The following is a 285,304-nucleotide window of genomic DNA, read 5'->3' on the forward strand; positions in this document are numbered from 1 at the left end:
GTGGCTAACCCTATATTAGTCAGCGAAAGGCAAAACAAACATGTAAATATTATTTTGATGTTTCTTTGTTGCTTGACTGGGAAAAAATGATTCAGCTTGCTAGCCAGCATTAGTGGATAAATTAGCAGTCAACCCTCTCAATCAAATTCACCCACTCACATATGGTGTCAAAATACTGTGATGGCAGCAGGTAAAACTAAAGGCCATTATACACTGAACACGTTGTGAAAAATCAACATGAAATTCTCAATTTTACAGATCGGAACTTGCCGTGTGAGTTATATACACACCCAACACAAGAAACTCAACACGTTCTTAAACAAGAAAAGGAGGAAATGAGGATTCTGATTTCATCCCATTTTCACGAGACAGCAGCAACTGGGAGATCTCCATAGTTTGATCCAGCAGTTGAAGCTGGATCACGGCCGCTTTCGTATATGTTTCAGTGTGCCAGTTTGAACTCTTGGGAGCACATCTGTGGAGGCAGGTAAATCCTTTCAGAGAGCCTATGAGCGCACTTGTTGTTCCGACACAAGAAACTGGAAAAATCTCAGTAGGTTACAAAAATAAATGCCAGTGAAATGACATGGTCAGTTGAACTGCTGCATTAAGAATACGTGAGTCCGAAAAATATTTTGACTCACGAAATATTCACAGGGATTTTAAAACCCTTTAGGCTGAGGCTTCAAAGTGTGAAGAACAATCTATTTCCATCTTTTATATACAGTCTGTGGTCTCTAGAGACTACAAAAATGATGTGATGTACAAAAAATTCCAAAGAGCTTAGTGACAATGTAGTTAATAAAATGTGTTTCATGTAACGAATCCTCAAACGCTTTTGTGTTTAATGGCTGAAGAAACCATTCAAAAGCTTCCTTTCTCATTACTACTACATTACTACTCGATACTACTACAGCCGGGCAGGTCCCCCTGTCAGAAAGAAAGGCTCATGTTTCCTCTGAGAGCTTTGTCTGAGAAGAGGGGGTGGTCACCCTGAACTTGTGCACGCGCCCCGTAAGTTGTCCGGGATACGTGAGCGCGCACGTGGCCGTTGCACATGAAACTTGAAGAAGCTGCAGAGAGTTTAGAGTAAAACTCATCTGCTCCACGGACACCGACAGACCTCAGGAAAGAGCTCCGACACCCGAGAAAAGCCATGAAGATGCTGGCGCTGCCTCTGCTCATCACCATTTTGCACAGTGAGCTTTTTATTGTGTTCAAAACTTCAACAATTTCTGTTTTGATACTGAATCAGAGAGTGTGTGCAACTTTTAGAGTCAGCCAATTTTTACGTTGCATTTATACACAGTAACAGTGCAAACATGTATCCATACGCGATGTGAGGTTGAACTACATGTTTTATGCATTTATTTATTTTAATGTCAGACCTTTTTACAGACTTATAAATATGTAATTACGCATTTTCTCCTCTTTCTTTCATTCTATTGCAATATAACAGTTAAGGACCTACTTTATTTTACTAAAGAAAACAACACATACCACCGTCTTACGTGATTATGCAACTCAAGTTTTACCTTATTAAGCTGCAAGAGGCCACCGAAACAAAATGTAATTTTGGGCCAAATTAACAACTTTATAAACGACTGCATGTAGGCTAAGTGTCAAAACGAGGCTCTGATATTTATTGATTGATTATTAGTGTGTGAGTTGTAGAGCTTGTGCGTGATTTCACAGACAGCGCGGAGGAGGTGCGATGTGTTTGGGGAGTGCAGTGGGGGTAGAGATTGTGCAGGGAGTGGCTGGGCTTCATGTTTACACTGAACCCGCTCTGATGCTGTTTGAACCCGAGATCCACGGGCTGATGAGACGGATCACGTGACCCCCGCGGAGGAGATTGAGATCCCAGAGTTTCAGGGAAGATAGCCCCTGACTGACCCTTAGTTGTTAATTGGACTGAGATGAAAAAGCAGTAAAGAAAAAATGCATTTGATGCTGCTGTGGGAATCTTAAAGGCCAAAGGCTGTCGTCCAAACAACATGTTTTACGCAGTTAATTGCGTCTTTGACGTGCATGTGTTTTGATTTTTCTTGTATTTACATGTGAGGACCAAAAGTCCTTGTAGAGATGAAACGATTACAATCTGTTTGTTTAGACACACTGCCTTTTAATATACTCTGAAAATATTTTTTTCATTACTGCACAGGAGGTATCGTAGGTGGTTTTTCAGTTAGGTTACAATGTCTCCTTAAAACAGCAGAAACCCTAAAACACGTAACTTTTTTTAATAGTAGAAGTGGATTAAGTTTTAGGGTTTTCAAGTGCACATTTGAATAAAATAAAATATGTAGTGTTAAAACACCGTTATTATGCATTCTGTATTAAAGTAAAAGTAAAAGAGTGCAGGGTGTTCAGGATCAGTCAGCAGAGATCCTCACAAGTGTGTTTTACAGATGTCTGTGCATGTGTATGCTATGCCAGCTGAGAAGGGTAAGGTTACTGTCATAAAGAATGGCTTTGTGTGCAACACACACACACACACACACACACACACACACACACACACACACACACACACACACACACACACACACACACAGAGTGTGCCACACAAGAAACATGCATCGCTACATCGCTAGTCAGGGGTTAAAGTGGGATTTGGCAGGTGTAGTTTGGGTGTAGCATTGGAAAAAGAATTACTAAGAAATAAGTTACAATATGATGTTTTTTGGGCTCCAATATAATTTTTATTTATTTTTTAAAATCTGTAGAGGTTTTAATCAGCTGACCTGTGCTGCTACATTATTGTTAACTGTTTTTTAAAAACAAGATATAAGCAAAGGCTTCTGATTTTCAGCTGTTGACACAATCCAGCTAATATAAAAGTTAGAAATCAGAGAGCGAGTCTGATCAGAATCATCATGTGAAAAATAAACTGATGTTTGCTACCCTTTATATACATCCTTTTTTTTTTTTTTTTTTTAGAAGGGGAGAAAGAAAGAGGGAAAGAGAGAAAGCTGAGAAGAGGGACGGGGGAGAAGGGCAAAAGACAAAAACCAACAGAACGGGCAGAGAAAAAAAAATGCATATATCGATCACCTGGATCACCTGCTGAGAAAGAAAAAAGAAAGCAAGCAGAAGAGAACAAGAGTAATAGAATAAACAACATCACAATGATATATGGGAATATGACAGTAAATACTAAATGTTAAACATTATTGTGCAGCACATAAGATCAACAGAACACAGTGTGCTTTGAGGTAGGGGCCAAAAAGGGTGTAGTTTGTGGGTGTGATCACCCGTGTGTACACCTGTGAGCATGGACGTGCTTGTTTTTTGTTTTTTAAAAGGTTCCTTCATGTAATGATCTGCTAGAGGGTGTTGGGGCGCCACAGCCCCGTCCTCCAGGGCATGAAGCAGGTGTGGAGGAGATCAAAACTCCAGACATCCAGAGGCCCCCAGAACACAAGAGACCAAGGAAGACCAACAGAGGGGCAGCCGCGCCACTGTCCGGGAAAGAGCTGAGGAGAGTCCCAGATGAGGGCTCACTCAGCAGCCGCGGAGCAGAAGCCAGGGGGAGTTGCAGTGACGCGCCCGTGAGCTCCGCCGGCAGCCAGCTGCGCCTGAGTGACCGAGCCCCAGGCCGAGAGGCTGGGGGCACCCCACCTCCGAAGTGGCCCGAGCGAGCCCCAGGCTCCAGGCCCCGATAAGCGGCCGCCAAGGAGTGAGCCGGTGTGTACCTGGACGCCCATCCCCGGACACAAAGAACCACCAACGCACCGATGTCTGAGGGGGTCCACCACTGGCAGGGGAAGTGGTGGTAGGGGGAGATAGGCCTCCAAACCTTGGAGGGCCTGAGATGTCCCCAGAGAGGTGGCGCCTGACACCCAACCTGACATATAGACACAGACATACAGGCACGCACAGATACAAACATCCATTCCCACCCTCATGCTCTCATATGCACTTACTCCACACTCAACCAACGTGGAGACAGACATAAAGAGACGTTGTACACACGATCACACTCCCCAAGCGTACTATACAAACCGGGTCTAGGTGCCCCCGCCTCTGGAGGGGGGAACTGCACCCAGACCCAGGTGGTGTTTCCCTTTTCCCTGCGGTGGGGGGAGGCAGACCGCCCCGACTCCGCAGCAGCAGGAAGGCTCCACACTCCAGACCGCAGTCGAACGGCCAACTCCTCCTCCTCCTAGCCCCCCTGCTCCAGCAGGTCGCAGAGAATGGGGGTGAGAGAAGACTCCAAACCTCCCTCCACCCGCTCATTGTAGTGTTGATGCATGTGTGTTCTAAGGTGCATTTAAAACCCAGGAGGGCATGGAGCTACCTGCCAGAGAGCAGCAGGTAAGCGCATGGTCCCTCCTGCTAGCCCTCAATGTCTACGTGCATTTAAAATTGAGAGGTGGGCAACGATGCCAGGGGTGGGGTGTACACCCTGATGGTACTTTGGACTCCGTGCATCGTGCCCACCCCCAAGATCCTATATGTATGTGTAATGAGAGTGTGAGTAATGTGAATGTCTAAGTTGTGGGATAAAATTGAGGCAGAGGCAGCCAGAAGGGGACAGAGGGGGGGGTAGCCTCCTCTGCACCCTGGTGACATACCCCTACTCCAAGGCCCTGCATGTGTGGGTGGTTGTGGTGGAGCAGGAAGAGGGAGGCAGCTGGAGATGGGGAGGGAAGGAAGGGAGGGGCAAGTGACCCCTCCCTGGGGCCAGCTCCCCCGCTGACCCCAGTAGGCACCCCCATACTCCGCGACCCGCCAGGGAAAGGGGGCCCAGGCCCATCCAGACCGGGGCCCAGTGCAGCAGCGCCGCCCGGCCCCACAGAGCCCGGGACAGTCCACCCAACCCCACCACAGAGAAAACTGCACCCACCCCACCATCCACTCTTCTTCCAGACTACATAAGACAATAAACACCCAGGCTGAGATCTTCCTCCACCTCTCCTGTATCTCCTACCCTTTATATACATCCTAACATTGCCCACGGACAACACAGCCTGCTGTGCACCAGTAAACGTCACTACAATACTGCAAACGTATCGGTTTAGCCAACACTAAACTTTACCAGACTGCTTGGTATTTTCACGCAAATTTGAATAGCATAGAATTTGTAAGCTTCAATTAGTTTGTCACATGTATAATTCCAAAATCGGGTTTAAAAACTCTAAAATCAATTAGGACATTATATGTAAGATTTAAATTTCAAGTTTCAAGTTAAACCGATTTCACTTGATGACCATTTCCTACCCTTAAAAATCTTCTTGTCCTCTCTTTTCTTACCTCTTTCTCCATCTCTCACATTTACAACTATGCATTTATTAGCAGTTATTTTATGTAAGACTGCACAGAAGTACTTTGTCACACAATGTTTTTACCACATATTTGTCGTATTTTTCGAGCTGTTTGCAAGTTTTATTTGAAATCACCAGCCAAAAAAATGTCACTCAGTTCATGCTCGCTCCTCTTCTGTATCGCTAAATGCTGGACGGAGTGACTGAAACTTTGAACACCGTTAAAAAGAAAAGAAAAGATGCGTTAAAAGCACAAGTGGGCTGTGGGATATCATTATTTTGTTATTACTGAGCATAATCCATACTGTCAGTCTACAGCACATGAAAAATTAACTCATTGGTCAGTAATATGCATTAATCTGTTTATCGGATTTAACTGCTCGTTAACTGAAGGACCGTTCCAGCCCACTTTCTCCCCATCTTTAATCCTCAAGTACAAGCCTGTTATGTAATTCAGTTTTACTACCAGTCTCCTCTCTGCTGCTTTCAAATGTTTATTTTTTTTTAACTTAAAGCACACTTACAGCTGATGGTCACGTGACACATTTAAGTTTCACAAAGCAGCTCCGCTTCAGTTTACGTGATGTCAAGGGAGTATCCTGTAACAGCAACCTCTGCGAAGCTTCCAAGTTCTACAATAAAAACTTTATTTCCAGCAAAATTGCTTGCCAATAATATAAAAGTCAGATTTTACAGCCACGTTTGAAGCGTTTATTTATTTTTTAGGTGGCGTGTCACTCTAAATTATTTTCTCTTATCTCTTTCTGAAGGCGTCTGCTTAATGTCGAGGTAAACGTGGGTGTTTGATTGCGTGTGCTGAAGGGACAGATCACTGAAGGCGGTTATCAGGTCGCCTTAAAGCAGCTTGTCAGAGGGCCATCCATCACTTGCATTCCTGCACAGCACCGCTCCTGGCACCACCAGGATGTAGCTCCACACTCAGTGTCTGTTTGTCTCTGTCGGCATGTATTACTATGTTTATGGGCACCAGTTGCAGTTTGAAACTTTTCTTGTGAAGAACATTTTGCGTTGTGAGAACATTCAAGCCCCACAGGTTATTACTGCTGTTCTATACTTTGCGTTAAGGCTTCGACTGGAAAGTCAAATGTGTGTGAGTGCGACTGCTTCCACACAAAAACCAAGCATTAAGCAAACGTCCTGTTTACATATGAGTAAGCTTCTTGTGTCTGATGGTTTACCATGTAGCTCCTTGATCTGAAACTATAAAGATGTTTAACATTTCCATTTATGTGCTCCAGTAAACATTTAAAGATTGTACTCGATGGTCTGAGAGTAAAACTGGTCTTTCACAGGACGCTGATCTTCTCTCTTCTGCAGGTCCTGTCAGTTTATCAGTGACAGTAAGCAGCAGTAAACCCAAAGTGGAGGTTCACGAGCACACTGGTGAGACCGACGCTGCAGTTTTTCACATTCCTGAACATAATTTGTCTGCTATCTTAAAATGGCCACAGTCTTATTGTTTCATCTTAATAAAATATATTTCATATTTAACCTATTGTAATTCCAAATAATAGGAAAACAACAAACTAGATATAAACATATCTAATATCATATTGTCCAATTTCTGTCTTTTTCTCCTCTAAAAAAACACATTCATGTTAACTGAACACTTTCAAATAATTATTCTTTATTGAAAATTGCAACTACCAGAATATATTTCAGAATACATGGATATAAATAAAGAAATACATCATCCGTAGTCATGAGTGTGCATGAGTTGGTAAAAATCAATTAGTTTGAGACATTAAAAAAGGTAACGTAAGGATTAAAGATGAATATTGTTTTACTTTTACTTTTAGACGCTGTGCTGTCCTGTGAGTTCAAGACAGAGAAAGATCAGAACCCTCGAATCGAGTGGAAGAAGAAAGGAAAGGGGGTGACTTTTGTTTACTTTAATCACAAATTCACAGGTGAGTGACGGATCATTACTGCACGCATTTGTTTTTAAACTTAACCTGATTTAATAAAGAAGATTTTGTGTGGCCTTTTTTTTATGTTTGCTGACACTTTGCTTTGATTGTTTTCTTTGTTCATCATTCTCCGTCTTTTGCACTTTAGGGTCTTACGCTGGACGGGCTAAGATAGAGGGAGCGACGCTGACGATACACTCCGTCACTCAGAAAGATTCAGGGGAGTACCGCTGTGAGGTGACAGCCAGCGAGGATCACGTCAACCTCGGAGAGGCCACTGTGACACTTAATGTTCTTGGTATGAATATATTACGAACGTACATAAGGATAGGGATAGGACAGATCTGTGTAAGAGGTGAACACTAAACTATTTCAGGGTGCAAGTCAATGGCACTTAACTCCTGTGATGTGACATGTGAAACAATAACGTACATGTTGGTGGAACCAGGAGGATTCACAGCAAATCTTTTAAATGTGATTGTATTGCACAAATAACTGCAAACAATTCACACAAGCCTCCCTCACCTGAATTGTGAGATTAGGGTGAGGACAGTCGTTAAAGGTGCAATATGTGGAGTAATTTACGATAGAAGCAGTTTCTTGATAGCATGGAGCAGCCACTCTGAATCCGCTGTGCTATGGATAGGAAATTATAACTGTTACCTCAGTGCCCGATCCGTTTATGTTGGACTGCTGTACAGGGTGCTACTCTGAGTAACTACCCCATCTCAGGCTAAAGCCATATTACATTAACCTTTGGACCACCATGACTTTATTAGCATGCTAACTTTAGTAGAACTCTCCATTATGCTTGGCACATGGGTTGTTTTGCACAGACAGTGAAATCACCACAGGTCTGTACTGTTTACATCAGGTGTCTCCACTCAGGCAAAACCTCCACATCGGCGCTCGTATATGTGGAAAAGAAGTCAAAACTGAAAGCAGAAGGTGTGTCATCCTTCAATTACATCACAGTGAGGCGACAAATGTTGTGCAAATTCAAATGTCGTGTTCATTTAACAACAGATACATCATAATTTTCTCCATTAAGGTAAAAAAAATGATATAGAACAAAGATTTTCTCCATTTCTGTCAAATGTTGATGTCCAAGATACATGGTAATGGTTGCTAGGTGACAGGAGCAGAGCATCCAGTTTAACAGCTAAGAACTTCTGTGCGTCTCTGTCTTTACGTCCTTTTGAGGATGCGATCCCTGAATTTGGACACATCCAATGAAATCCCTGAGACCTTTTCTGCCACTTTTGTTGTACGGTGCTGTTCACCACACCGAAAATGGTGAGCGCAAACGAGCTGTTACACAATATCCGAGCGGCTTGGTAGTGCATAGGTGTTAAAAATGACAATCTATTAATAAATCAGGTTGATTTTTTGTGTTTCAACATTTTTAAAACTTAAATGTGTAAAAGTGCTAGCCAGATGAAATCAAATCAGCCACCCTGCTGCTATGAATGTTAGGCCAGCCACCCACTAGCCATCAGTGAAGTGTGGTATTATATGATGTGGGATGTTAGGTTATCTCACTTCAGATCAAGATGAACTTTGTGATGTCGAAGACATTTTGACATTTCATTCAAAGAGAAAATAGAGTTATTTCGTATCTTTTGGAAATAGGTAAAAATGGTTTCTTTGACACATCCTCAGCTTGAAATGAGAAAAAATGGGAAAAGTAACATTAGATTCATAACTTGTATAATGTATAATAATATATATATTCTTTATTTTCATTGTGATTTTAATCAAGACACATATGGTACTTTTAAAGGAAACACAATGTTGTGTTCTTCCCTGTGCGGTACATGTGAATATACTCTGCACTGAACGTTTGAACTCAAGGCTGTCAGGCAAAAGTCTACATTGCCTCACTCAGCTTTCAGAAATTATAAATGAATTGACTATTTTGTGCATTCCTGCTCGAAGAGATATGGTTGTTTCTCTGAGGTTCGAGGATAACGACTCAGTAGTTTATGCATTCCTGCCATAGCACAAAGATCCAAGCTTCTAGTTTCCACGTGAAGGTCCAGCACGCACATAGAAATACCTCTGGATGCCCTTTGATATTGTTCCCATTTTATTTACATTTCCAAAGAGAATTTAGATTTTGGGGGTTTTGCAGTTTGCAGCATGAAGTAATGAGTTTACAGAGTATGTGAGATATATTTGGCAAACCACAGAAATTGTGCAAATAACAACTTCTTATAAACTTTATAATCTCTTCCATTAGGATATGTTGCAACAGGCAGACTGTTTTGTGCCAGTGTAGTTTAATTTTCTTTAAGATTATTCACCAACTTATTGAAAAAAAGCCTCATTATTATTAAATCTAAATGCCATTTGAGGTGATTACATATATACTTTCACAAAAATAACATGGTTGCAAAACAAGAGTTTCACGGATAAATTCTGTTGGCACTCTTAATACAAGTCGTGAAGTCACACGTGTCATCATATTGTGGTAAAACTACACACAGTTTCTTTTACATTGTTAGATTTCAATGTAGGTCGATGCTCACATGTTGGTCATTTGTGGACATTGTAAAGATAAAAGAATGATCGCACAAATGTTTTTTGTTGGTAGAGTTCCTGGTTGGCAGCCTCCCAGCTGGCACGTGTGAAAGCCTCACTTTGACTGATATCTCTGGAGTGATGTATGGGAAACATGTTTGGCTGAATAGACACTTGGTTGGTGGCTGCAGGAAATGCACTTCCAGATCAATACATCAATCTGACATAATTTATAACAAAAGGAATCATCAGACCTCTCTAGTTTTGCCTAAAAAAGTCTATTAAGTGATATTACACTATGCAGATGTTAACATTTTAAGCATTTGTAGGGAGACTTTCGTGTTGTCTTACAAATTGAAAACATAATATATTTAAAAAATATATAGTTTTACCTTTCTCTGTCTTTCCCCCCTCTCAGTGCCGCCTCATGTCCCTTCCTGCAACGTGCCAAGCTCTGTGTTTGTAGGGTCAGGCCTGGAGCTTCTCTGTAAGGACAAACTGAGTGTGCCTCCCGCTACCTACCGCTGGTACAAAGACAACAAGGCACTAACAGCCACGGGAGAGACTCCTTACAGCATTGACACAAACAAGGGCACACTGGTGAGTGCTACCTAAAGTTTTCAAATACAATATAATATAATGTACAGAATGTTATACAAGGGTCCAAAAACACAACTGTTATTCCTTTCGTGTACCCTGCCGCCTGCCTCTGTTTGTCTGGAGCAGAAGTTTAAAAGTGTGTCCAAGGTGGATGCAGGGATGTATCGCTGTGAGTCCTCCAACAGTGTGGGGGCGCCCAAGAGCTGTGTGGCCCAACAACTCAAAGTTATTGACTGTAAGTATTTTAAGAAAGTACTCACTGGAGATTATGCATCACGCTCTGGAGACCAAATATTAAAAAAAAATCTGATTCTGCTGCTTCCAGATCCTTTGAATATGACGATTTTAATAGCAGGTGCTGCAGGTTTGGCAGCGTTCATGCTTTTCTGCTGCATCTGTGTGTGTGTCTGCCGACACCGAGGCTGCTGCAAAAGTAAGTAGTGCAGTGCTGCCACAAATGTGTTCAATTCAATTCAATTTTATTTATACAGCGCCAAATCACAACAACAGTCGCCTCAAGAGCTTTATATTGTAAGGTAGATCCTACAATAATACATGCAGAGAAAAACCCAACAATCCTATGAGCCCCTATGAGCAAGCACTTTGGCGACAGTGGGAAGGAAAAACTCCCTTTTAACAGGAAGAAACCTCCGGCAGAACCAGGCTCAGCGAGGGGCGGGGCCATCTGCTGTGACCGGTTGGGGTGAGAGAAGGAAAACAGGATAAAAGAGCGCGTTTAGGCGTGTGAGAAAAACACTCGAGTGCGTCCTGTCATGTAATAATTCTGCATTATTCGCGTAATATGCCAACGATTTGTCACGTCCCGAGGCGTTCCATGGGAATGTGAAAGGTGACCGTCTGCGTTCCTATGCTACGCACCGGATTGTGCATGAAATCGAATGATACTCCCGCTGTAACACACAACCCAGCTGTGTATTCCAGCCCTAACCCTAACCTTAATCCTATATAGTGTTTTCCAAAGCGATTTAAGTAAAATAAACGTACATGTGTAGATTCATTCCAAACGGTTCTCGAACTCGTAATATAGGGATGTGTTGGGTGACCAAAAGCGTAATATACCGATGATTTGTCACCTAGCGTAAAATGTTACGCTTTGGGAGTGAGAACGTGTTGTTTTTTCACACCTTCACTTATATTTAGTCCATCCATTTGGACTTGTTTCTCAGAGTGCATGTCAATTTATTGATCTGCACCTAAGCAACCAGATGAGTGAGCAGCTATTTTTTTAGGCTGTCAGCAATGGATTCAGCCTTTTATTTAAAAAAAAATAAATACCAGATTAGATGAATTTCGTCTATGGCCGTGGAACAGGATTGAGTTGACAAATGCAAAGTTTAATTGTAAACAAAATTAGAATGAGAACAATCACGTGTATGTGTTTCTGAACACGGTACTTTATCAAATATCCAAGAGCTATTTGGGTGGAAGAGGTCCTCTTTGCCAGTCTTTCATATTAAAATGAATAGTTTTTGCAGAAAGTATTTGGTTATTCTTCTGATCAGGTTGTAATTCTAATGCTCATGCTAATGTTTTGAAAACAACAATAAGGTGAGAAGCACAGAGAAAACAACTCTGATATATGTAGTAACATAGTGTCACCATTTAAAAATGCTCTCGTGAAAGAATCCTTCCTGCATTTAAAGCCTTACCTAAAAAAAACCCTTCCAATTGTTTGGATTTTACTGCTTTCAGATTTACTGTTTTACTGCTCTTCTTATCACTGTTTCTTGCAAGCAGTTGTTTTCACCAATAAACTCTCTTTGCACAACCGGACTTAGCACCAAATAACAGAAAGACACATTTGGTGACTAAATGAAGGGTTTGGTAGAGACCCAACAGAACTAATAAGAAAAACTTCAGTTAAACATAAAAATGACTACTTGAGTAAATCTCTGTATTTTCGAGTTCTCCCAGAATTGAGGTATTGTGACCACAACTGACAAATTTTCATGTATTGACTAATTTTTTCTTTGTTTTTTATTCGAACAGAGAGCAAGAAAACAAAAAGGTGAGAGTTTCTTCTTCCGCCCTGCATGTTGCCCTTATTGTTATTCCAAAATAATAAGTGTTGACTAAACTGCCCTCCCCCTTGCCTTTCAGCACCAAGTCCTACAACCCTCCTCCTCCTCCCACCCGCAATGTGAGTGATCAAAGGCCTCGTTATCAAATCAGGGCTTGTTTTGCATGCATTCATTTGGAATGCAACTGTTGATAAGCTTCCGATAACACCAGGCACAAGCTAATGAAAGGAAATGTGTCACTGTATGTCTCTCTGCTCCCTACAGCTCAAGCACTACAAACAAACTCAGTCCTTCATGATCTGAGGGCGAAGCCTTCTTCCTCTTTGACATCAAACCATCCAAAAAACCAAAGTAACTGCAGTTACTGCTCAAAACACCGGGAGGTTGATCGACTGTCGCCTGCTCGATGCCGTCTGGGATGGAGATGAAGATCGAGGCCTCTTGAAACGCCAAGCAAAAGCAAAGACGTGAAATACTTAGCAACAGGTTTGCTGCTTTGTAAATAAAATAACGCACTGACAGTTTAAAGGTAGCTCAAGCACACGTCAAAATGTATGACTTTACCACTTTATCAAATGCTGTGTAACTGTTTTCACGATGTTCTTTGTCTTCAGTGTTTCAAAACACTTCTAAAATCGGTTTTCCACCTTTACTTGGAGAACGTTTTGGCTCTTTAGTCCCACCTACTGGTCAGGAACTAACCACCCACAGTATTACTGCATACACTAAACCATAGATCGAATCCTTCTTCCTGGTTTCACTTAATATTACATATAGAGATACTATTATATATGTCGTTATCTTTCTCTTCGTGTTTTTACATATTTTTCTAAACCTATTTGTGAGCCGATCTCTTCTGTATTTTTATATCTTTGGTTGTATTTGCTTAAATTCTGATCATATAAATTGAGTGAGAGATGAACAGGTGTCTGCACACACTGAATGACGTTTTGGAAGCTTTGTAAATGTTTTGTACTCAAATCTTGTGATGACTTTAATCCAATAAAGAAAGGATAAGAAAGCTCTTTGCAATTCAAGCTGGATTATTTACTGTCACAGAGTCAGGCACACACTCAGGGCAATATGCTGATTTGTGCTGTGACATTAATGTCGGTATGTGTTCAAAGTATTTGTGCAAATTTCAAAGAACAGAAACAGGATTTACATTTAATCCTCAACATTTTGGGCAAAGCTGCTCTCAAAGCAAACTTTCCAAATGCTTTTTTACTCTGCACTGGAAGTTTTTGAACTACAGCAAAACTCCCACTTCATGTAAGATTGCACAGTATTGTGTCCCCTTGTCCCACATATTGTTAACTTTTGACATTTCTATTGGCGTCTTTTATAAAAACAAATTGTCTGCTGCTCAAAGAGAAATGTTTTTCTAGTACTCAAAAACATTGTAATAGTTCTTGTCATAAAAAAGGAATACGCAAGTGTACAAAGAAAACATCGAAACAAACAAGCTCCATTCAAATTGAATACAGTGTACCTGTCCTTCACATACCACAAATCTTTAAACTGCACTCATAGTGTTTCTTCTTTCATCTCTTCTGCTCCAAAATGAGTGACTATGCTATTCTTTGCCACCCGTTTGGTGTCAAAGAGAGAATCTCATTTGGGAACTGAAATTACTTTTAAAGGTCATTCAAACTACTTAATATACTGTAAAAATAATGTTGAAATAAATAAACTGATTATTACTGCACGCTGTGAACATAAGCAACAACAGAATTAATGTGCTTTCCTCTGCTTACCCACTATGATGTGTGGTTTTAAGGACTTGTGTGATATGATCTCTCATCCCCTCTGTGGGTTTTTGTCTTTCCAGTCAGGCTAATAGGAGCAAAACTTTTAATACTAAAGATGAAAGATTTTATAGGAGTCATCACTTATTTGTAGCAAACAGCTTTTTGAGTGTGCACACATTCCTTACATTCCTCACTTGACCACTAGAGAGCAGTGCAGCACTGGCTGTATCTGTTCATACCACCAGAGACCACAGGCCTGTGGCTACAGGATGCCTTTATCTATTATTTGTCTACGAACAGTAGCTCTATTGTCATTCTCCTTGTGTGCTTTTTGTTCTCCTCATTGTGATGCCCATAAATTAAAACCCTGAAATGCACTTGTTTCCTGCAGCTTTTATTCCATTTTCTTTTCCAGGGGAAGGTCTATTATCTCTTAATGCATCTATATTTTTTTTAACATTTGATTCACGTTTTACTCAGATCTTCAAGATCCGTAATGGCTACAGAATGCACAATGTCAGGAACCGGCAGGATCTATTCTCGCACATGGTAATAACCTTTTCTAATGATCACAGTAAGCACATCCTATTGATCTGCTCCTATGGCTCTATGGAAGCTCAGATTATTCTCTGTCTCTCTGGCTGCAAAGGACATTAGGCGAGCTATAAAACGCAAATGTTCTCACAATCTGTCACGTGTGGGGGAAATGTATCCTCAGTGGGAGCCAATTTTGATTTTAGCATAATGACAACACATTTTTGTTTCATTTTTTCAGTAATTAACTGCTCACCATTGGGTGTAGTGTATGCAGATGAGATGCCTTCCACGCTGTAGGCCTATGCATTGTGCAGACACTTTTTATGTCTGTCTGTGTAGTGCATGATGGCCGCTAGCTCTCAGCTTAAAGCAATTATTTCAAAACTCATTAAGGTTATTTTGAATGTTATTTTAAATGCACCAGATTAAGACAGAAATTTCTATTACACATTTAGCCAACAATGGAGCACGGCAAGAAAGGAAGGAAGTGACCCTTCTTAGTTTGTCAACACCTACAAAATGTAAAAAAATCCTATTTTTAGATTTCAAAAACCTTTAACCTTCTGAATCTATCTGGTTTTTGAACAACATGCGCTTTATGTAAACTGAGCATTGCAAGTTTAAATAGTGATGTAATTTGTTCGTTCTTGATCCAGTCCTGCAAAGTAAGAGACTGTAGATGTTTTGCATTCACAGATTGGCTTTAGAAATACATGAATGTTTGAGCAGCAAAATGGATTTAAAGTGTCAAAAGTGAAAATACTCAACATGCAGAATGGCACCATTCAGAGTGTCACATCAATTTGTGAATTGTTATAAATGATGTGTTAAAATGCTGAATTTTAATGTAGCTCGTAGAGATGAAGCCAGCTGAGACCATTTTCTGAGCACTTGGATTTCTAAAGGCTCTCCATGCCCGTGGTCCAATCCAACTCCAGTTTTTTTTTTATCACTTAATTAGACATACAGGGAGTGCAGAATTATTAGGCAAGTTGTATTTTTGAGGAATAATTTTATTATTGAACAACAACCATGTTCTCAATGAACCCAAAAAACTCATTAATATCAAAGCTGAATGTTTTTGGAAGTAGTTTTTAGTTTGTTTTTAGTTTTAGCTATTTTAGGGGGATATCTGTGTGTGCAGGTGACTATTACTGTGCATAATTATTAGGCAACTTAACAAAAAACAAATATATACCCATTTCAATTATTGATTTTTACCAGTGAAACCAATATAACATCTCCACATTCACAAATATACATTTCTGACATTCAAAAACAAAACAAAAACAAATCAGCGACCAATATAGCCACCTTTCTTTGCAAGGACACTCAAAAGCCTGCCATCCATGGATTCTGTCAGTGTTTTGATCTGTTCACCATCAACATTGCGTGCAGCAGCAACCACAGCCTCCCAGACACTGTTCAGAGAGGTGTACTGTTTTCCCTCCTTGTAAATCTCACATTTGATGATGGACCACAGGTTCTCAATGGGGTTCAGATCAGGTGAACAAGGTGGCCATGTCATTAGTTTTTCTTCTTTTATACCCTTTCTTGCCAGCCACGCTGTGGAGTACTTGGACGCGTGTGATGGAGCATTGTCCTGCATGAAAATCATGTTTTTCTTGAAGGATGCAGACTTCTTCCTGTACCACTGCTTGAAGAAGGTGTCTTCCAGAAACTGGCAGTAGGACTGGGAGTTGAGCTTGACTCCATCCTCAACCCGAAAAGGCCCCACAAGCTCATCTTTGATGATACCAGCCCAAACCAGTACTCCACCTCCACCTTGCTGGCGTCTGAGTCGGACTGGAGCTCTCTGCCCTTTACCAATCCAGCCACGGGCCCATCCATCTGGCCCATCAAGACTCACTCTCATTTCATCAGTCCATAAAACCTTAGAAAAACCAGTCTTGAGATATTTCTTGGCCCAGTCTTGACGTTTCAGCTTGTGTGTCTTGTTCAGTGGTGGTCGTCTTTCAGCCTTTCTTACCTTGGCCATGTCTCTGAGTATTGCACACCTTGTGCTTTTGGGCACTCCAGTGATGTTGCAGCTCTGAAATATGGCCAAACTGGTGGCAAGTGGCATCTTGGCAGCTGCACGCTTGACTTTTCTCAGTTCATGGGCAGTTATTTGGCGCCTTGGTTTTTCCACACGCTTCTTGCGACCCTGTTGACTATTTTGAATGAAACGCTTGATTGTTCGATGATCACGCTTCAGAAGCTTTGCAATTTTGAGACTGCTGCATCCCTCTGCAAGATATCTCACTATTTTTGACTTTTCTGAGCCTGTCAAGTCCTTCTTTTGACCCATTTTGCCAAAGGAAAGGACGTTGCCTAATAATTATGCACACCTGATATAGGGTGTTGATGTCATTAGACCACACCCCTTCTCATTACAGAGATGCACATCACCTAATATGCTTAATTGGTAGTAGGCTTTCGGATGATGTGGACAAAATACTCATTTGCCTAATAATTCTGCACTCCCTGTATTTACAGGACTGTGCAGATGCACTCTCGTTTACTCTCCTGCGGCTATGCTTCATCAGCTCCAGTAGTGTATAGAGTTTAGGGATTTCCAGTGGAGCTTCGCATATATCCAACCTAAGTCATTATTGTTTTCTCTGTGTGACTTGTTCCTAGTTTAGTTATCTGTATTTCTAGTTCTTGGTCTTGTCTCTGTGTGTCCTCCCCATCATCTCCTGTGTTATGCCTTCCTGTAAAGTCTGTCTCGTCTCCTGGTGTAGCTGCATGCCCCTCGCTCTCTCTTTCCTGTTTTCCCTGGGTTTTGTCTGTCTGCATCCCGGTGTGTTTCTCCTACTTCCTGTTTTAATTTGACAGTCTCTTGTCTTGTGTGTTCCATGTTCAGCTGTGCTTCCCCTGTCTCATTAGTTAGATTATGTTCAGCTGTGTTTCCTCGTTTGCCCTTTTGTGTATGTGCGCATCACCATTTGTCCTTTGTCGCGATCTCCCTCATTCCACGCTGTGTGTTCTGCCTGCTTGTTTAGTTCCTGTTCAGTCCAGTTTGGTTTTTGTATAACTGTAGTCCAGCATAAAGCTGCATTTCAAGTTTAGTTTTGTCCACCAGTCTGCATTTTGGGTCCTCCAATCCTGCCTGCCTCACATAGCTCATAACAATAACTGCACCCATGTGGGTTTGCAGAGCCTAAATCTACAATAAGGTGGCTTTTACATCATATTTGATGTATAAGCTGATTGGATATTTGCAAAGCTACATCTCAGACTTGACAGGCCTCAGTTAGAGTGTTAAATGCTGAAGTTCATGGCAGTACCATTAGAAAAAGACTGAACAAGTAGGACATGTCTGGAAGAGATACCAGGTGAACAAGGCACATCTTAAGTTTGCAAAGTTACATCTGAACAAACTGCACAACTTGTGGCACATATCAAAGTGGAGATGTCTGGCCATAAAGCAAAAAGTCACATTTGTAGAAAGCCAAACACTGCATATCAGCACAAAAATCTCATCGTAGCAACTGCAAAGCATGGTGGTGGAGGAGTGATGGTTTGGTCTTCCTATGCAGCCACTGGTGAACTGTCCAGGCAGGCACTTTGCAGTCTCTGAGTGCAGTCTCACGCACAAAGTATTCTAGAGTAAAATGTGTGGCCATCTATTCAACACATAAAGCTTTGCCTAAAGTGGGTCATGAAACAAACACAGCAGCAAATCAAAACCAGAAAGGCTGGAAAAGAAAAGAATCAAGGTGCTGCAATGACCCACTCAAAGCTCAGACCTGAACTTGACGGAAATAAGAGGTGAGAGGAAACAAATGGTTGCAAACCTCAAGAGCTTGGGGGTTGTATTTGATAGTAATTTCACCTTTGAAAAACAGATTAGCTCAACTGTGCACTGGTCTTTTTTCAAACTGAGGCTTTTCTCTAAGGTGAAGGCTGACTTTAAATGGGCGATTCATGCTTTTATTACATCCCAGCTTGACTATTGTACCTCCTTATATGTTGAAGTTAGTCAGACCTGCCTTGCAAGACTGCAATTGCTCCAGAAAGCTGCAGCTTGTCTTCTGACACAAACTAGAATACATGAAACTACTTCCCTTGTGCTTGCCGCTCTTCATTGGCTTCTTGTTCACTTCAGATTTGATTTGAAAATGTTATTGTTGACTTACAAATCTCTGAACAGACAGGCTCCTGGGTATTTGTCTGACCTCTTGCAGCCTTATGTGTCCTCTAGATCTCTTAGATCGAATGATTTTTAGCTTTTAACCATACCAAGGTTTAGGCTGGTTCACAGAGGTGATCAGGGGCTTAGGGTAGCAGCACCTAAACTGAGGAATAGTCCGCCCCTACACATCAGACAGGCTCCTACTGTCAATCTTTTCAAATCATATCTAAAAACACATTTGTTTTCACTGTTTTTGCTTTTAATACAGTACGAGAGTTATTTGGTATTTGGTACTAGTTATTTTGTATTTCTGTACCACCTGTAGCACTTTGGTCAACATTGATGTTGTAATTAAATGTGCTATATAAATAAAAACAATAACAATAACCACATTGTGAGAGACTAATAAAGTCTCCCAGAATCCTGTAAATATTGAGCAATGTTGGAGCAGAGCATTATGGGTAAGGCGTCAGTGAATACAATTTTGCCTCCAGGCAGCAAAGATCGGGGGATGTCCTGGCTTGAGTATTTGAATTCTAAGAAAACAGTAGTCCCCACACAGACATCTACATCAACAATATTTTACATATGCAAGTAACACATGCTCCAACCTGGGCGTACCTTCCAATTAATTTATAGGGAGAAAGAGGTGAAGGAGCACTCTTTACATATTTATTGCCGCTGAGAACATATATCTGTCACTGGAGCTAAACGAATATGATAAGAAAACACACAGACCAACAGGTGTGTTTCGTCTTCCTTGGAGGATATTAAAATGACTTTGTGGAGACTCACGCAAATGAAAAGCAAATATTTACCATAAGACTTGGTCTTTATGCACCATATAGTCAGACCTGTTTGTCTTCATAAAATTAAAAATACAAGTACACACACACACACAGTTCCTTGTAATATCCAGTTCCTGCTCAACTGCTTGCTGTGGTCATTTTTTGCAATTTCCTTTGAACATCCTAACAGGCCTCCTTTATGGATGCTCACTCTGGATTACAGCTCAAGGGGGCTGTTACATCACTTTTGTGAATGTGTGCGTATCTGTCCAATAGCGACAGTGGGGGGTGGAGGGGAGTGAGAAAATAAGTGAGACGCCACAGTTGAGTGCGAGTGGGCGGTATCTGTCAAATAAATTCTCTGTCACGATTGCTGCTTTCTTAGATGTTAAATCCTCGAGCCAGGACATCCTCTGACCTGTGCTGCTGCCTGGAGCTGAAATTGCCTTCACTGGGGCCTTACCCATAATGCTCTGTGCAAGATAAGACCTCCCTCCCCCCACCCCAAAAAAAGCACCTGATTTTTATGAGCAGGTGGCACGACGTTCACAGCACGTGGCGCACCATTCTCACAGAGGACTTGACTTTTTCATTGTTCACAAGTCCTGATCTGCTATAAGAATCTGCTTCTGCGAGCTGTGTTTCTTTGTGTGTGATGATCATTTTGCAGCACATTTACAGTTGCCATAGCCTTCCACCATTAGCAGCTATTGGCTTATGCAAAGCTTACATCATACGCGCATTAATTCATTCGTGCCTCAGGGAAACTGTTGCGACAAAGGGAGCTGGAAAGAAGACCAGTGACACGCGGATTGCCGCAGGAAACTGTCTCTTCCCACTGTGGCAGTAAGAAATAGAAACAGTTAAACATTTAAACCCCAGCAGAAAACGTCCCCCACACTTTCATTAAATCTTCATGCCGTGGTTCTCTCTTACAATGCAAAGAGTCCTGCTGTGTGTTTGTGCGTGAAGCCGAGAGGGAGAGCAGAGGGAAAGTTTGCTATGTGAGCTCTCTCTGTTTCATGTCCATTTGAATTGCGCTGTTATTCAGCGTCGCTCCCTGACAGGACTGTTATGTGCAATTACAGCCGAGACACAGGATGGAAATGGTTTTGCCACTACACGCGCAGACGCACACACATGCATACACACATACACACTTGCACCAGCAATCAGTCAGGACTCTAACTCCCACAACAACATTGTAATTCTTCTTTGAGTTCAAACAGTGGTGTGAGCGGAGAGGAAGAGACAGAGTGATGAAATGTTTTGTTTGCGTATGTACATTTATGTGTTTTCTTTGTAAACTTTGTTTTGTTGTTTTTTGTTGCCTTGAGGCAAAGCAGACATAGCTATATGTTTTTATGTTTTATATGTTAAGCACGTGGAGTTTAAATAAAATTGCTATTGCCATTTGAAGAAGCCAAACTGTGTCACATCTGGGGTGGTGCAAAGCTTACAGCAGGGTTCAAATCCACCTCAAATCCAGTTTGCATGTTCTCCTTGTGCCTGCGTGGGTTCCCTCTTGGCACATACCTTTAAAGAAATGAAGGTGTTCAGGCTTTATGGGCCTTATTAGTGCAATCAGCAGTGCAATAAACAATCAGCCCTGATGCCACCCTTCTATGTGTAGGAAATATGTCAGCCTTATATAATGTGTCGAGACCTGCAAGAAAGTCCCTGTGTAGGCGCGCTGGCTTCCTCTCACAGTCTAAAGACATGCTCAGGAGGTTAACTGGTGATTCTAAGCTGGCCGTAGTTGTGAGCATGAACCGTGTGCTTCGGTGTGCGTGCTAGTCGTGCAGTAGACTGGTTAACTGTTTAGGGTGTACCTTGCATCTCATCCTACAAGAGCTGTGATACACTCCAGCCTTCCTCTGACATCCTAAATCGGATAAGTGGAAAGAAAAGCAATGGGTTGCTCATCCATCAATCTTCTTCAGCTTATCCGGGGCCGGGTCGCGGGGGCACCAGCCTAAGCAGAGAAGCCCAGACCTCCCTCTCCCCAGCCACCTCCTCCAGCTTGTCCGGGGGAACACCAAGGCGTTCCCAGGCCAGCCAAGAGATATAATCTCTCCAGCATGTCCTGGATCTGTCCCGGGGCCTCCTCCCAGTGGGACATGCCCGGAACATCCAGGAGGCGCCCAGGAGGCATCCTTGTCAGATGCCCGAACCACCTCAACTGACTTCTTTCGATGTGGAGGAGCAGCGGCTACTCTGAGCCCCTCCCGGATGGCTGAAATTCTCACCCTATCTCTAAGGGAGAGGCCTACCAGGGGGCAAAAGCTTCCGGACAACATAGCCGGTGGGATTCCTGGGACACAAACCCCTCTACCACAATAAATTAGCGATTCATGGAGGGGTAAAATTCATCCTATAATTAATAAATTTTTTTCTGCTCTGTTCTGTTTTTTAAAACCCAGCTTGAACAATTTAAAGAAAACTGAAGACACTACTGATTATGTCTGATTATTATCGTCATTATTGATTCAATTACAACGTTGTTGACAGGAGGCCAAGCTAGAGGTGACAGAGTTGAAGATGCTCAGATTTTCAGTGGGTGTGACCAGAATGGACAAATGAGTATATCAGAGCGACGGCTCGGGTTGAGCAGTTTGGAGGTAAAGTTAGAGGAGAGGTAGTGGATATACTGGACAAAGGAAGTTGAATATGGAGCTACCAGGCGGGAGTAAAACGGGAAGACCTCAGAGAAGATTCATGGATATAGTGAGGGAGGGTTGGTGTGAGAGAGGAGGATGTTAGGTATACATAGAGATGCTGGCAGATAATCGACTGAGGTGAGATGAGAAAAGAAGAAGGAGAAGATGGAGAAGACGGGTGTTAGTGTTGAGATGTTTGGCATAAATGATGTTCTGCCTGATAAAGAAATGAGGTTCGCTGTGATGTGTTCAAGTGTAAAGTGAGGGAAAGGTTGGGAGCTCATTTGTGAATTTTCTGGCCTCCAGAAAAAAAACAAATCCCACTAGCTTCTTATTATTCTTTTCAGTGATATTCAGGTGGCTGACTTGATTTTCTGCTTTAGCTTGTTTACAATTTTACTTGCTGATCTGTGGCTGCAGAGGTTTGTGCTGATTTCGTTTCTAGACCTGCAGGGTTTCAGTACATTAATTTACTCCAAACTAGCCGTGTGCAGTTGTCGTGCCGGCGATATGAAATGTTTACGAGGAGAACGTGATGTAGAAAGCAAACATGTTGCGCAAACAGTGAAATCCCCGAGTGTGATGTTCAAGCAAAGTGTGAGCCCCGCAGGCTAATGTAGCGCGCATAAACAGTCCTGGGTGCAAAGGTAAAACAGCAAAAACTGTTCATTTCAGTCTTGCTGATACGCTGTGTGCATTTTTTCTGTTTTGGCATTCATCAATACTGCATATGGTGAGCTATATATGGTGCAATGGGCTTGTTAAAAGAGGATTCTGCTGCACTAGCCTACTCCTGACCTGAGTCATTCAAATTTAATGATTTAATCAAATAAAGTCAAATACTCTCTTGGATTGTCCACCTCATGATTTGCATCCTATCTGACCTTTATGTTGTAAAGTAAGAAATATGAGCTTAGTATTTTTTTTTCAGTCTCTGTTGATCACTTCAATGCGGAGAGAAAGAACATCCAGGTCACAGCTGTTTGTTGCTTTCTTGTGTGAACTTTCACTTCATTTACCTATAAATTTATATAGGTTTAGTGTTAATACTGTAATTACATGCCATGTGAATGCTCTCTACAGACAGCATTGACACAGTTTCTGTACAGTGAAATTAGTGCAGAGCTGCAGGTTTTACAACTAACCCTTATCACCCTTTGTTTAATGGTAATGTGAAATCCTTTATTAAGGTAAAGTAACTCTTATCTCTTTGCTGCAGTGTTGCCTCAAACGTGGACCAGGTCCTAATTAGCTGATTATAGTTTCAGCACTAAAATCACGAGTCTCGTGAGTTATGATTTATTTCAATATTTACACCGGGAGGTGTGCAGTCTCGTCAGATGTCTGTATAGCTTCTCACTGCCCATCAGTACCTATGATCCTGTGCTGCAGTGTGCTATTTGATAAGGCTGCTTAGCATTCAAGAGGAATCCTCAGCACTCAAGTACTCTCAGTATTATGCTTTTAACTCATTCCCCCCTGAGGAGCAGTGGGATCGAGAGAGAGGAGGGAGTGGAAAGAGAGGCAGAAACAGAAGGATCCTTATGGGAAGAGTGAGATTTCACAGGACAAAAGCGCCGTTATTGAATTCTTGTCATGATTCTTTGTATAATAGCCTCCACTATCCAGCCCCCAAGATGCATTTAAAGGCTTCCACAATCCCACTCCCATCGGCCGGCGCTGGCTGGATGAGCCTTGCTGTGCACAAGCCCTTGCACTGTCCCGCCACTTGCTGGATGTCGCTGAATGCCTCTATATTGGATTAGACTTTCTGTCCCTTGAGCAGAGCTTAGAAAACAACCCAGTGCAACCCATCAGTATGTGAAAACACAAACGATGATCATTTTGTACGTGGTCTTCATACTAACGACCAGAGAAAGCGGTACCCCGTTAGGAAGGGAGGAAAAGTGTACCTGAGCCTTCACTGCATGCTGATTGTCTGGCCGTGGGAGCTATGATGAGGCCTGATTGCTGTGTGATTTGAGCATCCTCAGACCAACAGCTCATCAATATCCCTTGCAGTAACACGCTGCACTGCAGCAGGACGCGGGCATCGGCGAGATGAATATTTATCAAAGCCATGAAAAGACGAAAAACAAATATTTGCTGCAGAGAACAGACAGAGGCCAAAATTCCCCTCATCAAAAATGACCCTTTAATAATGTGGTTTCTACAAGTTGTTGGTGAATTAAAGGATGCTTTGGTGAATTAGCTAAAGTCTTGTGTTGTTGTGAATTTAAAATGATAGTCTGCTAATCTGCTGGGATTCATTAACAGCCTCAGACAGCCACCAGGATTGCAGAGTGAAGAGTGAGGGCAGAGCCCAGAAGAAGCAAACACCGAGGAGACAGGCTGATTTTATCCTCACCCTATCTTGAGACACAACTTCCCACTCCCCCCACCTCCTTTTTTTCCTTGCTTTGCCCTCCTCTGCCCAGTTAGGATGGGGAAAAAACGCCCGCCTCCCAGCTTATTAAACCCCCGAGTCTCTACAGGAAGAATTTTTGATGCGTAGACAATTTACATAAGGAGGCAAATTTACTCAATTCTGTGCTCATTTCCTTGTGCCCTTCTTTATGCAGCATATTTGAGTCTGGCTTTGCACAGTATTGTCCTGGCATCGGTAATCATTTTTCCCCTCTCTGTTTCTTTGCTCCGATTAACACAGAGTGGCGTCTTTGCAACAGGCCACATTTGATGTGCTGGCTGTGATTAGTGCATGTTAAAAATACCACCCTGCTACCCTTCCATTTACTCGATCCTGCCTTCTGTCTCTTCTTTCTGTCCACCTCTCCCACTCTGTCTGTGTTCGTTTTTTTTCCTTCTAATTTCTCAGCCACACAGCTTTCCTTTGTCTCTTTCTCCCCGTGTGATTAAAGGCTTTCCTTCAGATGTATTTTTATCAAATTCTTCGCCTCTTTGCTGTGATTATGTTTTTTTCTTCTTCTCTTTTGTCACGCTTTGTCTGTTTTCTGCCAGAGGTCCATGTTTGATTATAGCTTAACTCTTTCTGATTACGACCTCTTGTCTCGGTGAGTGCTGCTGTCTTCCTGGCACTCCCCACCACCACCACCACCCCCACCTCCCGCCGGCTATAGGGTGACCTTGGTAGAAAAACAGAGACAGAGACAGAGACTTATCTTGTTACAAATGGGAAAAAAGACAAAAGTACAAAGATACATGTAAGAAATTATAATAGAAATTTTAAGGTTAAGCGGAATCGAAAGGATTAATAGATGGATACATTTTTCCCTGAGAATTCATTTAACTGGAATAAAACTCATATATAATTCTCAAAGTGTTACAATATCTCAAAGTTATTATTCTATAAAGACAATAAGTAATAAATCAACAACAAATACTGTGCTTGTTTCTGATGTTGGTCACAGCAGGAACAAGCATGACTGTCCTTATGCTTTAACTTATTACAAATTACTGCTAAAGAGACAGACAGTGAAAGTGGACAGTATATCCTCGGTTTCTTAACATGAAACTCATTGTTGCAGCCAGAAGCAGCACAAATGTGCTCCCCTTAAACTGATTTTTAGCTCTTATTTTTCTCTGAGTTATCCATTCTGTCACTAGTTAGCTAGCATAAACTAATGTGAGTCTATTAGCTTCAACCACCCACATGACGTCACATTTCTTACTGACAGAACTTGAACTTTAATCACTTATTTCTTTAATCCATCTTCACAGACAGAGTTTCATCTATGTTGGTTTTTGAGAGCAGGGCTCAGTGGTGTAAATTAGCCTCTAAATGTGGCGCATTTCATGTCCCCTTCAATTAGAAGGAAAAGCCTGCACAGAAATAAACATATGCAACATATGACTGGGTAAATGTATCTAAAGTACTAAGACTAAGAAAGTACTCAGTGCAGAAAAACTGCTCCTCTTGGTGCTGTTAAGTTAACAGTCTGATGTTGCTAATTGATTTCTTGTTGCTGGTTGAGGTGGAGCAAATCCTGATTCTGAAACAAAACAATAATTTTCCATCTATTGTTTATTGCCCCAATCTGATGATTTTTTCCCAGTTAATCAGTTATTTGTTTGGCTTGTAACAATTCAGACAAAACAAACCAGAGCCTGAAGCAACACAATCAGCTTGTATTGTAAAGTCAACAATCGATCAAGCTAATACTAAAAATGAATGGGAAACAGTTGTAGTTGTAAATATTTAGAGTATATGACAGGAAAAAGATCTTGAATTAATTAAATTAAATCATTGTCAACTGAGTGAATTTTTTATCTGTCATTTTGAGTCTGTATTAGTTTATAATGTCGACTAGTTTAATTCCTAAACAGGATTACTGCAGGATGTGACATTTAACTGTAGTGGCTTAACGAGAGGGAGTCAGGTGGAATTGGGAAGCTGCAAGGAGTAGAGGTAATGAAGGTAGATGAGTTTAAATACCTGGGGTCACCATCCAAGGAAATGGTCAGTGCACAGGAGAGGTGAAGAAGAGAGTGCAGACAGGGTGGAGTGGGTGGAGATGAGTGTCAGGGATGATTTGTGAGAGAAGGATGGCAGCCAGAGTGAAAGGGAAGGTTCACAGGATGGTGGTATGATGTATAGACTGGAGATGGTGACGCTAACAAGAAAGACAGACGTTAAGCTTTTAACTGGGAGCGACTCTGATGGACAAGATTAGAAATGAGCACATCAGAGGGACACAGAGCATAGAGCAATTTGGAGATAAAATTAGAGAGGCAAGCCTGAGGTGGTTTGGACATATGAGGAAAAGTAGTGAAGGAGGACATGTAGAGGGTTGGTGTGACAGGGTAAGATGGAGGCAGATGATCCGCTTAAGAAAAAGGAGGAAAAAAGAAACTGCAATTGGAGCAAATTCATCACAGGCTACAGTATTTAATTTATATAATTTATTTTTATACTAGTGATATAATATAGCTGCATGACAAACACGCAGAATTAATTATATTAGGGAACTTTACTAAATGTATTTTGGTTACATGGCACCACTAGTTAGGGTACAGTGGGTAAGCTGCCGGCTTATGATCCATAATACAGTCGAGTATCTCTATTTTTAGCAGCTTTGAATTAGCATCAATTCCCATTGGCTGTGGACCAGGTGTCACAGATTTGACCAAAGAGGCAAATCCACGAGCAAGTCCAGGTGTCAGCGCTGGTGCAGACATTTCTGTAATAGCTGGAGGAATGGGAGCACAGAGTAGAGATTATAAAAGAAAGGGGAGAACTATTTCAGACCACCAACTACCAACATAATTTCTCTTTAAAGCAATTGTACTTTGACTTCCTGAAAAGTTGCAAAGGTTTCAACATCGGATAGCAGGTTGCTGTAGAAGACGGCCATTTTCCTTTGAACGTTGCAAGAAAACCCCAGGAACACGCTTCAAAAAGACAGATGAAAGAAAAGCAGAATCTGAGATTGCGTTGAGTTACAATACGTAGCGGAAGAGAGACCTGACACTGTGGCTTTGACTCAGGAAAAATGCTTTAAAATACGCCACTAATGGAACAAGAACTTAAATATAAAAGGAGATTTTTTTAGCGTAGCGTGTTTGCCGAATCTCTTTGAAAGCAGAACAGGACCAGATCTCATTAAAAAAGAAAGAAACAATTTAATCAAAGCTAATGAAAGAATGAAGGGACTGTAAATTAACACTCATTAATTAATAATCTGCTGAGCTTTAATTAATAGCATAAACTCATAATAGGCTGTTCATTTCCAAATAGAGGAAGACTTACATTAACAGCTATGGAGTCGGCAATGATTCATGCATCAACTAATGCATTTTGTGCATTTTGAAGTGTTACATCAAAAAAACATGTTCTCCAAAGATGAGCAACACCAGCTGATTCCTCTGCTTGGACAGTGATCTTTTTATTAAAATAATCCTTTGATGTTCACTGCATCAAAGAATACTTTCACCTTATCGCAGACCTTAACTCCCTTCATAATCTATGAACATAAGGGTAGAGAATAGATGTAAAAGCCCTCGAGCAGAGCGTTTGGCACTGTCTGAAAGAATATCAGTGAGAAGCAGTTCCTCTCTTCTGCTGTCCCTCCTGCTGATTGCGTTTTCAGACTTATGATTCCTTTGCAGCGCAGGCAGATATCCATCAATCCAAGGACAAACTCAGAGCCGCGCTCTGTGTCTACATACTGCGTTGCAGGTGGAAAGGAGAGCGAGAAAATTAATGTTTGCCCTGTGGAATTACATTCTCCCCCTCTTACTTTACCTGCTGTTCGTTGACAGAAGAAAAGAGAAAAAAAAACACCCCAAAGTAATGAGCACAGCGCTGAATCGCTGAATGTACGATATTATCAGTTGCACAATCTGCACAAACTACGACTGAATGCTCATTTTATGACAAAAACAAGATCTTGTCCACAAAAATGTGTGAATTGGTATATTTTTCTAATCTATCAGAGCACAGTTATGAGTTGAGGAAGAAGCTCAGGTAGTTTTTTTCTCTCCGTGTAATAGAGCAGATTTTTGTGTTTGAGAGAGGTTTCATGTTATCATGCATATAGTCAGGGAGACATTAGAGTCAGCCACATTCACCATCATCTGGGCATCACAAATGTTCATGAATTTCACTGTTGGAGCTTGGCCATTTTATCATATTCTAAATTACACACAGGGTGTCCTCTTGGTTGGGCAACAGTGACAGGGTTTCCTCCCAGATGTGGCCACCTAGGGTGTCCAGATCTCTCTTATTTTCGAGTTAATCTGGGGTTACATGAAGACAGTGAAATAACCTAAATACTCAAAGCTGACTTCTCTCTGTAAACTGTGCAAAGTGACGTCACATGTAATGTTTTACAGACATAATGTATAAAACATTTACACAAAACTGAATCTGGATGATGCGTTTTATGTTCCACACTGTGTTTTTAATATTGTATTTGTGGGGGTAATTCAACTGTCACAACTGCTTTTAACAGATGGCTTACTTGCAGAAACCACCAGGGCTGGTTGAAGGACTTCCTCGTTGTGATTAAACCTCTTGATTTGGAGGTTTTTTGACTTTCTAGTTGTCTTCCTCCTCTCTTTTGTGCAAAGTCTCCCTCAGTGATGTCATTCCTGTTTTATTTCTGTAACCTGTGTCTAGCGTGTTTGGTATTTATTAAATGTCCCTTGTCAATTCTGTGATTAGTTTCAGCTTCCCTCATTATGTTGTGTATTTATTGTCATTGTTGCTGTCTCCCCTTGCCCTTTGTCTAATGTCTCACTAACTGTGCTGAGCCTAGTGTTTTCCCCTGTGCTTTCTCATGGCTTATGGACTTTTGTTACCTGTTTCTGGATTGCCTCTTACTTGTTATTTTTCTTGGAATAAACGCTCAGCATTACATTCAGACTTCATCTACCACATCCTGCATTTGGGTTGTCAATATTTCAACACAACTCACACAGCACAATACATATTTTCTTTAGGGATTAATAAAGCATTCAGATTCAGCTGGTAGAGCTCATAGGAGGACAAAAGTGAGATTGCCACAGAGGTTCAAAGCCACAGGGAAGCTCTGCTAAAGGAAGACTTGCTCCTACTATAAATGCAAGTCATTCATCATTCTTTCACTGCAGATGGGTCTAAGTTATCAAACTTTCTTCTTTTCCTCCTTTCTCCATCTGTCATATCCATCTCACTGCATCCATCATTCCCAGTTACCGCCTGTCTCCGACTCCACATTTCTGCCACTCTTCCTCCACATTTTAATGATAGCTTTCTATTGTTATTAGCACTCTTCAGTGTTGTTTTCTTGTCCATTAGAAGCACTCAGTTGGCAGCACTTCTTAGCAAAAGTTACTTAAGCTCCATTTTTTCCTCCTTTTTTTAATCAAGTCATGAATTGATTAATGACTATTATAATCAGAAATCAGTGAACAGCTTAACCAGCTCTGAAATGCTAACAACAAGATAGAATAATGTTAACATCCTGATGCTCAGAAGTTCCACCTCTCCTAATAGTTAGTACAGTAATGTACAGATGAAGTTGATTGGAGTGTCCTTAGCTTTTCATGTATTTAGTCATATTCCTAAGCACTAGAAATAAAATTAAAGACTGACCCTAATGATGAGGTTCAGTCTTTATTATGCTGATACACTCTTTATATGTACTGTTAGAAAAAACATCCTTAAAAAAACAGTAATATTCCGGCAGCTGGAAAAAAAATACTACCGTAAAATAACAGAAAATAACTTATTCATAAAAATAAGGTTATTTCAAGTAATGAAAATACAATTTGTTGCCCTAATTTTACATGGGATTTTGCCTTTTTCAAGTGCTTTTAAACATTAAATTAGGAACAATTTAATGTGACTAAACAATGAATTTACCTATAAACAAGGTCAATGAATGCGGCAATATGAATAATAATACTTAAATGTACAGAAATATACAGTTAACAGTTGGTTTAAATAATAATGGATTGCATTCATATAGCGCTTTTTGAGACCCTCAATGCGCTTGACAATTCCACTTTATAATTCTCCTCTGGCCAGCACCAGTAGGTGAAGTGTCTTGCCCAAGGAGACAACGACTGAGAGTGTCCGAGCCGGGGTTCGAACCGGCAACCTTCTGATTACAAGGCGAACTGCCAACTCTTGAGCCACAATTGCCCTGAATACAGATACATTTAAAAAACAAGAAAATTATGTTTTATTACATTACAGTGATTTTACGTTAATTTACATTTGAAATGTGAAATCACAGTCTATTGATGTAAATTTAATGATATTCTTGTTAGGTGACGGCTGTGTGCGGACAGGGATAGGACCCAAGGTGCAGACTCCGGAGACAGAACTTAAACCAAAACAGCTTTAATGCTGAACGCAAACATAACATAACTGGAAAAACTCAAAAATAAACTAACACCAGCGGATTGACAAAACACACAGCAAAGTAAACGGTAGATCGCGACACGGACACAGAGAAACACTGGGCTTAAATACACAGAGGGAGCAATCAGGGAATGGGTAACAGGAGGGAAACACAGCTGGGACAAATCAGAACTGACGAGACCAAAGAAGCGTAAACTGAACACACTGAGATAAGACACAGACCTTCAAAGTAAAACAGGAAACGCATAACACAGACTGAACAAAAGACACAGGCTCATAAGCAGGCACTACAAAGGGAACAGAGACGTGGGAACAGGGCAGACACAAAACACTGACTGAAGACGGGGATATAGGAACTTAAGATACACATAGACGCGAACTAGACAAGGGGATGCAGGTGATAGGGGAGACAGAGCAACTAAAGAAGACAGACCTAAGCCATAAGACAGAACTCAAAGAAACCAAAAACTAGACAGTATAAATAATATCGTAAACTCAAAAACCCTGGGTCGACGACCCAGGCATCCTAACAGTACCCCCCCCCCCCCCCCCCTTAAGGGCTGGCTTCCAGACAGCCCAAACCAAAACATCAAAATCAAAAAAACAAAAACAACCCAACCAGGGTGGGTGGCGGGGGAAACAGGATGGAGGGCTTGAAACAAAACAAGGAGCCAGAAACAACAACAAAAAAAAAAGTGCAAAGTCCAAAACAACAGCACCAAGGCCCAGGCAAAGTCCAAAAGCAAACAAACAAAAGAGCTCACGAAAGGCGCAGAGGCCCAGGCAATAGTCTCAAAAAAGTTCAGGGGGGGCCGGCCCGGAGGCTAACGGCACAACAGTCCAAACCCGGGCAGGTCAGGGGGGCGGCCCGGAGGCTGATGGTCCAATAGCCCAGAAAACAGGTCAGGAGGCCGGCCAGGCGGGAGGCACCGGTGGCGACGGAGCAGATCAGGAGGCCGGCTGGGCGGGAGGCACCGACGGCGACCGAGCAGATCAGGAGGCCGGCCGGGCCGGAGGCACCGACGGCGACGTAGGTCAGGGGGTCGTCCATGACGGCAATGACGTCCAGTCATCGGCCGGACAGGACGTGCAGGACGAGTAGGCCGGACAGGACGTGCAGGACGAGCAGGCCGGACAAGATGTGCAGGACGTGCAGGCCGGACAGGACGTGCAGGCCGGACAGGACGTGCAGGAACAGACAGCATGGAGACCTCAGGAGCATACGAAGCTGAACACTCGGAGGCCGGACCAGGCGGAGCTACAGAGGCTGAGGCCGGATCAGGCGGAACTGCAGACTCGGGGGCCGGACCAGGCGGAGTTGCAGACTTGGGGGCCGGACCAGGCGGAGCTGCAGACTCGGGGGCCGGACCAGGCGGAGCTGCAGATGCAGGACCAGACGGAACTGCAGACTCGGAGGCCGGACCAGGCGGTGGAGCCGGTGGTGGCTGAACGGGCTCGCCAGAACCATCAGCAGACACTGGGACATGCTGGCTGGGTCCTCCCGGACCCCCAGCTGACGAGGCAAGAGGCTGAACGGGCCCCTCGGATCCTCCAGCAGGAAGAGACGGCTGAAGCGGTTCCTCGGACCCTCCAGCAGAGACAGGAGGCTGAACTGGCCCCTCGGATCCTCCAGCAGGAAGAGACGGCTGAAGCGATTCCTCGGACCCTCCAGCGGAGACAGGTGGCTGAAGCGGTTCCTCGGACCCTCCAGCGGAGACAGGTGGCTGAAGCGGTTCCTCGGACCCTCCAGCAGAGACAGGTGGCTGAACGGGCCCCTCGGACCCTCCAGCAGAGACAGGAGGCTGAACTGGCCCCTCGGATCCTCCAGCAGGAAGAGACTGCTGAAGCGGTTCCTCGGACCCTCCAGCGGAGACAGGTGGCTGAAGCGGTTCCTCGGACCCTCCAGCGGAGACAGGTGGCTGAACGGGCCCCTCGGACCCTCCAGCGGAGACAGGTGGCTGAATGGGCCCCTCGGACCCTCCAGCAGAGACAGGAGGCTGAACTGGCCCCTCGGATCCTCCAGCAGGAAGAGACGGCTGAAGCGGTTCCTCGGACCCTCCAGCGGAGACAGGTGGCTGAACGGGCCCCTCGGACCCTCCAGCAGAGACAGGTGGCTGAACGTGCCCCTCGGACCCTCCAGCGGAGACAGGACGCTGAACGGGCCCCTCGAACCCTCCAGTGGAGACAGGACGCTGAACGGGCCCCTCGGACCCTCCAGCGGAGACAGGAAGCTGAACGGGCTCCTCGGGTCCTCCAGCTGACGAGGCGTGAGGCTGAACGGGCTCCTCGGGCCCTCCAGCTGACGAGGCGTGAGGCTGAATGGGCTCCTCGGGCCCTCCAGCTGACGAGGCGTGAGGCTGAACGGGCTCCCCGGGCCCTCCAGCTGACGTGGCGTGAGGCTGAACGGGCTCCTCGGGCCCTCCAGCTGACGAGGCGCGAGGCTGAACGTGCTCCTCGGGCCCTCCAGCTGACGTGGCGTGAGACTGAACGGGCTCCTCGGGTCCTCCAGCTGACGAGGCGTGAGGCTGAACGGATGACCGAGGAGAGGAGCGACGGTGGCGTCGCTTCCTTTTAGACGAGGGAACAGGAACCGGTGGAGAAACGGAGACCTCCTCCTCATCCTCCGACCACACAGCCGCCAGAAAAAAGGCAGGCGAACGGACAGGCGAACAAGGTCCCGGCTGGCGTGAGGAAGGGGAGGAAGCCTGCAGCGGCGATGAAGCAGAGTGTGCGTTGTCCTGCGGCAGCGGTGGGGAAGACGTAGTGAGGGAGAGAGCAAGCTCACTAGCCCTGACTTGCTCTCTCCAGGCAGTAATGGTGTTCCCCAACTCAGTGTCTTTAGCAAACTGGCTAAGCCGGGGATTATGCCGAATGATGGCCTCCACCGCACTCAGCCCCACTGCCATGGTCCTTAAATCCGGGGACCGGGCGATGCGGTCGAGCAGGCGCACCAGCCGCTCCATCTCGCCGTAGAACTCAAAGAAAAAGGAGTCTGCAGGGTCCATGTTCTGGTCGCGATCTTCTGTTAGGTGACGGCTGTGTGCGGACAGGGATAGGACCCAAGGTGCAGACTCCGGAGACAGAACTTAAACCAAAACAGCTTTAATGCTGAACGCAAACATAACATAACTGGAAAAACTCAAAAATAAACTAACACCAGCGGATTGACAAAACACACAGCAAAGTAAACGGTAGATCGCGACACGGACACAGAGAAACACTGGGCTTAAATACACAGAGGGAGCAATCAGGGAATGGGTAACAGGAGGGAAACACAGCTGGGACAAATCAGAACTGACGAGACCAAAGAAGCGTAAACTGAACACACTGAGATAAGACACAGACCTTCAAAGTAAAACAGGAAACGCATAACACAGACTGAACAAAAGACACAGGCTCATAAGCAGGCACTACAAAGGGAACAGAGACGTGGGAACAGGGCAGACACAAAACACTGACTGAACACGGGGATATAGGAACTTAAGATACACATAGACGCGAACTAGACAAGGGGATGCAGGTGATAGGGGAGACAGAGCAACTAAAGAAGACAGACCTAAGCCATAAGACAGAACTCAAAGAAACCAAAAACTAGACAGTATAAATAATATCGTAAACTCAAAAACCCTGGGTCGACGACCCAGGCATCCTAACAATTCTAGAAGAACAGTACAAAACTGTAAAATACTTTTATATTAGGATTTTTTTTTTTTTTACAGTGTGCATGAATCTTGACTCGGTGTGCCGTGCATCTCTATGTTTTATTACAAATGCAAAGTCTCTGACTCACTGTTGCATTCTTAATCATTTTGTGGGCTGGCCATCACTGACCACTCAATGAAAACAGCACTAGTATATTTTCCTCTGTAGCTACAGTTCTGAGGTATGTGAGGAAAACAGCATTTTCTTACAATGCACATTGGACATATACTGATTTATAGAATGGGTAAAATTTGAATATATCTTTATCGCTTGGTGAATTTAAAAGCACAAGAAGGAATGTTTTTTTGAGAAGTCACTTGATGTTTTAATGTTTTATGTTATGGGCATTTTTATATTGTGCATTTGTGATTTATGTTTTTTGTTGTATTTGTAGCATTTCTGAGATGTTTTTATGGTTGCTACTTGAGTTAGGTGTCTATTGTACAAAAGAATGCGATCTCAGTGGGAATTCCTGATAAAATAAAAGTAATAAATAAATAACAGTATATCTTGAATTAATTCAGCAAAATTCTAACTTCATAGCAATGCATGTAATGGATCATGAAAAAGCACACATTGTTAGGGGATGCTGTGTGGCAGGCAGGATGAGGACCCAAATGCAGGACTAGTATCGCAACAGCATAAACGAAGAGAGGCAGCTCAGCTGTGTGCTTAGAAACTAGATACAACAAACTTAAACTTGGGACAGGGAGTGACGAGGGACCCGAGGCACAAAATGAAACACAGCCGTGTGGGATGACCCTACAACAAGCCAAGGCAGACAGAGGACTTAAATACACAGCTGGAAGTAATCAGACACAATGAGACAGGGAGGAAACAAAACTGAATACATTGAACACAGGACAAGGAACTATCAAAATAAAACAGGAAACACATAGACAGAAACTCAGACTCTAGACATGAAAGCTTAACACAGTGACTGGGGAGACATATGAATAACCATGGAGACAGAACTTAACATGCACGGGAGACAAGAAAGGGTACACACACACACAGGCATGAAAAGGAGGCAGACTAAAAGAAACAAGAAACTCAGAACTAGAAATATAAGTGATAAAACTAGGAAAAACAAGAAAACTGAACCACGAACAATATTAACTCACAGAAACTCCACACAGAAAGGCCCCAGCAGACACCTTTGCACTGTGACAGTAACGACAGCACCATCCTTTCTTATAAAATGTAGAAATTCATCAAATCCTTTGAGAAATGTTTTTTACAGGAAGAACTAGAAAAAAAATAATTAGAAAAGAATTTTCTCTGGCACACCGATACAACACAACACAACACACCAACAACAACATCATCTCCCAACTTCACAATATTTTCTTTACATCTTACATCGTTTGCATGTATCTTTGACCTCTCGTCGTTTTACTCGTGCATGCATCACCGGGGAAGCAGAAAGCTGTCTACCACTTTCTGGTTTCCCATCTGCTCAGTGGCCCTATCCTCCATCAACCCCCACCAAGAACATGAAACCAGAGGTATGTAACCCTTGTCTCTGGATCTCTACTGAGTCAGGAAGCCACAGAGGAAGTAAATTTACAGCTGTTTCCAACAGGAAACTGTAAAGAGGAAGTTTGGAGAGGCAGAGATGCCACATATGAGTTTTCATATACAAACTTAACACGAGTGGTGAAGACAGCAGATAACAGATGCAAAATGCATTCTAAATGCTATGTAAGACTTCAATGGTTAAATCATATTAATGCCTCCATTAAGTTATCCTACGATATTGCTGTGAAATACAGTAGAAAACAAGAATCTCAGTTAGTACTTTTTGAAAGAAAATATCTTAACGTGACCCTTCATGATGAACAATATTTTTGTGCTACTTTATTAATAAGCACATTACTTATGAGCTTTAAAAAAGACACTGTAATAAGATCCATGGAAAGATTGGAAAGAAATGAACAATACATCTGCACAGCTGTGCAAACACTGTGTGACATGATCAGGCTACACTGATCCAGTTATATGAGTAATTTAAGCTGTGGACTTTTGTGCCGTGGCTTAATCTTACTCATAAATACCTTATTATACCAATAAAAGTTAACTGTTTTACTGGGATGTGTAGATTTGTATTTCAGGAGTTGTTTCTGTCATTTTGTGTTTTTCACCTTGAACCTTCTTGTTATAAAGTGTAATTGTCATATGAAAATGTCTGACTGTACTTTGTAGTGGTTTTATGGGTGGACAGATGCAGAGTTGCACACTTTATCAATTAAAATTTTATTACTGTCACTTGATGGCTCTAAACTGTGCAAACCGTCTGCTGATCCGTGTCCGTCTGAACAGGAAGTCTCTGGCTTCTGTTATGAAAAACATTCGTCTCTCTCAGATCGAGAACATGATATTGTAGAGAAATGTAAATAAAAATTCTCAAGGTGGTTTATCTTTTAAATTAACCATGAAAGAGTGTATGTATACATGCGAAGGCAGAAAAAAACCATCTGGAGGGAGGGAGAAAGACCAAAAGAAAATGTTTTAGAGTTAAAACACACATGAAGGCAGAAGCGCACAGCGCTGTGGTTGGGTGGGGTCACTGCTGCAGATGAGCTGGACCTTAGGGTCATGTTTTTCACTATGCTATAATGCTTATTCAGCCTTCTCCCTGCGGTGTGTCTGTAGGAGTATCTGAAGCAGCAGCCAGGCCTTGAGGGAATGTTCATTTCATCCAGCTGCTCTTTCATGTGACTGAACTCCTCTCAGCAGCTAGACTCTCTGAATCCCCATAGAGTTTGACTTTTTTTTCTCCAAGGTTAAAGAACACAGGCATAAAACACAGCTGAGTATCTAGGCTGAGTGTTTCAGTTGAATGTATCAGCCCAGGGAAACCCTGGGGAGCACTTATGCAGTCCGAGCCAAGAGACAGATTCAAGTCCAACATGAGTGATCTGATATGGCGTCAGATGAAGTTTACGATTACTTTATCACAACCAGAGAACATCAAATTATGGCTGGCTGTGTGGTCTGTATGTTTTCTAAATGCATACCTGAGAAGCAATCTGAGGAGGAGCTACCTTAAGTCTAGCGATGGTTTTATCTCCTCATAACAACTTCAGGGAGTAAGATCCCTTTGCAGCATTTGCAGTGTCACAAAGTTCACAAACCACAAGCTTCTTTTTGTAGAAATAAGTCATGTAAACACTGATTTGGGGCAAGTGTGCTTTAAAAAAAACTTATTTTTTAATGATGTCTTTTTGCTTCGCAGAGTCTAAAGTTAAAGTGACACTGGGTTAAATGAGAACTCATCTGAACGATCGCTAAGACAGGTCACAGATGGCACTGCACAGTGTTTCCTTCCTGCTAAAGTGTAGCACTCACTTAAATTCATCTTTCTTTAATGTTGTCCTCATGAAGTCCCACTAGTGCTCCTCTTGTGTTAACTTTAAATGACTGATTATGTAAGTGGCTTCCTACTGTGTCCTCAAAAGCGACAAGAGGGTAAAAGCAGCACTGACCAGTCTGCTGCCCATTTGCTCTTGATCCCTTATTTTTCTAAAATTCATGCATGAATAACTTATAGTCCACTTTACACTGCAGCTGAGGTAATTATTTTCTTCAACCACATCTATCTATCTATCTATCTATCTATCTATCTATCTATCTATCTATCTATCTATCTATCTATCTATCTATCTATCTATCTATCTATCTATCTATCTATCTATCTATCTATCTATCTATCTATCTATCTATCTATCTATCTAGCAAGAACAGGGCTGTTGTTTTGGTCCATATTGACAGGAGATCATCACACAGTTGCTTCAGATTTGTCAGCTCAACATTAAAAGTGTGATGTGTGCACTGTCCTGTTCCTCTACTGGCTTGAGATCTGGCTTGAGATCGACAGCAATACTGATCGACAGCAATACTCAGGTAGGGAAGTGTTTAAACGATGCTCAGTTCGTTCCAAGTCTCAAAGTTGGCTAAGGAAATACCGCCTATACTAGCCTGAACCACTGACACACGATGGAGCCATGCCTTCAAACTAAAATTTGACCGTACTATCAAAATGTTGCAGCAGAAATTGAGACTCGTCAGACCAAAGAATATATTTCCAATCTTCTGTAGTCCAATATTGGTGAGCCTGCTCAAAATGCACCCCCAATTTCCTGTTCTTAGCTGCATGCCTTAGTTGTCATGAGTGTTTTGGTTTTCGTGAGTTACTGTTGCCTTCCTATCAGCTCAAAGACACCTGGACATTCTCATCTGACCTCTGACATTAGCAGGGTATTTTCTCCCAGAAAAATGCCACTCAGTGAATATTTTCTATTTTGTGGATCATTCCCTGTGAACACTAGAAATGCTTGTGTGAAAAAAAATCCCAGTAGCTAAGCGGTTTCTAAAGTGCTCAGATCAGCCCATCTGGCAGAAACAACCATGCCACGTTTAAAGTCTGACCTTCAACCGGTCATCTTGACCATGTCTACATGTCTAATTGCATGGCGTTGCTGCCATGTAATCCGCTGATATTTGTGATAATGAGGAGTTGAACAGCTGTACCTGATAAAGTGTAAATTAGTTCAAAAGAAATAAAAGAAATAAAATTAAAAAGATCTGACTATAATGGTCTTAACTGAATATTGGACTGATTCTCCCGAAATGTTTTCTTTGGAAGCCTGATTACTTCCACTGGAATTGTATGAAATTTGTTGTCTTTTAAAAATGTTTAGCATAGAGTACCCTGTTTTGTCAAGTGGACTGCTGACTACCAATATTTATCAACCCTTTCTGTGATATGCCTTAGATAGTACAGCCATCTTAGACTCATCTGTCATTGCCTTTTCGCTCCAGCTCAGAAACCTCGTAGTGACAGAGAAGCCACTTCCTTTCTGAGCAATCCATTAATGTTTAAAGAAAGCAGTAAATGTGGAGCATGCTGAATAAAAACAATATTCTGGGGAAATTCCAGAGAGGCACTTGGGTTCACTGCAGAAACTACACAGCAAAATAACCTTTGATCTGCAGGTAATGGCTTCAGCTCTTTTTCTGTCTTGTTCCTTTTTTGTTAAACTGTCGATATTTTTCATACAAGGACTGCAATGTGGAACAAACAACAAATGCACAGATGTATGTTATTGTAGTTGCTTTAAATTGAGGGAACATCAATGTTCAGTCATGGGGTGAAAATAAAGTATTAAATGGTGCAATTATAATTTGATGTAATGTGCCAAATGCATCCAGAGAAAAACATGTCAAGAAAAAACAAAAACAAGTCAGCAGTAGTTGTTGTAAAAATCTACAAAAGAAAAAAAAGTGGAACTGCAAATTACATGTAAGCTAACACGACCTCTGTCTGTGATTTCACTTGTCTTTTCTTTACTTACTGCCAAAACACACCCCAGCTTTCTTCTTGCCGTCACCCCGCTACTAAAGTAGTCCAGCCAAGCATGAGATGGTTGTAAAAATGTTATCTCACACACAGGGTAACCTTTTAGGGGCATCATGCCAGGAAAACACTCCTACTGAAAGCCCTGAATAGATCAGTGGTGACCCATGCATGCCCCACCCGAACTGGTCGTCACACTTGGATGAGTGCACAGAAAGAGCTTCTCATTCCAGGCTTTTAATGGCTGCCTGAAGCAGGAAGTCACATAGATTCAAAAAGGAAAACGCAGCATTCATTGTGATGATTCGTGATTTAGTGAATACACCTCCTGTCACTGCATATCTGAAATCAATCCTGAGAAGGATAATAACAATGTAGGAGGTTGCAAGTCCCTTGTGACACAATATTGGATTTTTGTCAAGCTGTAAAGTCTAATAATTTGATACAAAATTGTGAATTAAATTACCAGTTCCACAGACTTCTAAAGATAACACATTATAGTTTCTCATCGTCAACAAATTGTTGAAATTAGCTGAAAAAAACCTGCTTTTTGTGTGCCTAGTATAGCTTATGTCCACTGTGACACACAACACAAATACAATTCCAGTCCCGGCCCCTTGATTTGTCTCTTAAAGAAAGCAATGGTAAGTCAGTTGCACATGCGGTGAGGTCTCTTTGTTACCATGAACACCGTAGTTTGTTTTGAATCCAACATACACCCTCCAAAAGCACATAATTTCCACATAAAAATATTACACAGCAGTTGCACTACTGACTTGTGGCTTGTTCAGAATTACTGTGAGATTTCCCAGCAGACATGACTGAAAAAATGACATCATTTCCACGTTCACAACTGGTTGTGGTAAAAACTGTACCGGAGACAGGGAGATGATGTTTTTAGCTTCATTTTGTTCTAACTGTTAAAATGGATGATAGAAAATAGATCTAGACATTAACGACAATCAGACAGTAAGGAGGAAGTGAAACTAAACCCGGCACCAGAGATACGTAATTAGCAATAACAATAACTTAAAACAGGAAACACGGAAACATGAATGAACTTAACAGAGGGGGTTCACACAGAGGAAGCACCGAGGGGACCAATCAAAGTCTATAAATACAAGCAATAAGCAGTCAAGACTAAAGGCTCAGGAAACTGAGGGAACCTACGCAATAAATATAACTAATAATAAAAAAACAATAATCATAAAGTAACAAAGCACAGCAACTCAAAACTCCAGCCAAATAAAAACCCATGATAGGATTGGCTCAGCACAGCAGCTCACAGTAAATTAAATTACCTTTATTGTCTTTATTGTATTAAACATTATAAAAGTGATATATTAGATATATTAATGTGTTTTAGTTGCATACCTACTTCAAAAGATAGAAGTTTATTGTTTATTACCATCAACAAATTGTCAAACTCCCCAACGCCCCCATCGGTATGGTTTTTCAAACATTTCCAGATATCGTGCTACATATCAGCATTTTGCGTGGATTTTTGCTTCCTTGGTGACATATTTTGCAAAAAAGAATTTAACAGGTGAATTCAGCTAAATAATTTGGAAACTGTAAAAAAATTAAAAACGCTCCTCATGCAAAGTAAAGTACCTATTTGTGATCAGTTTCTGAGAATCATCATCAGAGCTGAGCACACCAGGTTCACTCAGATGTCTACTAAGACTCCTGCTGCAATGTAGTGCTGTCTTTGGTCTCTATATGTTAATTTATGTCATTTAACCCTCTACTGCATAGCGTTGCCCTGAGGCAACAAACCACATTTTCATGCCTTACGGTGGAGCTTCAAAAAAAAAAAAACTTCTTTTTTTTCAAACAATGTTACCAGGCACATCTCTTTCCAATAAAATGATGAGTTGAAGGTGGTGTGACTTTGATTTGGGGGGGAGGGGGGGGGGGCCCTTTCTGCAAGCTGCACTACATGAGAGACATTTCCATTAGGAAGCAAGATAAAGATCACTATTTTACATGTTTATAGTGAAATAAATGTATATTACAAAAATACTTGTATGTGCATGAATATGTTAAGAAGAACATTTGATTGTTTGTTCTACTTTTTAAAATTTATTTATACTGTAAAACTGTTCATTTTCATTCGTTGCCTCAAGGCAACACTGCGCAGTTAGCCCAATTTTTTTCAGGCAATATAATGCATTTGGATGTGTGTAGAGATGTGTTTGTGTGCATTTATATGATCATAGTCAATGTTTTTTTACTTTACAATCTACTCATAATTACAGGACATGGATGTAAAAACTTTTTATGCAAGGAAACCAAGGGAATGTGCACTTTCTGTCCTCAGAAAGTGAGGACAGTGAGCTTTCAGGGAGTGACAGTGAAGTAGAGGAGTGGATCCCTGAATGAGGTTTGAGGGACACTTGGGAGCTCAGGGGTCAGGGGTCAGTTGGTAAAGTAACTGTGTCTGTGTGTGTGTTAGTGCCCACATAGCAAGCAGGTCTGGCCAGGATCTGGTATCAAGCCGGCACTTTGAGTAATCTGGGAGAGTAGAAAAGCACTACATAAAAATCAGTCCATTCACTGTCTGAACAGAGTTTCGGCATGTTACTTTTGCACTGTTTTGCATGTTCTGGCACATGTTGTTGTTGCATGGCTTGATTAAGGTACACATTATGCTGACATCTGGGGCCAGAGCTGAAACCGTTCTGGGCCAGCACAGGGCCAGCAGTGTGTCTACAACTGGCCCGTGGCTGCACACCACCTACAGATGGCCCACATACCGCAATGAATAACGGCCCTTTAGTGGCCCAGATCAGGTTTGCCAGAGGTAATCCACACATAGGCCAGCACAGGACGACCAGGGTGTCTGAAACTGGCCTTGTGCTGGCCCATGTGTGGGCCACCTCTGGCAAACCAGGTCTGGGCCACCAAAGGGCCATCATTCTTTGCGGTATGTGGGCCATGTGGAAGCACATTGTGTGGGCCTGATCCCTGCCATACCAATATTGCTGTGTGGGTGTCAGTGTGTGTGGTCATGTATTACTTATTGTTGTGGGGACACAAATTTGTTTACACACTCATATTGTGAGGTCTCGCCTACTTTATGGGGACAAAATGCAAGGTATGTCGTGGTCTGGGTGGTTTTCCACAGCATCAGCTCCTCCCCACTGGGTGGAGTCTTTGTTGTTCCTCACCTGATGGCAATCGGACCAGCAGTATTTATGACCGGCGCACTCAACTGGTCTTCGCCAGATTATCTGCCAACTTTACCGCGAAAACCCACCTACCAAGCTCTCCTGGAAACCAGTTTGCTGCCGCCGGTAATCCCTCTCCGTGTCGGAGCTGCCATTCTTTCCTGCCTGCCTCCCTGCATTGCATGCAGTACCCACCTGGACCTCTCCTGCCTCCCCCCTCCACGCAACCCTCACCTGCAAGTTTGTAAGACAGCTCAGTGTACTATCCTTAGATTCACTCGCAGCTCTCTGTGGAATTCCCCTGACTGCTCTCTCCTCTGTTTCAGTGCCCTGGCCCGCCACAGTTTCCCCTGCCCAGTACCTGCACTCAGTTATCCCTGCCGTCTAGTTATCATCACAGTATCTTCTCTCGCCTCAGACATCTAGTTTATGTTCATTGATTCTAGTCTGCACTTTCTGTTAGCCTTTGAGCATTGTAAAATAAATATCTCTTTTCGTTACACCTCACCCCTGGCCTCCGGTTTTGAATCTGCACTTGAGTCCCTTCCATTTCCACGGGCCACTGCGCCTGACAGTATAATCTGGCCAGTGTATGGACTCAGCGGATCAAATCCGGACCGCCGTCTCAAAACAGGGCGCCATTCTTGGCACTCACGAGGACGCGCTCCAGTTTCTCCTGGCGAAGGTTAACTCACTCACCGACGAGCAGGAGAAGATGCAGTCCGCGGTTCAGACCCTTCAGTCGGCCACTGCCCCGGAACCCGAACCCGTTCCCGGTACGTCGGCATCGGTATCCGCGCCGCCGCCGCTTCAGCCCGCTGCGGGTCCTGAGCCCCTGCAGACGCCGATGTTCCGCGATGCCGCCTCCCCGGAGCCGGAACCTTTTTCTGGCGGCCGGGGGGGATGTAGCGGTTTCCTCCTTCAGTGCGAGCTAGCGTTCGGGCGCTCACCCCGCTCGTTTGTTTCTGAAACCGTGCGGATTTCTTATTTAGTCGGGAAACTGCGCGATCGCGCCCTTACATGGGCAGAGGCTTATCTAGCTAGACATCCGTTACCGACTTGTCATTATGACGACTTTCTGAGTGAGTTTAAGAAGACTTTCGCTCACCCGACCTCTGAACGCAGTTCGGCGCGGAAGCTGTTGCATCTTCGTCAGGGACGGCGGAGCGTTGCGGACTTCCTGATCGATTTCCGCATCGCCGCCGCCGAGGCGGGCTGGTCTGATCGGGCTCTACACGGGGTGTATTTGCACTCCCTCAACGATGAGATGAAGGACCACCTGGCCTCCCGGGACGAGCCCGCTAATTTTGAGGAGCTGGTTTCCCTCACACTTCGCATTGACAGCAGGTTGCGGGAGCGAGAGTGGGAGAGGGACTACAGCTCCCGTCGGTCCTTGCGGCGGTCATCGCCGGTCGTTTCTCTCCCGCCACCGCTTCCGGTTCAGCCGTCCGCTCCCTTTGCTGGCACAGGGGGTGGTGAACCGGAACCGGAACCCATGCAGATCGGGCGTTACCAGCTGACGGTGGAAGAGAGAGAGAGGCGTCGCCGTTCACACTCTTGCTTTTATTGTGGCTCCGGTGAGCATTTGATTTCTTCCTGCCCTAAGAAGGGAAAAGAGACCGCCCGCCGGTAGATCCGGGGGTACGGGTGGGCGGTACCAGGGTTAACGCCAAGCCCCGATTTTTGCTTTCTGTGACACTCTTACTCGGTCAGGGAGCCCACGTCTCATCAGCGCTGGTTGATTCAGGGGCCGAACAGAGTTTGATTGACAGGGGATTTGCTGAACAGCTTCAGATCCCTCTTTTTGAGTTAAATCCGTCTATTCCAGTTAGGGCATTAAACGATCAGGTCTTTTCTTACATCACTCATCGCACTGCACCGGTTACCTTGATCACTTCCGGCAACCACAGAGAAACACTGATCTTTTACACCTCACAATCCCCTGACACGCCCATAATTCTAGGTTTCCCATGGCTAAGGCATCATAATCCTCACCTGGATTGGGTGGGACAGAGGGTCGTGAGTTGGAGCCCATATTGTCACGCAAACTGTCTCGTCTCAGCTGCCCCACCAGGGGCCACCGAGCCCTCTAGCAAGGAGAACTGCACCCCAGACCTCTCTGCGGTTCCCCCCGAATATCATGACATATCTGAAGTTTTTAATAAAGATAAGGCACTGTCCCTGCCACCCCATCGCCCTTACGATTGTGCCATTACCTTGTTTTCCGGCTCCACGTTACCTTCCAGCCGCCTCTACAACTTGTCACGACCTGAACGGGCTGCCATGGAAAAATACATCGGAGACTCACTGGCAGCTGGACTCATCAGACCATCAACTTCCCCTGTGGGAGCTGGCTTCTTCTTCGTGGGTAAGAAAGATGGCACACTCCGCCCATGCATTGACTTTCGGCCCCTTAATGACATCACGGTTAAAAACAAATACCCATTACCACTCATCAGCTCCGCTTTTGAGCCCCTCCATGGGGCCACCATTTTTACCAAACTGGATCTCAGGAACGCATATCACCTAGTCAGAATCAGGGAGGGGGATGAGTGGAAAACTGCGTTTAACACACACTTAGGACATTTCGAGTATCTAGTCATGCCATTTGGCCTCACTAACGCACCTGCAGTTTTTCAAACCCTAGTGAATGATGTCCTTAGGGATTTTCTGGATCGTTTTGTCTTCGTTTACCTCGACGACATCCTGATTTTTTCCAAGGACCTCAAGGAACACAGAGTCCATGTCCGGGCCGTACTCCAGCGGTTGTTGGAGAACAAGTTATATGTCAAAGCCGAGAAATGCGAATTCCACTCACCGTCTGTGTCGTTTCTGGGTTACATTCTTGCAGGGGGGCAGGTGAAGACAGATCCGGCTAAAGTGAAGGCAGTAGCGGAGTGGCCACTACCAACCTCCCGAAAACACTTACAAGGGTTTTTGGGCTTCGCGAACTTCTACCGCCGCTTCATCAGGAATTACAGTCAAGTAGCCGCTCCCCTAACTCGTCTAACTTCCTCTAAGCTACCTTACCATTGGAGTCCAGAGGCCGACGCCGCCTTCTCCCGGTTGAAAGAACTGTTTACCTCTGCGCCGGTCTTAATCCATCCCGATCATAGTAAACCTTTTGTCGTGGAAGTAGACGCGTCAGGCGTTGGGGTCGGGGCGGTGTTGTCCCAGCGTTCAGGTTCATCTGCTAAGCTTCAGCCCTGCGCCTTTTTCTCCCGCCGCCTCTCACCTGCGGAGAGGAATTATGACGTTGGAGACAGGGAGTTGCTTGCTGTAAAGCTAGCGCTGGAGGAATGGCGGCATTTACTTGAGGGAGCAGAGCATCCATTCACTATTTGGACTGACCATAAGAACTTAACCTATTTACGCACAGCCAAAAGGCTCAACTCGCGCCAAGCTCGATGGTCCCTATTCTTTACTCGATTTAACTTTTCCATCTCTTACCGACCAGGCACCCGCAACACCAAGCCGGATGCTCTGTCCCGCCAGTTCGACCCTGTGTGTGACCCGTCTGATGCACCCACCATCTTGCCGGCAGGAGTCAGGATCGGTTCTGTCGCCTGGGACGTGGAGGAGGACATCCGCCGTGCGCTGGAGACTGAGCCAGACCCCGGCACGGGCCCTCCGAACCGACGCTATGTCCCCACCGTGGCTCGCCCTAAGGTGATCGATTGGGTCCACAAGGGCAAATTTTCTTGCCATCCGGGTGGGGGGAGAACAGGCTCACTCCTTAAAAGGTATTTCTGGTGGGAGACTATTGATAAAGACGTCAAAGAATATGTAGCTGCCTGTCCTGTCTGCGCACGTAACAAATCGAGCTCACTACGCCCAGCTGGACTTTTACGACCCCTCACTATACCTCATCGCCCCTGGTCTCACATTGCGTTGGATTTTGTCACTGGCCTTCCCGTCTCCTCAGGTAAAACCACGATTCTCACTGTGGTGGATAGATTCTCCAAAGCTGCACACTTCATTGCCCTAAACAAACTCCCCACTGCAACGGAGACAGCCAAGATTATGACTGAGCAGGTCTTCAGACTCCACGGCATACCTTGCGAGATCGTGTCAGATAGGGGCCCTCAGTTCATTTCGCGAGTGTGGAGGTCGTTCTGCACCGCTCTCGGGGCTAAACCCTGCTTGAGCTCAGGATTTCATCCACAGACGAATGGGCAGGCCGAACGGCTCAACCAGGAACTGGAGGCCACCCTCCGTTGTGTCGCTGCCTCCAACCCCGCCTCATGGTCCTCGTTGCTGCCATGGGCAGAATACGCTCACAATTCGCTTACGTCTTCTGCTACTGGCCTCTCGCCTTTCGAGGCCTCCATAGGTTACCAGCCGCCTCTCTTCCCCGACCAGGAGGCCGACCTCGAGGTTCCCTCGGTCCAACACCATCTCCGACGTTGTCAGCGGGCGTGGAGGTTGACCCGTCGGTCGTTGTGCCGGTCCGTTGCTCGCCAGTGCCTGTACGCGGACCGTCGCCGCAGGGCAGCCCCTGCCTACTCCCCTGGGCAGAAAGTGTGGTTGTCTGCTAGGGACGTTCCCCTCAAGGTGGCATCCCGTAAGCTGGCCCCGCGTTTCATTGGACCGTTCGAGGTGGAGCGGGTCCTCAGCCCTTCTGCGCTGCGGTTGAAGCTGCCTTCCTCGCTGCGCATTCACCCGACCTTCCACGTCTCCCAGGTCAAGCCGGTGGTCGTGAGTCCGTTGTGCCCTCCTTCCGCTCCCCCTCCTCCCGCCCGGCTCGTGGATGGGCATCCTGCCTTCGCGGTCCGGCGCATTCTGGACGTCCGTCGGCGGGGACGGGTCCGGCAGTTCTTGGTGGACTGGGAGGGTTATGGGCCTGAGGAGCGGTCCTGGGTGTCTCGTTCCTTGATTTTGGATCCTGCTTTGCTTTCTGCTTTTTACGGGGCTCGACGCGGGCCGCGGGTGGCTCGGTCGCCGGGGGTCGACCCTTGATGGGGGGGTAGTGTCGTGGTCTGGGTGGTTTTCCACAGCATCAGCTCCTCCCCACTGGGTGGAGTCTTTGTTGTTCCTCACCTGATGGCAATCGGACCAGCAGTATTTATGACCGGCGCACTCAACTGGTCTTCGCCAGATTATCTGCCAACTTTACCGCGAAAACCCACCTACCAAGCTCTCCTGGAAACCAGTTTGCTGCCGCCGGTAATCCCTCTCCGTGTCGGAGCTGCCATTCTTTCCTGCCTGCCTCCCTGCATTGCATGCAGTACCCACCTGGACCTCTCCTGCCTCCCCCCTCCACGCAACCCTCACCTGCAAGTTTGTAAGACAGCTCAGTGTACTATCCTTAGATTCACTCGCAGCTCTCTGTGGAATTCCCCTGACTGCTCTCTCCTCTGTTTCAGTGCCCTGGCCCGCCACAGTTTCCCCTGCCCAGTACCTGCACTCAGTTATCCCTGCCGTCTAGTTATCATCACAGTATCTTCTCTCGCCTCAGACATCTAGTTTATGTTCATTGATTCTAGTCTGCACTTTCTGTTAGCCTTTGAGCATTGTAAAATAAATATCTCTTTTCGTTACACCTCACCCCTGGCCTCCGGTTTTGAATCTGCACTTGAGTCCCTTCCATTTCCACGGGCCACTGCGCCTGACAAGGTAAATCATTCAATTTTAGGGTGAAGGCTTGAGTAAGGGTTAGGGTAAGGTTCAGGCAGGGACTTGTGATGGGTAGAGACAGGATAAGTCTCCAGGAATTTAATGTAAGTTAATGTAATGTCCCCAAAAGTGATGGAAACACAACGTGTGTGTGTGTGTGTGTGTGTGTGTGTGTGTGTGTGTGTGTGTGTGTGTGTGTGTGTGTGTGTGTATGCGCGCGCACGTGCATGTGGTTAGGGTCAAATGTTGGATGCATTTTGGTGTTTCATTGTTTTGTGAAATGTTTACATTGTTTATTTGTTGTTTATTTATTTGTTCATCCTTGTTGTACTAATACAACTTATTATAGAATAACTTGGCATTTTACTGCCCTTGTTGCACAGTGTTGCCTTCAAGCAACAAACCAATATCTGTTTGGGGGGGTCAGGGTGTCAAATTTTATGATTGATATATTATTAGGGACCCTAAAGCTCCCCCAAAATAGGGAGAAATATTTTTTTCCCCCCAAATTAAAAAGTCATGCAGTAGAGGGTTAAACCTTTGAATATAAAAAAAAATGATCACACACTGTCAGCTCTATCATTTACTTTATTACTGCTCTTGTGGAAAAGCCATAATGTTTAAAACATTAGACATCTCAGCACAAAAAACTAACTTGTCAGGCTAACCATTGTTCAGTACAATTCTGTGTTATAATACAATGGATTATTCATAGTCACTCAGGTATTCAGGCTACTTTCTCTTAACGTGCACACACTGTCAAACGATGAGCTGCCCTACATATTCATCCTTCACATTCAAACAGTCCAGTAGCCATGTTCATGCAGACATATTAATGAAAACAGTATTATCTTTGCTCATAATTTCTTTATCTTTGCTCATAAATGCTTCTCCTGCTGCTTTTTTTGGCTGCTTACGGTGCTACACTGCTCGGTCTGCTTTGCCAGCCTAGCCTCCTCCTGTCCTAGTTTTTTGTTGTCATACCTCTCTGGATTGTCTTCTGTACATTTCATGCATTCCACTTCAGTGTCAGGAATCTGCTGAGTATTGTTTAGAGGGGTTGTTAGAGAGTCACTGTGCTCCCAGCTGAATCGTCTTTCTGCTGCACTTCACTACAAAGCTTGACAAAAAATTATAGCCTGAAACAATGCATGTGTCTAATTTTTGCATGTGTTTTGAAAAACTTCATCTAATGAAAGACTCATGCTCTACCTCTCATAAATGACACTTATATGTGGATTGTTTCCCCCTGAAGATGCGCTATTGTGAGATAATTGGAAGGAGAAACTGAGACGTCAGGTGAGCGAGGTGCCTATTAGCTCATACCTCCTTTTCAAAATGACAAATATTATCCTCCAGTGCTTTTATCAGGACTGAAGTATCCCAGTGTGTACTGAAAAAAATGAACACGAACATTTCCACAAGAATTCAAGGTCACCAAAGTATGAATGTGGCTGACAGCCATGATCCTCTTGATTTCTTACGAAACGCTACCAGCAGGCCAAATTTCTTGACATATGCTGGTGAAATTGGTGCAGAAATCCATGGCTGGCAGAGAGTGTACTCTGAAGTTGTTGTTTTTTTATAGTTATTGGGTAGGTTTTTGTGAAAACTCAAAATATAGCCCCAGCATATCAAATATTCTTGTTAAGTGAAAGTTGTGTGATGCTAGTTAGCGGACATTAGCATGCTAAACCAAACCGTATTCAGCATCATAAAACTGTGAAACCAACTTCCCCAACACTATAGCTGTACACTTGTTCACACATACAATAACCATGCTTTTTGCAGGCATATATAAATAATGTGTTAGAGAAAATACAGAAAAACTGCCACAGAAAGTTGGCGCTAATTAGAATGCAGCAAAGTAGACACTTAGCCGATGTAAATTGTGCCTTCACATGAGCTGAAAGGCATCTTGAGATCTCAACATGCAGTAAGGGTGACTAATGATAGCAGAAGTAGCATGAAATTTGGGAGGAAGCAATATGTCAGTTAATAGTGTTTTTTAATGTCTTTTAAATTTCACCTCCATTTAGCTTGTTCTTCATTGCTCATTATAGACACCACGAACATTTGTTTTTGCACATGGTTAGTTTAGTCTAAAATGGATGAAACAAAATGATATTTTTTGCACAGCAATCTTGCAAAGTTGCAGATTTCTCTAGTGATGAACAAAGTTTAAGCTGCGCTAGTATGGCCTTCTGGTATAAATAGATGTAATGGAGCTAAAATCTGATTTTACTTCATTCCTGCTCCTGGGCACCACAGCTAAATATACGACTGCCATCCAAACGTGTCCTATTACTGTCTTCCAATCTCTAATTCTGCTGTGCTAAATCAGTCCTTCTGTCTCTTATAGTCGCAGGGAGTCTTACTAATTACCATTTCAAACCTCCACTTTGGCTTCCATGTTCCCTCATTATATCTGATGGGGAGTCTGGCCTGTTTGGGAAAAAGGAAACAAGCCTTCAAAGCCTAAACAGAGCTCAAGTGAAATTACATAGTGCTGCTCAGAACCACACACCGATAAAGAAACAATAGTGGGTTTGGTGGTTAAAGAAAAAAAAAAAGCAGACAGGCAGACATGCACCATCTTGTTGTGTATATACTTCATAATGTTGCATATATGCAGTCAATGCAAAACAAATCGGCTCACAGCAAAATAATTACGACCACGCTCTCTAGTAAACCACAGAGGGAATGAATTATGTATAACTAACACTGACTACCAATCACGCCGCACATGTCTGCTGCCTACCTGTTGTGCTTTTCAGTGTAACAAGATGAACTCGTGCTGTGAAATTATTCAGGAGGCCAAGGCAATTTCATTTAGTCCTCTGCATCTTAATAGCATTTCACTAGTTTGGTTTGTCAAACAAATCCTGCTTTCCCAAAACTTCTTGATGGATTAGACAGGCTCTTTTCACTGAGGCTTGCAGCACGTTAGTCTACATAGGCTACCTGTATTATACTCTAGCTAAACCTGTAAGAGGATTTTCATAATAGAGAAAAAACAAGGTGTTTACCTTGTGTACAAAAGAGAAGCATATCAGGAGAGTGAAATGTGTACTAGAGGAAGTGACATCTTTACTGGTTAATTTGCATTTAGCAAGTCTACGGTGAGCTAGCATTTGAAAATGATTATATTGCATAAAAACGAGGATCTTCTTAGAACTGTGTGGGTTGTGAGTCCTGCTCTTCTTGTGAACTACTTACCAAGACATATGGTGTCTCTGACCTGCAGGTGTTGAGCTACAAACCTGCTGTAGTGAAATCACGCTGTCACTGCAGATAATTACACTTGGCTCAGCTGCAGTTTCCTCTGATGATGCTGTTGTTGTATTTTTTCTTAAGTGAATTGTTATTAGCTCTCCCTTAACAACCTGAGTAGAAAACCAGTGATAGTAACAATATGGGTTTCATGCACTGTGCAGCTAAAGAGGGAGGATATAGGGAAAATAAGTGAGAAATCTCATCCTACTCACCCAGTAATCCTTTAAAGAGGGCTTTACTGCCTCTCACTGCCAAACACTTTGATACATCCCTTTTGAAAATAACTGGGAAAGAGGCCGGAACAGAGTCGTTTTAAAGGGATTTTGAAATAGAGATTTGTGGTTATTTCACATCCATTTTCAGCATAAAAAACTTAAACTGATCTACTGTATATTAGAGGTAATGAAACTTGTTTGGGAAAATGAGATTGCTCAGCAACATCTAATGGCACTTCTTGAAAGTTTCTTTATGCCGTGTTACTCTTTCTTCACTGTGCTCGGTCACTTATAATCTGGACATAATCATCAATCTCTAGCGCTAATCTAAGTGCTCAGATTTGACTGTATTCAGATTCTTTTAGGTTTTAATACTTTGTCAATACTGCATTATGAGTAGAAATGTTGCACACGTAGTGGAAGCATATATCTTTTAAATAAGACTATTAATACTTAAATGACTACTCGCTAATACAGAAATGTGATGCAGGCTTTACCATTAAGGCTGATATTATTGGATTATTTTTGCCATTTTTATTAAAGTGGCCTTAATATGTTTCACATAAGTGCAGGGCTTACAGGGCTTATTTCAAAAATTAATCTAAGTACCCCAGAAACTAAAAGGAAGCCTACAGGTTGAGAGTGATCTGTTGGGGTGATTGGATTGTCCTGTTAAAAAGACGAACCAAGACTAAGGTTCTTTGTCACATGGCTAATTAAAATCTGAGCCTTTTACCCTGATTGGTCAGGCGACAGGCTCTAAAGGGGTTTTGGTGGTTCCAAATTTCTTTCATTGACAGATGATAGAGGCTGCTGTGCTCATAGAAACCTTTAATGCTGTGCCTCTGTATTTTTCCTCTGTAAAGACAATTCCTTGGACTTCATGGCATGGTTTGTGCTCTGATATGCAATTGTCAACTATGGGACCTTATATGGACTGGTGCCTTTCCAAATCATGTCCAATTAATTGAATTTGCCAAAGCTGGACTCCAATCAAGTCGTAGAAACATCTGACAGGTGATCAGGGGAAGCAGGATGCACCTGAGCCCAATTTTGAGTGTTATAGCAAAGGCTGTGAATGCTTATATATATGTGATATTTTTGTTTTGTATTTTTAATACATTTTCAAGAATTTCAAACAAACTTTTTCACTTTGTTATTATGGGGTATACGTGGAATATGGACTAAGTGAAGTGCTGTGAATTGTTTCTGTAAATAGTCCTGTCCTTCCTCATGAATAATGGGTTTCCTTCTAGTGGTTCTGATTTGACTTGTGTCATTTTTCAATTTCACTTTGCTCAGCTGTTTTTTGTGTTTTTGTTTTAGTTTGTTTGCTTTTCTTCAACAAGAAAAGTCATTAAGGTCGGCCTCTCTACATACTTGCATTTAGGTCATCTCAACATCCCTCCGCTCCTAAATGCTTGGTTTCCAGTGTTTTTTCCCCACTCCTTTGTCTTATTGATGTCAACTGGAGTGGAATTCCTTGAACGGTCAACTCCACAGCTGAGCACAGCATTGTTCAGTGTTGCTTGAGTTTAATTTGTCATTTTTTACAAAAAATATTTTACTAGCACATGTTTGTCTCAAAGCAGAGCTTTTAAAAGGGCACTCATTTAACAAATGATGCAAAGCTGTAGTTCATGGCTGCACAGACTAGGTGGGAATCTCCAAGAACGCCCTTTTTCTAGGAAATCTCACTGTTGTCTGGAAGGATCACAAATAAACAGCATAAACACACAACACAAGTCAAAAGTCTGGACATACTTACTCACTGTGTGTCCAAACTATCTATCTATCTATATATATATATATATATGTAACGGGTGTATTAAAAAATAATTTATATTTCACCAAAGATCCATCCTGCAGTGTTATCTTGCTTTGTCAGTATTGGTTATGTATATGTGTTTATTTATCAGAGGCGTGGACTCGAGTCACATGACTTGGACTCGAGTCAGACTCGAGTCATTAATTTTATGACTTTAGACTTGACTTGAAAAAATGTTCTAAGACTTGTGACTTGACTTGGACTTTTACACCAATGACTTGGGACTTGAATTGGACTTGAACCGGTTTACTTGAAAAGACTTGATATTTTACCCCAAATATAAAATTTAACATGCATATTATATAGAGATTGAAAATGTGACGTCATTCACGGGTAGAACCGCAAAGGATTCTGGGAACTCGTGGCAAGCGGTACTAGCGCACGCAGGCTTTCAATTAAAATCAGTTATACAGCGATAAAAAGAAACACAAAAATGTCAAGAAGCCGTTGTATTATTAACTGCAATAGCCGGTCGCATGACAGCCACGGGAAGCCGACGGGTAAAGAGATCGGTTGTTATCGGATTATGTCGTTGAAGAGAAATTGTTCAAGCCATGTTTCCGAAGTAACAAAGACGCGACGGATGGCCTGGATCGCAGCCATTCAAAGATCAAATATAACGTCCCAGAACCCTCCAGCTCACAGGTTAGTCTGCTCCAAGCATTTACACGAAGGTCAGTGTTTTTTAGTAGTTAATGCGTCATTTTTCTTAACATAATTGGTGATATAGGTTACAAGCAAGTCTGGCGCTGAACAGAAATCGTCGCGCTATGCTCCTTTATTTATTGTGCATAAATAGTGAATTGTCCTGACACAATATTGCGTTTCGCTTCTGTTATTATGGTACATTGACAAAAACATATACTTTTATTCACAGGATAAAACAGGTTTTTTGTATCACTAATTGCCCAGTATGATTACAGCATACAGTGTTATTGTCACTGCTACATTTCTGTGATGCTACCAGAAATTATTTCCACTACTAATTAATTACCGTTGAGCTCAAAGGTCCTATTAATAAACGGTTAACGAATGTGTATTTATGACGACAATTTGTGAGACTGGTAAACTTATGATACGTACGATGGTCTTTACTTTCTACACGGTGCATTTCAAGGTCCTGCACCCATCCGTCGTAAACTGTACCTGGGCTTGTTGCAGTGACCTGAAGTTACTAAACTTCATGAGTGTATGCACTCACTCCAAGAACCGTATAATTATAAATATGCATATAAATATGCTAAGATGAGATAGCTGACTTCATCTAACTAGCAAATGTTGTCCAGGCTACGTTGGTGATACAGTTTTTTTTAATGTGTATGATATTTTTGTCATGCGATTTTAAAGCTGGTCCTACAACCGCATCCAAGAATAACATGCAGCTTATCTCAGAACTGTCGGTGAAAATTATTCTTGGAGCTAGGTTTAATTGAGCTGCATTTTAAAGAGGTGCAATTTCACAATTTGTGTATATTTTCTAAGTTCACTATTTTGTCATGTGTTGAGAAAAACACAGATTTTAAAATTACATGGTCTAATATTTACATTTAGCATATAACTGCAACATTATTTTTTCATTATTTTTTTTTTAAAGACTCGAAAGGACTTGAAATTCAAAGTTTCAGACTTGTGACTTGACTCGGACTTTTACACCAGTGACTTGAGACTCGACTCTGACTTGCCTGACATTACTTGAGACTTGACTTGAGACTTGAGGATAAAGACTTGAGACTTACTTGAGACTTGCAAAACAATGACTTGGTCCCACCTCTGTTATTTATAAATGTTTATTTTCTGTATTTATATTTTGGGAGCTTTTATTTTGTTTATGTTTGTTATATATGAATATAAATACATTTTAGCAGTATTATTTGGTAATTGGATTTGTTGTGATGTTGCACCTCAGTCGCGTAGAGGCCCTGCTGAGGAGAGGTGTTCATGGTAAATAGCCTGTATTTATATAGCGCTTTACTAGTCCTTAAGGACCCCAAAGCGCTTTACATATCCAGTCATCCACCCATTCACACACACATTCACACACTGGTGATGGCAAGCTACATTGTAGCCACACCCACCCTGAGACGGTTTATCCTTCAAGCTCGGGTCCTCTACCAGAGGCCTGGGAGCTTGAGGGTCCTGCGCAGTATCTTAGCTGTTCCCAGGACTGCGCTCTTCTGGACAGAGATCTCCGATGTTGTTCCCGGGATCTGCTGGAGCCACTCGCCTATTTTGGGAGTCACCGCACCTAGTGCTCCAATTACCACGGGGACCACCGTTACCTTCACCCTCCACATCCTCTCGAGCTCTTCTCTGAGCCCTTGGTATTTCTCCAGCTTCTCGTGTTCCTTCTTCCTGATATTGCTGTCATTCGGAACCGCTACATCGATCACTACGGCCGTCTTCTTCTGTTTGTCTACCACCACTATGTCCGGTTGGTTAGCCACCATATACGCATATACATATATACATGTATATGTGTATATGTGTATATGTATATATGTATATATATATATATATATATATATATATATATATATATATATATATATATATATATATATATATATATATATATTTTTTTTTTTTTTTTTTTTTTATTTATTTATTTTTTTTTTTAGGGGTGCAACGATACACAAAATTCACGGTTCGGTTCGGTCCGATACTTTGGTGTCACGGTTCGATATTTTTTTGATACAAGGAAAATGTTCATGCCTTTTTAATTTGTCATTTATTAAAATTATAAATATATATTTTAACTCAAAAGTACAGTTTTTAAATTTAACCCTAACCCTTGTGCGTGTTTTTTATTTTGACAGCGAATGCGCACCTGCGGACCACTTATGTGCAACCCTGGTTATTTAGCTCGTCATATTGCAGCCACAGAAATTCTTTTGTCCATGAAACCATAAAGCTGCACTTTCTTTTTGCCTTATAGTCTGATTTGTCATAACTTCTCCGTTTTGTGGTAAGCTTTTCTTTGGCTGTCACTTCTTCACCCTGACCTGTCTTATTTGGCTCAGCAGAACTAAAATATATATCTGTCTGTGAAGGTTCTCAGTCATCCAGGTCATCGTAGTCAAATATAAATCCTGCTGCTTTTACACACGCACTCACATAAGCTCAGCGATTCTCTGCGCGATCAACCTCTCACATGTTTAAGCTGCGGGAGATTTCACTTGTCATGTTTGCATAGTAAGCTAACAATTAATAAGACGATGTCAGAGGAATTGGTGCACAAATTATCATCACTCACAGATCAGTGCTGTTGCTCTCTATACACAGTTCGCGCGATTGCAAAGTGAAAGCAAAAAAACAAGCGCAAATTCAAACGCGATTGCAATATGTCACATATTGACAGTGGCTCACCGATGCCAATGACATAATTACCCAGCTACATTTCTGAAAGAATGTAAAAGCATTGACATATATTTTTCCTTCCTACAATAGCCCGACAGGCAGGGCAGAGATAGATTTTGGTAAACCGACTGAAAAAAATCGCTAGCTCCGGGACGTCGGGCTAGCGATATTGCGAGCCCTGTATCTGATTGAGGAATCACTCATCTTTGTAAAAGAGAGTTTATTACAGAGAAATGTCTCTTTCCAAAATAAAAGCTATACTATCCGCTTCTTCTGGGCTATATTCTCAGCAGCATATTAAACATATAAGGAGAATCATGTGCTAACAGCTGTCTAAATGACTCGGCTAAAGTTAGTAGCATGCTTGCTTGTTTTTTTTTCTGCTTCCACTTGTCTTTGCACTAGGATGATGTCGGCGTAAATGTGCAGTCATATTCGTTGTGTTCCCACTAGTGCTTTCAGGTTAATCTCGTTGAAATGACCTTAACGCCACAACACGGCAAATCTCTGTTAACGAGCTACCGCCGATCGCCCCGTGCATGGGGCTAGACGGCCAACACGTTAACAAGCTAACTGCGCTAACACACTAGTTCCCACCCATGTAATTGAGCATTGCATGGCACATCCAACATACTGTTTTACTTTAGTCCATGACTCGCTTACCTTCAGGGTCATACGTCACATGAAAACCAAAATAATTCCAAACGCCAGATCTGAATGAGGGTGGGGGAGGTCCATGTTACAAGGAGAGCTTAACTTCTGTCTCGCTAGCTTGCCCTGCGCTCTTCCTTCTGACGATGCTGTCTGTGTTGAGCGCTCAGTGAATCTGCGTTCGACTACTCCGCCCAGGCTGCACTGTCGAGCCTAGGCGGAGTAGTCGAACGCAGATTCACTGAGCGCTCAACACAGACAGCATCGTCAGAAGGAAAGTTGATAAAATAAATTACAAATGTTGTATTGTTCGATACATATGCGTACCGAACCGAAAGCACTGTATCGAACGGTTCAATATCGATACGAATATCGTTGCACCCCTAATATATATACATATATATATATATATATATATACAGTCACTTTAAAAGGTACACAGTCACTTTAAAAGGCACACGTTTGACACGTTTGTCAGTTGTTCTGGGTTGGACCCTTTTTGTTTTCAGACATATCGTAAGTCATCATAACAGAGATTCAATATTGGGGTTGCTGCTTACACGAAACTTTGACCCTACCATCTGGATGTTGCAGCAGTAGCTGAAGCTCATCAGGCCAAGCAATATTTTTCCACTCTTCTGTTGTCCAGTTTGGAAGCTTGTGTGAACTGTAGCCTCAGTTCCCCAGTGTGGTCTTCCACTGCTGTAGCCCATCTGTTTCAAGGTTCAGTATGCTGTGCATCCAGAGATACTCTTCTACAGTATTCTAACCTACTGCATATTTTGTTTGTGCTTATTTGAAATCATCAAGGCATTTTCCCCCAGAGAACTGCCGGTCACTGAATAGTTCCTTGTTCAACCCTAGAGACGGTTGTGTTTTCATAAATACTCAACCTACCACACTCAAGTCACTTAAATCAGCTTCCTTCCTCATTTTGATGTTTGAGTTTCAGCAAGTTGTCATGACATGAGCACTCTCCAGTAGCTGCTTTTAAGCTTTTCCTAATATCACACAGTCCATTTCAGCTTATGGAGATTGGCCTGTTCACATAAAACATACAGACTAACATATAGCTTTGATTTATAAATGGAATTACAAGTATAAAAAAAATCTGCACTGCAGTACAGTACCTGAGTACATGTACTTTTTTTCTAGCTACATTCAACCACTCTGCACAGCTAGTAAGTTAGTAGTTATGTCACCACATATTAAAAGCATTTAACGTCATGCAAAAGCATAATGTAGGAGGAGAGATAAAAGGATGCAGCGTTTGAATCTGAAATCTTTGTTTTGTTTATTGTTTTCTGTGTGATCAAGCAACACTAAGTCGGTACAGAAACCAAATTTCACATGTTGGGCACTCAAATTCTTTTGTGTCTGTATGTACTGTACAGTGGGTGGGAAAAACTGGCAGTAAGAAAATATGATGTGGGCGTTTGTTCCTAAAAGTAGACTTGCTGAGTGCAGGGTGTGAAGGCAACCATTTGATTCCTACAGCTGGCTGACAGTGAATGCATCACTGTACACAAACACACACACAGATATATAACCAAATATATCGAATCCTTATATGTAGACTTTGTGTTATGCACCGAATACATTAACAAGTAGACATGCCAAAACCTTAGCATCCAGTTTGGAAGACAGCAGAGGGTGGAAGCTCACACAGCAGACCAGCCATCATACACAGACCTGTCCATCACATACTTGGTCGTCATGGAAACAACCTAGTTCCAAAGTAGCGCAAGGCGGGTGCTGCAACATAACGGAAGACCATACAGAGCAGTGCCTGCCAGAGGATGTGTCTCTTTAAAAGCGACCACCCTCATCCTTGTCTTTTCCAGTTAGACAGAATGGAACTGGGGGAGCGAGAGAGAGAGAGTATGACACAGTATCTGCCTGTGTACCCAAAATATACACAACTAGAAAACAAGCTGATGGATGCTCAGCTGCAAAAACACTGTAGCTCTGTATGTGGCTGTTTGTTTTTTTCTTTTTTAATTACTGAAATTCATACTTAGGCCAAAGGCACCTGACCGTTTCTCTGGAGAAGGCTTAGAAAGGATTACACAATCATTTCATAAAGCTCAAGAAGACTTATCATATCAACAATATCTTAATAACAGCAGCAACAACAACAACATGTGATAATGACAATTACACCCAGCTTATGCGAGTCAAATAACAGATTGCAAGCAGAGCCAGGAGAATCAGATGTAGGACAGGAGAAAAAGTAAGAAAGTCAGAGACAGAAATAGCGGCTGTTAAAAATGTTTAGGATGTCATGGGATGATGGCGGAGCTTGTGAGGAATTGCAGGGATGTGACATCAAACTAAAATCTCATCAGCAAAGAGATGAGTGCGAGCTCTCCCCTGTAAGACATGCAAAAAGACGACTAATTGCTATTTCCAAATGTGTGAAGCCTGTGCAGGAAATACTGTGAGGAAGAAATAAATAGCAGAACACGGTCCTGAAGCCCCGGAGACACAAAGAGTATTAAAAGTGACAAAAGGTGAAGTGAAGCAGTCTGCTATTGCCTTATGCTTAGGCTGTGGGAGCAGGGCTGACATCTCCAAGGAAGTGACAGGTACAGTGTGAAGAGATCTCAGAGAAGCCTCATGGGGACCAACAGTACTGTGAAAACAGCAGTGCAAATGAATATAGCAGCAAGTGAGAGGAAGTGGGAAGATCCAAATACTCTGTGGATCCACTGCAATAAAAACATAGGTTTACAGGCAGAGTTGTTGCCATCACACTGGCATGTTTAAATCTCTGTGGAAAAGTCAAGCAACTTTGAAAATGACATTTAAATGATGGGTGTCCATATTTTCAGGCACCACCTGTAAGGATCTATACCAGTATGGAAACATGTGAACAACAGAAAACATCTGCTTAACTGAAGCGATCAATTAGAAAACATAAATCTTGCTAATTGCTTAATGTTTCATGACACACGGGGGAAAAACTTTACTGGCATTAGATTCTTTCTTCTGCTTGTCTCTTTTGCACTATTTCTCAGCACCACAGCTATAAAGACTGAAAATGAATTCTCAACGTGAGCAGTCTCTGGTAGCTGCTCCTAAGCTTTTTTTCATCACATGGTCCCTTTCAGCTGATGGAGTTTGGCCTGCTCACATGCAATTACAGATGGTTATACTGCTATTTTCAGACCACCTTAAGAACATCTTGGCCATGTGTGGTTAACAGCTGTCTGCCAGACTCAACAGGCGTGTCAGGTTGTTCTCTCCTGTTTTGTCCTGATAACCTGTGCTGTACGAGGAAAGTTTGCAATAATGCCTGCGTTGTGGGAAGTGCTGTCTTTTCACGCAAACATCCTTTTTCTCTGAAAGCTTCTTTTTTTTCTTGGAGTAAAAATACAGAACTTTACCAGGAAGTGCCAAAAAAAGTGCTTTGTTTTTTCAAATGTAGACCTGTTTGCATAAATGTGCTCTGAGGTGACAACCAAAAGTATTTTCACCCCTCCTGCTTTCTAAGGTTTTTGCATACCTATTACAATCCTTTTGTTACACTTACATGTTTCAGGTCATGAAACAAATTTTAATAATGGACAGAAGCAGGGGTGTAATATCCAGTGGGGTTAGGGGGGTTATGGACCCCCCACTCGCCCCGCTCCAACCCTACAAATACAACCCCTCATTTCAGGTATTACCAGCAAAATAGTGGCATGTTTAATCATCTGGGAATTTACCCATATTTATTTATTTATTAAGACAGAGATCTTTGCACGGTTTTCTCCTCGAACTCTCCCATGAATGCCATTTTTCCCCAGTCTGTTTCTTATTGTTGAATCATGAACTCTGACCTTAACTGAGTCAAGTGAGGCCTCCACGTCTTTAAATGTTGTTCTGGGTTTTTTTGTGACCTCCTGATGAGTCATTGATTCACTGTTGGAGTAATTTTGGTAGGCCGCCCAATCCTGGGAAGGTTCACCACTGACTAGATTGATTCACAATCATGTGATCAGCCATTTAGGAAGCTGTTCGCACTTTGTCCTCTCAGCCATGGGGTGCTGAAAATGTGAGTGTGAAGTGTGTTACTGGGGCAAATGTGATGAAGAGAGCAGACTTCAATTGATGTGTCATAAAGTACAAAACCAACTGCCAAGCTGACTCTAAAGGCGCCTGGATATAAAGTATAATTATGAAAGCCTGTTGCGACTTATCATTACTTTGCAGCACTTTCTCAGGTGTGCAGTAAGACAGTGGCTTGAGGATATCATCATACTCCAGTCCAGCATTTTGGAAATGTTCCTTAGTTTTAACTTGAAAACTCAGAGTTTGTTTTAGTGTGGCTGGGCAGAGACTGAGCCTATTACTCACATGCTTCCTGACTGGGCTGAGTCAGTCTCTATTCAGCCTTCCCAGCATCTCCACGTCTTACATGCCCCACACTACAGCAACTCCCAGTCTATTTTCTACCAACACCTCATATGAACACCTCATCTCATATTTTATGATTAAAGTCCCAACTTGTGTTTGTCAGAGCAAATACATTACGTCTTCTATTTTTTGCCAGTGCTGTTTTGTTTTTTTGCAGCATGTGCATTCCCAGTGTACATGACCGGTTGCACGATATGCTCCAATCACCACCTTAAATGCCTCTCTTGGGCCAGTGGGATTAAGATAATGGTTTGCTGGAGTCCCAAAGCCCTAGAAATGGCTTTGTAAGCCTTTCCAGGCTGATACATGTTAGTGACTCTTTCTCATCTGTTCTTGAGTTTCTTTAGATCATGGCATGAGGTGCTGCTTTTTGAGATCTTTTCACTTTGTCAGAAAGGTTCTGTTTAAGTGATTTCTTGATTAAGTAGGTCTAGCAGTAATCAGGCCTGAGTGTGGCAAGTGAAATTGAGCTTTTGAAAATAAATGTGATTAATCACATCTAATTAATGTTTTAACCAGTGACATGGAGGTAAGTACTTTTTTTACATAACACCAAGTAGGTTTGGCTAGATATTTTTCTATCTAAAACACGGTTATACTTTAAGCATTGCATCCCAGCACCTCTCTGATTTGTTAAAATGTGTTATATTAGTGTTATTTCTGCTCATGCTTTCACACAATAAACTATTGTAAGGCGAAGTAAAAGTGTGAAAATAGCCATTACCACAACTTTTATTGTGATGTAGTCACATAACTGAGAGGAACTACATAGTCACAACAAGCCACAAACCAATTTACACACAATAAAAAGACAAGAAGTAAAAAGTATCAACTAATAAAATACAGCGTAAATGTAAACGTGAAGGTTACCTGAGAGACTTGTTGTTTTTCGTCAACTGATGATGAAAAAAATGTTTTTACTATTTCAGTATCATAGTGCTGGTGTAGAGGACTGTGTATACTGAAGGACACATTGGATGTCTGTCTTCCTCCACAGATGGAGGTCACGAAGACATCAACGGTTTCTGTTACGATGAGGTGCTGTTTCTACATTTCCCCGTCTTCGGTTGTTGAGTTCATGCTGTAGATGTTGAGCACTGGAGAAAATGTGGAAAAAAACAGGTGGAACTATTACCACACATCCATCATCTGCTAGTCTCCCTAATGCACATGTAATATTTAGGTGGAACAAAGTAGATGGGGGAATGAAGCAAGCTAAAGGAAGAAAAGAGGGGCAGAAAGCTACTTGCAAACCTCACCTTTGGTTTGAACTATTTCAAAAAAAATGCAGTTTGTCTTTGTTTGCTCCTGCATGTTTGTTAGTGGCAAGAGCTTTAGCACATAACTGTACTCCTACAGTGACATGTTAGGTTAATCTTCTGTGAAAAATTTCTGAAAATAGAAAATAAAAGGAGAATGCAATCATAAACTGCAGCAAATGACAGATTTTCTTTTGTTGGTTTTTCGACTTTTTGGGGGTAATTTAGTGCAGTGTCTTTCAGCTATGCTTGGCTCCTCATGGATTTTTCAGCCCTAGGATTTTGCTTACTTCATTTTCCAACACTGTTGAATGTCTTTGTGGAGTTTGGGGCACTTTAAGTGGTTCCTGTGGACTCGTTTGACCGTTATATCCCTCTGTTTTGTGATTCTTTGATTCACCATCTACAGTGCTCCTGCAGCTCAGCTTTCTTTTCTGTTTGTCTTGAGCAATAGTTTTGGAAAGAGATCAAAAAATCAAATCAAATCAAATCACTTTTATTGTCACATCACATGTGCAGGTACATTGGTACAGCACATGTGAGTGAAATTCTTGTGTGCGAGCTTCACAAGCAACAGAGTTGTGCAAAATACAATAATGTAAACAAGCAAAATACAAGAATGGCTACATCTGAAACTAATAAATATATGTACAATATATAATAGTATATGCATTTCTGGATGTGTATACTAAATATTTTTCTACGTGTGTGTGTGTGCGTGTGTGTGTGTGTGTGTGTGTGTGTGTGTGTGTGTGTGTGTGTGTGTGTGTGTGTACACATATTTTACAAATTAAATAGAGTCAACAATAAATAAAATATATAAAAATATACAGAGTTGAGACATGTGCAAAACAGTGGCATTACTGTACAGTATGGCGTGCATAATGTTAAAGTTCCAGTTGTGGAGGTGAGGTGTCTATGACGTGTTCAGCAGTCTGATGGCCTGGTGGAAGAAGCTGTCTCTCAGTCTGCTGGTACGGGACCGGATGCTGCAGAACCTCCTTCCTGATGGAAGCAGTCTGAACAGTTTATGGCTGGGGTGACTGGAGTCCTTGATGATCCTCCCCGCTTTCCTCAGGCAGCGCTTCCTGTAGATGTCTTGGAGGGAGGGAAGCTCACCTCCAATTATCCGTTCAGAGCACCGCACTACTCGCTGGAGAGCTTTGCAGTTGTAGGCGGTGCTGTTGCCATACCAGGTGGCGATGCATCCAGTGAGGATGCTCTCAATGGCACAGTGATAGAAGGTCCTGAGGATGCGGGGGCTCATGCCGAATCTTTTCAGTCTCCTGAGAAAGAAGAGGCGCTGCTGCGCCTTCTTCACTGTTTTGTTTGTGTGTACTGACCACGTAAGATCCTCAGCCAGATGTACACCAAGGAACCGGAAGCTGCTCACTCTCTCCACAGCAGCGCCGTTGATGGTGATGGGGGTGTGTACTTCTCTGCACCTCCAGAAGTCCACTATCAACTCCTTTGTCTTTGCGACGTTGAGGGTGAGATGGTTGTCTTGACACCAGTGGGTCAGGGCGCTGACCTCCTCCCTGTAAGCTGTCTCATCACTGTTGGTGATAAGACCCACCACTGTAGTGTCGTCTGCAAACTTCACAATGATGTTGGAGCTGTTAGTGGCTGTGCAGTCGTAGGTGTAGAGTGAGTACAGGAGAGGGCTCAGTACACACCCCTGTGGAGCACCAGTGTTCAGTGTGATGGGGGATGAGATGATGCTGCCCAGTCTTACCACTTGGCGTCTGTCAGACAGGAAGCTAAGGATCCAGCTGCAGAGGGAGCTGCTCAGTCCTAGATCCTGCAGTTTCCTGTCCAGCTTCGAGGGAACGATGGTATTGAATGCTGAGCTGTAATCTACAAACAGCATTCTCACATACGTGTCTCTCTTCTCCAGGTGTGACAGGGCAGTGTGTAGTGTCAGGGCTATGGCATCATCAGTGGACCTGTTGTGGCGGTATGCGAACTGTAGAGGGTCCAGTGAGTCGGGTAGTGCAGAGCAGATGAAGTCCCTGACCAGCTTCTCGAAGCATTTGCTTACGATGGGGGTCAGGGCTACAGGTCGCCAGTCGTTCAATGAGGAGATGGTGGAGGATTTGGGTACAGGGATGATGGTGGCCATTTTGAAGCAGGCTGGGACTACAGACAGAGAGAGGGAAAGGTTGAAGATGTGCGCGCATGACTTGAGGACGCGGCCGGGAATCCCGTCCGGACCAGTAAAAAGGAGCTACTGTAAAATATCACTTGTGTTATTTTGCACTTGCTCTAGAAAGGCGTGCCCTTGTTCACAAAGATCTTTCCAAGCTTTGTGTTCCATCCATCCATCTTCATCCGCTTATCCGAGGTCGGGTCGCGGGGGTAGCAGCCTAAGCAAAGAGGTCCAGACCTCCCTCTCCCCAGCCACCTCCTCCAGCTTGTCCGGGGGAATACCAAGGCGTTCCCAGGCCAGCCGAGAGATATAATCTCTCCAGCGTGTCCTGGGTCTGCCCCGGGGCCTCCTCCCGGTGGGACATGCCTGGAACACCTCGCCCAGGAGGCGCCCAGGGGGCATCCTTGCCAGATGCCCGAACCACCTCAGCTGGCTCCTTTCGATGTGGAGCAGCAGCTGCTCTACTCTAAGCCCCTCCCGGATGGCCGAACTTCTCACCCTATCTCTAAGGAAGAGGCCAGCCACCCTTCGGAGGAAGCTCATTTCCGCCGCTTGTATCCGCGATCTCGTTCTTTCGGTCACTACCCACAGCTCGTGGCCATAGGTGAGGGTAGGGACGTAGATCGACCGGTAAATTGAGAGCTTCGCTTTTACACTCAGCTCCCTCTTCACCACGACTGACCGGTGCAGCGTCCGCATTACTGCAGCCGCAGCCCCAATCCGTCTGTCGATCTCCAGCTCCCTTCTCCCATCACTCGCGAACAAGACCCCGAGATACTTGAACTCCTCCACTTGGGGCAGGAACTCATCCCCGACCCGGAGTGGGCACTCCACCCTTTTCCGGCTGAGAACCATGGCCTCAGATTTGGAGGTGCTGATCCTCATTCCCGCTGCGTTACACTCGGCTGCGAACCGTTCCAGTGCGAGCTGGAGGCCCTCACCCGATGAAGCCAACAGAACCACATCATCCGCAAAAATCAGAGATGAGATTCTGAGGCCACCAAAGCGAAAGCCCTCCGCCACTTGGCTGCGCCTAGAAATCCTGTCCATAAAAATTATGAACAGAACCGGAGACAAAGGGCAGCCCTGGCGGAGCCCATCACCCACCGGGAACGAGTCCGACTTATTGCCGGCAATGCGAACCAAGCTCTTGCAACGGTTGTATAGGGATTGAATGGCCCGTAGCAATGGGCCAGACACCCCATACTCGCGCAACACCTCCCACAGGACGCCCCGAGGGACACGGTCGAATGCCTTCTCCAGGTCCACAAAACACATGTAGACTGGTTGGGCAAACTCCCATGCACCCTCAAGTATCCTCGAGAGGACAAAGAGCTGGTCCAGTGTTCCGCGACCAGGACGAAAACCGCATTGTTCCTCCTGTATCCGAGGTTCGACTAGCGGACGAACCCTCCTCTCCAGCACCCTGGCATAGACTTTCCCGGGGAGGCTGAGGAGTGTGATCCCCCTGTAGTTGGAACACACCCTCCGGTCCCCCTTCTTGAAGATGGGGACCACCACCCCGGTCTGCCAGTCCACAGGTACTGCCCCTGATCTCCACGCAACATTGCAGAGACGTGTCAACCAAGACAGCCCTACAACGTCCAGAGCCTTCAGGAACTCGGGGCGGACCTCATCGACACCAGGGGCTCTGCCACCAAGGAGTTGTTTAACTGCCTCAGTGACCTCGCCCCCGGAAATTGGTGGGTCACACCCCTCATCCCCAGACTCTGCTTCCTCCCCGGAAGACGTGTCAGTGGGATTAAGGAGGTCCTCGAAGTATTCCTTCCACCGCCCGACAATTTTCTCGGTCGACGTCAACAGCGCTCCGCCAGCACTATACACAGTGCAGGTAGAGCACCGCTTTCCCCTCCTGAGACGCCTGACGGTTTGCCAGAATCTCTTCGAGGCAGTCCGAAAGTCTTTTTCCATGGCCTCTCCGAACTCCTCCCACACCCGAGTTTTTGCTTCAGCCACTGCCCGAGCCGCATTCCGCTTGGCCTGTCGATACCTGTCGGCTGCCTCCGGAGTCCCACAGGCTAACCAAGCCTGATAGGCCTCCTTCTTCAGCCTGGTGGCTCCCTTCACCTCTGGTGTCCACCATTTGGTTCGGGGATTACCACCACGGCAGGCACCAACCACCTTGCGGCCGCAGCTCAATGCAGCAGCTTCGGCAATGGAGACGCTGAACATGGTCCATTCGGACTCAATGTCCCCAGTCTCCCTCGGAATGCTGTTGAAGCTCTGCCGGAGGTGTGCGTTGAAGATCTCGCGGACTGGGGCCTCTGCTAGACGTTCCCAGCACACCCTCACTACGCGTTTAGGTGCACCAGGTCTGTCCAGCGTCCTCCCCCGCCACCTGATCCAACTCACCACCAGGTGGTGATCAGTTGACAGCTCAGCCCCTCTCTTTACCCGAGTGTCCAGAACATATGGTCGCAGGTCTGGTGATACGATTACAAAATCGATCATCGACCTACGGCCTAGAGCATCCTGGTGCCACGTGCACTTATGGACACTCTTATGTTCGAACAGGGTGTTCGTTATGGCCAAACTGTGATTAGCACAGAAGTCCAATAACAAAGCACCGCTCGGGTTCAGATCAGGGAGGCCGTTCCTCCCAATCACGCCCCTCCAGGTCTCGCTGTCGTTACCCACGTGAGCATTGAAGTCTCCCAGCAGGACAACAGAGTCTCCAGGTGGAGCACCTTCCAGCACCCCCCCCAGGGACTCTAAGAAGGCTGGGTACTCCGAACTGCCACTCGGCGCATAAGCGCAGATGACAGTCAGGACCCGTTCCCCGACCCTAAGGCGCAGGGAACAAACCCTCTCGTCCACCGGGAAAAACCCCAACGTACCGGCAGCAAGCCGAGGGGATATAAGAATACCCACCCCAGCCCGCCGCCTCTCACCAGGGGCAACTCCAGACTGAGACAGAGTCCAGCCCCTCTCCAGGAGACTGGTTCCAGAGCCCAGACAATGCGTAGAGGTGAGCCCAACTATATCTAGCCGGTACCTCTCAACCTCACGCACCAACTCAGGCTCCTTCCCCACCAGAGAGGTGACATTCCATGTCCCTATTGCCAGTCTTGGCAGCCGGGGGTCGGTCCGCCAGGGCCTCCGCTCCTGGCCGCCACCCGGCTCACAATGCACCCGACCCCTATGGCGCCTCCTGCGGGTGGTGGGCCTGCGGGAGGATGGGCCCATGTCTCCTCTTCGGGCTGTGCCCGGCCGGGCCCCATGGACTAAGGCCCGGCCACCAGACGCTCGCCCTCGGGCACCCTCCCCGGGCCTGGCTCCAGGGCGGGGCCCCGGTAACCCTATCCCGGGCAGGGTAAACTGTTCCCTCGATATTCTTTTCATGGGGGTCTTCTGAATCGCTCTTTGTCTGGTCCCTCACCCAGGACCAGTTTGCCATGGGAGACCCTACCAGGGGGCAAAAGCCCCCAGACAACATAGCCCCTGGGATCCCTGGGACACACAAACCCCTCCACCACGATAAGGTAGCGATTCAAGGAGGAGAGCTTTGTGTTCATGAAACTTAAATTTGTAAGCCCATTCCAGTAGCTTGTAATTATGACTCTTACACCAATATAATGTCATTTTACAAATTCAGATTAAAATAAATAAAAATTAAATAAAATAATTTTGCAATTTACAGTTGTTTTTAAAGTAGTAAAATTTCTGGTGATCTTATAATCCCTCTTTCTCAAATAGGGCTTGTACCAGTCATATGTTTGGTGGTGTTGGTGGTCTTCTGTAAAATGGATAGCCTTAATGGAGTTGGGCAGAAATAAAATAAAAAAATAAAAGCAAATAAATAAAAATGTGTGTGGGGAATGATCAAAGGGGGATAAAAAAATATCTCCCCTTTATGGCCCAAATTTGTTTCTAGTTTTCTAAGCTAATTACACAAGAAAACAGCAAAAAAAAGGTCTAAATTGATTCTCTGGGCAAATGCTGAACTATCAGCAAACTCGTCCCACTAACTAAATGCATTTTATGACTAGACTAATTACACAGAGTTCACTATTCCCCAAACGATGGAAGCAAATGAGAGAATTAATAATAAAAACCCATCACATTACTTGTTGTCACTACTGTCTGACAGTTTATTATTCAAAAGTTCTAAGAAGAAGTCTTTTGCTAAATAAATAATTCCATACTTGTGTTATGTAACACTGATAACTCTCCACTCCCGGTTTAACTTTTACAGCCTCATATGCTGGAGAAACATTTGCTATTCTGGCTGTGCGTCCACCTATAACTACACGACCTGTTAAATGAGAGCTTCTACACGTTTCTTTCTATCTTTCTTGTCACCATCAGATTAGAAATGGGAGTTATAAATTAGTTCCAGATTCCAGATTAGCTCTAATTGATTTTAAAATTGCCCCCTCCACCAGAAGCTGCAGTATTGTGCAAAAGTCTTGAGTCACCCCTCATGTATTGACTGTATGAATCAGTCATTAATTCATAATAATTTATTCATTCCAGTGTGGTACCATGATAGGATGCTACCTGTGCAACGAGTCCAGTAATGAAATTTCATCGTACCTAAATATTCCACTGTTAGTGGTATTATAACAAAGTGGGAAAAGAGAGCTTCACAGAATGCATTTCCAATGGTGAGCAGCTATATCCAAGTCTTGCATCAGCAAGCATGATGCAAAATGTTGGATGCTGTGGTGTATCCGTAGGATTATGGTGTGGGGTTGTTTGTCAGGAGTTGGGCTTAGCCCCTTAGCCACAGTAAAAGAGATTCTTACTAAGACAATATGACAAATTTCATGCTCCCAACTATAGGAACAACAAGAGCACTATACAGGAACAGTTTGGAGATGGCCCATTCCTGTTCATCTGCAAGGTCCATAAAGACATAGATGAGCAAAGTTAGTGTGGAAGAGTTCGACTGGCCTGCACAGAGTCATGACCTCAACCAGACAGACCATGTTTGGGATGAATTAGACTCAGGACTGTGAGCCAGGCCTTTTTGTTCAACATCAGTGTCTGAGCTCACAGATGGGCTTCGAATGATTAAAAATGTCCATAAACACCCCTAAACCTGTGGAGTGTGCCGCATTAGTTGCAGTAATGCAGTAGCTATTCTTTCTGTGGTCACAGGAAGTAAGGATTAAGAAAAGGATGTCACTCCAGTGCATTCTCTGTTAGGACTGATAGGTTCTCCTCTAACACTGCTGCCCTGACCTGTGGTGTCCCACAGGGCTCAGTTTTAGGTCCATTACTATTTTCTTTTTATATGCTTCCTTTAGCTGGTATCATTCAATCTTTTAGCAACCTGTCTTATCATTTTTATGCTGATGACATTCAGCTCCATATGTCCTTTAAGCCTCATCAGCTGGATAGGCTGTCCACCCTAGTCCAGTGCTTAACCCAGGTTTCTGATTGGCTTTCAAGCAACTACCTTGTTCTAAATACTAACAAGACCGAGACCATGATCATAGCTCCTCCTGAGCTACATTCTAAAATCAGTCAGGTTCTTGCCTCTTTCTGTCCGTCTGTCAAGTCAAATATTCGAAATCTTGGAGTAATATTTTACTCTTTCCTGGGCCTTGACTCTCATGTAAAATCTTTGTGTCGTTCCTGTTTCTATCATTTAAGAAACATATCTAAACTGCGACATATGGTTTCTTCAGCTGAACTGGAAAAACTCATTCATGCATTTGTGTCATCACGCTTAGATTACTGTAATTCCTTGTTTACTAGCTTGGATAAATCATCTCTCTCTCGCCTCCAGACAATACAAAACGCAGCAGCCAGACTACTAACTCGCCCTACCAAGCGTGTTCACATCACTCCCATCTTATATTCTTTACATTGGCTCCCAATAGAGTTTAGAATTCGCTTTAAAATTCTTGTTTTAACATACAGAGCACTAAATGGCCAGGCTCCAGATTACTTATCCAAGCTTCTTTTAAAATACACTGCTGCTCGTCATCTCCGCTCACAGACTCAGAGTCTCTTAGTTGTTCCCCGTACACGATTGAAGACAAAAGGGGACAGAGCCTTTCAGTCTGTTGCACCAAGGCTGTGGAACAGTTTACCACTACAATTACGTTTGCTTGACTCTGTGGATTCTTTTAAAAAACAGTTAAAAACTCTTCTGTTCAAACAAGCCTTTTGTTGATCTACATATTTTATATATTTTTTACATTATTTACATTTGATCTTTTACATTGTATATAATGTCTATTGATTTTATTGTTTATTTTAATATTTGTGTACAGCGCTTTGTGATTGCCTGTCTGTGAAAAGCGCTTAATAAATAAAGTTTACTTACTTACTATATGCGTGTGAAGGCAGATGAGCAAATACATTTGGCAATATAGTTCACATGGAAACACAGAATATTAGGTAAAACAGAGTTTGCACAATTCTAACAACCCTTAAAGTTAATATTTGGTGAGGTCATACCAAATATTAACTTTAAGGGTGTGTTTAAGGGTGTTTGTTCTTCAACAAATCCTGAACTCTCAAGTAAGCCGTCTTGTAATTTATTCAAGGAGTGGAGTGTTCGGGAATAGTTCTCCAGGGATCTTCAAGGACATTCAAAGCTCTTCTTTGGATGTTGGCTGCTTTTTGTTCTGTTTCTGTCAAGATGATCCCACACGGCTTCAATAATTGCAATACCAGTTTTAATGTTGAAGTCCAATCACTATCAGTCCATTGTGTTTTTTTCTATCCATGTATGCTTTTACTGCATTGGCTGTGTGCTTGGGCTTGAAAAATGATGCCAATCAGAAATTTACCAGATGGTATTGCATGGTTAATCTGATGTTCATAATTCCATCAAATTTGACAAGATTCCTCACACCACAGGCTGAAATGCAGAACCTTTGCCATGTTTTACAGATGGCTGTAGGCAGTCACTGTTGTAATTCTCTCCTGCATGACCTGTTCCACATATATTGACGAGAATCCAAAAAGCTCACATTTGGATTCATCACTCCATAAGACCTGTTGCCATTGATTTGTAGTCCAGGTTTTGTGTAATTTGGCATATACGGCCATTTCTCCCAGTTTCCCTTCCTTAGGAATAGCTTCTTGACAGCCACACTCTCACTGAGACCATTTCTGACGAGGCTTCAGAGAACAGCAGATGGATCAACTGAGGCACAGATGCGCCTTTTAGGACCTGTGTCAGGTGTTTGCTTGACTCATTCCATGTTTCTTAAGTGGATGACTTTCAGATACCATCCATGGTCTGTACATACATACATTATGGGAATCATCTTTTTGGTTCAAAAATGTGATTTTCTGCATGTCAAATAGTGTTGTCTTTGGCATTTTTCATAGATTGAACAAAAGAAATGAGAACAAAGTGGCCATAGAAACCATTTAAAATTGGTTCTTTGATAAGATGTAGACACAACACTGGTTAATCTCTTAAGTTAAGCGTCTTTTTATGTATGAGTAATTCATAGGCCAGTGTTAGGTTGCTTCACAAACAAACAAAGAGAACATTTCTCTGAAAATGCTCAGGTACAAGGCCTATAGTGAAAACTGAACAAAAGAACACAAATGTCCAAAGCACGACTTTGATAGGTATCGAGAAAGTCTGGAACACTATTGCTCAAGTCTGCCTCTTTGGAAAGTGAAACTTTTCCACAGTATGCCTTGGGCTGATCAATTCATTTCATGAGTTCTGAAATGTTTTTCTAAAATTTCTGCAATACAGTGACATCAGACTCAGTGGAGCTCTTGAACACCGGAATAACAAACAACTTTTTTTCTGCTGAGTCTACATAGTGGTCAGACCACAGACTGCATATAAAATATGGATGTACCCATCTTGAGTTCACCCACCAGCTTGTGGACTCCTGCTTCAAAGCTTCAACTCTGGCAATTTTCCCCACTTCGCTATATTTGTAACACTGAGTAGCATGAGGACCTATCAGGTAAGCATAGCATGGCAAGCTATTTTATTTGGAAAGGTGAAACTGTATTTCAGGAATTGCAGCTTTGGCATTTTGTTCTTATGGACAAAGATGATCAGAAATTAACAAGGGAATCAATACAGCCTTTCTCTACTGACTGTTAAGCAGCAAGACATCGACACGTTTTCCACTACTGCTGCTGTTTAATGATCACTTTGTTGTGTGTGAGGCGTGAATATGAGCCTGAATGTAAAGCATCCGTACGTCTCATCTTCATTCTGTCAACCTCTCATCAAACACTAACAGGCAGCAGTTCGTCGATTCAAGCGAGCCCATAAAGGCTTTCATGATTTTGTGACGCACATAATTTCCAAATCAGTTGAGATATTTCGATCAGGAGAAACAGATGGCGTGAAATGACCAGGATATGGCAGGCTTGAAACACCCTAGCACATCAGTGTATCACCATGGAAACCGTCACGCTCTTGCAGGTTCCTAATGTCCACAATTAGTTGAAAGGGACCACAAAGTGGGTTAGATTAGAGAGATGGGCAGATGTTCAGATATGAATTTAGCAGTGGCAGGAAGCTTTGACTGCACTCTGATTCATCTTAATCACAGTTATGAGTCTCGGCGATGATTACGCAGGTAGCGAAGATAAGCCTGGTGCTGGTGGCAAATGCATGCACAGAGACGAAAGCTGAAGAGATGGCAGTGCTCACTCTACCCGACTTCATGCATGTATTTTAGTGTTTTAACCTGAAACATTAGATTGAAGAGATAATACCATGTCTTTGTTAGTCTGTTGATTGTCCTTTTAAACACAATCAACAGTATAATGAATTAAAGGACTGTTTATCTAGTATTAAAATAAGCTTCGATTAACTAGATTGCAACTTACAATACTAACCTTGAAGAATCTTAGTAGCTCTTTTCCTTAATTTGGCGGTTTAGTGGTTATGTCAAAAGATCATCAGTTGTAACTCATATGCTGCAAAGGTGATTATAACCAGCATCAATGGACTGCAAACATATTCAGTGCATCACATTAGCTTTAGATAAGCATCTTGGAAAGAAGCTTTTTAAGTTTCATGAAGACTTTTCATGCCTTTTCATGCGAGGGTGGAAAGTCCCAGGTATTTAAACCTTAGTGGGGGTTTTGGTAAATACCTCGGACTCTCCACCATTTGGTTTCAGACCTGAAGAACCCTCTTGGATGAGAGGTGAAAAGTCTCCACAAACCTAAACATGTACAGCTTCTTTATTTCCAAGCTCCTTAGACTATAATGACCTGGATGACTATAGGAACCTATACAGACATTACATTTAAACTACTGCCCCGCTACTAACAATCTGTTAAACTTTATCAGAATTTTATATTTAGTCAAAGTTTGCTAACTAGCACTAGTATTGCATTGACAATCCAGAAGTACATCCAGTCTGTGGGCTACTTTTGCAATGATTCAGAGTGTTGATCATGGTGTAATGCTGTCGAGGAAATTTGTTTGAGATAATCTGATTTGTTTAAGATAATCTGATTTGTTTGAGATAATCTCAAATTATCTCAAACTGGTTTCTTGAACAGTGCACTCAAATGGTTTTCACTGTGAACAGATCTTAGTTTAGTAGAGCACCTTTCCAATGCGGTGGAATGGGAAATTTGCATCATGAATGTACAGCCAGTATTTTGCATCAGCTGTCAGATGTTATCATGTCAATATGGACTAAAGTTTATGAGGAGTGTTTCTAGCACCTTGGTGAAGACAAGTATTATGAACTTGGGAAGTTGCTGGTAAGTGTATAATAAAGTATTTCAGGTGTGAACCTCTACCAGGAATTTCAGTTTTCACCCCTGAGAAAATTAGCTATAGAGGCCACAACCATGTTTTGTAGTAGACTGCATAGAGAATTGTTTCTGATGCCATGTTAGCAGTTTTAACAGGAGGGAATCTGTGTTTTCAGCACTTCTGGGTTGGCTTTATTTATTTATCTATTTTTAGCCCCTGAGGCTGATGATTGGCTGTTAAGCAAGGTTCTCCTTTAAACTTATAATCTTAACTTTTTGTTTTCACACTGTGGCAGACTGGGTACTTTTTCTAGTCCCAGTTATTTACACAAATTCTACAGAACTTTTCAACTAGTGGTGATGCTGACTTTGCAGCTGTGCAGAAAATAAACTAAATAAACAGTCATGCTTCTTCAGTCATGACGCAAATACCATCCCAGCTGGTTACTCGCATCCCTCACTCATTCCTCTCTGGTTCGCCACTACAAAGACTGTGGTGTTATGAACTGTTGCTGACTGACACACACCTGGAGGAACATGATAAGCACCTGAGTCAGGTTTCCAACAAAGAGCTGCTTACTGGCTGCGGAACTGTTGAGATGACTGTAAGGCAAGGCAAGGCAATTTCAACACTATAAAAGTAAAATAAAAGAAAGCATTTACAATAAAACAAGAATCAAGACAATAATTTCTATGAAAAAATTAAAACAAACAGGTAGCCATAATAGGATCAGTTACTCATAAGCAAGTCTAAATAAGTAAGTTTTAATTTTAGACTTAAAAGAGTTCAGTGTCTCTGCAGCTTTGCATTCTCCCGATTGTGTGTTCCAGATGTGAGGAGCATAGAAACTAAAAGCTGCTTCTCCATGTTTAGTTCTGGTTCTAGGGACGGTCAATAAACGAGAGCTGGAGGACCTGACTGATCTAGATGGTTTGTACCTTGATAGCAGATCCCTAATGTACTCTGGTGCTAACCCATTCAAAGATTTATAAACTAATAACAGCACTTTAAAGTCTATTCTCTGAGCTACAGGGAGCCAGTGTAATGACTTTAGAACTGGAGTAATGTGCTCTATTTTCTTGGTTCTAGTGAGAACACGAGCAGCAGCGCTCTGAATCAGCTGCAGTTGTCTAATTGATTTTTTTGGGTAAACCTGTGAAGATACTGTTACAGTAATCAAGAGATAAATGCATGGATGAGTTTTTCTAGGTCTCCTTGTGTCATCAGTCCTTTAATCCTAGAAATGTTCCTCAGGTGATAGAAGGCTGACTTTGTTATAACTTTTATGTGGCCCTGGAGGTTCAGGTCTGAGTCCATTAATACACCTAAATTTCTTTTTTTGGGTCCAAAGATAAGTACTTCAGTTTTGTTATTGTTCAGTTGAAGGAAATTATGAGACATCCAATTATTAATTTGCTCAATGCATTTATTAAGAGTTTGGATTGGTTCAACATCACCTGGTGACATTGAGATATAAAGTTGAGTATCGTCTGTATAATTGTGGTAGTTAATATTATTGGTGGTTATTGTCACGGCTGCAGGACCATGACAGTTATAATCTGGCTTAACGGGAGCATGTAAATGCTAAATAAGAGGGGCCCTAGGATGATGAAAATTGGCTAATTGACACATAGAAGTTCCTGTTCTTAAGGTAGGACTTGAACCAGTCGAGTGCTGTACCAGAGAGTCCGGCCCAGCTCTCTAGACGTTCCAGTAATATGATCAACGGTGTCAAACGTCCCGCTAAGGTCCAATAGTACCAATACTGTGAATTTCCCATGGTCAGTATTTATACGGATGTCATTAAACACTTTGACAAGGACTGTCTCGGTGCTGTGGTGCCTACGAAAACCAGACTGATAAATATCAAAGCGGTTGTTCATTGTGAGAAAGCTGTTTAACTGCTGGAAAACAGCTTTTTCAATAATTTTACCGATAAATGGAAGATTAGAGATTTTTCTTTTTCTTTAATATTGGTTTGATAACTGCTGTTTTTAAGGCTTTGGGAAAGACACCTGATAGGAGGAATGTGTTAACTATTTGGATCAGATCCTCCCTGATGGCTGGGAGGACCTTTTTAAGAAAACCTGTCGGTAATATATCCAAGCAGCAGGTGGCAGAGCTTAGATTCTCAATAATTTTATCGAGGCTTGATTGATTTATTGTTTGAAATTGAGTCATTTTCTCTGCATAAGTGCTAATTGGGCTTAACGTTCGTATTGGGGTTGAAACTAATGTGCCAATCGATCTTCTGATTTTCAAGATCTTTTCAATAAAGAAGCTGGCAAGTTCATTGCAGGCCCTGGTGGAGCTTAGTTCAGGGGCTATTGCCATTGGAGGAGTAGTTAATCTCTCCACTGTAGCAAATAATGTCCTAGCATTATTGTTGTTTCTATGAATAATCTCAGAAAAAAATGACTCCCTTGCATCCTTCAGGGCTAGTTGATACTTATTCAGCCTCTCTTTATATATCAGTGAACCTGCAGTCGAGTTTTCCGCCATTTTCTCTCAGCACGCCGGCACTCTCTTTTTTCATACATACCAGTGGATCACTTCTCCACGGAGACTTCTTTTTACTAGAGACAGTTTTAACCTTGAATGGTGCAATCTTATCCATCATGTCTAAGATTTTGGATAGAAAATCATCTGTCAGTTTTTTTACTGAATGTGTGTTGGTGGATGTTGGTGATTTAAACAAGGTGGAAGTGTACATCAGTTTAAAATATTCAGCTGAGTTTTCTTTAAGGAATCGTTTTTTAACAGTGATCTTACTCTGATTAGGTATATTGGCTAAGATGTTGCTATCAAATGAAATGCAGAAATGATCAGGTAATGCAATATCTGTAACGGCAATGTTAGAGATATATAGATCTTTGCTAATACGTAGGTCCAGAGTGTGTCCTCGATTATGCGTTGGCTCACTAATGTGCTGGATTAGATCAAAGTTGTGGAGGACATCATTTAATGCTTTTGTTCCGCTATCTTGAGGCTTGTCAGTATGAATGTTAAAATCTCCCACAATTGCTATCTGGTCATAGTCTAGACCATAGGTGTCAAACTCTGGCCCTCGGGCCAAATTTGGCGAAGCCATACCAAATTATTATTAGAGCTGGCCTACTGGTATTACACAGCTAATATATATATTGTTTAGTATTAAGCTTTGCTTGTTCCATATTCAGTTTTTCAGCAAAACTCGTTTGAGTCCTTAAGAAAAGATTCATTCTTAAATCTGGAGGAAGATTTTTTTTTTTCAATAAATATTAATGTTTGCCCGCGACCTTGTTCCAGCTTTGAATTTTGGCCCACTGTGTATTTGAGTTTGACACCCCTGGTGTCATGGTCCTGGGTCGTTGACCCAGCGTTTTGTTTTGTGATTATTTCCCTCTGTCTAGTTATTCTGTGTCCTCCCCCCTTGTGTCCAGTTCGGGTTCTAGATTTCCTGTTTTGTTCTGAAAGTCTGTGTCTGTTGTCATTGTGTTCAGCTTGTGTCCTCCAGTCATCATGTGTATTCAGATCAGCTGTTCTTCCCTCCTGTGTGCGATTACCTGATTACCTTGTGTGTGTATATTTAGTGGGTGTCGGTCTGTGTTTGTTGTCGGCTCGTCTGCGTTCATCCATGTATCACTGCGTTAATCTACATTCATCTGCGTTAATCTACATTCATCTGCGTTCTATGGTGTTCCTGTCTCTGCGTCTCTCTGCCCCGCACCCCTTTGTATGGTCCCAGGTTTGTCACTTAGTTTCTCCCAGTTTAGGTTTCCGTTTGTAATTACTCGTGCTTCATTGCCTGTTTTTGCCACTACCACCCTGTAAATAAAACGTCATTCGTATCATCAGTTTGCTGCATTTTGGGTCCTCCTTTTCCTCCACACCACACGGCTCCCTCCCCCAGCCGTGACACCTGGTCTAGACATATTGCAGAGCAAAGGTCATTGAAATCATTAAAAAAGTTTGTATTAGATTTTGGTGGTCTATATATGTTTAGAAATAAAACTTTGTTTGGTTCATTTATTTTAGTAGCTAAATATTCAAAGGTGCTGAACTCACCTAGCGATACCTTTTTAAAGTTTAGTGATTGGTCAAAGATTACAGCAAGACCACCACCTCTTTTGTTTTTTTTTTCTGGTCTCACTAATGAAGTGATAATCAGTTGGGCAAGTCTCTATTAATACAGCTTGTTCTCAATTTCCATCTAACCAAGTTTCTGAAAGAAAGAGAACATGTATATCATGTGAAATGATGTAATCATTGATTAGGAGAGACTTCCCTGATAGACATCTAATATTTAGTGCAGCTGCTTTAATATTTCTTTCAGTGATTGAGAGATTATTTTTGCACAGTATTATATTCAGATTCTGTACTGTTCGATTATAAGTACTTTTAGTGTGTAAGGATCTGTTGCCTATAATAAGTGGTATTTTGCTTTCAGTATATGAATGAGAGTGACCGGACACATTTTGGTGGGAATGATGCAATCTGGTAACGGCGTCCGGTCGGTATCAGATATCAGACTCGGTTAGGTGGAGTGGAGAACCATATTGTTTATAATTAGTAGGTGGGTGTGGTCCCACTTTTGGTGTCAGATGAATCCCTCTGTTTATTTGGGTTTGAAGGGGTTTGGGAAACGACTGAAATGGTGATATGATCACTGATGAGGATGAGGATGATGAAGGTGTACAGGCATCAGCTGGTGAGTTTCTGCACAGAGTTGAACCTGCATATTTGGCTGGAGTCGCTGTAATCTCTGCTGGAAGTGAAGTTGTTGGGGGCTGGCATAGTAACTCAGCTGTTTGAGCTATGCCAACTGATGTGTTTCTGCACAGCGTTGCTGAAAGTCTGTGTTTCTTTTGAGAGTCGTCAGGTGCCGTTGTTTTTGGGTCGGCTGATACGTCTCTGGCAGGCTTATCACTGAAAGGTGCAAGTACGTCATGGTCTCTGTGTGATACAGCTGGTTGGCGTCCACTGTGTTCACATTTTGGACAGAGAGGACAGATGGTTTGAAAGAGGAGTGAAAGAAGCCATCTATGTCCACTGTGAGCGACCATCTTTGAACAGAGGCGGGGGTTTACGACACCAACTCTCTGCCATCTATAATCCAGTTTTGAGATCCCTTCCCAGACGCCTTAACGCCCACTCACATCCTGGGCCATCTGACCTCAGGAATTCGCATGATAAGGTGGGGCCAGGTTTCACAATGAACACACCCGAAACTCTGGCTGATTGGGACCCACGCCCAGTTTCCCACCTTGGCTCAGGCGATTAGAGGATCCTCAGGGGGTCCTTTTGTCCCTCTGTGGGGGGGATACTCCCACTAGGTTTATATCTGGGACTCTCCACCATTTGACCTTAGAACTGAAGAAGCTTCTCGGATGAGAGGTGAAACGTCTTCAAGCAACTTAAAGAAGTCCAGACGCTTTTCTTTGCAAGCTCCTTTGACCCCTTTCTTATTAATGTTACGTTAATTTCTTGTAAACAGGCGCTTCCTTCCACAAAAAATCTTAAATTATTTAGATATCGAATTGACCTTTCAGCACAGACAGTTTTAACAAACCTGCTGGATAATTTCATCCTGCTATATTCTTCATCGTAGGGCGTTGCTGGAATCGGTCCAGATACGTGGAGTGGCACCTTGTGGTTGTCAAAGTTTTGAAGTAAATCCAAAAAGTCTTTCTTTAAAATTTCGGATTTTTTCAAAAGGATGTCAGCATCTCCAGCATGAACAACAACTGTCATTTGTGGACAATTAAAGACACTAGTATTGATGCATAGCTGTTCAATTCCTTTGATTGATCCGTCATGAATAATAGCAAGTGCTCTCGCTTGCTGTTCTCTGTTCTCTTTGCCCATTTCGTGCGGCTTGTTTTATCTTTATTTACATTCCGGTGACCTCGCTCTGCAGCTGACAGTCTTTGCGGGCTGGACGGTGATGAGCTGAGAGGCGCAAATCTAGTTTTTAGAGGAATAATCGAAGTTGTTTCTTGTTGGAGTGTCTTTCGATGTTCCTTTATCTTCTTGGGAGTCTCCCATCTAAGTGGGGGCAAAAGGTCTGATGAATGGGGAGTTCCTCCCGAAAAAAACGTCCTCCGCTTGGAGGGGTCTAACTCTGTGTTGATGTTATTGATCCACCCGGTTGTTGCTTGCCGTAAGCCACCGGCAGAGTTTTATTGCTTTTGCTTTTGGCATTCTCCTCAAGGCGTCGGATTTTCATTTCCATGTCGTGGATTCTTTGTAATAGTTCCTGAAAAGCCTCGTCCGAGCAGAGGGCCATCCTCTGATCCTTGATTCCGTGCGCGGCCTCCTCGCTGTCTCCCACGCGCACCCATGAACGCCACAGCTATTCGCCAGTAGCGCCAGCAGCAGGGCCGGTGTTCTGGGAATCCATCCTACCTGACAAACCAGCCTACCTGTTGTTTCTGCGCATGCGCACAACACGAAATTAAGTGGCGAACCATCCTACCTTTGTGAATGTGACCTACAACCATACTTTAAAAGCTAAATTTAGTGGAAAATTGTCCTACCTTTGTTAATCTGAGCTAGAAGCATACTTCAACAGCTAAAATTCAATGGGGAACCATCCTACCTTTGTGAATATGAGCCAGAAGCATACTTTAACGGCTAAAATTAAGTGGCAAATCATCCTACCTTTGTTAATAATAAATTTGTGCTGGAATTACTCTGTGACTGCAGAAATGTCCATAAACTCCTACTACTAGGACGTTTTGCCAAAGTAGGATGGTTGGTCAGAACACCGGCTCCGCGGCCAAAAACGGAGACCGCAGGCAGCTGGACCGACCAGAACCGGGGGCCGTCCCGGTCCCGACAGGCGAAAGGACAAAGGGTCGTGGCACTCATAACCGGAGCGGCTAAACGACGGCGGTAAAATTGTTACCTTTTGTTGTTACCTCTTAGCCTCAGCCGGCCTCAGCAGATGACAGCCTGACAGCCTAAATCCTCCGTGGAGACTTATGGAAGCGTCACACAGTTCAGCCGATCTGTAGGAGCCATTTCAGCGCAGGGGTCTTAACATATTGCTCCGGGCCATAAACACACTTCCCACAACCCCCTCACATTCTCCGTGTTTTGCAGACTCTGAGTACACCAGTAAGTTCATGTGAGTCATCTGCCTCCAAATAGCCTGTTATTGAGCTTCACTTTGAACAGAACCGCACATGTGCAATGCGGCTATTACCTTTGGCTGAAAATTGTAAAGACATTTTGCATATCTGTGTTCATTCCCTGATGCATACAGTGGGGCAAAAAAATATTTAGTCAGCCACCGATTGTGCAAGTTCCCCCACTTAAAATGATGACAGAGGTCAGTAATTTGCACCAGAGGTACACTTCAACTGTGAGAGACAGAATGTGAAAAAAAAAATCCATGAATCCACATGGTAGGATTTGTAAAGAATTTATTCGTAAATCAGGGTGGAAAATAAGTATTTGGTCAATAACAAAAATACAACTCAATACTTTGTAACATAACCTTTGTTGGCAATAACAGAGGTCAAACGTTTACTATAGGTCTTTACCAGGTTTGCACACACAGTAGCTGGTATTTTGGCCCATTCCTCCATGGAGATCTTCTCGAGAGCAGTGATGTTTTGGGGCTGTCGCCGAGCAACACGGACTTTCAACTCCCGCCACAGATTTTCTATGGGGTTGAGGTCTGGAGACTGGCTAGGCCACTCCAGGACTTTCAAATGCTTCTTACGGAGCCACTCCTTTGTTGCCCGGGCGGTGTGTTTTGGATCATTGTCATGTTGGAAGACCCAGCCTCGTTTCATCTTCAAAGTTCTCACTGATGGAAGGAGGTTTTGGCTCAAAATCTCACGATACATGGCCCCATTCATTCTGTCCTTAACACGGATCAGTCGTCCTGTCCCCTTGGCAGAAAAACAGCCCCATAGCATGATGTTTCCACCCCCATGCTTCACAGTAGGTATGGTGTTCTTGGGATGCAACTCAGTATTCTTCTTCCTCCAAACACGATGAGTTGAGTTTATACCAAAAAGTTCTACTTTGGTTTCATCTGACCACATGACATTCTCCCAATCCTCTGCTGTATCATCCATGTGCTCTCTGGCAAACTTCAGACGGGCCTGGACATGCACTGGCTTCAGCAGCGGAACACGTCTGGCACTGCGGGATTTGATTCCCTGCCGTTGTAGTGTTACTGATGGTGACCTTTGTTACTTTGGTCCCAGCTCTCTGCAGGTCATTCACCAGGTCCCCCCGTGTGGTTCTGGGATCTTTGCTCACCGTTCTCATGATCATTTTGACCCCACGGGATGAGATCTTGCGTGGAGCCCCAGATCGAGGGAGATTATCAGTGGTCTTGTATGTCTTCCATTTTCTGATGATTGCTCCCACAGTTGATTTTTTCACACCAAGCTGCTTGCCTATTGTAGATTCACTCTTCCCAGTCTGGTGCAGGTCTACAATACTTTTCCTGGTGTCCTTCGAAAGCTCTTTGGTCTTGGCCATGGCGGCGTTTTGAGTCTGACTGTTTGAGGCTGTGGACAGGTGTCTTTTATACAGATGATGAGTTCAAACAGGTGCCATTCATACAGGTAACGAGTGGGGGACAGAAAAGCTTCTTACAGAAGACGTTACAGGTCTGTGAGAGCCAGAGATTTTCCTTGTTTGAGGTGACCAAATACTTATTTTCCACCCTGATTTACGAATAAATTCTTTACAAATCCTACCATGTGGATTCATGGATTTTTTTTTCACATTCTGTCTCTCACAGTTGAAGTGTACCTCTGGTGCAAATTACTGACCTCTGTCATCATTTTAAGTGGGGGAACTTGCACAATCGGTGGCTGACTAAATACTTTTTTGCCCCACTGTACGTAGGCATGTGTTTCTGATTCTTTGTGTACGTGTATTTGTCGTTGTTTGCAGGGAACATTTAACACCTTTTACACCACTTTATGTGTCCCTCCTCTATTTTACAAGAAGCCATCGCAGCACCCTTTCATTGTTAAGAGGATAGAGGAGCATAAACACCATCTACTACTGTGTTTACTTTCCAGTTAGTGTTACGGTTCACCGGCAGCTAGTTAGATTTCTTTGTGCTGTGATTTATTATTCATCGGCACATTTGGCCATGCAGCAATAATTGCAGCATGCAGCCGGAGCGCCTGCATCTGATGGGACACAAATGAATAAATAAATCTAGATGGTAGAGCCATTTGAACGTTTGACATTTACTGATGAGGCAATTAACAGAGCAGCACACAAAAGCACAACCTGCATTACACTAGCTCATCCCAGTGCTGCACAAGGGTGCCAAATACAAACTGTCTCTCTTTTTCTCACACACATACAACAGAAAATCATTCACACTTTGGCGAATATCTGTTAGACAGTTTCTCTGCTGAAGCCGAAGACCAATGAAGTGTTTAATCAAACAGTACAGAGTGGCAGCTCGTCAACAAAAGGCTACTCAAATGAGCTGCACTGTATCTAGCATATTTTGCCCTACCTTGTCTTACCGCTCAGTTGCACACACAAAGCTACAATTCACAAATATATTAAAGCCTCATCCATCTATTCACTTGCGCTTATCCTTTTCAGGGTCGCTGGATCCTATCCCAGCCCTCATAGGGTGAGAGGCAGGATCCACCCTGGACAGGTCACCAGTCTGTTGCAGGGCTAACATATAGACACAGACAACCATTCGCACTCACGGGCAATTTAGACTTTCCAATTGACTTAGCCACACTAACCTCATATCTTTGGACTGTGGGAAGAAAGTACCCACCCAAACACTGGGAGAACATGCAAACTCCACACAGAACGACTGATGGTGAAATTGAACTCAGGACCTTCTTGCTGTGAGGCAACAGTGCTAACCACCATGTTACCATAGTGCAATCTAAAAATATCAACAACAAGACTGCTCTCTCAAGAAGAGAGAGTCAGTGAGTGGCTTAAAACAATATATTGTGGAGGTAGGGGTGGATAGATGGGTCAAGAGAACGTCAGTATTTTGATCTCTTTTCTCTAAACTTTGTCATTTTGTCTTAAAGACCCACACCAATGATCTTTAGATGGGTTGATGCTAGTCCCCTTGAGTTCAGTTCAGTTCAGTTTAACTCAGTTTAGTTTTATTTATATAGCGCCAAATCACAACAACAGTCACCGCGAAGTGCTTTTTTATAAAGACCCTACAGTAATACAATATTGTAGGGTCAATACAATACCAAATAGTTAACAATATTAACACAGTCACACAAAGCTTTGCTAAACAAATGTTTCAGATCTACTGAATTCACCTTGTTTAGTCAATTGTCATGAAATTTCTTGTGTTTCAATTTAAAATGTTCTGATCACAATAAAATAAATCCCTGACTTAAACACCTCAAAGTCAATTCACTCCTCTAATAAGCCTCTAAGACCAGTGTGAGAGGCCTTGTTTTGTCAGCTTCTATCTAGGGTATAAAAAAAGAGGTTGTAAAGGTTTGCTGCTGAAAATGTTTAGTTACGTTTTTCTAGGTTTGGTGTAAAATCACATTACTCAGTAGGATTAGTTATTAAAAACATAAGATGCTGTAGCTACAAAATAAGCTGCTCTTCAAAATAAATCCCCATTTGTAAATCATATTAGGGCATTTTTAGGAAATTGAGGCTATGCACACACATTATTCCATATGTCTAACTAATAAATGTTCTGGCTGATAAATAGTAGCTCAGCAGCGTAGTGGCTTACATGTTTGCCTAACAAGTGAAATGTTCACAGTTTGGTCCCAGGCCAAGATCCAATCTCTTTTGAGGTTGCATGAGGAACAATATGTAGTGTGAACGATCTGTAATCAAACATGTAGAGAACTGTACATGCTGAAGCAACCCTTTCTGAATAAGGGGGCAGGGGAAAGTATTTTTTTCTGGCAGATCATGTGGTTTAAAACAACATTTAACCACAGCACAGCCACCATATTACCTTGCTGTTCTCTCAGTTAGAGAGCCCACTATCAAAGAAATTTGCAGTTTTTCTGCTTTCATGTGACGCTGCAAGAGTCCTGAGATCCTCTGAAACTGGATCACTGTGTGGTGATGCATGGTTTGGTTTTAAACTAGATTCTGTGGAACTGTTATGCAATACACTCCATCTGTTTATTGTTCAGTGAAGTCATCTCACTGATGTCAGAAACAACACTAAAAACACATCTAGCACCAGATTTGTATTAATTTGGTTTAATTGCATTCATGTTGGGAGTGTGACAGTGGGTGTTTTGTGAGTAATGCTTCAGACTCTATTTTTGTTCATCAGTAGAGTCTGGGGAAGTAGTCATTGTTTAAAGCAAAAGCTCTTGCCAAAGAAGAAATAAAAGATTCCCTCAAAAGGATTACTGACTTTATTGTAAAACAACAGACTTTATATGCGTATTTATACACGTATAAACAAACATACAGGAAGAAATGTAATGATTTTGTCTTTGGTTCCTCCCCGGATACACCTAGCACTGAGTGAAATGGGAGAATCACTGTTTGAATTCAATTCAGTTCAATTCAGTTTCATCTATAAAGCGCAACAGTCAACTCAAGGTGGTTTATATCGTATCGTAGACCCTATGATAATTAGTGTTGGTCATGTTACTTGAAAAAAGTAATCAGTAACTAATTACTGATTACTTCCCCCCAAAAGTAATCCCATTACTTTACTGATGGCTTATTTTCAAAAGTAATTTGTTACTTACTTTTTTAAAAAAGGATTTACAACCTGAATAGGTTTTCAGCCCAATTCTATTTTTTCTGCCTAATCCATCATACAAAATGTAATCAAATGGAAAAGTCTCTTTTTGAAACTAGTTTTATTAGTTTTAATTTTTTAACTTTACGCATGAAATAAACATTAAATTATATGCAACATTCTCTGACTGGAAGAAATTTGTTTAACATTTAAACCTATTTTCTTCATATTCCAGCACATAAAATAAATTAGGTTTTTTGTGTTTACACTCACTCTTTCAAATAAATGCAAGTAAAACACAGCAGAAAATAAATAAAATCAAAGACTCAGCGGTCCTGTTGCTCTATTTTCACCTGTATAGCAGGAGTGGGGCAGGCAGAGGTTTGCCCTGGTGCAGGTGTGTCGTAGCGGTCAGTGGAAGGATTCCCGTGGCAGCGTACTGTCGGTGCTTGCTTAGAAGTTTATGGGTTTTTTCGCTGTAAAAAGAAGTTTTCTTCCCACGCAGTGAAAAGTGGACACTAATGTTTTTATCACTTTTTACGGAATCAAATTCAAAGTAAGGTCAGTACTTCCACTCTTTAAACGCTGCACGGTCATACTCTCTGCCGCACTCCTTATATTATCCATTGTTGATCTGCACACAGCTGTTCCCACGAACGTCGCACTCGCTTACGTCATTGTCATGAGACACTCTCGCAAAAAAATCACCGTTTTAGTAACGCAGTAACGCAGCGTGCTTACGGGAAAGTAACGGTAATCTAATGACCTTTTTTGCAATACTAATCCCTTACTTTACTCGTTACTTGAAAAAAGGTAATCGGATTACAGTAACGCTCATCTCTGATGATAATACATACAGAGAAAATCCCAACAATCATATGACCCCCTATGAGGAAGCACTTTGGTGACAGTGGAAAGAAAAACTCCCTTTCAACAGGAAGAAACCTCCCCCTGAAGCAGCTGTGGTGAGAGGAGGAAGTTGGGACAAAGGACATGCTGTGTAAGAGAGCCAGAGATTAATAACAAGTGTGATTCAGTGCAGAGAGGTCTATTAACACATAGTGGTTGAGAAAGGTGACTGAAGAAGAAATACTCAATGCGTCACGGGTATCCCCCAGCAGCCCTACCTATTGCAGGGTGGATTCAGGGTCACATGATCCATTCCTAACTTAAAAAATCTTAAAAGTAGAGAGAGTGTCTAATCGAATCGAATTTGATGATCATATGGCCATAAACTCAATTATTGCTTTATTAGGTACATCTGTTCAATTTCTCTTTAACACAAATATCTAATTAGTCAATCATATGGCAGCCACATCCTACCCGAAGACAAAATCACACACTTCTTGGCAACATCAATAGGTATACCTGTTCATTTGCTGGTTACTGCAAATCACATGTGATCAGATCAATGCATTTAGGCATGTAGATATGGATTTTCTGAAATACAAGGTTCAAACATCAGAATTGGGGAAGAAAAATGTAATTTAGGTGACTTTGAATGTGGCATGGTTGTTGTGACAGATGGGCTGCTCTATGTATTTCAGAAACTACTGATCTGCTGGGATTTTCCCACACAACCAGCTTTCGGCTTTAACAGAGAATGGTGTGAAAAAGAGAAAATGTCCCGAAATGAGGAGGGCCAGAGATCAGAGGAGAATGGCCAGGTTGCTTCAAGGTGATAGGAAGACAAGTTGGCATGTTACAGCCAAGGTATACAGAAGAGCATCTCTGAGCACAAAGCCTGCTGATCCTTGAAAGAGAAAATCACACCTGGTGCCATTCCCATCAGGTGAAAACAGGAAACTCAGGCTACCATTCACACAGGATCACCAAAATCTTTACAACAATTCAGACTGGTGGGGGTGTATTGATGTGGGAGATATTTTCTTTGCATGTTGGGCCCCATAGTACTGTCTGTAGGATAGTTCCAGCTGAGCATTGTTTAAATGCCACAGCCTACATGAAGAAAAAACATACGCACTTGCCAGCCACATCATTAGGCATACCTCTTCAACTGCAGATTAATGCAAATCACAAGGCATCAAATCACATGGGAACAAATCAGTGCACTTAGGCACACGGATATGGCCAAGAAGGCCTGCTGAAGTTCAAACTGAGCATCAGACTGCAGCTGCAAACTAATGTGTGTGCCACTCCTGTGGGTTAAGAAACCAAGACTACAAGTTGTACTGGCTCACAAACGTTTGATAACAGAAGACTGGATAAATATTGCCTTGTCTCAAAAGTCTAGATTTCTGCTGTGACATTCTGATGATAAGGGTAGAATTTGGCATCATACGACCTCAAAGCATGGGCCCATCCTGCCTTTTATCAGTGGTTTAGGCTGGTGGTGGTGGTGGTAGGGGACAACTACTTCTTTTCTTGCCGCACTTTGGGCGCCATAGCACCAACTGACCCCACAGACACATTATTGCTGTTAACCATGCTCATCCTGTTGTGAGCACAGTCTACACATCTAATGATGTCAAACTGGTTTCTTGAACACGACATTGAGTTCTTTGTATTCATCTGGCTGACACAATCATTGGATCTCAATCCGGGGTTGAGAAAGTTGGGATATGGTGGAATGGGAGATTGGCATCATGGATGTGCAGCCGGTATTTTGTATCAACTCTGTGATGCTATCATGTCAATATGGACCAAAATCTCTGAGTAATGTTTCCAGCACCACAAAGAATTAAGCCTTCTTCAGGCAATGAACTTGCAACATAACAATGAAAAGAACTTCATATTTTCCAGTAACAGTCTGTTGTTGAAATTTTGAATTTCCAAGTCTCAGTATGAAGGGCTAACCTGACTGCATAGGTTTGGAATCACTGTATCAATATTAGCCTTATTGCCTTATTGCCATTTTTGCACACCATGACCCCTCATCCAACTCACAGTCAAAATCAAACTTAATTTTAATATCAGTTTCCTTCCTTTATCCCTTCTTTCCTTCCTTCTGGCCAGCAAGCCTTATCCGTGGCGCACTAACAAAGGGAAGAAAAAAAAACCCAACTCGCTGGCCCCGCCCCCTTTAAAAACGCAAAAAAAAAGAAGGGGGAAAAAAAAGGGCCAGCAACAATGTGATAGACAACACAGCCGCTCTGCTCTCTCAGCGTAGTAGTGGATATCTTCACAGTGACCAGAGAGCAGAGGCGAGCCAAAGCGAGCCGCATGCTCGCTGTGCAACAAGGGGGACGGGAGCAAAATGAACCACCGGAAAGCCGCAGCAGCAGCAGCATCCATTGAGGACCCGTAACAGTATTTGGGTAAGGCTTTGTTTGCTCTCCCTAGGATTTCGATACAGTTCTGCATTTTCTGATTAAGAGCGCTTTGTGCACGAACGCGGAGCGGAACAAGGGGAGGATGTGTTCGCACGATGTTTGCTTAAAGCGCTGCAATACCGAGAATTTGAAATGGAAAAAAAAACCCTAAATAAAAAGAAAAAACATGCGGATGAGAATGTAGCCGACAGCGCTTTGTCTTCGTTACTTCTCCGGAGCAGCATAACCATCACAGGAAGCTCATTTTAACAGCGGCTCATTTTTTCTAACCATTTTTATTGGTTAGATTGTTAAGTAAAAACAGAGGCATTGTTGACACAGGCAGCAGAGTTCACCGTTTCTGACGCGATCCTGTTACCCGGCGCTGTTTAGTGTTTTTCTTTTTTTTCTGCTTCGCCCCACAATGGATTGATTTCATTCACATCTCACTGTGAAGCCAGTGCCCCACTCCGCTCTACAACTTGGGAAGAACATGCGGAGGTTTCTCGCTGCCTTAGCGCTCAGTTATTGATGCACATGCTGGAGCAGCTCCACACAAAACAGCAAACCAAGGCCAACTAAGGAGCTCCAGGTTAAATTAAATTAAAAACAGTTGTATAGTATTACATTAATAGCGCTTTGACGCAAACAGAAATCAGTGCCACTTTAGTTAAGGTGGAAATAACCTGCTTTGTATACCAAAAGTTACATTTGCTGCTTCCCTTCAGACTCAACTCAGTTCACTTCAATTCAGTTTTATTTATGTAGCACCAAAACACAACAACAGTTGCCTCAAGGTTCGTTATTGTAAGGTAAAGAGCTTACAATAAAACAAAAAGAATTCCCATTAATCAGACAACCACCTATGAGGAAGCGCTTGGGGAAAGTGGGGAGGAAGAACTCCCTCGTAACAGGAAGAAACTGCAGAACAGGCTCAGAGAGGGGGGAGACATCTGCCAAGACCTACTGGGGGTGATGGGAGGAAAAGAGGACAGAATACACACTGTTGAAGAGAGCCAGAGATGAATAATGACTAATGATTAAATGCAAGTGGTGTTTAAACACATTGTGACACAGTTGTAGCCGTTTGTTTTTAAAATTAGAAGCTAACCTATTCTACTTTACATTCACTCCCAGACTAACACCAGGTGATTGAAAGCAGTGAAAACAACAACAACAGGACCAACAACACACAGACACACACTGGTGTCAAGAGCAATTAAGCCTTTTATTTTTTGTGCATGCGGAGGGTTTGGAACGTGATGCCTTTTGAAGTAGTGCGAGTTGTCTTGATATCAGCAACAGGAAGTCTTATCACTGAGCTGTCGCCACTTTTAGCTGAATGTCACCGTAACACATTAAACCTGCCAAAGAAACGCACACAGCCTTCAAGAACCGCGGTGGAGTTTGGGAGTCGACTGAAACTCATTACAGTGAGAACACGCGCACAACCGCACTGTTCTCCGTAGTCCACCGGAATCAAAGGCACAGGCCTGTTCTTTTGTATTTTCTTTCTCTGTGCATCATAAACAGCTCAGGGAAGGAAATTCAAAGCTCCTCTCCAGGTTATAGTGACATTGCATCAGAAAAGTGTTATTACGTGTGCGCGTGTGTAGAGCTGCTGAATATTTATGTGCGCTGTGGTTTTCAAGGCTTCACGGAGTTTACAAGGACAAGGACAAAAGTTGAATTTAATGGTCACTGTTTAAACTGTAGAGGTAAAGTTATTTTTGTTAAGTTATTCATTTATATGTGATAAAATAAACCAGAGCAAAAACGCAGGATCGCTTTGTGTTCTACTTCTCAAACCATAGATGTTCTTACCCCCTCTCACAGTGCATTATAAATGTGCAAATGAATGCTTGATACACACAGATTTACACCCGCGCTGTGTGAAAGCGTTGTGACTGTCACACAACTTCTGTATTACTGCTATTACACACAACTAGCTAATCGCATCCACACGTTGGCTGGCACCTCTTTGTGTCTGCAGCTGGATGTTTATTGTCTCCAATGGGGCTCCCTCCCTCTGTGTGTGCAGACAAGGCAAAGGTGTTAAGGAGAGCTCCTTTCTTTGCACACACTAACACTAACACACCACATTTATTCCACCACAGCAAATACATCAAGCCATTTTTACACACAGAGTCTTTATTTCTTTATCAAACTGATAGATATTGACCAGCATGTAGTTCTTTGACACGCTGAGTGCAGCTCAAAGTCGTCATTGGAAAAATGTGTGTAAATATAAATCAGCAAGTCGCTGAAACTGCAGCATAGTAAGCATGTGGGTCAGTATCGTGTGTTCACGATTCTCACGATCTCTTTCCTTTTCAACCTTTCTGGTCATGTGACCCAAAGTTGCATTCTGCCATGAAGGTAGTAAACATGTAAAATGATAAGGGTGTAGAGGTTCTGTAAAACTAGTGAGAATTTACACTGCAAAGAAACACATTAGCTTGAAAGGAAGGTTTGGGAGGTTAATTACACACACACGCACACACACACACACACACGCACACATGTAAAAGAGAGGGAGTGTTGTGTGTGTGTGTGTGTGCATTCATGAATATGACTCTAAAAATACTAGGAGGTGAAAAAAATGCTAACAGATGAAATGCATAATTGAAGTCGGCTATGACCCAGTAACAGTGTTGGAGTCAAAGACTGACTGTTCTTATTAGCATCAGATGAGAGGACGTCTGAGAGGGGAAGTGATTCATACCAGCTTTAGTCTGGATTAGGCTGTAAAGAGATAGATGTGCAGGAGTCGATCTGTTCACGAGCAGGGCCGTGAAGTGGATATTGCACCGCTGCAGCCTCGAAGGTGCTCGGAATAGTTGCATTGATTAAAGTATAAGATGGTACTGCTGATATTGAGGTTTTCAGAATGGTTTTTTTTTTCGCATTAAACCTGCAGTAGCATGTTTTTCATCACCTGAGGGCTGTGCTATGAACAAAGTTCAACAGAGCCAGGCTTTCTTTGCGTTAGCCTGAGTTGGAGGTAATGGGCATCATGACAGTGTTTATCAGTTTTTTCTGTCAAGTTGGGGTTTCTGCCTCAAGCTCTGCACACTCACATAAAAATGGGCATTTTTGTAGGTAATGTGACACTTCCTCCACCAAAAAATGATCCCTGTGAGTGCCACCTAGTCTAGCCAGAGACGTTATCAGATGGTGATAATAAATAGTGATTAAAATTCTCCAAAGAACAGAAAAAGTATCTGAGTAAAATGCAATACAGTTGCAAATAAGACAAAATTAATGCTGCAGAAAATTAATAATCTGGTGATTTAATGCGCCGAGCGGTAAAATAAATATATTAATTCAAGTTATGCTGAGTGTACTTTCTGCGCTCAGGTTTTTTTCTAAGGTAACAGCTGCAGATTAGAAGCCCTGAAACTTTAAACCGGATTTATTGAACATTAAAGGTTTATTGGCAGATTAACTCAAATTAATGTTACTGAGTAAACAGGTGTTTCACATATAAAACATATTTTCCCAGCAGAGATTTTAAAAGATTAGCACTTTAAACGTGCTGTAAATGATAGATTTAAATCAGATTTTAGATTTTAAACCAAAACTTTAAATCTGTCCTCAGGTTATATGCTTAACATATAACCTGTTACCATGGGGATTTAGGGTACTTTAAGCTCAAAGAAGCTCACTAAGCCATTAATCTCGCTGAGCAGCACATGCCCCAAGTGAAAACAAGTAACCCAAACTTTTTAACTTGACATGCCAGCCTTTGTATGTATCTTTAATTTGCACTTGTGTTTCTATCTAGCTGTTAGATTTATCACAGTTTGTCAACAATGAAAGGAAGAAGTTAAGACTGTGCAACTAGTTGCACAGTCTTAAGTGTGTGAATGGGTGGATGACTGGATATGTAAAGCACTTTGGGGTCCTTAGGGACTAGTAAAGCGCTATATAAATACAGACCATTTACCATTACAACATGTAACTGTCAGAAAAGTTGATTTCGAAACTTGTTTGCTTTCACAGAATCTTTTAACGTGGACTCAAAAATTGCAGCACGTAAGAAATGTTAGGCTAATTTGTTTGTTTCATGTCTATGATAGAAAAAAACTATATGTCAGTGGAGTTTTAAAAAACCAAATATCAGTATCCGTCCTAAAAACAAAATCCGGCATTGATCAAGCTCTACTAGTGAATCTCTTGATGCATGCTTAATCATCCAGGTAAGTAAATGCTAAAAATTCTACATCCAGATGAACAGAATCAACCTGGTGAATGTTTCGATGCTTTCATCTGTGTGTGTACTAGATAGGGCTGCCACAAACGATTATTTTGATAGTCGACTAGTCACTGATTATTTTTGCGATTAGTCAACTAATCACATCATCATCCATTGGACATACAGCGTACAGCTTATTGCACCAGCAGCATCTGCTCTTATATAACTATCATTAGCTTACAGCTTTAAGTGTTTAAGTTAAGTGCTAATTAAAAATAAAGACAAGATGATAGTTTATTAAAGTTTAATGAAGTTTGCAGATTGTTTCGGTGAAGTTTAATAAACTCCTTGCTATCTAAAATATAACAGGACACCGGAGTAAATTCTCGAGCATCTCACACTTCTGATAATCAGCTGTCTGCTTGACGTTTATTCAGCTGTGTAAAAACTATAACTTTAATCTCAGCCAAACCGATTTACTCAGGAACAAATAAAATACTAAAAAAAAGCCAAACAATAACATTTTAAGCTAAGTGACGGCAGTGGGTTTGAAAACGATTTGCCGGGAGTCCGGTGTTCTCACGGCTCTAGTTAGCCTAGCCCCCGGCTAGCTATCGAGCTAGTGGGTAACAGACGTCTCCGAAAACGTCGGAGCGCTTTTGAAAATATGTGGTGTCCTGATAAACTGAGCAGATATTTGAGGTTTACACAGCTACATTCTCGCCTGAAAATATGTTAAACGTTTATTTTGTGACCCGGAAAGAATAATAAGAGTAATATAAAAACTAACTAGCTGCCGCCATTGTTGACAACAGAGCTGGGCTGCGCTATGAATTCTGGGACGGAGCTACTTCTTCTTCTTCGGGGTTTAACGGCAGCTGGCATCCTTGTACATGCAGTGCTGCCATCTTCTGTTTCAGTCCGTTATTACACTCTTAAATCCTGCTACTTATTCCTGCGTCTTTTGTGATCTTACAAAGCTTCAAACGACGCGTCGACTATTAAATCAGTTGTCGACGATTTTGATAGTCGACGTAATCGTGACTAGTCGACTAATCGTGGCAGCCCTAGTACTAGACTGTAAAAACAACTTTTGTAAGACTCATGTCACACAACGTGAGACAGGTCTCGGCTTCAGATTGTGTGATTAAAGAACATCATAAAGCTGATGAATATGAGGGCAGAGATAAATCATCTGCTTGCGTCATCTGGTTTGTGCTGCTCTTATCTGTGGAAATTACATAAAAGTACGCAAAACTTGTTTTGAAATATATATTTTTTCTTTTATGTTGCTTTCTGTTGCTTTTGCATGTGATGGTCCACTTATGGAGTCACCTCGAAGGGGAATCGGCATCATTTTTTGTTTTTTGTTTGGTTTTTTTGGATGTTGGTGGGAGCGTGAGTCACACAGTCAGAACCTGGTTATAAATTAGTGAAGGTGTGAATTTTGCCACAGGGCAGCTGTCTTTGATTGGTGCATTTGAGAGACGGCCACAGATTTTTGCCCTTTCCCAAAGGTGTCCAAAATGAAACAGTGTAAAGAGGCCTTTAGTCTCTGATTGTGTCCATCTGCTGTGCGGTGTTCAATAGGTTTTCGAAGGTGACTTTTGAAAGCTTTTTTTTCTTCTTTTTTGTGAGTAAAAGCAACCACAACAGTAATGTCACTGGCCGAAAAGCCCTGCAAAGCTGAGGGGAGCTGCAGAGTCAGGTAATAATTCTCCAAGCTTTGCTTTGAGTCGATACCCGAGCTCCTTTGTAATTGTTCCTAACATGCTTGCAATTTTACTGTTGGCGATGGCTAGAGGTAGGGTTTCAATTTTATCCGCACCAGACTGTAAATGTTGAGATACAGTGCAAAGGAGTGGAGGGACTTGACGGGCAGGCCACTCCGGGAAGGTGGAGGTGTAATTTCAGATGCCCACTAACCGACCAGACCAGCAGTTATCTGAGCTCAGGCTTCAAAAGCAAGAGAGCTGGAGTCATCAAGCCCAGCTGTGTCCCTCACTCCTGGCTGTAGTGCGTGAGGACTCGGAGGATGACCCCTCTGAACACAGCGGCATCTTTGGTAATTAGCTGTCTTCACAGGATTGTAAAATTCCTGAGGAGGCGTTATTCAAACTTAGCTCGTGTGCATCTCAATGTGCGATGCTGTAGTCCTTATGGTGTGTCTTCTTAAAAAGGGACACAGGATATTCAAGCAGCTTATTATGGCGTCACATTCTTATTTTTACTCTTAAGTCTCTAATCTCAGTTCGTGAGGGGAGGCAAGTGTCCGGAGTTCAGACAGATTATAAAAAGGTTAGCTTTCTGTAAATGGTTCTTGAGCTGTAGTTTAGTGGGGTTGGTCTCTGCACAGTTAAGTAAATAATATTTATTTAGAACTTTTTAAGCAAAGAATCTATTACAAAGTACTTTACAGGGAATTTAAAAATATATCGCACAAAAACAACATAATACGAAAGAACATCATCCAAATATCTGTCTAAAAAAAGTAGTTTGATCGTGGAGGCGCGGTGACGTGGAGAATGCTTACGGCCTTGCTCAGCATTCCTCTTCTCCGATTCTAAAATGCAGTGTTTCACGCTACCTGTCAACATTGATTGACAGATTGATTGACAGGCAGAAAGTCAACCAACAATACCACCTTTCAGTCCCAAAACACAGTTGCACACTGCGTGCACTGTGCGTAAGCATTCTCCGTGACACAGCGCGTCCACACGTCGCCCTTAAAACTGTCGCTCTCTTTGGTTGGAACTTCATCTCCCAACCACCCTATAGTTTGAACTTTACACCCAGTGAGATAATCCATCCACAATACGAGGTTAGTCATTAATATACTGATGCATGGGCTGGGCTGTAGTTACATCGTAAGGTTTTAAAAACTGATCCTTAAAATGATTAGCGGTAATAAAAACCGAAAGAGGCCGACAGTGATCAATGACTGTTTTTAGGGGCTTTTTGAGATTAAATAGAACAAGATACAAGGTTCAAGGTTCTTAGAGGAAGAACATATATATATATATATATATATATATATATTAGGGGTGCAACGATACACAAAATTCACGGTTCGGTTCGGTTCGATACTTTGGTGTCACAGTTCGATATTTTTTCGATACAAAAAAATGTTCATGCCTTTTTAATTTGTCATTTATTAAAATTATAAATATATATTTTAACTCAAAAGTACAGTTTTTAAATTTAACCCTAACCCTTGTGCGTGTTTTTTATTTTGACAGCGAATGCGCACCTGCGGACCACTTATGTGCAGCCCTGGTTATTTAGCTCGTCATATTGCAGCCACAGAAATTCTTTTGTCCATGAAACCATAAAGCTGCACTTTCTTTTTGCCTTAGTCTGATTTGTCATAACTTCTCCGTTTTGTGGTAAGCTTTTCTTTGGCTGTCACTTCTTCACCCTGACCTGTCTTATTTGGCTCAGCAGAACTAAAATATATATCTGTCTGTGAAGGTTCTCAGTCATCCAGGTCATCGTAGTCAAATATAAATCCTGCTGCTTTTACACACGCACTCACATAAGCTCAGCGATTCTCTACGCGATCAGCCTCTCACATGTTTAAGCTTGTGGCGGGAGATTTCACTTGTCATGTTTGCATAGTAAGCTAACGATTAATAAGACGATGTCAGAGGAATTGGTGCACAAATTATCATCACTCACAGATCAGTGCTGTCGCTCTCTATACACAGTTCGCACGATTGCAAAGTGAAAGCAAAAAAACAAGCGCAAATTCAAACGCGATTTCAATATGTCACATATTGACAGTGGCTCACCGATGCCAATGACATAATTACCCAGCTACATTTCTGAAAGAATGTAAAAGCATTGACATATATTTTTCCTTCCTACAATAGCCCTACGGGCAGGGAAGAGATAGATTTTGGTAGCCCGACTGAAAAAATCGCTAGCTCCGGGACGTCGGGCTAGCGATATTGCGAGCCCTGTATCTGATTGAGGAATCACTCATCTTTGTAAAAGAGAGTTTATTACAGAGAAATGTCTCTTTCCAAAATAAAAGCTATACTATCCGCTTCTTCTGGGCTATATTCTCAGCAGCATAAGGAGAATCATGTGCTAACAGCTGTCTAAATGACTCGGCTAAAGTTAGTAGCATGCTTGTTGTTTTTGTCTTTGCACTAGGATGATGTCGGCGTAAATGTGCAGTCATATTCGTTGTGTTCCCACTAGTGCTTTCAGGTTAATCTCGTTGAAATGACCTTAACGCCACAACACGGCAAATCTCCGTTAACGAGCTACCGCCGATCATGGGGCTAGACGGCCAACACGTTAACGAGCTAACTGCGCTAACACACTAGTTCCCACCCATGTAATTGAGCATTGCATGGCACATCCAACATACTGTTTTACTTTAGTCCATGACTCGCTTACCTTCAGGGTCATACGTCACATGAAAACCAAAATAATTCCAAACGCCAGATCTGAATGAGGGTGGGGGAGGTGCCCTGCTCTCTTCCTTCTGACTATGCTGTCTGTGTTGAGCGCTCAGTGGATCTGCGCTCGACAGTGCAGCCTAGGCGGAGTAGTCGAACGCAGATTCACTGAGCGCTCAACACAGACAGCATCGTCAGAAGGAAAGTTGATAAAATAAATTACAAATGTTGTATTGTTCATACATATGCGTACCGAACCGAAAGCACTGTATCGAACGGTTCAATATCGATACAAATATCGTTGCACCCCTAATATATATATACATTGTGCATGTGCAGTAGTAGCAGCAAGCAGCTGAATTCTGTACATTAATATGAATAGACATCTGACTATTTTACAGGATAGACAATATAAACATATTTAAAATTAAAGGAATTGAAATGTACATTGTGCCTTGGTTTAGTGTCTGGAAGAGTCCTGTCTCAGTCAATTATAGATGATGTGAGTTTAGATGATGTGAGATGTGTGTGTTTAGGGCCCGGATGGCTTGGGGATAGAAGCTCCTCTTGAGTCTCTCTGTCCTTGCCTGGATGATGCAGAACCTTCTACCAGATTGCAGAAGTTGGAACAGTTTGTTGCCTGGATGGGACGGGTCCTTCAGTATCTGCGCTGCTCTAGTCCGGCATCTCCTGGTGTAGGTGTCCTGAAGCGGGGGGAGAGCAATCCTGCAGCAGTGTTCTGCTGTACGGACCACTCTCTGGAGAGCTTTTTAGTCCTTCACACAGCTGTTCCCAAACCACGATGTCATGTTCTGTGTGAGGATGCTCTCCACAGCGCCTGTATAGAAAATCCTGAGGATCTTTGGAGAGACCCTGAACTTCCTCAGTTGTCGTAGGTGATACAGGCGCTGCCTAGCCTTTTTGGTCTGGACCTGAATGTGGGCAGCCCATGTCAGGTCTGAGGAGATGTGGACACCAAGATACTTGAAGGACTGCACCCTCTCCACTGGAGCTCCATTGATGATAATGGGCTTGTAGTCTCTGTGCTGACCCCTTCTGAAGTCCACCACCAGCTCCTTGGTCTTGCTGACGTTCAGCTGGAGGTGATTGTCCTGGCACCATGATGCCAGATTCTTCACTTCATCCATGTAGGCCGTCTCATCGTTGTTGGAGATGGCACCCAACACCACTGTGTCGTCAGCAAACTTCACAATGGTGTTGGAGCCATGGGTGGCCACACAGTCTGAAGTATAGAGGGAGTAGAGCAGTGGCGAGAGGACACATCCCTGAGGTGCTCCTGTGTTGATGGTGATGCTGTTGGAGAAGCACCTGCCCACCCTCACCACCTGAGTTCTGCCAGTGAGGAAGTCCAACACCCATGCACACAGATGGCTGTTAAGTCCCAGATCCCTCAGCTTTGTGAACAGTCTGCAGGGCACTATTGTGTTAAACGCTGAACTGTAATCAACAAACAGCATTCGCACATAGTTACCCTGTTTCTTGTCCACATGGCTGAGAGTGGTGTGTAGGACGTGGGCGATGGCATCCTCTGTGGATCTGTTGGATCTGTAGGCGAACTGCAGCGGATCTGTGGTGTCTGGGATGGAGAAGGAGATGATGTTCTTCAGCAGCCTCTCAAACACCTTCATTACTACCGAGGTCAGTGCAACTGGCCGGTAATCGTTCAGGGATGAGGGTTTGCTGTTCTTGGGCACAGGGATGATGGTGGATCTTTTGAAGCATGTGGGGACCACAGACTTCGCCAGGGACTCGTTGAAGATGGAAGTGAACACACCTGCTAGCTGGTCAGCACAGCAGCGCAGCAGACGGCCGGTGATGCCATCTGGCCCCGCCGCTTTCCTTGTGTTCACTCTCCTCAGTGCCGCTCGGACGTCATGCTCCGCGATGCTGGTCACCGGTCTCTCGCAAAGCATGTTAAAAACATAAAAGCCTTATTAAACGCAGGGTAGTTTGGGCCCGGAAGCAAGATTTGTCATGTCATCACTTAAAGACTGGATCCCTTTTCTGTGTGTGGACCAGAGAAATATCGATACTGACAGCAGTTTTCTAAGCCTGTTTGTCTCGTTTCCTACTCACCGTCATCAGTAAGCGTGCGAGGTGACACGGTCTGGTACTACAAACATCGCCATGTACTTTCAGCCTACACAAGAAGGGCAACAGACAGCGAAAGAGGCTTTAAGTGGACTTTCTCTACTTTTTTTCCCCACGTCAAACGGCCGCCCGCTGTGGGCGTCAACACTCCCGGCTGTATTTATGGGCCATAATGTGAGGTGTGGAACTGCATTTCCTTCATAGGACCTTGCCGCTGGCAGACTGTATTCAAGCGAGCGCTATGCACTGTGAAAGCCTGTCATCAAGAAGCACTGCTCTGTGTGATTTATCAGAAGGGGATGTGGTTGGAAGGTCACAATGAGTCAACCCTTTCCAGCCATATAATTTCATCAGATTTGCCATTTTCTTCTGGTGAAGAGAACTTTGTAAACTAAGCACTAGTTTCATTTCTCTTCCCCCCACTTTTTTGGAACCATGAATTGCCAAGTCCTCTAAGTATAGTGTCATTTTAGACTTTTTAAGTCTTCCACCTATTTAGACTCTAAACAGCCAGTGGGGTGGGTGATGAATAATAATTTTCTCTTGACCGATGTCTGCTTTGAATAAGTCACAGGTTTGTTTTTTCCCATTGGCTGTGTCAGTAGCACTAGTCTCAAATAAAACACGTCCTCTCCTCTGGTAATTACAAGGTGCACAAACAGCTCTCCCAGAGTTCTGATAGAAAGGGGCTAATTGGCAGTGCAGTGACCTTGTCCACATATGTGTGTGTCCAGGTGTTGTCTCACTATTATGGTTTTTTTCTCTCCTTTCTGCAGAGTGAAGACTCTGTTGTTTCCTCTGTGCTAAAAATCAGTTGTGGGTTTTCTGTAACAGATGGACTGTGACAGGTGTGCTTGTGTCTGTGTGTGTGTTTTGTGTGTGAGAGACTTCCGCTCCCCTGCACCTCTTAGCCATTATTAGGTGTAGCTGCTTCGTCGAAGCAAGATTAATGAGTTTCTGAGCATGCCTTTGCAAAAATAGACATTTTTGCTCAAGTGATGTAATCAGTGCTGTAGTTGAAGGAGGATAGAAGGGGACAGGACAGACCTAATCTCCCTCAGTGGGATCGGTCTTTAATGGAGTTGGTGCTTTTTGCTCTGACCTTGCTGGACCTGATATTACAGCAGCATGAAGCCATCTCTCATGAGTCTGATCCTGTTACCACCAAGTGGGAATCCAGATGAACGACGTCTCTTTCTCGGTATTTCCTATAATTGATGAGCCTGTCTGTAACTTCTTTGTTCTGTGGGTTGTGTCATTGTATCAACACAAAAACGGACGCGTTTTTACACGTAACTCATGATTACGTTTTCTTTTTACAGGAAAGTGGTGGTGCCAGGCATCACAGGAAAACAAAACGAGACACACTGTTGTTCTGGTTAAACCAGTAAGTCTATTAACTAGTCACATGGTGCTAACATTCACCCATAATTTAGATCTTGTCAGTGTTGTTTAGTAGGTGTGTGTTGCATCGTTCACTTTGCTGTTTTGTTTTTATGGAAATTAATTGTAGTGTTTTGGTTCATCCCTAAGCCACAGTTTGGTTTGAAGGCCTAGATGTTACAGACAGATATTTGTTTGCGTTGAGACAGATGTGTACTTCAGGAGGTGAATGGAAATGTTGAACAGTCTGTGAACTAATGATACAAAAGTCTGGTGGGACATTATCGTGAGAGGCCCTTTTATGATCCAGTAGTTTTTGGAACTTGCCTCAACTGACCAATTATTTGAAGATTTGCATGTTTTTAGGAAATTAAGTCTAAAAGTATTTAGAAACTGTCTTTTTTTTTTTTTTTTAACATGTGTTGACCAGTTTTGGGTCATAGTTTTTGAAAAGTTATTTGAGTTTTTTAGAATTAATTGTGTGCATTTAAAAAATAAAGACTACTAGGCGGGGGGCTGTCTGTGCTGTTTCACTATCGTTGTTCTTGCATAAACTAGCCCTCTGTATACATAAAGGGCTGAGCAATGCAATTCAAGTAGTGCACCATAACTAATAAGTAAGGATTAATGACTCTGGTGTTTACTTTCTTAATGAATGGCTGACATTAAAGCAGTGATTCTCAATTGGGGTCTCTTGATTTTTGTCAGTCCAAAATCCAAAGCTGTTCACTTTTTAATTACTAGGAAGAAAAAGAAGACCAAAAACCAATCAGCATTTGAGAATCTGAATTTCATTTGCTGTTTTATTATCGGTTATTGTGCTGACTAAAAAATACCAAGAAGAAATGGACACAACTCGGAGTGAAAACAAAGAGGACTTGGACTCTAGTGTCAAAACAATACTCTTGCTGATACTCTTGCAGTTACTCTTGTAGTTACTCTTGTAGTTAGCCTTCTGTGTATCTGTTTACATATTTTTTCCACCCTTTTTGTTGTAGAGTCCTTATTTAGCTTCTGAGATTTAAATAATTTCATTGTTTGTGTAGCTGTTGGAAATGTTTTTTTAAAACCGTGCTTAGCTGCAGTCATGTGATTATTAGCGTATGTGACTGGCAGGCAGTTGATTGGCTGGAACTAGCTGTATTGTGCATGTGAAAGGTGTCATTTGTGCGGAGCCGGTTTCTCTAATGCCAGTACAAATTCACATTTCCACAAAAAGACTGACAGTCAAAACAAGATTACAATAACTACAAGCAAGCAACGAGGAATATTCAGTCAGTTCTCTGTATGTGTACAGTACAATATTAAAATGACCGACGTCAGAGCAAAGCCACGCAGATGTGATCACAGCCAGCCAAGCGGTGTCTGCGCTTACATCTGCATGCACAGCACCACAACTGAATGTAGGTCACAGATGAAGGCAGTGGTAGTGGTGGTGGGGGTGGGCATTGGAAGTGGAAGTGAAGGGAAGAGGAAGCCCTTCATTATGTCATTGTGTTGGAGTTTCAGTGACAGGACTAGAATAGGATGTACAGGGAGGTTTTAAGAATTAAAGTAATAATTCTTCTACATGTCCGCAAAAACAAAGATGCAATATGTCAGCAGGCCCGTCTTGTTCCTCTCTGACAGGGTCAGAAAACAACTACCTGCATTAGATAAATGACTTCTGCTCACTTGTTTTGCTCTTTTTTTGGAGGTTTTTTTCCCAGCACAAGAAAACATTTCAGCTTTGACATTATCCTGTCTCCACTTTCTCATTTATGTGGGCTTCAGTCTATTTGCTATTCTTATCAGCTGCTCTTTGAAGTTGGAAGATGTGATGAACTGTAGCAGGCCCTTTGGAGAGCTCAGATACTGCCAGTGTAATTACACAGGATGAAGTGTTCTGTACCACATGGTAATAACTCCATCGCCTCCTGAGGCTAAAAGTACGCTGGACTTTGCAGCAGGGCACTTATGAAGCGAGGAAGGAGAGACTCTCCTCATTTAATCTTTGCATGCGCTTCGTCTTTATGTTCAATTTCTCACTTCAGCTCACGTATTCAAGTGACCTCTGATGTCTTGCTTCTCATTTTCGGTGTCTCATTTGTTCCTTGTCAGATCCAGAACCACCCAAGTTTCCCCAGATTAGATGAGAAAGTGCAGCATGTACAGTACAGTGAAATGTTATGCACTGGACGGGCTAAGTTTGAATGATATCCATTAACTTTGGACGATTGGACAAATGCACCGCCCAACCCTGTTATTTAAAAAAAAGAAAAAGAAAAAAGAAGCCGTTCCAGTGATGGCCCCGGCTCTGGAAGTGTGTCTGTCTCAATGACACTTACAGCTTGAATCATGTCTGCAGACCAAAAACGTTGGACGCATTGATTCTGATTTCCAGAGTCTGTATTTGGTATGTTGCTAACCTGGGTAATTTCCATCTCTGTCTCATATAGAGCAGTTTAATTGGTGAGATCAAAGGCTGTGTAGCTGTTTCATCACTTTTACACTTTATTCTTTTGCCTTTTGGAGTAATTTATTCAATCTCTTCTTCTGGAAAAGTTCTGCTCATGTGAAGGAGAGTGAAGCGTGAAATCTGAAATGCAGATTAGTTGGTGGAATTGCACCAAAACAACATTCTCCTTGACTTTGAACTAGGTGATGTGAATAAGCAATGAATAGGAAAGGGCTCTGTTCCAACAAGCTCTGACTTTAGCCATAAACATATCAGAGCAGATTAACTCAGAGATGTTCAACTCGTAGCTTTTAGTTCCGTGAAGGCTGATCAGAATAAGTTCAGTCTGCTCTGAGTGCGTTCACCCCGAGTTAAGTGTGTGCATGAGTAGAGGGGGAAAAAGCGATCATCAGCAGAGCTTCGGGATGCACCATGGCAACCGGTAAATAAAGAGCAAAGTTTCCATTTGAGTCCAGTTGACCGAGGAATATGAATGTGTGTCACCGTGGACCATGAGGTTGATCTCAAAGAACAGAACAGAGTCAGTTTAGTTAGCTTGAACCACGCTACCGGCATAAAATACACTGTTACATTTTTAAAAAGAGGATATCATTTTTTTGTAGTGTCTTTTTTATCTTTTGCTATGTGCTAACATGGCTAATTTCTTTTACCTAGTTTGAATTTTCAACAGGTAGAATCCACATCCTCTGTCATGTGACTGATTCAGGTGGTTTACATACATACATACATATTGCTGTCAAGCTTAAAGGTTAATATTTATTCCAAAGTGAAGAGATAAGTTGGGTTGAAATATTTCTTTTCTGTCAGAAGCTTATAAAAATGTGTTTTAAATAAATAACAAAGGTGTAGAAAATCCTAAATCTAATCAGTCAAAAGCTACTAGTCCTACAGAATAACACAAACAAAATGGAAAAGTTAATTCATTAGTCAGTTCCAAATAAATAATGTCCACAATAATACAAAATATAATCTCAAATTATATCAGTTCTTCTGTATAGACTTAAAGTGTTAAACAACAAAAACATGTACAGTGGCGCAAAAAAGTATTTAGTCAGCCACCGATTGTGCAAGTTCCCCCACCGAAAATGATGACAGAGGTCAGTAATTTGCACAAGAGGTACACTTCAACTGTGAGAGACAGAATGTGAAAAAAAAAATCCATGAATCCACATGGTAGGATTTGTAAAGATCCTTTGTTGGCAATAACAGAGGTCAAACGTTTACTATAGGTCTTTACCAGGTTTGCACACACAGTAGCTGGTATTTTGGCCCATTCCTCCATGCAGATCTTCTCGAGAGCAGTGATGTTTTGAGGCTGTCGCCGAGCAACACGGACTTTCAACTCCCGCCACAGATTTTCTATGGGGTTGAGGTCTGGAGACTGGCTAGGCCACTCCAGGACTTTCAAATGCTTCTTACGGAGCCACTCCTTTGTTGCCCGGGCGGTGTGTTTTGGATCATTGTCATGTTGGAAGACCCAGCCTGGTTTCATCTTCAAAGTTCTCACTGATGGAAGGAGGTTTTGGCTCAAAATCTCACGATACATGGCCCCATTCATTCTGTCCTTAACACGGATCAGTCGTCCTGTCCCCTTGGCAGAAAAACAGCCCCATAGCATGATGTTTCCACCCCCATGCTTCACAGTAGGTTTGGTGTTCTTGGGATGCAACTCAGTATTCTTCTTCCTCCAAACACGACGAGTTGAGTTTATACCAAAAAGTTCTACTTTGGTTTCATCTGACCACATGACATTCTCCCAATCCTCTGCTGTATCATCCATGTGCTCTCTGGCAAACTTCAGACGGGCCTGGACATGCACTGGCTTCAGCAGCGGAACACGTCTGGCACTGCGGGATTTGATTCCCTGCCGTTGTAGTGTGTTACTGATGGTGACCTTTGTTACTTTGGTCCCAGCTCTCTGCAGGTCATTCACCAGGTCCCCCCGTGTGGTTCTGGGATCTTTGCTCACCGTTCTCATGATCATTTTGACCCCACGGGATGAGATCTTGCGTGGAGCCCCAGATCGAGGGAGATTATCAGTGGTCTTGTATGTCTTCCATTTTCTGATGATTGCTCCCACAGTTGATTTTTTCACACCAAGCTGCTTGCCTATTGTAGATTCACTCTTCCCAGTCTGGTGCAGGTCTACAATACTTTTCCTGGTGTCCTTCGAAAGCTCTTTGGTCTTGGCCATGGCGGAGTTTGGAGTCTGACTGTTTGAGGCTGTGGACAGGTGTCTTTTATACAGATGATGAGTTCAAACAGGTGCCATTCATACAGGTAACGAGTGGGGGACAGAAAAGCTTCTCACAGAAGACATTACAGGTCTGTGAGAGCCAGAGATTTTCCTTGTTTGAGGTGACCAAATACTTATTTTCCACCCTGATTTACGAATAAATTCTTTACAAATCCTACCATGTGAATTCATGGATTTTTTTTTCACATTCTGTCTCTCACAGTTGAAGTGTACCTCTGGTGCAAATTACTGACCTCTGTCATCATTTTAAGTGGGGGAACTTGCACAATCGGTGGCTGACTAAATACTTTTTTGCCCCACTGTATATGGAATTCAAGAAAAGAGGAAGATGAACAAAAAAGGAGAACATAAACAAAACCACTCAGTTCTTATTGTCTGCTTAAAAAAAAAAACAAGAATCAGCCACTTAAAATCTGACATTTTGATGCAAAGTTCATTCAGTTTTTGTAAAATCCCTTGAATGAAAGCGGAAAGTCTGCACTTCAATCAAACTTAGATTGCTTGATTTGCGATCCACTATGGTGGTGTGCAAAAGGCAAAACTACAAGAATTGTGTCTTCGCCCCAAACATCGCAGCATCACCTGTATATAACAAACCCTTCTTTTCATCAGTGTTCATTGGGAGGTCTTGTTCTGAAGGCTTGTTAACATTTTCCATTGTCTTTTTGTCTCACTCACACTCCTAATAAACTTGTGTGTATAGGTACATTAGCACTAGAGGTGGGCAGATATGGGCAAATATTGATAGTATAATTACCAATGCTGGTATTTGCATTAGGTTGATACCAGCACATTAGCAATGCTTTGTTTCTGTCCGCTTCTGTGTGTAACCCACTGAATTGTGTTAAATAAATTTTATTTTCAATTTTATTAATTTTTTTCCTGTAACATGCACCGTGACAAATGTCTGAACCTTTTTGTGTTTGACTGTCACGATGTTTTATTTATAGCCTATTGCACATTTAAACAACAGAAGTTGACCCAAAGAGCTTTAGAGACGGGCACGTTTACACTCCAGGTCTCCAAAAACCACAGTTTCAAAATGGAAAAGCCAAAAGGCGTGTTTGATCATATTAAATCACTACTGTGAAAAGTAAAAGTGATTTATTGGTCATTAAAATGTATTTAGAATTTGCATATTGATGATGATTTACCTCATAAATCATGACACGCTGCTCTGCCCTATATAAGCTTTATGTGTATCTGTATATACAGAACAGACCCTGTATTTATTTCGTATCGACTCTATACCAAAATCTGCAGTATTGCACGTTCTAATTCAGCACGTGTTGCTGCTGCCAGCCGCTGCTTCTATGCTGTGTGCATTTACCTAATCTGACATGACTCTAACTCACCATGATATTTGGTTCGACGCTGTGCTTTTGTGTCGTCTCCCTTTTAGTTTTATTGACTTTATGTGACCATGTCTTTGTCTTTTTATTGCCAAGCCCCAACTGTAAATATAGTTAGGCATGTCAACATATTTGAAAATGTCCCACTGTCTCCAACTAGCTTTTAAAAACATAGTTTAAACATTTAGTCATCTCAGGCTAATCTTTATTGGTATTACTCGCTTCATCTTCAGCTTCTCAAATGTCACAGCCAGCTTTTCTTCAGTGTGACTGACTGCAACGTGACAAATGATTGATTGTTGATGTGTTGTGTGTCTAAAGCTTTATGCAGATCAATTATATTTAAACAGCAATTGCAATCATGTCAAAGCAGTCATGTTACTAAAAAAATGAACTAATGTCTAACTGTAATTTCAGTGTTTGTAGAAACATAAACTCCTGGAACCTAATTCGCTCCACTTTGTATGATTGAAGAAGTTAAATTGAGTGAAAGAAGAACTGATTCAGATGCTGTCAGAAGAAACGAGTTGGAGAGAAACTCAGAGTTTGCAGCATGAATTAAAACCTGGCTTCTGAAACGGGGTCTGGGGCACCGGCAGGGTCTTCACCAGTCTCTGTTTCGCCTCACGCTGCTGCACATTACGCAGCTATTAAGGCTTTATTGTGGTTGAGCGTCGTAGTAGCTGGATGTGTCTAAAGATGTTTGTACCCGTTAGAATAGTCTAAGCTGAAGGCAGATTAAAACACCCTCCGTTCTTGCACGCCACTTCATGCAGCTCTCATCTGCCTCCAGAAAGACATTCGGTCACATCCCAATAGACACAAATTCCTGGGATAAGACAAGCTGCCATTTATTATGAATAAACTCTATTTATTTATAATAAATGGCAGTTCCAAATGCACAGTTTTTGAACTCTGGAAAATGAGTATATGGGGCAGACTTTGGAAGCTCCCATGCACGCTGACAGGCACTTCAGTGTTAGGGGCCAGTGCGTAGTTTCTCTGAACTAGCTCTTCAGATATGCTGTCCAACCAAGTCAGACATCAAATGCGTTCATAGCCATCCCCATCGGCCACACTCGGATTGGAATGCATCCCATCATCTTACACAAGCTTGTGAATGTGAAAAGGTCCACAGGAGAGGAGTACAATACCTCTCTGCTCGCTTACCTGCGGAGGGCCGGCCATTCACATGGTCAAGTGGGTGTGAATGTCAGATCTATTTTAAAAGATTATGGTTGGTGTTGGCATCAGATGTGGGGTGAGCAGCCTTGGGGCCAGCTAAAATAAATTTTGGATGGAGCATAAATCCAAAGCATGCTTGAGATCAAAATACAATTTGGGTGTGAAAACTTCTCCAAAAAACCCAAAATACACTCTTTAAGTTCAAGTTCATAAATAACTCTGGGTCCCAGCAGTGAGGGTGCATTCACCCATCCAGCAGCCCCTCCTGCTTCAGCCTATTTCTAACAGTCTCCCTCATGTAATACATCACTGGAAAATCTATTTCCCACACTATGTGGAGCACATACTGCATTTGCATTTATACTACACTATGCTCTCTTCCCATAATCCTGGGAGACTTGGCTTGGAAAATTCTAACCTGTTCATAAATGAATTCGAGTATCTACAATAGCTGACCACACGGTTCACTCTTCGATTTGTTGGTCCACAAATTCTTAGTGAACCTCATCTTGTTGCCTTTTCCTTTTTGTTTTTTTCTTTTTACCTCGCGGTGATGTATTAGTTTACAGCTACTAGAGACAGTTCGAACCATTGCGAGGCAAATATTAAAGAAATTCAGCGTTATTTATTTTTTAAAAACTCTTTCACATGGAAAAGAACTCCGCTCTTGAGTGCTCAATATTTTATTAGGAACAAGTCCTTTGGTTCGTGTAGTAGTTCAGAAAATGTGCAGCCGTCTATTGTAATGCCGTGCGGAAAAATTGGGACCGAAAGAAAGCACTGCTTCAGAGCAAGCCTGCGATAATTACTCTGTGTGCTTTCGGTTCAACCGTATCTTTTATAGGACTCTTTTATTGCTTGTCTTTTGTTTTCTGATGATGTGTTAAACATCGAGTATTAATCTTTGTCGGCCCACTCACTGAATAACTCTTCTTAAATTCAGCGAGCCTCACAAACATGTTCCTATGATCCATCTTCAGAATTTCCATTTTTATTTTCTGTAAATGTTATGTGGCTCTTGCTTCATAAGCCAAAGCCAGAACCTCTTCAGAGACTTATGTTAACTTGCAGGAGAAATTTTTCAAGGCGTCCATGATAAAAGTATTCGTATCGTGGCTGCCCCTCACCAGTTCCTCAGCAGGGTGCTGTAAAGTGGATTCTCTGAGATGATGTGCAGCTGGATCCCCCGAGGGCTCTTCTTACCTGGCAGCCAGATACTGGCTGGAGTTCAGCGTGCTGAGAATATTACAGCAGGGAGCTGCAAGGCATGCTCAAGGAATGTGGTTATGTAAAAGAAATGGAAAAGAAATGTAACTATAAATATATTCTCTATATTGTACTCTTTCTTGCCTCTCTTGTGGAGTCACATTGCAGTTTTATGGCTCGACTGTGGTTCAGTGTTGGTGCTATGCAGAGCTTTGCAGAGCTGTCTTTAACTACCCAGGTGACAGTTTTAATAATATGTATAACAACTGGACATGTCTGCTACTGTTGTTCATGCTTTGCCCCTGCCTTGGAAAAAATATGGTGCATGTGTAAGCAATGTGCTCCTGGCTTGCTGGAGGTATACATGCTACTATAGTCTCCCTGTAGGCAGAATTTCCATAATCATATCTAATTTGGCGAAGAGCTACACAAATCGACACCATCATCGGACCATATACAGACATTTAAACTGCTGTAGAGTCCCAGAGCAACTACATCATATTGATCTCAGCAGGTTTAAATGCAATTCATGCAGGAGGAAATGACGTCGGCCCCGCTGTTTGAAAAGTCATCCTGATTTTGTTTTTTTTTAACTAAGTGAAGATAAAAGATTGGTGTATGAAAAGCAGCCCAGTGATTCTTATCAGAGTTTCCACCTACGTGCACGAGACCACAAACCAGGAACTCTTTGTCAAGGGAGACGTTAGGGGGCCTAACAGTGCTGCATTATGCTAATCACACAGTTGTAGCATAGTCGTTTTTTTTAAGGCAATCAGTGTGAATTAAAAAAAAATAATTGTAAAACATAACCATGGGTGTGCGCAGCTTTTATAACACTATCAGCAAATTTCTGTCTCTTCAGGAACAATTACACCTATAACGCTTTGTCTGAACCACAACGTTAGTCATACAAGTGCCTTCTTGAACACTAATTTTCTCACAGTTCAGCTAATTTTAGGAGGGACTTCTTAAAAGTCTGTTAGTTTATGCAGGATTTGTGCACTTTGTTGCTTTTCAGTGTCATAGAGCATGTCATAAACTTTATAAACGTTATATAATAACGTGTAGTACAAATGAAACGTTAACCTTTTACATAATATCTTGAAGACAGCTGATATTAATGTTAAATGCCCAACTAAACACTATCACAACATAAGTGAATACTAAAAAAAATAACCTTCTTATCCTGATGTTATTATTTTATGGTATTTTGCCTCAAAAAACAAAACAAGGAAAGATGGCCCAAAGGTAACTATCTGGACACCCTGCTAAACGTCAGTTGCCATCTTCTTTTCCTTATCATAGATGATATACAGTTTATTTTGGTTTTGCAGTTTTTATATTGGTTGTTGAACCACTGTGTGCAGAGTAGTAGTTTTAATAAAAATGCTATATATATTTTTGTGATATTCTCTGTCAAGAAGACTAGAATGATAGACGTGGATGCTGGGCGTCTGAACGTGTACGGCATTCAGGAAAGCAGGTTCAGAATAAGTGACCTTTTGGAAAATAAAGCCTCACCTGGCATGCAAAGTAAAGAAGACTCTAGTGGAATACAGAATATTTAGAAAACGCCACATAAAATTTCAGAATAAGATCCAGGTCCTGGTCCTCATGTGTCCCCTATACCAGGATGCTCAGATGTACAAAAATGTGCGTTTGGATGGCAACGAAAAAGGCATTAAAAAAAAATCTATAACTAAGATTATAGAGCCAAGGTAGGTACAGCGACTTACTTCCATCATATTATTTTGATTTTAAAATGTTAAACAAAACATTGAAAAGATAAGAGAAGAAGATCGCACTGGTAATAAAGTGAAATATTCAGTTGTGATTTTTGTGAATAGTTGTCCATAGTTAGGTTATGAGTAAGAGAAGATGGAGTGTTTACTCTTGGTTGTTGTGGAAGTGTTGGGACTTGATACCAAAGTGTTGACATATGCATGTAATATCCTGTTGTTAGATGTCACAAATGTGAATGTTTCACGTGAATATGGCACTTACTTGTTCTTGTTCGGTCATTGTTTTTCACTCAAACTCTCTAACACAGGTAAATAATATTTTACTATAGCTATCAAGTCAACAGGCCAGTTTGACTGCAGTTATGTGATGGTGGTTACCTGCATTTACACTCACTGTTGCACATCTTAATCTGATAAGTAACTGAAGTTCAAGCTAATGGAAGATAAAGAGAGAAAGGATAAATGATTTTGTGAACTAAGGAGGAAGCAACACAAGGGCGTTCTCTGACTGCTTTAGGACAATCAATCACTCCTCCCAGAAAATTTAAACACGAACGCCTGGCAGAGGACCGGCAGACAAGCTACAAAAATACTTTTTTACTCCCTTATGAGGTACCTGCAAAAGCTGAGCACATCAGCTTTTGAGCTCATCTTTCATCCAGCCGTGCTTCAGAAAATCTCGGGGGGTACATGGGTAGAACAAAATAAAGTAAAAAAAATAAGAAATGTTTGATTCGTTTTTGCGTTATTGCATTTAGAACTGTTTATAACTACAGGCGATATCTCTAACTGGGAAGCTGTGTATAACACTGAAACTGAAAATAGGATGTGATGATTTGCAAATGTCATAAACTCATTTTGTATTCGCAGTAGAGCAAAGCACACAAATCAAATATTTAAATCAAGAAAACGTAACATTTTAAGAAGGGCAAAAATGTCATTCTGAGAGTGATGGCAGCAACACATTTTTAAAAAGTCAGGACAGGGTCATGCTTACCTCTGTGTGTCATCCCCTCTTCTTTAAATAAGAGTCTGTAAATATCTGGGAAATAAGGAGACCAGCTTTTGACAGCTACCTATAGGGTGGTGTGGACACGCAAGTTTTAAGAATGAGACAAAGTGGGATTTTAAAATTGGTACAACAGGTTGTCCACTAAATATCTTGGCACACGTTCAAATCTCAGTGACCTTGACTTCGAGCTTAAGGTCAGAATAAGTTAGAACAAAGCATTGTAAGACTTTTAGACTGATGCTATGTGGTTCTCAGGCCAAATGTCCAGTAATTCTGAAGGTTCAGTGGACTTTCAGAGGAAATTAAAAACACATTGAGGAAAAGGCCATGGCTAAACAGAAACATCGCACATATCTGCAATAATATATAAACCACAGAATGCTAAATAACTAAAAACATATTTTAGCTCATTCAATGGCTGTTTGACAGCAACGTGACTCGGTTAACTTAAGTCAAACTGTAGCAACAGTGACAAGCCCTTTTCAGCATCCCTTGGGAGAACTCTTTCCTGCTGTTGTCTGTGTTGCTTGAATGTTTGTTATTTTCATATTTGACTGTGTTAGATTTCTTAGAGACGTGCAGGTGTTTTCCCGTTTCTGAACATGTTTGCTTTGTTATTTGCATTCCATAACATTCAAGCAGCTAACCACTCTCCTCTTTCCTGCTGCACAAGCTTCAGCTGCTTCACTTTCATACACCCACTTTCGATTTCGGTCTTATTCTTTACAAGATCCGCGCTTTATATTCTGTTTGCCTCCTTTGTCCATCACAGCCTCCTGCCAAGTCATTTTGTCTTCTTTTGCTGTCTGGCAACGTCTCTCTTACATGTTTCCCGTTTTGTTGTTTCTTTGTGTATCCCTCAGAAGATAGCTCTCTACTCCGCCCCCGCCTCTCCATCTGTGCCACACACTTGTGTTGTTTCACAGTTACTGAAGCACACATCCTGATTGCTACCAGGTGAGGCAAACTACAAATGCACACACATGCTTGCATGACATGCGTTGGAGCACACACATACAGTCTGCAGTGGTTCAGTGGTGCATTTAGATGACATTTGCTTGGTGATAACATTGCCACTGGCTAGGTTTGTGTTTTGCACTTTGTCTTTGCTTTTTGTGTGTCGGGCATACTGCAGCTGTTGTTTTCAGGTGTTAAATGGCGCATTTTCCATTTAGGAACATTTGACCTCCAGTGTGGTAGACATGTCAAAACTCCTAGAAGGAAAATCCCACCTGACTGTGGTTTTAAATGTTCTCAGAGGAATCAGATGTGTGTTTCCACAGTGTATTTTCTTTCTCTCATGCCGTTTCTGCTCCCTCTAGCCTAGTTTCTCCCTGCTGCTTTCCTCCTGCTTGACTGGGGTCAGCAGATGAGCTTTGACCTCCTGTGTGGCCCCTGAGCGAACAGCTTGGAAGCTGCGTGAACGCATAGGGGCGGAAGGCCACAGGGGCACCCGAGATCAGTTGTGCTGTACTCTGCAGGACCCAGCAGCTGCAGAGACAGGAAGCTGTAATTAGGACTAGAAGAGGCTTAATACTCAGAGCCATTTTTTTCCCTTCCTGCCAGTCTTCCATTCTTGCTCTCTTTCTCTCTCTAGAGAGAGAAATGCTTCCACATTAGGAGACCAAAACTCGCAATTACATGTGATTGTAATCCTCTGATGTGAGGCAATTTAATGCTTCATTTATTCACCTTCATTGCTGTATATTTCATGCCTTAATCCATCAGTGAGCCCAACGTTTTGTACACCAGAGTATTATCAAAGCTGTAGGGGGGGGCGTGCAAAAAAGTGAAGTAAACAAAGGTGTTATGTTGTCAGATTTGCAAAGTAATGTAACAACGAATGCTTTTGAATATTATTGTTGAATATTATCACACAGGAAAAAACCCCCAAAAAAACCAACTACAAGTAAAAGAATTACACCGTGATGCCTTTGCCTTTGTAAATGGAGGAACAGTAACTGCGTGTAATACCTGCCAGTCAGATTAACAGTATTTCGTCTCTATCTGCCATTCTGCAATTCATCTCATGTAAACAACGTGGCGCACAGCGTGACGTGAAAAAGGCACATCCCTTTGACATTGCGTGAGGAACTCTGTATTCCTCGTCCACAGGAAAATCCAAAAAAGGAGGTTTAAAAAAATCACAGTTTTCGGTGATTCGAAACGCCGTTTACGTGTAGAGGAAACAGCTGCGTTTTCAAAAATACCCGTGTAGGTGCAGACATAGCGTAAAAGAGTTGGTAGTTTATTTTCTTACTATCTGTAATTTATTGCAGATTACTTGTATTTGCTTAATTGTTTACTAAATGTTTGAGGTGTGAAATAAACCACAACAGAGCAAAGTATGGGTGTGTGTGGTTGGAGGATGTGTTTGTGCGTGTGCCTGTGCGCGTGCACGCACGGGGGGCGAACATTTTTCTTGTAAAACAAAGGGGGCCCAGCAAAAAAGTTTTGAACCACTGACTTAAGGTGTGTGTGTGTGTGTGGACAGACAATTTGCACGCCACTATAGTTGTGAGGACCAACAGTCACTTATAGGGGCAAATTGCCCGACCCGACGAGTTTGAAGGCATTTTTGCGGCTCAAAATGTGATTGTAGTATCAGGGTTAGGATGAGGTTATGGTTACGTTTTAGGCTGAGAGTTAGATATTCATTTGTGATTGTTGGGGTAAGTGGCTAGGGAAAGCATTATATCAATTAGATGTCCTCACTAAGAAAAAAAAAAGTGTGTGGGTGTGTCATAAAAAAACAAGACTATACCGCAATTTTTCTTTTTTTGAAAAGTAAAAAAGAAGGAAATTAATCAAAATTTAACTATCATTTTGAGTAAATAGTAGGATAATGGCAGATTCTTGATTATAGGAACCATTGTTTCATCAATGTTCAGGTACAAGAACTGGACTTAATAAGGAATGAAAAAATAGCCAATGCACAAAGACAAATTTCAAAGAAATTCAAAAACCCTGCTCAAGACCACTTTAGAAAAAATGCAAAAGTCACTCAGGACTTGTGCACAATAAGGTATTAATCTATTCCACTTCTAAAAATGTGTCAGTAAGTTGCTACATGTTTCTTTATGAATACACATAAAGAGTAAAAGCCATCATAATATGAAACAGATGCAAACTTCTTTAGAGGCAGAGTCATAAACTTTTAATGTCCTCATGCCTCTTTATGGGTTATATCATCTCATGAATCAATTAAATGTTCATTTAGCAGCAGGTAGCAGTGATGTAAAGCATTACTAATTGATCAGCCATTTGGTTCATCACTGTGTACATCTTGGGGAAAGTACTTTAAAGACAAAATCACGATATTCAACTGCCGTTCTGTGACACAGCAACAGAAAACCCCCACAACATTGCGGTTGCTGTTAAAGTCATTTTGAAAGCTACTATTTAAACAAAGCTTCCACGTGAAAGGCTTCCTTTGAAGCTTTTGTGTGGAGGCTTAAAGTTTCCTTCAAAACCTGTTGTTCAAACCTTCAAACCTCACGTTAACAAGCTTCCATGGGAAAACTTGGGTTGTTTTTGTTTATTAAATTGGGGAATTCATCCAATGATCCAAATTGTATTTCATCTTTGTCTGATGTTGCGTTTAAACACAGCCGGAGCAGCTTTAGTTTTAAAGTTGCGTCTGGAGCTTTCAGTCTTACATGAGGGAAGTTTGATTACAACTAATAAATGGGGCCAGTCTTTAAAAATTCTCTTTAGTTGCAAATGGAAAGCGGCCAAGTTCTTGTGCGCAGACAGTGGTTTCCTGTGTGAGCCGTATGGTTTCACGCTCACATCCCCTCATGCATGCATGTGCACGCTGCCTCAACTAATTAGTACCTCTCTTTTTCGCAGGGTCCTGTTATATCCTGGCAGACACATGGACAGGGAGAAATAAAACCGTCAGTTCAGGTGAGTATTTCAAACCTCTCGCTGCCTCTTTTGGGCTTCCTATCGGTTTTTAACTGTACTTCCTTTACAGGCCCTCCACCTGACCTCTGGGGTAAGTCCTAGCTGTGGGACTTGATGTTGGTGGGCCCACAGAGCTGGCGTGCATGTGAGAAAGAGGCAATGAAGTCCAGTATGAGGCACTGGCGGAGGCTGATGCTGGTGGGAATACTGGCCTGGGCTCTCTTCTTTCTCGCCCTCCTGTCATATTTCCTGGATGCTCGTGTGGATGAGCCCCTTACTTCTGCTGGTGCTTTACTCTCCCAGCACCCAGACACACGCCGTCTGGCCTCCATACAGGCCTCCCATCAACAGCATGCCGTGGTAAAGCTGACTTTACCATTAACTACAACGTATCCCAGAGATAAACCGGAGCTGGAGCCTCTTGTCAAGTCCGGGACCCCAGAGACCAGCCTGGAGATGAGCCAGAACCCAAACAATCTTCCTTACGCTGTTTATGGCAGCCAGGAAGTAAGTCGCCAGGACTATCTTGACCCACAGAGCCTGGCAGCCTGGTCTTCCTTTGGTACAGAAAATGTGGGTTCTCACTCAGATCCTGTAGTCCAGAGTCGTGAGCGACAGTCACAGACTGCAGACTATCAGAACCACTTCAGCAACACTCAATACCAAGGTGGCAGGGAGGAAGGTGATGAAAAAGAAAATGAAGATCTGGGAAACAGAAGGAAGAACAGAGTACACAGTATGGCCGGCGATGACTTCTCTGATCTGGAGGAATTCTATTTCTCCAAATCCATCTCGCTAATAAAGCGGCTCTGGAAGGGTCGAGTGTCGGCAGGCATGCTGAGTCTTCGACTGCAGCGTGCCATGAAGGAATACGTCAACTCCAACAAACACCATGTTTCCTACAAGGGGAATCGCAAGCCCGCTCAGAGTGCCAAGGAGCTGCTTTGTGAATTGAAGAATCAGGCCCGGCTGAGGACAGTAGACGGGTTGGAGCAACCCTTCTCTTCACTTGGCTGGGCTCGTCTGGTGCCATCCCTTCCCCTGGAGCAGCTGTACAAAAAGGAGAACAGGAGAAGCTTCAAGACCTGTGCTGTGGTCACCTCTGCTGGGGCCATCCTTCGCTCACGATTAGGCAAAGAGATTGGTAAGCACCAAATAAGTCACTTTCTGGCATTTTCCAGAAAAAGTCTACTGCAAACGTGTATTCTGTTGAAACTTGTGCAATTACAGATACTTTTCCCCGAATGTCTTAAATACAGCACTATAATAATTATGTAATCTAAATAATTTCCATGAAATTCTTTATAACAAATTATGAGACAAAGTGGGGCCGGTGCTGCAATTAGAAGGCTTTGTGTGTCTCTGACAGTAAAGGCTAAAGTGGAATTCAATCCTATTCAACAGTAGTAAATTTCACAGAAATTAGTCTGTGAAGAAGTCTTAGTCTTAGTCTCAGTCTTGGTCTCAGTTGACTGCAGGTGAGTGCAGCTGACTGAAACTAGCATCAAGTCACAGGATGTAGAATTTCACTGAAGTGTTTTATGGAGAAACAGCAATACTCGGAATTAAGTAGGAACAATAACAGGTTGGACATGTTACTGCTGCCAAATAAAGGTGTCCCCTGTACCTAATAATAAATTACCATTAAATGATTCATTAGATTGTTTGATTGCTGCACAAAAAACTCGCCTGTTCTCTAAGTGTCCCACTCAGGAGTGGTAGTCTGAAGGTCAGCACATTTCCACTTTGTGCCTGCAGAGATTAGCATTTGCTCAGGTTTTTGTGTGGCTTTTGCTGATTAACTTGTCAAGCTGATTGTGCGCAGCGTTGAGTGCGTGCCTAGTAAGCTAGATATCTTTGCATTTGAATGTGTGCGTTCTTGGTTTAGAGACTTTTGGCAGCTCTCCGGTAAGTGGGGAGAGTGTGAATTCAGTGACAGATGGCTCCGCAGAAAAAACAGAACCCCCTCTGGTAACCAATCAGGCCTCTTCACATCACATATAGCTTCCTTGCATTTCTCTCTGAATTCAGCTGTTCAGGGCAAGCGCTAGAATTAATAAGAAGGTCTTCAGCTTTGTGGCTTGAATTTTTTTTTTTACATCTCTATAGACTGATACGGGTATACAGATGTCACTGCCACAGAACACGTTTTACAAGAAAGACAAGAAAGTACACCACACAGAGAAATGGGTACATGCGGGCAATGGAAACAGACTTCTGCAGGTGACCCTTTGGTTATCAGTGAAAACATCGATGCCACAAGCCTTCAGTCTTTAGCGCGCTACTCTGTTGTGTGCTACTTGGAAATCAGCAGCAACATCATTTCCTACAATTTGAAAAACATACAAGCCACCTCCCATTGTTAGTGCATGAACACGTGACTTGGTATACGAGAAACAGGTGACTGAGATGGGAATGAGTTTTCAGTTTCAGGCACCAAATCGAAATCTTTCTGTATCATCATCTCCCGTGTTTGATTTTGATGCCTGGCCAGTCATGTGTCCCATATGCATGTGCTCGCATACAAAAAATAATAATAATAAATTCTACCAGTGTTATACGGTACTTTAGTCACGAATTAAATAAAGAGCTGTTCTAAACAGTATCCTGAGTTGGTATGATTACACACAAACCTTCTTATAGAAAGCTGCTGTTGATGATTTCTGAGGTCACCCACATCTCAGTGTAAAAACAGCTGCAGGATACCCATTCAGTGTGTAATCATCTACGTATTCAGTTAAGAGATGTTTAACTGATGTGCTGTAGTGTCTTGATAAATGGGACCGTTGTTATGAAGCTGATTATTTATTGAACAGCGTCACAGTGCTTTAAAAGAAACAGCATGTATTTGCTACATTAATTCTCAGGCTTAGCTTCAGCAGGAAATCAGATGGCATTGATCTCACTCTGTCTACTCATTCTCACCCTGTTGTACCCCCTGAAAGGCTTCTCTGTGCCAGAACCTGTATTTTGCAGGTATGAACAGTGAGTCATTCATTCATTCAGTTAACCTGTCCGGACTTGAATATGACGATCGCTCTAAATTTTGAGAATACCAGAGGCAGGTTGACTGACTTTTGGATTGTAATGTTCCTAAGTGTCTATACACCACTGAGGCCATGCTGTGAGAGTTTGTTGGTCAGGACTTGGTTCATAGTAAGTGTGGTGATGTGTGCCTGCCATCATGTGGTGAACACGGCAAACTGCATCCTCATTCCAAACACGGTATGGAGAAGATTCGTCTTTGGCAGGGTTATTCAGTTTGATGCAAACATGCTGCAGTAAAACACTCAATTCAGAGGTTTGTTTTATTTATCAGTGTTTAGACACAACTCTAGTGTCATTTATGTTTCAAATTTATCATGCGAGATAAGTAAATATGCTTGAATATCGGTGCTCTCTAGAAACTGTCTCATTTTCCTTGCAACTCTTAAGTATGGATTGTCTTGATGCATGCTCTATTATCCAGGTGAATTATGAGAGAGAAATAAGAGTTATGAGAATTTGCATATTAAGGATCAAGGAACTGACTCCAGCCCGTTGTTCTTTCAGTGGGGCTGGTTTCATTATGCAAATGGACTTTTTAAAAGATTGGGGAAACCTGCAGTCAGCTGCAACAGAAGAAGTCACTCCCACTGAAAACGCTACGTCCAGATGAACAGAATCAACTTTTGGGGAAGTCTGGATTGGTACCGTCCAATGGCAGTATTAAATATGTTACTGAAATGCAAGGCGTTTTTCCTGAACTTGTTTTTCCAGAATAATACAGACAGTTTTTTAAACTTGAACCAAGTCATATATACCTGTCCCTGTTTGTGTAAGGGGGATATTGGCCATGATAGTAACAAGAGACAAAATAATAAGCAGTTATTCATGTAACTCCATTTTACTTTAGTGAATAGTTATGGCAAAAAACTTCTTTTTCTTCTACTACTACAGTACTACTAGTACTTTAATCTCAGAATTCTGACTTTTTTCTCAGAAGAAGAAGATTTTTTCTAAGAATTCTGAGTGAGTCAGGAGTGAGCAATGAATTTTTTCCAGGAACCCCATGAGAAACTGGGCCGCACCACTCAGTTAGACTCAGTTCTGCTCTCATTAATTTTATTATTATGTGCTACGCCTTTACTAAATAATCCTTTTTTTTTATCCTTTCTTTCTTCTGAAGATGTTAAATAGGCGTTTGGCCTCCATCAAGACAGAGGCTGATCGCTGCTTGAAGGACTCTTCTTTAAAGCCATCCTTCTGCTTGAGCTCTGTAGAGAATGGACATGTTTACTGTGTTTTATTAGGGCCTTGTTTGCTGTTGTGAAGCTGCTCTGAGTTGTAAACCTGCTGGTGGCAGTGATGAAGGGGTATCAGATCACAAGCTGAGGGATCATCCATTTTGGTGTTAGTTCAATGCAGGAGGAGGACGCCTGAAACTGACAGATCGATCAGCAGACAGGCAGGAATTAATTTGTAATTGTTACAGCAGCCATCCATCAAGGTGAGGATTTCAAGTTGTTGAGGACCGTGAAGGACATGTGAACAAAAAAACCCAGTAAACTCCTTATGTGAGCCATGGCTCTTTGTTTACCTGAGCCAACCACCGGTTACATCCCCGAGCCTGTCGGATATTGTTGTCAACAATTAGTGCAAGTGTGATTTTCATCCCTGTAGTCAGTGTGTCGTCACTGACTTTGGTTGAGGTGCTTGGTTATTGAGATGTTTGCCTGTGTTTTCTCCTCTAAATAAATTTGGACTAAGTAGAAATTCTGAAAGATGATGGTAATTGCTTTAAGACCTTGAAAACATGAGCTGGTAACATTTGGAAGAGACATCTGATATTTGTTTGTACATCTTCAAAGCCTGGCTTCACCCTTTAAGTTTTTTTTTATATCGCTATGAAGAAGACTTTTTATGGAGGGAAATTGTCTGTATATTTCCATGATAACAGATGCAACTCAAGGCCAGTTTGTTACCTTGCTTTGAAAGACTCCATGGTTTCCCTTTCAGACGCTCATGATGCAGTTTTACGTTTCAATGCTGCACCTACAGAAGGCTACGAGAGAGACGTGGGAAACAAAACCACTATCCGCATCATCAACTCGCAGGTGAGTTAGGATGAGGCCTTAAATGACAGTGAATCCTTAAAAGAAACAGATTTAAAAAAAATACAGTCATTTATATTTTCAACTCACTATTTATGTAGCAAAGTAATGCCTTTAGAAGTGTATAAATGGTCAAGTGTTTCATCCAAATGACGATGAGTTCATTGTACTTAAATAATCTGAACTCAATGGTATGAACTGTCATTAGCAGATAGATTAGTTCTTTGGAAAAAAAACACCAACAGCTTCTTTAGTCTTTGTTTTGTGTAGTCTGTCTGGAGATGTTTAAACGTTTGCTTTGCCTGGCCAAAAAAACATATTTGTGTAATCATATTTACTGGACAGGCTTTATGTTGGTATCTGCCTCCTAGTCTAATTTATAGTAGGCACATAAAGAGGTTCTCTCTGTGTTTTTATTTGTATTTTGGCAAAATAGTGACCATGCATCTGAATGATTGTGCTTTACATTTGAAAGTAAGACTTACATTTCATGTGCTGTGTTACAGATTTTGGCAAATCCTAGGCATCGGTTCAATACGAGCTCTATCTACAAGAATATAACTCTGGTGGCCTGGGACCCCGCACCTTATGCTGTCAACTTACACAAGGTATATGTGTTTTCACTTTAGTAGTTTCAGCAGATCATTTTCACACTAAGGTCGCAGTGAACCGAGAGAAAAGGAGTATAGGAATATTAAAGCGGGTCGTCTTAGGAAAGTAAACACAGTTATTGTTGTGTATGTAGCCACAAACACATGTAGGAAAAGAAGCTTGTTGCCATGATGTCATCTCGTCTATCTCTGACTTCCACCTGCCCTTTAAAAGGTTTGGTTCATGTTAGCAAATGTGTCCAAAACAAGATTTTATTCCGAGGCTCCTTTCCCCTTATCCTCCTCTCCATGCTTCCCGTTAATTGTTATTCGGTGAATGGCCTGATTGTTTGAGGTTAAATTATATTTGCATGCAGCCTCTGCTTTCAGTGATTTCATTTATCTGGTGAATTACATGAAATTTCTTTTTTTCATCATCATTATTATTATTATTATTTATTTTTTTTAACGCTTTAATTAATTTTCTGAAGGACATCACCAAAACAAACAAGATCATTTATATTCCTGCATTAACCTTTAATCCTTTTAATCAGTGTTGTGCTGCTAGATTAGGTCCTTACGTCAGAATATATCAGATTAAGTAAAGATTTAAAAAATGGCTGATTTGTTAGTTTATTACTATCCATGCAAATAGAGTTCAAGCGTGCGTGCAGTGCATTGTTATATAGCTACAGTATTTGCCATACTGCTCACCCAACTGCTCACATAGCCAGTAGACAGCACGGTAAAGAACAGGATTACTGGATGTGGACTGATGGGGTTTTAATAAAGAACACGATGCTCCACTGACACTTGACCTTTGTCTCTACATCCGTGTTTTCAATTCTATCCTCGCTCATTGTCAGTAGTTAACCTTTGGAAATACTGGAAGGTGTTGTTGCTGTTGTCCAGTTTCTTGTAGCTTTTAGCACCTCGCAGTGTGTCTGTCATGTAGCTTTCCTTCTCGTATATAAGTTTGTTCAGTTTATTTTTACTTTGTATCCCATGACACTCGCCAAATGATTAAATGTGTTACATTTCTTAACTTTATTTAACTTAGATATAAGTAAACTGCTTGTTAATGCAAATATCTAACCAGCCAATCACATGGCAGCAGGTCAGTGCATTTATGCATGTAGACATGATCAACACGACCTACTTGAAGTTCAAACATAGTGTAAAAATGAAGAAGAAAGCTGGGGTTTTGAATATGTGGTTGTTGGTGGCAGATGGTCTGGTCTGACTATTTCAGAAATTGCTGAGCTACTGGGATTTCCGACACAACCAACAACCATCTCTAGGGTTTGCAGAGAATGGTCAGGAAAAGAGCAAATATCCAGTTTGGCAGTTCTCTGGGTGAAAATGCCTTCAAATAGAGACTGTTTATAATCAAGGTATGCAGAAGAACACACAACATGTCAAGCCTTGCCCAGATGGATTACATCTGGTTTTGTGAATGTTACAGTGAGTTCATTAGGGGTGCTAGTGGTGATATATATTTTCAGTGATATAGCAGGAAATTAACTAGGCATATAATTATTTTCTTTCTCCTTTCCCCCTTATTTTTCAACTAACCTGCAGTTCACAAGAGCATAATAAACCTGGACATTCTGTTTTTGGTGTGCCACCCCGATATTTTAGTGGCCCCCATATGGCCACCCCTATGAAAAAAATCTGGAGGCTCCCCTGATATTATACCAAAAAACAGCATGCATATATATATATATATATATATATATATATATATATATATATATATATATATATATATATATATATATATATATATATATATATACACACATACATATTATAAGTGCAGTTACTAATTATTATCCAATGCATGGATGCAGTAACTTGCATTGTGTGTTATATAGTTTCTCAAAATATACATTCCCAGTAGTCGGGTCTTTATTTCAAAGCCCTTACAAAGATTTACATTAAAAGCCATTAATTCATAATATTCAGCTCTCATGAATTAGTGGAACAACTGTTATTTAATTTGGCTTTTAATGATAAACTACAAATTATGAACAATGATTTCATGCTCTCCTTTATTTCTGCGGTCAAACTGGAGATGGTACAACTGATGAAAATGGACATGCACACTCCCACGAATCCATTATGAGTACTTGGCACACCGATTACATCAGTTTTCTTATGATTTCATTTGTCCAACTGTGATGTATCCCTACAGTGCACTTGCTGTCTTCAATCACAGTATTGTTCTCTACACAGCTGTGCTGCACCGTTCGTCTAAGACACTTAACATTTTCTGGGATGTTTTGACAGCTTAAAATTTCAGTCAAACCACCTGATTGACTCCAGAGCCCTTCAATTTCCTGACCGGAAATAGTCTCTTACATAGTTTCAATGACTCTAAAGTTTTTAGCATAACAGCCACGCTACTATAAGACAGCAGCTCACTGACTTTTCTGTTGAGAGGCTGACTTGTTGGTGGGAAATTATCAGTATGCACTAGGCTTATATCTGCAAAAGGTCCTCACCTAAACCAGGATTTGTTCTGCACATGCACACACTTCCTGTCTGAGCATTTAGTGCAGCTACATCGATTTGTTCCTCCGCTATGATGTTATTTCAGGAAATTACATTTAATATGCTTTAGTTCTATTTTGTTAAATGCATACCCTGTAAGCCATACATTATTTATGTCCCTGGGTAACAACACAAACCTCACATGAATAAAACATAATCATCTAAACTGTGAAAGAAAGCATAAATACAATTCAAATGTATTCCAGAGCCACTCAACATGATACAGCATAAAACAGCAGTGACGGACGTTTATCTGTATGGGCGTTTTGTGTTTTTTTTGCAATGTTCGCAGTCTGAAGATACATTTGACTAAACTTCAGCATCCATTCAGAGGAGTTTTTGTCCAAACGTTAGAGACTGACAGATGTTTGCAAAGGGCTGCACTCTATCTTTAAACATCTTTTCCTTCTTATCTTTTGCTTAAGGGGGGCTTTTTTAGCCTTTGAGATAGGGTGGTGGAAAGAAGACAGGAAACACACAGCCATGAGTCTATTCAAACTCAGGCCTCTGCAATAGCCTTATGGCATTTGGGCCACCTGCTCAACCCAGTGAGCGATACTACTGTTGCTATTTTTGTATTGACTGCAGTCTTCATTGTTTTGAATAGTAGAAAATCCTCTAAATATCAGAAACATTTTTAATTATTGGAAAAAAAATCACGTTGTCTTATTCTTATCTGACTCATGATTTGAGATTAAATCTGTCTGCTGTGTTATCTCTCGTCAGTGGTACACTAGTCCGGACTACAACCTGTTCGGTCCATACATGGAGCACCGCAAGCTGCATCCTGACCAGCCCTTCTACATCCTTCACCCTAGCTATGTGTGGCAGCTCTGGGACGTGATTCAGGGCAACACAGAGGAGGACATCCAACCCAACCCCCCATCATCTGGCTTCATAGGTGAGTGCACACTCACGCATGTCTTGCATGCGTGCAGTGGTTGCACATGTGATGCACGTCTGTCCCTTCAGCTGCTTCTTTGTTGTTATCTTTGCAGATTGTTGCCCGCTCCTATAGCAGATATATATGCACACAAACACACGCACGCTTGTTTGCTGATGGTGTCACTGAATGCACAGTGACACCATCAGCAAGTGGCAGGATTATGCAAAATACCAACACACTCGAAACCAATATATTTAAACAGACAGGAATGAAGATATGCACTTCACCTTCCTGTCCTGTTGCACTGTGCATTCTTATACATGATGCTAGGAAAACGGGAAATTGGTTCGGTTGTCTTATTCTTGAAAAGCTGCACACATCCTGAACTTGCTAGGGAAAACTTTCCTGAAATTTCTTTAAGTAGTCTTCATTGAATTGTTGTCCAGGCTTCTTGAAAGATTTTCAAAGCTCTTTTTTGGATGTTGTATTTTTTTAGGCCTGCCAATTCTTGTTTTGTCCTCCACCTATCAAGTTTCCTCAAATATCTCAAGGAAACACCGCACACCATGCTGAGATATGGCTATTTTTCAGCTAAAAGCTCTTTGAGAATCACCTTAGTGGGAAACATACTATATTATGCTTGTCAAACTGGCATTTTCCAGATTCGTCTGAAAAGATTCTGCTAGAGAAAAAAAACCCACATTTTTTGAAACAGGAAAGCAACAAAGACTCCACAAGAACACGAAATCTAAGTAGCATTCACGCTAGTGAGCAGATATTTGGTGTACAAAGGGAAAAACTTGCAAAAGCATAAATAAAGCATCAGCTATAAAATATCTAAACAGCATATTAAAAAAAATAAGTCAATTCAAATTCAGCGGACTGCAGAGGGTTGCACATGAGCGCAGAGGAGAAACTGGTCACTCTTTAATCTAATTACACTTTTCTTTTAGCTTAATCCAGCAGCTCTGCTGCATCACAACCCAGGAATCTGCGCTTTGGTTTGCCGTGCATCGGGCGACCCACGTTACAGCTGGTTTTCATTGTGACTGCACTTGATAATCTGTGAATCAGTCGCTGATTACACAGCTTAAATGGAAGGCAAAAGAGCTTTACACTGGAGAAACAAAACCCTGCTGAAGTGTTAGGCATGACTGCCTGTATTTAAAATGTCACAATGTTCCTTGGAGGACTCTGTTGTTTATATTTGTCATGTTACTTTAAATTAGACTGTTTTCCACTCAGCTGAGATTTTGACCTTCAGGGGAAAATGAAAAGCCGTCACCCATCTGTTGCTGTTACAGGATGTGTTTCCATTCTTTTTGGTTTTAGACATTGGCGTTTTGTCAAAAGTGATTAAGAAAAACGTATTATTTTCTGTTTTGTCCTCATTTGCACCTCTTTCATTTAGGAAATACAAGAAAAGGTTCCTTTTGCTTTTTATAATATTCACAATGTCACACCATCCTCCAACCTAATTTACGATATATGATACGTTCCTTTTTCAGCAGCAGACATTTTTATTAAATCATTTGAATCCAGCAATAAAATACAATTAAACTGGTGACGATAATGTTATTTGTAATACCCAGCATTTCTGAACAGACTACTCTTAAAATTAATTTCATCCGAGTCACAATTACAAACACAATTTGACTTAACTAATAACACAGTGCTTTTCTTGTTTTTATTGAATACACTGAGCAGTCAGCTGCATCGCAGACTGGAAAGAGTAAGCAAAGCTTTTGTTGTGGCTTATTTTTTTGCTTGCAGCCTCTTGAAGAAGCACCAACCTCAATCACACATTTTCTGAAGGTCCTGAATGGCACCGCACAAAAGTGAGGAGGAAAATGACTCATCAATATTTTCTGCAACTCTATGTCAGTGGGTTGAGGTCTGAGCACTCTGACCTCACTTATAACTCCCTTAATCTTGAGCAGGTCCTGGTCCATTATAGTTCTAGATCTACAAAAGCAGTAAAATACTGATATCTGCTTTATGTCTTGCAGTTGTCATTTAAGTAAGGCCAGCTAAATGTAATCAGTTTCCCTAAATTTGTGCATTGTGTTTCCCAGATATGCCCGTAATGTCCATCAGTCATCAGACTGGAATCCTTTTTCTGTGGCTGGCCGTACTGGATAATCATTTTGAAACACTGGCCCTTTTATTCCGGAAAGAAGATGAAATCATACCTGCAAAAACTCCTGCAAAGAAACAACTTTGTAAGACCAACTAAATCATAACCAAAGAAAGCACAGCACAAACACAAAAACGAACACAATTCAAATAAACGCCTCCATGCAGAACAAAACTGAAGTACACGCATGATAAAGGTTCTGGGGGCTTAACCTTTCGAATTCTTCAACATTTAAAGCCAAAGCAGCAGGAGGGAAAGAGGAAAAGCAGAGTTAAATGATGCTTTAAATGATCCTTGCTGATCAAATCACAAGTCTGCGCAGTGACCTCCCCATTTACAGTGACACAGCGACTGAAAAGCAGCAAGGAACAGGCGCTGTTTTACTGGTTTTTTTTTAACTCTTTGTTTAAAATGTAAATTTAAAAAAAGATCCTGTAGTTCAAAAAATAAATTTGGCCTTTTTAAACTGTAGGATGAAAACTAAGAATATGTAATATACTGAAATATATATAATATATACTGAAATGAATGTAATGCATACACATCAGTTCGGAAACAGACTAAAACCTTGAACCCACCACAGTGACGGTGCCCTTTATTAAAAAATACATATTTTTAATAGACGCAAAAACGTAGAAATAAGTTTGAATGAAGTTCTTACCTTTTTTTTTTTGCATGTACTGAACAGGAGAAGGTGCGTGGTGGATGATAAAACTGATTGATACCAACATGTCTGGTTGCATCACACATGGGTGTACATGTATGTGTGCATTTGCATACGTTACATGCATTTCTGTGGTCGTTTAGCACTTTTGTGTTATGTATAGTAAAAGAAAAAAAGGTTTAAAAGGGCACATTTATGGTCTACAAATACAAGTTTACACATAACACGAAAAAGCACATCTACTTTCTGAAAGCTCTTGTCCACAGTCCACCGGAGTTCACATTCTGGGTTATTCGTGCTTCATTGTGATGGCGGTGATTCCTGTCTGATTAATGCTCATGTTCAGGGGGTGACCTCTGGAGGGTTTGTGTGCTTGGTGTCTGCGGTGCTGTAGCACTGGTTGAGAGCTTCGGTGGAGATCTGGGCGGTGCAGGCCACCGTGTTGCTGTAGACGCGCCGGTTAAGGTGGATTACCGTAGTCTTGGACGGCATCGAGGTGTCGCCTTTCTCCGATGACCAGCGATCGCAGTGAAACAGAATCAGGAAACACCTGTAAAACTGAGAGGGAGAGGAAAATAGTGGAATCACTGCACACTCACAAGCAGGTGAAGGTGTTTTACAAACAGTAAACTGAACTGAAGCATTTCTCAACATATAGTAAAGAAAAAATTATTTGCATAGGGAAATGGTGCTGTCTGGATAAGTATGCAGGGTAGTGTATACAAAAGTTCACTTGGTGGCTGTAAATTTATTGGCCACAGTATTCTGTCAGGGGTGAAATCGAACATCGGACTTTTTTCTGCTTTGCACTCTGGGTCAGTTTCAGGTTAAAGAGCATTCAGCGTTTGCTCTCAGTCTGTTAGATATCTGTGTTCTCCATTGTTTTAAGGTCTTGAACCTTTCAAGACTGGAGTGCATATGCAAATGAAAATGGCCTAATGGTGTGTTCAGACTCACCGAAACTGTTGGTTTGCTTTTTGGAAACCGCAAATATTTTTTAGCCAACACCAGAAGCAAAACTGCAAATAGAAGAAGGCACTTTTAGCTGCTCTCTTATTTCCCAAAGAATCTCCATGGCGACTGGATCTGCATATTTTGATTTGGCAAAGATTTTATATCCTTTCATACTCTTCCTGACAACAACCGCCTTATTTATCCAGGCTGGGGACTGACAGCAGGAGTACACTAGTTGTAACCCCCTTTGGACTTTTTCTAAAACACTATACCAGAGAGCCACTAGAAGGAGAACTTCAGTATGATTGAGAACTCATTTATGATGTTGCCAAATTTTCTCCAAGCATTCTCCTTCTTTTTTTGCTGCACAAATATGCCTTTACATAAACTCTATGTGTAATCTAACTGTAAATAATTCCTTTAATGTTCCCAAATTGAAAACGAAGTGATGCTTGGGAAAAGAAAAGGATCTGTTGTCGTGGTAAAGCAGGTTACCTCCAGCACTTGGCGCTTCATTTCTTTGGAGGTCTATAGCACAGAACTTGTTAGGGTCTTATGACATCCTTAGGATCTTGTGGAAGTGACTCATCCATCCAAATTACAAATCTGTCATCAGTAACTCGTGTTTTTCAGCTTTGCCTTCATATTAGTGGAATACAGTTGTTAGGGGGAATATAGAATTCTAATAATGCCACAGACCACGGAGTCAAACTTAGCCCTCAGTCATGGTGGCAGCTCATCTGTTGGTACCTTACTGTTGGAGGTCTTGCTGCAGCTCTCCCCACTTCAGGTTTTGCACAATGGGGGAGTGGAGAGGTCTCAGAACATATCATCAGCCATACCAACAAATATAATTACTGTGGAAGGGATAATTATTCTCTCTGACTGAAGAGTCCTTGTTAAAATATATGTGTGAGGTCACTGTTTTTTGTTTTAGTTGCATTTCACAGAAAAATCCAGAACTTGCTGAAGCAGGCAAAGTCGAAATCTTCATATATTATTCACAGTGTTATAGTTTTCTCCTCCCCTCTTTCAGCACAGTTGAGCTTCACATTTAGTCTCTTTGCACATTTTCAGATCTAATAGAAATTTGTCAAGTTTGTGCTAAATTCCTTTTCCGAAGACGTATCGAATGCCCGAAAGGCTCGCACACCTTTGATAATCAGATGTTTCCCACCAGGCCGTGTATTTATTATCGGCCCACGCTGATAGCGACCTTTACGAAAACTGAAAGGATTTACCTTATCTCCCGGCTTTAAGAGTTCCCGTTTTGTGAATGTCACGACGGGTTTGTAACGTCTCTACTTTGATCCCCGGAGCAGATAAAATAAAATGGATGTCATTAACTTCTCTTTGGCCATAAGTTTAGATTTTGGTTTTACCAGATTGCTTCCAGGTGTGAATGTGTGTTTTGACAGTGGTCCTGGGGGACTATTGCCTTGAAAAAAAAGAGAGAATAAAAGACAGGAACAGAAGGTTTTAGCGTTGTATTTTATAAGTATATGTGTTGTTTTTATGTTCTAATAATTTTGTAATGTTTGGACCTCAAATGTTTGGCTAAAAAGTTGAACTCTAATTTAGTTGGCAAGTGTTGTGTGAAAATATTTATTTTCTCCTGTATGCTGACATTGCAGGTATCCTCCTGATGATGGCGCTGTGCGAGCAGGTGCACGTGTACGAGTACATTCCCTCCATGAGGCAGACGGACCTGTGCCACTACCACGAGACCTACTATGACGCTGCGTGCACACTGGGTGCCTACCATCCTCTCCTCTATGAGAAAAGCCTGATCCAGCGAATCAACATGGGCCCCGTGAGTGACCTCGAGAGGAAAGGACGCGTCACTCTTCCAGGCTTCAGCACCGTGAACTGTGACATCTGATATATGAAGCCTGGCCTCATGAGCCCGGACGTCACACACACGAACACGCACACACTTCTGGCCTTTTCAGGCTGACCATGGGAGAGGTGCAATAATGCCCCTATGGACAAGGAGGTTGAAGCTTGCAAGTTTCAAATAAAACCCGTGAAGAGCATAAGCCATAGCCCTCCAGGGACGGATAAACATAGAGGTTTCTGAAAGACCTTGTCTTTATTACGATGGTATACTTGACCAGAGGCTGGAAATTAGAGTCTCCAGGGTGGAGCTGAAAAAAATAAAATATAATATCAAATTTCTCTCTGCTTTAGCTGAGCCACGTTAGCTGTGGAGCTGACTAGGGTAGCAACTGATCTTGTTTTAGGTAGGCAAGTGAGTTTTTAATAACTGGGTGTGTTTCCAGTGATGTAAAATCTGTGTTTCTCAGTACTATGGATGGTTTTCCACTTTAAGGAACTGTCACTCTTTATAACGGCGAATTGTATAATTATTTTTTTTATATATATATATATATACTGGTCCAAAGGGTTGTGAATAAACAAATCATCCATGTTGAATGTCATAGGTACACAAACTCGACACAAAAGTACATGCAGAAGAATGCAAACTAAAAGAAAGATGAGAGGAGCTGTCAAAGCTGTCACGTTACTGTACATATTCCTGCAAAATCATCATAATGAGGGGTTGATTTCATACTACTGAGCTTATTACTGAATTATTGTTCTGTGCACGCTGACTGATAACCACCAGTTTGTCACGTTTTGTTTGGGGGGGGGGGCATTTGTGTACTTAAATCAGAGTAAACGGGGCCAAAACAGAACAAACAGGTACTCAGAACAGCCGTGACCCTGTGCCTAGCAGTCAGCTGAACACTTTCCTCGGGTTGCCTTGTGACTGTTCAGACACATGCAGTACACACTCTAGCAGGACTGCAGTACCAATCAGTTCGATGTGTGGAGCAGTAGACTTTCCGAAGTGATGAACATCAGGGGATCCTCCGCTCTGCCTCAGCAATCACCAGCCCCTGTTTGTGACGGTCAGTTCACTCTCTATTGAATGTAATTTTAACACTGCGTGTTGTGGCCAAACCCTTGCTGGAGCTCATCTCTGTGGGGTTATTTCTTTATTGCGTAACAGCATGAAGTGCATTCCCTACAACTATAAATGTCTCATATTTTCTGAATCCTCTGGTATTAGTCTGTGCCTACCCGCAGCTCAGAGTAGAGACAATTATGAAAAAGGAATTTGGACCTGTACTAACCTCGGATTTACTTTGTCTCCAAGGTAGGGGGGATTTTATGTTTACAGAGTGCCGTGTCTTCAGCGAGCTCGAGGTATTCGGTCTGTGGGAATGAGAGCATCTTTTTTTCTTTGTAACAGATTGATCTTGTGCCATTCGTTGTGGTTTGTTGAAAGATATGAAAACACAATAGGAATGTTGCTTTAAATAGAATGATGTCGCTCTTCAGTAGAAACACTAGAGCATAGTATCATTTAGATAATAGCTGGTGTTAACAGGAGCTGGATAATATCTGGAATTTGTCAGTATTTACCAAAGGACATAAGCTTTTTTTAACCCCCTCCTGAAAAAAACATTTACGACTTAGACAGCTAAAGACATGAACATGGATCCTTATTTTAACCATGTTTAAGACCAGTTACTACCACTGGTGTTTTTTTTTTAAATTAAAGTATTTATGTACTGTAAATTTTGATATTATGCATTTATGTTTACCAGATTTAATAATCAGATGGCAATTCAGTAAATTACATGGATGACAAACGTACTGCTTCACATAAAGGGAAATCAAAAAATCAAGAATTTGCTCATTCTCACAAGAGCTTTTTCTTGCACTCGTGTAGCTGACTCAGTTGAAGTTTTATAAAAATATTTTGAAGTTTTGCTGTGGACACATTTCTTTTCCAAACCCCCATAAGTACTTGCTTTTTGTCCAGACAAGTCATTTGACTTTTCAATTAATTAAATTAGTAGCTGTAGCAGGTGTATGACAAATATTTGGATCATTTTGCAAAAATGTTATGTATTTTATTTTTTTCAAATCTCCCACTTTAATTTTGAGTTGATGCACAATATCCCCCTAATTTCTAGTTAACAATGTAACATAAAATCTTACGCCCACATACCTAACAACTACACGTGATTACTATATGGAGGACGTGATCTTTCTCTTAGAGCTCCGAAGCTGACAGAGTTGGTGAATATCAACCGAGCACAAATAAATGAGGCGCCAGTGATTGTTCTGTAGAAACAAGCAACATTTCTTTGTGCGATGCTACGAGTGTGTTCATCTGTGCCTGCTAGAAATCGAGTCTTAGTTGCTCCGTCCAGGTCGCCGTTTACACTCTGGAAGCACCGTTCACTGTTATCTTTGTGTTAGCATGTTTGCCTTTGCAGGTGCTTGTTGGGGTTTGATTCCGTGTTTGCAGCAGTGGATATCGGTCTCTAGCCTGGCCACAGTTTGCCCTTCACCATCACATCCATGTCCCTTTGTGCAATAATTTGGGAAATCTGCCCACACCTCTACACTCTGCCGTTTTTGTTCCCACACATGAGCACACGTGAAAAGGCATTTTTGTCATTTTTGTTGGGTTTTTCCCCCTATTTGCTCAAAAAAATGAAGAACGTTTGTAATGTGATTAACAACTTGTTGTTTTATTTGTAATGTTATTACTGAATTAGCTCAGTAATGCCAAACATTACAGCAATAGTGACAAATGTAATGCGATTGCAGTAACGCATAACTTTGTACTCTGCAGTACACCCAATCTTGACTGTAACAGAGATTTTAATGTATAGAGGAGGTAGTTTAGATGCTTAATAAAGGACTTATGATTCATTTTAAACAATGCAGGTTTTTTCGCTCTGCTGTACGTCTTAGAATTGCGATAAACGATAAAATGTGCTTGTGATTGTAGCACACTGAAGGTGTGAAAGCCCTGAACGTATTGTACGTGTGCATTGTAGTAACAGGTTACTTTCCAATGCACAGAGCATGCAATTCAGGAGCAGGGCTAGGTCTTAAACTGTCTGTGCTGTACTGTGATGCAAGTAGGCACCATTGTCTTTAATGTTGTGAAAGGCATTCGTGCTTGCAAGGTTTTCTTTTACTGAAGTGATGTTTTGCAGATTTTATTGCATGCTTGTGGATCACATTCATCTGCAGTGCGGCTATCAGCCGCTCCATGGAAGTGCTTGATCAGGTGCAATGCCTTCTGGCTACTTCATCTTTGCATCTTTAATATTGTGCCAAATCCCATCTTTAATTGTGTTCCAGTTTGGGTGGGTTATTCATGGGATGAGGACTCAGAGTAACAGTAGGACTTCTTAGGTGCTTCTTTCTGCAAAAGTCGAGCTTAACTGAATTTTGTATTCTTTTTAAGATGGGACATTGTAGTCAAACTTGACATTAACGTTCTTTGGTTGTGAAGTAGTGAGTTGAAAAATATGTTTGAAGACATGCGTGTAACATTTACCACTTCGAGCCTCTTTCTGTCTGCTCTTTACTCTCGAGGCCTATTTTTCATGTCGAGTTTTTAACAAGTGTTGTGGGGATTTCTGTACCACACTGCCTCTGAAGAATTGTTTAACATTTGTTCTTTCTATAACTACCTTTTTGCAGTATTCTTTAGATGAGGAAGAGGAAAGGAGTGAGTAATGAGAGTGATTGTTCTGTTTCCCTTTTAAGAGCCTTAGGGCATTGTTCTTGATTTTTTTTTTATTTCTCTTTGGTCAGTGAAATCTCTTGATATTACACTTGAATTGATATTTAAATCAAGCAGTTCTATGATTTCAGCTGTTGTTTGTCTTTTTCTACTGTGTAAATAAAGCTGTTGTACATGTTCAAATCTGTTTTTCAGAATTATAACTCTTGATTTTAGGTAAGACACGCACATGCACATAATAGCGACTTACCTGTTTGTTCATAAGTATATAGATGAGGGGGTTGATGACGGTACTGCTCTTGGCGAGCAGTGAGGGAACTACACTGGCCACGGGGCTAATGATGTTGGGTGGGCCAAATGTTGCCATCATTGCCACGACACCATAAGGCATCCAGCACAGCAGGTAGCAGGCTGCAGTGGTCAGCACCATGAACAGAATGTGGTACTCTCTCCTCCGGGCTGCAGTCTTTCGGATCTTACCCACCTGCGAATAATGGAACAGGAGAGAGAGGAAAAAAAATATTTCTGGAAAATTTTGATTTGAATTTCCTGAAGTGTGTCTTATATCTAAGAAACGTTAAAATTACTTCTTTTTCACTGCTCTCATGTAGTAATCACAAACAAAATGCAGCAGTAGCTCACCTGGCTCATGAGTCATCACAAATCTTACACTGAAAAAAAGTGACTGGCCATCTCTTGGGTTTATGTAAACATCTTGCGTGTATTTAACACAATTGCCTCATGCTCGGTATACCGAAAAAAGTAAATTGGGTGGTTGTTACATTAATAAAGTCTACCTTGTAATTTGAACACAAAAATTTCATGTTTCTATCTTGAACGTAATTAAATCGTGGATCTGTATGAAATTCAACAACTTAATTTGTTCTTGTTGAGATGACATGATACAATCTAGTAAGAGTGGTTAGTTGCTGGACTCATGAAATTCACAAGATCGCAGGAGATTTCAAACTGCAGGAAAATCACTGGAGTTATAAGAGGCAGACAACTACACACACACCCACGTGTATGCTTTTGCTATTTATTGTGGTTTAACCTGTCATGGACAAAAACATACAAAAAATTCTGCATCAAGCCTTAGAAATCATAGCTTTGCTAGTTTTGTTAGCCTTGGATTGGTGGCATGGTGATTAGTGCTGTTACCTCACAGCAAGAAGGTCCTGGGTTCAAATCCACAATCTGGGTATTCTCCCTCCCACAGTTAAAAGTCATGCAGTCATTAGAGTTTAGTTAGGTTAATTGGTGATTCTAAATTACCTGTGAATGTGAGTGCAAATGGTTGTTTGTCTCTATGTGATAGACTGGTGAATTATCCTGACATATTTTTAGATATATTGGCAAGTATTTGAAAATGTCTCTTTTATAATTATAGTTTTCTGGGTGCAACCATTTAATTTTCAATCCCATGAGAGCCCACTGATTAAAATTAATAGCAAGGGTGAGTACTCATATACCTCTTTTCCACCAACACAATGTCAGTACTGGTGTGGACCTAGTTCCTCCTTATTGAGTGGTGAGAACCATGCAAACTTTGACAGGTTTGACAACTGAGGATTATTTAGCTGTCTGCCAGTCGTTTTTTAGTGGAAATGCACGGAAGTCTAGATTGGGCACTGGCACAAGCACTGTGTAAGTGAAAAAGCCATATATCTCCTTATCACTCCAACGCTGCTGGTCGATTGTTAAAGGTGTAATGAAACATATTCTAATTTGAATTCGTGATTATGTGACTAGATTTATATGTGCTGAAATGTAGCTTCTCTTTGCAGGAAGTTAGCTAGAGCAAAGGGAGTGATGCACATGGTGTTTTTTTAACACTTGTGACTTGGACACATATTTCAGTAAGTAGTTCATTTATTATTTCTGTCTAGTTTTGAGTGTATTTTATAGTGTTTGGCAGTTTTCTGATGTTTTTATTTTTGTCTAATTTAACAAAGCTAATTTGAAGGTGCTATCCTTGGTAAGCTAGCCTGTTAACTGTTACTGAAAAAGTAGAGCACTCACAAGTTTTTATTAGTATCATTAACATTCTATTACAGTGTACATATAGTAATATGTGTTTTTTTTCTGTATTCAGTTTTATTTTTGTGGTAATTCTTCATTAAACATTGTAAAGTTTCAAAGTAATCAAGGACTTATAGTTTTATTGAAATATCAAAGTGTTAGCTAGCTTTCTACCTCTGCCAGAAACCTGCTGTGAGGATTGCATACCAAACAGTTAACACAGTGAGGAAATTGTGTACTACTGAGCAGCAACTTTAGAAGAAACTATAGTTGGTATTGCCAAACTGCTTGGCCACCCCACTGTACACCATATGATGACTACTAGTTAGGAACATTTAGTATATGTTTGTGATTTTTTTCCTCTTATATAGTGAAACAGCTCTGGGGTCTGTCTAGTTTTACTGATCCAATGTTAACATCTGTCTTCTGGATGCGATTAGGAAATTATATCAACAAGGAGCTAGAGTGTCTTGTGCTTCCGCCTGATGCCCACCTGCTTTCCCCTCAGTATGTTTCAGCTTTTAACTGATTCCTTTGTCCAATATGTGTCATTTTAGCCTTGTGTTTTTTGCATGAAATCTTTAATATGCGCAACAACACAAAAAAACAACATAGACTTTTCAACATCTTGAAGCTTTGGCAGGACATAAGGACAATAAAAGCCTGGAGGAGTAAGTTTCATGACAGTACCCGACCTCCTTTTTTGATAACACTATTGATGAGTATTGATGTTTTTCCATAAAAAAAATCCCATTTTAATTCATCTGACTACAGCTTCACTAAATGGGCTTTGTTTTTTGTTTGTTTGTTTTTTTCTTTGCATGGCAAAGCTTTCATTTGTGTTGAACTATGTTCAGTGACGATAGATTTCTGAAGTCTTCGTGAGCCTTGAAAAGAATTTAGAGATTCCAATTCCATTATCAATATCACTTATGGATTAGATTCCTTGTCAATTCTCAGTGAGTTCTCATTGGCTCCACTTTAAAACATTACTTTTGTGCAAATGAACTGCATGCTCTGTAGTCAAATATTTGTGCATGTTGGAGGTTTTTCAACATGCACTGATCACATCTTTGTTGTGATCAGTGTTGGGTCATTACTCCAAAAAAGTAATTTGTTACACATGTTACACAGAATATTTTTCATAAAGTAATGATGTATGTTTTACTTTTTAATGCAGTTAGTTACTGCTAGGAGAAAGTAATATGCTATAGTTAATAGTTATACTACTCATTGCATTACTTTTGTCTGTAAAATGACCTGAAAAAGAGTGTCTCATAATTACCATTTAACAATATAATCCTGAGATGGAGGCTGCAGCCTAACTGCTCCTCAGTTTGTTACCTGTTGAAGTTCACAGTCTGGTCACTGGACTGACACAGCTCACACAACTTTAATGTCACTCTGCGCTATTGGCTAGCTTAGCGTGCTGTCTGTGCTTGCCTGTCTTCAATGCGGTTTCCACTTTACCTTTGCGCTTTCATGCTTTGTTCAATAAAATATAAATAAAATGTCCATACCCACACTGCAGACTGCGGCACTGTTTCTACTCTGGCATACAAACTGAAATCAGCTGATCATACTACTGCTAGGGAGGAGAGTATGTCCAGTCATCAAACCTCACTCCAAGAGGAGCATTGGAGATTTGTCTCGAACACATAAACACTGGCTAACTGTGTTTTCTGAACTTGGGGAACTCATTTGATCAAGTCTCGTGGGAGTGCTTTGTGAGTATGGGGTATCAGACAATGCTGTGGGCCATCCAATCCCTGTTCATCTGTACTCTGAGCTTGGCTTGCACAGGTGGTTAGAAGTCAAAATTGCTGTCTGTGGGTGTTTGACTTTTTCATAGATTTTATCTGTATTTATGTACAGAATTTCCAGGTGCAGTCAAGGGACTTGGGGTGTCAGGTTGGTTTCAGGATCTCGTCTCTGCTTTTTGCAAATGATGTAGTTCTATTAGCTTTACTGAGTGGGGACCTACAGCTTGCGCTGGGCTACTTTGCAGTGTGAAGTGGCTGGAATGAGATCACTATTGATTTACCTGTAAATCTACATCCCTACCTTCACCTATTACCACAAGCTGTAAGACAGAAACAAGTTTACATCTCTTAGCTTAGATGGATAGACAGAGGGGAGGTCTGGGCATCTCTTCTTAGACTGCTGTTCTCTTTACACAAACTCAGATAAGTGGCAGAAAATTAATGGATGGATATGTTACATGTCACAACTTTTTATGAGTATGTATTGTAAAACTAGATAATTTTCTTTTTAAACCGTATGCATGGAGATCCCAGTGCATCACCTTATCAGCACCAACACAGAGTTGCCTGGTTTAGTTCAGCAATAAAGCATCAGCCAAACTGTATAAAGTTAGATGCACTCTTTGATTTAATGCAACCTGAACTTATTAGGCTGGAAACTGGTGTCCTGACAAAGGAAGGTCAGTGTGTAAAATGTTATGAACTTAACAGCTTATTTAAAGTTAAACAAAAGTAATGAAACTGAAATAAAACCAGTTTATCTCATATGATCCAAACATAGATAATTATACTTGGAGGGGATTTGAAAAAAAGCTGCTTATTGATACCAGGGGGTCAGTCTGAGTTCCTGAAGTGCTTTAAATCCACTATATTAAAGCAACCTAAAACAAACCCAAGAAGATGGTTGAGTAGCTTAGGCTTTGTCTGAGTCATAATGCTGTGATAATCCTCTGCTACCCTCCTGTTGCTCTCAGGAATAAATCTAAAGCAACGGGAGTGGAACATCTTTTATTTATTTACCCAAGACAAGTGAAGTCACTCACTTAAAAATAGAAAAAAAAATACCCATGAACCAATCACCAAAGAAACTGTGATTGGTTGACTGATTCCCCGCAAACCGTGTTACGTTTCTTTGCTTTTATTTTTATGTAAATGAGCAGAAGGCATGAATATATTGCAATTCATCAGTAAACTCATCATAAACATCTGTGTTCTATGAATATGACTGTGGTGGGAACGTATCTTCTAGCAGCACTGCTCTGTTCCATTAGCTGAGTGGAGTACGTAGCTTTAACTTTGATGGGATAGATATCGCCTTGATTTATAGACTGTCAACCAAATCTGACATGTACTGTTGATGTATTTAGCCAGAAACTTCTTCAATCAAACTTCATTGTAGCTTTGCAGAAAATCTCATTGATGTCAGATTATGTCATCTGTCAGATTTTATAACTTCTGTCTGAGAGATATCTCGGATGGATGTGGAACATGTCAGGATTTTAAATAGGACTGACAGAAAAACGTTTACCTTTCCAATGTGATACCACATGAACAGAACAAATGGGAAAGGCTAAATGTTTTCAGGTGTATTCTAGATTTTCAGCAAGTTTCATGCAAATAGATCAGTGTGCAGTAAAAATCAGAAGACTTTTGTTTGCAGTGCTGCTCTATTTTAAATTTACTAGAAATTTATACTGTTCAGAAAAACGAAACAGTTTTGTTGACGGGTAAATACATCAGCTAGCTTTTATTTTTCTTTCTTTAAATCAGCAAAAATAAAAGAATGGGCAGATCTGAATATTTGATGGTTGATTACAACAACTTTATTGACCTTACATGCATTTCACGCTGGGGACATTTATTTCTGAAAATAGCCCTGCTGGGACACGACAGATTAGATGACCCAGTGGGTCCTCGGAGAAAAGTTGATAACCCTACAAAGACTTATGATAATACAGTCAAAAGCTAAAAGTTCAAAATCTATCCAGTTGTCCAGTGCACAAAACCTACCCCTTCCTCTGTCTTACATGTTAGTTTTATCTTAGCAGAGATCTGTTCATATGAAGCTCTGAAGCTTTGTCACCTTTGTCAGTTATTAAAAAGCAAAAAAGCTCTTTTCGGCCATGTTTGACATCTGCAGTGTTTGGTGTTCAAAGGTGCAAAATCACTCTAAGCAACTTGTAGCTTTATTTTTGACACCTTATTCCTAAAAGAAAATACAGCATAGACATTCACATGTATGCAGTTAATGTGTGACTAAGTGTCAGTGTCTGACAGCTAGTGTGTGTACCTGTTTGACTGCCCAAAGCAATCTGCTGTAGCAGTAGATCATCACTATGACAGGCAGACCCAAGCAGAAAATGAAGAGGCAGATGATGTAGGCGTGCGATTGGGCACTGTTAGCAGTCCAGGACACAGAACAGCTTGTTCCTGCCCCCTCTATGCCATAGCTGCTCCAGCCCAGTAGGGGGGGCACTGTCCAGAACAAGGAGTACAGCCAAGAGCCCCCAACGGCTATTAGGGGCTTACGGTAGTCTGGCCCACGCTTGTTGTAAACAGTAAGGGTGCTGTAGCGGTCGTAGGAGAGGATCACCAGAGAGATCAGCGAAACTATACCTGAGAAAGACAGAGATGTGGAGGCGTGAGGCAGTGGGGGTAGGATGTAACTGGCTCAAGAGGGCAATAAACATTTATACAGTTTATAATACAATAAATTGCAACAACGGGCAGTCATAAAAGTACAGAAAACAATATTATATGATCTTAGTCTTTAATGCTGATTGTTCTTGAAAAAACACTCACTTAAAAGTGAGGAAATCTTAAAGGTGATTGCAAGGTACATGAAGTTTTGAGCCAATAAACTTCCACCAGAATCACAAAAGCCAACAGCATGGTACTCGTGGGAAATTCACGAGAGTACCAAATCAATAGCTTTAATCGATTTTGGGTCAGGTCTTTACAAAATATTGAGCTGCTGTATAAAAGAAATAAAGATTGGAAGATTTAATTAAAAACAAACAAAATGTTCACTACAATCAGTGAGAAACACTTGTTCACCTTAGCTTCAAAATGCACCTCAGTCAAACTGAAATATCTGTGAGAATGAATCTCAATCACAATGACTCATTGTGTCTGATCTTACCTGCAGTCAGTTAGGATTTAGACACTGTGCTAATGGATTGTCACAACAAGTGATTCAACAAACAGCCACCTTCATTGTGCTAATTAATTAAAAACATTTCTTTGAGGTGTACCAAAGACTGTGCACATCTTCATTTAATATCATTCACGAAGAAATGAATTACATTTGGATAATCACTGTCAAATATAAAGCTTTGTGTTCTTATAAACCTTGCCATTTTATAATAATCTTAATAATTATAATATTTTTTGTGACGACACAGACTTGTCTGTAGAGACAACGGAATTTTAAGAAGTGACTGCTTGGCCATTGAGTCTTCATCTGTCCATGTGTACAGCACAGTATAATCGATGCTTAATTACTAAATAACTTTTGTTTCCTATGTATTATCTGCTTAGAATGGTTGTACCAGAAGGAGAGAGTAGCCTGAGGCTATGACTATACTGTGTACAAGTCCTATCTCTGCCCTACGCATGACCAGCACCCAGTGCTTCCAAGACACAAGAAAGAAAAACCCTCAAGAATCCATCGGAAATGCTACCAGGTCATTTAATTTGACCTTTATGAGAAAAACGCATAACCGAGAACACAAGAGGATCCAAAGCTGTCTGCAGCCACAGAGGAAAAAATATTTCATGTAGAGCTTGGTGGTAAAATTGGTGTCTTTCCCAAAAAGCCAAGCATTACACTGTATACAGAGGGATCACCCTCTGTATACAGTGTAATGCTTTCCAGCATCATGATGTTTTTTTTCTGTCTAGCAAAGTCACCATCCCATAACTATTCATTTCAGCTCAATCTGTCAGTGCTTTTTGTGGTGCAGCATTTTTCCTCTAAACTAATGCATCTACCTCCTTGAACTATGGCTGATTGGATTTACCCTGGTAAATGGCCTGTGTTTGTATAGCGCTTTACCAGTGCCTAAGGACCCCAAAGTGCACATCCAGTCATTCACCCATTCACACACACATTCACACACTGGTGATGGCAAGCTACATTGTAGCCACAGCCACCCTGGGGCGCACTGACAGAGGCGAGGCTGCTGGACACTGGCGCCACCGCGCCCTCTGACCACCACCAGTAGGCAACGGGTGAAGTGTCTTGCCCAAGGACGCAACGACCAAGACTGTCGGAGCCGGGGCTCTTTCCAATTACAAGACGAACTGCTAACTCTTGAGCCACAATCGCCCTGATCGCCCTACCATCCCACATACTGCATTTCACTGCTTTACACACAGTGCACACATGAAGCATCAGACATGAAAGAAATAGATATTTGCATGGGATGTTTGATGTGTTTGTAAATTACAAAGTAGTTAGATTAAGTGAATGTTACTGCATTTTGCAGAGCATCTATTTGCTTCAAACTGCTCTGACCATCAAATTGTCTCATTTTTTTCTCTGCAGTTTATTACCTTTCTCATTTACACAGTTTGCACAGTGTTACTATGTTATTAACACATGCCAAATTAAAGATACATCACGTGGCAGCAGTCAGAAGTGTATCATTGATGAGATTTCCCATGTTATTTCTCTAAACATACTGGTGAACCTAGATAGCTGATGGCAAAAACACAACAATAGAAGAAACCAAGTGTACTCAAAGCACACAGCTAATACATCTAATCTAATAACTCCTATTATATGCCAGCCACAGACTGTGTTAGGTAATGCTTCTACTAAACTAAATTTAGCTTTATTAAAGGTCCAGTCTGGCTGGCAAGCTCATCCTGTTTAATGATTTTATTTCCAAAAATTATCTTGATTTTATGTTCCTAAATAAAACCTCGTAAAACAAAAACAATGGTTATTATTGAAACAGCCCCTCCAAATTTCAGTTTTATAGACCCTCAAAATAAAGTGCAAAGGATTGACTAGATTGCCATTAGGCATGACTTTAACATTGTTAAGTTGGTGTTTTTAATATGCATATTGATCAACACAGCAATAGCATTACCAAAGAACTTTTGTGTATTCTGGATCATTTCAGACTCGTATCATATCCTACACCTAGTTATTTCCAAAGGCCTGTGGCCGATACTGCTCTCTTTGACAATAGGGTGTCTTTTTTGACCATCTCTGCGGACAGTAGAATCAGAAGGTGCTTTCTTAATAAAAAATTACATTACATTGTCTACCCATTTTTGTCTACCCATTTTTTAATGGGTAACGCTCTTTTTAATACCTTTCCCAATAAACACTGGGCATCTGATAGACATGCAGCTCATGTCTATATTGGGTCTGTCGGTCCAGGAGCTATTCTGGACATCTATTCGACATTCATGGTTGGGCATCCAAATTGTGGACCTAGTTTGAATGTCGACATGTAGACGTCTATGACAGCTACAGGAAATTTATATGATTAATATATGTAATATTATAAATTTTGGAATTCATACTACAACGTGTTTAATAAGATTCAAAGAGCATTTGCATTATATATGGTTCATTTTGTAAGTATCCTGTTTTATTATGAAGAGCTGATTGTAAGAGCAAATAAATGTGGTTGTGATCGGTAGCTGGACTGAGAGAGAAGTTGCAACAGAAAGTACGAATAGTTTGTACAAGTATGCATGTATGAACTGGACTACCTGCTTGACAGTCTTTGTTGATGCACACATTTTGCAAATTAGCTGTGAGAAGCTGGGGACATCCACTGATCACTCAGCATTCCCTCGTGCATTACTGTTACTGTACAGAAAACATGCCCTCCAGCCTCTTAAAAAATGGGACTACAGAGCCTCCAGAAGCAGTATTAAATTGATGTCAAAAATTAGTAGGTTTGACATTGAAAAGACATCGACAACGACCGCATTTGGACTATAAATAGCCTGTACACAGAGGGACGGATATCAACACTAGATGTTAAGCAGACGTCAGAAAAAGACGTAACCTGGCGTTACAAAACAACCTCTTCATTGGACCAAAATTGTACACCGGAAAAACGACACCCCAACAACAACACATCATTCCGATGTCACTTTGTGCAGTATGTTCAGTTTAGATGTCTTTAAAGTAATAAACAATATTCATCTAAATAGTGACAGGTCAAAAAGTCCTAACACCCAATGACACACAACTATCGGTGCTACCTCAGGACTATGGTCCCCTACACTTTCACAAAAGTTGCAGTAAACAAATTATTGAGTAGATATGCCAAAAATTCCTGAAAATGAACTCAGAAAAGACTGAAATTGTTTTTATTGAAAAAGAAAAAAAAAAGAACGAAAGTCTATAAAAGCCTGTCTATAAAAGATGCTTAAGTCTTAAATCCAGACCAGAAATCTTAGCATAATTCTGGACTATGGCCTAGATTTTCACAGCTAGATAAAAAAAATTAAAAAATATTTTTTAAAAATGGATGCATGTTTGAAGTAGATACAGATGAGAATATTATAAGAGTATCTTTATTGATCTTGAGCACATTACTCTATTTTCAAATCTCTGCACTGGTTTTTTTGTGTGTCAAAGGACAGATCCTAAAAATACTGGTACAAGTTTACGAAGCATTTAATCTACTCGTGCCTCACAAAACACCCAGAACGCTCAGGTTAAAGGGAACGTACCATTTATGTACATTCCCATATTTAGAACGAAACAAAAGTGAAGCAGTTTTTATGGTACTCACCTGTGGAACAAGCTTCCTGGACAGCTGTGCCAAGATGAGACACATCTGTTATTTCCTTTAAATTACAGTGCCTAAAACTTTTTATTATCAACAAACAATGTCTGCAGGATCCTCTTAACCTTTTGTTTATTTATATTTCAAGTGGGTTGTTCCCTGGTTTAACATATTGTCTAAAGATTAGTCATTGCAGAACAGAATAAAAGAGTTCACTCCCACAGTTTTACCTCTGTTTTGACAAAGTCTGGTCCATGAATCAATTTTATTGGAATTTCACGTGAAAGACCAACACAAAGTGGTGTACACGTGAGAAGTGGAACGAAAATCATACATGTTTCCAAACATTTTTTACAAATAAATAACTAAAAAGTGGGGTGTGTGTAATTATTCAGCCCCCTGAGTCAATACTTTGCTGCAATTAAAGCTTGCCAGTTCAAGGGGGTCGAATACTTTTGCAAGCCACTGTATGTAACAACACAGCTGTGAACATGGGAAACAACTCTTCTCTTGTTTGTTTTTTGCTTCTAATTGTTGTTTGTTCCATTTCCATAATAATTATGTGTAAATGCCATACACAATGATATGTATTCATATGTTTTACATGTTCTATCTCTCTCCATCTTTCTATCCCTCTGCATAGCTTCGGCTTATGTATTTGTATAGTGCTCTACAAATACATAAACACATTTTGGTTGAATTTTAAAAGCAAGCAACATCAGGGAAGTAACGCAACTACATCCACTTAATAAAGTTTATGTAGCTAGCTGAATAAAGCTACCATGCAAGACCTCATTGCTCAAACAAACCTGGCATTTAAGAAATGAACTGTTAGGAGACATTTTCTCTTGAAATTCCAGAGATGCAAAATATGCAGCACTGAAACCAGAAAGACATACCAGCTGATAAATCAAATATTTGAAACCTTTTTTTCAGTCAAACCATTCCATTTTTGAATAAATGGTGCAGATGCTTATCAATCTACCATTACAGATTTAAACGTGGTCAACAAAGCTTCAGTCTGGCAGATTTGGTTATCACATATAATGATTTTCTTGAGTTTCTCAACTGCCACTTTATCTCAGTACCTTCTACTATTGTGTGTGCCAAAAATTATAGAGTGGCACGTTTGTGGAAATTCCTTTTACAATATGTTAAATTTATGTACAATATGTTAATATCTTCTATTCATATCAGTCCTTTAATGCTTAAACCATTATGAAGCTGCAAGTTACAGGACTGCTACTGAAGTCTCCAACATTCACCCCAAGGCTGTGTTTATGTCATGTCAGAGATAATGTAATTATAAGTGTCTGGTGTAATTAGAATTCATGTCAGCCTCTTACTTGTATATTGAACATGACACTTAATATTAACACTTAATCGAGCCCCCAAAAACTGAACAAATTAGGAGATGTCATCTCATCCTCTGCCTGGGCAAACTATTTTCTGTAATTACACTTATAAACCCATATTAAATGCATGTGTTATATTTTCAGTACACTGTATTTTAATCCTAACACATCCAAATTTATACTTATGCAATTGCAACACTTGCAAGTCGGTGACATGGGAAATGCTTTTCTGACTGTTTTTTTTTTCACCAGTTTTTGCAATTGTGAAAGAGCACATGTGAAAGATGTCAAAGGGTCTAGAACAGGGGTGTCAAACTCAAATACACAGTGGGCCAAAATTCAAAACTGGAACAAAGTCGCGGGCTAACGCTAATATTTATTGAAAAAAATTTTTTTCCTCTATATATAAGAATGAATCTTTTCTTATGGACTCAAACAAGTTTTGCTGAAAAACTGAATATGGAACAAGCAAAGCTTAATACTAAACAATATATATATTAGCTGTATAATACCAGTAGGCCAGCGCTAATAGTAATTTGGTATGGCTTCGCGGGCCAAATGTAATTAGGCTGCGGGCCAAATTTGGCCCGCGGGCCAGAGTTTGACACCTATGGTCTAGAACAGGGGTGCCCAATCCCGGTCCTCGAGAGCTACCGTCCTGCAGCTTTTAGATGCATCCTTGTTCCCACACACCCGAATCAAATGAATGGCTTGTTATCAGCCCTTTGCCAAACATGATGGCATGCTGAAGAGGTAATCAAACCATTTGATTCAGCTGTGTTGGATAGGGATGCATCTAAAAGCTGCAGGATAGTAGCTCTTGAGGACTGGGATTGGGCAGCCCTGGTCTAGAAGAACCGTGGAGAACATTATGCTGCCTCTAACGGCATTCAACATGTTTAGTGGCAAACCATGGAGGCATATCCATGGATGGTCCTCTACAGGCTAGGCAACGACACCCTTACTGCCATTAGGTAAGGGGATAAGATCCTTGCCAGACCTTATGCTTAAAAACCAATGAAGTCCTGCTCCACTTATTAGTACCAGACTGACAAAATGAGCTTCTGTAATCTCATATTAAAGAAATGGGATAGGACTTTACATTGCTTGCACAGAAACACAATTAGTTCCACTTTCTTTACCTGAATATATGAAAAAATGCCAAAGATAACACGGCTTGAAAGGCATAAAATAGCATTTCTGCAACAACAAGGCGATTCCCAAGGAGTATAGCTCAGCATTTTGTGCAGCGTATCGTTCAAAAACTGGCAAAAGTGAACAAGTGGAGGACAAAAGAAGTGTAAGGACTATGAATCTATAGCTGTTGAACAATATCTGAAAGTCCTGTCCTTAAACAGGAAAACAACTAGCAAAGACCTGACATAGGACCTGGGGGATGCATATGGCTTTTCAATTATCCACTGAAGCCTCAACAGATATGTTCTGGTAGAAAGATGGATGTCAAGATGCCATTATTAAGGAAGGGAAACAGCCTGATTTATGGCAAATTACACAAGAATTGCACTGAAATTCAGTGGCAAGGGGTCTTGTGGAATGATGAATCCAAACCATTAGTGTGTTTGGAGGAACAGTGAACATGTATAGACATCAGTAAAAAACGGTGGAGGCTCTTCATGATTTGGGACGTCATTTCAGCCAGTGACGTTTGGGATCTTGTCAAAATTAAGGGAATTGTAAACACAGAAAAGTACTGTAAGATTTTGATTATTATCCTTTATTCATCTATTGAGATTTAAATCTCATTTCCCAGAGAGACCTGCAATTATCTGTCATAGACTCACCTCCCCACACCTCAGTGAAGTCAGATCATCTTGGCAGAAAACAGAACAAAAGGCAGTCAAAATCTAAAGAACAGCTTTGAGATTTGTCCTTGGATAAAGTCTCTCTGAAGGCTACGAAGAAGAAGACGAAATCAGTCAGCTTGCCTAAGAGGTTTCAGGCTGTGTTGAAGAATAAGTGTCATATCAAATATTGACATCCAAGCTTGTACAATTGAATTCAATTTGATTAACATAGTGCCAAATCACAATTAGAGTTGCCTCAAGGCGCATAAGGTACTGACCCTACAATAATACAGTTGCACTCTTTCTGCCTTATATACTGTATTCCATGTATATTTGGATGTCTCATTTTCCTGGGAAAATACAAATATTTTCAATTGCCAGTGCAATTAAAACAACGTTAAGACATCCATTAAGCAACCCCTCATTCTATCGTGTTGTTTTTAGCTTTTTTTGTGGCTGAACCATCACCTTCAGATGAAAAACCCAAATATAACAGATGCACTGCCACCCTCCAACTGTGGCTTTTTTCCCTGCCTTTTTGTGTCACTCTTGCTAAGGCTAAGTAAAAAAGAAATACAACAGACATGCAATCAATCTGTTGTTCTGACCTCATCCTCACTGATATCTTCTGTTATTAAGGTTCTGCAGCTTACAGGCTTTAGCTACTATAAAGTATAAGACAGCCATAGCCCCTTCTGTTATAAGGACATCAAATAATGTTTGGGTCAGTGTCAGTCCCTGTAAAACTTGCTAACATCCACAAAAGTAACACAGAAAGACAGCGCTGCGGTGGTTAAGTGTCTCCTTTAGGCATAGTAGATGGTTGCAAAAAATAAATACCATATTTAATGATTAATATTTCAGGTTTATTTGATTCTTTTTGGAATAAAAATCATGTGTGGTGGCAGATTTCTTTTCTCATGTATTAATCACATATTTTAATCATATCACATAGTAATAGTAATATCACTTTCTCTCTTTAGTATAGTAAGAGTACTGTCGACAGTTTGCATGCATGTAGAATGTTATCACAAGGCCCCAAGTTTTATTGCACCTTCACAGAGGACCCATTGTAGACTGGAAGATCTCCAGACATCTTGCTTTAAGGGAGGTGATGGGTGGTCGTAACTTTTCTTAGGGTGGGAAAGGGTCCAGGTTGAGCTGGACTGAAGCTATAGGGAGACGTGATGTGCTGTGGAATGTTCTTTGGTTGAGAGTGTCTGTGATGGTGTATATAAGACGTCAAATTTCAGAGATGATGCTAGTGTTTTGGCTGGGAGGTTTCTCTCCATATTGCAATATGTTATTAAACCGTTTCAAAACGCTCACTGGCTGTGTTGCAGGTTACTGTTAAAATTTCCGTAACATATGTCAACTTAGTTCCTGCCAGTCACTGTTTTCAATGTGAATGTTAACCAAACATATACAGAAAAACTAATAGAATCCAATCAGTGGTACAGTGTTTGCACATTTTAGCATTTTAGAGTTTCAACAGTTTGCAGGATAATTAATCAAATCTGATATTCAGATATTCAAAAGTACATATTGCCCTTAGGTATTAACATTTATTTTAAAATGAATTCTTTTTAGTATTTCATGAATATTAACAGTGCAATGTGTTATTGCTGGAATCCAAGAAAACACTTTTAAACTGAAAAAATGTACTTAAACTGTTAAATATTTCATTAGAGAATGCAAGTGAGGCATAACTTTCTCAAGTATGGAATTTCATAAATTCCAGTTGTTGGCTTTTGTTTAATTAAAAAGGATTACAAAGGTGAACGATAAATTGTGAGTTTTGCTAAACTGAAAATGTGATTTTGTTGTAAGTTATATCAGTTTATTCCCAAGAAAGACATAATTGGAAAGTAACAGAGAATGTTTTTATTTAAGTATCAGACATGTTGGTTTTTATTGTAGGAAAAAGTTAAATGTCAAATATAATCAGAATATTAAAGTTCTAATGAACTTTTAAGTTCAGCTAACTTTTATGTGTTTACCGTGATTAGTACGGTGGCCCTGAGAAGCCAAACAGACTGCAACTTAAGAAAACACCAGCAATAAGAAAAACGCTGCAAAAGCACACAAAACACAACGGAAATAGGAAAAACAAAAACAGAAATGGGAAAAAACAGATTTCCAAAAGCACAAGGGAAGTGTTTCTGAGGAGACAATAACCCGACGGACCAGTTGCAGAAACCAAAATATGCTAAGAATTGCACTTAAAAGACACTTAAAAGTGGAGGATTTATCGGTTTTGTGAGGAAAGAAAAGATGAGAAGTGTGTTAGTCTAACTATTAGCCTTAAAATCCGTCATCAGTAATATATGAATCATGATAAAAACACACCTACCATGTTTTGGGTTCCTGCAACTGGTCCGTCAGGTTATTGTCTCCCCAGAAACACTTTCCTTGTGCTTTAGGAAATCTGTTTCTTCCTATTTCTGTTGTTGTTTTTCCCATTTCTGTTTTTTCCTATTTCTGTTCCCTCCCTGGCATCTACAAGGATATCTACCACCAGGTTTTTGAGATAATAGTCTTGTTTAAAAAAAGAATCTTCCTTTCATTAGTCATGAAAGAAAGGTCATGAAATTAATAGAGCTACTTTCAGCTGCTCTCTTATTGACGGCAGGTCACCACATGTTTAATTTGGCAGATTTGTACACTGGATGCTCTTCCCGAAAGGGATTTGTGTCTCCTCTTTATATCAGAGCAGAGATCTTTCACTTGATAAACCAATATGTAAATCCCAGTTAATAATTCATTAATGATCCTCCCAAACATGCTGTTTTCTGTCATAAATGTATTTATTTTTCCGGAAAATTCTGTTCACATGTGATTAAAATCAAAGAAAATGCAGTAGTTTTGAGGTAAAACTGTTAGTAAGTTATATGACTTTGTTAGCTACTTTACAATGTGTAGAGAGAAGGAAACATCAATCCCCACTTACTGCTTTTAAGCTAAAAAGAAAACAATGATTACGAAAAGCAAAACTCCTTTAACTCTTGATTTAACTCTAAAACTCAGAATAAAACTTTTATTCTCTGGCTTTTAAATCCAAATTAGTTTTGACTATTTTTCTTAGTGCTACTTCTTCTTCGGGTTTTCTCTTTTTTTTTCCTTCATTAAATTCTGTCATTTTGTTCTACATTTTTGTGTCATTTGATTATTTTATATATAGAGCTTGTCTTTAAATGTGCCATAGAAATAAATTTGACTTTCACTATCAAAATCTTTATGTTTGGGTGTCTCTTGACACAAGGTGCTTTATCTTCATTCTGGGATGTAGATCGTTGATCTTCATTACAGCCATTGTTTTCTTAAACACACTGCCTCATTTACTCCCATGTGATGCATTTGCACACACACACACACACACACACACACACACACACACACACACACACACACACACACACACACACACACACACACACACACACACACACACACACACACACACACATGCAGCATATACCTAATCATGATATACAGCACTTACAGCTTGCAACAAAAGCATCAGTAACATCATTATTCTTACAAGGTTCTTACTCAAGTGGTGTAAGCCAGTGATTTGTAGGGTCGCTTAAAAGCTTTAAGAAGTCAGGTTAAGTGAATGTCAGGCCCTTGAACAATAAACAGACTACACCCTGTGTATTGTCCTTTCTTCTTATCAGCTGTTTACTTGAGTGTGTGCAGATCACCGGACTTTTAAAAGTAAAACATTCTTCCTGCTCTTTGTTGTCACCCACCTTCCCACTCGTGTAGCGTAAGTACAAGACAGGAGTCAGAACACCGAAACAACTATACTTCAAAAGTCTTTAGGAATACTGTAAGTTCTTGTAATGTGGTCATAATGATGCTTTGGAAAAAATAATAAAATGTATTATTTCAACATTTCTGTTTTCTTTATACTTTCTGTACAAAAAGACAGCATGACTGTCTATGTCTTGATTGCTTTCTCTATCTGTATATGATGGTTTGCCTAGCCCTGTTTTTAATTTTACCCGTGTTTGAAACTAGCCTCGGGCCAAGAAAAACTGTGATCTGTTATGTTGTGCGACTCTCTGGCAGTTATATATATTGAATCAGCCCTTATGCTGCCTCATATGATGAAGGAATAACAGGGAGATGATAATGGCAACGATATATATAGAAAGAGAGAAATGAACAATCAGTGTATTATGGTTGCTGACACTCAAAGCGTTCTGCCATCTTCAAGCGCACACTATGTGACACTGACGGTAATGGTCTTTTAACAAAACAGCGACTTGGGAGAACAGGATGTACTGGACGAGGTAAGAGTGTTTGATCATTGGTACAAACATATTAACATCCTGCACACATGTCATATAAGTATAGGAACAATGTATGGTGTGAAAGAGCATACAGGTTGCTTGTGAATACGATTTCTTACAACAACATATTAAGAAATGTTTAACAAAGAAGCATAAGACCCACATCAGAGACTTTATTAGGTACAACTTGTACCAGGTTGGACCTAATTTTGCCTTCACAACTACCCTATTTATTTGTGGCATAGATTTTAACAAGGTGTTGGAAACATTCCTGAGATGTTGGTTCATTGTGACATGACTGCATCACACAGTTGCTGCAGATTTGCTAGCTGCACCTTCATGATATGAATCTTCTGTTACACCTCATCCCAGAGGGGCTCTATTGGATTGGGATCTGATGACTGTGGAGGCCATTTGAGTATAGTGAACTCGCTGTTATGTTCAAGAAACCTGTTGGAGATAACTTGAACTTTGTGACATGGTGCATTAACCTGCTGGAAGCAGCCATCAGAAGATGGCAGTGTTTTTCAATCATCTATTGCCCCCTTTTGCTGAATCCATGTGAACTGTAGCCTCAGTTTCCTGTTCTTAGCTGACAGGAGTGAGACGCGTGTTTTCACTGGATATCTTCTTTGTCTCAGTTCATCTCTGCATAGAAATGGTTTTGTGGGAAACTCCCAGTAGATCAGAAATACTCCGAGTCATCTCGAACAAACAACCACGCCATGTTTAAAGTCATTTAAACCAACTTTCTCTATGCTCCCCGTGTCAAAATGTGTTTACAAAATTGTAATTCCTCTATCTGTGCGTGCTTGCATGCATGCATGTGTCTGTGTAGAGGTGAGTGGGTGGGTAGGTGGGGTGGGGGGTGCTGGGAGTTTGACTAACAGTATGGCTGCTCTTTGCATTCATATTGGCAAACTTTATGTGGCAAATATTTTGTATCTACCGACTTCTGGCAGCTTTCCAGCATCTTCTCTCTTGACACCAGTAAAATAAGCAGTGAGCTGTTACCATGCTGGTTCAAGTTTTAAAAATGCAGAAGCCCAGGGGAGAATAAAGTCAAAGCACGCTGCTGACTTTAAAACATAGCGTGAAGACAAATGAAAATTCACCGCCTCAACATATCCTGCTGACATATCCGGTTTTACAATACACAGAAGGTAAATGAACAGATGTAAACCAGCACACAAGCACCGGCAGAAGGAAAACACCACCGTCAGAGGATATGGAAACAGAGATAAGTTAAAATAATACATATTTCTGTATTCATGATAAGAGTCTAAATATCATTTGTGAGGTCAGATGAAAATCTGTAAAAGTATAATAAAAAAAATGCAACTGAAATGAAAAGTAATTTTACTAGCATGAGAACAACTCGGTGTATATAATTTTATTAATTCAACTGTGAATGTGTAATGAAATCACAAAGCAGGAAGTCAACACTTGAGGGAAGATGAACAACTTTAATAATTGATCAACGCGTTTCAGCTTGTGGCCTTCATCAGGGTCAAGAATGTGTAATGACAAAAGTTTGAATATCAACAAGCATAAAGTAAACGCATAAAAGCACTAGATCATCTAAAAAGCCACAACAAGAATGAAAATGAGACCTACACTATACAAGGTCTCGGCAGCTACTGAGTGTGTACTGAAGTCTGATCATTTATGAGACTCCTATAACTCAACCTGAGTTATAGGAGTCTCATAAATGATCATTTCCTTTTTCCTACACACAGCTATAGTAGCATGAGAGTCCAGTGACATTTATAGGCTTTGTGTTTCCATTGTGATAAACAGGAAACGAATCACATACAATGGATCATGCTTATTAGCATAGCACAAGCAGTTTGCACTTTGATTTGAGTTTATTAACCACACTGTAAAAGACTAAAGTGGGTGAGTTACGTTCCAGCAATTGTGTCAGAATTAACTTTCCTTACCAAACTGTGGCAAAGACATGAGCCTGACCCCAAAAAGCAATCAACACTGGGCAAGCCAAATGTAGGAAAAACGTTTCCCCTCCTAACATGAAAACACGAGATTGCCCTAAATCTGTCAGACAGAAATAAATACAAATGGCTACAGTTCCAGAGTTCATATCCTCTGATAAATGCGATGAGGGTCAGTGCATCCAGGTTGTGACACTACCACCTCCTGGTGGATGAACTACACAGTAAAAGTGCAAAAAATAAAAAATAAGTCCGTGTGGGGGCACGGACTTAAACGTCATTAAATAAATCAGTATGCAATGCATTGTGTGACAAACTGTAAAATACAAACTCGTTTTTTCACTCTTCCTTGAGCTCAAACCAGCCAGATGTTAAGAAACGCTGGAAAGCTCATGATGTTTTAGTTTAATACGAGAGGGGATGGAGGGCTCATGAACAATGTAGTACAATAATACTCAAATCTGACTGCAATCCCCGTTCCCTCTGGAGACAGAGGAAGAGAAGGTCAGAGTGCAGCGCTGGACCAACTGGCCAGTGTGATTGGAGATACGGAGCGGGCAGTGTCTGTCGATAAGCAGACTTAAAAAGAAACGCGATGGGCTGTACAGACATGAAACCCGCAGGTCTGAGGTCAGAACCAGTGTCACCGTTACATAATTTGTTTACCGAAAGACATCAACCGTCAAATGTACTTCTCTTTGTTCAGTGGACAGACTTTGGGTCACAATTCTTTGATAAAAAAAAAAAAAAGAAGAAGAATCTGGATCCATCCAAAGAGCGCTTGTTTGATTATCTATCAGGCTCAGCTATCATTATATGTACAGATTCTTATTATTATGCATTATTATTGTGAAAGCTGCTACTTGGAATAATGACAGAAACTAACCATTGTGCAAACAATCCAAGTTAATGAATACCAATGGCTTTATTAAAGCGAAGTAATTTAAAGAGGGAGTATCATGGTCTACTGAAAATATTATTAATCCATCCCCATCAGCCCGATGACTCTTACGCAGACAAACACAACAGAGCGGACTAATAACTAATTAAATTTGACGATGTGAAATAAAGCATATTTGCCACAACTTTGACTTCAGTGTCTCAGTGACTTATTATAATACATTTTGCAAAAACAGCAGATATTTCGCACAGTTTTATTTCCAGAAATGTAAAACGGTGCATGAGTTGACAAATACCACAACATCCCAAACTTTGAGCTGTTCAAAAAAGCAGAACTTACCAAAGCAAGAGTTGATGAAGCCGTACCAGCTGCAGCCGCTGCGCCCCAGCAGCCACTTTCCGCGGATGCTGGAGGCGAAGCTGAGAGTGGTGCCGAACAAACACACCAGCATGTCGCTCACGCTGATGTTCAGCAGCAGCATGTTCACCGGTGTCCGCAGCTTTTTGAATTTGCAAAACAGCAGCAACACAATGAAGTTGTTCAGGAAGCCGAAAGTCATGATGAAGCCCAGCACCACGGACAGCACCACAAAGCCCGCCGGGGAGAGCTTCGCCGAGCCCGCCGGCGCGTCCAGCAAATCTCGGTCATCGCTCAGGTTGAAGCTGTAATTCAGACCAACCTGACCAGAAAACATGCCGCCGTCCATTCAGTCCATCAGTTTCTCTTCACTCTGGAGCTTGCTTCACTCGGCAGCGCTGGTCACATCGCGCATCTGTAAAGTTTGCGCGTGTAGCTTCCATCTTACTCCATGCTCATGTGCAACAAACGCGTATTCCTCCGCTGATCCTGAGAGCGATCACCTGGCTGCCGACTCTTAGAGAACTGGCAGGAATGTTAAAAAATACATTGTAACCAAAAAGTGTCACCTTAACGTGACTTTAACACAACGCCTCCTCCGCTTTCACCGCGTCTCTCCGCGAACCAGCTTGACAGTACGCGCTATTACATATAATTTGGGCAATCTAACAAAATTCATCCCAGTTATCAAGTTACTTTCCACAGCAGTTTATTTCTCTCGTCTTCAAGTTACCACTTTTAGACTGGCTGTAATCCGCGCTCGTAGCGGAGACTCTTGTGCCACCAGTGGTGTTATGCGATTTGGGCTCTGCGCCAGGACTTTTAAAGGCAGGGCGAGTCTTACATCACAGGGTAGTGGGATGCTTGGATCCACGGGTGGTGGTGGGGGGTGAGGGGGGCTTTATATGCGTGTCTGTTTGTACATATATCTTTCTGAGGACCTATTTAAGTTTAAATAGGGTGTGCGGAAATTTAACGCAGCTGCTGCTTTTCCGCTGTGGGGCTTAATGTTGAAATTAGGTCTGGGGGTAGTATAAGGCTTTTATTTATGTCTGTGATGGTCACGTTGAGGGCAAGGGTCTTGGGCAGGGATGTCAAACTCATTTTACATCGTGGGCCACATACAGCCCCCTATCTTAAGTGGCCCTGGCTTGTGGAAGACCCCTAGCTGCACATTTTACCCCTGAGATATCTCAATATAAGAAGAGCAATTTCAACATTACATCTCAGTTTTCCTACATCATAAAGATTTTGCTGTAGTAAATGAGCTACAGCTGTCGGTGTGATTCTTTGGGTTTAAATGATAAGAAATGTGTAAACTTACAGAAAAAGATTTAGTGGTTCATTGCTTACACTGTAGTTATAAAGTGGAAAGTTTGTGTTAATTCATGAAAAATCCCCCTTTTTATTTATTACGTTTTTAATTTATTTTTATCCTGGACATTTTATAAACAGAAAAACACACATTTATATAGTAGATAGTGTGGGGGGGGGGGGGGGGGGGACAGGAACCACTCTGCCATTTAATTGTTTATCTTTGACTTTATTACTATACTATGAACAACTGTGGGGGAAGGGTTAATCAGTAGGACATGGGACCTGTTTGAGACCCCTGATCTAGGGAATTTTTTTACATTTTATTTTATTTTACAATTAAATCTCATCTTTGGATGGACAACAACTAAGATGTTGCCCTTCATAATTAGGGCAGCAGGCTATTTAAGGGAGGACATAGTTTAGGGATCCAGTTTTTGTAGCTAAGCCTGAGACCACTGCCAAGTGAAGTGCTCTAAATGTTTGCGTTTGATTTTATGAGGGGCATTTGAAGGTTGTGCTGACAAAGAAAAGAAAAAATGAAGCAAAATTTTCTGTTTGGTTCTCACAGTATCTCACAGAATGAAATGCACAGAGTCAGGCAGCAGTTCGGGTGATGAACATCTGTATTTTGGAACTTGAATACATGTATTTAAAGGGGACAGAGCTATGTCTCAATGTAAATATGCTAGATTTAGCCAGAAGGCTACTTTTCATCTGAAGCCCGTGACAGGTCAGACAAAAATGATAAATAAGCAATTTAGCACATAATGTACAACAATGTAGTCCAAACAACAAATACATACAATTACAACACATAATAATACAATAACAAACAACAACATTAAACATTAATAATAATATTCCTGTAAGCCTATGTACAGTGTTTAATCCCAGGATAATGTGCTGATGATCAATATGAGAGCTAGAAGCTAAATGCTGTAACTCACTTTCTACAGAATCCTTTGCATAGATTGAAGATTTGCTGATTTGGACCCAGAATAAGGTTTTAAAAAAGCTGTTCCCCCCCACTGAAAGTTAGACTTCCATCTCCATCTTTGCTCATGTGGAACTCTCAGAATTATTAATTCATGGCTGTCTGAAACAACAACGACAACAACAAAAAGGGGGAAAAAAACATCAAAGGTAGAAAGAAAAGCATCTTTGTTGTTGTTTTTTGTGTGTGCTTAGAATGTAAAAGGGACACACACTCGAAAAGGCCAACAGGAAAATTTTATTTTTCATCCAGTGTTTTCCCCATAAGACTTTCAAGTGGGTTGGTAGACAATGGTCAATGAGGTGTTCACTTCAGGACCTGGGCAAACAGATTATCCTAAGCTGAGGGCTCATATTCTACCCAGTATTCAAGCACGACCAGGATATGAACTGTCTCAGTCTATATTTATCATAGCTTCCTCCTCCAGCAAGCCCTACACCCAGCCTTCATAAGTGGATCTAGATTGCCCATGAGTTAATATATAGTTAAATCAGCCATCAAGCGGGATGAAGTGTGTTATTTTGATGTCACTGTTGAAAATTTGCCTGCAAATCAAATGAATAAGAGTAAAGTAAATCCTCTAAAGTTTTAAGGACATGATAAAAAAAAAGAAAAGAAAAAAGATCTGGTCATTTATTTGACAAAACTTCAGCCAAAATGCATGTAAGAAATTGAGGTATTACCCTTGCTGTTTCCATATGAATTAAGAGGTTAAGTAGCAGCAAGATATTGCTAACAAAATGCACTTGATTTACCTGTATGAAAGCATAAGTTTTGACAGTTTGCAGGTCTGGAGCATTCAGGTGTTCGTGAACACAATGCCAAGGAAGGAGCAGTAATCTTAGAGTAATCCTTCTCGCAACTGTTTTTTTCCTCATCAGTATGGGAAAGGTTATAAGGTTGCTTCCAAACAATTTGAAGACAATTTTTAAGAGAATTAACAAGAGGAAAATGTTCAAGACAATGTCACAATCACGCTATGATTGGACCTTTCAGCAAATTTACCCTAAGGTCAGACCATGCAATATTCAGAGAAACTGCAAAAAACTCAAAAGCTATAGGTCTGAGACTCATGAAAGCACAATCAAGACAAGAGCAAACCACAAGATTTTTGGAACAATGTCTGTTGGATAAACAAGGCCAAAGTGAAGCTGGACACAAAGCACAGCACCACATTTGGAGAAAACCATATACAGCATATCATCACAAACATCTTATGTGAAGCACAGTGGTAGAGGGGGGTTGATTTGGGTTTGTGTGCAGCCACAGGACCTGGGCACCTTGTACTCTTTGAGTCGACCATAAACTCCTCTCCATACCAGTATACATAGTATTCTAGAGTCAAATGTGAAGCCATCTGTCTGACAGCTAAAGTTTTGTTGAAACTTCTTCATGCATCAGGACAATGAACCCAAGAACAGCAGCAATGTTACAATGTTGCCATAACCCAGCCAAAGTCCAGACTTCCACTTGACTGAAATGCTGTGCTGGGAGAGCTGTAGATAAACGAAATCCCACAAACCACAAAGAATTGAGGGAACACTGGAAAGAAGAGTGAGACAAAATTCATCATGTGAGAGACCGATGAAACCACACCGAAAAAGCTGCACGGGGAGCATTTTGGCTTAATTTTCATTAAATAAGTAATGACAGTGTTTTGTTGTTCATAATGAGACATTTAATCTGAAACAGCAAATGTCAGCTTCTTTGTAGTGGTAATGGAAATCAAAATAATAACTGTATATGAAGGCAGAGGTGGGACCAAGTCATTGTTTTGCAAGTCTCAAGTAAGTCTCAAGTCTTTATCCTCAAGTCTCAAGTCAAGTCTCAAGTAATGTCAGGCAAGTCAGAGTCGAGTCTCAAGTCACTGGTGTAAAAGTCCGAGTCAAGTCACAAGTCTGAAACTTTGAATTTAAAGTCCTTTCGAGTCTTTAAAAAAAAAAAAACGAAAAAAGAATGTTGCAGTTATGCTAAATGTAAATATTAGACCATGTAATTTTAAAATCTGTGTTTTTCTCAACACATGACAAAATAGTGAACTTAGAAAATATACACAAATTGTGAAATTGCACCTCTTTAAAATGCAGCTCAATTAAACCTAGCTCCAAGAATAATTTTCACCGACAGTTCTGAGATAAGCTGCATGTTATTCTTGGATGCGGTTGTAGGACCAGCTTTAAAATCGCATGACAAAAATATCATACACATTAAAAAAAACTGCATCACCAATGTAGCCTGGACAACATTTGCTAGTTAGATGAAGTCAGCTATCTCATCTTAGCATATTTATATGCATATTTATAATTATACGGTTCTTGGAGTGAGTGCATACACTCATGAAGTTTAGTAACTTCAGGTCACTGCAACAAGCCCAGGTACAGTTTACCGACGGATGGGTGCAGGACCTTGAAATGCACCGTGTAGAACGAAAGACCATCGTACGTATCATAAGTTTACCAGTCTCACAAATTGTCGTCATAAATACACATTCATTAACCGTTTATTAATAGGACCTTTGAGCTCAACGGTAATTAATTAGTAGTGGAAATAATTTCTGGTAGCGTTACAGAAATGTAGCAGTGACAACAATATTGTATGCTGTAATCACCGCGCGGATAGGAGGCGGCTGGCTTGACCGCGGCTCACAAATGACGGCTCACTTTACCGCAGTCTGTAATCGCACTGGGCAATTAGTGATACAAAAAACTTGTTTTATCCTGTGAATAAAAGTATATGTTTTTGTCAATGTACCATAATAACAGAAGCGAAACGCAATATTGTGTCAGGACAATTCACTATTTATGCACAATAAATAAAGGAGCATAGCGCGACGATTTCTGTTCAGCGCCAGACTTGCTTGTAACCTATATCACTAATTATGTTATGAAAATGACGTATTAACTACTAAAAAACACTGACCTTCGTGTAAATGCTTGGAGCAGACTAACCTGTGAGCTGGAGGGTTCTGGGACGTTATATTTGATCTTTGAATGGCTGCAATCCAGGCCATCCGTCGCGTCTTTGTTACTTCGGAAACATGGCTCGAACAATTTCTCTTCAACGACGTAATCCGATAACAACCGATCTCTTTACCCGTCGGCTTCCCGTGGCTGTCATGCGACCGGCTATTGCAGTTAATAATACAACGGCTTCTTGACATTTTTGTGTTTCTTTTTATCGCTGTTTAACTGATTTTAATTGAAAGCCTGCGTGCGCTAGTACCGCTTGCCACGAGTTCCCAGAATCCTTTGCGGTTCTACCCGTGAATGACGTCACATTTTCAATCTCTATATAATATGCATGTAAAATTTTATATTTGGGGTAAAATATCAAGTCTTTTCAAGTAAACCGGTTCAAGTCCAATTCAAGTCCCAAGTCATTGGTGTAAAAGTCCAAGTCAAGTCACAAGTCTTAGAACATTTTTTCAAGTCAAGTCTAAAGTCATAAAATTAATGACTCGAGTCTGACTCGAGTCCAAGTCATGTGACTCGAGTCCACACCTCTGTGTGAAGGTAACGGTGGTCCCCGTGGTAATCGGAGCACTAGGTGCGGTGACTCCCAAGCTAGGCGAGTGGCTCCAGCAGATCCCGGGAACAACATCGGAGATCTCTGTCCAGAAGAGCGCAGTCCTGGGAACAGCTAAGATACTGCGCAGGACCCTCAAGCTCCCAGGCCTCTGGTAGAGGACCCGAGCTTGAAGGATAAACCGCCCGCAGGGGCGTGCTGGGTGTTTTTATATATATATATATATATATATATATATATATATATATATATATATATATATATATATATATGTATTAGGGCTGCGAAAAACGTCTATGTTTCATTTTACATTATCGTTTGTTCCGTGGTGTCGCAAAATAAACTGTTTATGGCAATATTTTTTCATCGTTTTGATGGTCACTGTAGTGGCTATATTAATTTCTTAAAGTTCTCCCTTTCTCTTATATTTAATATTACCACACTACAGATGGACAAGCACCTAATCACAACGACGGTAAAATCACCGCGTGTCCGCTCGTTTATTTTCCACATAAACCTTTCACAATAAAGCTCAAGATCCTGTTGAGACTTTTCAAAATAAACTGAATCACGTGGAAGACGCAGAGTATTTACGGAAGAAAAGCAAAAAAGAGCCTCAGGTGCTAAAAAATAAACCTTAGACTCAAACGTTAGAACAGGCTTATCCCGCAGCACGCTGTGTAATAAATGGCTCCAGGTTCCATTTCAGATCTTCTTAGCCTGCACTTACCCACTTGATCTCTGCGCTCCTCCAGTCAGATGGTTTTATCAGTTCCACGCTCCCAGCTCAAATCTAGAGGTGACAGGGCTTTCTCCATTGCTGCCCCGAGACTCTGGAATAGTCTTCTCCCCTTCATAAAATCCTCTTCATCCTTGGAAGTCTTTAAATCGAATCTCAAGACCTACCTATTTTCCAAGGCTTTCGGGTCTCTTTGATATCCTTTTTTATTCTGTCTATTTGGTCTCTTATCTTATTGGATGATGTTGTATGTGCATATATGTTATGTTCACATATGTGTAGTTGTGCGTGAATGTGTACAGTTTTGTATATGTATGTGCATATTTGCATGTACATTATATGCTATATACTCTTACATGTCTTACAATTCTTTTTAAAAATGTTTTCTTTCTACTTTCATTCTTTCATTATATTCTCCCTTTGTTCAGCACTTTGGCCGACACTTGATGTCTTTTAAATGTGCTATATAAATAAAGATGACTTGACTTGAAGATGACTACTCACAAAGAAAACGGCAGCCGTTAAAACCTATGTCTATAAATGTGTGGTTTCATGCATCGGTTAAAATACTCGATTCCAGGTACACTACGCCCAGTAGTATATAAACAAGAACAAGTAAGCGAAAAATGGGATACAGTGGTTTAAATGGGAAACTCAACAAGGTTCACTTCAGACTGGAAAGTAGCGCAATGAATGAGCCATTGTGTGTTATGAAAAGAAATGAGTTTGGAACTTGAAAGCTACGCCTTCTTAAAGAATGGAATTAAAAAAAAAATACTACAAATAACAACAATTTGGGGAAGATATGTCTAAAATTAAAAAATAAAATTGTATATATGTACACACACAACATTTCACGAACGTCACAGAGGCTGCAAGAAAATCAGGCTGCTTAATCGAGCACCGAGCAGTCGCTCATCTGTTATTCCTTGGCCCAGGCGAGAGGAGCAAACTTCGACATTTCAGTGGGGTTAAAATTAGCGACTTATTTATTCTCGCGGTGCTTATTCGAATATGAACGTTAGCCACGGCTTATTTCTGCTGTTGTTTCAATGACAGTTATATTTAGTTTAGAATCTTGTTATACAGGCGTAGCTTAATGTGAAGCTAACGGCTAACTGTCCGTAGTGTTATCAATGCGTTACAGTAGTTTGAAGCTGTGTGATAGTCACATCCGCGTACGAAAGAAGTAGCCATGTACTGCAGCTAATATGACCGCCTTCTCCGTGTGGGTATAAATGGGGTCAGCGAATAAGTTTAGGCGTAGTTGTGAACGTTGACACTCCACGGTTTAGATTGCCACCTTTTTGTGTGCTACCTGTGCGTGCGCTGCTAGCCACGTAAACTGCTCCCGCTCGGTGTTGACGTAGCAGGACGTAGCATCTGTCCCTTGCCTGCCCCGCCAGGCTACACTTTCTGTGAATTTGTGGTGCCATCGCCAGCCTGTCCGCCCAGTAAAACCGAGACACACCGAGGACATGAACCGCTGTAAAACAAAATGCTATAGCTGGACCTGAACGTGCGGTTCGCTTGTTTCCTGGTCCTGCTGCATTGAGCGGATGATGAAGCGGATCATCTGGATGATATCAAGCTTAAACAGAAGAATCATGAAGCTGCTTTTTGCCCTCGCTTTGATCGCCTATATTGCCTGTAAGCGTACGATTTTTAAAAAATCTTTTATTCTTGTCGCCAAGTTGCCATCTCTACAGTTTATTTTCACTCATGACAAACTGTACTCGTGTGACAACAACCAACTGTTGGGTGGCCAAGCCCCCCAGTCCTCTAGTCCTCCAGAGTGCACCTTTCAAAGGGTAGACTGCCTACAATTCGCCCCCTCTGGATGTTTTTGATTTCATATAATTGTTTCTAATGCCTTTGGGAAATTTAAAGGATATTTTAGGAATTAATCTGAAAAATTGACAAAGTAATGAGCAGGCTAATTAATACTGAGAATAAACATTTGTTGCAAGTGTTCAGAGATTGGACACAGTCAAAATGTGACAGTTCTAATAACGACACTAACTGCTATAGTAAGTTCATTGCTCAGTGATATCAGATCCACTTGTGAAACTGTACAGCAGTAGTTGAAAAAACAATTGGATCAGTTTTCATTACTTGTTTGTCTTCAGCGGTTTTTGTGTTTATCATTGAAAGTCTAGCTGCCTCAATGTGGCACTGCTCTGTTTATTCGTATTGCATTCATGATGATGCCATTATTATGTGTTCTCTTTCTCTCTTTTAGCTGTTTGGGGAACATACACCAACATGAGGTATAGTAATTCATTTATCTTCTGCTTGAAATCATGTATAATCATATAAAAGAGAGTTTTCACAGAACTCTGTGCATTCCTTTGGGAGAACTGAGTACACTACACACCCCATGATTCAGTAGCTTGTAAAACCAGCTTTAACAGCAACAATTGAAGTAATGGCTTTCTGTGTGACTTTATCAGTCTCTCATATCAATGTGAAGGAATTGTGGTCCCACTCTTCTTTACGACATTGCTTCACTTCATTCACGGCTGGGAGCATTTGTTTATGCAAAGCTCTCTTAAGGTTGCAATAAAGCATTTCACTCAGGTTTAGGTCTGGACTTTGTCTGGGTGGTTGGAACACAACACCCCTTGCTCCACCCTAATGTCCAAGTTATTCTGCTGTCGATTTGGTGCTGTTCTAGGGTTCATGGACCAACTGCTTCACCCAGTTTCAGCAAGGCTTTATCTGTCAGGCAGATGGTCTCATATTTGACTTTAAAATACTTTGGCATACAGAGGAGTTCATGGTCGACTCAATAACTGCAAGGTGCACAGGTCCTGTGCTGCAAAACAAACCCTAATCATCAGCCCTCGACCAACATGCCTGATTGTTGGTATTACATGTTTGTGCTGATAGGCTGTGTTTGGTTTTCTCCAAATGTGGTGCTGTGCATTATGGGCAAACATCTCCACTTTCTTCTTGTTTGTCCAAAGGATGTTGATTTTTTTTTTTAATGTCTCTGAGTATTAAATGGTCTGACCTCGGGGGGAATTTGCTGGTATGTTCACTCCCAGGAAGATCATAGCATTATGTTAACACACACCTGACTCCTCCAGATCAATGTACGGCTTCTACTTACTCTCTTAATTCCTAGAAGTATGGGTGTACTTTGTTTTGCAGAGGACTGCGCAGCATCCTGTGGATTTTCTTATCAATATGACTGTATGATTGATGATAGTCTGTTTAAAAAATACACGTTTTATTTCCTTTGTTTTGCTTCTAATTCTGACACAAACTGCTCTGACTGCTTGTAGGCCCAAAACTTTGGGGGGAAATATTGATACATTTATTTCTATTATTTCTATGTTGTAGAATAATAGGTAAAGTATTAGAACTGTAAAATAACACAATTCTAAATGGGGGGGAAAAGGAAATGCACCTGCCGTTTGTCTTCATAACAGGTTTGGAAGCTTGGATTCTCAGCCATCTGGCAGCTTTTGTAGATACTCGCATTACAAGTTTTTCCACCAGTCGCTGCTGCCCAACTTAACTAACAAGTAAACCTGGTTTGAGGCCGAGAGGAGACACAAACTCTGCGTCTGGGGATCAAAAGCTGGTTTACTCATAGTGCTGGTCCCAAGCCTCCATAATGGGAATGGCAGCTGATTAACCCATGACCAATTTGCCCGTGTGCTGTGTGTGAATATAATATTGTACCTAATGCGTCACTAATTTACTGGCCAGGACAACTCTGTCTGTCTCATAATGGTAATGTAGTAGTTGGTAATCTGAGAGGGTAACAATCTCCTTTATTCGTGCATTTATGTAATTTCAGAGAGAAACTATACTGAGATACTGAACTGTTGTTCAGTCCTCATTAGCTCCAACATGACCCACTCAGCTGTCAGCATTATTTAAAGTGCTCAAAGAACCTGAGACAGATACAGTAGCATTATTGCCATCTAAAATGGTTTTGGATGTGTCACTACAGTGTCACAAACATGTAAAACATAAGATGAATTATAACATACTGCTTTTCATTTTTAGTTTGATTATATTTGTACAAAAGTACAATAACTTTAAGCATTTACATTGAGACTTGAGGTAAAGTGAACAATAGTATCTGTAACCTGTTGCAGCAGGTGTAGAGCCATTAAAAGGTCAGTGTTTTATTATACATATACAAAATGAAATTTCCATTAATGAAAAGATAAAAAAAAATACTTGTGTACTGTTAATTATAGTTATTAGAGCAAAAAACATCAGCCAAGTAAAATTGAAACTTGTTGTTCTCCCATATTCACACAGCCATAGGAGCCTTATGTTTTGTCTTAATAAAGCAGAACTGCTTTATTAATTGAAACCTTCGTTTTACACCATAGTTTATTACTGACTCTGAAAAAGTGCACAACAGTCACTGCAGTGATTGGCATTTTGCTTGTTAATGTCATCATTGCAATGTTTTAGATTAAATTAATAGCTGTTTAAGAGCAGTCAGTGGGGATTTTATACTGCATACACGGTTTAGCAAACAGCAAATGAATGAGAACGGAAAAGTATGATAAACATTCATAAAAGTTATGCTTGGTCTTAGTTAATTGCCATACTTGGGCGGTACAGTGGTTAGCACTGTTGCCTTACAGGAAAAATGGTCTGGATTGACTCTTCTTGTTGGCCAAGGCCTTTCTGTGGAGTTTGCATGTTCTCCTTGTGGGTGCCTTAACTTCCACCCGCAGTCCAGAGACATTAGTGATTCTGAAATGGTTGTAGTTGTGGATCCAATGAATATAAAGCATTCAAGTTCACAGCATGAAGTACTCTATGAATGTGTTTAAAAACACACACACACACACACACACACACACACACACACACACACACACACACACACACACACACACACACACACACACACACACACACACACACACACACACACTCTTTCAGTTTGAGTAGCTACTGTGGGGAAAAGCTCAATACTAGGGCAGCCACGATTAGTCTAATAGTCACGATTACGTCGACTATTAAAATCGTTGACGACTAATTTAATAGTCGACGCGTTGTTTGAAGCTTTGTAAGATCCCGAAAGACGCAGGAATAAGTAGTAGGATTTAAGAGTGTAATAACGGGCTGAATCAGAAGATGGTAGCACTGCATGTCCAGGGATGCCAGCTGCCGTTAAACCCCCGAAGAATAAGAAGAAGCAGTGACCTCCATCCTTCGGAGGCCGCATTTGTAGGCCAATTACGTTACAGTGACGCGGCCTTGCCAATTCCAGTTTCCAACAATGGCGGCAGCTACTTAGTTTTAATATTACTCTTATTCTTTCTGGTTCACAAAATAAACTGTTAACATATTTTCAGGCGAGAATGTAGCTGTGTAAACTTCAAATATCTGCTCAGTTTATCAAGACACCACATATTTTCAAAAGCGCTCCAATGTTTTCGGAGACGTCTGTTACCCACCAGCTCGATAGCTAGCCGGGGTTCAAGGCTTACTAGAGCTGGTGAGAACACCGGACTCCCAGCCTATAATTTTCAAACCCCCGTGGTCTTTCGTTACTCAGGTTAAACATGATATATAAGTCAGCTAATTTAAAAATGTTATTGTTTGGCTTTTTTCAGTGTTTTATTTGTTCCTCAGTAAATTGGTTTGGCTGAGATTAAAGTTATCGTTTTTACACAGCTGAATAAATGTCAAACAGAACTGATTAAACAGAAGTGTGAAATGGTAGAGAATTTACTCCAGTGTCCTGTTATATTTTACATAGAACAGACGGCCAAGTTTATTAAACTCCACTGAGACATCTGCAAATTTCATTAAAAGTTTAATAAACAATCATCTTGTCTTTATTTTTAGTTAGCAAATACCTTAAACACTTCAAGCTGTAAGCTATCAAAATAATCGTTTGTTGCAGCCCTACTCAATACTAATACTTTTCTTCCATTTGGATCAAATTAAAGTGAGGAGAATTCACATTTAGACACAATTAGATTTTTTTCCTTGTCTCCGCTGATGTCAGCAGTGCTCCCTCAGTTATGGGAAGTTGTATAGCTAGCCTTCTTTTGTGTTGTTTTAGAAAATGAATGGGTGAATGTAAACTGAGTCAGAGTAAACTGGCATGTAACCACTCGATGGGACTGATGTGTAAACACATGCTGCACAGCTGTGTGAAAATTAACCTTCAGTGATAGAAGACTGCTGTCAGTAGCACTGTTAACATTAGCCTCACTCGGCACATTAACTTGATTATCTGTACAATGTTTTGCATGGTTTGCCACACCAGAATTTTATCAACACTTTAAATGTGATTAGGCTATTGACAGATGTGATTGATTTCAACAAGCCCTATGAAGGGCTTGAAGCATAAAATGCAGAAAATCTGCGAGACATCAAGACATTTATGTAGATGTGTTTAATAAACTCATAAACATAAATACCAGCTTTTTTCTGTTTCAAATTGTAAACATGCCGAGGAAGCTTTTGTATTAGTAGTTGTGGCCAAATTGTTGTACTTCAAATGGGTGGGAAAAAATATAGCCGATGTAAGTCTCCAACGATGCACTTAACACTAATCAGAATTGATAGCATTCCCCGAATGCTGGCATAATGTTTACTCATCTCTATAATGTCTCATTTTTTGCCAGAAGTAGGGCGTCTCATGAAGACGACCATTCTGCTCTTCTGTTTTGTGCTGTTTTATCTGTTTAATTAACCAGTCCTGACAAGTGTCTGTGGAGATCAGTCTACAATGTGTCATTACTCCATAATGACAGATGCTTATTGCTGCACAACAACAGGAATTTACGGTTATGAATCTACCGCCTTGTATGATATGAAATAAAAGGAGTAATATAAAAAAGGCATTCTACTCCTGGCGTTCTGAGGAGACTTAGCTGTCAGGAGTAGATTGAATTGTAATGAAACAGCTGCAGTGTGGTAGCGATGGTGAAAAAGCAGCGCGTAGTAAGATGTGTTAATCCTGTTCAAAGATGGTGGGTATGCTGGCTGACTTTGAAGTCAGCTATGCTCGCTTCCAGCTCTGTATTTTATTCCTGGATTGTGCTTGCTGTTCAGAAAAAAATATTTGTATTCCTGTTAAAAGATACCTGAGAGAAATGGTCTGAAATGCAAACAGAAGTGGAAGCCTTCTGCACTCAGGAAATATAGAAGTGCATAAAATAGTGACTGTGTTGCATCTCTCTCATTGTTGCTTTTAACTGCTTTTCTACATACATTTTTTTAGCTGTTGTAAAACAGCTTAAACGGCTTAGTGGGATTACAGAGAGCAGCTTTATAGCAGACTATAGTCATAAGCTGTTTGATCTGATTATCCATACAAGACAAACATTTCATTGATATAATGTTATTTACATCTAGCGGTTCTGGCTCTTCAGCAGTGTAATTTACAGATGGGACTCCCCCCTCTGAGAGCATTAGCCTAGCCCAAAATCCGGCTTCAAATTGGGCTGTGTTGTTTAGTCATCTGTGATGTTGTGAGAACAAACATTTTGCCTTTTGGCTCTTGTTGTGGTGTCAACCAAAACAGAAAATACTTGCATACTACTTCCCTTCAGTTGACATCAGCACAACGCAAAAGTAGAAAAAATGTTGGAAACTGAGCTTTTAGAGCAGTCTCAAGCCGGAGCTTTTGGCTCACTGGGATTATTTATGCATCGATATATTTGATCGCAATATTTGAAATCAATATTTGAATGTTTGTTGTGTCGATCTGTAAATATGAAGGGTTAAACAAGCCATGTCACTACTAGACATGCAAATAAATTCAAATTAAGTTTAGAAGGTAATTGATAAAAACATTAAGCTACTTAGGTGCATGTAATGAAATAAAGCTATACAAAATATTTACTGTGATTTGGGTAAAGCATGTAAGACATTTCTGTATTGTATTAATCAGTTGCATTTAGCTGGACTTTTCCCTTGCCTTTTAATCATTATTATAATTGATTACCTTCTTGAGCTAGCCGGAAACACTCATCCCTGTTCTGCTTCGCTATCAGTTAACAGTAAGCAGAAACAATGAATGTAGAGGGTTGAATGAACAGACAGGTGATGTGTTGTGTGTTGCTGCCTATAGGTCACAGCATGCTTAAACTTGTAGTTATATCCTTGTCCTTGATTAAGTCCTTTGGCCTTTTCTTTGTATCTCTCTCTCTTCATAGATCAATACAAGAAATCGGAGAAATGAAGATCAAGCAACAAATTGAAGACGTGAGTTTGAAACAAAAAAGCAGTTCTCACCACACTGATCCGTTTTATATTCACGGGTCCAAGGAGCTCTGCTCTGTGTTATCAGCTACTGTTTCACTTTTTCACAGACATATTTGACATTTGTATTAATAATTTACTAGAATACGCCCTCACAAAGGTGTACGTGTTGGGACAATCCATGCTTTTACTTCTTTCCTTATTAATCTGACCGAGATTTGTTTTGTTTTTTTGTTGAAAAACACACCCACCACCCCAAATTAGGTCACCTTTTTGTCAAAATTGTTCAATAATCTGCTTTTCATATGGTTGGAGTCACTTTTCTTATTATTTGTTTATATACTTTTCATTGACCATGTATTGTAGTTTTTTCTGTTACCAAACTGTAAGTTTAGAATTTTTTTTATTTAGTTTGGAAGACCTATAACACAGTTAGTTTCTTTTCAACGTAGTCTTTAGAATTTTATTTGTTTTTTGACTCACTTTTTTTTTTCTTGACTCACAGATTACCATGAATTTAAGAGTAAAGTGGATGGTTGGTTTTTTCTTTGTTTGTTTGTTTGTTTTTTAACCTCTAGGATGACATTTCTTTGTTTGAAGCTTATCAATACTCTGCTAAAAACTGAACAACTGTTGACTGAATAATATATTGACACATACTTTCCAGCCTTTTTGTACTGCTTGCTGTCAAATTATTGTCAGGAAATTGCTATTGGAAACCAGCTGTTCCTAGTTCAACGATTGTATTGTTTATGTTTCTTGCTCTAGTTTTTCTGTGACCTGTTTTTTTTTAATTTTATTTATTTATTTATTTTATTATTAGAGCAAGTGATAAAGTTATATAAATGAGGGTGCCTTCTGTCAGCAAGGATCATCAAAGCTTTCAATATAACTCCATAAAAAGTGCTATAATGATCTCGTCCAGCAGCACTTTTGCAGATAGCCACAGTTAAAATATTCAGTGTTATCTTTCGAGGACAGTTTTTCTATAAGGCTGGAAGGGTCGCCCAAGCAATGTAAATGATGTGGAGAAGAGCATGTAACTGCAGTTTTTGTTGAATGTAATTTAGTACATGCATAAGACTGGAAACATTAATCATAAATTATTTTCTGAAGTATTGAATTTTGGTAAAGAGTAAATAGTAGTAAATCTGCATGCACATCTTTATCTGCCCTCTTGTGACTTGGGTGAAACTATTGTTAGACGTAATCCTGGGAGATATATTTCAAATCTGTTAAGGCATTAAACATCAAAACCCACAAAGAGCAAATTCTGTGACAAGACTGTTGCTGACAGTATCAAAAGCCTTGGACAGATCTACAAATAGTGCACAGCAGGGTTGCTTCTTGTTGAGTGAATTAACAGTGTCGTCATCAGTAACAGCTGCAGCAGTTACTGCGCAATAAGCTCTGTAGCCGAGGGAAATTATTATTCTCAGGCGAGCGACAAATTGTGAGCTGACTCCTAATTCTAGGATTTAGAACAGGCAGCACAGGTGGATAGTTAAGTGTGACCAACTGCAGGGGATTTTTCATAAAGTGAAAATGGATTTAAATATTTGTACAAGTGGTGACGAATAGGATCGTAGATGCGTGGAGTCAGGTCTGCAGACCAAAACAAAAAAACACTCACCAGCTAATTTTTGCTGTTTACATTTGTCTACGCCTCATCATTCTGTGACAGGTCTGAAAAAAATGTTAAATAAAGACTAGAAGCTTTTTTAAGGTTTTTTTTTTAATGGTTGAGTTGTTGGTTTTGACTTTGGTCTTAAATATACTGCACTAACTTATAACCCCCCGTCAAAATAATAATTAAACGCTTACCATTTCAACTTGGTGGTTATTGCGTGCAGTATGTGTATAGAGTTTTCTTTACTATTTCAGTATAAAAAAGCTAGATAGATGCTCTTTGTTTCTTGTTAAAGTAATGAAACATTTCCTGAGTTTTGACTCTTAGAAAAAAGTTGTTTTTGTTATTTTTTTGTTACTTTTACATTAAGGTTTAATGTGAGTATTCACTTTGTGACACAGTCTGGTACACAATAGTTACTTAGATCAGGGCAAGATTATTAGAGGTAAAATAATTGTTGTTTGGTTGATAGTCTGCAAATCTGCTGTAACATATCCGTTAATGAAGATTTGTCGATTTACATTAATCCAGGGGGGAGCAACTCCAGGCCTCGAGTGCTGGTGTCCTGCAGGTTTTAGATGTGTCCTTGATCAAACACAGCTGATTCAAATGGCTAAATTACCTCCTCAACATGTCCTGAAGTTCTCCAGGGGGCTGGTAATGAACTAATCATAGAGTCACATGATAAAGCTGGTGTAGCATTGCATGCATTGAAATTTTCAGTTGCTGTGTATCACTCAGAGTTTTTGAATGTAAATCTGTGTTTTTATTCAGGAAAACAGTTATTTGGAGTTCATTTTTGTTGGCTCCATCCAGCAAATTGAATCGAAACTGAATTTGATGCACACGAGGACACACACTGTTTAAAGCCAGCTTCGTAAAAGCAATTATAATTCCCTTAACACTGACTAAAAGTGAGTGCTTTTCACAGATTGCAGATGGTCACTGAAATAATTGCAGTCTGTTATGATGTTGACCTTAGAGTTTTCGATCCCGTGAAAGCCATCATATTACTGGTAACCTTTTAATCAGTTTGAAGTTTGAAGTATAAATCCACACTGTGATTATAACATGAGGTGCAAGCAGACTTGTTATTTATACACTGAACCTGGGAAATGACTTGCTGCCATAAAGCACTTAAATGAATTCAATAAAAGATTGTGAGGAGATTTTACTCCTGTTAGCTAAAAATAGGATTGTTGCACTTTGTGCATCCTGAAACCTCTTCAGTCCTGTTTATGCCTCAATGCCACGACAGCTGTGCCCAGAGGTGCTGCGTTTTTTTTTTTTGGCTTGTCCGTCTGTACCTTCGTCCAACCGTCACACTCTCATTAACATGACTGCTCTTGAAAGCAGGGGATTTTATTTTCATAGTTGAAGTCAAAAGTGAATACTTTTTATTTGACGATCAGATGTCACTGTGAGCTCATGTTTGGCCCATTCGTGGGAATGATATTGCAGGAACATATGGAGGGAAATTGATTACATTTGGTGCGGCTGATTAGATTTCTTTTTTTGCCATTGGCCAAGGTCACTGTGATCACACAACACGTGGTTTTGTTGATGACTTGAGGATTCATTTGCTCTTATGGTAATATTACAAACCAGTGTTAATGGGATAAAACAATAAGGTGAGGGTATTTTATAATATGGGCTGTTGCATTTTAGACTACATGCCATTTCACCTGACCACATAAGCACACATACTCTGTTCTGTGCCTTTTAAGCAGATTCTAACTGTCACACACAAGCTTCTGTGATTCATCAGGGACAGTTTAGGGTTTAGTATTTTGCTCAGGGACACTTTAACGTGCTGCCTGGAAGGGCTGGGAATTGAACCACTGGCCTTCCAATTGGTAAATGCCCCAAAAATATCTTTTGACCTTTTAAAAGGTCTGTGGTTCCCAACTATTAAATACTTTGAAAGTCTTTACTCCATGTATTTATTTAAACACACAAATGGATGCAAACCACAGGTTGAGTGGTTGGCCTAGAAATGCAAGGGGTAGATTCTAGTTCAGTCATATAGTTATACCTGTAGAAAACACTGTCACTGCAGGTAGCTGCAGGGAGTTTTGAGTAATAGGCAAAGACTTCATTGAATAGTTATTTTTAATGCAACGGTACTATAAATTAGTTTTGTTCTGGTTTCTCTCGAGTTCAGTGCATACAGTGAAGTTGTAATTGCTGGTTCAGAGTGTTGGTCAGACAAAACAGGCAGTGTTAATATAGTCATGTTGGTTTTCTGTCCTTTAAAATTGTTAGATATAAACTAAAATAAAAAAAATCTATTTCTGACATTTGACAGGTCAGGTTTTTTGAGAAGAATCCTGCAGTGAAATAGGGAATTATATTAAAACAATCCGCAGCGAGCGTGTTTATAGCATTTGGTTATTATAAATCATTGGCTATACGATACATTTGACAAAGTTGCTGTCTGTGAAGTTCATCCTTTTTCCATCCTTTTAATCTTGAAATTCGACTCACATTTCTCTTCAACTACAGTGAAATGTTTCCATCAGCCCTGACTCAATTCTCTCTGGGAATATCTATCATTTCTTGCTGCTTTAATCTGTAATTCTCTAAAGTGTAAGTTTGTGCACTAATCATTTTTTGTATTTGTGTAATTTCTTTTTTGAATTGTCTGTACCAAAGGAAAAATATTTTGAAATGTCCATAGGGATCACTATGCTTTTTGAATTGTTTGTATTGTATAGGACTAGTTTGGGTCTAAAGGACAGGAATATTCAGTAAACATAAAAATTTGCACGTTTTGCAAGGAATACACATGATTTCATCTCTTGACTAAATCAATGTTATGAAAATAACATGAACTTAGTGATAAACTTACATTAGCATGCTGCGGTGGTAAAATTGAACCACTGGAGGATTAATTTATTATTTACTTAAGGGCATTGCTAATTCAGCTCATGCATTTCTCCCTTTTTTATCTCACTTTAGGTTGTGGCTCCTCTCAAAGAAAAGATTCGTGACCTGGAACAAAGGTTTGTATCTGGTTTTTTTGTTGTTTTTGTTTCCATTGAGATCTTAAAATATTTGCTCATAGCTCGGTGTGAAGGAAAGCTTAATGGACTAATAAGTAGGTTTAAGGGTCAGCGTTATATATGCCTTCATTTCCTACTTTAAACTGTTGAATTTTCATTTGAAAGGGCACTTATAGACTGAGAATGCTGCATCTGAATAACTTGCACATGGATTAACATTCTGTGCTTATTTAAAAGGTTTATCTCTCTTTAACAGACGTTGAAGACAGAATGAATGCAACAGCAGCTAATTAATTGCATCTGGTGGTATTTGTTACTTGTGATAAGAAGATTTCTACATCACAGGCTATCAATTAATTAACCTAATTTTGCATTGTTTTTATGGTAGCATCTCTGGGTACAGTAATCCAGCTTGAAGGTGTTAATTATACATATTTGTCTTTAGTACCTTTAATGCTAATAACACTGACATACAAAGGTACGTGTTTAAATGAGCCCGTTATCCCTAGTTTAACATGTGTGAGGGCAACAAGAACCTCTAAATGGAGCACATTTTATATCTACCTTGTGCTCCTGAAGAGCGACTGTGGATCATTGAAAGCTAAGCCCTGTGAAAAACAGTTCTCCCTTACTGCTTTAACAGGATTTAAGAGGGGAAATATCAATTAGGTGTCACCAATCAAATGGCCTTAGTTATTTGATCATCAGCAACTGTGAGCACCTCTATAAAGTAGAAGATCTCAGGGTTTGCTGGTATGGAGCATTCAGGTGTGTGTTACTAAAAGGCTGCAGTGTTCCTAAGAGTGGACGTTCTGGTAAATTCAAAGTGGAGATGTTTGCCTGTAAGGTTTGACAAAACCCAAACACAGCACATCAGCACAAACACTTTACACTAGCTGTCAAGCCAAAAAAAGGGGCTGCTTTTCACAGTGTTTCCTTGTGAGTGAACAGTATTAAAAGAAAGTAATTAAATAAATCAATGAATAAAAGCTTGAGCTAAAATAATGGAGGTACTGAATATTGTTTCCCCTTGAGTGAGCTAATTTTGTAATGAAATATATGATTGTTTAAGATGTCATAGATAAGGAATATTGAATACTTTTTGATTTTTATGGTAATTCTAAATATTCTTTGGTTCATGATGTTTTGGAAAACCATAAATAACCAAAAGGCAATAGTAAAAATTATTATGAGTAGTAGCAGCGCATTCATTTTAAAATTTCCTACGACAGCCAGGCCTTCATTTGTTCATATGTTTGGTCAGAGTTGCTACAAAATGTGTTTGTAAAACACGTGAAATTATTGATTAAACACTGAATTTTGCGTGAAACGTTCGTACACACAATTTATGCGCAGACTTGTGTTTACAGAGATACTAAAGTGATCCCGAGCACAGCAGCAAATCTACAACAGAAAGGCTAAAATGAAAAAATAGAAGAATCAAGGTGCTGCAATGGCCCGGTCAAAGTCCTTTACTCAACCTGACTGAAATGTTTTGCTGCGACCTTCAAAGAGTTGAGCATTAATGAATGCCAGCGAATCTCAATAAACTTTAGCATTGTTGAAGGAGAAGAGTGGGGCATAATTCCTCCACAAAAAATGTGAATGTTCTGTGAAAAATGTTCGTTTGTTTCATCATGCATACAGCACAGGCTTAGTGGTGCAGCGTTGTGGTTATTTAAAGGCCAGTTTTAATAATCAAGTTGAGGTTATTTTTGAAACAGTGTTGTATTCCCATAAGCAGTCTTGAAATAAATACACTTCTCTAAATGATTAACCAGCTCATATCTTTGTTTTTAATTGTAGCTACACCAAAGGTAACCATAAAATATAGTTTATTGATGTTTATTAATAAGATTACAGGACCTGGATTGAGAGTAAGATCCTAGATTGTTCTGTTTTGCTTTGGGCTTATGTGATTGTTTCTCCAGATGTTCTCTACAAAAGGTTTTTGTGTTCTCTCTTACAGTTTTTCTCAGAAATACCCACCGGTGAAATTCCTGTCAGAAAAGGATCGTAAAAGAATTTTGGTATGTAACACATCCAAGTGCAAATCGTATTTTCAGTAACCATGACATAACCCTGAGCTTTCATAAGCAACGGCCAACAGAAGCACAAGCTTTCCTCAAAGCCTGACTTATCTCCATGTTAACAGCAAACTGAGGGAAGTAGAACTTGCAGAAATGTGTATCTTAAGTAGGGATGGGTATCGTTCAAGTTTTATCCGATACCGGTGCCAAATCGGTACTTTTGAAATGGTGCCAGTGCTTAAACGGTGCTCTACTGGTGCTTAAAGAATGGAGAACACAAACTTTGTCCAAAAACCTCTTATGTTTTTATTTTTAGCAGTCTCTTTTTTTCTGCAAAATGATAAGCACCGTCCAGCCCCACGCACGGGGCGATCTGTGCTAACTTGCTAATGGAGATCTACCACACCCAGTAGATGTGCTTGGTGTGAGGTCTTGCAGCAAGCTATCAAATACGGTGCATTTCTCGGCTTTTAAAAAAACGCTATGTGTCGCCAGGTGTTTCATCAGATTCGAGGAGTTACCTCCTTTGACAGTATCACCTTAAAGTACTTGTTGCAGGCTGCTGAGTTTGCATCTTTTGCTGTGAAGTACAGCCAGACTTTTCACCGCTTTGCCTTGGGCACTTTTAATCTGTAGCTCTGCTCTAAAAGAACATGTGTACCTGGGCCCGCCTACTATCCTTGGAAAAGTAAAATGATTGGCTAGAATCCAAAGTGTATGACATCTCAGGAAAAAAAAAAAAAAAAAGCACCGAAATGTGCGCTGCTTTTCAGTCTGGTTACTACCGTTTATGTCAGAACCGGTACCCATCCCTAATCTTAAGGTGCTGTCTGAGAGAGCAGACCTGGATCGAAGGCCATCAGTGCTTCCTATAAAACACTTGCTTTATAGCAGTTTTACAGCAGCTAAAGCCCACCCTAATTCTTGAAGTGGTGCTCACTATTGGGCCAAATGGGTGGAGCTGGACCTAGTGCTGAAGTAGAAGGTCAGTAGTGTTGTGTGACATGGTGCGAACTAAATACAGCTTATTTATAACTACACAACATCAGACAGAAAACCATTGAAACATACAGATACCACACAAGCAATTATGAAAAATTAACTTTAAGCTAATTCATAGTTTTCATTTTTACGTTATGCTTAATTTTATATTCTTTATATGATAAAAAAGGATAAGCTCTAGTATTAATGTTGGCAGTGTACCACAGAAACATCTCGAGATATTCTCAAAAGAAGTCTGTACTTAATTATCTAGCTCTTTAGCCCTCCTTTGAGTCAGACTGTGAGCAGTAATGTAGCAACCAAGGACCTTCTGAATTACTCACCATCCTGCAGTGGAACAAACAGGAAGTTGTGACGTGGGCACAGTTTTTTTTTTTTTTGTTGGGGGGGGGGGGGGTTAGTGAAGAGTTCTGTTATTTTCTTACGGTCAATGAAAACCATTTGGTAACTTTAGTAACTGTACATAAAAGATGTTAACAACAGTGGCCTCAAAATACTTGGATTGGACATACACACATAAAAATAAGTGAGTCAGACAAAAAACGATTTCACAAAACTAAAATAAAAAAAATGTGTTTATATTGTGATCAACAGTTCAACTGAATCCATATTGGTCGGAGCTGCACTGAGGTCAAGCAGCACCAGGACGTAGATGTGTCTGTCCTGGTCTGAAGTCTGAAGACATGAATAAGTTATTTGTAACCTTTAGAAAAGCAGTTTTGGTGCTGTGTAGCTTGCTGTTGTAACTAAATACCGCTAGCAGTTGTTCTAAAACCAGTTTCTCAAGATTGAGGCCAAATTTGAGATTAGTTTAATTTCATTAATTTTCTAAATGAATATGTACGAATACAAAGCATTGTCTACTGCCATGGCTACATGGCATAGTTACTTCAAATTTAAAAATGTACATATCATCAGTGCAAAATAAACATTTTAAGGGATTATGTGAGCCTACTGGTAATGAGAAAATGAAACACAACATGCATCTTATTCCAACAACGGGCAATAATTCAGGTCATGCATTCAGTTAACCTGCTGAGAATATCCCTGTGCAATCTGATAAAAATGTGAGGTAGATAACAACAATATAGTCTTCATTATAAATGAATGACCAGCTCTGAATGTAACCCTTAACTCTGAGCCCACTTATCCTGAGGTGGAAACTCTTGAGTGTTTATGGGCAGAGTGGAATCATAAAGCTATCAATGATGGAGCCGAGGCTTCCCATTCTGATCCACTCCTAAGTAAAAATTATATACTATTACTGTTTGTGTGATATAATAGACAGCAGCAGCAGTAAACGACCATACTTGGAGTGGAGTAAAGAATCAATAAGTTAACCCTTTAGTATTTTATTCAGTGTAGTAGAATCATTAATGATTTAGCAGATAAAGTGTTAGAAAGGTTAGAAAGACACTGCAAGCATAAAAAACAGAAAGTAAGCTTTCATAAAGATTGAAGAGGTCACAAGAGTATAAGTAGTGCAATGAACATGAGTTGAAACACAAATGCTGCATTGATTAAGAGGCGTACTGTTGGAAAATGGATGATCGTGTGTCTGACTTCGCACGAGTATTAACTGTGCGGCAGTTACTTTAGTGACTGCATACAAGGTGTGAAACACACTGAAAGATATCAGCCTCTATGTATTATGAGTAAGAAGGAAAAAGTGAAAGAGATTAAACAGCTTGGGGACACCAGCAACTGCAAAGTGTTGGCCGTGAAACATGGAGGTGGGTGCCTTTATATTAAAGCTGGATATGGGTGACGAGTGACATTTATGGATGGCACTATATATATATATTCAAGTTTGTATACGCAACTATTGATTGATTGCACAGGAATGCATGCAAACGACTTGGTTTTAAAGTTAACGTCTTCTAGTTTTTTCTTCTACAGGGAGTGCAGAATTATTAGGCAAGTTGTATTTTTGAGGAATAATTTTATTATTGAACAACAACCATGTTCTCAATGAACCCAAAAAACTCATTAATATCAAAGCTGAATGTTTTTGGAAGTAGTTTTTAGTTTGTTTTTAGTTTTAGCTATTTTAGGGGGATATCTGTGTGTGCAGGTGACTATTACTGTGCAGAATTATTAGGCAACTTAACAAAAAACAAATATATACCCATTTCAATTATTGATTTTTACCAGTGACACCAATATAACATCTCCACATTCACAAATATACATTTCTGACATTCAAAAACTAAACAAAAACAAATCAGCGACCAATATAGCCACCTTTCTTTGCAAGGACACTCAAAAGCCTGCCATCCATGGATTCTGTCAGTGTTTTGATCTGTTCACCATCAACATTGCGTGCAGCAGCAACCACAGCCTCCCAGACACTGTTCAGAGAGGTGTACTGTTTTCCCTCCTTGTAAATCTCACATTTGATGATGGACCACAGGTTCTCAATGGGGTTCAGATCAGGTGAACAAGGAGGCCATGTCATTAGTTTTTCTTCTTTTATACCCTTTCTTGCCAGCCACGCTGTGGAGTACTTGGACGCGTGTGATGGAGCATTGTCCTGCATGAAAATCATGTTTTTCTTGAAGGATGCAGACTTCTTCCTGTACCACTGCTTGAAGAAGGTGTCTTCCAGAAACTGGCAGTAGGACTGGGAGTTGAGCTTGACTCCATCCTCAACCCGAAAAGGCCCCACAAGCTCATCTTTGATGATACCAGCCCAAACCAGTACTCCACCTCCACCTTGCTGGCGTCTGAGTCGGACCGGAGCTCTCTGCCCTTTACCAATCCAGCCACGGGCCCATCCATCTGGCCCATCAAGACTCACTCTCATTTCATCGGTCCATAAAACCTTAGAAAAATCAGTCTTGAGATGTTTCTTGGCCCAGTCTTGACGTTTCAGCTTGTGTGTCTTGTTCAGTGGTGGTCGTCTTTCAGCCTTTCTTACCTTGGCCATGTCTCTGAGTATTGCACACCTTGTGCTTTTGGGCACTCCAGTGATGTTGCAGCTCTGAAATATGGCCAAACTGGTGGCAAGTGGCATCTTGGCAGCTGCACGCTTGACTTTTCTCAGTTCATGGGCAGTTATTTTGCGCCTTGGTTTTTCCACACGCTTCTTGCGACCCTGTTGACTATTTTGAATGAAATGCTTGATTGTTCGATGATCACGCTTCAGAAGCTTTGCAATTTTGAGACTGCTGCATCCCTCTGCAAGATATCTCACTATTTTTGACTTTTCTGAGCCTGTCAAGTCCTTCTTTTGACCCATTTTGCCAAAGGAAAGGAAGTTGCCTAATGATTATGCACACCTGATATAGGGTGTTGATGTCATTAGACCACACCCCTTCTCATTACAGAGATGCACATCACCTAATATGCTTAATTGGTAGTAGGCTTTCGAGCCTATACAGCTTGGAGTAAGACAACATGCATGAAGAGGATGATGTGGACAAAATACTCATTTGCCTAATAATTCTGCACTCCCTGTAGTGTCTTCTAGTAACCCTAACCCCTAAGTTGTTTGTTTGGTGGATGTTAAGAGGTAATAGTAGAAAGTAAAGCAACAAAATATTAGCCTATTATATTATGATACAATATCACAATAATCTGTGAAACAATGGCACAAAACCTCTCCACAGATTTGTGTAAGACTGGCAATATTCATTTAATGGGAGATAATGAATCCTGCTGGCTTGCGTAGCATATTTAATTGTATTTTAAAACGGTGGAGCACTTGTAGCTAGTGTAATACAGCTGTGGATTTGCATGCATGCTATGTTGAAGGTACTGTTTGCTCACAGGCTGCATTTCATTGCTTTGTAACGTAATATACACTTAAGAAGACTCCGCATACCCTGACATTGCAAACATATCCACCACTGTGTGTTTGCTATTAGATAACTGGAGGAGCTGGTTTTGTGGGTTCCCATCTGACTGACAAATTGATGATGGATGGCCATGAGGTGACTGTGGTGGACAACTTTTTCACAGGAAGAAAGAGGAACGTGGAGCACTGGATTGGTCATGAAAACTTTGAACTCATCAATCACGATGTGGTAGAGCCTCTCTACATTGAAGGTGAGTGAAAAAGTGAAAGTGGTAGGTAATGACCTTTTCTACTTATTTCTACTGTCTGCCTGTTGGTTGAAACAAGAGGTATAATCCACAATGCTGCTATCTCAAGTTATTTTCCATTTAGTCAAATGTGTTTGATTCCACTCAGTATATCTGAAATAAGAAAATACGCTCTGTTTACTAAAGCCGTATTGAATAACACCCCTTAGAAAACGAATATTACATCACTGCCTTGTGAACAGCTCACTGAGATATAAGTGCTCTATGTCTTCAGCATAAAGTAGCACAGTGCTTGATGAAGCCAGGCATTCAAATGATGATGCAGGCAAGTTAAAAACTCAGACTTCATCCTGAGCTAAAAGCTAGGATTTTAACATGATTTTAACACAGTCATCCACCTGCTCATGCCCACTTTGACGTGGACATCATGAGCATGCTTATTAAAACTCTGCACGCTTTGCTGGTTGATCACAAAATGCTTTTTCTGTTAGACAGTAAAGTTGTTTATTTTTTAAGAAATGCTAAAAGTTCGGGTTCTACCTGCAGGTGGAAAGAGTATTGAAGTGGCTGTGTTTGCCTCAAAATGTGAAGCTTTAGAATGAGGAACATGTTGTTTTTAAATTCGTTTTTTAGTTAGGTGGTGGCTGAAGTCCAACCTGAGCGAGCCAGAAATAAGAAAGTCAGCTTGCATGGAGGAGGGCAAAAGAGACAGGGGGGCTAAAAGGGCTTGTTTCAGATGGAGCATAAACTGATGGTGTTGCACAGAGGGCCAGTATAACAGTTGACATGCAAAACTACTCTACCGGAGTCCCAGAATAAGAATGTAGAGCTGGAAGCTACAAAAATAGGTCATCTTTAATGCTGTTCTGAGTAGAGGTTACACCACTCCAACACCCAAAAGGATAAAAAAAAAAAAGAGTAATTTTAAGAAACATACAGTACTTTGGTGTCCACGGTGATGACTTATCACAGGGTCGTCCGACAGTGTTGTAATTCTAACTGCATTTACATTTTAAAAGTTTAATGCTGGAGAAGCTCAATTAAACCTATGTAACTCAAAACATTCATGCTTTGTAGTGTCATACAAAAATATACAAACTATCAGGTTAGCATTTCCTGGATGTGGTTATTTTTAAGAATGGCATTTTAGGGGTTATGTGAATTGAAAATGGGATACAAAAACAAAAGCGTCCATCAATAGTTATCAATAGAAGCTATCTGCACGGATTGGCGTGATCAGTAGCGGTACGGCATGTTTGATGCACTTTCTATCACGATCTGACTCCTCAGAGTGGTCAAGATTTGTAGGTGCCTGTCAGGATGGAAAAGCTTTGGTTTTCTGTTTTGATGCCAGAGTATTTGAGTTTCTCTATTTATCACTTTTTCTTCCAGTCTATCTTTAAATTCCCAGTACATGCTTAGAATTGTTCCAGGGTGCTGAGTGCCTTGATATTCTCAGTCAATCCAAGTGTGTTGACATCGTTTGTTTGCTTTGGTATACCATCTGTCAAAAGCAGCCTAACACTCTGTTAGACTTGATGTCTACATAGGTGGACGAGAATGGGCAGAGGTGGGATTGTTAACGGCAGGGAGGATTGACGGCTGAGGTAATAGCAGCCAACGTGTCTGCTGCAGAAAGGACATACTTAGTATTTTGTTCCAGCATAGCAATTGGTTTTTCTGCCTGATAATGTCTTAAAGACATCACTGCAGTTTGGTGTGAAAAAATTTCCCCATTAAAGTACCATACGCATGGAGAGTGCTAATGATGAACACATTTCATATGGAAGAGATCAACCAAACGTGTCTGATTGACATTTAATGTTATTGCTAATATACAGTCTTGAAAATGTATTCTAAAAATAAATGTGCACAGCAAAAGAGGTCTCCTGTTGCTTGCAATATTCTGATCTGACGTCAGTGTCTTTGGAATTTTGAGAGGAACACAAGGTACTGCAATGGACTTAAAAATACTGAGTGATGGGATGGAATAAGCTTTGAAAGTAAGGCATGGAAGAGGAGGTCACGCTTTCAGTGGCTGATAGGCTTTGCCTTGAAAAGAAATGATTTGAGTGGCCTACAAAACAGGAAAATGCTGTGGAGTGCTAGAGACTGGGAACGAGACAGATAAGTACCTGTTCAAGACTTATAGGGCAGTAAGGACTACTTACAAGGATAACCACAAAGATCAGACTAAGTACACATAATGCATTTCAAGTTTTTTTTTTATTGCTTATTAAATAACTTTGAGGATCATTGTCATTTTATGAAAAGTTTTAATTTGACACATTTGAATTAGTGTAGTTAAAGAAAGGATATGGAGAACAAGGTGTTCTCTCCACACAAATGATGGATCCAAAGGAGGAAAAGGTTGCTACAGTTCTGTGCCAGGAGTTTCCATTTAAAACCAATGTGCAACTAATTTCTGATTACGTATGTTATTTATATTGTTCTAAACGCTTTTAAAAATCAGTTTTCTTCCATTTAAAATGTTTGACACATATAGATTTGCAACTCAACCTTGAAAGCCTCAAAGAACAACTGTTCTGGTTTGCAGTAGTACTGTTTTAAACCAAGCATTTCTTCAGAGCTAAAACTTGTTGTATTTGGAGTTCAGACTTACCTGCAGCTCCCAAAGTATAGATAGTTGTTTGTAGTCCATTGTTCTAATATGATATAGCACATATATCTGTTACTCTTAAGCCCTTCAGCTTGAATCTGCTGCATTATTACAGCTTTTTACCTCTCAGCCGTAAAAGGTTAAAGGGCTATTGTAGTCACCCACAGACACCCAAGTTTGTGAATGCGATAACTCAAGGACAAAGTGATGTAGGAGTTTTTTGCTTTTTGAGTTTAGTCTCCTCTCCTGCTCTTTTAAAGCCTAAGCTTCCTAAATTGATTATCAATAAAGGCTTTAAAAGTAAGGAAAAAATCCTCATATACAGATTTTATGAAAACAGGATTGATTTATTGATTATTGTTTCCCCTGCTCTTCACAGTGGACCAGATCTATCACCTGGCATCTCCAGCCTCTCCTCCTAACTACATGTACAATCCCATCAAAACACTGAAGACCAACACCATTGGCACACTTAACATGCTTGGTAAGTAAACTCAGTACTCAAGGATAACTCAAGGATAGGGTTAAAAAGATTCACTAATTGCATCGCCTGTAAATCAGAATTGATGCAGCCTTTTTTTCTTTTATTTCTCCATCCGTTTAACAATAAAATATTGTAAAATATTCTTCAGTCTTCAGTTAAACCTGTATAAAAAATGTCTTTGTTGTCAAGTCAGACTGAAGAAGTAAAGGGAAAGAAATAGGATCCATTAGTCTCACTCATTAAATTGTCAGCTTTTTATCCAGCTGCTCCAGAAAAAAATGCCTGTCATATTATTTTGTCTGGGTGCTGTCAGAATATTCAAACTTAGGTTCATTACTTAAGGATATATGATTCTGCGACCTATTCGATCCTTCATGAGAAGTCTGGTGAGGCTTTTTTTGTGTGCTAACAATAGTGATTAAGCTTTCAGATGTAAAATGCATTTTGAAACTCCATCAGTGGTACAGCTCTGAGAGAACCAAATAACTTTTCCTTTTCATTTTCCTGCTGGTCAGATAATAAGTACTGAGTCAGAATAGCAGGTATATCCTTAATAGTCCTGTCATTTTTGAAGGAGCCACCATGAAACATTTATATAATAGAAACCATTGTTGAACAAGTCAAGAGTCATCTTTGTTATTGTTATGGAAATCTATTCTATTATTATTATTTTTAAAAAGGCTAAGAAACTTTGTCATCCCCAAACTCAGAAAATTAAATGATACGTGGATACCAATACAACAAAAAGGACCAATGTACTGCTCTATGAGAATGATTCCAGACACTCTCCAGTTGTATTGTCATTGTTTGAAGACAGGTTGCCTCCCACCAGATCACTTGTGCAGCCACCTCACGATCTAAAGTGGTTGCCCAGAGGTTCAGAGTGTTACCTGCTCAACCTACCATAACACTGTTGTTTTGTTTGTGTCCTAGGCCTGGCCAAGCGTGTGGGCGCAAGACTCCTGCTGGCTTCTACCTCTGAGGTTTATGGAGGTAAGAAAGATTTCTGAAGCCGGTTTTGTTTTCCACTGCCATTGTGAGCCTTTCGCACACCTGATGTTATTTACTGCTCATTCCTATGATCCATCCTGCATCTTTCACTAAAACGCAGTTTGGGTTTCAATCACAGCAAGAGCTCAAGATTGAACAAACCTGGGTGTTAGCTTATGTGTATGTGTGCGCTGTTATATTCATTCACACACGGCAACTACAGTTAATCAGATTTTGAGAGTCATAATTGATGAAGAGGTTTAAAAAATATGTGCTTATTGTGAGGCTGAAGTATTGTACCATGTTTACTGTGAGATTCAGAAATGGCAAATGAGAGCTTTACCCTGAATGCTAATGAAGGTATGTCATTCAGCCTGTTCTTACAGGCCTTAATTATTTATTGCAAATGTTTCATCTTATCATCTAAGTGGTAAAATGCAGCTGTATCTTCTAGGCAGACATGGACGTGTCTGTGTGTGCACTAGTGAACAAGCAATTTTTTCTGTGTGGAGAAAGCTGAGCTGAAATTATGTGAAAACTGCTTGATCTGTTCCTGAAATAATTTTGTTTCAGATCCAGAGGTACACCCCCAAAATGAGGATTACTGGGGTCACGTGAACCCGATTGGTCCTCGAGCGTGCTACGATGAAGGGAAGCGTGTAGCGGAAACTATGTGTTATGCCTACATGAAGCAGGTATCCTCATCATTTAACATTTACTGTGCAATAACATTATCTATTCTTGATAATTATTATAAAATAAACCCTACAATTGTCTAAAAAACATTTAAATACAAATGAAAATCTGTACAATAATTGAATGTTTCTACTTAAACAGACACTTAATACTTTCTGGATGAGAGGACTAGAAATAACTATCCATGCAAGTGGTGAAAGGGTTTCTAAGATAAACAGGTTTCTAGCAATATATTTTTTTCATGTCTTGCTATGAGGCTGTTTTTAAGGCGATAGCTTCCCATCAGGCATGTCGACCTTGTGTTGAGACTTGTGTTTTATGATGAAAAATTCAGCAAAGCTCTTCATGATTTCAGTTATGTTAAGACGGATTGGTATTGACTTGATTGACAACAGCCTTTGATGATCAGATATGATTGACTTCTCTTGCCTTTCCTTCAGGCAGGTGTTATTTATTTATCTGCCTCGTCACCCGCGCCCCCCTCAGAGCCTCATTATTTTTTTTTCGCACTTACTGAGAGAATTCTTGGAAACGGCTGGCTTTCAGAATCAAATGTCAGCTGTTTATGCTGCGGGACGAGAATATCGCACATAACATCTATTGCCCGGTCATGTAATCAAAACTCATTAACATTTAAAAAGTGATGAATGTGGGTTATGCAGCAGATGAAAAGGCATGTCTTACCTGCCTGTCGCCATAAAGAAATATTAAAGGGTGCGTGTGTACAAAAATTACAGAACAGTTTTTTCCAATCAAGTTATTTGATTGGACAATATGAAATTATGCTTAAAATGTCTCTTTACTTGGTTGTTATATTAATGATCATATGCATAACTGTGTTACATTGTAACAAAGGTGAAGATGAACAAGATTTTAAACAAAACATGCGACAGAGAGAGGAAAAAAAATAGATCGTATGCTTTTGTGGTACAAAAAACCCTCCGATCATTCTCTTGAAAAATACCTGTGAGGAGAAAAAGAAGCTAAAGTGTCATCACAGATTTTCAACAGCAGGGAGTACACGTTTCTTAAATTAAGCACAGACAGCCACTTCCTTATGGGAAGTGCCTGATGTGTTTTACATAAAGACAGTACTGTGCAAGTCTTGAACTACTTCTCATTTCTTTGTTTTTTGTCAGGAAAATTGGGAAATAGTTTATTGAAACGTGCAGCCATACATGGAAATAAATGGGGCAAAAACAGAGTTTTTACAGTTGTACAAACTTGGAAGTCAATATTTGGTGTGACCACATTTATTCTTTAACACACTCTCTTAGGCAGATTTTCTGATAATTTCTTTAAGTAGTCTTCAGGAATAGTTCGAATGTTCTAGAAGAATAGTTTTTTTTAAGGACATTCAACACTCTTTTTTTGGATGTTGGCTGGCTTTGGTTCAGTTCTCTGGCTTTGGTTCAGTTCTCTGCCAAAATGATCCCACACTACTTCTGTAATGTTGGAGTCTGGGTTCTGGGGAGGTCAGACTATGATTGTGCTCCACTGGCTGATTTTTCTATCCAACTATGTTTTTACTCCAGCAGCAGGGTGTTTGGGATCGTTGTGATGCTTAAAAAAACAACCCCAGCCAATCAGAAGCTTTGCAGATGATATTGGATTAAAATCCTAACTTTCCTGCGTTCATACTTCCATCAGGTGTGATAAAAACTTAAACTCCACTGGATGAATTGCAGAATGACAGAGTCTCCACCATGTTAGATACTCACTGTTGGAAGTCTAAGGAAGTGTCACTGTTGTACCTCGCTCCTCACGACCTCTGGTACATATTGACAGTGATTTGAATAAAAACCTAAAAATCTGGATTTGTCACAGAAACACAGATTTTTAGTCCAGTTCTTGTGTAATCTCAGCATTTTCTCTCAGTTATCCTTGGTGTCTTTACAGCTTTACAGATTAACTGAAGGGACAGATGCAAATTTTTCCCCAGTTTATTAGGACATGAATTTCTTTTAATCCGTTGCAGCTATATTTGGGGCGTGTCACTTCTTCTTTTGTCCTCAATTTGTCCAGTTTCATCAAATTTTTAAGGGCACACTGCACACCATGTTGAGATAAGTTTTCAGCTAATAGTTCTTTAGGAAACACCTTGTGTGGTTTAGGCAACATGCTGTTAGTAACAAAGTGGCTAAACATACAATTTGATTTTTTTCTTTGCTGAGTACTCTGTTGTGTATAGACAACACTGCTTCATGCCTTGGTTAAGGGTTAACAGACGAAATTCCTCTGAAAATGGTCAGGTGCAAGAACTGGACTGAAATTGAGTGAAAAAGCAGCCAGTGTCCAAAGAAAAACTTTGCAAAACCTCAAGACCAATTAAAAAAAAAAAAATGAAACAAAACTCTGACTTCCTGGAAGCAAAATATAAAGAAATGAGGTGTGACTCAAGACTTTTGCACAGTACTGTATACTACTGTACAGCCTGTAGTGGAGCACAACTTCCTGTTTCTTCATTAGTATCTGAAATCATGCTGAAAAGACTGTTAGAAATGATGGAGTGCAATATGTCCTCCTCCCCAATATTATCAGATTTATGCTTCAACATATGAAAGTGAATAAAATTATTCAGCTGGAGCTTCACTTGAAATATTTTTGAAGGTAGAAACCTGCCAGTTTTGTATGACTGGCTAAGCAGTGTGTACAACCTGTAGAAAATGTTCAGCATGAAATATGAATGAAACATGAGGAGTGGGGGATTAAAAGGTTCTGGAAATGGACCTTTTAAACATGGAAAACTGTGCCGAATTTAGATTTGGCGGGTTTCCTGTTTAGCATCATGTTGTCATGCACCTCAGGCTCTTTTCAGTGCGTCTGATTTTTTTTTTTTTTTTTTTATATTTTTTATGTTCACTCTAAAAATGTAGCTATGTCCCCTGAAGCTGGGTCTCCTGTGGTGTGTAAAAATGGCAATCCCTTAATCAAATTTTCTTTTTTCATGAAGTGGGCAAATTTGCATGGAGTCTCATCTGGATCAGTCCAGGTTGAGAGAGAAAATTATGTTGGTGTGCCGAAAATAGTCTCCAGGCTCACTGGCACTCAGCACAGTTCTGTGAATTTTCTTACTCTGACACCTCAGGGGGCCAAACAAAACTCTGCATTAACAGCTTGACACTGGGCTTGAACCGCCTTTAGGTTTGAACACTCTGACCTTTTCAAGTGTCTTTGATTTAGCTTGGAGATCCAGCTCTTAACACCAGTCATGATCCATTACTAAATGTAGGTCAGTTTGAAACCCAAGTTGATGTTTTCTTTCATCTGCAGAGATTAGGCAAATTAAAATCAGGTGTTTTTCATTTTTATAGGCCCCATTCCCAGAACTTTTTGATCACACTCTTTTATTTATATAGAAGAGGGTGATTATATAGATGTATATGTATATAGTTGTAGCTTACATGCATACCAATGCTTACATTAAGACTTTTGTGTTCACTGGTTAAGTGATCTTTCAATATTTGCAGTTATGCAGTCACAGTGTGTCTAAGACCGCATTAGCTTAATGCTAATTTGCAGGTTTTTCAACGTCAGAGTTTAGAGGTTCCAGGTATTTTGTCTGAACTTGTCAGTCTTCTTCGTCTGTACACTGGAGTCATTTTTCACTCTGTTTAATGGTGGAACAGCCTCATCCTGGCACTAATGATTTATCCTACGGGGCAAGTATTCAGTGTTTCATCTGCAATTCGGCACGTATTGGTACATATTTATAAATCTCTAATTATTATGTTTTTAGAATTGCATCCTGTGCTTTGATTCATATTTATTTATTCATATTTATTTATTCATATTTATTTTTTTCTTCTTTTTATCCAAGAAGTTATATTATGGGTGGTGTTCCTAAAGGTATCCCACAGGTAATGTAGCTGCAAGTAATTTAAATTTAGTCAGTCTGGCTCATGATCAGAACATAGAATCACAGATATCCAGGGCTACCGTTTCTTAAAAATGGCATATTCCTGAGAGTCCTGTCAACTCTGTTCATGGTTCTTATTTATTGTCTATTGTCGTAAGTGTACTAATTTCCTCTTAGACTGTTTTCACCAACATCTTCGGTGAGGTGCATGGACTGAGAGTAGTGGAGGAAAAGTAACCCTGCTGAGTGTGTAGAAGTTTACCATTATTTACGGGACGGGGTTACATGAGCACGCACGCACAGCCCTTTCGAGACCTCTTCATCATGTTGTCCTCATTGTGTCCTTGATCCTCACCACACTGAATATATTTGCAGGATGTGCCTGTTGAATTTCATGTTCCACATTTTCAAGAGAGCAATTTCCATAATTTTCATGTTTTTATTCATATTACACGACCAAAGACGATTCCACGTAGCATCTGAAGTAGTTTGTGGTGGTGCATGAGAGTGACTTAAGAAGGTCCATGGATTTAAAATAAGGAAGAACTTTCTCACTCTGGGATCAAGCAGAGTATCTATCCTCTACTTGGCCTCGATTATTTACTGATTTTTGACAAGTGGAGGTGATTATGTATGTGAGGATTGAGTATTGAGATCCTTAAAAAGTATTCAGACACCTCAGAGTTAACAAGTTCTCGGTTCTCCTTTGCTTACAGGAGGGTGTAGAGGTGAGAGTGGCAAGAATCTTCAACACGTTCGGCTCCCGTATGCACATGAACGACGGACGGGTTGTCAGTAACTTCATCCTTCAGGCTCTTCAAGGAGAACCTCTCACTGTATGCATTTTAAGTTTTTTACTTGCTCGGCTTTCACCTCATTTGTATGTGCTGCAAGTATCGAGGCACATCGGGATCATTTTAAAGCACATTGGATTAGTCCCACATGGAAGATGGTTTAATATTCATATTACATATAATTTTCTTTAACTGAAAATTAAAGGATGGGGTTTTATTATTTCAAATCTAGATCCTGACCTATTTAACATAATTTCTTTGACATCGTAAAAGTGGTTTAAAAGCATTACATTGAAACCAAATATGGATGCAGTAGAGAGAAATGTAAGGAATGGGAGCAGGGGAATAACATGCATCCAGAGGTCCAAAGGGGACTCTGCTTCTGAGGGTATTTACACAGGGTAACACATGCTAACCTTGGCCTTGACTTTGACATTTTACAATGTCAGCTTGCTCATCACTCAAGGATAGCCTGTTTATTTTATTTCTTCTTCTAGGTTTACGGTACCGGCTCCCAGACAAGAGCCTTTCAGTATGTAAGGTAAGTTTACTAAATTAAACCCATTATATTCATCCCTGAAATGCACAATTTTTCTCATCGATCTCCATTGTCTCATTATCTTAAACAACTTTTAAGCCACACCCCCTTTTATTTTTATTTTGCTTCCAAAGAGCCAAACTTTCCTTCCATTTTTTGAAGTAATCTTGAGCAATAGCTCTCAAGGCTTTCTGAAGATCATACAAAGTTTTTTTTTTTAGACATTTGTTGCTTTTTCACTCGTTTTCAGTCCAGTTCTTGTATTTTCAGCTTTATTTAGTAAGACGCTCAGCACTGACCTATGAATCAATCATGTATAACAAGGCACCTGATTCAAAGGATGATCCTGTGTCTTAGCAGAAAAATAATTTTAAATTGCATATTGAAGCACTTTGTTATGGTCACATAATTTGCATTTCTTTAGTTGAGTCTACGAAAAATAATAATAAAGATAACATAGTTTGACATTCATAAAATAGTATTTTTACAAGAGCTTTTAGCTGAAAACTTATTCAGTTTCCTCAAATATATTACAAATACACTGCTTGTCGAAATATGTCAAGTGGCAGGCCTAAAGTAAACTATCTACAACAAACGAACAGTATCTGAAAGTCAAGTTTTTAAGAGACCAGAAAAAGTCTAGCAGAGGCCTGACACACGATCGTTGCCACTGTAAATCTTGTGTATGTTTGGAAGAGGTCAACAGTGAGTGTGTACAGCCATCTGTAAAACACAGTGGAGACTCATTTCAGCCAGTGGTGTTTGAAGTCTGAGAAGTACAGTCAGATTTTGAGACACCATTCATACCACCTAAAAAGCTGCTGATTGGCAACACCTTCATTTTTCAGCATGACTCGAAACACACTGATAATGCAGTAAAAGCATTTTCAGACGAAAACCCCGTTTTCAAATCTCGCCAGGGTAGCCCAAGGCTGTCAGTCGTGGATTAGCCTCCCCAAAGATCCAACCTCGACATTATTGAAGCGGAGAACAGAGCAAAAGGCAGCCAACATTCAAAGAAGAGCTTTGAATGTCCTTGAAGCTGCCTGGAGAACTATTCCTGAAGACTACATAAAGAAATTAAAGAAAGCCATCAAAGAGAGTTTAGACTATGTTAAATTAATTAGTTAATACCAAATATTATGACTTGTTAGTAATGTAAAAACCCTGTTTTGTTTTTTTTGTTTTTTTACCTTATCTACTCTATTTCCATTTATATTTGGTTATTCTTTACTGAACATTTCTTTATAAATGAAATGAGGTGTGGCTCAAGACTTTTGCACAGTATTGTGTGTCACCTGTTTCAAATACTATAACAAAAAAATACTAATAATGACAAATAACTTTTAATATGAAATATTAAGCAGTCTCTGTACACACACATATGCCAATGTAAACCAGAGTGAGGCTTTTGTTCATGGTGGCATTAAACTGTATGAAAGATATGTTTGTGGGTAGAGTTTTACACTTTTGTAGATTTTAATATAAAGTAAAGAAGCGTGGTGTAAGTTCAAAGAGTATTTACTGGTTTCATTTCGTCAGACTGAGCAACAGGGATCAGAGGCACAGAGCATTTGAAGCTCTCGTATCTGATCGTAGCATTTACCTGATGCCCTGTATGACTTTCGTGTTGTGTAAACAGTCTTTGGGTAGCTTTTCTTGAAGTTGACCCTCCAGAAAAAAATGTATTTCATAACTAACACCTAAAGCTAATCAGATCTAAACTTTCACACCAAGCAATTAAAGATGCACACTGGAGAATTTCATGATTTCAGTTCTAAAATGTTTTATTAAAAGTTTTTACAGAATTTACAAACAGCATTCATTCATGCATTCAATTTTGCATTGAAGTTTCTTTGTGAGTGATCAAAAGGAAAACAAATAGTTGGATTTCTAAGTGAAAGTAAATCCTTGGAAATTAACAGCAAATGTACCATAAAGTGTTTATGTAAACGGTAACTGTGTCAATAAATAAAGTAATATGATGAGAAAAGGAATGAACTCAAGTTTTAGATTTTTCAAAGGAAGAAACATTGGGTGAAAAGCCGTAATAAATATGGTTGAAGTTATAAAGAAAATTTGCAGAATTATTTATAAATAATGTAATAAATAATGAACAATTTGGGGAGCAGCACTAAAAGATTCATTGGTGTGAAGAAGTTCACATCAAGTTTCTGCCGGCGCAGGTCTAGGACTCCTCTTTGGCTGTTGGTATGAATTGTGCCTCAGTTCGGGAAGTGGACAAATAAACTTTGTGTATCTCGTTAGAATAAGTTGAGATCTGGGGTGAGGTTCAAACATGCTGCTTTGTCTATTTCATCGTAGATTTTCTTAACTGCTTATCCAGCTCAGCTGTTTAAGAGGCAGGGTACATCCTGAATACGGCCATCACACAGCTACTCCATCAGAGTTAATTAAATATATAACATAATATTAAATGTAATAGAAACAAAAATCACAATTAAGTTCCCTTAACTGTCCCTGTGTTTATTTTTGATATCAGATTGTTAACCTGCTAAATTCTTATTTAACTTTTCCAGAGTTGGACAGTCTTATCTCTGTGTGTGTGTGTGTGTGTGTGTGTGTGTGTGTGTGTGTGTGTGTGTGTGTGTGTGTGTGTTAGGGAGAGTGAGAGTGAAACAAGTGTCAGTCAGGGTATGCTGATACACTTGCATAGATGCCACGTGGAGTATACACGGTGTTCTGATTAAAGAAATCTGTGCATGTTCATAAAGTGTCCTTCATATTAAAAATAGAGCGTGCTCCTGTCTGTGTTTTCCAGTGATCTGGTGAATGGCCTTGTCTTGCTGATGAACAGCAACATCAGCAGTCCAGTCAATCTGGTGAGTTCATAATATGTGGCTGCGTTTCATAAATTGAAAGGCAAATTGATTCTGTGTGTCTGACACTTGCTGACTCTGATGTAATGGATTAATTTGTTTTTCAGGGAAACCCAGAAGAGCACACTATATTGGAGTTTGCTCGCCTCATTAAAAGTCTTGTTGGTAAGTCTTGTGCGGCCTGTACCAGCTCATGCCTCGTCATCGTTTTATCCTGGTGGTATAAGGTCGCCCTCACAGGGAGGAAGTCGGCAGGACATTTAAAAGCAGGATCACTTTCTTGTTTGGAGCAAATCACAGCTAACCATAAATGCAACCAAAATAGCGTCAGCTGCAATGGGGATGTCAGCGGGCCTCAGCATGAAGTATGCTAATGAGAACATGCCTGAGGCAGGGAACCATGAAAGATTGCTCGGTCATAACCAGAATCCAAGAATGTGATAAGTTGATGGATGTAAGGTGTATTCCAGTGGATTGGTGACAGGTGAAGGTTCACAAGCTTTAAATGGGCTGCAAAAAGTGACCTCATGTGACAAAATAACCAAAAGAAGTGACAATATGTCAGATGATACAGTGTTGTGTATATCATGTGTTGATCAGTGTTACTCAGTGTTCATCTGGACGTAGCGTTTTTCAGTGGGAGAAACATTCAGTGTTACTTATTTGTGGTAGTAGAGGCTCCAGTCTGCAGAGCAGTTCTAAGACAACGATAAGTCATGAGAGTTATACCTGCTGATTTCTTTTCTTTTTTTAAACGTGTGTATACGTGCAAGGAAGGTTTGTTTAAAAGTGTGTCTTGGGAAGTCTGGCAGCATCTTATGCCCACAGAGTGTATGATAAAAGATGAACCTTTGGGGTCTGAATAGTGAGGTGGAAGTGCCCTAAACCTGCACTCTTTCCTGTGACCAACAGGGGGCATTTCCTTTGTTGGCACCAAAAAAAATCTATCTATATGTTGAAAATAGATATATTAAAAAAATGTGAAAAGGAGTGTTGATGTCTGCTTTATTACCTCAGTAAACTGTTTATGGATTTTAAATTAAATTTTGTAAATTGTGGTGCCCAGCAGAGTGAAAAAGACGCTTGTGTTATCGAGTTCTCACATAGGAGGAGGGATGACTCCTTAAGTACACACTTTAAATTTAAATCTAAGTCCTGCACTGCAGAAACACCAAGAAGGAGGTGTTTCATTGTTTTGCAGTGGTAAACAAATAAGTCTAGAAGTTTCATTTTAGTTTTTTGATGATATTGGAAAAGTGTAAACTCAGTTGCAGCCACCAAATCTCTGAGTGATGGAAAAACAGACCACAGTGTGAAATGTTTGTCATCATGTGAAACACACTCTGTATTGAATGAATAGTTGTGATTGGTCCAGCACTATCAAAACCAGGCGTAACCTCGGGGGTGTCAAGGGTTATTTAAGGTGGAATTTCTTTTTTTTGTCTTTGTGGTCTCTGCAAAGAGATGCATGTTTGTTTGTTTGGTTGGTATGTTTTACTGGTATAGTGTCTTACATTACCAGTCACTATAGTGTGACATCATATTGCAGTCTCTGACTTACTTTCATAGTAAACAGCCAGGGCCAAACCTGGCACTGAATGTAGTTCCCTAAAAGTAAAACAGTCCCTTCAGTTGGCTCTGTGAAGAATAATAACATCCTCCTCCCTGCTGTCCTTTAAAACACTACCATGTACACACACGCAGTGAGCCAAAGCCAGATCCAGTTTCTTCCTGAGGCCCAGGATGACCCACAGAGGAGAAGACCCGACATCCGCAAAGCCAAGATGATGCTTGGCTGGGAACCGGTGGTACGTGTGACGCACGCCGAGATTATTCTGAGATATTTGTAGTGCACACATGCTGTCTTCCACCATCAGTATACTTGATGTCCTGAAGTTTTTAATAGTGACTGAGCTGAGTGTTAAAAATGTTACATAATTTAAAGTTTATTTACACATGAGACTGTTATACATAGACTTGCGATTAAGTGTAAAAGAAACTCTTTGCAGTCCTGTGAAAACAAAGTACTGTGTCGATAGGAATTAGCAGGGTAAATACCAGCTGGATGCTGCTAATCTTTATAAAAGCAGAAGTTTGGGGAGTTATGCCACGGGGAAAAAATCAGTGATGAGCTTAGCCAAGCAGCTATTCCTCCCATCAGTTTGGCACATTTCAGACTCTAGAGTTAACAGGTCTCAGTTAGCATGTTCAGTTCAATTCAGTTTTATTTATATATCGCCAAAACACAACAACAGCTACCTCCAGGTGTTTGATATTGTAAGGTAAAGACCCACAATAATACATAAAAATCAGAGAAAACCCCCTATGAGCACATACCTAGGTAACAATGGGAAGGAAAAACTCTTTAACGGGAAGAAACCTCCAGCAGAATTGGGCTCAGGGAGAGGCGGCCATCTGTCGCAACCGGTTGGGGGTGAAGGGAGGGAATATTAAAGTTAAAGGCAGCACAGTTTGAAACAGGAAAAAAAGAGCTTATAGATGATAGCTACATTCAATATCATCCAGTATCAATCTCACTGTTACCTCTTTAACCTCCTGAGGGAAAAATAAATGAATTCATCCAAAACATCAAAGGCCAGTCACACCGTGACTTCATAATATTTACAATTATTCCTATGAATTCAACACCTCAACTCGGAAAGAGAAGTGCAGGCTGTGAATATATATGACAGGGGGCTGTATTAGCCGGACTGTCAGTGATGTGAGATGCTAAATGATCGGTTAAGGGAAGGTATTCGACTCCGAGGTGTCGAATACCTCCTGTTCCTCCTGGTAGTATGTCAGCGTTTGATGTGTTGTCTTGTGTTGACAGGTGCCCCTGGAGGAAGGCTTAAACAAAACAATTCAGTACTTCAGCAGAGAGCTGGAGCACCAGGCTAACAACCAGTACATCCCCAAACCTAAAGCTGCCCGCATGAAGAAAGGAAGACCCAGACACAACTGAGCCTTACTGTTCCACCTCAACACAAAGATCTTAAGACTCCTTAAAGTGCAGCTTTGTGAAATACACTGCTGATTGCTGCACTCTGGGAAATAGTCTTTTTTTTTTTGACAAGCAGAGACATCCTACTCTTAAAACGTATTTTACAGACTGTTGGCCTGCACTGGACCTACGATTTTAGTGTCAGTAAGGCCGCCTTACTGCAGCTTGTGTGACAGATGAGCCAGAATCAGAGGCAACAAACTGAAGGCAAGAAACTTGCCTCAATCTACTTTCTTTTGTGAATTTATGCTTTTGCTATTTAAATCGCCGACATGAGAATTCTGCAAACAGCTTGCACTGTGCATCTGTGCTTTGTGTTTACTTTGTGTTTTGTCTGTAGAAACAAGCTATCTGAATTTGGTTTTTTTCACTGGATGTTTTGTCCTTCGATCAGTGGCGTACCGGCACCCTGTTGGCTGTCCATGCAGCGCACCGCAGGGCTGGGATAAACCTAGAAAGACTGTTACAGATTTGCTTTTCACAACATCTTCCGTGTTTGTTGATTAATTATTTCGGGTGAAGATGCTATTTTAATAAAATATTTCCAATACTTTGCGTTTGATGTTGATGGTTAAAGACACTCACCTACTGTTGAGTCAGATTTAAGAAAAAAAACATGGCAGAGCCAAAGAAGTACAGAGCTACGTCTTTATTTACAGGTAAAGGCAGAGAGGAAACCAGCTGTAGTTGTCGGGCAGGTGGATGTCTATGAATAAAAATTATTTTAGAATTAGTATGTAGAAAGAGAGAAAATTATCATGAGAAATATATAAAGAAGGGGGTCAAAGGATGATTTTCAAGGGGCTACACTACACAAAAGACAGAATACCTGTGAAGTACTTGAACAGGTGTGAGACTAAAGAGATAGAAGGCGACTAACTGAAAGATCCAAAACCTTTGGTGCTTGTATTCTCAATGCAGTGAGTGCATAAATCTGCTCATAATGCAAATGATTCCTTTTAGTACACCTAATTTAAAGTTGGAGTGAGGGTATGTCTCCTGGGAATGAATGCTGCTTAATGTACCACACTCTGATGGGACTGATATGCACCCAGATGTGTGCGTGTCTGTGGTTAATAGTAGTCGTAGTTAACATTAGCGCCGTGTCTGTAAGAAGAAGGATCTCGCGGGGCAATGGGAGCGTTTTCATCATAGTGGTGCTGACGGCCGGGGTCGTTGGCACGCGCGTGGTCCCTCCAGTACGCCATGTCGGCCTCCAGCCTCTGGTGAGACAAAAACACCACGGATGTCACTTGTTAATAAACTCAATAGAAGTCTGAAGCCAGCAGACGCACAGGGTGCTGATAAGATGACCACCAAGACTGTCAGCAGGCATAGCTGTGGCAAACAGACCTGCATGAAAGGCAAACGCTGAAAAGGCCGATGCTATGACAGCTTTGGCCTTTTAAAGGAAGCAACAGCAAATGGCATTAGCACAAGGTGTCAACATGGCGCTGTTGGAGAAATACTGCTGTAGCGGGGTGAAACACATGCTGTCAGAAATGGCAGCGGGGAGCTACTTTGTGCACTCGGCTCTCCTTTTTCTGCGTTCCCTTCGCTCCTTAGGGTCCCCGGTGAGTTCTACACGAGAGCCGCTGACCTGGAAGAAAGCTGAATCTGGCGCTGTAAGTGGGTTTCTGCTTGTGCGTGAGAGAGAGGAAATTCATGTTGTCGCGTGTTCAGCCCTGCACCTGTACTTATCTGTTCATGATTTGGCCTTTTGAGGAATGTTTCAAGCATCGTTCAGCCATCAGACCAGTGTTTAACCGAAAATGTTTGTCTTAAAAACAAATGAGATGAATGAAAGGTCTCAACTTTTTGTACTCTCTGTGTATGTGTTTGTGTTACTCTCATAGTTATTTTTAAGTGTTCCTCTTGGTTTTACTCGCCTAATCCGACATTACTGAATAGTTGTAATGGTATTTTACTATAACATAAAGTTAGTCTTAAAGTTGACCTCTCTCAGAAGAAACATAACTCACCTGCTCATCATATCCCATGTACATAAACTGCATGATCCACTGCTGTACGTCCGGTCTGCTGCGATCCCAAAGGTTCCTCTTGGTTCTGCTCAGTTTTGCCAGGAACTCTTTGGCTTTGGAAGAAGGAACTGCAACTGAGGACCGTGATGCTGCAGTACCAGTTCCTGCCACTGGATGGAGGCACAACAGGGGGTGGGGGGTAAGAAAGGCATGGTATTTTGAAAAATACTTAATGTTGTTGAGTTTTCTATCAGCCGCACAAAGACAATGTTAGGTACGTGTTTAAGGATGTTACCATCTCGCTTCAAGATCTTGTGTAAGTGGCCGTCGCTGGATACTGTAAAGGAGAGTCAACAGAGACATAATGAGCTGCAGTACAAATGCTTTTCTTCGTGGCAGGTATGTTAGACTGGTGATAAATAATAAAAACAACTAACTCAGATATAATTAATCTTTAAAACAGCCACACATTTTAACCAGTCAGCTTAAGGTGTCTGTTTCTTTCTGATGCCATCTTCACAAAATTATAAATACTATTCATTTATACACACTCACTGGATGATTTGTTAGCTACACCAAACTTTGCCTTCATAACAGCCTTCATTCTTAATGACACAGATTCAAAAACATTCCTAATTTTTTGACATGACCGAATGACACAGTTGCTGCAAATTTGCCAGCTACATAGCCATGATCCCGCTCCACCACATCCCAAAGATTCTCTATTAAATTGAGATCTGGTGAGTGTAGAGACCATTTGAGTGCAGTGAACTCAAACATACAGAAGAGCATGGTTATTTTAAGTGGTTACTTGTTGCTGTTGCTTTCCTAGCAGCTTGAAGCAGTCTGGCCATTCTCTGGCTGCTGACCTCAACGAGACATTTTCATGCAGAGAACTGCTGGTAACTAGATAGTGTATCTTTTCTTTGTTCATTCTCTGTAAATTGTACAGATGCCGATCAGCAGTAACACTTAGACCAGACTATCAGTCACTAACAACTGCTCTGCATTCAAAGTCACTCACATCACTTTCTTCCTCATTGTGATGCACAGTTTGAACTTCAGCAGATCGTCTTGTCTGCATCTACTTGTCTAAATATACTGAGTTGCTGCAATGTGATTGGCTGATTAGATATTTGAGTTAGCAAGCAGTTGAACATGCGTGCCTGACAAAGTGGCTGGTGAGCATCTGTCCGCATTTCTTTATGTTGTTTGCAGTGCAGCAGTTTTTCTGGTTGGCATCAGTAGTTTTACACCCTTCACTTGTGCTTACTCAGCCGGCAAGTTGCCAACTCGCATCCAAAGAAAGCAGCTTCTGGCAAATTTGCATGTAAATAAATGTGCTGCGGTCACTTCCTAGATCTCTTCTGGCACACTGTTGACCCAATGTTTGGAGCACTCGTGTCCAAGAGTTCACCAAACCAATCTAGTCAGATGACGTTTTACTGCACTGTATTGAGCCCCGTGCATTTGGGTGATGTTTCTGTAACTTAGTCTTTTGTTTGTTTCGGAACATTTAAACAGAAAACTGAGCTCAACACCGGAAGATGCACAGAAATACAGCCGTACAGGCATTTCAGTGGCATAATTCGAGATAAAGTTGGAGAGAAGTAGATTTATTCAGAATGTTCTCAGTACTGCAGCAGCTTGGCCTTCATAATGTACTATTAGTCATTATTAGTCATTATTTCCACAGCTCTGCAGTGGTGTAATTATTCTTTTCTCTAACCATCATCATTAGAAATGTGTCCACTTCCTGACATCTTTAATAGTGCATCAATCTGCTGACGTTCAAGGTCCCTAGATGATTTATCCTACTGGCTCATTTACTGACCTACTCTGTAGTTCCAGCAACTAATCAAATGATCAAAATCCAGCTTTGGTTGTTTGAGTACCTACAAGAGTCCTGACAGCAACTTCATCCTTGGTTTAACCTTTTTGCCTTGCAGATGTTATCATGCTAACATGATAAACTGTGATTCATTCTCAGAGAGGAATGGGCAAACTGCTTCAACTTGGTAGGAATATAATGGTAACTAAAATAACCAATTACAACAAAGGCATGACTGAGAGCGTCTCTGAATGCTGTTGAACCTTGAAGCAGATGGTGTACAGCAGTAAAAGCTTACTTCAAATACCACTCCTGTCAGCTAAGAACAGGAAACTGAGGCTACAGTTTGTACAGGCTCATCAAGACTAGACAGTGGAAGACTGAAAAAATGTTTCCTGGTCTCACGAGTCTCTATTTCTGCTGTGACACTGGGGTGGTCTGATTAAAATATGCCTTGCTGACAATGTCCATGTGTGTGACCACAGTTTACCATCTTATGATGGCTATGGAATAACACACAAATCATCTCGAACTGGTTTCTTGAACATGGCAATGAGTTCACTGTACTCAAATGACCTCCACAGTCACCAGACCTTAATCCAACAGAGCACCTTTGGGGTGTGCCGGAACAGGCGATTCCTGTCATGGATGCACACCTGACAAATCTGCAGCAACCGTGTGATCTGTGAATGAAGTGTATTTTAGCATGAAAAAATTAGCATTGCACTGTACCTAGCAACCTCACAGAGCTGCTTGCATGAGCCTCTGTAAGCAAAGCTATCTGTTGAATACGTTGATCAGTTTTTAAAGTCTGATTGTGCGATACCAGGGCATGGTGGCTGTACAGCAGGATGCTAAAACCCATCAGTCCTAAAACTATGCGTGATGCATGTCCGGAAACATCGTTTGCTGTAGAAACCACATGGTTTGCAGGCTGGTGCTTCAGACCATGAAGTTTGAGGAAAACCATAAATAAGCAGAAGCACATTCCCTTTTTTTCAGAATGACTTTAATAGTGTTTTCCTCAGCTATTTACCTTCACATTACTGTTTCATATCATAGTTAGGGCCATTTAAGTGTTGGATATCTTGTTAGATCACTGCGTATTAGTTAACTTTGTCTTATTCTTCAGACTTAAACAAACTTTAATTTTAAAACAGATCCTTTTCAGATTCAAAGATGCAGGGATTGTTTCACTCTTGTTTTATTTAAAGAAAAGCTCTTTATGAGGCATGTGTTTGTAGGCTTTTCAACAGAAGATTATTGAAGCAGATGTGAAGCACATGTGAGTTTGCTCAGATGGATTTTTCATTTAAAGTGACTTTAAATCCTGTCTATGTGGAACCTTCTTACAAAATAGAATGAACTGAAAACAAAGACGACTTTGCAGGTTTCTAAAATGCATTTCAGAAGGGATCAATTGCACTTTAAGTTTGTGGAATATAGTAAAATGATCCTTTTTTTCTTAACAAATGTAAAGAAATGCATCTTTTTAACTAGTGCCAGTGCAGTTAAAAAGAAAAAAAAGCAGCTGCAGAAATAAGACCTAATGGTATTGGAAACACTCGAGTCAGTAAAAGATGTAAACTTAGAAGAAGCCAAAGAAAAACAAAAGATTTTGCTTACCTCTAAGAGCTAATAATGTCAGCAGTACAGCCAACCCCATTACCCTCAAATAGAAATGCTGGGATGCCATGTTGTACCCACTCACTCTTTCCAGATCTCCTTAAAGGCAGCAACTGTGCAAAAGCATTTGCACAACCATAAGAATGGGCGGAAACCCCGACTTTCCAAGTGGAAACTGGCCTGTGGAATGGTTTCACCTCCTTGCCTTCAGAAACACGACTGCGCCTGGGAGGGTTTTTTTCTCCCCCTTAAGTGAATTTTCATGTGTGTACCAGATACTTTTCCATCTCAGTGTGTGAGCAGCGGGGTTTGTGGGAATGCAGTTTGTCATGTGGGTTTATTCTGTGGAAAAAAACATTCCAGATTTTGAGCCTTTGTAAAGTGAAGTTGGTTAACTTCAGCTGCACCAATATGTTTTTATTTAACAAGAAATGTTGCTACACTTTCTAAAGGGATTCAAACTGTGCAGCTTTAAATCTTTCTGCATTTTTAATGCATATTTCTAGCAGCAATTTCCCTTCAAAAATGCACTAAAATACCTGAGCAGGAACCCAGAAAGTGGAGAGAGCTGCTTGAGTTTTATTTCGGCAACAAGTCTGTGACCAGCAGTGAGAATCTCTTTGCTCTTGTGTAAACCTTCTAATCTTTTGCAACTACCTGAAGGACAGAGTGACGCTGTGAGTCTCAAGAATGTATAAAAAGCAACATTCAGGTGAAGAGAAGGTGAAATGACTGAGTGGCTGCAGCTTGAATTATCTTCCCTCTTCCATATTTTAAATTCACCAGCTGAAAGTGGAGACTTTCAATACAGCCACATTACATCAAATCAGTTTACACATATACTGGCACCTTTCAGCCAAGCGGTATCTTACTCTATAAAACCTTTTTGATGTGAAACATATTTGCATGTTAATGAATTCTATTTAATTCTACAGGGAGTGCAGAATTATTAGGCAAATGAGTATTTTGTCCACATCATCCTCTTCATGCATGTTGTCTTACTCCAAGCTGTATAGGCTCGAAAGCCTACTACCAATGAAGCATATTAGGTGATGCGCATCTCTGTAATGAGAAGGGGTGTGGTCTAATGACATCAACACCCTATATCAGGTGTGCATAATTATTAGGCAACGTCCTTTCCTTTGGCAAAATGGGTCAAAAGAAGGACTTGACAGGCTCAGAAAAGTCAAAAATAGTGAGATATCTTGCAGAGGGATGCAGCAGTCTCAAAATTGCAAAGCTTCTGAAGCGTGATCATCGAACAATCAAGCGTTTCATTCAAAATAGTCAACAGGGTCGCAAGAAGCGTGTGGAAAAACCAAGGTGCAAAATAACTGCCCATGAACTGAGAAAAGTCAAGCGTGCAGCTGCCAAGATGCCACTTGCCACCAGTTTGGCCATATTTCAGAGCTGCAACATCACTGGAGTGCCCAAAAGCACAAGGTGTGCAATACTCAGAGACATGGCCAAGGTAAGAAAGGCTGAAAGACGACCACCACTGAACAAGACACACAAGCTGAAACGTCAAGACTGGGCCAAGAAATATCTCAAGACTGGTTTTTCTAAGGTTTTATGGACTGATGAAATGAGAGTGAGTCTTGATGGGCCAGATGGATGGGCCCGTGGCTGGATTGGTAAAGGGCAGAGAGCTCCAGTCCGACTCAGACGCCAGCAAGGTGGAGGTGGAGTACTGGTTTGGGCTCATCAAAGATGAGCTTGTGGGGCCTTTTCGGGTTGAGGATGGAGTCAAGCTCAACTCCCAGTCCTACTGCCAGTTTCTGGAAGACACCTTCTTCAAGCAGTGGTACAGGAAGAAGTCTGCATCCTTCAAGAAAAACATGATTTTCATGCAGGACAATGCTCCATCACACGCGTCCAAGTACTCCACAGCGTGGCTGGCAAGAAAGGGTATAAAAGAAGAAAAACTAATGACATGGCCTCCTTGTTCACCTGATCTGAACCCCATTGAGAACCTGTGGTCCATCATCAAATGTGAGATTTACAAGGAGGGAAAACAGTACACCTCTCTGAACAGTGTCTGGGAGGCTGTGGTTGCTGCTGCACGCAATGTTGATGGTGAACAGATCAAAACACTGACAGAATCCATGGATGGCAGGCTTTTGAGTGTCCTTGCAAAGAAAGGTGGCTATATTGGTCGCTGATTTGTTTTTGAATGTCAGAAATGTATATTTGTGAATGTGGAGATGTTATATTGGTTTCACTGGTAAAAATCAATAATTGAAATGGGTATATATGTTTTTTGTTAAGTTGCCTAATAATTATGCACAGTAATAGTCACCTGCACACACAGATATCCCCCTAAAATAGCTAAAACTAAAAACAAACTAAAAACTACTTCCAAAAACATTCAGCTTTGATATTAATGAGTTTTTTGGGTTCATTGAGAACATGGTTGTTGTTCAATAATAAAATTATTCCTCAAAAATACAACTTGCCTAATAATTCTGCACTCCCTGTATATACAATAAATTCTGGATTTCTCCTCTTAAAGACGTTGTAGTTCTGCCTTTCAGACAGTTTTTCCTCAATTTGATGTGGGAGTAATCTCTGATACAGAAGTCTGAGTACAGAAGCCCCGCTCACCTGTTATTCAAAACTTCAGATTGAAAAAAGTAGCCAATCAGGAGACGGTTACCTAAAGCTAAAGTTGGCTGTGCCAAGCCTCAGTATAAGGCAAATATGATGGATTTGTAGTCTGGATCCCGCAAAGCTTCTCTGTAAAGTCCAAGAATAAAAATATGGAGTCTTTAAAAACCTTCAGCTGCTGGAGTCACTGTTGTTATTCGCCTACCTCAGGGGCTTTAGTTCATCTGTTGTTGTGTGAATTACCTGGAGTGGTTGTAATACAGGTTTTCTAGCTTTTGTGTTTGTTTGTCACGCGGCTGACTGAACATGCACATTACTGTTTCTGCTGCTGCCTCCGTGCTCCACACAGCAGATTTACAGTTGTGGTCAGATGCTTGTGTCAACTCATCACTGGCATGAAAGTCATGGTAGTTTGGGGGCTTTTAATTACTTCTTTGAACGGTTCATTTTCCAGGGTGGAATGATTGTACAGCAGACATCTTTAATGACTTTAAGAAATAAGAACTGAGTGAGCATGTTATGTGGTATAATTTTCTAACTGAACACAGGGTCAAGGCTTGTGTATATGTGAGCTCAAATCTTTTAATAAATGGTGCTGAGGGTTCTCCAGGTCCAAGGCCTATTAACTTTTTGTTTGTGGTCATGACTGACTACAACTGGTAGTTTGTCTTTGCCAGCATAAAAAGGACTCATTGATCAAAACTCGAAAAACAGGAAAGTCCGAAGAACTCAGTGCAAATGTAAGAAGGAGAATTTTAGATTTACACAAGGGAGCGTGTGAATTATAGAAAATCCAAAACTTATGCACCAAATTCTTTTTTCTTTCTAGTCCTTGGAAAAAGCTTGAAAACAGCTCACAGACATCATTTAAAGTCTAAAATTGCCATGACATCCATGACCATGAGTGCATGTAAACTGTGTATTGTAAGGATGTGCAGCCCAGAAAACTGCATGTATGAAAGTAAAATGACGTCAAAGCTTGTTTGCAGTGGGAGGTGACCTGCCAGCCTGTTCACAGAGGTCTGCATTCATACTGCTGGTCTGCAGTAACCCTGAATGGCAGCACAGTGTGCAGCTAATGATTAACACTTATTTACTAATAGAAGCCGGTGATAGTCATCACAGCAGTTAGAATAAGTGTTTACAATGGAGCAGTTCATCTCCTATGCATTCAAGCTTTCACGTGTAAGGAGAAGAGTGTGATTAATAGAAATTAAAAAGTCTCAGATAAGTAACTCGTGGCAGTTGTCACTGTGTTTGTCACCAGAATGAAAACAAACAAACACTTTTAGAAGACTCATTTAGAAATTCAAATTTGACTTGGCTTCGGTTTGTCATATAATGAACGTGTGTGGGACTGTGTTTGGTTTGGAACAACAAACAGCCTTCGCGTCTCTCAAGGGTAGAGCTGGAATGCAGGAAACCAGAAGCTGGCTGATGACTGTGCAGCTTTCGCCGTGAGGTTTGAAAAGAACGGATAAGACTCGAGTAAACAAAAGACAGAAAGAGGCGAGATACGGAAGGTCAAAAAATTATTAAAACGGAGGAAAAGCGTGAGTATGAATATGTTCAGAAAGGGTTTTTTGTATTTTCTTCACTCAAGCTCTTACAGAAATGGCTTTATAAAACAAGCACTGCTGCAGCTGTGTGCTCTTCAGACACAGACACAATTCAGCTCCTTGCTGATCAGACCAACAAAAAAAAAAAAAAAAAAAAGAGCAAGAAGTTGTTCCTTCTGATCTCGACCGGCCGGGTGAATAGCTGGACGCTGTGAACCTCAGTGAAAGAGAAATGCCTCCACTCTCAATTGAGGCTTGTCTATAGAAATGATTGCACAGGAGTCTGTCTTAATCACAGGAAGGAAAACAAAACCAAATAAAGATGCTTGTGAAGTTCTTTCTGTACCTGAGCTTCAAAATAGTTTTGTCTGAAAGCACCTCGTCTCTGAGAACAATGTGAAACAGTTACAGTTTTAAACTCTGCACATAAAATGTTCACAGTAAAGGCAGTAAGACTGTGAGATATGAAGGTCTGAGAAGGAGAGAATCCTGCAGAAAATGTTTACATAGTTGTTGCACAGACTGTCCTGTAATTATGAAAGTGTTTTGTGTGAACTGCAGATTTATTAATCGTGCAATCTGTCATTTAATTGTTAATTTGTTAGTTAATTACAATAGGAAAAGCTCTAAAACCTATGAAAATGCACAAAATGCACAAAAAATGTAAATCTATGCACTCCCTCACAAGTCCAGTGGGCCGGATTCGACTTGATTCAGGCCCTTGGGCCTTATGTTTGAAACCTATTTTAGAGCCTTTGTGTTATATTTTGCTCTGTGGACCACTGTAACTCTGACACACTGGAACAAGGGAGGAAAAACAGAAAAGTGGAAAAAGATGAAGGGCTGAAATTATGTTTCTGACAGAATGAAGAACTTCACAGCCACGAAACCTTCATCTGGCATCTGTTTGATCCTGCCCAGTTAAAGAACAGCAAAGGTTTGGGATATGACTGGCACAGGGACTCCAATTCAGACACAAAGATTTCAAAAAAAACTTGACACAAAACTTGCATTTGCTCACAGAACCTTGAAATGAGCATCTCTGCATCAGAGCATAACTGGGAAAAGATAAAGTCAAAGAGGTAATCCTCTCATACTGTATATGCCAAAGGAAATTAGGAGCAGGAGCATCATAAGATCTGAAAAATACACTGAACTTTGGACTGAAACACAATTTCCTCTTGTCGGTCCTTCACTCTTGCCCTCCGCACTTGTCTTTGCTCCCTCCTCACCCCTTCTCACACTTGATTTGACAGTCTGTGTGTTATGACCCGAGGCTGACACAGACATCCAAAATGTCTCTGAAAGGTAACACAAACCGGTCACTGGAAAAAAAAAAAAAAGAGGTGCCAAAGTAAATATCAGACTAAACTGAAAGGCCCTTTTATACAAAACACACCTTATTTCAGAGAACGCTTTCCCTTTCTTTGACCCTCTGAAAGTGCTATAATGCTTTTCCTTATTTTTTAATTTTATATATACATTCGTAAGATTCTCTCTCTCTCTCTAGATACAACCTCAGATCAACCACAAAGCGTGCCATATTACATCACATCACTATTTATCTAAAAAAAAACAACAAAGCTAAAATGAAGATCTGCTGTTGAAAAAAATAAGTAAACCCTTCCTATTTCCATGGGAATTATGAGTGGTAAATATCAGCCAGGTGCTGCCTGTCAAATGCGCTTGATTCATGTACCATCAGTGAGCGTGAGTGCCTCTGTAAAAGCAGAGGTTCTGGCAGTTTGTTGGTTGTGAGCCTTCAGGTGTGCATGAACACAACACCAAAGAGGAAAAACGTGAGCAATGATCTTAAAGAAGAGAAGAGAGCGACGTGTCAGACTCTACAGGTCTCAGCTAGAGTGAAGTTCAGACGGTGCGATTAGAAACAGATTGAACAAGTATGGCAAATGCAGCCACCTGCTGAATTTGGTACCACAGCGGTGGTTACTGTGGTGATTGTTACATGTTTTGCAGGCACAGGACCTGGGCACCTTGCAGTCATTGACTCAACCATGAAACAGGAGCAAATCTACAAAAGAATGGCAGAAAAAGAAAAGGATCAACATGTTTCAATGGCCAAGCCAAAGCACAGACCTCTACATGACTGATGTGCTGCGGTAGGACTTAGCAGAGCTGTGGATAAATGAATGCCTGCAAACCTCAATGAACCTTTTAAAGAAAACTGGGCCAAAATTCCTCAGCAATGTGAGAGACTGATAAACTCACAGAGGAAATAGTTACTTCAAATTACTGTTGCTAAAGCTGGTTCTGCAAGCTACTGAATTATGGAGCATATTTAGGTTTTCGCAGGACTTGCATCCATTTTGCCTTCATGATTCTTCATGGCACAGATTCAAAACACAGAGCAAGGTGCTGGAAACTTTCCTCGGAGACTTTGATCTCATGACAGCGTCACATCCTTACACTTCCACAGTGTGAGTCTCCTGTTCCACGACACCGCAGAGGTGCTCTGTTGGAGTGAAGCAACTGCACAGTCAGCAGTCTCCACCTCTCACTGTGTTTTTGCATCTACTGAGCTAAACTGTCAGCACGTACAAAATATACTCAAACCAGCAAAAAGTAAAAGTGCTCATTTAGCACTAAAATAGTTCCTGTGACTGATAATGTGATGTTATTGGAGTGATTTGGTTTTCAGGTACTTTACATACAGTTTGAGTGATTTACTCCACGGCACAAATGGGAAGAGAAGGAAGCACAAACAAAGCTGTGCTGCTGCAATTTGCTCTAAATTTATTTCACTCTTTGTGCTTTATTTTTAATGACTGCAGCGTATCCCAGGTGTCAGTGAGCAAGAGGTGGGATAACCTCGACCATGTGCCAGTGTAATACAGACAGAGTAAAGAAGCTAAAGTACGATGCTCCAAGTTTATATCTACTTATATAATTCCACATTATATCTCCCTGCTGTAAACATGTTTAGATAAAATGCATATTGACATTGTTTTGGTTTTTTTGCAATGTTTAAAGCATGTAAGAAACTCTAATAACAATGATTATCATCATATGTGATGATTTTTTCCAGTAAACATCTAAACAGGTAATACAGGTAACTTCTTCCTGTACTAACATCTTTCAGTTTTCCATCTGTACCCTTCATCTCACTCCTCAGCCTCAGTCTCAGGCTCGGGACGGTCATAGCCCAGCTCGCTGCTGATGGGGAAGTGAGCCCAGAAGGTGCGAGCCAAGTCCAGCATCCCATTATCGGCCGCCTGGGCTCGCAGCTCCTCCAACCATCCGAAAAAGTCAGATGACCACAGGCCCCAGTACGGCACGCTTCGCTTCTCCCTCTCCTCCCTCCTGCCAGCCGCCTCGCTCCCCTCTGAAAGCAGACGGCAGTGTGAGCGCACATTTCACACCTCGTCTCTCATCTCAGAATATCTACGAGTCACAATAGCAGGTCCACTGATGTGTAATGCATTATACGAGCTGCAGACACACCTGCAGGAGGCAGGAAGCTCAGCAGCAGAAGAAAGAGCAGCACTGACACGTACGGAGCATGCATGCTGAGAGACAAAACACAAAAGACGTCTCATGAATGCCATCTCAAAAGCAGGTACAATTTCCACGGCATTATTGCATATTGTTTAAGAAATATTCACATCACAGCCGACTGCGCGTGTCTATAAAGAAGAGAAATGTTGTCGTGTGTGGATCCATGTTGTCTTACCTGACCAGCAGAGAATTCAGCTTTAGTCCTGTCCTCTGTCCTTCTTCCTCAGACTGATCTGAGCACGATGACTGCATCTCGGTTTAAAGGTGAGAAAAAGGCGGACATGTTTGCTTTTCACATTTTGCCTCCCTTCTTACCTCTCATGGTCCTTTGCCAAAATCCTCTAATGTCAGATGGGTAAAAGATTCCTGTGTAAACGGGACTGTCAAGAAAACATTAGCAATTATAGATTTGGATGAGGATGTTCTAATATCTGATGGAGCCGATTAAAGAATGAATGACTGTAATATAACCAGACTGTCACAACCATCAGCAGTTAAGTGTGACATCTGTGGCCTTGATTTTCTTTCAAGTCAAAAAGAAGTGAGAAAAGCAGCGAGAGGAGAGGAATGAAAGCACATTAAAAAAAGACATACACACACACACCAGGTGGTTTTCACACCTGCTATTCAGACAGTCTACACCAGCATTGAGCCAAAGGGCATAAAGTCAGTTGGCAGGTTTTGCACCCTCAAGTCTTCTTCTCCCCTGTGAAATCTGCTTCATTCATTCATGACTGAATCCACGCCGTGGATCAGAGGAGCAGCGCTCTGATAGAGAAGACGCTGCACAAAACTTCAAGTGATCTTTAGAGGATGAGTGAATGTTATTGACTTACTGAGAGCAAATCCGGTGAAAAGACCAAAACAAACAATAGCTCTCGAAACTTTCTGACTTCCCTGCACCTCTCCTTTCTGCCCCCGGCTCCAGCTGAAGACTTAAATCTTTAAAGGTACCTCAGGCATGTAGTTTTACTTTTTAAACAGGCTCAGTTAATCCCCAAAGGATGAAAGCCTGAATGAATAATGGTTTTATCTAACCTTTGTTTAACCACGGAAACACCACTAAATTTAAAAAAATGACAGCGAGCGGAGCAGTAAATTGTAATTACCACAAGCTTAATTAAATTTCTGTTAGAAACTGAAGGTTTATTATGAGCAACCTTTAATAAAGCTTTTTTCTGCAGTCACACTTGGTTGGATTATAAAATTATTGTGAAAACGTGCAACGAGTTTGCAGTCTCATTGTCTTCCAAGCAATTATTTTAAAAGCAAAGACAAGTTTGAAGACTTGAAGTCAGTCGGCATCTTTAAAACGACTTTGGTGAATCAAGATGACACAAAATCAACGACAGGAGCTGAATGCAGCCGAGCTGGCAATTGCATGTAATCTGATTGGGATGCTGTCTCGATTAACTGTGATAAAAGACAGAAACTGTGAACCTGCTGCCATCCATCCATCACTCCAGCTTCCCTAATCTCGCTAACTGCACGTCTTTGGACTGTGAGAGGAAGCATGCAGACACGAGGCAAACATGCGAACTCTACACAGAAATAAGCCAGCTAGATGGCGGCTTGTAACCTAATTATATTCTAATTATATTCAAAGTAACGACAAAATCTGAGAGATTTTTTAAACAGAAATTTCCCCACAAATAGTGACATAGTTGCTGCTGCAGGATGATATAATTGCTCAGCAACTTTTATATGACAACATAATGAGAATCCAACCAGATTCAGTTCGATTACATTTTATTTATATAGCACCAAATCACAACAACAGTCGCCTCAAGGTGCTTTATATGGTAAAGACCCTACAAAAATACAGAGGGGAGAAACAGATGAGTCATGTTGCATGTTTTTATCCACTGTAACAGGTGTTTTGTGGGTTGCCCTTGGGTTCTTTCTCACCTCTGACAGTCTCAGCTCTTGGTGTGATCTTTGCCCACTACTTTGTTTGTTGTGTTGTGAACACCCTGGTCTATAGAAATGATTCTGAAGCCTTTTCTTTGGGGACACAGGAAAAAGTGTTGAACAGATTCTATGTATCATTTTTCATTTCTGAATTGTAAAAATTGACTCCAAGCAGGTTTTTCTTAATTTTGAAACTGACAGCATCACGCATCCTCTTTTTAAATATTTCTTATATTTATTATTTTTAACACTGGATTAATCAGTTTTCCTACCTGCAACATCTGTGCTTCCACAAGTGTAAAAGACCTGTTTTTTTCCTCCTACAGCCGTCTCATTTGTCTTTTTGTGTTACCCAGCATTCATTACTCCACACTATCACTCCATGGGAACTGCAAACTTTTACCGCACCAACATACCCTTGTGTCACTTCGCATTTTTGTTTCCAGTTTTTAACCAGGTGGTAACAACTGTGGGGCTTATCCAGGATCCGAACAAAGCAAACATTTTGAGCTCTAGTTTTTGATAAGAGAAATCTTTCTCCTTGTTGGAATCTGGACAGATTGAGTTGGTTCACACTGCTTGCTCTCCTGGCAAAACACCATAGCTTATCTCTTTAAAAAACTTTTTGTTTGTATTTTAAGGTTTCTGTTTACGTGAAAACTTTTTGACATTTTGGGGGGTTTAAATAGGCTGAATTTGACTGAAAGGAATGTTTATAATCACAGTTATGTGCAGGGCTGATGAGCCAATGGATCATCGTTAAACTGCAAATTCTCAACACATTTTAATGCTAAATCATGTGACTTTTACTTTCCTCAATAATGAGTCATTAGAAAATACACATTTTAGTTTTTCATGTATTTTGAAACTGGGTTTTTATTGTTTTTGGAGAGCTGGGATATAAATGTGCCCAGCTTTAAAGCACTTTGGGTCAGCTTCTGTTGTTTAAACGTGCTACAGGTTGTAAAACAAAATCTGAATGTAACAGTCAACACAAAAAAGTTCAATTTTAATAATACATGCCTGAGGTATATTTTAATTTAACACAATTGTTTGGGCTAAATACTGAACTGAACGATATTGATACTTAGTTGTTCAACTATATTTACATATGAGGCCAGATAATACAGCCAGTTAAGTTAACCTACTTGTACGTCTTTATGATGATAAATGCATTGATTATCTCTCATTTTAAACTAATATATTCAGACAAAACTGAGGTTATTGAACTCTGCATGACATTATCTTGACCTTCAGTAACACTGTGAGAAATCTTGGTTGGTTTTGACCAGGATGTTTCCTTCACTGTGAATAATAAACACATACATGAGATTACCTTCATTAATATGCACGATATCTTTAAAACTGTAAATATCCCGTCTCAGATTGATGTTGAAAAACCAGTTAAAGCATTTTCACTGAGAAGCCTTCAGCTGATCCAAACCCCTGCAGGGAGCGTACCGACAGGGACTAGAAAGAGAGAACATTTCTCCCACACTGGCTTCTCTTCATTGGCTCCCTTTAAATCCAGAATTGAATTTAAAATCCTTCTCCTCACATAAAAAGTCTTGAATAATCAGACCCTGTCATATTTTAAAGATCTCACAGTAGCATATAATCCCAACAGAGTACTTCTTTCTCTGTTAAACAGACATCCTCTCCACTTTTACGATTTGATAAATCTTATTTTACACTGATATACTCTGACTGCTTTGAGGCTTTCCATAATGAATTGAGGGTTTCTTCTTCACTCATCTCTTTTCACTCTCTCTGTGTTTATGCATCACCACTCTCCACATCTGCTCATGGCGGGCAGCCATTCCACCCTGAGCCTGGTTCTGCTGGAGGTTTCTTCCTGTTAAAGGGAAATTTTTACTTCCTACTGTCGCCAAGTGCTTGCTCATGGGTGTCATATGATTATGGAGGTTTCTTTCTATATTCTAGTGTATTTACTTTACAGTATAAAACGCCATGTGTTGTTTTGGTTTCCTCCCCCAGCATGTTGACAGCACTATGTGGGAAAGCAGATCACTGGATCATTTGTCTACCAATGTTAAATTAAACTTCGGCTTCATCTTGAAGAGGTCGACCAGGTGGCCTATTTTGAAACAACAGATTTAGTTGTGCAGGCCACATGGGGGTGATATAAATAACATTATTGAGTGCGTGACAGTTTTTAAGAGGATACCACTGTCACAACCAGGATGGCTGTTTTTCTAAAAGAAAATGACCTACAGACAAGTATCTGCTGATGGATGGATGGATAAATAAATAAATAAATAAATAAATAAATAAATAAATAAGAGGAGAGGTTTGGTGACAAGAACAAGCTGAAAAGGGTACAGTTTGACCTTAAGGTGAGACACGGGGAGTGCAAGGACTCCCACAGACGAGCTGGCAAATAAATTAAAGCAAAACAACATCAAGAGAGGTGTGGATAAGCATGAGGCAGATTATAGACTTTGACATCAAAGATCATGAGGAAGGGGAGGGCAGGGTAGATAGGATTGGTGTGAACGCAGTGCTATGAAAAAGCATTTGTGTCCTTCTGGATCGCTTAAATTTTTGTGCCTGTGTCAAAGACAACCTGAGTAAACACAAAACGCAATTTTTAAATGATTTCAGTTCTTAAAGGAGAACAGCTTTCATACCCATCTCGCCTGTGTGAAAAAGTAATTACCCCTTGTTAAATTATGAATTGATTGATGTCATTGAGGTGATTAACAACATTTTTTCACAAAGCTGAGTTCAGTTTCATTGGCACAACATATCACTTAAATGAAACCTGACAAAGTGAAGGAGGCTAAACGATCTTAAAAATCAACACATACCACAAACTAAAGAAAAAGCTGACAAAGTCACTGACACCGATTAATCTGGAAAGCATTACACAGTCATCACTAAGGCTTTGAGAGCCACAGTGAGAGCCATTATCTATAAATGGAGGAAAGTGGGAACAGTGGTGAACCTTCCCACGGGGGACTGGTCTATCAAAATGACTCCAAAAGCACATCAATGACTCATCCAGGAGGTTACAAAAGACCCTAAAACAACATCTAAGGAGCTGCAGGTCTCTCATGTCGCAGTTAAGGACAGATTTCATGATTCAACAATAAGAAAGAGACTGGGTAAAAATGGCATCCATGAGAGAGTTCAAGGAGAAAACCACTGCTGGCCAAGAGGAACACAAAGGCTTGTCTCACATTTGCCAAAAAAACCCATCTTGATGACTTTTAGGAAAATACTTTGTGGACTGCCGATACAAAAGCAGAACTTTTCGGAAGGTTTGAGTCTCATTACATTTGCTGTAAAACTAACATAGCAAATAATAAAAGATCACGCCAACAATCAAGCATGATGGTGGTTGTGTGATGGTCTGAGGCTGCGTTGCTGGACTTGGGTTCTACAATGGGACGATGATCCAGGACACACCACCAAGTCCACTTCTGAATGGCTCAAAACACAAAATAAAGTTTGTGCAGAGGCCTGGTCAAAGTCTGGATTTACATTGAGATGCTTTGGGATGACGTCATACAGGCCACGCTTCAAAACCCTCCAGCATAGCTGAATTCAAACAATTCTGTGGGCCAAAATTCCTCAACAGTGACAGGAAAGACTCCAGTTATCCAAAATGCTTTCAGCCAAGGGTGGCACAATCAGTTAAAAGGTTTAGGAGGCAATTACTTTTTCACAGCGCCAGGTAAGTTTGGATAAGCATTTCCCCTTAATAATAAATCATGATCTAAAAACTGCATTTTGTATCTTCTCAGCTTAGCTTTGTCAAATATTAGAGTTGGTTTGATGAACTGAAACATGTGAGACGAATAAGAAAACAATAAATCAGGAAATGGAGAAATGCATTTGTGCTCTCTGCTGGATAAGCCGTACCTCAATATTGAAATATTGTTTAATCACATATTTAGTGATCCCCCGTTTGTGTTGTGGCCCCTTCTCTCAGTTGTCGGTGCCGCACACTGATGGCCACAACTCTGCTTTCAAACAACAACTCTGATTGTCTTTGTGTCAGTGGGGTATAAACATGCTGTGGAGCTAAGAAACACAAACGTCTTCATTAATTTAATGTTTCTGTTTTTCCACTAGAGACGGGGAGTCGACTCAGCTGCTACGAACACTACAAAATAAGAACAATACCAAAATAAGTGACTGTGACAATTCGATTTGAATTACTCTAAACTACAGCAGTCAGTCAGTAATGATGCCTCTCTCTGCTGAGCCTTTGGTTGCTTTGAGCTCACTTTCCTTTTAAATCAAGTACACTAATTTTAGATAACCATTCACGTGTGCTCCCCTGTTCACCAGTTTATTCTTTGGCCAGTTAACCCTGCATTATTATTGAAGACGAATTTTGAAAGAGGCTGAATGAAAATCAATGAAATTGCTGACATTCAGCTTTAGTTTAATTCATTCAGATTAAAGACTCCAGGCAGTGTGAGTTGCCAGAACAACCAAACACATAATCCTGCTGCTCAGGTGAACAGTTCAGGTGACAATCGAATAAGCCCAATACTGCCACCATGTGGGGAATTCTGCATACTGCGGCCCACATTTTTTCCGACGTTTTCAGTCATTATTATTAATAATAATAATAAAATAACTTTTACAGCTCTGTCTCATCTTTCCACTTGGACACTGCTTTGTAAATAACAGCTGGCCCAAAAGACGGTGTACTCGATCTCCATTAAAAATGTGAGACTAGAGAGCCAATCCATTTAAACCCCAGTGCAGTTTAAGGTACGTTGACATGCTGTAGTCATCACTCTCACATAAAGATATGAAATCCCAACTGGCAGCTTGGTCCTGTCAAAGCTGAGGCAGATGGCGGTTTAATTGTGACTGACTCAGACACAAACACCCTGCGAGGGTGACCTCAATCATCAGAACGATTCTGGTTACACCAGCTGACGTTTGTAGGGGTTAGCTATTTGCCAGACAGGATTCAAGAGGCCTGGGGGGGACTTTAAATGGCTGAATGGGCTTGTATACAGTGGTAAACCCCGTTAGGTTCCCTTAAAGAAATGTGTGAAATAAAAAAGGAAACGCTCATTTTTTTTTTTTTAAAGAATTAGAATAATCCTGAAGTGATTTTCATTTTTCTTAAAATCTTCATCTTCTCCACATCTTGCTTAAAGCTGCTTTCATATAATTTAAACACCAAAACAATTCCAGGACAATACTGAGGCAAAAGTTGAACTCAGCCAAGCTATGAAGCACGGTGGGGAAATTATTTGCAAATGCTCTGAAACCTCAGGGCCTTGATTTCATTGCTGTCTGATAATTAATCAGACAGCAATGAAATCAGCAGAGAAGGAATTTAACAGGAGTCTCATATCACCGTTAATTTGATCGCATTAGAAAATGAGAAAGCCTCTCTCTCTCAGAGCAGAACGGCTACACCATGCTGGCATTAACCTTTCAAAGTAATCACACATAATTTAGTATTCTTCAAAAAATTTTATTGAACAAAAGTATCTCAATTCTCATCACGTTGTCGGTGATACAGTACCATAGTTGGATCTTAATGATTCATATATGCACCTCTTCTTATTTTGAATATATACATACAGTGGAGACAAGAATTAAATAACAATGCTCAATAACATTCAGATATATCATATAAAAGCTGAGGACCCCATGATCAACACTTCCATTGGTAAACAAATGCACATAGCAAACAAAAATAAGAGGAAAATGCGTGGCGGGACTAAGGTTATAACTTTCAGCTAAGATGAGAATGTATTTGGTTTCTTGACAGTGAAAGATGAATTTTTTTTATATATGTGTATATAAAGAGACAGAAACCTAAGCCCTGCTCCACTCTGTTACGGTTCCTACACCTGTTAGACATGCACAACACACATCAAGGGTACAATGGCATCTCTATATTTACCCAGAAACAATTATCTTTGATTTCACTTCTACCTGAAGTGTCACAAACTGTTTAGCTGGCCATGCTAAAGGCAGACAATCTGGATTTCAGGGTGGATTATTACTATTCATTTTACTTTTATAAAGACAACTTCGTTCAATTTTTCTTTTTTGCTAGATTCAAAGAGACCAGGCTTCAGACCTGTCATATGTTCAGTAAAACTGGACTACTCTCCAAGTCATTTTGTGATTCATTTGTTAATAAAAGAAAGATTTTGTGATTTGTAAAGGCAGTATATCATTTCCTAAATACTCTGAAACAGGGTCTCAGGTAATAACTTTACCATTTTTCCTTTTTAAAGACTTTTTTGGTATAATATCCCTTCCAAAGTTCTCATCGGTCAGATGTGAGAAGGTATTTTATTTCCATGGGCAGGCGCTGGAGCAGATCAAGTGGAATTACTCAGGTTAGCAGAAAAAAGCTTTTTATTATTCTTCAGTCAGTATCGTGAAATACTGGAGAACAGTAACATGTCCAGCGTGACACTATAAAGCATGAGCACAGAGTTATGAACGACTGACGTACTATGGCGAGTGCAGTGCAGCCCTGGAGCCAGTAGTAATGGGTACAAGGTGGCACATTTGGTTACACAAATAAAACATTTAAACTCTACAGGAAATCAGAAGTCTCCACTATTGCATTAGTGCTCCCACCTAGACTGCTTTTAGGAAGTGCTGTATCCAGATTTTAAGTACTACAAACTAACGATGGGGTCTGTGAAGATGGAAACAAGGAGGGATTTAAGTTAAACAAAAAAAAAGGAGAAATTTAAATGAGGAGAAAATGAGGAATGGTGAAAACTCTGAGACAAAGGGCAAAAGGCAAGAGAGTGATTCTGGTCACTTTGTGAAGTCACTGAATGAAGAAGCAACAGTTTAAACCTCCAGAGAGGAAATTAATTTAACTATTTTTTAAAAAGAGACAAAAAAAAGCATCAACTCTGTAACAAGCATTTCTTAAAAAGAAAAAAAAAGTGAAGAAAAAACAATGGCCAGCGATTCGACAGGACAACACCAGAGTTAGGTCCCACAGAGGTCTGAGTTCTCTCTGAACTCTTAAATGTCTGTTCTCCTGTGTGGATTAAGAGCAATGGTGTAACTTACAATGTGCGTGCTAGTAAATGGACATTATGTATGACATCAGAAGGAGAGCTCAACACCCAACCAGGCTTCAGGCGTTCTGTTAGCAGCAGATTTGGTCACTGCAGTTTGCACATCTTAGATTGAGAGGCTGTTTTGTTTTTTCCTTTTTTCTCGTATTTAATTCTTTTGGCATGGTGTTGTAAATGAAGGATGCAGATATTTGCTGACACAGTGCTGGCTGTCTTCAGGTTAACGGCTCGGTTGGAGAGCTAGAGAAAGTTTCGCCTGCTCACTGCTAGGACAGATAAGACGCGGAGGTGCGAGAGAGGATCTAGACGTGGTACAGACGCCACAGCAAGAGGGTCCAGAGCTAAGGCTTGAGTTAAGACAGTCGGGGAGTGGCATTAGTGTTTGGTGTATGAGAGTGCATGTGTGTGTGTATGAGCATCCAGTGTAGGTGTGAGGGTGTGTAAATCACAGCAGTGCTTTGACCAGGTACAGCTTCTCCCCATGTTCGCTGGTGAAGATGGGAGCTTTCTTGTAATGCTCCACAAGTTCATCCATGGAGTTAAACCTGCGCTGGCCAATACAGTACACTCCGTCTGACAGCTGCACTTTAAAGTGCTTATTCTTACCCACCGCCTTCAGAGACACGGAGAAGTCACTGGGCTGAAAAACAAAAATGCAGACAGTTGTTACGGTTAGAAATGTGAGAGAATGACTGGGGGAAAAATGTGGAAATAAATTCAAAAGCAGACTGTGTTACAACCAGCAGGTGGCAGCATACGCCTAAACTTAAAGAGCTTGAACTACATTCATCCAACTGCAACATGTGAAATTCTGGTGTTCCGTGAGGAAAATAAATAAATAAAATGAATAATCCCATATACCATCCAACCCCACGTAAAAAGGTGTTTTAATGCATGTCATTGCTCTTCTTAGATGTTCAGTCCGTGCAGAGTTTTACTCTTAACGCTTCAATTTCCACTGCTGTAAGTGGGACGTTTTTTCTGAGGTTACCTAAAATCCGAATTTAAAGTGTGACCGCATGCAAGCTGTATTTATGACATCAAAAACGTACTGAAGAAATCTGAAACCCTGCGCCAAGACACAACCTAATCTTTTTTAGATGCACTTAAAATAAAAAAAAGAAGAAATTCACTTCATAACAGCTGACATCAGATGGCTGCAGTGCAATGACAGAGGTGATCTACAGCAACAAATAATATACAATTCAATTTAACGGTCACCGTGAATTGTCCTTTTCATTAAAAAGAAAAACTTTTTTTAATCTAATAAACTCTGTCCTGCATGGAATCTCCTTTATTCCTCATAACACAAAGATGCATTTCAAAGCGGTTGGTTTGTAACCATTTTCAGCCAGTAATGAAGCCACAAAGGCTTTTGCTCCAAACCAGATTTATGCCTTCCTTAATCAGCAGCTTTTCAGCCGTGCTTGCATAACTGAAGATATTTCAAGACAAGCTTGTTAACAATATTATGTGGTGTAGGTACTTTATTAGGTTATACAATGTCACTGGACCACAAAAAATGGTGGTTACGGAGAGAGCACTGTGCAGGCTATGCCAGCATACACTCACTGGCAAATTCATGTTCAGGTGCTCGTCAATAAAAATATCTAATCAGCCAATCATATGGCAGCAATTTAATGCATTCAGGCATGTAGACGTGGTCAAGATGACTTCCTGAAGTTCAAATTGAAAACCAGAATGGGAAAGGAAGGTGACTAAACATTAGGGGTGGGGGAAAAAATCGATACTGTGTAGTATCGTGATATTTTGTTTGCTAATAACGTATCGATACAGGGACAGCAGAAATCGATATTTTGTTACAAAAAAGGTTTTTGTGCTCTGACTTCAGAGCATGTTGATCCTTTTTCTGAGCAAGAATCCTGACATTCCTTCACTGTCCAAATGTGTTTAACTTTTTTTTGGCAGCAATAAACATGACAGTTTACTTATTTTAATTTAAGACATGTTTTATTTTAATTAAGTTTAAAACTTTTTTATTTAATGTAAAATTATATTTTGTTTTATTTTACTTTCAAATTCTTCAGTTGCTGAAGGGGCTGCATAGTTTTCATAAATTGCATAGTTCAGAATAGCTATAATTGTACCAGATGGTTGCATTCAGTTAAGTTGGACTAGACTGTAATACAAACCGTTCAGTTTGTCAACAATAAAACTGACTGAAAAGAGAAAGACTGAGTGTGAGACTTTGATATTAGATAAAATGAATATTGATAAAGTTTACCTTTATGTACAGAATCTGAATATCACAAAATATTTTTAAAAATTGCAATAATATCGTATCGTGCGTTAAGTATTGTGATAATATCGTATCGTGGGATGTATGGTGATTCCCACCTCTAGTAAACATGTGACTGAACTGGCACTGTCATTGGCACCAGACAGGCTGGTCTGAGTATTTCAGAAACTGATGTTCTACTGGGATTTACTACATAGCCACCTCTGATGTTTACAGAGAATGGACTGAAAAGGAGAAAATATCTGCTAAGTGGCAGTTCTCTGTGTGAAAACGTCTTGTTGATTTCAGAGGTTAGAGGAGAAGTGCCAGACTGCTTGGAGCTGACAGGAAGAGAACATTAACTTAAATAACTACTTGTTACAACTTAGGTGCGCAGAAGAGCATCTCTGTATCCACAGCACGTTGAACCTTGAAAGAGATGTACTACAGCAGCTGAAGACCACATCTGGTTCCACTTCTGTCAACTAAGAACAGGAAACTGAGGCTGCCACTCACATGGGCTCACCAGAATTGGACAACAGAACACTGGAAACACTGGAATTGTTGCCTGGTCTTATAAGTCCCTATTTCTGCTTCAACAATCAGATGGTAGAGTTTAACTCAGAATCCATTCTGCCTTGTATCAATGATTCAGGCTGGTGGTGTAACTGTGTGGGATATTTTCTTGGCACACTTTGTACTCCTTAGTACCAACTAAGGATCATTTATCAACAGCTGAGCATTGTTGCTGACCATGTCCATCCCTTGAACAGCCCAGTGTACCATCTTCAGATGTGGTTACATGATAATGCACCATGTCTCAAATCATCACAACATGACAGTGGGCTCTCTGTAATCAAATGCCGTCCACAGTCATCAGATCTCAATCCAATAGATCAACTTTTGTATGTGGACGAAGAGTTTCGCATCATATGCAGCTAGCAAATCTGCAGCAGCTGTGTGATGCCATCACTTCAACGTGGACCAAAATCTCTGAAGAATATTTCAACACCTTGTTGAATCTGTGCCAAGAAGATTTAAGATAGTTCTGAAGACAAAAGGGGGTCTAACGTGGTGTAACTAATGAAATGGCACATACTGGAGTGTAATTATTACGAGCTTCAGCAGCAACGCATCACTGAAAAAACTTGAGGATTTGACCAGAAGCCTTTTGTTGTTATTAGTGTAAGCAACAGCAAAGGGTAAATTCTGTACAGATTCTACAAATTCTACAAATTAAGCTTCTAAGTAGTTAAAAAGATGGATGAAGAAAAAAGAACACAACAATCCTTGCTAGAAGTAATTTTCACTGAGAGTGTAATTACTGTAGCAGTTTCTGGTTAAATATTTCTCCGACCAGCTGCTTCTGCTCTAAGCATGTGAATGTGAAAAATCATGTGATTGCTTATCAGGTTGCGTCTAATGTTTGTGTTAAATAGGACTGATTACTAAAAAGGTCAAGATTTCATATACATCATGTCTTTAAGCTTTTAAAATACTTAAACGCAGGTCCTGACATGGAGAAACATGCGGACTATATTTCCAAACTGCTCTTTTTTTTCTACCAGGATTCATCCTCAGTTTCTCCCAGTATCCAAAATACTACTCTATCATGACTTCACCCAAGTGACTCACCGATGACTCGCTGTCTCGTATGAGGAAGTCACCCTCTTCGCCTTTCTCGTTGAGTATGCACTCAGCCTGGTGTCTGGTGATGTTGCCGTAGTACCAGTCCCTGCCAGCGAACCTCCCTGAGCGTGCCGGTGCCAGGAGGCGGTTCTGTGGGGAGCTCGACGTAGAGGAGGGCGGGCCAGGCCGCTCGTCCAGCATCGCCACATAGTTTTTAGGTACCAGGCCCACCATGCCACGTGAGTTTTTACACCTCCACCACTCTGGGTCGTTCTCGGGCTTCTCCACCACTTCCATGACTTCTCCCTTCTCAAAGTTTAGCTCCTCCTCTGTCACAGAGCTGAAGGGGTAGAGAGTCTGAACCAGGTGAAGAACTCCCCCACGGCCACCTGTGCGCCCGTTTGCCAACAAAGTTCCTTGAGAAGCTTCGAGGTATCCCTGCGAGGAATCGCCCTCCCCTCTATCATCTGACCCTCCGAGCTCCTCTTGGACGTAATTGGAGGGAAACCAGCCTACCCGCCCCGCCTGATTGCCCCGCCACCAGCCGTCACTGCACTTCTCCATCACGATCACTCTGGAGCCTTTCACCAGGGTCAGCTCATCATCCCTCTCTGCTGTGTAGGCAAACTTAACTGTAGCAGGGATATTGAGGTCATAGATTCTCTCTGCTGCTCCTACCCCAACTCCTCCACCCCCACTGCCATTGGAGGGGTACTCTGTGTCTGAGCTTGGTGTTGGGGAAGCATCTCGGGCACTCGTCTTCCTCTTAGTTTTTCCTAAACCTGTGCACATAAACAGAAGAGTAACGTTACACAGATGGTAGCAAACACACAATTTTTTCCCCACATTTCTACCAGATTAGTCATATCATAATTTGGTCTCCGCAATACCCCACTTTTCTTACCAGGTCAACACCAATTGTGTCTGTCTGGTGCTAGTTAACAAATCTCATATGTCCCCATAGCTTGTCTTATACATGTCAGTTCAAATAACTGGATAGATCGCTCGTTCTACTCTGCATGTACTTTCCTGGTCAGACTTGTTCCAAATTGTTGACTATGCCACTTTCCAGTAAAGAGTCAACATGGCAGACTTCTCTCACTTGCGTCATACTTTCACTTCATTTGTACAAACTGTTAGAGTTTGTATTGTTGATTGTCATTTATGCTTAGAAATATTTACTTATATATGCTTAGAGTTTTGTAATTAGTTGTAGATTGGTAGAGGTTTTGATCCTTGATAGTCTGCAAACTTTGTGTGTATTAGACAGCACTTTGGGAGCATGAGAGGTCATACCGTGTCTTATTATTTTATGGTAGGATTAACGTAGTTGCGTCTGTTCTAGTCTAAGTGCTCTTTGTTTAGATGAACTGCAGGACTTCCTCACCGTGTTATCTAGGATGAACCATCTAGGGTGAGGGGGAGGCTACCCTCTTCCTGACCAAGGATGTTTGACCCTTTGATCAGCAGTCCACACACACACACACACACACACACACACACACACACACACACACACACACACACACACACACACAGGCAAGGTACTCTTTGTTTGTATGTAGACGTCATATGTTAATGAACTTATGCATATTCATGTAACCTCAATAAAAGAACAGTGGTACGGGAGAACGGACGAGACCAACTGGAGTCAAGCGGTTGTCCGGTTCTCTCCCGTGCACGAGTAACATGAAGAACTTTGCCTATTTGTGTCTTGCTTAGCAGTGTAATTATATTGTCTTAACGTTCCAGCGAATAGGTTCAAGCTACAAACCTAACACAAACGGTCCTCTCACATACACCTAGTTGGTTTAGTGTGTTTAACCATGTCTGCCCAGCTTAATAACCTAGTTAATCTGCAAAGGTGCAGAATCCATTCTGCATCCAAACTTGCATTTAGAGATAAAGATGTGATCATTTTTAGGATGAAAAGGCTTTTGTGAAGCATTGAATAGTTTAGTTTTAAAATTTTGCCGTTACAAATTCTAATAAAGAGCACAAAGGGCACCCAATGATAAGTGGGAAATGTTATAAACAGCTGAAAAGTAGGAACTTTTTCAAATAGTCATGGACATTACTTTACTACCAACATCTAATGTTCCAGGTTGTTGGAGAAAGTCTATGCCCCACAGCTCTCTGATATATTTCTACACTACCCTTATTAAGAGAGCCTTCAGCAGCTGCACGTGTGCTTCTACATGAAGCTGCACTCATCGCAGAGCAGGAGGATGCAGGAGGATGCAGGGGACTAACAAACTGGGTCTGCCAGTACTCTCTATGGCGAGTGGCAGAGAGGAGCAGTACATTCAGCTGATCAAACAATAGATAAAGATGCATAGCAGTGCATGGAGGGGAGAAAAAAAGAAGAAAAAAAATTGCTACATTCAAGCTTTCAGTCATTGTGATCTTTTTATATGAATAGTGCTGTGAAAGCTTGAAAGTCCGTTTATTCCATTCTCTGTAGAGATGATTCCATACTCAGGTCCAGGCTCTGAGGAGGCTTGGTACATTTTTACTCCAACAGCATGTTTGGGATCACTGTCATGCTGAAAAATGAAGTTGTTGCCAATCAGAAACATTATAGATGATATTGCACGGGGATCAAAATCTGATGGTACTTTTCTATTTTGACAAGATCCCGAAAACCACTGGCTGAAATGCAGCCTCAAACCATGACAGAGTCATGCCTGTAAAAACTCTGTTGTACATCTCTCCTGAACTCCTCTGTATACACGGATGATCATTTACACCAAAAATTTCAGATTCTTTCCAGTTCTTGTGAAATTTTGCAGTAGCAGTTTCAATTTATCTCAGTCTTTTATAGTTCCCAGCTGTCATTTCTTTTGTCCTGCACTTGTCCAGTTAAAAAAATAAATAAGTACACTCTGGAGATATGCCTAGTTTTGTGCTAAAGCTCTTTCAATTCAATTTTATTCGTACAGTGTCAAATCACAGAACAGTTGCCTCAAGGCACTTTGTAAAACTGCCGTCTTTGGCATTTTTCATATATTCAACTAAAGAAATGGGAATACATTATGTGTTTTTGTGACAGGGTGCTATTAACAGACCGCCTAAGGTAAAAATTAGTTCTTTGCTATACTATTATGACACAATAATGGTTGATCCCTTGAGGCAGGTGCCTTTTTCTGCTTCAGTGACTCATAGGTGAATGTTAAGTTGCTTAACCAAAACAGCAGCAAACTGCAAAACAGCAACAAAAAAAACATTCCTGTGAAAATGGTCAGGTACTAGGATTGGACTGAAAACGAACTAAAAAGCAGCCACTGTCCAAAAAACATTGAAAGACCTTCAGAAAGCCTGGAGAAGCATTCCTCAAGACTACATTTAAAGTAGAATAAAATCTGGTTGCTTGGAAGCCACATAAAGAAATGAGGGGAGCTCAGGATTTTTGCACAGTAATGTAAACACTGCTGGAATGACGGCAGCCGTTGTCGTTAACATGTGGGTATGGTGATTTTTTCAAAGAGTGGCTACAAAAATGTATTTTTACAGAGCAGAGCAGCACCTTGGAAACAGCTGTTTTGACTGCTGCTTAACATGGGCCGTACTTCTGTTATTTAAAACTCCTTCAGCTATATGATAATACAAACATGGGTAAATGAGAACGGCTTTTCTGGGATTTCTCCTGTCGTAAAATAAAGTGTATATGAAATTAGATAGTAGCAGATGAGCCAACAGATGCAACTAACTGACAAAAAGGCTGATAATAAATTGCACCGAATCACAAAATTTGCAAAAATCTGTATTAAATCAGTCGTCAAGTCTTTCACTGAATTACACTTTAGTAGTTCTGACGTTCATACATATGGGCCCCATATTGTACCAACACTAAACATATAGAGATATTTCTGTTGTTGTGGGGAAATGGCATCAAAAATGAACCAAAACTGCTGGAAGGATGAAGCTTCTTGATCATCTCACATTTTGTGGGTCTTCAGACTCACTGGAGGGATGTTCATAAGCAATCAAAAACTGAATTTTGCATAATATGTTCCCTTAATCTTGTAAGAAATAACTAAACACTAATCAGTTCTTGTATATGAGCAGTAATGAAAGTTGCAATAACCTGAAGTAGATAACTGGAAGTAAGCAATAGTTAGAATGGCCTCGGCTGCTAGGGGAAAGGAGGCAGTTACAGTCACAAGAAAACTAATTGAGGCTGCAAGTTGTACTCATGGGCTGTTTGAAGCATTACAAGTGCAAAAAATACTTTAGATACAGGATATGCTATGAGAAACCTCAGAGGTAAAGGGCAGAGTGATACTCGCGATATTAGAATTAAGAAAGAGCTACTCCTCCACTCACACCGAGCACCCCCGCTACTCATAAGGATTGAAATGAAAGCTCATTATCTGCTTGGTATTCTGACGACATCATCTACAGGCCGTGCACACATCTATTTAAATCAAAAGGCTGAAAATAGTTGGTGCTGACAGGGAATGAAAACTGGAGCAGCCACCATGGGCTTGATAATGACAGGCATATCTAGGATCAAAGTCAACTCCTGTCTTACCTGTCTCTGACTTTTTCATTCATGTACTTTCAAAGAGAAGTATTTAAAAACGCGCGTGCATTTCAGTGAGACCTCAAGTTAAAGTCTCTGAGCTGAACATAACCAAGGAGATCTCCTCTTTTCTCAAATTCATGTTAAAATAATAATGATATGCCACACGGCTGACAACATTTATACCATTTACTTGACAGTTGAGGCTTGTGTCATATGCTCATGTGTGCCACTAATGAGTGAAGTGAGCATCTTGACAGCTAATCACCCATTTGTGCCACAGAGCAAGCTGAAATGTCACTGCTGAATAGAACATTTACATTGTTTTGAAAATTGCAGGGTTCACACAGAGTACCATGAAACTTGTTGGCAGAGAGAGGGAGGAGAGAAGAAGTGGAGTGAAGAGAGACAAGGGGTCCCTTGGCAGCTGTTCCACACACACACATACACAAAACATGCAGGAGACCAGGCACATCAGAGGCCACAGCTGACAAAAATGCAAAGAAGAGGGATGAGATAGGAATAACAAACAGATCATGTTTATGGATAGCATATATCTGATAGCTGTGTGTGTGTGTATGAGTGTATGGGGGAATATTCTGTATCCAGTGACTGCAATCCAACTACTAGACTCTTGGGCCCATTTCAGGTGAACCTTTACGGATAATTAAACACACAGACATACACACACCACCGAAGTAAAGACACCTGACTGCATGGGGGTGTGTGTGTGTGTGTGTGTGTGTGTGTGTGTGTGTGTGTGTGTGTGTGTGTGTGTGTGTGTGGGGGGGGGGGGGTTACTTGTCAAAGAGGCTAAATCATCCTTTGGCAAGTTAACACTGATACGCGCTATAAAGTGGGAAATGAATTCTACAGTGTTTCTCCCTCGTTCAAGTACATATATGGACCGAAGCCAAAAACGGCTCAGCTGTTCAGTCTGTACCTCACTAGTGTAGCGCCCAGTCAAAGATGCCAGGGTTAATTTCTTTCCTAGCGGAAATGTTGCTTTTATGTTAAAAGCTGTGGTGGCAATCGACTAGAGTCTCATTCAAACATGCACTGCACCACCGTATTTCTATAGGCATCAAATAGTCTTTAACCTGACAGATCTCTAGTATAATCCCTGAGTAATCACTAACTGTGCCCATTTAAGAACACCAGCAACAATTGTCTAATTCAGAGCAAACGAGTGGGCATCATGTGTCCTCCCTCCTGTATGTTCTAACCAGGCAGCTTCTCCAACTAAACCAGAGTACTTCCAGTACCAAGAACCTGCCCGACTATACCCTGCTGAGCACCATGTGTGAGAAAGCCCAGTTGTGAACAATGTCTATCGACACTGTATAGATTTTTCTCTGTGTGTTTTGTAATAACAGCTCAGTGAACTAAAAAGTTGATTCTGGCAATGCTTGTTGCCACACACCAAGAACTCTTGAGCACATGCGTGAAAAACCGATCACGGTCAGGGGTCTCTATTAAGTCATTAGGAACATTAATGCACAAGTGACCTATAACTGAATGATAGAAAGCAATGGTACCTATCCTAGATAGGTACACATACCTCTCAGGTGCACATTTTCCCCCCCTAGTCATTTCCACTTCAAGGCACTGGCCTACTGGTTTGAGCAGCAGCAGGCTTTATTCTCTCCTCCCACACATTCACTCCCAAAGTTCACCTACCTCTTCATCTTCTGAAAGAAGACTCGATTTTCAAGCCCAGAGGACTTCAACTCAGAGGGAAGTGAGTTGATGAAAGCCTCAGTGTCTGCATGTTGCAGCATATTGCTTCACTCTATAACTTAGAGTTGAGGACAGTTGAGGGGAAAGTTACTGTAATAAATAAGTCCACAAAATCCAACATTGCCCAGCAGCAAGTCTGTGCAACAATCAAAAAGCAATACCTGGTCCTGGAGGAAAGTATTGGCACTGACTCATCGAGTGGTATGATATAGGAGTAGTTGAAGTGAATCACATGTGAGCAATGCGTGTGTGTGTGTGTGTGTGTGTTTTTTTTTATAGCAGCGTTGCTCTGTTGATATGAGTACCATGGGAAGCAGCTATGGACACCAGTATACCACTAGTGAGCCATGAGCCAAAACATATTCAGTATAGTTGCTGGTAATCTGACTCTGTTGTAGGGATGTGCAATATGACAAAAATCTCATATCCCGATATAAGACATTTATTGTCCTGACAACGATATAAATCACAAAAATGTAACATTTTCTGTGAATTCTGTGAATCTCGGGCAACTCGACTTGCGTGAAGTGTTTCCAGCTGGGTGTCCTTTACCTGGAGTCCATGAATGAAACTATACATTTTTAGACATAAGTTGTAACGGCCACCATTTCTTTCAACGTTTGAGTCTAAGGTTTATTGTTTAGCACCTGACGGCTCTTTTTTGCTTCTCATCCGTAAACTCTCTGCATACTCTTTCACGTGATTCGGTTTATTTTGAAAAGTCTCAAAAGGATCTTGAGCTTTATTGTGAAAGGTTTACGTGGGAAAACAAACAAGCGGACAGCGGAGCCACGTGATGGTTTTACCATCATTGTTGCTAACGACAACACGTAAAAACAGGCTCTTGTCCATCCGTAGTGTGGTTATATTAAATATAAGAGAAAGAGAGAACTTTAAGAAATTAATATAGCCACTACAGTGACAATCAAAACGATGAAAAAACATTGCTTAGTTTATTTCACAACACCACAAAACAAACGGTAGCGTAATAGGAAACGATAGACATTTTTATATCGTCATTCGATATATATCATTATATCGAACAGCCCTACTCTGTTGTGTTAAAAAAGATGGGTGAACAGAAGTTGCTAGAACCCAAGACCTAGAGGACTAATAAAGTGTGCTTGAAATGGCTGCACATTCTTTTGAAGCTTGTATAGTTTAAGCAGGACACAGGTCTATTTAACGTAGCACTGACAATGACCATGTTTATTAAAAAGTGAAGTGAAATGGGCCATGGGTATGCCGCTTTTTAACCTGAGACAGGAAGAAGTAGGGCTGCTCAATTAATCGAATTTTAATCACGATTACGATCTGGGCTTTCAACGATCATTAAAAATGACTGAGCCGATTATTAGCCCCTCCCTAATTTATCCGCGACACCTTAAAGGCCGGTCCGTGAAAATATTGTCGGGCATAAACCGTCCGTGGCGCAAAAAAGGTTGGAGACCGCTGATTAAGAGGACCCGAGGGAAGCCCGGAAAGCTAAGCAGAAGTTATTTGGAGAGTGACTGCCGTTGGTTGAAAAGAGAGTTTAAAAAAAAAAAAAACTTCAGTGGTGTTGCACACCATTTTATATTATTTTTTCAAGTCATTGTTAACCCTTTAAAGCCGGTCAGAGCAGCACGCTCCGTTTTGCGTAACTATTTTTAAATCCCTGTAGAACCTGAACCGTGTAAGCTAGCGCAATAATTTGTTTTGCATATGAAACCGGAGGAGTTGTACTTACATCTGATGCCATCAGCTTGTCCTCGGTCACGGTTTCCTTCCACATATAGCTTTGCAAAAATTGCATAAAAAGCGCTTGCAGGAACAAAAACATAATATTCCAGAAACACGCTTTGCCGATCCATCAGCTGTTCGTAACACTTCCCACAGTGAAATGATGCACATGCTGTTTTCTTTGCAAATTTGCATCATAGGATTGTTTTTTGTTTTTCCTGCAGTATATAAAAATTGCTGTATCTCCAAAATAAAACTATGAAGACACTCAAAATAAATTTCCTGTGGTGGGAAACTATTTTTTGCAACTTTATTGTATTTAAAGTTTTGAGGGATAAGCCTCTTAAATTTCTCCAAGTAGAAATATATGTAAACAAAACAAAAGCGATTTTCAATTTTTTTTGTAGTTTATTGCACTTTTTTGCAATTTATGTAATTACTATGGACTTAATGCATACATATTATTAAAATATGGGCTATAACAGTTGTATTGATGTATAGCAACTTGAAATGCTCCCACAAATGGCACTACAGCATGTAAAAAAAATAATATAAGCTCTGGTGGACTCTGTTCTATAGTAGGTCTTAAAGGGTTAAATAAATATCGTCAAATAATCGTGATCTCAATTTCAGTGAAAATAATCGTGATTATCATTTTTGCCATAATCGAGCAGCCCTAGGAAGAAGTGTTTTGCACAGCTCCATATTCACCCACGCACCATCACTCACTGATCGCAGCAGTACAAACAAACAAACAGACAACAACAATAACAACAACAAAAAAAAACAAAAAAACAAAAAAAACAGGTGGACGGAAATCAAATTTTTCAATATGTTGCACATTGAGTACTGGCCCAGTTTCAGGATTAAGTAGGACTTTAGCTGAATTCTTTCAGTCATTACTGTTTTTATTTCCTGGGAGAGCAAAGTGGGGCACAAGGCAGCACGCAGCCATTTAGAGTTCAATTTTGCCTCGAGTGATGTTGATGATACAGCCACATTAAAGCACAGAAAATGAAAAGGAAAAGCTGAAGATAACAATAATTATAGACTACCAACATGCTGCATAAACACAATGGACTGACTGAAGAGATGAAAAATAGAAGAAAAAGGCCAGGCTGCTGAGAGGATGAAATAATCAAGCTCCCAGCCAATCAGATTCTCCATTTCAGTGTGTAAGTTCCATTAGCGGCTGACCTCACCTATTGCTCATCACTTCATCATGACAGCGTACTCGCCTATTGAATTTTCTCTGGCTTTTAACACTAAAGAGCTACTAGCTGGAAGCACGCTACTTAGACTGAAATGGAACTAGGCCATAATGATGTAGTCGATATGTAACTTAGTCAGGGGACAGAGAGGTAATCCATCATTCTCGCACAACCATTAGGCGGTTGATTTCTCCACTAATTAAACCACTGATCATAGAAAAGCAGAGACCTACAGTGACGGAGAAAAGAGCTGATGGGAACAATACTGAGGTGGGGGAGTGAGTGAGGGGATGCTATTGTCTCTGTACACAGTGAACTCTTATGAGGGTGACAGTGGCAGGCTGTGCCACGCTAGCCCACATGAGGCTACAGAGTTTCCCCGAGGGCTGGTAGCCACAGAGCTGAGAGTAATCAGAGCATTAGGCTAGACTCCTTTTAGCTCTTTCTCTATTCTCCACTTCACTGTCCTCCCCTCAAATCAAAATATGGGTGCCTTTCAGGGCCACACAGTTACTATTTTTATTCCAGTTGCGCAGCAGGCATTTCTATTTTTTCCCCTTCTCACCATATCAGTCTCTTCTTCACAAAAAAAGGTATGTCATACTAAAAGTGTCAAAACAGATGAATTTCAGTGTTGCTCTGCCTCCGGCTCTTTTCCTGCTACAAAAAAAACAAGAGCAGGCTTATTTCTTGATGTCGGCTGTTTACCAGGACACACCACAAATCTGTAAGCGATCGGCCATCTCATTTGTGAAGGCTATTTTTCTCGGTGGTCACCTCTGTGGCATTTGTACTCCGGGGGGCAACTTCTTTCCAATCATTTTGTCACCCTACTCCTAAAGTCCAAAAGAAATATGTAAAAATAACTTAGATATCAAGTATTCGACTAGCGCGTGTTCTAACAGGACCCCATTGTGAGACTATTTGTCTTGCTACGAGTTATAATAAATTAAACAAATACCAGGATGCCTGACAGCCATCACAGATCATATTTTGGAGCCGTAGCTGAAAGCTCAGAAATAGATTCCACTGTGCAGCCGCACTAAGGAGCTCACCGTTAATTTAGGAATGTCTCAAAATACCAACATGCGCTACTGTACAAAAAGTTAAAGTCAATGCTCTCCGGCACGTGTGAAAGCCCTGTGTGCCACATATTCAGTCTATGCCACTTTAAGCTGCTGTATTATGCATGAGGTCACATGTAAACTCTACTATATCTCTGTTGATGTCTTGATTGCAAGACAGGCAAGCACATAAAAGAATTACACTTATTTTTCTTTTAAAAGTCTGTCAAACTTGATGCTAACAGACAAACTTTGCTGTCTTTCATCCATATTGTTTTTATAATTGGCTATTACAAAGAAAACCTCTATTTTTGATCAGGGTGCTTAAATGGTGAATGTTAAATGTATTTAATTCATTTAGCCATACTATATTCTCTGCAATCCCTGTCACAGGCTGACAGCTATGGCAACATGTAATTTCTAATATATTCAAGTCACGAATGGGGACTGAGAGACAAGAGTGCTGACAGCTGAGAGCAATGGGCAACTCAACAAGATCCCTGCAGGGCACAGTAACAGCTCCCAGCAAGGGGGTAGACATGGTGAAGAAATCATTTTACTTTTTTTGAGAGAGAGAATTCAAGCAAACACAAGTGCACACACACAGACATCTGTTTAACACCGCATCTTATCTCCTCCACCACGGCGCACAGAGTATTGAAAAGAGGATGCAGAGATTTTCTGCTTTTACTGAGAATAATCTCCTGGCAGTAGCAACTTGTACACACAAGGCAACCTTTGACTTCTAAGCAGCGTGTGACTGAATTCCTCTTACCCAGAGTGTCTTTGATGTTCTTCACAAGTGAGCCCTTCTTCAGGCTGTTCTTGCGCTCGACGTAGTTTGATGGCACATATCCCGTTTGATTGGAGGCGTTGCGGACACGCCACCAGGTCTTCGAGTCGTCCAGGAGGAAGAGACGCTCATTTTTACGGATGTCAAGTTCCTGGTCCTGCTGGGCCGTGTAGTCCCACTTGGCTACAACAATCACCTCCTCTGTCATCTTTCATGGAGTCCTCCTGTGGGGGGGGGGGGGGGGGGGGGGGAGAGAGAAACCTGGAGTGAGCCAAGGACTAAAACTCTTTGCGAACTGCCATACAAATGGTGTACATCAGTATACACATTCACTTATGTGCTATTAGTAAGCACATAAGTTAATTATTATAAGGAAATACTGCTTCTGACTCATCACCTGACTCCAGCCATTAGGCAAGTTATATTTAATCTATGAATCACAACCATAAAGTTGTTATTTTGTTACTTATTAACCAGATTTGCTGTCCAACATTATTAACAATGACAATTACTAACAAAAGACTGCAAAAACATCTTTTACAAAATGTCAAAATATGTATTTTTCCCCCTAATGCAAAGGATAATTTAGAGGTGAGTTTATGTGAGGCTCTGCACTGCTGTGACACATAAGAAGTCATTACAAAAATAATCCATACTCATCCCTGCACAAAGTTATTAAACCGCTTATCCCAGCTCACACTGGGCATTATTCTGCATACACCCTGTACGGGGGTTCCAGTCTATCAGAAGGCTAGATTACGTAAGCAAGCTAAATATGACAATCTCATGTTTGTGAGTCATATTTAATCAAAATTTAAATAGATAATTCATTGGATGGAGACTAGAACAACTCTTCAAACTGCTAATGAAATTCTTACTGGCAAACTTTTTCTTTTTCAGGACAACGGTGCTAAAAACATCAACCCCTCAAAATAAATAAATAATAATTCTCAAAGGACTTCTTTGGTAGAAAACAACAAACACACAAAATCAATTTGTGTGCTCATTTTGAATTCACCCTCCTCAGCACGCACACACATCCACATTACTTTGCCTATTAGATTTTTCTGACAGACAGTGAGCAATTACATGCTCTACTTCACCAAGCTTTAGGTAAGGTCATTCGACGTGAGGCATTGACAAGGAATCACTTATGATGCAACCAAATTTGGGGGAAATCTGCACAGAGATATAAGGAATGTTTGATGGAATTTTTTACTCCAGTTTGTGAAAATCCGCTCTGTGATAAAAGCCACCTCATGGTATGAGAACCATCTTAACAATCCAGTTTATATTTAGCTCTCTGCCAAGTAAGGAGTCTACAAGTGGAAGCTCGATTACTTCAAGACATGACTGACGAGAAATTAGTGGAGATTATAAGGAGCCTTTTGAAGATACGGATAAGTTAAATAATTGACAGTTGAAAGGGGTGTTATAAAGCTTTTTTGTCATCTATTGCCAAGCAACTTAATCAAATAAAACTGCCTGTTTGATATCTACAGTCTAATCTAATGTAAGGCTATCAGGGAGCTATTGTGAGGCACCGAATTACAGCAGTAACAAAGGTCAGGGTTCAAAACAGACAAGCACAAGCATGGGGAGCATATGTATGCATGTACATGGATTTGACACAAGGGAAACAATCAGCAGCACAGATTTATAATGCAGGGGGATTGTATATTCCCTTACGCCTATAATCATTTACATTTTAGTCTTTAATGAGAGGGCATAGCACAGATAAAGAACAACCACAAAAGAGATTTATGACTCATGAGAAGAGGAGCTGCACAAATTAGACCGTATAAAAAGATTCCATTACTGGTGGAACGATTGATATCTTCTGGGTAGGCTACATTTTATGAAATGCAAATGGAAGCACTCTAAAGCTCCGGCTGTTTTTTCAACCGGAGAGATTCAATTCTGCTTCAATTAGGCCACGACCGCAGAGACAGTGCAGCCGATACAGAATACATTCTTACAGTTACAGCCGAAAGCAGGGTTGTGTGTCACTGCACGACAGCATCTAATAGCCGCTTTCTGTCTCTGCAACAGAACAATAAAAACTGAAATGCAACAGTTTGAGCAGATGAAATCTGCACTCATGAATGTGTCTCTGCTTGTTGTCACTAAGGCTGTCAAACTGGATTTCTTCACGGGCTTGAGCACGGACAACAGAAGAAAGGAAAGGAGGAAGGTTGTGCAACGCTGTCATAGCTTAAGTTCACCCTAAGTTAAATTACTCAACTTTCCAGGAGGTGACAACTTTTAGTGCACTACAAAGAATTCAGTAGGAAAAAAAGAGACAGAAGGGACAGTTTGATTTTCAGGAAAAGCAGCAGCTGTGCTTCTTTGGAGAGGGCAGGAAATTGAAGTGAAAAGGCAGATTTATGACAAGATGAGGGACAGTGACGTCAACTCTTCTAGGAGACAGGAGGTATGTGAACGTGCTGTGGCCTTTATCTGCCCCAGGCTACAGCTTCTAGGCCGAGCTACTTCGGTTGCATGATTACACTAAACCCGAGGAAGTCTGATTGGTTATATGCTGTACAGTTGTCGCTTTTAAGATATTGTAAAGCACATAAGAAGTGTTCAACAGCAATAAATCTGGCCACACTTCTACACAAGAGTGGTTGTTACACTCACTCAGACCTTTGAGCTGAAAGTCGTTTTCACGCTTGTAGCGCAACTAAATTTGAACAAATCAAGTAAAAAGCAATTACACTGATTCCTAGATCTGAGCTCATTCGTGGTTATACTTTTGACAAACAAATTAACAGCTGCGAACATGCAACCAGCTCCTTCCCTCAACCGATTTGCTGTCATCACAAAATGTCAGTGTCACATATAATCCATTGTATAGACTCTAGAGCGTAACAGCAGGTCTTGCTGCACTTAACTGAACTTTATGTGCTTACTTTTTTCCACCCCACTGGTGTCACCCCAGCGAGTACTCATTAAGGAACAACTGATGATTATTAGATGAGACTGCAGTGACAAACAGGTAGAAAAAAAAAAGCCACAGTACCGTCATGTTATGGGGGAGTGCAAAATGAGTCAGCCTTATGTATCTGTTGATATCAGCTTACTACAGAGAGTATTTGAGCAAAAACATAAGCGAATAGTAAGGCTAACCAAAATAATAAAACGAATCCAAACTAAGACAGTCTTAAATATCAGTATAAACTCCGTAACAATGACACACTGGCCTGATTAAAACATTAAAGACCCATTTGAAACTGTTAATCACATTCTTCATTAATCAAACCACATTTTAAATTGTAGGTATAACGTTGCACAGACATGATGCAATAGTGTGGAGATTGGGACTAAAGTTAGCCGTACTAACAGCTACAGCCTTCCTGCCTTGCAAGCTACCATCCAGATGTCTGTGCAGACACTGCTTAGGTCCTGGGGTTTTTTTTTTAAGTTGTTGGAAAATACAAAACATACAAAGCACAACTGCTGAACAGCAGCAAAACAAAGTGGTTACACATTGCACCAGAGTAACTGAATAATATGTGACCATTTTCCCCCACCATCCTATCATGAGCACTGCACCACCTATCAACCATTAGGCCAATTTCTGTCTATTTGCCATCCTTGCATCAGGCAGAGTGATGGCAATGCTGCTTCAAATAAAATCTGTCATCCTCCGTCAGCTATCACGTATGACACAGTGGCAGCTGTATCACAGCTCACTGTGATACCCACATCGCTCTTGCTGTTGCAATGAAATCCATCAAGGCAGTTAATACAGAAATCAGCCTGAATGCCTTTTTTGATACAGTGAACTGAGCTTAAAAACAGGATCTGCTAAAGAAAGAAAATTAGAAAGAATTGCCATTTAATAGGATCAAATGACTTCCTTGGTATTATTAACAAACAAGACAGGTGGCTAAACAAAAAGGTCTCTCTCTGCATGAACGCACACAAATATACAGGAAAAGAAAATAAACCAATTTAGGCGAGTGTGAATTTGAAAGGGGGGGGGGGGGGGGGGGAGCCACACATTTGAGTGCTTCTCTCATAACCCCCCGTTATTCAGCTAAGAGAGTTATGAGAGAAAAGATGAGCAGCAGACTGCTGAGCTGGGCTTCACCAGCACTTCACAACTCCCTTCTAAGGGGGTGTTAGAGGCCCTTTCAAATGTGCACAAAGAGAGGGTGAAAGTAAAAGTGGATTATGAAAAAAGAGAGGATGTTTAAAGGGTGAAGAAGAAAAAAAAAACATGTCTGGCAGAGCTTTCCGTGTTCAGCATTCAGGTCAAAGCTAGCCAAAATTCAGCCAATGGGAGAACACTTCCACCTCCCCCCTCCACTCCACACTGTTTGCAATAGTTGCTTCTCACAGGAAGGAGGACCGCTTTACTCCCTGCTGGCGATCAGTGTCGGAAGCATTTGGAGTGCACTGAACAGACTGAAACATGAGGAAGCCAGATTCACTGCTACAGCCACTCTGGACAAGGCTCTGCAATTTAACGAGGCCTAATGGTCCTCTTCACAGAACGATTCGTCTCCAGCAACATAACCATGCCAGAGCAGCATTCAATGCCTTTCACATACAGTCAGTGTTGACAATATTTTCCACATGTATGCCTGCTGCCGTCTCATTTACCCCAGTTTTGCAGGCTGAAAAAGTGTGGCAGCTACGTTGTTAAACAGCAATATGTTACATCCTCTCGATAGGCTTTCAGTGCATCACCCACTCACACACAAAGTACATTTTCTGTCTCTCACAGCCCTTCAACAGAGGGTGTGGTATATGACACGAGCTCATCTGCCTCCGTATTGAGGTTGGCGAGTGCTCTTCAGTTTCAGGAAAATAAATGGGCGCTATACACATGGATGCCATCAAAATAATAAAAAGAAGAAGAAGAAGAAAAAAAAAGCACCAAACTCAAACCACTCGAGGACAGCTCGAATACAACACCAAAAGCGCTTCTTGCTGTCTTCTCAAAATAGAACTGAGAAGAAGGCACACTCAGACCACACAAATAGAACCCGGCCTGCTATCACAACACCATATGACTGAACATCTGAAGACAGAGGAGGCTTTATCAAATTCAACTTTTCCAAAGCTGCAAAGCACAATCTAAACCAGAGAACAAACACAGCCAACTCTAGTAATAACATCCCTAAAAATCCAGCCCCGTTTTCTGATGATTCCATTGAGTCTGAGCAGCAGACCCCAAAAGAAACATAAACAGAAGTATCCAAAAGTAAAGCCAAATAAATGTTCAAGTATGAGGTTTTAAAGTGATACTACACTATCCAGCACTGTGCTTTTAAGTTTGGGATTTGTGGATGAGATTAAACAAAATCACAGGCAGGCTTAAGCATCCTACTATCATTACATACTTCAATTCTTATATTGGGGCATTTAGCATTCAGTACCTTTTTAGCATCTTTTAAAGTTTTTTTTCCCCTCTATAAGATCAGTTTATGTACTACATAGCCTGTGATTAAAGTTCCAAATCCTCTGTGCCTGTAGAGTGAATCTATTTAAACTATAATTACAAATACACACAGCCCCAAAATACTAAAATTATGCTTTTTTGTTGCTGCGTTGCCCAAACAAAATATGATTACATGCACACAAGCCACAAGTTAATATGCTGAGCTTGTGCAATTCAGGTGCACGCAGTCACCTGAAAACAGAGTTTAGAAAGTTTTCTGTTTAACCCTCTGAAAGCAATATACTAAAATTCCTGCTGCTCTAGCAGAAAAGCATCCGACTGTTCACATGAGCCGAGCTGGAGCGCGAGCATTCAGCACACAGATGGCAATAGTCTTCACAAAAGCGCCAAATTATATCCAGCATGTCAACTCGTATTAAAAGCTTTGGGTGTTTGTATTAATGAGAGTATTAACTGCTTCTCATGGGGGGGGGAAAAAAAAAAAAATCACTTGACATAAGGCCAAACAAACAAGCAGGGACTTGCTTTTGGGGCCTGCTTGTTTAAAAGCACTGTAAGTGTTAGTAAGGGTTTTTGATACCTTGTGCGTATACACAGAATGTGCCATTGTAGCGAGTACAACCAAACCAGAAAACAAAAACAAACAAAAAAAAACAAAACAAAACCAAAAACCATGTCATGGAAGTTTTAGGGTGTGTATTAAAGCACCAAAAGACTAATTGAAAAACGAAAAAAAATAGATACATTGAAATTTGTAGTTGCCATAGCATACTGTGCATTTTTATATAATCAATAAGAAGTGTCACAACACAACCATAAATCTTAAGCTGCCTAAAAACCAATGAAAGAAACTTCCTTCTTTAACAGGACCTTCCTCTCTATAAGCAATTTTTCACATGTCACTTTTATTTTCTGTCATGACTTCAGTTTCTCTCCTATACAGAGCCAAAATTGTTGAATCGATCTCCATGACAATAATCATGGGTGGTCCATTTTTCACTCGCAGGGCTTTAAAATAGAAAAAAGAAAAATAAGGTGGAACCAGAAGAGTGTTTCCAAATGCCTTATGAAGACACCATTAAAGAACAAGGTTGGTGTTAACATATTTTATGATAACTTATGTATTTCATGTTAAAAATTACATAAAAATGCATATTTAACACTTAATCTCAACAGTGAATCTGTTCTGAATGTGAAGTGTTATTTAATCTGTTGATGTTAAGATACAACTGTACAATATCCACTAATCAACAAATCAGTGATTACTACAGCAGGACGTGATGTGCCTTACCAATCCCTGCATCACACATGATCTCTGCAGACAAATGGCAGGTGGTGTTTTTCCTACTTAAGTGTTTCCTATTTAAACTTTTTTTTAATGATTGCATTATGCGAGTTGCTGTTTTAATTAGCATTTTCTTAATTTAGCAACACAGCAGTGAAATCAGGTTAATTTTAGATCATTATTCCATCGTAATGATTGCAGTGAATGATGATAAACAACACTGAATCCCTACTGCATCGAGTTCCTGCTAAATTCCCTATTTTCTCTCCTCTTCACGCTTAAATAGCAGACTTGGGTTGTTTTCTCTACTCCTTGATGCCTACTTTAACTCCCTTCGATAACAGTGCAGAGCTTGTTCACTTTGCACACCTCTCTGCACTCCAAACACATGACACTGCTCTACTGTGCACCTTGTTTTCTGTAAATTTCATAACCCAAACCTCTGTGCACAACCTCTCCCCGCTCCATGGCATCACCTATTAGCATTGTTTTCTTGTATCTGTTTTATCCAGTTTTGCAGCCCTGGTTCACATAAAAATAGAGACTTTCTATTCCTTAACAGTGTGATACTATAGTATTCATCTCCCTTGACAGAACAACAAAAGGCAAGCATTGTAAAGCACAGTGGGGCGAGTGTAGTGAGCACAGCTTTGATGTACAATGGCAATGTTTTCTCTCGATTGGAGTGGAGACAGAAAGCACCTGAGGTGATGCTGTGTTTGTGTCTGTGACAAAGCTCGAGAGAGAGAGCGATAAAGAGGGGAAAAAAAATGTGTGAAAAGGGTCACTTCCAAGCCAAACACCAAAGATGGTGCACTGGCTTTAAGCTACAGACATGTTTAATTAAGTGCACCAGACTATTTTTCTAATCCCTCACCATAAACCATGCCTCCAAGGATCTGCGCTCTGCACGTCAAGACTAAAGTGGTGCCCAAACACTAAGCTTTTTCGAAAAACAAGCCTTTATATTGGTTAATTGTATTGCAGTCTGGAAAGGGCTTTGGACTATGCTGATTCAGGTATGCAGGACACATGATGACCACTTGCTACCTGCAACTACTATTATTATTCCCTGCCCTGTCTCATACCATCACAGTTTTACTCAATCTCACGCCACACTGACCTACATCATACTAGAGAGTTGCTACGACTGATTTGACTGGGTTGCATATTTGTGTTTTCAAATGCATCTCCGTCAAGTAATGTCTAGAAAAGCTCAGGGATGGAGTCCCTGTGTGAAAACTGCTTAATCCTGTGTTCATGTCTGCTGCATTATGTGTGTGGATTGCAGTAGACCAAAGCAGAGGACAGATGGTTGACTTGGGCAACAGTGGGAAGGAAGAATGCTCAGTGCATCATGACAAGCCCACAGTATCCTAAGCCTAGCAGCGTAACTAAAGAAGGCTTCAGGGTCACCCGATCTAGTCGTAACTATAAGCTTTATCAAAGTCTTAAGTGTGATCCTAAAAGTAGAGCGTGTCTTTTTCCTGAATCCAAACTGGGAGCAGTTCAGGGGCCTGAAAGCTGAAGACTCTTTCTCCCATTCTACTTTTAAATACCCTAAGAACCAGAAGTAAACCAGCACTGAAGTCCTCTATTGGGGCAATAAGGTACTATGGGGTCTTTAAATTAAGATCTATATAAGATCGATATAAGTGCTATATATATACATATATACATATGTATATACATATACATATGTATATATATATATATACTAGGGGTGCAACGATATTCGTATCGATATTGAACCGTTCGATACAGTGCTTTCGGTTCGGTACGCATATGTATCGAACAATACAACATTTGTAATTTATTTTATCAACTTTCCTTCTGACGATGCTGTCTGTGTTGAGCGCTCAGTGAATCTGCGTTCGACTACTCCGCCTAGGCTGCACTGTCGAGCGCAGATCCACTGAGCGCTCAACACAGACAGCATAGTCAGGAGGAAGAGCGCAGGGCAAGCTAGCGAGACAGAAGTTAAGCTCTCCTTGCAAGATGGACCTCCCCCACCCTCATTCAGATCTGGCGTTTGGAATTATTTTGGTTTTCATGTGACGTATGACCCTGAAGGTAAGCGAGTCATGGACTAAAGTAAAACAGTATGTTGGATGTGCCATGCAATGCTTAATTACATTGGTGTGAACTAGTGTGTTAGCGCAGTTAGCTCGTTAACGTGTTGGCCGTCTAGCCCCATGCACGGGGCGATCGGCGGTAGCTCGTTAACGGAGATTTGCCGTGTTGTGGCGTTAAGGTCATTTCAACGAGATTAACCTGAAAGCACTAGTGGGAACACAACGAATATGACTGCACATTTACGCCGACATCATCCTAGTGCAAAGACAAAAACAACAAGCATGCTACTAACTTTAGCCGAGTCATTTAGACAGCTGTTAGCACGTGATTCTCCTTATGCTGCTGAGAATATAGCCCAGAAGAAGCGGATAGTATAGCTTTTATTTTGGAAAGAGACATTTCTCTGTAATAAACTCTCTTTTCCAAAGATGAGTGATTCCTCAATCAGATACAGGGCTTGCAAAATCGCTAGCCCGACGTCCCGGAGCTAGCGATCTTTCCAGTCGGGCTACAAAAATCTCTCTGCCCTGCCCGTCGGGCTATTGTAGGAAAAATATATGTCAATGCTTTTGCATTCTTTCAGAAATGTAGCTGGGTAATTATGTCATTGGCATCGGTGAGCCACTGTCAATATGTGACATATTGAAATCGCGTTTGAATTTGCGCTTGTTTTTTTGCTTTCACTTTGCAATGACAGCACTGATCTGTGAGTGATGATAATTTGTGCACCAATTCCTCTGACATCGTCTTATTAATCGTTAGCTTACTATGCAAACATGACAAGTGAAATCTCCCGCAGCAAGCTTAAACATGTGAGAGGTTGATCGCAGAGAATCGCTGAGCTTATGTGAGTGCGTGTGTAAAAGCAGCAGGATTTATATTTGACTACGATGACCTGGATGACTGAGAACCTTCACAGACAGATATATATTTTAGTTCTGCTGAGCCAAATAAGACAGGTCAGGGTGAAGAAGTGACAGCCAAAGAAAAGCTTACCACAAAACGGAGAAGTTATGACAAATCAGACTATAAGGCAAAAAGAAAGTGCAGCTTTATGGTTTCATGGACAAAAGAATTTCTGTGGCTGCAATATGACGAGCTAAATAACCAGGGCTGCACATAAGTGGTCCGCAGGTGCGCATTCGCTGTCAAAATAAAAAACGCGCACAAGGGTTAGGGTTAAATTTAAAAACTGTACTTTTGAGTTAAAATATATATTTATAATTTTAATAAATGACAAATTAAAAAGGCATGAACATTTTTTTGTATCGAAAAAATATCGAACCGTGACACCAAAGTATCGAACCGAACCGTGAATTTTGTGTATCGTTGCACCCCTAATTAATTTATTTATATATATATATATATATATATATATATATATATATATATATATATATATATATATATATATATATATATATATATATATATATATATATATATATATATATATATATATATATATATATATATATATATATATATAGACACACACACACTTAATAGAGATGTTAAATGTGTGGATGTTAATGAAGTGGACTTAAAATATATCCTTTTGTTCAGAAATTTGCCACAAAATAAAAACCACTTGTTTTGTTTTTTTGTAGGAACTCCTGGTTTCATAATAAAAAGTTATAAGGATATATATATAGGATTGCTGGGTTTGCACATCATTAGGGTCCCCTGAGTGGTAGGGTGGAGTTTTGCCCGCTCGCACTTCTTCATGATGCATTCCGTAAAGGCATAATTGGATTGGGATCTCGGGGGTTTGAATGCTGGGTCATCACCTTGGGCTCTATGCCATATTCATCAAGAAAGAATATTCCCGACAATAATGGTCTTTTTTTTTTTTTTTACTTTTCTATTGGGGGAGGGGGGGGGGATATTAGCCGTTTAGGGGAGGCAGCACCCTTGCACTTGCGGTGTGTGTTTTGTCTGTAACTACGTTTATGTCCACATGAATGTCAAGTCCCAAGGTTTCCCAGAGAACACCGTAACAATGATTAATCTTTCTCCCTTCACCTGTCAGCAATCAGTGTATCAAAATGCAAGCTGTGGCATCTTCATAAATGAATAAATGGGGTTATGAAAAAACACACCAGATACAGATCAGATACAACTCCCTCGTTACAGCTGTCCAAATCATTTCTATGAAATTGGCTGGACCCCTCAATTTTTTTCTTCTTAATATGAACTGTTCTTCCAGAGGATACTTAATTATAAGGCAAACCGTCATTAACTATAGTTATTTTAATGACATCACATACAAAAACCTATGACGTCCACATTGCTAACTATGGCAAAAAAATATTGATAATTCAGAATAATAATACAGAATTAATTTTATTAAATATTTATTGTTTATTCACTTTACTTTTACCTTCTACTTTTATATAGGATATTATCTGGTCCCAGCCCTAAATACAGAATTTAACAACCACAGAATATCACAGATATGCTGGAAAATGGTCAAAAACCCTGTCTGATTATGTGTTCATTAAAGTAACTTGGAAATGATATACACATACTCTGCAAAAACAATACTTTCCCCAAGAGTTAAATCACCATCAACATTCTTCACTTTGAACTGCATCACAAAGTTCCCATACTACAGGAAATAAAGACTGGTTTCTTATCTTTTTGAAATTGCTGCGTCCCATTCATGACTCACAAAAATGTTGGATAGTTTAAAACGACCTGATCGGCAATGTTGATTTAAAGTAAGGTATCAGAAAACAAATCACAGAACAATAGCTCACAACTAAGCAAGTAACTGCTACTATTACTCACAATACAACACCCTCCAGGAAGTTATTATAATAAAGCATGTTTGACCACTGCAAGGTCAGGTTCAACAAGCCCTTACTTCTAATGCACTCCTTTACCTTAACTAGAAAATAAGACGTCTATTTTACTGCAAACTGCAGGTTCCTGTCAGAGCAACATTAGATCTCGAGTACACTTTATAGCAGTAGCACAAACATGTCATGTGTGTGCGTCTGTCGGTCAGTACAAAGCAAAGTGCTAATAAAAACCTAATACTTCAATGGATTAGTACAAAATTTGGTTGTTTCCCAGTATGAGTGGAAGTTTAAACTCATGACACAATGCTCTAGGACAGGTGCACCACTAGATGTATTATTTTAAAAAACAAACAAACAAAAAACAGGAACATAAATGATCAAAGAAGCAAAAATGGGAAAATGAAAGCTTTTTTTACTAATATTTTGTACTCTCAAATAGCTAACTTGACAAGTGTACAGTGACCATAAGCAGTTTTAATACATTAACATGGAAGATAAACAATTCAAAATGACTAGGGTAAGATTGCATGCCGTGCACTAACAACAGTCCAGCGTTGTATGAGGAAATAACCACCCAATGAACCAATGCACTCATTTCATGTTAATACTCAACACTCTCAGAATATGTTGTGAAAGACTACGTTAGAAAGTGAGGAAACAAGAACACTGAGCAAAGTCTTCTGAAACTATTCTACACCCATCCTTTTTTGTGTAACACGAACCACTGCTGATTATTAACCATCCCAAGTTTTACCTTCTCTCTGTGCCTTCAACTCCATTTGGTTTTCCATTCTACTCCTCCCTCGGCTATGGACCTGAATTATTCTCTTTGATCAGATCCTACAGTGAAGCTCCCAAGAGAGAACAGACTGATGTAGTAATAGCAATGCAAAAAGAGTGGTGCAATTCAATGCAGACCTGTTGAACAACTTCTACACCCCTGTGCATATGTGGATAATTTACAGCATTTATTCTTTATTCAAAGTCATCCTTTGACAGTGGCTTGTTTTTAAAATATTATGTGCCCAAATCATTAAGCAGATCTCCTAACTAATATCACTGTAAACGACCGTGTCATCAGACTTTGAGTGCATACATTTGTTTCCTTTACTCAGGGGGCTTGTTTCTTTTCCTCCAACCTCACAACAATCAAAAACAATCCAGCAAAAAGGTCTCAGAGTCAACACACCATAAAGCCTCTCTTTCTCCAGAAAGCATGGGAGAATAAATGGAATTTACAGCATGTGGTGAAATTATTTTAGGCTTCTGAAATTGTGATTGTGGCATTAGTATCAGAATCTGGGATATTTTTGTTTTGTCTTCCTTTTTTAAATTTGAGCCTTAATATTTGCTTAATGATCAGCATATAAAAACAAAAACAAAGATTTTGCATACTCCATCTACATTCCCATGCATCTGCTCTGTGCACTAATGCTCACCGCATTTGAAGAAAACATTTTCCAGGACAGTTTACCATGTTGTTCATTTTCCCTGCCCAAGGATGATGTTCCATGATCTATATTTATCTACATTTTCCAAGACACTTGGGAACTCTTTAACAAGCTTCAAAAGAAAGTTGTTAAAGCTTCTCTTTCTTTCACATGTTTATTTGTCTGTATTACATAACTGTTTTGGCGGCATACCCATGGAAAACACCAGAACAGTTTGGTAAAAATGAAAGTGTCAATACCTCAAAGCTACAAAGCCTTTTAATATACAGACAAGGTCCAGTTCAGTTCTTAGCAGCCATGTTTTAAAATCAGCCAACTAAGTTACAGTGGTACTGTATATTCTCTGTGATTTGAGGGTAGATAAAGCTGGAAATGTGCCATTTCATGCCATCAGTGTGTTCTCCTTGCTGGCCACTTCTTTTTGCTGATATCGTAAACAATTTAAATACATCACACTATCTGAGCTCTCCTGCTCATATTACATGGTTTTCTGCACCACAGGCACCCATAGCTTGACATTTTACACTACACTTCAGTGCCGATTTAGTGTGGCCTGAGCACCGGATGGCATTTCTGCTTCTACGACATGCAGATGATATAATTTCTTCCACATAAAACAGTGAAGCACCGTACACACATCTGCCGGCAGCTCTTTCTGCCCTCCCAAGGTCGCGTTCTAACAACTGCAGCTCTGCCAACCCAAAAAACAGCAGACTGGGTGAATAGATGTCCTGTAGCAAGTGTATATGACTGTGTCCATGTGAAAGCGACAAAGAGACACTCAACAGCGGAAAAACAGAATGTGTGCAGTATTTAATTCTCCGGAGACCCCTGTGGCATTCTGAACCTTACATCTCATAAATAAAGAAGGATTTCCTTCAGCTGTAGCCATGCGTGTGAGAGAGGCTAAGAGAGAGAGAGAGCACAAATGGATTAGGGGATGCCTATCATATTGCTACCAGCAACTGAATCAACTCCCAAGCACGCAGCAGTATATTTGAAGACAAATACAAGACAACAACATATCTTTAAAGCCTAGATTTTAACAAGTACATGATCTGGTGATTTCAGATGGTAACCTTCCTTAAAAGCAAAAATATCAAACTTGAGTTATTCCAAAGCATTAGTCTGTCCTTGAACAGATTTCATGGGCTCCAAGTTATGTCTTGGTGAGCCAAATTGTCACACAGACGGTAGCTGTGACTACTTTTGACTGAAGTTCAGAGAGGCTGTCTCTGCAGCTCTTACATCACACAGAACTGTGATACAAGCCTGGGAAAATACAAGTCAAATAAAGTTAGTAGGCCACTAGACAACCGTTGTAATCGAATTACTGCATAGATCATAAATATTCAGTAGCAGCAGCACGATCGGTCTATTAAATATTTCATACAAATCAAGATAAAACTGGGTCATTTGACTAATGGCGTTGATTAATCAATTTATTCGATTAATGGTGCAGTCCATGTTCTGAGGCACATCAGGCTGCAAAACACTGCTCAGCAATTTGTAATAATTGAGGTTTTCAGGCAAGGCTAAGGTTGGTGTCTAACATTTAATGAAAACATCTCTAATGCTAATGGAACTAAAGGGCTGCCAGTTTGGGCTATATAACATTAACCAACTTGTAGCTAAAACCTGCAGCTGCATATAGATGTTGTGTGTTATTTCTTGTTTTCTTCACCATGTAACTGTGACAACAATGTTTAGCTCCTGTATTGTATAAGCTGTGGAGCGGGTGGCACGTTTTCACAAGAGTTGAATTCCATCCATATAATCCCTCCCATAATGCATGCCCCAGCAAATGCACACTGTCTGCTCTTACTTTCTTATTCTTTTCTGTAGTGTGGGGATTTCCCTTAATCTCAAGGATTTCTGAATCATCTTGTGGGAAATTACTTAGAATCACATACCCGATTCTCTGCAGACTAAAGTCACAAGCTATCGACAAACTTCCTCTCAAAGTCATACTGATGAGAATTCAATAAAACCCTTTAAGATAAGCAGCTGGGCAGTGGGGCAAGCTACACTGCATGCCCTTGGTGCACAGATGGCTACGAGTGCATTATTTTAAATCTAATAAATTGTGAAACAGGCTGGTTTTGCTGATCTAGGTTTGCATCTATGCTTATCTTAAACACGTGTAAACTGGAAAAACTGCAGTCCAGAACACAGAACAGTCTCAGATCAGTTAGGCTCATCTCAAGTCCCTGAACTTCCACAGTTTGTCCTCCATTACACAGTTCAGAGCTGAAGATGCTGAACTTGTGTATCTGTATTGCAAGGGCCAAGAGTCAGAAATTTCTGAGAAAAATATTGACTATTCAGGATTACAAAGTTATACAAACTCAGAAGATCTCACAATACCACAAATTTACAAACGAGAGAGAAAAACTTTGCAATATAACATTTTTGGGGGTTCAGGGACACACACACACACACACACACACACACACACACACACACACACACACACACACACACACACACACACACACACACACACACACACACACACACACACACACACACACACACACACACACACACACACACACACACACACACACACACACACACACACACCACTGCTTCCTGTGTATGTTATTGGTAAATGATACCGAATAAAATTTGTAATTATATTTTGCTGAAGAGAACTACATGTGATTTTACCTCGGAATCACAATATCATAAACATTTGGAGTTTAATAAGAAAAATGATGTAGACTAGGCTCTTCAGAACAAAAAACAAAACAAAAAAAAGGTCACACAGTGATGTGGATAAGGCAAGGGCTTTTTAATGCATTAAGATCTAAATTGGAGAGATGCAGTGATAGCTGGTTCCATCATCCATACGTATGGATGTATGTGTGTAAAGCAGTCCCTCTGTGGTATGAGGAGGTTGATGCAACCTTGCAAAGTAAAATCAGTGGGGTTTTTTGTTGTTGTTTTGACACAGTTAGGAACATTTGCACTCAGAGGTAGTGTGTGCCCCTTATTATCAGAAATATTCAGCTGATAAACTCTGAAAGATGAATGAAAGCTTAACTGACTCACAAAACTAAGGCAAAGCAAACAGCTAGATTGTTTGCACTGGTAGGGCAGTGGATCTTTTGGGAATGTTGGGTCAATTTTCAGTCAGAAAAAAAATAAAAACAATTTCCTATTATCCAATTCAAATCATCCCATTTGTAAGAGGAAATATTTTCCATTTCATTTTCAGCCTACAACTGAAAACACAGTCATGTTTTTAGCTGAATATAAGGCTACAGCCTGCAGCCTATTACCTCTGGAAGATTGGAAACAGGGGAAAGCAGCTCGTATATGTATCAGCAAAAATAACAAAATCTGACTACCAGCAACTCCAAGATTAACAGTATTAACAATGAACAATGCATATCAATGTTCAATCTGTTAGAATTAACTCTATGGTTTAATGAGAGAATTACTTCTTAAACTTGGTTTAAGCCATAAACCAGTGACTTCCCCAAGTCTTCACTGGCTTGAAAGAACATTTTTTCCCTAAATTGTCAAAACATTGAAGGTCATAAGTATTTTTTTTCCAAATCAGATTGCTCCCATTTTTCAAATTAATCTTAGGTTTTGATGAGTTTAGCCAATTAGCGAAATTACTGGACACGTCATTCCAACCTGTAACAGTGAGAGGCGTGTAATTTAGCAATCAAAGAACGCAGCAGCTGCAGTGGCAAATCTGAATGGCAGGTCAAGATGCATTCACACTGAGGTTAGAGCAAGGGCAGATCGAGTGAAGAGCTTATATGTTAGTCCCGGCTGAAGTTCATTACTGGCAGGAATAAAGAACAGCTGGTAAAACATCATTTGGCATTTGAGGTAGTACATGTGTGCATGTTCCTCAGGCCAACATTAGAGTTATCAATGCTTGAGTAATTTTGAGTAAACAAGAGGGTAAAATCAATAATAAAGAAAAGTAAACATCGTCCCAAATGTTCCATAGGGCTATTGTTATCTTTTTTTTTTTTAAATATTATTTAGCTTGTTTAATTTTATATTTAACATTAAAAAAACAAAACAAATCCAAGTGACAAGATTACCTCATAAAAACATAGCCGATGTCTCTCCATTGCAGAATGTGCGCCCTATGCGGAATAACTCATCCATTCAGAAAAACTAATCACAAATATGAATCATAATGTTTACTAGAGTGCGAGTGCCTTTCACAGCGTCCATAGGAATGGTGAGAGCTTGTTAATGAGGCTGAACCGCAGAGGGATGGGAGTAACGTGGGCTGCGATGCTCGGAGGGGAACTTGGATTTTTCTGTGAAATACAGATAAGCAAAGCCCTCATGCTCTGTCTGCACGCCGCCTGTTTCTGCATCAGTACAGCCAAAGGGGAAAACGTTCACTTAATTAAATCAATTAGAGCATGAAGGGCCTGTCGAAGCCTCCGCAGAAAAACAACAGGATGGAATAAACTCACAAAAAGTTCAAGTTTTTCCATGAGCCATATAAATTTCTCTTCATTTCACAACTTTTAGATGTCGAAAGTCATGCAAATGGTCTGAATAAGATGGTGCTGTGGCCTTTAATTAGTCTTTTAAATTCTTTCTAATCTGAGACATAAGGAGTAAAGGGCGCATCAGTATTTGATCACTAATTTTTTTGGTGTACTTATAGTTATTTTCACTTTTGATCAATCTAATTAAATTTTAGAGATGCACAAATATTGATCTAAAACATAAAATGTGACTTTTTATTTATGTCATTATTTGCACTCAAAGTAAGATGTCAAACTTTTGTCCAAAGTTTTAAACTCTTACAGTAAAGTGTTGGGTTTCACCCTCGCTCAGATTCTCTCTCCACAGCCCAAGTAGCAATTTTCTGCTATGCAATCTGAACCCCATACCTGCTTAAGGAACATGTGGGACAGCAGTGGACTCTTGATTACTGTTTAATGAGCAGTTCACCGGAAGGTTTATAAATTTAAGGTCATATTTCTCCACAGAGTGAAGCGAAGCTGAAATCATAGTCTGCATGGGTAATCTCCCTGAAGACCTCAGAAGCTTTACATCTCCCAACCCTCAAATCTCCATCTATATCCATCATTTCAGTAAGAAAACCTGCCAACGTATTGCCTCAAACTCGATAGCTGTCTGCAGAAATATGCCGTCTTCTCTTCTGTTTTTAAAATACAATATAATGTCCCTAACTTGCACTCAAACTTGCAACTCAGGTCTTAACCTCAAACTGCAGATTAAAAAGTGTGCAGTTTTGACTCTGTGGATAAGAGTATGCAAGACTGAGAAACTGTGCAATCGTACTCTAACCAGCTTTACTCTTTCACAGCCTCCCCTCCCTCCAGCACTCACCCCTGCCACCTCCCTTTCATCACAGAGCAGGATTAGGCCTGATGCCCAGTGGTGACACAAGGACACTGAAGCCAACATACTGTTAGATCAGTTGTTGGGCATGAATTAGGAACTCGAACCGGGTGGAAGGAGATGGAGCTGGGAGGTGATGACAGAAATGAAGGACAAGAAGGAGAGACTAGACAAACTCAAGGAACAAAAGAGGAACACAGGAAAGACAACAGAAAGTCTAAACTACTGAGTAAAGTCATCAAAAAAAAAAAAAAAAAAAAGGAAGCCAAAAGCGACAGCCTGGGGTGTGGTGTCCACTAGACACTAAATGTTTAGATGCTGATGTTTCAACAGGTGATGTTTCTCATGGCTTTGTTAGCCTATCATAAAGTAATATAAATAAAGATGTAGTGCTACAGGCATGAAAGTCTGATGTTGTAGTTATAAAGTAAACTCTGGGCAAAACTTAAAACAACATAAAGCAAAAAACAGACTTCAGAGAATACTATACACTGGTAAATCTCATTAATCTGACCCATCTTCATTACAGTAAAGACTTTAAGTCTTATTTATATAGACTAGGACCCAATGCATCAAATGTACTCAGTTAACAATTTAACAGAAAAAACAACATGAAAGGTGTTTGTTGGTTTTGGAGAGGTCTGTGTGAGCGTTTAAGTCACACAAACTCTCTTGTGCTCTGTGATGTTTATGGACCTGGGCTGGTGGTGAAATGTGGAAAAAGCCTGATGTTCCAACACCATCCTCTGTGCAGAAAGAAGTAGTCTGTTTGTCACTCCAAAGGGCTTTTTGTTTTGTTGTGGGTTTTTATTTTTTATTTTTATTTTTATCCTCTACAGGTATTATTGCCGTTTATGGCATTTTGAGAAAACAGTGAGCTTTTTTCTTTTTAGTGAGCTGAGACCTTCAGCTATAGCAGACACTTCTCTTACAGGTAGGTACTAAGTTTGAGCGATTAGACGAATATATCAACGATAGGCCGAGCCTTTCACCAATCGTTTTTACAAGAGCAATTTATTCATCTGTCTATCCATCCATCCATCCATCCATCTGCCCATGAGTAAGTTTGCTAATAATGTTGGTAGAAGCTAAGAGAAGCAGTCAACGGAAAAAAATAAAATAAATAATAGCGCTATTTTAACAGCACCCTCTTCCAGCTGCGAACAAATGCACCTTTCTCAGAGTGCGCCCAAATGCAGCGATTCATTTACTCAAACTCATAAAAGAAAGAAGGAAAGGCAGTACACAAAAAAAAGTAAGTTAAAAATCAAATCATCTCTTCTAGCAGACATTTTAAAAAGACAATCTGACGTAAAGTATTTGGCGCATCTCAAATAAATAAATAAACGAATAATCCAAAAAAGTAGCTATATTATTGCTGAAACAAACAAGAAAAGAAGGTCAAATATTCCCTCCAAACAAAACGTATAAATTCTAAACATGCAAATCAGTGTGTGCATGATTACATTGCTCCACCTATCAAAAAGTCACCTTCGCAATTATATTGCCTATCGTCGGTTAGTGGACTTACTATTCAGTTGGAAAATTTTTACATATTGCCCAACCTTAGTAGGTACACACCTACCTGTTAACAAAGAATCATTCTATCTTGATGATGAGATACAAATGTTACTAGATCTGTTAGAATAAAGCCTCGTGCCTAGGTTATACTGTTACAGACACTTACAGCGGCCGATCACTCATTCTGTTATACTTTTTTGAAGTCAAGGCCCGTGTGACTGGAGTCTTAAATTGCCAATGGGATTGCAGCAGACATGTTCAGATGCCATCAGATTAACAGAAAGAGAGGAATGAATGTCTACATTTTGGCTTCCAAAGAGAAGAAATAATAACCACGATAGACCAATACATTTTAAACATTCAGTTTAGCTATAAAACTCAAAGTTGAAACTCCCACATTTTTTTCCAGGTGCAGCTAAGATTACTAAAGAAGAGTTTTAATCAGTAAGATACATATACATTTTACTTGGTGTAGATGTATTTTGTGTCAAAGTTTATAAAGTGGAACCTGTTAAAGGAACTTTAACAGTTGCCTTTATCTCTGAATTGCTTAGGATCTCTCACATGGTTCACCCACAACTGCATGCAACATTAACCGTCAAGTGCAGGATCTCTATTGTTTGCTGGGCCTACCACAGCCATAAACAGTATAAAACAGACACAGCTTCCATGTTGGTGAAATAAAGCCAATGCAGAAGTCCCTAACAATCTGCATCTATCTGGAAGACACCAGATGGTGATAGCTCCAGTTACAAAGAGATTTATGGTTCTATAAAAGTCTATGGGAAAGGGTTTTTCATCCCTGACCTCTGTAAAAGCTTCTCTACAGAGTTTATGGGCTCAGTCACTAATTTGAGGTTATACTGAATAAATATTAAGTCGGTCTTGAAAAGAAAAACTACTTTTCAACTGCTGCCTTAGTGACAAACGATCACCTCCGTGGATCTGTCCGTGTATTTGATTTGGCAGATTTTTATGCCGGATGCCCTTCCCGATGACACCCCCAAGGGATTTGTGTCTCCTCCCGGCATCAAACCAGGGATCTTTTGCTTGTTAGGCAAATGTGCAAATCACTACACTGTGAAAAATCATGTTAAAAAAATCATTGCACAGAATAAGCAACACCTCGGACAAGATGTAGCACACTAAGATAAGGAAGGGGAAATTCTTATGATTCTTATGATGATCACTTTATACACTAACAATATTTGTGCATAACTTAACTTTCCATTTTTCAATATTTGTTCAAATAAACCACATTGCGCTAAAGTGACCGGCTGACACTTCCATCCCAGAGCCATGTTGATAATAACATTGAAAAAACAGAAGAGAAAAAAAAAAAAAAACATTGATGGGCTGCAGTGACGTGGTATGAAGGAAATAACACCAACTTTAAAAACAAACAAAACCTAAATGAAGAAAGATTATATTTCACCAACAAGACCACACACACACACACACACACACACACACACACACACACACACACACACACACGGTAACCTTCCTGATCCAGTTTAAACAGCAGCATGAATCAACTTTCTTCTCTTACATTACAGAGTCACAGAAGTCATAACTGCATGTACTGTCAGTTTAATGGACAACTATTCCCCAGATTACCGATGATTACAATGACAATGAGATGGCCTTCATCTTGCTTCCATCATGATTCTCTTCAGAAGCATTGCTCTGTCTTCTCACAGCATTTATTAATTCCTTCTTCACTCCTAGTAAGCCTTTTCCCTGAGGGACACGAAATTTTATGCTTTCCACATGAAAAAAAAAAAAAATTTTTCCATGGATGTTTCCCCCTGCTGTAGGCTCCTGAAAATATTGCTGGAAATAAATTTCTATTAGGGCTGGGCCATATCATACCGTTCACGGTAATACCGGTATAATGTTGGGGAATGATAAGAAAATGAAATATCACGATAGAATATGGGTAAAACGCGCATGCGCAGTGCCTTTGTTTTCATACACAGATGGCGGGAAAAGGATGGCGGCGATGGAGAATGAGAAGGGCGAAAGCAGATCGTTGAATGAAACAGATAAACCAGAATTGGTCTGTAAAAATGCTGCAACTTCAGTGGTGTGGAACTGGTTTAGCTTTCGTCCGTCAGATACACAACAAAGCACTATTTTTGGTAGCGCATGCTAGCGGGCCGTCGTTATTACAGTGTTTTTTGGAAAATACGGCACACTTAAATTCAATCCTAAGATTTTTCTGAAAATCGACAGTACCCCTTATAATCCCGTGTGCCTTATGTACGAATTCTGGTTGTGTTTACTGACCTTGAAACGATTTTATGTGGTACACGGTGCTCAAAAATCTGTCAAATGTTTTAGTACTTTGCTAAGCTATGAAGCCGTACTGCTTGATGGATTGTCGGAGCATTACGGCTATCGTAGTCAGGAGACTCACGGAGTGACACATACTATGCTTCAATAATATTACCGTATTGTGTGTGTATAACCCCTTTTTTAAGTTTTGTGGATATTATGCATGGTTATGGTGAGGACATGTCGGCCAATTTCCACTGGAAATGCCTTTTGGTTAAACTGTCAGCAAGGAAAGTTATATCGTTATAGCAAATTTTCAAATTTATTTCGTGATAAATATTTTTGGTCATATCGCTCTGCTCTAATTTCTATTATTTTGTTTGGGAGGTCTACACAGAAACCTGCGTCTTACACTTTCTTCACAACGTTCCATACAATGTGAAGAAAGTGTAAATAAAATTACCCTCACTCTCCAAGAGACAGTCCATGTAATATAGGTCATAAAATAAAAGGGGATGATGCAATAGGTTTTAGAACCCTTTTCTCACAGCAGGCATAAAAATAAAGATATTTCGCCTGCACTCGAAATCTTAAATCATTTAACTACCACTTATGTTATTAGACTATAAATGATTCATTGCTACATTACAGACAATTTAAGATCGCATATGATCGACTCAGCGCCTTCTCTTAAAAAAAAGAGAGAGAAAAAAAAGAAGACCACTTCAAGTACAAATCACATAAATCAGCAAAATGAGAAAGAAGCAAAGCATCACTTGCTCGGAACAAAGTCATTTTCCACTGGCTTCCACTCAAAACAACAGAGGAACAAAATATTGTGTGGGCACAGCGCGGCAGTATGCAAGGGATTTTTTTTTTTTTTAAGGCCCATTAGGCATATACAAGAAAGACAAGCAGAGTAATTAGTCACAGCTCATAAAAGTGCAATCAAATACACAGAAGAAAGAGGATTTGGATTAGTATCTCGTATGTAAGAAGAAAAAAAATGCAGCTCAAATGACAAACGTGCACATGTTCCAAGTTTGATAGTGGAAGTTAAGACATGCAGACGAAAAATAGCAATTTGTCACTAAATGCAAGGGCGATCTACATGCTTGTATATATATCAACATCACATATACTAAGAAATATTCATATTATATTATTTTCTCTAAATCGGCACCAAACGTTTATACAATACCACCTCATCTGACGTACAGAATATTTTGTTCAACACTTGCTACGAGCTGCCTTCATATCAACTTCAAGTGACAAAGCTCATGCAAGGTGGAAACAAACAAAGTCATATATTAACACCAGTGTTTGTTCTTTCTATCAGATTGGATATGAGGTTAATCATTACCTGTTGTCCAGGTTGCTTCATTCACTTAGACATATTATGGTAGGAAAAACCATGCATGTTTTAATACCCCAATACTGAATCACACACTGGTTAAAAAAAATGCTTCAGTTCATCTCAAGCATTTAACACTTGGCAGACTATTATAGGGGAAGTTCCCACAGATTGACTCTTAAAATGTTTGACTTTATTAATTGATGATGGCTGCCTGAACGCACCATTGGTTTCAGTCTCTGCAGCACATGGAGCCAATTTAATGTGTGTCATTTTGAAAAGGGCTCTTCTACAAGTCCAGCTTATAATGAAACATGTCAATTATAAATTCTTGAAAGGAGAGGTAATGAAAGACTGCTTTAAATGATGCGATTGGAGCAACCAGCCAAAAAAACGAAAAGAAAGAAAAAAAAAGTCCCAAATAATTGGTTTACAAAGACTTTAAAGAGGAAAAAAGCAGCATCTGCAAAATTGACTTAATCAACTTTACATTAAAATGACAGAATTGCTTAACATGTGCACACACTTGGTAATTCCTTCAAAATGTACCTATAAAACATAAAAAATGCCTTAGATCGAAACCTCATTTAAAAGCATGCATGCAACAGGATACAGCAGGGTTGCAACAATTATCTGACTTTTTATCATTACTTATTATCATTACTTTTTCAGTTATAACTGTTTATAAGTCGTAAAATTGGAGGGGGAAAAAAGGCATGGCGTGAGTTATTTTAATACCGCTTTTTTTGTCTGCCAATCAAAAATACAATAATATTCAGCTTACAATCATAGAGGATCAAGAAATGCAGCAAATATGCACTGTGAGGTGGAATCAGACCCAAATTACCCGATCACCCTAATTCCCATAACTAATAGTTTCAGGTCAAATTTAGGGTTTAACTGAACCACCACATAATCTACAACACTCATACTAAATGTTACTTGAGTGTGAAGTCAGCCCGAAAAGCTCACCTTTCCAGTGAGTACATGCAGTTACTGCACTTCTCGGTATCATTAGCAGTCTTTCTAGTTTTAGTCATGTTTCTGATATGCTGGAAATGCAAAGCACTGAAACTCGCGTTCTCTCTTTGCTTTGTGATGTAATGGAAGTTTATGCAATTCACACTTTATCGCTCCATTATTGCACATGCCTACACGGCATACCTGTTCATTTCTGAGTGAACCTTGTCCTAGACTCAGAGCTAACATGGTGCTCTTGTCAGAGGGTGTGTCGGCAGAATAGGTGTGCCACGCAAGTGTACCTGCATGTTGAAAAAAAGAAAAAAGAGAAACTGTGCTTTCTTATAACCTCAGTCCTTGCATTTGCATGCAAGTGTAAATTTCCCCCCGTCTTCTAGAATAAAAGGGACTTTACTTATGGACAATAACTGCCACAGCAAGACAGACAATGCATGCTATTCTCTGCTGCTATTGATGAGGACGACGCACGGTGTAGTTACCATGAAAAGCCACTAGACATTCAACATTGACAATCTCGGCATGTGGCACCAGTCGCCAGTCTATGGTGTTTTGGCAAATGTGGTTCATTGTGTAAGCCACTGCGTTTTTAAATAGGCCTGCTGACAAACGCAGCTCATTGTAAATGTAAAAAGAATGACAGGAAATTGTGTGTGGGGTTTTATTAATCAGAGATATAAATGCGAGAAATTACTCAAACAAGAGCAGATGCCTGAGAAAACAGTCTAAAGGACCTGCCTGAGGATTGCTTGAGTAGCTTGCGCTTATAGGCCTTTAAGAAGTGGCCCCGCAAAAAAAATGCTAAACGGTAAAGTTGATAAATTGGAAACCATTTGTTCTGACTCTAAAAATTAAAAAAGAAAAATATCACTGTTTGTGTGGCTCGTTAACAGCAACCACTCAAACGCAAGGAAAAACCGAGGCTGTAGCACACAGCGTCCAGTGAAACCACCTCTGAGTGGACAAAGACCCAGCGTCAAACCTACAAAGTGGCACGAGCAAGCTGCCGTTTTTCTTTACCCCAACTTTTACCTCAGCTTGTAATTACATTTTTCCCGGGCAAATATAACTGAAAACGGTCGTTTAAGCAGCACTGAAATGGCCAAAACAACCAGTCCAACTGCACCAACTTAACACAGTTCATTTGCGGTTACAAGGCTTACCTTAGTGTTCACTCCAGTGAGAATGGGCAAACAGCGACACGCTCAACAACAAACCCCGAACCAGAACCCGCCAATCAAATTGTAAGTTAGGGAGCCCGCGCGAAAGCCGCGAAAATAACCTCCTACATCCACATAACCACCGGTTTCTCTATTTTTCTTTCTTTTAAAACAAGAACCGAGCATGAAGTGTCCGACCTATTATAGCTTGTTTTTTTCCGTCGCAGGCTGACTGCCTCCACCTCAAGCACTCGTTTCAAGCTCAGTCTACGGGGCTGCCAACTTCCGCTCTTTGCTTTCAAAATAAAATACCTCTGGGCGTAGAGACGTTGCAGTCAAACAAGACTGAATTTGAAGTCCGGAGGAGATGGTGACAGAAATGTAACTTCCAGGTGGGAAAAATGGGCTTTTATTAAATGTCTTTAGATTTTTAACGTTTTCTTTTAAGTTTTTAAATCATATATGTCTTATGTTTCGGTTTATGGCTTCTTCTTTTTTTATCTCAAAGTAACCAATAGTTTTATTTAATAAGTTGATTCAGATGATTCGTCAGGATGTCTGCCCTTTTAAAGGTGTCTGGAGGCTTCACAAAAACTTGTTTCCAGAGGAATTCTGGTTCTTCTCCTTCAGCCGACTGCTCCTTTTAGAGCGTCACCACATCAGATGCTCTGACTCCATCTCACCCTATCACTGACAACCTCCTCTGTCACACAACCACCTTCACTACATCCACAAATCGTCTCTGTCATCTTCCTCTTTTCATATACAGTAGCCTTTGTTCAATCTACCACCTATCCCTCCTCTGTACATGTCCAAACTCTCTCAGCATTGCCTCTCTAACTCTCTTTCCAAACTTGTCCATGGAATTACCTGGTGAGTCACAATGAAAATTTTAACATTTCCAAACCACACATAACAGCAGGTCTCACTACCCTCCCAAGGTGGCTGTGGCTTAGGAGGTAGAGTAGCGCCAGAGTATTCTTGGATAAGATACTGAACCCTGAATTTCTCCTGATGTTCATCAGAGTGTGAATGCTAGATAAAAAAGCAATTAGATGGAGAGAAAAAAGCGCTTGTATGTGTGTGAATGAGACATGTTGTGAAATGTACTAATAAAAACCTGTCCATTTATTTTTTATTGTAAACCTTCCTTGTTTGCATGTTCACCTTTCCACCTGTCTTTGACTTTTTACGACGACTTATGAATATATCATGTCAACCCCCAAATTATTTATTAATTGAACATGAAACAGCTAAATGTGAAAAGAAATGCAAGAAGGATGCAAATAAAGATTATGAATTTGAAAATATTTTATTGTCTATTTTAATTTTTATTCAATCTGCTGTTATTCATTTTTGCGCCTACAATTTTCAAGGACATTTCGCTCCTCTGTGTGAGCTAAGATGCATAATGCTTTTATTTTGAAGACAAATTCCTTAACTTCCGGTTTGATTTCGTTGAGCGCACTCAGCTTGATCGCCGGTCCCCTTGGTGACGTCACCCACACCGGGACTCGTACAGGACAACGCCGAGAGAAAGGGAGAAAATGTGGGGTACTGTGTCGCCCCTTGGCGACCACACTGGGAAATCTGATGTATTTTATTTTATTTTTTTAACATGAAAAGTGATTTTTTTTTTCAAAGCCTGCAAGTAATTATCTTGAGTAAACTCATAAACAAAAACTTTGTATTGATGAGTTCATCAAAAAGTCCCTCCTCGCCCGTCAACTATGTGATTAATCATTAATCATCATTCGTCGTATTACACTTAAATAAACTTCATTGTTCACACACTAAATTTAGACTTTGTGCGGTTGCTTTCTCACCTGTGTATTCCTTCTCACTGTTTTCATCACTCAGATGGTGTGCTATTTACTACTGTGCCATATACTAATCATCCTACACACTTGTAACTGTTAAAAATAACACGAGGCGGAAAAAAAGTTGCATTTAGCTCATGTTAGAATTAAAAACAGTCACACACCTTGACACTTCAGAGGTCCAATGAGCAAGTCTGATATTTACCAGTACTTGGGTTGAGTAATCAAAGAGCAATCAGATTAAAGGCACCCCCCCCATGTTTTATTTTGTTTCTCAGACACACCTAACCTACAGTGTATGACCTCATGAGTGCTGACAAGGCCACATTTTCATGAGTAAACCTTGAGCACGAGTAACTGGTTGCATAATAACAGGTTGGTTTTTACATCCCATCAAAACAAGTCAGTCCTAAGATGGTAATAAAAGAAAGCTGCACTGAATCTTAAAGTGATGCTGATCTAATTTAAAAATGGAGTCCCTACTGAAGTGTCCAAAGTGTCCCGTATTTCCTTGCTCAGTATCCCACGGTGATTTGCTGTTATATAGGCACCATTCGAAATCAAATAATGTCTTAAATCTAATTTTGTTATGAGAATTAGAGCTGTGGCCAAAAGCCAGAATTAAGTCAATATCTCTACTGACTTCTTCTCAGCTATATACTTCATGTCAATTTTATGACAGATTGTCTGTCATGCAAGAAAAAATAAAATAGTATCGCCATTTTGCATGCTGTAAAAGTGCAGTCTCACATTAAGACTACATCCTGTGTGTCTGACTACTACACATTTGTAATTTATGACTGGATTTGGATCCTACTCAAAACACAGTTTTCATAGCCAAAACCTTCTGTTCCCACTAATCTCTTATATGCAATATCCATCTGTTTTAACAGTTCAGTTGGCCCAAATCCACAGATGCTGATTCATTTATGCGTACCTCGTTCCACTGCACCTTCACACGTCCCTATTAATTCCTGCAATGTAAAGCGAAGCAGTTACCTGTAAACGCCTTTTGACACTCATCTCAGCAGGCCCAAGCGACACTTTTTGTATTTATTTCAAGTGAGAAGTGAGAGTGAAAATAACACTGCACATGTACAGAGAGGCTCTTGAAGCATTGGATTTCCTGTCACAAGGGGGCAGAACATCCTTGAAAGAAATGCATATCCACTAATGATATGCCAAAAGCTTTAATGTGCCCTAAATGCTGCAGCAGATCAGATACAGTCCACCAAAAGTATCAGGATGGCCGCCTGCATCGTTCCCCTTCTGCAGCACAAAAGCTAAAATGCTTTTTGTCCCTTCTAATCCACCAAACTCTGCACCACCAATACAAAGTCCCATTCGCATGCATATTGTAAGAAACAGTACTAAAAAGATAAAGTATGTGACTTGGATCATGGACGCTGTCCCCGTAATCATGTGCGAATGCCTAACATACTAACCTTCATCACCATAGCGTCAGGATGCGACAAATAAATAACCATCTGCTGACCTTTTCACCCACACTCCACTCCTCCACCCCTCATCCACAACCACCCTGTCTTATTCATCATACACATTTTTTTTCTACCTCAACAAACTAATTTAATGACAGCTGGATGAATAACTGCAAGCATGTGCTTATTTTTAAACATACACGTTAAAAGTTAAATCCGTTTTAATGCTGCAGACTCACGGGTAATTGGAAAGAGCTGATGTGCGTGTTCACACTGCTACACTTGGTATTATTAGATTTCCCAGTTGGACATCATTCAACATAAAGTTCATTATATAACTTTCAAAAACAACATTACATGTCTAAGGGGGGAGGAGGCAACGTTTAATGTTGCTGAAGAAGTGCAAAATGATTGGAATGGTTTGTCTTTCATACCCCACTCCTCCTAATCCCGAGGCAAACTTGATTTATTAATCGGGACTGAGTCACACATGTCACCACTCTATCTGCTCCTGCTATAACCAGGATGTCTTCCATTTTAGAGACACGCCCCTCATATTCTCACCAGTGACACTGTATCGTTGACTACTGAGGGGCCTGCAGCTGAGCAGAGCTATAGTTACCATGCTGATGAAACTGGATGTTTATTTTGGCAGAAAGGCGCCCCGTGTTTAAGTACACCTGACCGGAGGTGGTGATGTACGTGATGAACCAGCGGCTCCTGTGCTATGTTTGCAATTCACTGACCTCGAGGCCAAGTGAGACTTTTAGTCTTATGAAATATAGATTGCATATGATGGAAATGAGCATCTTTGCTCCTTCAAGGAGAGGATGTATTCATCAAAATGCAGAAATGTATTAGCTTGGTGTCATAGATGTAGATATGGTGCTTTTCCCCGTGCTGTTAAAATATCCACAGTGGAAAAGGCTGGTTTGAAGAGGGTATGAAAGCTGGTTAGTGGATTGCAGAGAGTTACAGATAGTTAATGGCTGGATATTAAAATTAGCTCTCACACGTGTTTCTGGAATAAAAAGCAGAATCAGAATAGTTTAATAATCCCCTGTGGTTGCACAGCCAGCACTATTCATCACCATTCTACAACCATGCTTAACAGCTGGTATGAGGTGTTTCTGCTGATATGCTGTGTTCGGGTTTTCTCTAAATGCAGTGCTGTGTGATATACCCAAACAGTTCCACTCTGGTCTCATGTATCCTAAGGACATTGTTCCAGAAGTCTTTTTTGTTTTATTCAGGTGCAACTTTGCAAACCTAATCCGTGCTGTCATGTTCTTGTTAAAGAGAAAAGAGGCTTCCATCCAGACAAGTCGTGCAGTACTTGTTGAGTGCGTTTCTAACTGCACTCTCATGAACTTTCACATTTAGCATGCTAACAGAGTCAGAGATGTAGCTCTTGAGTTAACTGCAGTTTCTCTGAGCACTGCACAATGTGACCTTGAGTTGAATTTGATGGGACGTCCAATCCTGGAAAGTTTGGCAACTGTCTTGAATGTTTTCCATTTGTGAACAATCTTTCCCTCCGCAGGATGACAGCCCTCTCTGGCAGAAGGAAGCCTTTCTGTCAGAAAAGCTTTTAAGTCTTCCAAAACAAACTCCTTGCATTCTGAAAAAAGAAATGTTGTGAAGGGAAACATCTACCACTACCACATGAGATGTTTTGTATCTGGTATTGGAAAGCTATATACATCACAGTGACATGGCTGATCAGCTGGAATGATGGTGTTAGAGCCACATTAATATGATTCCTTAGGGGAAAAAACACAAATACAAAAATGTTTACATACACACCAAACCAGCTCCCATCTGCAGTTTCTTATTTATCATACAGACATGAAAGAGGTACCAGTTCTGTCATCTCCCAGGAACAACAAGGCTGACTGTTGTAGTAATCACAAGTTACATTTACACTGTATAAACTTCTACACCTGGATAAGTTCATTCTTACACAAACATTGATTTTTGACCAGCATTTTGCAGAATTAAATGTTTAACTGCACCTCTGATGTGTCATGGTGTCAGGTTTGTTTCGCTTACCTGGTGTATCTCTCGGATGAATTCATTTCCTGTCTTTGTTTGCTTCCCACCTTTTGTGTTTGCTCCATCCATCCTGGGTTCCTTGAATTGATTTTTTGCTTTCTTTCATTGATTCCTTTTCCTGTTGTTGGATTTTAAAAAATGGCTTGTGTTAGATTACCTGCCCATTGTTTTCAACAGCGTCCTGTTTTCTTTTTGTTTGTCTCCTGGGTCAAGTGCTGTCAAATGTTTGCTGCTTTTTTTTTTAGACAGAACATTTTTAAAAGCTCCAATGATTATTTGAAGACTGCAGAAATTTAACTGTAGTCAAGCAAGGAAAAGCAAACAAAAAGAAATGAATATTCATGTCATAATACCTAACTGTAGACGTTGGCAATACAAAAAAAGAAAAAAAGAAAATAAAGAAAAACAGCTGGAGGAACATAATACGGTTGATTCCCAGGTTAGTAAGATTACTGAGAATCAAAAGAACATGTTACAGAGTTTCTCAGAAGATGAGCAGAGGTTCGCCTGGTATCTGCTAAAAACAGTGACTCGTGTTCTCATAAAATTGCTATCGCCTTGTCATCTAGAGTACATAACATCATCCAAAGTTACAGTGAAACTAGAGTAATCTCAGTGTCATCACAGGCCCAAGACTGAAAATCAGCATGGATGCCTGTGATGACACTGCATGATTCTGTCATGGAAACCACTGCCCAGATGTTTGTTGTGGGACTGTTATTAGATTTTAAGATTTTATTATTAAAATATTACATTTTACATTTTAAAATGAAATGAAATGAAACATTTGATGTTTGGCCTTATAAGATTTGCAAATGATTGAATTTGGTTTTGCTTGCATGTTACGTAATGGCCCGACTTTTTTGGAGTTGCTTGTAGAAGGGTTTCATCAAAATACAATGAATTAGAACTGTTCAGTTGAAGTATTGTTTTAATTTGATCGTGTTAACACAATTACACAAAAGAACACTCAATTTTGTTTGTTTGCTTCCTTTTTTAAAATATTCATCTCATTTAAAACAATTGACCTCAAACGGCCTACAAACAAAACAGGGTTATACAACATCCAGTGGATCCCTTTCAGTCATTCTACAACGCCTCAAACATAAACTACTGTGTAAGAAAAATACTACAAAGACCCAGATAACAAAGCAATGGTAAAAGAATCAACCTGTGTTTAGATTATTTGTAGCACAAAAAAAATAAACATTGAAATGGACACAGACGGTTGTTGTTTTTTTTTAATTTAAAGATGAGAGAATAAAGGTGGGGAAAAGCTAAAGGATCAGAAATAATCCATGACTGATTGTTGTTTGCTTCTTTGGCTTCTTTGGATCATTTGTAAAGTTTCCGTGTTGGATTGTTCGAAGCCTGGGATAACAACAACTGCTGTTCAACTACTAGAATTTCAAACTCAATACCCAGTAAAATACTCAACACTCAATATTATTTTCAATATGGCTGTCAGGCAGGACGGAAAGAGGAAGAGCACAGAGAGGATTCATGGATCCAGTGAAGGTGGACATGCAGAGGGTTGGTGTGACAGAGGTGGATGCTAGAGACAGGGTGAGATGGAGGCAGATCAGTTGTGGCAACCCCTAAAGCAGAGGTGGGCAATCTCAGTCCACGAGGGCCGGTGTCTCTGCAGGTTTTAGATCTCACCTTGGCCTCTGGAGAACTTCAGGACATGTTGAGGAGCGAATTTAGCCATTTAAATCATCAGCTGTGTTGGTTCGAGGACACATCTAAAACCTGCAGGGCCACCGGCCCTCGTGGACTGAGATTGCCCACCCCTGCCCTAAAGGGAGGTCAAGAAGGAAAAAAAAAGGAGAGGAGCCTACATTTCTTGTTTAAATCACATAAGCAATAGTTAGTTGTTGTTTTCAGGTATCTGAGTCAGCAGATCCTTGAAACAAACTATATTTAATTCAGGTAATGTTCCTTGTTTGTAACAGTTAATAAGATCACAACCAATAATGGTAAATGTCAACTTTTAATTCTACTTCTGATTTGTCTCAGCTGATATCACTTTAGGCTTTAATAAAAGACATAAACCATATAACAGAGTCCTTTAACAATTTGATATAACACCAGATTTAATTGTGCTCTCAGGAGTCAGAATTACAAAATAATCATTTTGTGAAATCTTTTATCAGTTGCCAAAATAGAATCAGTTGAAGCAAAAAGATGCCAAAAGTTATTTGTTATCATAAAAACTAATTTTTTTAAAAAGGACATCCATGATTCAGCTGACTCTGTGTTAGGAATGATCCCAGAAATAAGATTTGTGGAAACTAGAGATGCTATTATCTTGGGATGTTCTGATTTCTGATTTCTATCTAAGTGTGACTGGCAGGTTGTCTTTCTAAGAACTATAGCTGACAGCATATACAAGCAAACATCATCGGTCCTTCAGTGCAAAATGTAAAATTTTATTTAATAATGCTGGATTCCGGTTCCTGGGCGGTCAATCCGTGCATCTCTAATAGAAGCATCTAAACTGTATAATTCCCTTAGCATGATCTATCACGGCGAAATTCAGTTTTCAATCATTAATGCATTTGCTTAACTCCTAAACAAGACGTAAACTCTGTGCTGTTTACTACCACATTTCTTCAATAATTTAGCATTAGGAAGGTTCCCAGACTGCTGTGCCGCACAGGATAATGTGCATAATTTGTTTAAAGAAAACCGTGAAATTTCTCAAAAACTGTCTGCATTCTGTGTTTTGCAGACTTTTGAAAGGCATCCTTTCAGAGACGAGAAAATTACACAGAGGACATTCACATGACTGGACTGGCACCACTAGGTCATTAGAAGCAGCTGATCTCACTTCACTGAAAGCACCCAGAGAAGAAAAATCATCAAATTGTAGTTTCAATTATTTAATTTTTAAATATTAGGAACCTTAAAATATATTGAAGATTGAAGAGAAATCAAGTTAAAGTGAGAATGTGCTGTCTTTTCACCATTCACAGCTGAGCAGGTCAGTCAATGAGTCTGTGTCCTAATCAAATATCTCAAATAAAAACAGAAAACAGCTCAAGCAGAAATCATTTATTTGGATGGTTTTCCCTCATCATGAAAAAATACTCAACTAAAACATAACAAACAAACAAAAAAAGTACTCTTGTTGTTCCCTTCACCCACTGGAGAGTCACAAAAGACCAATATTAGATAGCACAATACAAAAACTGCTGTCTTCACTGCACTGACTGATAACAGGAGTGTGAACCGTGAAATCCCCAAGATGCAAAGTAAAAAAAAACAAATACAATAAAATAAAATACAATAAAATAAAATAATAAAACACTTTAGATGGACATTTAAAACTGTAGACTGAGACACAGTGCTGCATAATTATATCTTTACAGGTTGAACAACCTGCATCAAGCGGTATGCATGATTACAACGATACATGCAGAGTACACTTATAGATGATATTATTTGGCAAAGTGCTTTGATGAACTCACAGTTGAGGTCATTAACTGTTACTGTAGTGCATAATATCATTGACACATTTATTTCATTTGTTTTGCAGATTTCAAGTGAGGACCTGCTTTAAACCTACGGCCCAAAATCTGCTCCAAAACCAGTGCCATGCTAGTTACTGTGATTGCTGCAAGGGCCTGTTTGCGTTTTTTTTTTTTTTCCATTACCAAAATGTATGCCTTGGTTTTACTCGTAGCTGTGCATCAGTCATTGATGGGGTACAGTGAAATTTCTGGACTGGCTAATGCCGGCCAAAACTACTGCTAAACTGAAAAAGTTGTCCAAACAGCACAAACAGCCACCTTTTTGTTATTCTACAAAGATGTTTTCCTCAGGAAGTCATAAATAATACCAGCAGCTATTGAAGTCTGTCGTGGTCCCAAGGTTTTAAGCTGTTGTAGTTTTGAGGAATGATTTATATTTGAGCTTTACCAAATTTTTTGTTAATGGTGTCATTTTCTATTTCCTTATGCTTCTACGTTTTGTTACCTGTTCACCTTTAGATTTCGTTTCCCTTTCCTGTCTGTTCTATCCTAGTCTTGTATCTGTGTTGTAATCCTTCAGTCTGTTCTCTGTATTTTTGTCTTTCTTGTTCCCCAGTTTAGTTGTTTGAAGTTAATCTTTTATTCTCATTCATTTGTGGCTCTCTTCCTGTTTTATTTTGGTTGTTTTTAACCCTCTGGTTCTCTGTCAAGCTTCACTTCCTCTTGTGTTAGTTGCCCTCAGCTGTGTGCTCACCTGCTTTCTTTCCACTCATTATATTGTGAGTATATATATTGGCTGTATCCCAATTCAGGGTTTGCAGCCTTAAAGTACGCAGCCTCAACGGTCCTCAAGGGCCGCTTACTTAAAGACCGCTAAGGCCGGAAGTGCGAGGCTTGTGAAATGGGATGGTCTAGCCTCCGTTGTGCTGCCCAGGTTGCCTAGCAACCATGATACTAACAGCTGGAAACGTGTCATACAGCTTTGTTTGACAGAAATGAAGGAGAAAATCTTTTGTTCATTTGTTTGTTTGTTTCTACATGAGCTTTGATCATTCTCTGATTAAGGTCAGCTATTGAACGGCGTATATTTTAAAGTAAAGGCTTTAAAACCAGCACAAACGTCACTAATGTCACATAACTTTGCCGACATGTGGCCACCAGTAATGTTTTAATGTTCTTCGTTATTAAACATTTGCACATAAATAAGTCACATAATATTCAGTACTTAGTTTACTATGTTACTCTTCGGGCGCCCCTCATCCGCTGTTTTTTTTTTTCAGCAAAATTATCCACACCCACCGCCGCGCTATGCATTCTGGGATATGTTGGGCCACGAAGTCTACACCGCCACGTCCTTAAAATCCAGGGAAATGAAGGACGCATTTGAGGGCCGCATTTCGAGCAGCCTTCGAATTGGGACAGCCTTCGTCGCGTCGCTGTGACGTAATCGGCCTTAAAATGCGGCCTTTAAGGCTGCAGACCCTGAATTGTCCTTTGTTACGCTGCCTCTCATAGTTACCCAGCAACTATCTTGGATTTTGCTTTCTGTTAAGAAGCAGGATTGAAGCTGATGTTGATTTAGTTCATTCCTGGTTCCCAAGTCTAGCATCTGGGTTCACATTCTGCCTGTCACACAGCTAACAAAGTGTCCATATTGGACACGCAAAAGGCTTCAGATGTGGAAGATTCTAATCTGGAGAAATATTCTCACCGTGCAGCTACGTGAAGTACTCTGTGTCTGTAAAAGCACCTGCAGGGACCAAAATGATGCCCACTCACTGGCGATGAATGCCTCTGTGCTCTATGCTATTGCTGCAGTTTAACGGTAACCAGAGACCTGGTTTAAGACAGGCTAATGTGTCCCCACATGCACGTCTGTCAGCTATTGTCTAGAAAAGCTCAGGGCTGTAGTGCATGTGTCGAAATGGCTCATGACAGTGTTGCAGGGAGCCAGTACCCGGGTGAACAGCTTAAAATATAATTCAGCCATCACTGTTTTTATTTACAGCTGTGCATTTTTACTGAGTGGTCAAGATGCCGTCTTTGAAAAAGATCTGTCATCATGTTGTTGAAACATCTCTATCGGAACAATGAGATTACTTATAGCCTAAGAAAGAAAAATACCCAGGGACAGTCACACCAACAGCTTGTAAAATAAAAATCAACAGCAGAACCAAGTGGGAACTTTTAGGCACAGCTGGCCCTCAGCTGCTGCCACCACACCACCAATCCCAATCTTCTTTTTGTTTCCCACCTACACATTGGATCTATATTGAAGGCAGGGAGGGCTTGGCATTGCATGCCAGAGTGCCAACATATCAGCTGCCTGCAAGAGATAGAATTAGTAAGAAAAATGCAGAGACAGGGGTCCAGCTTTTTACTCAGTGAGTCTGCAGCAATCTCATTGAGTAACATGACAGAAAAACAGAAATCTTTGTCCATGAAATTTGTTGGAGAAAGTCTGAAATATAGGGTAACAGAAGTAAAGTAAGAGTTAAAGCACACAGAGCAGAGTCTGATTGGTGGGAGAGAAAATCACCAAGCTGAGCAATAAAGACAGAATTAAGTCTGACAGCGTGGGAAAATTGAAGTGACACCCAAGAATGCAGGCAGATGAGTGAATACAGATCTTCCTTATTGAATATATAATTTTCAAACTTTATCTGATTGAAGTGCAGACTTTCAGCCTTAATGCAAAGGGCTTTTGCAAAAAACACAATATATGCATCCTTTTAGAAATTATAGGCGTTTTATACAAGTATTAGTGATTTACAGTGCAAATAGATAACAATAAGTGCAAGAGTGACTCAAGAGTTTCTCATGGCAAACAACTGGATATTCTTCAATGGCCAAGTTAATCACCTGATCTTAATCCAACTGGACATGCCTTTCAGTGATTAGATGCAACATGAATGCAGAAACCCCCACAAGTGGCAACAAGTGAGGAATTACAGAATTTTATATTGTGAGTCTTTGATTTCAGATTCGGAAGGAATTTTCCACCATGTGATGAAAATAATTGTTTATATTTAGAGATGTAATTATGTTAGTTCGTTTACTTCGGAGTCTCTGAAAATGTTTGTAATTCGTAAAGAGCCGAGGCAAAAGTTTTGATTGTTTGTACAGAGGAAAAACTACAAAAATTGTGTCTTTGTTGAAAAAATGATGGGTCTAATTGTATTCATGCTTTCCTTACAAAATGTTTGATATCAAATGCACATAGGCAAGAGACATGTGCCCCAAACATGTCACAGGAACATCTAGCAAATTACAGAGGAAAGCAGATGATCATAGAAATTTGTCCATGTCATTTCATACAGTAGAAGTATGAAACAAAGAGAAAACATCAGCATCTAAATAAGGTGTCAGGTCGCTGCTAGGTTTGAAACTATGAGGTGCCGTAAGGGACATTATTACTGAAACGCTCTCACACACACACACAACTGAAACGCTCTCACACACACTACTGAAACGCTCTCACACACACACAACTGAAACGCTCTCACACACACAACTGAAACGCTCTCACACACACTACTGAAACGCTCTCACACACACTACTGAAATTTTAGCTCTCACACACACTACTGAAATTTTAGCTCTCACACACACACTACTGAAATGCACTCACGCACTCCACTGAAACCAGAGGCATTTCCACTGAACAGGAAGTTGTTTCCTGACAAGGAAACTGATGGAAAAAGTGGTATATTTCAAAACACTACAAGAATGTCTACTCGGCAACCTGCTAGTACAGCAGTCCCCAACCTTTTTTGCGCCATGTAAACGATATAAAAATAGAAAAACGATAAATACCATGAAAACCATAAATTTCAAACTCAAGCCTCAACTCTCGCGACCCGGTACCAAACGACTCACAGACCGGTACTGGTCCAGGACCTGGGGGTTGGGGACGGCTTGTAGCCTAAGTGAAGCAGCCGCATTACTTAACAATATTTTAGCTTCCTTGAATCAAGGAATGGATTCGAGGTGCAACAGGGAATTCGGCATGTCTTGTTTCCCCTAAGCTTTTTATATTGGCAACTCAGTTGTTAACACTATTAATCAAAAATTCTAACGACATACAAGGAATATCAATTTTTAAAGACTTCAAAATAAGTCAATTCACAGATGATACATCTATTTTTTTGAAAGATAAATACATGGTAGAGAAAACTAAAGCTTCTCGTTTATCTCTCAGTATCAAAAAAATGTGAACTTCTCCCGATTCATACAAGCTCTGACTCCTCAATAACTTTGGTTAGAGTTGAATCTAAAGTTAAATATATAGGGCTGATAATATCTAAAAAACCCAATTAGCAGAAAAGACACCAATATTTCTAACTGTATCATGGAGATGAAGAAATCACTTAGCCACTGGTTAATCAGAGACCTTATTTTTGGCAGAAACATCCTATCTAAAGCTGAAGGCATCTCCAAATTGATTTATCCTTGTCACTCTCTATATATATTTAGCTGAAGAACTACTGGGTGATTTAAAGAAATCCCCTGTCACTCCTCTAAAAGCATTAATAAGACTAACACAGTTATTTTCGAATTTTTGTGGAGGAATAAAACCCATTACATAGAAAGATATCAGCTTGTGAAGGAATACAATAAAGGTGGTATCAAAACTCCAGAATTAGAATTTATGGTTGGCACCCTTAGAATTAAATGGTTAAAATCTTGTCTGTCACAGCCAGACTCTACTTATCTCCACATCCTATGGTCCTTGTTTAATAAAACAGTATACAGGATTAGACTTTATTTTGAAATGTGATTTTGCGGTAAATAAAATCCCCATAAAGATATCAAACTTTCCAAAACAGACTTTGCATTTTTGGGAAAATGAGATTTACCCACAACTTCTCCCCATAATTAAACCTTATGGAATAATAGGGTAATAACACTTAATCAAAACTCAATTTTCAAGAGTGACTGGTTTGAACAAAAAGATTATATTCATAACAGATTTGTTGGATGATAACGGTGTCATTCTAAGTTACACCGACCTTTCAGAAAAATATTGTCTAAATTGTTCTCAAAGAGAATATAAAAAATTTTGTGAACTGGTCCCACTGCCTCTGCTTCATTTGATTAAAATTTTTATGATACACAATTTCTCATCAGTGCTCCCAAATTTATTGCTAGGGCAATGTCAGCTGTTTGATAAAAATGCAATAAGAAATTTGTTAGTACGTAGTTTCTTCAAAGACAAAATATTTCATAGTTACAACAGAATGGTTACATTGCATGGTTCTAATTTAGTTATTTCATATACACTGGATAAAGCATACTAAAAATTTATGAAATAGCCTATTCTACCTAAAGTTAAAGAAACACACTTTAAACAAAATTAATCCTGTGGTAGAATTTCTAAAAAAAAAGATTTGGCTTTGAGGTGGATCAGTGTTCTTTTTGTACTGATGAAAATGAAACCCTAGAACATCTTTTTTTTTCTATGCCCTATCACACAGTGTATTTGGTGCAACTTAAAAAATTGGATTTCCCTAAATATTAATGATGTGCCACTATTTGAATTACATCATTTTTTTTTTTATATGGATCATCTAGCATTGGGTTACTCAGACATTATTAACATCATCATACTTTGGAGTAAATATCATATCCATTGTGCTAAATGGAGGAACGCTAAGCTTTCTCTCCCTGGTTTTATTGATGATTTTAAGATATTTTATTCTTTGCTAAAAAAGACAAAAAGCACATATGCCAAAAAAATAACCAGGATAATGCACGTCTCCCGCTATTCTAAATTTTGACTTATGCTGAGGCTAATATATTGTTAAGTAATGCAGCTGTCTCACTAAGGTCCAGAATCGATTCGTTCCACGATTCAATTCAATTCGATTTGATTCTGGGAAATTTTGACAGTCAGAAATATTATAATTCAGATCAGTACATTTACATATTTTTGTATCTAAAAAAAGGAAGCTGACACACACAAGACTTTATCACAGGTGTGAGCATCACAGCAGATGCCTTTGTGTCAAAGTAGCTGAAGATAAAACACAGAAAAACATGAAGGTGATTTTTCCTGGCCTGGGATTTTATAAAAGATATTCTGCAGTAGGCCTATCAAAAACAAAAGAAAACCATTAATCAACATATGAACATATGAACTCTGAAGTTACAGAGGTTTTATTAGAGACACGGCTAACGTTTTGCATTTTGCATGATTTTAAAAAGTTTAAATTTGTTCAGTATTGAACGGCAGAAATTAGGTTTTCTTTTCGGAAGTATGTAGGAAAACGAAAAGAGAAGACAGTGGCCGACTGCGCTGTAAACAACGGTAGACTTGTGCGTAACAAGCAAGCGAATAATGCAGGAGACAGATTTTTAGATGGGAAACTGTTCTTGAAGTACAGAGAGAGAGAGAGAGAGAGAGAGAGAGCTGTGCATGACTTGTGGTTTTATCGTGGTGGAAGCAAAACAGTAAATGTCAGAGGGAATTCATGACGATGTTTATGTGAAGCACAGTTTGGATCTTCTTTTGCTGCTGGTTCAGTCAATATTGTTTGGAGAGAGATAAAACTACAGCTTTAGAATCGGCGCAAAAACGGCGTGAAAACAAAGCGCGGACCTGCCGACAGATCAGATTCAGCGAGCTGTCGGCTTTCAGCCCCGACCGTGTCCGTGCTGTCGGGTGAGAAAGGCGACACTGATTCTGATCCGCGGGTCCACGCTGTGTGTTTACGTCTGTTGTTTGGTAAGTGTGGAAATTTTGTGAGGTTTCACCTGAGATTCTGGCATTTCGGGCAAAATAAATTTATATTAAAAAATCGATTGAGGATTTTAATGATTTCACGTTATCCAAACCAGAATCAATTTTAATCGATAAATCGATTATAAAAACCCACCCCTAACTAGCAGGTTGCTGAGTATACATCTGTGTAGTGGTTTGTTTGAAATCTAACACTTTTTCCTTCAGTTTCCTTGTCAAGAATTAACTTCCTGTTCAACTGAAATGCCTTGGTTTTTCAGTAGTGTGTGTGACAGCGTTTCAGTAGTGTGTGAGAGAGCGTTTCAGTAGTGTGTGAGAGAGCGTTTCAGTAATGTGTGAGAGCGTTTCAGTAGTGTGTGAGAGAGCGTTTCAGTAATGTGTGAGAGCGTTTCAGTAGTGTGTGTGACAGCGTTTCAGTAGTGTGTGAGAGAGCGTTTCAGTAGTGTGTGAGAGCGTTTCAGTAATGTCCCTTACGGCAGCGGTCCCCAACCCCCGGGCCTCGGACCGGTACGTGAGTCGTTTGGTACCGGCCGCGAGAGTTGAGGCTCAGGTCTGAAATTTATGGTTTTCACGGTTTTTATTGATTTTCAGCGTTATTTTGTTATCGTTTTTATCGTTAACTTTTTTCCTGGGTCTTTTCACATGTGTTATGAATAAATCTTCTTTTTCGGTACCGGTACTAGTTTTATTTTGTTGTATTTATCCGCGACACCTTAAAGGCCGGTCCGTGAAAATATTGTCGGGCATAAACCGGTCCGTGGCGCAAAAACGGTTGGGGGCCGCTGCCTTACGGCACCTCATGTCACGGCTGCCAAGGCAAGCCGTGTGGAGTTGGGAGAAGGACCCAAGATGCAGGCAGTGGATGAGATGCTGGTGAGGTTTATTTACAGAGATGTAGTGGCAAACAAGCAGTGGGGCATAACAAATAACTGAAGACACCTAAACTGGGAGAACTAAAAAATAACAGACCTGGGAGCATACGACAACGGGATGAGAAGCAGAGAGCCGCAGACGAGGAACGGGACACCGAGTAATACAGACAAACCAGCAACAGGCAGGAGAACACACAGGGGTTAAATACACACACCAGTAATCAGGGGATGAGAGACAGGAGGGCAACACAGCTGGGAGGAATCGCAGCTGACGGGACAGGGGAAATGTAAACTGAACACACTCACATCAGACAGAGACCTTCACAATAAAGCAGGAAACTCAAACACGGGGAACCAACCAAGACACAGAACTAAACAGACAGCTTCACAAACAGACGGGTTGACACCATAGAAAGACAGAGACACAGACGCAGACTCAAAGGCAGACCGAAGATAACACATAGAACTCAAACAATAATCATCATCATCATCATCATAATAAACTAGAAAATTATAATAAACTAAAAGCGCTGGGTCACCGACCCAGGACCATGACACCTCATATGAAACATCCCACCAATCCCAACAGAGATTTACCCGTCTGGGAACATAACTCCAGGCTAAATGACTGAGGATTTGCCCCGTCATATATATAGAAGCATGTCAGTACAATGGCACAGAATGAAGAAAGAGAGAAAACATGTGCAGAAGGTTTTTAATCAGCGTTTCAAACTGAGTGTCTGATGACAAGGAAAACTACTATAGTTTCCTAGCTTAAATCATAAAATTGTAATATATATCCATATATATATATATCTATATCTATATATATCCATATCTATATCTATATATATCCATATCTATATCTATATATATCCATATATATATATATATCCATATCTATATCTATATATATATCCATATCTATATATATCCATATCTATATATATCCATATCTATATATATCCATATCTATATCCATATATATATATATATCCATATATATATATATCCATATATATATATATATATATATATCCATATATATATATCCATATATATATATCCATATATATATATATATCCATATATATATATCCATATATATATATATATCCATAAAACACCCAGCACGCCCCTGCGGGCGGTTTATCCTTCAAGCTCGGGTCCTCTACCAGAGGCCTGGGAGCTTGAGGGTCCTGCGCAGTATCTTAGCTGTTCCCAGGACTGCGCTCTTCTGGACAGAGATTTCCGATGTTGTTCCCGGGATCTGCTGGAGCCACTCGCCTAGCTTGGGAGTCACCGCACCTAGTGCTCCGATTACCACGGGGACCACCGTTACCTTCACCCTCCACATCCTCTCGAGCTCTTCTCTGAGCCCTTGGTATTTCTCCAGCTTCTCGTGTTCCTTCTTCCTGATATTGCTGTCATTCGGAACCGCTACATCGATCACTACGGCCGCCTTCTTCTGTTTGTCTACCACCACTATGTCCGGTTGGTTAGCCACCACCATTTTGTCCGTCTGTATCTGGAAGTCCCACAGGATCTTAGCTCGGTCATTCTCCACCACCCTTGGGGGCATCTCCCATTTTGACCTCGGGACTTCCAGGTTGTACTCAGCACAGATGTTCCTGTACACTATGCTGGCCACTTGGTTATGGCGTTCCATGTACACTCTTAGAAGGGATGTGTTAAAATTGACACATCATGTGTTAAATTTTAACACATGTGCTGCATCAGATTAGGGACAACACATGATGTGTCAGTTTTAACACAATTAATGTGTCTCCTCCTTTAACACATCTTCTGTGTTAAAAAATGTAAACACAAAGATGTGTTATTTTGACAAAGATGTGTTAAAATGTGTACATTTCAAATTTTTTTTAAAAAAGGAGAAAAAAGATGGGTATATATTATACACTTATTGAATTCCATTTTTTATTTGGCATATTATAAATCATTACAAACTGAATGAACAACAACTGTCAGAATCTTTTCAATTAAAATGTTTTAAATTCAATTTTAGCCAAAGCTATATCACAATTTTTACTTTACAAAATCAAACAAAATTCATATCTGACTAGCTTTCTATCTCTCTAGATCATTAAAATGTCAAAAAAAATTGAAAAAAGGGCAATCATATATATGATTGCCCTTTTTTCAATTTTTCAATTTTTTCAATATACACTCAACAAAAATATAAACGCAACACCTTTGTTACTGCTCCCATTCCCCATGGGATGGACGTAGAGACCTAAAATTCATTCCAGATACACAATATAACCATCCCTCCCAAACAGTGGTCACAAATCAGTCCAAATGTGTGGTAGTGGGCACATCTGCTATATTGAGATAATCCATCCCACCTCACAGGTGTGCCACATCAGGATGCTGATCTGACATCATGAGTAGTGCACAGGTGTACCTCAGACTGCCCACAACAAAAGGCCACCCTGGAATGTGCAGTTTTGTCTTACAGCAAAATGCCACAGATGCCACAAGCAATGAGGGAGCGTGCAACTGGCATGCTGACAGCAGGAATGTCAACCAGATCTGTCGCCCGTGCACTGAATGTTCATTTCTCAACCATAAGCCGTCTCCACAGGCGTTTCAGAGAATATGGCAGCACATCCAACCGGCCTCACAACCGCAGACCTCGTGTAACCACACCAGCCCAGGACTTCCACATCCAGCAGGTTCACCTCCAAGATCGTCTGAGACCAGCCACCCAGACAGCTGCTGGAACAATTGGTTTGCACAACCAAACAATTTCTGCACAAACTGTCAGAAACCGTCTCAGGGACGCTCAACTGCATGCCCGTCGTCCTCATCGGGGTCTTGACCTGACTCCAGCTCGTCGCCGTAACAGACTTGTGTGGGCAAATGCTCACATTCGATGGCGTCTGGCACGTTGGAGAGGTGTGCGCTTCACAGATGAATCATGGTTCACATTGTTCAGGGCAGATGGCAGCTGAGAATGTCCCAGTTCTTGCATGGCCAGCATACTCACCGGACATGTCACCCATTGAGCATGTTCGGGATGTGCCTGACCGGCGTATACGACAGCGTGTACCAGTTCCCACGAATATCCAACAACCTCGCACAGCCATTGAAGTGGAGTGGACCAACATTCCACAGGCCACAATTGACAATCTGATAGACTCCATGCGACGATGTGTTGCACTGCATGAGGCAAATGGTGGTCACACCAGATACTGACCGGTTCTGGGTCCCCAGACCTCCAATAGCGCAAAAAACTGCACATTCCAGGGTGGCCTTTTGTTGTGGGCAGTCTGAGGTACACCTGTGCACTACTCATGATGTCAGATCAGCATCCTGATGTGGCACACCTGTGAGGTGGGATGGATTATCTCAATATAGCAGATGTGCCCACTACCACACATTTGGACTGATTTGTGACCACTGTTTGGGAGGGATGGTTATATTGTGTATCTGGAATGAATTTTAGGTCTCTACGTCCATCCCATGGGGAATGGGAGCAGTAACAAAGGTGTTGCGTTTATATTTTTGTTGAGTGTATATATATAATGTTCTGATATAATCCAGACAATACATGAATTAAAATTTTTAAAGGTAACAATTGTCATCTTCAACAAATTGTCAACATTTAACAAATGTGCAGTTGCATGCAAACAGAAAAACATACATTTTGGCGAATATAGCATCCAGGTTATACAATTTTGTACCTTGGGTTTAAATACAAAAATCAAAAATTTCAGCCAATCAGTTCATATTGTCTGACCTTTCCACTGCATAGGCATAAAAATGGTCAGTCCTGATAAGCAGTGTATTTGACAAAGATGCCAAATGAGGTTTCTCACCTCTGTGAACAGAGACTCTCTACATTTTGGACAGGTGAACATTTTACTTGCATCCTTTAATCTGTGCAATCAGCTCCAGTACTTTGGTTTTCCTTTGGGTGGACAGCGGCAGGTCATAGACAAAATCAAAGAAGGTGAAGACGGAGCCAAGTGGTGCTGGATAGGACAAGTTACATACCCAGTACAGTTTGAAAAGCTTATCCACAGCACACGTCAGGCCATCATTCAGAGAAATGGTTACTCTGTCATTCTTAGCAACAATGATGTACTGCCTGGTTGCCCTCTTTAGATCACCGATGCATATCAGCTGGGGTTGGTGTGTTGTGGATGATGCTTCAGGATCACTGCAAAGCGATGCAATACTTGTTCCAGGCTTGGAGATGGGGGAAGATAAAGATAGTATTCAGTGAGGTGTAGACAAATGCTTTCCTCAGGTAAATACCGTGAGAACTTTACTGAATACATACCAGTGCAAAAAAGGCTGCAACGACTGGCACCAACTGGTGGGAGTAGGTGTGTTAACACATGGCGGGGGGGTTCTTGTTTCCAGGGCAGCTATTGATTTGAGCTTCGGAATGATACTGGCTTCCCATTTTCGCAAAAAGAGATCCACCTTTCCTCCTGTAAAATTGCCAAACTCCAAGTCCAGCCTACGGAAATAAAAGAAGTGTTTAAGTTTAAAATGAAGCATTAAATACATTAAATCAAAAGTACATTCTGTCCATTTGGTAGCTGTATGGCTAAGATCAAACTTTACAGTATCACATTTCTGTTACTCATTCCACATCTAGCTTACCTACACAGTTAAACAACAATTTACTTGGAGTGGTATTTGAATACAAGTCCATTATTCCTTAATTTTAGCTATGATTTGGGTCCCATCAGACCCTGAGAAAAAATTAGGACTTTTTAGCTGATGTTCAACTTTCTAGCAGACAATTTCTTATGTTGTCTATCTGCGGTTTGTCCTGTAGAGCTTTTTTGTTGAAAATAGTGCTGCTGAAAGCAGAGTTTCATACAGGTTTAGGTGATTTTTTTGTAGGGTTTTCACTTCCACGAGCAGCACTTTCTGCATTGTCATTTGATGTCCCTACTATTAGATAGTCATTTGGTGGTACGACTAAGATTTTGGACCATGTGAAAAGTGATGCTCATTGTAATCAGTGCGCAGGGAGTAATGATCAAACTCTGAAGTTATAAAACTTTCAAAATATTCACTAGGAGCTCATAAACATACCTCCAAATGTATCGACTCCTGTTACATACTTTGTATGCAAAACACAACTGAGTGGAGAAGGAGTACATAAACCATTACCAGAGAACCAAGCAACTTACCAGACTTGGCATGTCCAAAAACCGTGGGTACTCTCCGAATATTCCAGGCTCTGAGACTGGTGTATGTTTCCTCCATGCCTGACATGATAATTGGAAGGTTCTCAGCTGAGGGCCGCAATAACTTGGGTGACCCACTCATCTGTGCTGCTGGTATTCCCATCCTCTCGCCTGAGCTTCTTGTCTTCACCACAGTCATCTGTCACTTTTCGCTTCTTATAATGTCTCTGCCCCTGGTCGAGATTCTGTCTAAGGTTGCGCAGTTTAGTCTCTAGGAATCCACAATGAGAGACTGGATCATAATAATGCTCCTGAGGAAGAAAGGACAGAGGTATATGGGTAACAGCTGAGCAATTTTAACTGAGAAAAAAAGCTCTAATAAATAATTAGATAAAGGTTAAACGATACACAGTAAGTGGGAACAAGTGCAATTTACAGTATGTAGTGGAATTTACATTATTAAAATGCTAAATTTACTTACAAATCCTTCCCCCTGTCCTGCCACTTAAGGGTGGAAAAGTGGTGAGGATGCTTTTTGCTACAGTTAGCTTCTCTGCACTAAGAGGGTAACTGGAAAACAAAGGTAAACTTTTTTACTTCTGTGCACTTCAACATTTTTAAAGGAAAACATTCATTGCAAAATTTTAACAAAGTACAGTAAAGTGCAATACTTACTAACCACACCTCTCCACCAAATCCCCAATGCAAGTCTTCACAAGGAGCCTCCTCGATGGCACCGACAGGTTTCATACTCCTTAAGAATCTGTGGGGCTTTCCTGAGTGACTTCAGGGGTTGACTTTGTTCTTCTGTGGTAATGGTAGACTGTGTAAAGGCAACACCAGACACTTTACCTCTCTGCAATAATCTTCTAGTTGCTACTTGGTGAATAAATCTGATCCTGACTAATAGTGATGTCTGATGTCTGTGGCACTGCTGACAATAAGAATTTTTTTTTTTTTACAAATTTCTTTCTCATCTATAAAAGTGGTTACAAGGACTTTGACAGATTCTAAGTTGTCATATGTGTGCTGAAAAAATGAAACACATGGCTAAATAAGTAAGATAATTTGCATGGTCAAGTTGCTGTTGTTTGGTTTTTTAAATAACACT

At 40.6% G+C, this 285,304-nt stretch overlaps 7 protein-coding genes and 3 long non-coding RNA genes across 13 annotated transcripts in view; 5 read left to right on the forward strand and 5 right to left on the reverse strand.

The window, feature by feature from the left end:
• Nucleotides 1–1,025: 1,025 nt before the first annotated feature.
• Nucleotides 1,026–13,387, forward strand: jam2b (junctional adhesion molecule 2b). The gene is made up of 10 exons (XM_026145726.2): nt 1,026–1,199; nt 6,609–6,674; nt 7,091–7,201; nt 7,350–7,499; nt 10,143–10,324; nt 10,451–10,559; nt 10,650–10,757; nt 12,335–12,353; nt 12,446–12,485; nt 12,631–13,387. Exons 1-10 carry the CDS (start codon nt 1,157–1,159, stop codon nt 12,667–12,669), a joined length of 867 nt encoding a protein of 288 aa, XP_026001511.1. The 5' UTR covers nt 1,026–1,156; the 3' UTR covers nt 12,670–13,387.
• A 29,856-nt stretch (nt 13,388–43,243) lies between these two features.
• LOC145421217 (uncharacterized) lies at nt 43,244–43,814 on the forward strand. The gene is made up of 2 exons (XR_013902525.1): nt 43,244–43,551; nt 43,634–43,814. It is a non-coding gene; the product is annotated as an uncharacterized LOC145421217 (long non-coding RNA).
• A 4,215-nt stretch (nt 43,815–48,029) lies between these two features.
• Nucleotides 48,030–48,854, forward strand: LOC145421218 (uncharacterized). Its single transcript, XR_013902526.1, has 2 exons — nt 48,030–48,591; nt 48,674–48,854. It is a non-coding gene; the product is annotated as an uncharacterized LOC145421218 (long non-coding RNA).
• A 41,668-nt stretch (nt 48,855–90,522) lies between these two features.
• st6gal2a (ST6 beta-galactosamide alpha-2,6-sialyltranferase 2a) lies at nt 90,523–132,976 on the forward strand. Of its 3 annotated transcripts, none has more exons than XM_026144069.2 (8): nt 90,577–90,717; nt 114,889–114,982; nt 117,878–117,934; nt 118,005–119,078; nt 122,933–123,030; nt 123,534–123,635; nt 126,900–127,074; nt 132,449–132,976. In XM_026144069.2, exons 4-8 carry the CDS (start codon nt 118,049–118,051, stop codon nt 132,694–132,696), a joined length of 1,653 nt encoding a protein of 550 aa, XP_025999854.2. In that variant the 5' UTR covers nt 90,577–90,717; nt 114,889–114,982; nt 117,878–117,934; nt 118,005–118,048; the 3' UTR covers nt 132,697–132,976. The 3 variants fall into 3 exon arrangements, with proteins under 3 accessions (XP_025999855.2, XP_025999854.2, XP_025999856.2); XM_026144071.2 differs by having other exon boundaries at nt 90,584–90,717; nt 114,892–114,982; XM_026144070.2 differs by lacking the exon at nt 114,889–114,982 and having other exon boundaries at nt 90,523–90,717.
• tmtops2b (teleost multiple tissue opsin 2b) lies at nt 130,071–158,081 on the reverse strand. Its single transcript, XM_026144074.2, has 4 exons — nt 157,577–158,081; nt 142,453–142,778; nt 136,628–136,861; nt 130,071–130,418 (listed from the first exon to the last, which is right to left on the reverse strand). Exons 1-4 carry the CDS (start codon nt 157,941–157,943, stop codon nt 130,203–130,205), a joined length of 1,143 nt encoding a protein of 380 aa, XP_025999859.1. The 5' UTR covers nt 157,944–158,081; the 3' UTR covers nt 130,071–130,202.
• Nucleotides 158,082–165,076: 6,995 nt separating this feature from the next.
• On the forward strand, nt 165,077–200,463 carry uxs1 (UDP-glucuronate decarboxylase 1). Of its 2 annotated transcripts, XM_080291050.1 has the most exons (16): nt 165,077–165,819; nt 166,412–166,439; nt 172,329–172,377; nt 174,536–174,661; nt 176,966–177,009; nt 178,979–179,039; nt 183,911–184,091; nt 187,088–187,192; nt 188,126–188,185; nt 188,756–188,877; nt 193,454–193,573; nt 194,029–194,072; nt 196,852–196,912; nt 197,017–197,074; nt 198,614–198,717; nt 199,743–200,463. In XM_080291050.1, the coding sequence occupies exons 1-16, from the start codon at nt 165,729–165,731 to the stop codon at nt 199,872–199,874; spliced, it is 1,386 nt and encodes a 461-aa protein (XP_080147176.1). In that variant the 5' UTR covers nt 165,077–165,728; the 3' UTR covers nt 199,875–200,463. The 2 variants fall into 2 exon arrangements, with proteins under 2 accessions (XP_080147176.1, XP_025999963.1); XM_026144178.2 differs by lacking the exon at nt 174,536–174,661.
• Nucleotides 200,464–200,547: 84 nt separating this feature from the next.
• ecrg4a (ECRG4 augurin precursor a) lies at nt 200,548–205,694 on the reverse strand. The gene is made up of 4 exons (XM_026144179.2): nt 205,353–205,694; nt 202,191–202,232; nt 201,896–202,065; nt 200,548–201,136 (listed from the first exon to the last, which is right to left on the reverse strand). The coding sequence occupies exons 1-4, from the start codon at nt 205,420–205,422 to the stop codon at nt 200,987–200,989; spliced, it is 432 nt and encodes a 143-aa protein (XP_025999964.1). The 5' UTR covers nt 205,423–205,694; the 3' UTR covers nt 200,548–200,986.
• Nucleotides 205,695–212,249: 6,555 nt separating this feature from the next.
• otos2 (otospiralin 2) lies at nt 212,250–213,422 on the reverse strand. The gene is made up of 3 exons (XM_026145449.2): nt 213,210–213,422; nt 212,981–213,045; nt 212,250–212,861 (listed from the first exon to the last, which is right to left on the reverse strand). Exons 1-3 carry the CDS (start codon nt 213,284–213,286, stop codon nt 212,641–212,643), a joined length of 363 nt encoding a protein of 120 aa, XP_026001234.1. The 5' UTR covers nt 213,287–213,422; the 3' UTR covers nt 212,250–212,640.
• Nucleotides 213,423–221,299: 7,877 nt separating this feature from the next.
• LOC113007710 (cytoplasmic protein NCK2) lies at nt 221,300–262,895 on the reverse strand. The gene is made up of 4 exons (XM_026144569.2): nt 262,619–262,895; nt 236,909–237,150; nt 225,878–226,653; nt 221,300–222,643 (listed from the first exon to the last, which is right to left on the reverse strand). The coding sequence occupies exons 2-4, from the start codon at nt 237,132–237,134 to the stop codon at nt 222,449–222,451; spliced, it is 1,197 nt and encodes a 398-aa protein (XP_026000354.1). The 5' UTR covers nt 237,135–237,150; nt 262,619–262,895; the 3' UTR covers nt 221,300–222,448.
• A 19,418-nt stretch (nt 262,896–282,313) lies between these two features.
• The window catches only part of LOC113026565 (uncharacterized), a 4,349-nt gene continuing 1,358 nt past the window's right edge, over nt 282,314–285,304 (reverse strand). The window contains exons 2-6 of the long non-coding RNA XR_003272938.2: nt 284,869–285,016; nt 284,675–284,763; nt 284,197–284,504; nt 283,329–283,511; nt 282,314–283,234 (exon numbers count right to left, since the gene is read on the reverse strand). This is a non-coding gene — a long non-coding RNA (uncharacterized LOC113026565). The remainder of the gene's footprint in view (nt 283,235–283,328; nt 283,512–284,196; nt 284,505–284,674; nt 284,764–284,868; nt 285,017–285,304) is intronic.

The sequence above is a fragment of the Astatotilapia calliptera genome, chromosome 16, assembly GCF_964374335.1.
Source record: "Astatotilapia calliptera chromosome 16, fAstCal68.1, whole genome shotgun sequence".
NCBI lineage: Eukaryota > Metazoa > Chordata > Actinopteri > Cichliformes > Cichlidae > Astatotilapia > Astatotilapia calliptera.

Excerpts from the sequence above, each read along its gene's own strand:
- jam2b (XM_026145726.2), top strand. The coding sequence starts at position 1,157 with ATGAAGATGCTGGCGCTGCCTCTGCTCATCACCATTTTGCACA. Across the intron at positions 1,200-6,608 it reads GCTCATCACCATTTTGCACA|GTCCTGTCAGTTTATCAGTG; the intron begins GTGAGCTTTTTA and ends TCTCTTCTGCAG. Across the intron at positions 6,675-7,090 it reads GGAGGTTCACGAGCACACTG|ACGCTGTGCTGTCCTGTGAG; the intron begins GTGAGACCGACG and ends TTTTACTTTTAG.
- st6gal2a (XM_026144070.2), top strand. The coding sequence starts at position 118,049 with ATGTTGGTGGGCCCACAGAGCTGGCGTGCATGTGAGAAAGAGGCAATG. Across the intron at positions 123,636-126,899 it reads ATGCTGTCAACTTACACAAG|TGGTACACTAGTCCGGACTA; the intron begins GTATATGTGTTT and ends ATCTCTCGTCAG. Across the intron at positions 127,075-132,448 it reads CCCATCATCTGGCTTCATAG|GTATCCTCCTGATGATGGCG; the intron begins GTGAGTGCACAC and ends CTGACATTGCAG.
- tmtops2b (XM_026144074.2), bottom strand. The coding sequence starts at position 157,943 with ATGGACGGCGGCATGTTTTCTGGTCAGGTTGGTCTGAATTACAGCTTC. Across the intron at positions 142,779-157,576 it reads CTTCATCAACTCTTGCTTTG|GTATAGTTTCGCTGATCTCT; the intron begins GTAAGTTCTGCT and ends TGTCTTTCTCAG. Across the intron at positions 130,419-136,627 it reads ATATACTTATGAACAAACAG|TTTTACAGGTGTTTCCTGAT; the intron begins GTAAGTCGCTAT and ends TCTCCCTCTCAG.
- uxs1 (XM_080291050.1), top strand. The coding sequence starts at position 165,729 with ATGATGAAGCGGATCATCTGGATGATATCAAGCTTAAACAGAAGAATC. Across the intron at positions 172,378-174,535 it reads TCAAGCAACAAATTGAAGAC|GGGGGAGCAACTCCAGGCCT; the intron begins GTGAGTTTGAAA and ends ACATTAATCCAG. Across the intron at positions 188,878-193,453 it reads GTTATGCCTACATGAAGCAG|GAGGGTGTAGAGGTGAGAGT; the intron begins GTATCCTCATCA and ends CTTTGCTTACAG.
- ecrg4a (XM_026144179.2), bottom strand. The coding sequence starts at position 205,422 with ATGGCATCCCAGCATTTCTATTTGAGGGTAATGGGGTTGGCTGTACTG. Across the intron at positions 202,233-205,352 it reads GACATTATTAGCTCTTAGAG|TATCCAGCGACGGCCACTTA; the intron begins GTAAGCAAAATC and ends TCTCCTTTACAG. Across the intron at positions 202,066-202,190 it reads CAAGATCTTGAAGCGAGATG|TGGCAGGAACTGGTACTGCA; the intron begins GTAACATCCTTA and ends GCCTCCATCCAG.
- otos2 (XM_026145449.2), bottom strand. The coding sequence starts at position 213,286 with ATGCAGTCATCGTGCTCAGATCAGTCTGAGGAAGAAGGACAGAGGACA. Across the intron at positions 213,046-213,209 it reads CTGAATTCTCTGCTGGTCAG|CATGCATGCTCCGTACGTGT; the intron begins GTAAGACAACAT and ends TTTGTCTCTCAG. Across the intron at positions 212,862-212,980 it reads GAGCTTCCTGCCTCCTGCAG|AGGGGAGCGAGGCGGCTGGC; the intron begins GTGTGTCTGCAG and ends GTCTGCTTTCAG.
- LOC113007710 (XM_026144569.2), bottom strand. The coding sequence starts at position 237,134 with ATGACAGAGGAGGTGATTGTTGTAGCCAAGTGGGACTACACGGCCCAG. Across the intron at positions 226,654-236,908 it reads GAACATCAAAGACACTCTGG|GTTTAGGAAAAACTAAGAGG; the intron begins GTAAGAGGAATT and ends TTATGTGCACAG. Across the intron at positions 222,644-225,877 it reads TACGAGACAGCGAGTCATCG|CCCAGTGACTTCTCCGTGTC; the intron begins GTGAGTCACTTG and ends TTTGTTTTTCAG.